Source organism: Ranitomeya imitator, chromosome 1 (assembly GCF_032444005.1).
Source record: "Ranitomeya imitator isolate aRanImi1 chromosome 1, aRanImi1.pri, whole genome shotgun sequence".
In the NCBI taxonomy this organism is placed as follows: Eukaryota; Metazoa; Chordata; class Amphibia; order Anura; family Dendrobatidae; genus Ranitomeya; species Ranitomeya imitator.
In genome coordinates, this window is record NC_091282.1 from 555,647,858 (window position 1) to 555,891,650 (window position 243,793).

The window sequence follows — 243,793 nt, forward strand, 5'->3', positions numbered from 1 at the left end:
CACACACATAAAAGATAGCGCGGGAGAGCAAGACAGCAAAATTATGTTTAAAACATATTTACCTCAGTGCGCTGTCGACGGGGGGGAGGACTCCCAGAAGAAGACATGGCTGCTCTGGTACGGCTTGGCTGGCTGGGCTCTGTAGCAGGAGAGCTGGCTGGGCTCTGTGGCAGGTTATAGATGCCTGGCCTCTGTGGCAGGGGCCTGGCTGGGCTCTGTGGCTGGAGAGCTGGCTGGGCTCTGTGGCAGGTTATAGCTGGCTGGCCTCTGTGGCAGGGGCCTGGCTGGGCTCTGTGGCAGGAGAGCTGGCTGGCCTCTGTGGCAGGTTATAGCTGGCTGGGCTCTGTGGCAGGCCCGTAGCTGGCTGGGCTCTGTGGCAGGAGAGCTGACAGGGCTCTGTGGCAGGAGAGCTGGCTGGGCTCTGTGGCAGGAGAGCTGGGTGGGCTCTGTGGCATGTTATAGCTGGCTGGCCTCTGAGGCAGGCCCGTGGCTGGCTGGGCTCTGTAGCAGGAGAGCTGGTTGGGCTCTGTAGCAGGAGAGCTGGCTGGGCTCTGTGGCAGGTTATAGCTGGTTGGCCTCTGTGGCAGGTCCGTGGCTGGCTGGGCTCTGTGGCAGGCCCGTGGCTGGCTGGGCTCTGTAGCAGGAGAGCTGGCTGGGTTCGATGGCAGGTTATAGCTGGCTGGCCCCTGTGGCAGGTTTGTAGCTGGCACCGCTCTCTGGCTCCTTTGTTCTTCAGTCTTGGCAGGGTGTGGTCTCTCTGGTTGGCAGTATGGCTGGAAATGAGTGAAGGACTCAATGGCATTGCTTTATATATGTGTCCTGGGGGAAGGCACATAGTTTCTGAGCACGCTCAGTCTAATAAGCTGGATCAGGCCGCCGGATCCGCCTTTTTCCGGATCCGGCGCAATCCGGCATTCATAGACATGCATTGCGTTACAGTAGACGTTTTTTCCAGACGCCGGAATCGATTGTACGCCGGATCCGGCATCAAACTGGAAGGAACGCTGGGCCATCCGGCACAATCCGGCTCTAATACAAGTCAATGGGGGAAAAACCGGTTCCGGTTTTTATTTTTTCCGGTTCCGGTTTTTCTCCCAAGAGCCGGATTTAGCCTGAAACAAAAGACCTGATGTGTGAAAGTAGCATTAGTAAGATCAGTAAGGGGTTATGCGATAACAGAAAAATTCTTTATGAATTTTCTATAATAATTAGCAAATCTCAAGAATCGACTTCAAGCATTCAGGTCTAGGCCACTCCAATACCGCCTGAACCTTCACTTCTATCTCAAAACCATCACTGGAAATAAAGTACCCCCAAAAACTAATTTTCTCTAGTGCAAATTCGCATTTCTCCACTTTGGCAAAGAGTGTGTTTTCTCTCAGAATCTGCAGAACCTGGCGGACTTTCTGCCCATGCAACTCCAGATCGGGCAAGTAGATCAAAATATCATCCAAACAAACAATAACACTCCTACCGATCAACGGCCTCAGAATGTCATTAATGAAATTTTGAAGGAACGCCGGAGCATTTGTAAGGCCGAAAGGCATTACTAGACACTCAAAATGACCTTCCATTCATCGCCTTCTTTTACCCGCAGCAAATTATATGCCCCACGGAGATCGATCTTAGGGTACCGTCACACAGTGGCATTTTAATCGCTACGACGGCACGATTTGTGACGTTCCAGCGATCTCGCTGTGTCTGACACGCTCCTGCGATCAGGGACCCCGCTGAGAATCGTACGTCGTAGCAGATCGTTTAAAACTTTCTTTCGTCGTCTAGTGTCCCGCTGTGGCGGCATGATCGCATGGTGTAACAAAGGTGTGCACGATATTGTATACGATGTGCGCATAGTAACCAACGGCTTCTACATCGCACATACGTCATGAAATTATCGCTCCAGCGTCGTACATTGCAAAGTGTGACAGCAGTCTACAACGCTGGAGCGATATTGTTACGATGCTGGAGCGTCACGGATCGTGCCGTCGTAGCGATCAAAATGCCACTGTGTGACGGTACCCTTAGAGAACCACTTGGCTCCAACTAATTGGTTAAACAAATCTTTTAAATCTCCCTGAAATCCAGATACGGCCTAAGACCCCCATCTTTTTTTTTTTTACAAAAAAGAATCCCACAGCCACAGGGGACTTAGAGGGTCTAATATGACCTGCAGCAAGACTAGTTTGCAGGTATTCCTTTAAAGCCTCCCTCTCGGGAATCGTCAGATTACATAAACGACTCTTAGGCCGGCCTCACACTCAGCGTATAAAAATACGGTCCTTAATTTACGGCCGTAATACGCAGAAAAGTCCCCAAAATAGTGGTCCGTAGCTCCTCCGTAGGCAGGGTATGTCAGCGTATTTTGCGCATGGCATCCTCCGTATGTAATCCGTATGGCATCTGTACTGCGAGATTTTCTCGAAGGCTTGCAAAATCGACATACGGACATACAATGGATCCATTTTCTCAAAAAATCGTTAAAACATATATACTGTCTATATATATATATATATATATATATATATATATATATATGTCAGTGAGACACATATATATATATATATTAATATATCATACAGCGCTAGATAGCTTAAAAGCCGGTAATTCAATTGCCGGCTTTTCCTATCTCCTTTCCAAACCCGACATGATATGAGACATGGTTTACATACAACAACACCTAAAATATCCACCAAAAAAATGGCCATGAAGGAAAATTACTACTACACCAAAAAACTGCCTTCACACAAGGTCAGTAAAATAGAATAATTTTATTAACCAAACAACAAAGAAATATATATACACATATAAAATACAGTGGGTACACACCTAAAGCACAGGAATAGGTGGGCTACCCAGGTAAGGACCCCATAAGTAGTGGTATCATAGTAGTAACAACCAAAACATATTAACGCAAATAATCATTGTGCAAGTGACCATGTACAGACATGCAGAAAATAGTTTAGGTAAAAATAAATACTAACAGTGTACAATAATGCAAAATAATAATATAATTACCAAATGGGGCACTCCTGGGGGACCCACCAACACTCGACGCGCGTTTCGCACCGAAATGCTTCGTCTGGGGGTGGTTAGGTACTGGCCATTGATCGTATATATATATATATAAAGGAACCAATAGGGAGAGCGCCGGCTGTAAATTAGATAATGAAGGAATCCTGTGTGCACATGCACAGATAGAGGAAACGCCGATGTAATGAGACACCCATGAATGGGACAGGAACAGACCTTGGTCGCCGCAAGGGAACACGTGCATCGGCCAGCAAGTCATCCCGGACCATAGCCGAAACTTCCATCGCCGCCTCTCACTGACGTCACATCCGGTGCGCCGTAGCGCGCAGTCATGGTAACCACCATCACAACACTGTGCGCTCCATATACCTCATCATAGGCCGGTTCATCCCGGTACCGATATGAACGTAAGTAACCCATGATAAATACAATAATACAAGTGCGAAGTGAAAGAAGTGCGCAGTGAAACGATAAACAAAGTAATGAATGGGGGAAAAACAATGTAATTAGCAGGACGCACAACAAACAGGCAATACATATATATAAACATACATGGAATACAGTTAGGTCCATATATATTTGGACAGAGACAACATTTTTCTAATTTTGGTTATAGACATTACCACAATGAATTTTAAACAGAACAATTCAGATGCAGTTGAAGTTCAGACTTTCAGCTTTCATTTGAGGGTATCCACATTAAAATTGGATGAAGGGTTTAGGAGTTTCAGCTCCTTAACATGTGCCACCCTGTTTTTAAAGGGACCAAAAGTAATTGGGCAGATTCAATAATTGTAAATAAAATGTTCATTTTTAGTACTTGGTTGAAAACCCTTTGTTGGCAATGACTGCCTGAAGTCTTGAACTCATGGACATCACCAGGCGCTGTGTTTCCTCCTTTTTGATGCTCTGTCAGGTCTTCACTGCAGTGGTTTTCAGTTGCTGTTTGTTTGTGGGCCTTTCTGTCTGAAATTTACTCTTTAACAAGTGAAATGCATGCACAATTGGGTTGAGATCACTGACTGACTTGGCCATTCAAGAATATTCCACTTCTTTGCTTTAATAAACTCTTGGGTTGCTTTGGCTTTATGTTTTGGGTCATTGTCCATCTGTAGTATGAAACGACGACCAATCAGTTTGGCTGCATTTGGCTGGATCTGAGCACACAGTATGGCCCTGAATACCTCAGAATTCATTCAGCTGCTTCTGTCCTGTGTCACATCATCAATAAACACTAGTGACCCAGTGCCCCTGGCAGCCATGCATGCCCAAGCCATCACACTGCCTCCGCCGTGTTTTACAGATGATGTAGTATGCTTTGGATCATGAGCTGTACCATGCCTTCGCCATACTTTTCTCTTTCCATCATTCTGGTAGAGGTTGATCTTGGTTTCATCTGTCCAAAGAATGTTCTTCCAGAACTGTGCTAGCTTTTTTAGATGTTTTTTAGCAAAGTCCAGTCTAGCCTTTTTATTCTTGATGCTTATTAGTGGCTTGCACCGTGCAGTGAACCCTCTGTATTTACTTTCATGCAGTCTTCTCTTTATGGTAGATTTGGATATTGATATTCCTACCTCCTGGAGAGTGTTGTTCACTTGGTTGGCTGTTGTGAAGGGGTTTCTCTTCACCATGGAGATTATTCTGCGATCATCCACCACTGTTGTCTTCCGTGGGCGCCCAGTTCTTTTTGCATTGATGAGTTCACCAGTGCTTTCTTTCTTTCTCAGGATGTACCAAACTGTAGATTTTTCCACTCCTAATATTATAGCAATTTCTCAGATGGGTTTTTTCTGTTTTCGCAGCTTAAGGATGGCTTGTTTCACCTGCATGGAGAGCTCCTTTGACCGCATGTTTACTTCACAGCAAAACCTTCCAAATGCAAGTACCACACCTCAAATCAACTCCAGGCCTTTTATCTGCTTAATTGAGAATAGCATAACGAAGGGATTGCCCACACCTGTCCATGAAATAGCCTTGTAATCAATTGTCCAATTACTTTTAGTCCCTTTAAAAACAGTGTGGCACATGTTAAGGAGCTGAAACTCCTAAACCTTTCATCCAATTTTAATGTGGATACCCTCAAATGAAAGCTGAACGTCTGAACTTCAACTGCATCTGAATTGTTTTGTTTAAAATTCTATGTGGTAATGTCTATAACCAAAATTAGAAAAAATGTTGTCTCTGTCCAAATATATATGGACCTAACTGTATATGAAGGACATATACTGTATATGTATATATGTATATATATATATATATACACACACATATATATATATATATATATATATATATATATATATATATAAAAATACAGCTCTACTACAATTGTGCAATACAAAGAGGATTGATGTGATATAAAAGACGATGACATATGGACACAATCCAAATGTCACATATATAGGACCAATAAATAGTGAATTATACATATAAATATGGAAGAATCAATCACATACATGAATATAATAGAAGCATATAAGCACATGGACACCAGCACAAGATGTGACCTTGTATATAAGAAATAACAAAACTAGTACCACCAATTATAACAATATCACGGGTATATATAAAAAGCTGTCACGTTGCAAAAAATGTTACGTTGCATAATAATATCCACTGTCCAGCAGAACTCCAAAAAGCCGGCACTAACCCTAAGGACCAAGAAACAAAAAAAGAAATTGTTTATTAATAAAACAATAAAACCAGCTAAAAGACAATAAAAACAACAACAAAATAACTACACTACACTAACGCCATAACTCCTATAATGAAAACACGAGGTCATAAAAGGGCAAAACACATCCAACATAGCAAACATTGCCTAACAGGGGCCCTTTTGGGGTTAGATAGACAAGAAGGGAGTAAAACTATTATGATCATTCAGACCCATAGGTGTGATGGTGTCTAACCTGAAAATCCACCTTGCCTCCTATGAACTCGAGCCTGGGAAAATATTCTGAAAGGTTCCCAGGCTCGAGTTCATATGAGGACATCCAGCAGAGGGCGCCTCCCCGCAACTGAAGGTAACTACAGGCCATTGACCTACTTTCCATTCATTCGCTGGGGTTTTACTGGCACTAGCACAGCTGCATTAGGAGAGCTCCTGCTTGTAAAATTAGTTAACCCCTTCAGATGGATTTACAGCGTGGGACGAGACTGATCATCGGAAGGTATGGGATATTGTTGTTTTTTTATTTTACCTTTTTTACAGAGCGAGGGTCTTCAGGTGGATTACCAGTCTAATAAACTAATCCAACAACCTGTGTTTTTATTTCATTAAAAGACTTTGTAATAATGTGTGTGTGTGTGTGTTTTTTAACCATTTCATACTATTGGATTAATAACGGATAGGTGTTATAATTGACGCCTCTCCATTATTAATCTGGCTTAATGTCACCTTACAATAGCAAAGTGACATTAACCCTTCATTGCCCCAAATACCACTGCTACACGGGAATTGGAAGAGAGTGGCCAAGTGCCAGAATAGGCGCATCTTACAGATGTGCCTTTTCTGGGGTGGCTGGGGTCAGATGTTTTTAGCTGGGGGGGGGCCAATAACCATGGACCCTCTCCAGGCTATTAATATCTGTCCTCAGTCACTGGCTTTACCATTCTGGCGGAGAAAATTGCGCGGGAGCCCACGCCATTTTTTTCCGCGATTTAACCCTTTAAATTAATAGCTACAGCGCCCAAATTTTGCACATTCACACTACTAACATTAGTAGTGTGGAATATGAAAAAAAAAGGGATATGAGATGGTTTACTGTATGTAAACCACGTCTCATATCATGTCAGGTTTGGGAAGGAGATAGGAAAAGCCGGCAATTGAATTACCGGCTTTAAAGCTATCTAGCGCTGTATGAAATATTAATATATATACATATACATATATGTGTCTCACACACATATATATATGTACCCCTATACTATGTGTAGACATTTATTTTAGCTATTCTATTCTAACCTGTCAGTGTGATTTTACTGTACACCGCTCTGAATTGCCGGCTTTTCTCTCTAACACCGCTGCGTATTTCTCACAAGTCACACTGCTGGTCCATGTGTAATCCGTATTTTTCTGGCCCCCATAGACTTTCATTGGCGTATTTTTTGCGCAATACGGTGACAAATGCAGCATGCTGCGATTTTCTACGGCCGTAGAAAACCGTATAATACGGATCAGTAAAATACGGCAGATAGGAGCAGGGGCATAGAGAAGCATTGTACCGTATGCAATCCATATTTTCAGCACCTCTCTTACATCCGTAAAACACGGTAGTGTGACACCGGCCTATAAGCGTGTTATGAGTCTGCACATGAGTGCAGTCTGCATATGAGTGCAGCTTATTTATGGTGTTGGTCCGATAGAACATTTATGATCATGTGCCTGCGTCGTTTTGCTCTCTCTAATATGTTTGTGTGCACTATGTCAATATGCATTAACAATACAGGCATGATCATTCCGGGGGTAAAATATGGCAGGTACTTTTATGCCTATATGCATAATTATACTCATTTTATCTTTGCATCTTTTTACTCCCTGAGCGTTATAATATATGCAATGACACTATGTGGAGCTCCTCGCATAGTACTGACCCTTTAAGCGCATTATTAGGCTACATATGAGTGCAGCCTTCATATGAGTGCAGCTTATCTACGGTGCTGATCCGATGGGACATTTATGATCATGTGCCTGCGTCGCTTTGCTCTCTTTAACATATTTGTGTGCACTGTGCCAACATGCCATAACCATACGGACATGATTACTTCAGGGGTAAAATACGGCAGGTACCTTTATGCCTATATATAATCATACATATCTGTCTTTGCATCTTTTTACTCCCTGAACGTTACAATATATGCAATGACACTAGGTGGGGCTCTTCTGTGTTAACATGCTGCAACAACAACATTGGCACGATTACTCTGGGGGTAAATTATGGCAGGTACTTTTACATTGCATTTTTTTTTTTACAACTTTATTGCCAGTTTACCGCTCTGGTGGATTCACAAGATGGCCGCGACCAGTCTGCTCCATGTGCCTTCCTCACTGTTGTTTCCTAACAGGTGAACATCATTTAGCTCATTTGCTCTACATAAATATTGGATTGATATGACACACAGTATGCTACCTCTCCCTGAGGAAGCTGCAACTTTTGTGGTGATACGTGTGGGTTTCTTTCCCCACATCTCCTTCCCTCCTCTCTTTTCCATCGGTATACACATGTCAACATTTGGATCCCACATGGTGTATGTATTTGATTCTTTTTCTGACATGCAGGACCTTATCATACTTTGTAGTCCCTTCATTTAGCATGGCTGCATTGGGTAAAGGCCGTTTAGGCATTGATCTTTATTTGCCTGTGGGGTCCATTGTTTTCTATTGATACCTGTAGGGCCATATGGTACTGTGATACTAGCAGGTCTACACTTATTTGCTCATATTGTTGTGTTGTTTTGATCTGTGAACCATGTATATATAATTAATTGTTTCTGTGTACTAAGCACATTGTATATGGTTATACCACAGGCCATTATATTGTACTGTATGACCATGCTGGAGTAGTTGGGGATGTGGGTTGTCACTCTTTTCCTACATTATTATATTAGGATATGACTTGTGTACAAGACTTGTGCTGTTGTTGCACTTTTAATGTTTTTATCCGTTTTCCTGTGTGATGTATCTTTTTGTGTGTTGCATTTTTTTTTTGCAAAAAGCTTACTAATAAAAGATTTTGTATTTTTTATATATGGTTGTGGTGCTTCCTTCTGTGTGGACTTGATCTTTCTCTATGGGTTTAGTTGCTATGTTTCCAAGTCCATGATGAGCCCCAACAGTTTTATATTTAGTGGTGCCCTCCGCCCTCACGAATTTATGAAGCTAAATGGATTATGAGAACAAATGCTCAGGGTCCAATGGGTCTGAACGATAAATTAGACATGTCTGTCTTTTAATGATTATTGTTTTGTTGTTTGTTCTGCACTTGTATGTGATTATTGTTGTGCTTTTTAGATTGTATATGTTACTTATGCACAATTTATTAATCCGAGACTCGTGCCATGCAGATGATTCAGAGTTCCCTATAAAGGAACTGAGTCCTAATCACACACCTGGACCCGTTGAAGCACAGTCGGTACGAAACGGCCGTCATCCTGTTTGCTCCGTGCACCTTCGTGTATGCAGCGCCCCAGAGTCCTGATCGTTGCAATAATGTTGTTCTCCCACCAGAGGGAGTGATGATACGTCTGATTTCACCATAGGAGTTCACCCTGCCAGGTATCACAGCCACATACACACTTCACACGCCGGTCCACCAGGGGGAGCTAAGGGTTCTGTTCACCAGGCCACTCCTCACATAGGGTAAAACTGGTGGGTTGGTTAGGAAGTTAGTCAGTTCAGTAGAGGCAGAGTGAGTTCAGTAGAGGAGAGGAGAGCTCCTGGCTGGGGACCGACGAGGAAAGGTCTCCAGGTCGAGCTGGCTGGGGTGATCCCTGGTCAGATCCAGACTGTAGTCTGAGGAGGAAGGAAAGAAGGACACGGAGCTGCGCCTGCAACCCATGCGGCAGCCTCCTAAAAAAGGACATGAAAGGAATTGTGCTGTAGTGAGTGAGCACAGAAGTCATAGCAACAGGTGTGAAACATCAGTGGGAGACCAGCTAGAAGCAGGCTGCCTCCATCTGAAGCGCAGATCCGGTGGCCGGAACACCGAGGGAGTAATAGACTCTATGCTTTACTTCAGAGACCGGCAGGGCAGTCAATTCCAAGTTGGCTGTCCGACCTAAACACCTAAGCAGACAAGGTGGCAACGCAGAGGAGGGGCGACACTAGGGTCCCTATAAAATAGCCTCAGGCCACCATCGTCATACGGGTATGTCCTATCCATCTGGGGGACAGAGAGAGAGAAAGAGATAAGTAACAAGAGTGAGGACCTTATGGTAGCTAATGCAAGTAGGGACCTACTACGTTACTGTGCGCAAGGGGAAGGCTACTGTTATGCTGTGCTATCAGGCAACACAGTGTGCAGTAATCAGCGCACATACAGTGATATGGCAATAACCCAAAAACAATAGAACAAGCTCTGAGACGTGGAATCTCTGCAGACTGCAATACCTGAACCTATCCTCACACAACTAAAAGCAGCAGTGGATTGCGCCTAACACTACCTATGCAACTCGGCACTGCCTGAGGAGCTGACTAGCCTGAAGATAGAAATACAAGCCTGACTTGCCTCAGAGAAATACCCCAAAGGAATAGGCAGCCCCCCACATATAATGACTGTTAGCAAGATGAAAAGACAAAACGTAGGAATGAAATAGATTCAGCAAAGTGAGGCCCGATATTCTAGACAGAGCGAGGATAGCAAAGAGAACTATGCAGTCTACAAAAAACCCTAAAGCAGAACCACGCAAAGGGGGGCAAAAAGACCCACCGTGCCGAACTAACGGCACGGCGGTGCACCCTTTGCGTCTCAGAGCTTCCAGCAAAAGAGAATAGCACAGCTGGACAGAAAAAACGGAAACAAAAACAAAGTAACACTTATCTAGCAGAGCAGCAGGCCACAGGAAAGATGCAGTAGCTCAGATCCAACACTGGAACATTGACAAGGAGCAAGGAAGACAGACTCAGGTGGAGTTAAATAGCAAGGCAGCCAACGAGCTCACCAAAACACCTGAGGGAGGAAGCCCAGAGGCTGCAATACCACTTGTGACCACAGGAGTGAATTCAGCCACAGAATTCACAACAGTACCCCCCCCTTGAGGAGGGGTCACTGAACCCTCACCAGAACCCCCAGGCCGACCAGGATGAGCCACATGAAAGGCACGAACAAGATCTGGGGCATGGACATCAGAGGCAAAAACCCAGGAATTATCCTCCTGAGCATAACCCTTCCATTTGACCAGATACTGGAGTTTCCGTCTAGAGACACGAGAATCCAAAATTTTCTCCACAATATACTCCAATTCCCCCTCCACCAAAACAGGGGCAGGAGGCTCCACAGATGGAACCATAGGTGCCACGTATCTTCTCAACAACGACCTATGGAATACATTATGTATGGAAAAGGAGTCTGGGAGGGTCAGACGAAAAGACACCGGATTGAGAATCTCAGAAATCCTATACGGACCAATAAAACGAGGTTTAAATTTAGGAGAGGAAACCTTCATAGGAATATGACGAGAAGATAACCAAACCAGATCCCCAACACGAAGTCGGGGACCCACACGGCGTCTACGATTAGCGAAAAGCTGAGCCTTCTCCTGGGACAAGGTCAAATTGTCCACTACCTGAGTCCAGATCTGCTGCAACCTGTCCACCACAGAATCCACACCAGGACAGTCCGAAGACTCAACCTGTCCTGAAGAGAAACGAGGATGGAACCCAGAATTGCAGAAAAATGGAGAGACCAAGGTAGCCGAGCTGGCCCGATTATTAAGGGCGAACTCAGCCAACGGCAAAAATGACACCCAATCATCCTGGTCAGCAGAAACAAAACATCTCAGATATGTTTCCAAGGTCTGATTGGTTCGTTCGGTCTGGCCATTAGTCTGAGGATGGAAGGCCGAGGAAAAAGATAGGTCAATGCCCATCCTACCACAAAAGGCTCGCCAGAACCTCGAGACAAACTGGGAACCTCTGTCAGAAACAATATTCTCAGGAATGCCATGCAAACGAACCACATGCTGGAAGAACAAAGGCACCAAATCAGAGGAGGAAGGCAATTTAACCAAGGGCACCAGATGGACCATTTTAGAAAAGCGATCACAGACCACCCAAATGACCGACATCTTTTGAGAAACGGGAAGGTCAGAAATGAAATCCATCGAAATATGTGTCCAAGGCCTCTTCGGGACCGGTAAGGGCAAATGCAACCCACTGGCACGTGAACAGCAGGGCTTAGCCCTAGCACAAATCCCACAGGACTGCACAAAAGCACGCACATCCCGTGACAGAGATGGCCACCAGAAGGATCTAGCCACTAACTCTCTGGTACCAAAGATTCCTGGATGACCAGCCAGCACCGAACAATGAAGTTCAGAGATAACTTTACTAGTTCACCTATCAGGGACGAACAGTTTCTCGGCCGGACAACGATCAGGTTTATTAGCCTGAAATTTCTGCAACACTCTCCGCAAATCAGGAGAGATGGCAGACACAATGACTCCTTCCTTGAGGATACTCGCCGGCTCAGATAACCCCGGAGAGTCGGGCACAAAACTCCTAGACAGAGCATCCGCCTTCACATTTTTAGAGCCCGGAAGGTACGAAATCACAAAATCAAAACGAGCAAAAAATAACGACCAACGGGCCTGTCTAGGATTCAAGCGCTTGGCAGACTCGAGATAAGTAAGATTCTTATGATCAGTCAATACCACCACGCGATGCTTAGCTCCCTCAAGCCAATGACGCCACTCCTCGAATGCCCACTTCATGGCCAGCAACTCTCGGTTGCCCACATCATAATTACGCTCAGCAGCAGAAAATTTCCTGGAAAAGAAAGCACATGGTTTCAACACTGAGCAACCAGAACCTCTCTGTGACAAAACCGCCCCTGCTCCAATCTCAGAAGCATCAACCTCGACCTGGAACGGAAGAGAAACATCTGGTTGACACAACACAGGGGCACAGCAAAAACGACGCTTCAACTCCTGAAAAGCTTCCACGGCAGCAGAAGACCAATTAACCAAATCAGCACCCTTCTTGGTCAAATCGGTCAATGGTCTGGCAATGCTAGAAAAATTACAGATGAAGCGACGATAAAAATTAGCAAAGCCCAGGAATTTCTGCAGACTTTTCAGAGATGTCGGCTGAGTCCAATCCTGGATGGCCTGGACCTTAACCGGATCCATCTCGATAGTAGAAGGGGAAAAGATGAACCCCAAAAATGAAACTTTCTGCACACCGAAGAGACACTTTGATCCCTTCACGAACAAGGAATTAGCACGCAGTACCTGGAAAACCATTCTGACTTGCTTCACATGAGACTCCCAATCATCAGAGAAGATCAAAATGTCATCCAAGTAAACAATCAGGAATTTATCCAGATACTCACGGAAAATGTCATGCATAAAAGACTGAAAAACAGATGGAGCATTGGCAAGTCCGAACGGCATCACCAGATACTCAAAATGACCCTCGGGCGTATTAAATGCCGTTTTCCATTCATCTCCCTGCCTGATTCTCACCAGATTATACGCACCACGAAGATCAATCTTAGTAAACCAACTAGCCCCCTTAATCCGAGCAAACAAGTCAGATATCAATGGCAAGGGATACTGAAACTTAACAGTGATCTTATTAAGAAGGCGGTAATCAATACACGGTCTTAGCGAACCATCCTTTTTGGCTACAAAAAAGAACCCTGCTCCCAATGGTGATGACGATGGGCGAATATGTCCCTTCTCCAGGGATTCTTTCACATAACTGCGCATAGCGGTGTGTTCAGGCATGGACAAATTAAATAAACGACCCTTAGGGAATTTACTACCAGGAATCAAATTGATAGCACAATCACAATTCCTATGCGGAGGTAGGGCATCAGACTTGGGCTCTTCAAATACATCCTGAAAGTCAGACAAGAACTCTGGGATGTCAGAAGGAATGGATGACGAAATAGACAAAAATGGAACATCACCATGTACTCCCTGACAACCCCAGCTGGTTACCGACATAGAGTTCCAATCTAATACTGGATTATGGGTTTGTAGCCATGGCAACCCCAACACGACCACATCATGCAGATTATGCAGTACCAGAAAGCGAATAACTTCCTGATGTGCAGGAGCCATGCACATGGTCAGCTGGGCCCAGTACTGAGGCTTATTCTTGGCCAAAGGTGTAGCATCAATTCCTCTCAACGGAATAGGACACCGCAAAGGCTCCAAGAAAAATCCACAACGTTTAGCATAATCCAAATCCATCAGATTCAGGGCAGCGCCTGAATCCACAAACGCCATGACAGAATACGATGACAAAGAGCATATCAAGGTAATGGACAGAAGGAATTTGGACTGTACAGTACCAATGACGGCAGAGCTATCGAACCGCCTAGTGCGCTTAGGACAATTAGAAATAGCATGAGTGGAATCACCACAGTAGAAACACAGCCTGTTCAGACGTCTGTGTTCTTGCCGTTCAACTTTAGTCATAGTCCTGTCGCACTGCATAGGCTCAGGTTTACTCTCAGACAATACCGCCAGATGGTGCACAGATTTACGCTCGCGCAAGCGACGACCGATCTGAATGGCCAAGGACATAGACTCATTCAAACCAGCAGGCATAGGAAATCCCACCATGACATCCTTAAGAGCTTCAGAGAGACCCTTTCTGAACCAAGCCGCCAGTGCAGATTCATTCCACAGAGTGAGTACTGACCACTTCCTAAATTTCTGACAATGTACTTCTACATCATCCTGACCCTGGCATAAAGCCAGCAAATTTTTCTCAGCCTGATCCACTGAATTAGGCTCATCGTAAAGCAATCCAAGCGCCTGGAAAAACGCATCAACATTACTCAATGCAGGGTCTCCTGGCGCAAGAGAAAACGCCCAGTCCTGAGGGTCGCCGCGCAAAAAAGAAATAATAATCAAAACCTGTTGAATAGGATTACCAGAAGAATGAGGTTTCAAGGCCAGAAATAGCTTACAATTATTTTTGAAGCTCAGGAACTTAGTTCTGTCACCAAAAAACAAATCAGGAATAGGAATTCTTGGTTCTAGCATAGATTTCTGATCAATTGTATCTTGAATCTTTTGTACATTTATAACGAGATTATCCATTGAGGAGCACAGAGCCTGAATATCCATGTCCACAGCTGTGTCCTGAAGCACTCTAATGTCTAGGGGAAAAAAAAAACAAAAAAAAACAAAAAACTGAAGACAGAGCTGAGGGAAAAAAAAAAATGATGTCAGGACTTCTTTTTTCCCTCTATTGAGAATCATTGGTTTTGGCTCCTTGTACTGTTATGCTGTGCTATCAGGCAACACAGTGTGCAGTAATCAGCGCACATACAGTGATATGGCAATAACCCAAAAACAATAGAACAAGCTCTGAGACGTGGAATCTCTGCAGACTGCAATACCTGAACCTATCCTCACACAACTAAAAGCAGCAGTGGATTGCGCCTAACACTACCTATGCAACTCGGCACTGCCTGAGGAGCTGACTAGCCTGAAGATAGAAATACAAGCCTGACTTGCCTCAGAGAAATACCCCAAAGGAATAGGCAGCCCCCCACATATAATGACTGTTAGCAAGATGAAAAGACAAAACGTAGGAATGAAATAGATTCAGCAAAGTGAGGCCCGATATTCTAGACAGAGCGAGGATAGCAAAGAGAACTATGCAGTCTACAAAAAACCCTAAAGCAGAACCACGCAAAGGGGGGCAAAAAGACCCACCGTGCCGAACTAACGGCACGGCGGTGCACCCTTTGCGTCTCAGAGCTTCCAGCAAAAGAGAATAGCACAGCTGGACAGAAAAAACGGAAGCAAAAACAAAGTAACACTTATCTAGCAGAGCAGCAGGCCACAGGAAAGATGCAGTAGCTCAGATCCAACACTGGAACATTGACAAGGAGCAAGGAAGACAGACTCAGGTGGAGTTAAATAGCAAGGCAGCCAACGAGCTCACCAAAACACCTGAGGGAGGAAGCCCAGAGGCTGCAATACCACTTGTGACCACAGGAGTGAACTCAGCCACAGAATTCACAACAGGCTACTGATTTCCACCTGGATAAGGGGACTCTGGAATTGCCATCAGACCGGCCGGACCCTGCTACCCCGTCATCCGGCACTCTGGACTGTGGATGCTAAAGCCTTCAGTAAAGGTAAAGAGACTGCACCCATTGTGTCCTCGTTATTTGCTGCATCTTACATCATCCACCATCATCATCTACACTTCTGGGAAGCTCTGGGGAAATACTTCACCTGTGGGAAGGTATACCATCTAGCTGCCATAACACCACCCCAGTAGACCCCTAAGCAGCGTCGGTCACCCTGACCGAATGCCACAGGTGGCGTCACGAACACTACCATTATCTACAAACTCTACCCTTTATTGGGCGCCCCTCATAGGGCCACAGTCCGGATCGGGCCACCGTGACATCCTCACTGAGGGAACTGAAGGACCCGATACCGAGTACCCCATTGCCCTTATGTGGGGGCGATCCAAATCTGGGCGTCACGAACAGGATGGACTTAAGCCTGAAAAATCTGGTCATGTGCGCCTAAGAACTGTGTCAGAATCGTATAAGAACTGTGAATTGCTTAAAGACTGTGTATTGCTGGTTACCGCAAAGATTCCCGCCAAAACCGCCGCCATTGCAGCACCATGTGGCGTGCTGGAGGAGTGGGGGCATGTCATCGTGGGCGTAGCATGGAAGAACGGCGCGAAAGTAAAGCCAGCCCCTCACAGATACTACTATGTCCGGGAAATATGCCCGTCAATGAAGAAGATCCGCCTCCTAGTCTGGGATGGTGGAGAACAAAGAAGGAACCTCCGGAGGAGGAGGAGGAGCAAGAACCGCTGGATGCCATTCGGCAGAACCAGGCTGGCATCATGGCGAGCAGAGGCAGTCCAGAAGAGGGGGAGAACACCCGTCGCTGCTCCAGCCAATGGGAGCCGAGTGGAACCCTGCCAGGACGCACAAACCAGGAGGTTCTGGGAGCGGAAGTTGACGAGCTGTGTTGGCAGCTCCAGAACCTGTACCAGCATGCAACCGCGGGCCCTGAGAAGCAACCATGCAGCCAACCGTCTGAGCCCCAGCCTGCGGTAGAGGAGATCGGCATCGGAGACGCCACGGAGGCAGGTAACGACACCGACCCTGCCCCGGTAGCCGAGGGATCCCTGGTAGTGGACATAGATTCACCCTCACCACCACCACCCGGCCGGGTGTGTAGTCGCTTAGAGTGGGAGAGGCCATGGGAGACTATGAAGACCTCAGACGTTCTGCTGCAGCCCCTCAGGCAGAAAGTGGACATCCAGGGAGAGGTGATGACCTTTAAGTGGACCCGCGCCACCACCAACCTGGTCGGGTTCCCTGGGGAGGACCAGTTAGAGGAGAAGAGTCTGGTGGAGATCGCCCATGAAGAATACCGCCGGCGGCTACATCAGCAGGAGGAGGAGTGGGCTAGAAAGAAGGAGCTCCGAAGTCAGGCTGACCGTGAGAGGGACCTGCAGGCCAAAGCAAAGGCTAGGCAGATGTCCGAGGAGGACTGGGGCCCCCAGTATTATGGGATCGTGGTGACCTTCCGTATGCAAGGGGGTTGGGGCTTCATAAAGGAGCGCGGCCTCGCCCTCGAAGTCTTTGTGAATCGGCGCGATTTGGAGGCGCACCTCATCGAAGGACACCCAGGCCGGGATCTGTACCCGGGTGATCGTGTCAGGTACACGCGGCATTGTGGTGATAAGGGGTGGTATGCCCTGCACATCTGCAAATACAAACCCGAAATCACCGTCTCATTGCCCTACTACTCCACACCCGAACAGGTGACCCCTGCACCGGTCACCATGTGCTCAAAGTGCATGCAAACCTCCGTGGCAAGGAGAACTGTGAGCACACAGACCCCAATCCAGAGTGAGGACGCACTCTATGTAGTACCCGGTGGTAGCCGCCAGTACCCAACAGGGCTACCTCCACCGGTACTACCCCCAGAACTCCATTAACCCTCTTAGCCCTGAAAAGCTGTACATAGTTTAAAAACATTTTCTTTTTGCTTCAAAACCCGTTCAGGGTTAACATTTAAAGGGATCCCTTTGTTTACCCGGGATCCCTATTGTTTCAAGTTTTATCATTGTTTGCAGAACATTGGAATCATGAACTGTGCATGATTAGAACTTGTTTTGTACATAGTTTGCACCTTCTTAAAGGTGCTCTCTACTGGTTTTACAAGCAAGAAGACTTTGCGAAGAAACTGTTCCTGATGACGACGTGAAAGTTTCTCTTGTCTTAAAAGTTTATAACTGCCTTGTTGATTGTTTGCACTACCTCAGAGAAGACTTGAGTTTTCCCTCTTAAAGGGAATGTTTATTTGTTGCACCTTGCCAAAAAGTGATAATGTTGCCTTAAGAAGTTAGATAGCGATAATGTTTACATAGCTAATAGTATGTAGCCAGAAAGTTAGAAAGTGATAAAATGTTTAATGATGTACTTTAAATAAAATTGAGATGTTTTAGGAAGAAAGATGCAGTAGACGGATGGTCCTGCATATGAAGAAGAAAGAATAAAGGAAAATGTTGGTTTATACCTTAAGGGTTAATGATAGTATACCCTTAAAGGGTAATTGCATTTGGTAGATAGAATACCTGGATGGGTAATAACGTTCCTTATTAAGATAGTAATTGTCTCTTTTCTATTTTTGCCTTAAGAGGTAATACGCACAATGTAAATATGTTCTTGTTTGTAACGTTCAAGCGTTCTCACCTCCCATAAAGGGGAAGCACTGTTAAATTAATTTGTTTTAAAGCATTTCAAAAATTCTGCATGTCTTTTGTTAACCTGTAATTGTTGTGTTCTTCTGTGCTGGATTTAATGGGGTGGGGTGGGGTGGGGGGTTTTAGGGGGGGGGGGGGTAGGAGTGCAGCGCCCCAGAGTCCTGTTGTTCTCCCACCAGAGGAAGTGATGTTACGTCTGATGGCACCAAAGGAGTTCACCCTGCCAGGTATCACAGCCACACACACACTTCACACGCCGGTCCACCAGGGACATTCTCGCTGAGGGAACTGAAGGACCCGGTACCGAGTACCCCATTGCCCTTACGTGGGGGCGATCCATGTACACCCGCCGCCCTAGAGGTATGTCCTCACCCTATTAAGTGGGAGAATAAAAGGACTTTTAAACGCATCGCTTGGTGAGTGCCACTATTTCTTTTTCTTCATATTTCTCATTATGGATTACTTTTTGGTTGAGCACCGCAGTGCGAGTTGAAACCACCACCGCTTCATGGTCACATGAGGTATTGGCTTGTGCAGCATTTTTGACAATGACTCCCCCAGGGATGGCGTGACATTATATAACACTGGCTTCACTCTTCTTTTCTAAGAGCGAAACTACATCCAAAGAAAGTGCTGGAATGGCGCCAGCATCAGGGATGAGTATGAGTGCTATTATTTTACTGTGTGGAAAAATAGGGATTAGTGATGAGCGAACAGGCTCTGATAAGTTGTTATCTGAGCATGCTCGGGTGTTATCGAGCAAACAAACAGGCAATCCCTGTATGTGTTGCGGCTATCGAATAGTCACGACTCACGAGATATGCAGCCGTGGGGACTCGAACATATTTTTCGAGCACGAGGAAGATACTCAGTTAGCACCCGAGGATGCTTGGATAACAACTTATCCGAGCACACTCGCTTATCACCATGGGTGTACCCAGGATCAAAATTGGGGGGGGGGGGGGGGCAAGCCAGGGTCGTTCAGGTTGTAAAATTTTAGAACGAAAAAGGTGAATGAAACGAAAATTTGAAAAAAAATATATGTAATTTTTGTAGTGCATTATTAGTTATTACAATTATTTGCTTGCAAAAATTTTTAGATTTTTATTCTAATTACATCTTATACTAATATATTGCTCCATACAGTATAATGACCCCATATATTGCTCCATACAGTATTATGGGCACCACATAGTCCTCCATACAGTATTGTGGGCACCGCATAGTGCTCCATACAGAATAATATGCCCCATATATTGTTCCATATAGTATAATGAGCCCCATATATTGCTCCACACAGTATTTTGGGTACCATATAGTGCTCCATAAAGTATACTGAGCCCCATATATTACTCCATACAGAATAATGAGCCCCATATATTGCTCCATGCAGAATAATAAGCCACATATATTGCTCTATACAGTATTATGAGCACCACATAGCGCTTCATGCAGAATAACATGCCCCATGTATTGCTCCATTGTTGTGAATTCTGTGGCAGAGCTCCCTCCTGTGGTCACAAGTGGTACTTCGGCTGATTCTCTCTGTGAGCTTCTGTTGGTGGAGGGAAGTGGTACTGCGGCTTCTGAGTTTCCTCCCTCAGGTGATCTGGTGAGGTCGTTAGGTGCTTCTCTACTTAACTCCACCTAATGCTTTGATCCTGGCTTCCTGTCAATGTTCCAGTGTTGGACTTGCTTTTCCCTGGATCATTCCTGTGGCCTGCTGCTCTGCATAGCTAAGTTCTTCTTTGCTATTTGTTTGCTATTTCTTCTGTCCAGCTTGTCTAATTTGTTGCTGGAAGCTCTGGGACGCAAAGGGTGTACCTCCGTGCCGTTAGTTCGGTACGGAGGGTCTTTTTGCCCCCTTTGCGTGGTTTTCTTTAGGGTTTTGTGTAGACCGCAGTTACCTTTTCTATCCTCGCTCTGTTAAGAAAGTCGGGCCTCACTTTGCTGAATCTATTTCATCTCTACGTTTGTCTTTTCATCTTAACTCACAGTCATTATATGTGGGGGGCTGCCTTTTCCTTTGGGGTATTTCTCTGAGGCAAGGTAGGCTTATTTTCTATCTTCAGGCTAGTTAGTTTCTCAGGCTGTGCCGAGTTGCATAGGCAGAGTTAGGCGCAATCCACGGCTGCCTCTAGTGTTGTTTGGAGAAGATTAGGGATTGCGGTCTGCAGAGTTCCCACGTCTCAGAGCTCGTTCTATGATTTTGGGTTATTGTCAGATCACTGTATGTGCTCTGACCGTTATGTCCATTGTGGTACTGAATTGCCTTTCATAACAGTACAGGAAGCCTAAAGTACTAATGATTCTCAATAGAGGGAAAAAAGTAGTTCTGAGACCATTTTTTTTTCTTTGCACTGTGTTTTGCCTTTTTTTTCCCCTAGACATTTGGGTGGTTCAGTACACAGGTGTAGCGATGGACATTAGAAGTCTGTCTTCATTTGTGGATCAGCTCTCGGCAAGAGTACAAAAGATTCAAGACACTATTGATCAGAAATCTATGTTAGAACCAAGAATTCCTATTCCTGATTTGTTTTTTGGAGATAGAACTAAGTTTCTGAGTTTCAAAAATAATTGTAAATTATTTCTGGCCTTGAAACCTCGCTCCTCTGGTGATCCAGTTCAACAGGTTTTGATTGTTATTTCTTTTTTGCGCAGCGACCCTCAGGACTGGGCATTTTCTCTTGCGCCAGGAGATCCTGCATTGAGTAATATCGATGCGTTTTTCCTGGCGCTCGGATTGCTGTACGATGAACCTAATTCTGTGGATCACGCAGAGAAAAATTTGCTGGCTCTTTGTCAGGGTCAGGATGAGATAGAGGTATATTGTCAGAAATTTAGAAAGTGGTCTGTGCTCACTCAATGGAATGAATCTGCGCTGGCGGCTATGTTCAGAAAGGGTCTCTCTGAAGCCCTTAAGGATGTCATGGTGGGATTTCCTATGCCTGCTGGTTTGAATGAGTCTATGTCTTTGGCCATTCAGATCGGTCGACGCTTGCGTGAGCGTAAATCTGTGCACCATTTGGCAGTATTACCTGAGCTTAAACCTGAGCCTATGCAGTGCGATAGGACGTTGACCAGAGTTGAACGGCAAGAACACAGACGTCTGAATGGGCTGTGTTTCTACTGTGGTGATTCCACTCATGCTATCTCTGATTGTCCTAAGCGCACTAAGCGGTTCGCTAGGTCTGCCACCATTGGTACGGAACAGTCAAAATTTCTTCTGTCCATTACCTTGATCTGTTCTTTGTCATCGTATTCTGTCATGGCATTTGTGGATTCAGGCGCTGCCCTGAATTTGATGGACTTGGAGTATGCTAAGCGTTGTGGGTTTCTCTTAGAGCCCTTGCAGTGTCCTATTCCATTGAGAGGAATTGATGCCACGCCTTTGGCCAAGAATAAGCCTCAATACTGGACCCAGCTGACCATGTGCATGGCTCCTGCACATCAGGAGGTTATTCGCTTTCTGGTGTTGCATAATCTGCATGATGTGGTCATGTTGGGGTTGCCATGGCTACAAGCCCATAATCCAGTATTAGATTGGAAATCCATGTCGGTGTCCAGCTGGGGTTGTCAGGGGGTACATGGTGATGTTCCATTTCTGTCAATTTCGTCATCCACCCCTTCTGAGGTTCCAGAGTTCTTGTCTGATTACCGGGATGTATTTGATGAGCCCAAGTCCGATGCCCTACCTCCGCATAGGGATTGTGATTGTGCTATCAATTTGATTCCTGGTAGTAAATTCCCAAAAGGTCGACTGTTTAATTTATCCGTGCCTGAGCACGCCGCTATGCGCAGTTATGTGAAGGAATCCCTGGAGAAGGGGCATATTCGCCCGTCATCGTCACCATTAGGAGCAGGGTTCTTTTTTGTAGCCAAGAAGGATGGTTCGCTGAGACCTTGTATAGATTACCGCCTTCTAAATAAGATCACGGTTAAATTTCAGTACCCCTTGCCATTGTTATCTGATTTGTTTGCTCGGATTAAGGGGGCTAGTTGGTTCACCAAGATAGATCTTCGTGGTGCGTATAATCTGGTGCGAATCAGGCGAGGAGATGAATGAAAAACTGCATTTAATACGCCTGAGGGTCATTTTGAGTATCTAGTGATGCCATTCGGACTTGCCAATGCTCCATCAGTGTTTCAGTCCTTTATGCATGACATCTTCCGAGAGTACCTGGATAAATTCCTGATTGTGTACTTGGATGACATTTTGATCTTCTCGGATGATTGGGAGTCTCATGTGAAGCAGGTCAGAACAGTTTTTCAGGTCCTGCGTGCTAATTCTTTGTTTGTGAAGGGATCAAAGTGTCTCTTTGGTGTGCAGAAGGTTTCATTTTTGGGGTTCATCTTTTCCCCTTCTACTATCGAGATGGATCCTGTTAAGGTCCAAGCCATCCATGATTGGACTCAGCCGACATCTCTGAAAAGTCTGCAAAAGTTCCTGGGCTTTGCTAATTTTTATCGTCGCTTCATCTGCAATTTTTCTAGTATTGCCAAACCATTGACCGATTTGACCAAGAAGGGTGCTGATTTGGTCAATTGGTCTTCTGCTGCTGTGGATGCTTTTCAGGAGTTGAAGCGTCGTTTTTCTTCTGCCCCTGTGTTGTGTCAACCAGATGTTTCTCTTCCGTTCCAGGTTGAGGTTGATGCTTCTGAGATTGGAGCAGGGGCTGTGTCGCAGAGAGGTTCTGATTGCTCAGTGATGAAACCATGCGCTTTTTTTTCCAGGAAGTTTTCGCCTGCTGAGCGAAATTATGATGTGGGCAACCGAGAGTTGCTGGCCATGAAGTGGGCATTCGAGGAGTGGCGTCATTGGCTTGAAGGAGCTAAGCATCGCGTGGTGGTATTGACTGATCATAAGAACTTGACTTATCTTGAGTCTGCTAAGCGGTTGAATCCTAGACAGGCTCGTTGGTCGCTGTTTTTTGCCCGTTTTGACTTTGTGATTTCGTACCTTCCGGGCTCTAAAAATGTGAAGGCGGATGCTCTGTCTAGGAGTTTTGTGCCCGACTCTCCGGGTTTGTCTGAGCCGGCGGGTATCCTCAAGGAAGGAGTAATTGTGTCTGCCATCTCCCCTGATTTGCGGCGGGTCCTGCAAAAATTTCAGGCTAATAAACCTGATCGTTGTCCAGCGGAGAGACTGTTTGTCCCTGATAGGTGGACCAATAAAGTTATCTCTAAGGTTCATTGTTCGGTGTTGGCTGGTCATCCTGGAATCTTTGGTACCAGAGAGTTAGTGGCTAGATCCTTTTGGTGGCCGTCTGTGTCGTGGGATGTGCGTGCTTTTGTGCAGTCCTGTGGGATTTGTGCTCGGGCTAAGCCCTGCTGTTCTCGTGCCAGTGGGTTGCTTTTGCCCTTACCGGTCCCGAAGAGGCCTTGGACACATATCTCTATGGATTTTATTTCTGATCTTCCCGTTTCTCAAAAGATGTCAGTCATTTGGGTGGTCTGTGATCGCTTTTCTAAGATGGTCCATCTGGTACCCTTGTCTAAATTGCCTTCCTCCTCTGATTTGGTGCCATTGTTCCTCCAGCATGTGGTTCGTTTACATGGCATTCCAGAGAATATCGTTTCTGACAGAGGTTCCCAGTTTGTTTCAAGGTTTTGGCGAGCCTTTTGTGGTAGGATGGGCATTGACTTGTCTTTTTCCTCGGCTTTCCATCCTCAGACTAATGGCCAGACCGAACGAACCAATCAGACCTTGGAAACATATCTGAGATGCTTTGTTTCTGCCGATCAGGATGACTGGGTGTCCTTTTTGCCTTTGGCTGAGTTCGCCCTTAATAATCGGGCCAGCTCGGCTACCTTGGTTTCGCCATTTTTCTGCAATTCTGGGTTCCATCCTCGTTTCTCTTCAGGACAGGTTGAGTCTTCGGACTGTCCTGGTGTGGATACTGTGGTGGACAGGTTGCAGCAGATTTGGACTCATGTAGTGGACAATTTGACCTTGTCCCAGGAGAAGGCTCAACGTTTCGCTAATCGCAGACGTCGTGTGGGTCCCCGACTTCATGTTGGGGATCTGGTTTGGTTATCTTCTCGTCATATTCCTATGAAGGTTTCCTCTCCTAAGTTTAAACCTCGTTTCATTGGTCCGTATAGGATTTCTGAGGTTCTTAATCCTGTGTCTTTTCGTCTGACCCTTCCAGATTCTTTTTCCATACATAACGTATTCCATAGGTCATTGTTGCGGAGATACGTGGCACCTATGGTTCCATCTGTTGATCCTCCTGCCCCGGTTTTGGTGGAGGGGGAATTGGAGTATATTGTGGAGAACATTTTGGATTCTCGTGTTTCTAGACGGAAACTCCAGTATCTGGTTAAATGGAAGGGTTATGCTCAGGAAGATAATTTCTGGGTTTTTGCCTCTGACGTCCATGCTCCCGATCTTGTTCGTGCCTTTCATGTGGCTCATCCTGGTCAGCCTGGGGGCTCTGGTGAGGGTTCGGTGACCCCTCCTCAAGGGGGGGTACTGTTGTGAATTCTGTGGCAGAGCTCCCTCCTGTGGTCACAAGTGGTACTTCGGCTGATTCTCTCTGTGAGCTTCTGTTGGTGGAGGGAAGTGGTACTGCGGCTTCTGAGTTTCCTCCCTCAGGTGATCTGGTGAGGTCGTTAGGTGCTTCTCTACTTAACTCCACCTAATGCTTTGATCCTGGCTTCCTGTCAATGTTCCAGTGTTGGACTTGCTTTTCCCTGGATCATTCCTGTGGCCTGCTGCTCTGCATAGCTAAGTTCTTCTTTGCTATTTGTTTGCTATTTTTTCTGTCCAGCTTGTCTAATTTGTTGCTGGAAGCTCTGGGACGCAAAGGGTGTACCTCCGTGCCGTTAGTTCGGTACGGAGGGTCTTTTTGCCCCCTTTGCGTGGTTTTCTTTAGGGTTTTGTGTAGACCGCAAAGTTACCTTTTCTATCCTCGCTCTGTTAAGAAAGTCGGGCCTCACTTTGCTGAATCTATTTCATCTCTACGTTTGTCTTTTCATCTTAACTCACAGTCATTATATGTGGGGGGCTGCCTTTTCCTTTGGGGTATTTCTCTGAGGCAAGGTAGGCTTATTTTCTATCTTCAGGCTAGTTAGTTTCTCAGGCTGTGCCGAGTTGCATAGGCAGAGTTAGGCGCAATCCACGGCTGCCTCTAGTGTTGTTTGGAGAGGATTAGGGATTGCGGTCTGCAGAGTTCCCACGTCTCAGAGCTCGTTCTATGATTTTGGGTTATTGTCAGATCACTGTATGTGCTCTGACCGCTATGTCCATTGTGGTACTGAATTGCCTTTCATAACACTCCATACAGAATAATGATTCCCATATATTGCTCCATGCAGTATAATGTTCCCCATATAATACTCCATACAGTATAATGAACCCTGTTGTGAATTCTGTTGTCGAACTCCCTCCTGTGGTCGTGAATGGTACTTCGGCGAGTTCTGTCCATGGACTCCCTCTGGTGGCTGTGAGTGAAGCTGCTGCTTCTGAGGTTCCTTACACAGGTGACGTGGTTTATCTTTTGGTTGGCTGCTCTATTTAACTCCACTCAGATCGTTACTCCATGCCAGCTGTCAATGTTCCTGCATTGGTTCAGTTCGCTCTTGGATCTTTCTGGTGACCTGTCTTCTCCAGCAGAAGCTAAGTTCCTGATAGTTATTATTTGTTCATTGTTTCCTTGTCCAGCTGGTTATCATGATTTTGTCTTGCTAGCTGGAAGCTCTGGGATGCAGAGTGGCATCTCCGCACCGTTAGTCGGTGCGGAGGTCTTTTTGCACACTCTGCGTGGTCTTTTGTAGTTTTTTGTGCTGACCGCAAAGATACCTTTCCTATCCTCTGTCTGTTTAGTAAGTCTGGACTCCCTTTGCTGAAACCTGTTTCATTTCTGCGTTTGTGACTTTCATCTTTACTCACAGTCAATATATGTGGGGGGCTGCCTTTTCCTTTGGGGAATTTCTCTGAGGCAAGGTAGGCTTTATTTTCTATCTCTAGGGCTAGCTAGCTCTTAGGCTGTGAAGAGGCGTCTAGGGAGTGTCAGGAACGCTCCACGGCTATTTCTAGTTGTTATGATAGGATTAGGGGTTGCGGTCAGCAGAGCTCCCACATCCCAGAGCTTGTCCGGTGTGAGTTTAACTATCAGGTCGTGCCGGGTGCTCCTAACCACCAGGTCCATAACAGAACCCCATACCAATATATACATCATCACAAGCTCCAGCCCACTGAGCCCAGCACCACCTGTATATACATCAGCCCAGCCACAGCAAGCCCCTGTATATACATCAGCCCAAGCCCCAGCAGCTGTATATACATCAGACCAGCCAGCCCCCAGCCCCTGTATATACATCAGCCCAGCCACAGCCAGCACCCATCCCCTGTATATACATCAGCCCAGCCAGCCCTCAACCCCTTGATATACATCAGCCCAGCCATGGCCAGCCCCCAGCCCCTATGTTTACATCAGCCTAGCCACAGCCATCCCCCCGTCCCTGTGTAAACATCAACCCAAGGCCCCAGCACCTGTATATACATCAGACCAGCCAGCCCCCAGCCTCTTGTATATACATCAGCCCAATCACAGCCAGCCCCAACCCCTGTGTATACATCAGCCCCAGCACCTGCATATACATCAGCCCCTGTATATACATCAGCCCAGCCAGCCCCCAGCCCCTGTATATACATAAGCCCAGCCACAGCCAGCACCCAGCCCCTGTATATACATCAGCCCCCAGCCCCTGAATATACATACATCAGCCCAGCCACAGCCAGCCTCCAGCATGTGACCTGTATATACATCAGCCTAGCCACAGCCAGCCCCCAGCGCCTGTATATACTGTACATCAGCCCAGCCCCAGGCCCCAGCTCAGCACCTGTAGCGATTGCCTCAGGAGAGCGCAGGTACTAGGAGCTCCTCTGGATGCCTGAGACCTGATTCTGATACGTTCAGCGGTGCGCTACAGCCAGGGACGGGAGATGGGGAGAGCAGAGCGCTCTCTCTCCGCCCATAAAGAACGTCCTGACGTTAAACGTCAGGCGTTCTTAACCCCTCTGTGCAGGGCACTCGGGCCATTGACTCACTGATGCGCACACGTGTAAAGCCACCATGCCCGAAGATTTAAAGGGCCGGCGGCAGGAAAAACAGGTGGCCAGGCATCATCATGATAGGTGTGCTGCCCCCCCTCCCCACGGTGCGTACGCCCATGCTCATCACTAATGGGGATTCAAAATGGCCTGGTCTTGAACTGCTAAAAAAAAATTTTAAGAACTGTTCATGGTGTTTTTGACCGATGATCTACCATGAACGGCTGACAGTTCCTGTTGTGTATAGGCCAAAACTATGCTTGTACATTGACAAATGAAGTAAATCACTCTAATAGCATATACAATGAAAAGATTAATGAAAGGAAATGTGTTTGCTATAATGTCACTACTTTATTTAAATTTCCTAAACTGGCAGTCACACATTACATAATGCCCCAGGCTGTCATGTGCTCAGACTTTCTGTGCCTCTGTAATGCTGTGCTCTGCAGAACACTTAAGCTTCTGCTGTTCATGTAACTCGGGCTCCAGTGTATTTTAATCCAGACACCTGTTTTTGTCAATAATAATGAACCAAAAAGCAGTCTCTTCAGAAGAACAAGACAAGTGGTCACTACAACTTCATAGCTGCAGCCTCAGTCCTTCTTTACTGTCTCTTTCTTGACAGTAAAGAATTGTATGTGTCTTACTAGTGAAAATCTGAGAACGTAGCCATGGTCATAAGGTCATTTGTACCAAACTACCAGTGGTATATGCTATGAGACAATTAGACTACTCCCAATGGCATAGACAGCCTAAGTAACCCAATAATGTTTCGGCACACTGGCTACCTGACGTCTGGGATTTGTAGAGCATCATGTAAAGATTTTTAAGGATTATCTGCAAAAAGATACTAAATTGGATTTATGTGATGTTGTAACTGCCAATACCACATGATGTGCTCTGAGATTGCAAAATTTTCTCTTTAGTATTTTGGCGAGGGATTAAGGTGATGTTCTATTGGTTTCTTTGCATAGAACTACTGCTAATGTCCAAAAATCTGCTCTTGTTCAAGTGAATGAAGGAAAAATATTATAAACCTGCAAAAAGTTTACTTTAGGAGTAGAGATGAACTGGCACTAAAATGCTTGGATGCTCATTACTCGAACCAAGCAATTCCTAATACTCGGATGCTCGTTTCGAGTAATGAGTATAATCGGAGTCAATGGGAACGCTTATCCTGGGAGACTTTAACATCCCCATAAACAGCCCCACTTCCACATCGGCATCCCAGCTTCTGTCGCAAACCACTTCTCTCGGGCTCTCACAGCTCTCAACCTCTGAAACACACAAAGACGGTAGCACCCTTGACCTGGTCTTCGCCTAGCGCTGCTCAATCTCCTACCTAGATAACTCACCACTTTCCTTCTCTGACCACACCATTCTCTCCTTCGCGCTCACAATCCCTCGCCCACCCCAGCACACTCGTACCTATCACACATTCAGAAATCTACACGGTATTAACTCTCACATACTTTCAGACTCCTTACACTCATCACTGTCCCCAATCTCCTCTTTTTCCTGTGCTGATCTGGCTGTACACCACTACAATGACACTCTCAGAAGCACCCTGGACCAAGTAGCTCCCCTCACCCTCACTTCACTACCCTCTTTGTGAACAAGCCTACGCGAAACGCGCGTCAGAGGGGGGTTAACCTGGGACCTCGGCACTTTACGTCTTTCCACTATGGGTAAGGAAACTATTCCTGACTAAGTTGTACTGCTTTGTTTCTTTTTTGTGTGTTGGTCATTATGACAGTCACTTTAAACACACATTTTTATGCCAGCACTCAGTGATTTTCCATTGGTACCTTGATTCATTCTGTGGATGCATGTTTTGCATCCAATGACGTCTTTGATATCTATAACGCTGACTTATTGAGTGCCATATAATTACTATATAATTATTGACTCATTGAGTGCCATATAATTATTTCTTAGCAGTACATACTTTGTACCGATATTTTTGTGCCGAGGCTTTATTTGTTTCCCACTGGGTTTTCTGTCCTTTCTTCATTTATATTGTTGTATGTTTTTTCATATGTTTTCAATAAAGTTTACTATTTTTATATATGTGTATGGAACTCCATTTTTCTCTGTGGTCATATGTATCTTGGGAGTATACACTTACTAGTCCTTTTTCAATACATGGGCATATGTATTTAAGTCATATTTGACTGTAATTGAGCATTTCATGGGACCCATGTTCTTTTCTGTGAGTTTATTTATATCACCCTGGACCAAGTAGCTCCCCTCACCCTCAGAACCTCCAAGCACAGAGTAAAACAGCCCTGGCTCACATCGCAAACAAGATTTCTCCAGCAATGCTCAAGATCAAGAAGTGCTGAACGCTTATGGAGGAAAACTCGCACACCAGAACACTTCATCCACTTCAAATTTATGTTAAGAACCTATAACTCTGCCCTTCATCTCGCCAAACAGACCTACTTCACCACCCTGATCTCCTCACTATCCAACAACCTCAAGAAACTTTTTGACACCTTTCACTCCCTCTTCAGGCCAAAAGCACAAGCCCCTATCATAGACATTTGTGCTGATGACCTGGTCTCCCATTTTATAGAGAAAATAAATAATATCCAACAGGAAATCCGCTCCCAGCCACTAAGTGCTGTGACTTCCATCCCTCCCTGCATTTCCCCTGGCTCACTCTCCACATTTGATCCCATCACAGAAGAAGTCTCCAGGCTCCTCTCTTCCTCGCGTTCAACTACATGCATTACCGACCACATTCCCTCACATCTCCTCCAGTCGCTCTCTCCAGTCGTCACAACTCACCTAACTACAATCTTTAATCTCTTCCTCTCCTTGGGCATGTTCCCATCCTCCTTCAAACACTATTATTACTCCATTATTAAAGAAACCCTCTCACGATCCATCCTGCACAAATAACTACAGACCATTCTCCAACCTCCCCTTCATGTCTAAAGTCCTGGTCTACTCCCGCCTTACCTGTTATCTCTCCACTCACTCCCTCCTAGACCCTTCACAGTCCAGCTTCTGCCCCTTACATTCAACAGAAAACACACTCATCAAAGTGACCTTCTGACAGCAAATTGTAACAGTGACCACTCTCTGCTCTTTCTTCTTATCCTCTATTCAGCTTTTGACACTGTTGACCACCATCTCCTACTCTCTAGGCTCCAGTCACTAGGCATTAAGGATACTGCCCTCTCCTGGCTCTTGTCCTATCTTTCTGAACCGCTCCTTCAGTGTATGGTTCATTGGCTCCACTTCGTCCCCTCTTCCTCTCACTGTCGGGGTACTTTAGGGCTCAGTCCTTGGCCCCCTTCTCTTCTCCCTCTACACGGCCCCAATTGGATAGACTATCAGCAGATTTGGCTTTCAGGACCATTTTTATGCCAATGACACACAACTATATATGTCATCCCCTGGCCTTTCTCCTGCTGTACTACAGAATGCCAGTGACTGTCTGTCTGCCCGCAGTCCCTGACATCATGTCTGCCCTCTATCTGAAACTCAACCTCTCCTAAACTGAACTTTTACTGCTCCCACCGTCTACTAACCATCCCTAAATCTGACATTTCCCTCTCTGTGGGTGGCACCATAATAACACCCCGGCAGGAGGCGTGCTGTCTGGGTGTTATGTTTGACACCAATCTCTCCTTCACTTCCAATATACAATCTCTTGCCCGCTCATGCTGCTTACACCTAAAGAACATCTCTAGAATCCGTCCTTTTCTCACCATGGAAACAACAAAAACCCTCATTGTTGCCCTGATCCACTCCCGCCTGGACTACTGTAATGCTCTATTAATTGGCCTCCCCCTCACTCAACTTTCCCCTCTTCAGTCTATCATTAATGCAGCAGCCTGGGTCATCTATCTGGCTAATCGGTATTCAGATGCAGCTGCTTTTCACCAGTTGTTACACTGTCTGCCCATTCATTATAGGATCCAATTCAAAGTACTTGTTCTCACCCACAAAGCTCTTCACAGTGCAGCACCCCCTTACATCTCCTCCCTTATTTCTGTCTATGGGCCTAACTGACTGCTGCGCTCTGCAAATGACTTTCAACTAACCTCTGCACTAATCCGTACCTCCCACTCCCGTCTCCAAGACTTCTCCCACACTGCACCAATCCTCTGGAATGCTCTACCCCAAGAAATAAGGACCATCCACAATTTGCTTAGTTTTAGGTGCGCCCTCAGAGCATATTTGTTCAAAGCGGCCTATCACGTTCCCTAATCAGTCATTTTTTGTGTAAGGGCGCGTGTGTACCCATTCACTATCTCCATCTATCCCCCAGTCCCTCAAGATGGCTGGACCATCATTGTAAATAAGCTCCTGTACTTTGTATCTTCCCCACCTCATTGTAGATTGTAAACTCTCATGAGCAGGGTTGTCTTATTATGCTTTAATTATTGTATTCTTAACATTGTTACTTACGACTTGTATTTGAAACTATTAAACTGTAAAGTGCTGCGGAATATGTTGTTGCTATATAAATAAAGATTATTATTATTATTATTATTATTATTAAATCCAAGCATTTTTCCAGCAGACCCTACAAGGAGGTCTGGGGGCAGTGAAAATGTTGAAATGGATGAAAATCGTGCTCAATGGAAGGAGGGACCCCTGGAAGCATCTCTCACTCCCAGATCGCTGCTGAGAGCAATTGTGTCACACTTTTACTCCACCTTAAGGGCTGACATTAAAAAAATAGCAAAGTGTATCTGTGGTACTTCTACACTCTTAAGGCTCTGCACATAGTGCAAAGCCAGAATAAAAATATAAAGAGGGTCATCAAAACATCTTTGAAGGAACCAAGTGGAACTCCCAATAATAAAATTAAAAAGTGTAGTTGATGTACTCCTACACTCATAAAGGCTTTGCATATAGTGCAAAGCCAGAGAAAAATTATAAGGAGGGTCATCCATACACCCTTGAAGGCACCTAGTGGAGTGCCTCATAAAAAAATGAAAAAAGTGCAGTTGATATACTACACTGGAGGGCCTCATTCAAATATTGAACATTAAAAACACTTTATGTGCTGCTGTTATCTGGTGGTGTGGAAAAATAGGAGCTAATCCAGGCTTTGTCCATTTTTATCAGAGTGAGTCTGTCAGCATGCTCTGTTGACAGATGAAAGCTCCTGTCTATTTTGATTCCCCGGCACCACTAAAAGCCCGCTCAGACTAGATGCTTGTGGCAGGGCAGCACAACCCCTCTAAGGCATAGAGGGACATCTCATACCAGGTTGTCAAGCTTTGAGACCCAATAGTTGAAAATCGCAGAGGAATTAGGGAGCACACTGGTTTTGTCGGCCAGATATTGCTTGACCATCTTTAAGAACTTTTCTCTCTTTGTCAAAAACACCCGGTTGTCAGGCCCTGGACACTGGGATGGTGTCATGAATTTGGCTCACACTTTTGACAGTGTAAACCTGCTTCTGCTGTATGTCTCCCTGGTCTCTCCTCCTTAGTTGGGCAGGGAACCTGGCGCAAGCGTTGTCTGGTGGGAATTTTTTCAACATATTTTCCAGAATGACCTTCTGGTATATTACCATTTTAGAAGACCGTTGTGCCTTATGAAGGAGAGATGTAAAGTTCTCCTTGTGGCCTAGGTCATCGCCACTCACCATCTTTGCAGAGTCCTCCAAGTCTTGGAGAACCACACAAATGTCAGACATCCATGTCCACTCTTCAGTTGTTTTGTGTGGAGACTGACCAGAATACTGACAGGCAGTTTGTAGCTGGCATACCCCAACTGGCCTCTGCTGCTCACAATGCCTTGCTAGCATGTGCAGTGTGGAGTTTCATCATATGGTGACATTGCACACCATTCGGTGAGCTGGCACTTGCATGCACTGCTGCAGCACTGCCCGAGCAACAGTAGCTGTTGCCGACTTGCGGAAATTTGCACTGATGCGGAGTACCTTGACCAGAAGCTCTGGCAAATCTGGGTTGTTTTCTTGGTGAACTACCAACTTGAGCACTTGTGCCAAGCATGGTATGTGTGTGACTTTGCTAAGCTTCACAGCAGCCACTATGTTATGCCCATTATCACACACGACCATGCCTGGTTGGACATTCAGCGGCAAAAACCACAGATCTGTCTGGTCTGTTATTCCTGCAGTGCTGCGGTGTGCAGTTTGTCTCCTAGACAAACTAGCTTCAGCACAGCCTGTTGACACTTCACTGAGGCAGTACTGCAGAGCTTCTGGCTGATGTGGACGAAGTGGTCTGAGATAACACATTGGAGATGGAGGATGAGGAGGATCAGGAGTTGGCACAGGAACTGATGTAGGAGGTGGAGGAAGCCCTAATGGAAGTATGGCCAGCAATCCTCGGTGTTGGGAGCACATGTGCCATGTCATAGTGGGACTTGGCCCTGGCCTCCACAAAGATCACCCAGTGTGCCATCAGGGAAAGGTAGCATCACTGGCCACAAGTGCTTGTCCACATGTCGGCCATTAAATGGACAATCCCTGTAAGTGCATTGGTAAGGGCACAGGTGATGCTCCAGGACACATGCTGGTACAAGACGGGGACCCCACACTGGGAGAAAAAGTTGCAGCTGAGACCGAGTACTGAGGTACAGCTGCCACCATGAGTCAGTGGAAATCCTCTTGTCAACAATCCTAAATGACAACATTTTCATGACATCAGCCAGGAAATGTGTCTGTTTAGCATGTGGGCCTGTGGGTGACTTTCTCATTCATTACAAGACCTGAGCTGAACACTGTTTTTGGACGTGCCTGATGATAGTGCTTCAGAATGCACAAGGACAGGTGCAGGGTGGAAGGCAGTGTCATGGACAATGGACTGAGAAGTACCTACCACAGGGGAAGAGGAAGTGTTGTCACTAGTGTTGAGCGATACCTTCCGATATCGGAAAGTATCGGTATCGGTTTGGATCGGCCGATATTCAAAAAATATCGGATATCGCCGATACCGATACCCGATCCCAATGCAAGTCAATGGGACCAAAATATCGGAATTAAAATAAACCCTTTCTTTCCTTGTAGGTTCATTCTACATGAAGGAAAACAACTAAGAATAATGCCGGATGTATTTGGGGAGGTGGCGGAGACATTAAAGTCATAGAGGTTTATCCCAATCAAATAGAATAGCATGTTTTTTGTTTTTTTTTAAGACGTTCGGAGTGACAAAGATATTGACTATGTAAATTTTTTTTTTATTTTGTCAGATATTGATGTTTCACTATTCCACGCCCTTCCCCTTCTTTTTTTTCTTTTTTTTTTTCTTTTCCCACACTTTCATCTTCATCATCATCAGCATCTTTGACATCAACTTCTTCACCTTATTCATCTTCTTCTTCATCTTCTACCTATTTTTTTTTTTTTATTACATTCTTCATATTCATTTTATTCAACTATTATTATTCTTCTTATTCTACATATTCTTTTTATTCCACTGTTATTATTCTTCCTATTCTACTTCTTCATCATATTCTCATTTGTGACAGGCATTCCCGTAGTTGTTATCTATAAAAGTTTGAAGATTACACCTTCCGTTCTGCCAGTCACAAAAGTTACATTTGTCCGCGTTCAGTTTGGCCTGCAGCATCAGGCTTTATCCAGGGGCACCACGAGGAGGAACGGACTCACCCCCATACACTGCTTAGTCTTCTTCTGCATATAATTTAGATAATATCTTTTGCTCTGATATTAAGTCTTATGCTTAATGTTCTTCTGCTCTTTGTTCTGCAGCCTCTTGTTCTTCTGCTTCTCGGTCTTCCATGTTGTCGTCTCCAGGGTCGTCGTCTCCAGTGTCGTCATCTCCGCCGTCGTCGTCGTCGTCATCGGGGTGGTCTTCCGTGTCGTCGTCATCGTGGTGGTCTTCCGGGTCGTCGACGTTAGGGTCTTCAACTTGGAAATGTAGCAGAAGGTACAAGAAGGCTGAGAAAATGCCAAGAACCAGCTGATGGAACTGGAACTCGGATGGCTACCCGAAGGTTCAAGAGCCTATGGAACTACCGAGGACCAGCTGACGTTACTGGAACCCGGTTACTAAGCAGGAGGTACCCGTGCTAAAAAGCACTACCAAGGACCGCCTGACGTTGACGGAACTCGGATACCCAGAAGGAGGCACCTAAGCCAAAGGCTCTGCCCGGAACCAGCTGACGTTACTGGAACCAGGATGGGGAGCAGAAGGTACAAGAGCAAAAGACACTGCCGAGAACCAGCTGACGGTACTGGAACCCGGATGGGTAGCCGAAGGTCCAAGAGCCAATGGAACTACCGAGGACCAGCTGACGTTACTGGAACCCGGTTACTAAGCAGGAGGTACCCGTGCCTGAAAGCACTACCAAGGACCACCTGACGTTGGTGGAACTTGGATACCCAGAAGGAGGCACCTAAGCCAAAGGCTCTGCCCGGAACCAGCTGACGGTACTGGAACCAGGATGGGGAGCAGAAGGTACAAGAGCAAAAGACACTGCCGAGAACCAGCTGACGGTGCTGGAACCAGGTGGTGGACCCGAAGGCCCACAGGAGAGGAGAGAACAGCTAGGCCGCGAGGCAGCCGCAGTTACCGAACCCCAACAGTCCTACAGGGGGAGCTGGGCCTACTGGCACTACATAACCAGCCTTGACTACCAGTTCACGCAGCCCACATAGGAAGCTCCTAAACTGGAGGCACCCTGGAGTTGGCTAACTCGACCGCACCACGACGGGGCAAGCATAGGCGTCTCAGTGAAGTTGACACAACCCGGAAACAGCTGACGGTGCTGAAACCAGGCTTGGCACGAGGGAGTACCTGTGACAAGAACACTGCTGAGAACCAGCTGGCGGTGCTGGAACCCGGATGCGTTGCCCCAGTGTGCAAGAGCCAATGGCACGACCGAGGACCAGCTGACGGTGCTGGAACCCGGTTACTAAGCTGTAGGTGCCCGCGCTTAAAAGCACTACCAAGGACCGCCTGGCGTTGGCGGAACTCGGATACCCAGGAGGAGGCACCTAAGCCAAAGGCTCGGCCCGGAACCAGCTGACGGTGCTGGAACCAGGTGGTGGACCCGAAGGTCCACAGGAGAGGAGAGAACAGCTAGGCCGCGAGGCAGCCGCAGTTACCGAACCCCAACAGTCCTACAGGGGGAGCTGGGCCTACTGGCACTACAGAACCAGCCTTGACTACCAGTTCACGCAGCCCACATAGGAAGCTCCTAAACTGGAGGCACCCTGGAGTTGGCTAACCCGACCGCACCACGACGAGGCAAGCATAGGTGTCTCAGTGAGCTTGACACAACCCGGAAACAGCTGACGGTGCTGAAACCAGGCTTGGCACGAGGGAGTACCTGTGACAAAAACACTGCCGAGAACCAGCTGGCGGTGCTGGAACCCGGATGCGTTGCCCCAGTGTGCAAGAGCCAATGGCACGACCGAGGACCAGCTGACGGTGCTGGAACCCGGTTACTAAGCTGTAGGTGCCCGCGCTTAAAAGCACTACCAAGGACCGCCTGGCGTTGGCGGAACTCGGATACCCAGGAGGAGGCACCTAAGCCAAAGGCTCGGCCCGGAACCAGCTGACGGTGCTGGAACCAGGTGGTGGACCCCAAGGCCCACAGGAGAGGAGAGAACAGCTAGGCCGCGAGGCAGCCGCAGTTACCGAACCCCAACAGTCCTACAGGGGGAGCTGGGCCTACTGGCACTACAGAACCAGCCTTGACTACCAGTTCACGCAGCCCACATAGGAAGCTCCTAAACTGGAGGCACCCTGGAGTTGGCTAACCCGACCGCACCACGACGAGGCAAGCATAGGTGTCTCAGTGAGCTTGACACAACCCGGAAACAGCTGACGGTGCTGAAACCAGGCTTGGCACGAGGGAGTACCTGTGACAAAAACACTGCCGAGAACCAGCTGGCGGTGCTGGAACCCGGATGCGTTGCCCCAGTGTGCAAGAGCCAATGGCACGACCGAGGACCAGCTGACGGTGCTGGAACCCGGTTACTAAGCTGTAGGTGCCCGCGCTTAAAAGCACTACCAAGGACCGCCTGGCGTTGGCGGAACTCGGATACCCAGGAGGAGGCACCTAAGCCAAAGGCTCGGCCCGGAACCAGCTGACGGTGCTGGAACCAGGTGGTGGACCCCAAGGCCCACAGGAGAGGAGAGAACAGCTAGGCCGCGAGGCAGCCGCAGTTACCGAACCCCAACAGTCCTACAGGGGGAGCTGGGCCTACTGGCACTACAGAACCAGCCTTGACTACCAGTTCACGCAGCCCACATAGGAAGCTCCTAAACTGGAGGCACCCTGGAGTTGGCTAACTCGACCGCACCACGACGGGGCAAGCATAGGCGTCTCAGTGAAGTTGACACAACCCGGAAACAGCTGACGGTGCTGAAACCAGGCTTGGCACGAGGGAGTACCTGTGACAAGAACACTGCCGAGAACCAGCTGGCGGTGCTGGAACCCGGATGCGTTGCCTTGCCTATTAAAGATTGTCTTCCTAGAGCCCCAACTAGCGGTGTTGGAGCAAAGGGTAAGCAGGGGGAGATGAGTGTAGGCCGAAGCCTGCACTGGAGGCAGCTTTGTGTCTGCGTTGCGTTTGCAGGACACTTTGCCGGCTACACACTGGGGGAACAGCTGGCGTTGCTGAACCCCACTAACACAATGGCGTGTGTTTTTCTCTGTGCAGCTAGCACTTGCGGGCAAAAACTAGCGATGTTAGAGCCCGTGTTGAAGCAGGAGGAGGAGGAGAGGAGCAGAGTGTAGGCCGAAGCTTAGTTGAACCAATTTCAAAGGAAACCTTTAACCCCCCCCTCAGGTGTTACAAAGTACAAGAGACACACCTTGTGCAGTATTAATGCTGCACAAGTGAAAGGTTGCTCTATTAATTTGTCTACTTGCACACGCTGAATGAAAGACATACACAATTTACCCCATTCTACAGTCAAACTGTAGTGGATGCGTGACTTGGTTTTTTGATGAGACGCAGCACAGGTGTCCAAAATAACGCCTTGGTGCTTGGAGCAGCTTCCTGAGCGTTGTTATTTGCTGTACAGGAGTCTGCGCTCTTGTGTTATCCCTTGGCAATGCCCTGTTAGCGCTGCCCATCTTATGACATCATTTCATGTTGGCCGGTGCGGTTAACGATGGCCATAAATCCCAGACCCACAGTGTCTTTTCATAAAGCCACACTGCGGTGCTGGGATTCGTGGCCTTGAGCAGTAAATATTTTGGCCGCTCACACACGTCCTTACACCTGCTTCAGACTGGGCGGCCTCTGCTGATCCCTTCTTGCATGCCGCGGCCATGAGGCTGCACAGTCTGAAGAAGGCTGAAGGAGATGAGTTAAGACAGGCGAAGATATGCACTGCTCGTGCCCATCAATCACACCCTCGCAGTCAAAATAATTAAGACAACGAGGAGCATTTTATTCAGGCAGGGCGGACGAACAGGCGCAAGTAGCCAACCAATGATGTCAGAAGACGGGAAGCGCTACCAAGGGGGGTGCTGCGTATCATTAGAAAGGAAAGTCACACCTCAGGGACAGTGGAATGGTCTCAAAGAGACACATTTTGTACGTGTTGAGTTCCACGTGGGCAAGGAGAAAACATCAGCCACCTTGTACAAATGCAGCAGTACTGCTGTACAAGGTGGCTGTTATACATAGAAACACCTGGGGGTGGGGGCCAGGCTCCCTTCAATTTCAGTTCATGTGCCTGCGTGGCGTTTGCAGGTCACGTTGCAAGCTGCACAGCAGGGGAACAGCTGGCGGTGCTGAACCCCACTAACACATTGGCTGGTGTTTTTCTCTGTGCAGCTAGCATTTCCGGGCAAAAACTAGCGGTGTTTGAGCCCAGGGTCAGCAGGAGGAGGAGGAGAGGAGCAAAGTGTAGGCCGAAGCCTGCACTGGTGGCAGCTTTTGGTCGGTTGTGCCAGCGTGGCTTGTGCTGGACACGATGCCGGCTACACAGCGGGGGAACAGCTGGCGTTGCTGAACCCCACTAACACATTGGCTGGTGTTTTTCTCTGTGCAGCTAGCATTTCCGGGCAAAAACTAGCGGTGTTTGAGCCCAGGGTCAGCAGGAGGAGGAGGAGAGGAGCAAAGTGTAGGCCGAAGCCTGCACTGGTGGCAGCTTTTGGTCGGTTGTGCCAGCGTGGCTTGTGCTGGACACGATGCCGGCTACACAGCGGGGGAACAGCTGGCGTTGCTGAACCCCACTAACACATTGGCTGGTGTTTTTCTCTGTGCAGCTAGCATTTCCGGGCAAAAACTAGCGTTGTTACAGCCCAGGGTCAGCAGGAGGAGGAGAGGAGCAGAGTGTAGGCCGAAGCCTAGTTGAACCAATTTCAAAGGTTACCTTTAACCCCCCCTCAGGTGTTACAAAGAACAAGAGCCACTCCTTCTGCAGCATTAATGCTGCACAAGTAAAAGGTTGCTCTATTAATTTGTCTACTTGCACAAGCTGAATGCAACACGTAGACTATTTAGCCCATTATACTGTTTAACAGTAGTGGAGGCGTGACTTGTCTTTTTAAAGAAAAGCAGCACAGGTGTCGAAAACACCTTTTTGCATGGGCGCAGCTTCCTGAGCGTTGTTAGTTGCTGTACAGGAGTCTGCGCTCTTGTGATCCTTTGGCCATGCGCTGTGAGCGCTTCCTGTCTTCTGACCTCATTTCATGTTGGCCGTTGCGGTTAGCGATGGACATGAATCCCAGACCCACAGTGTGTTTTTAAAAAATCACACTGCGGTGCTGGGATTCGTGCCCTGGTGCAGTAAATATGTTTGCCGCTCACACATGTCCTTACACCTGCTTCAGACTGGACGGCCTCATCTGATCCCTTATCGCATGCCGCGGCCATGAGGCCGCACAGTCAGAAGAAGGCGGAAGGAGGGGAGTGAAAACAGGGGAACATATGCACTGCTCGTGCCCATCAATCACACCCTCGCAGTCAAAATATATGAGACAACGGGGGGCGTTGTGTCGGGCAGGGGGGACGCACAGGCACAGCCAGCCAACCAATGATGTCAGGAGACGGGCAGCGCTAACAATGGGGGTGCTGCGTGTCATTAAAAAGGAAAGTCACACCTCAGGGACATTGTAATGGTCTGTAATGAGACACATTTTGTACTTGTTGAGTTCCACGTGTGCAAGGAGAAAAAGTCAGCCACCTTGTACAAATGCAGCAGTACTGCTGTACAAGGTGGCTGTTATACATAGAAACACCTGGGGGGGTGGGGGGCAGGCTCCCTTCAATTTCAGTTCATGTGCCTGCGTGGCGTTTGCAGGTCACGTTGCAAGCTACACAGCAGGGGAACAGCTGGCGTTGCTGAACCCCACTGACACATTGACTGGTGTTTTTCTCTGTGCAGATTGCATGTCCGGGCAAAAACTAGCGGTGTTAGAGCCCAGGGTCAGCAGGAGGAGGAGGAGAGGAGCAAAGTGTAGGCCGAAGCCTGCACTGGTGGCAGCTTTTGTTCTGTTGTGCCAGCGTGGCTTGTGCTGGACACGTTGCCGACTACACAGCAGGGGAACAGCTGGCGGTGCTGAACCCCACTAACACATTGGCTGGTGTTTTTCTCTGTGCAGCTAGCATTTCCGGGCAAAAACTAGCGGTGTTTGAGCCCAGGGTCAGCAGGAGGAGTAGAGGAGCAGAGTGTAGGCCGAAGCCTAGTTGAACCAATTTCAAAGGTTACCTTAAACCCCCCCCTCAGGTGTTGCAAGGTACAAGAGCCACACCTTGAACAGCATTAATGATGCACAAGTCAAAGGTTGCTCTATTTAATTTTGCTCCTTGCACACGCTGAATTAAACACGTACACTATTTAGCCCATTATACTGTCAAACAGTTGTGGAGGCGTGACTTGTCTTTTTAACGAGACGCAGCACAGGTGTCAAAATTTGCACCTAGGTACTGGGCGCAGATTCCTGAGCGTTGTTATTTGCTGTACAGGAGTCTGCGCTCTTGTGTTATCCCTTGGCAATACCCTGTTAGTGCAGGCCGTCTCATGACCTCATTTCATGTTGGCCGGTGCGGTTAACGATGGCCATAAATCCCAGACCCACAGTGGCTTTTCCTAAAGTCACACTGCGGTGCTGGGATTCGTGGCCTTGTGCAGTAAATATGTTCGCCGCTCACACATGTCCTTACACCTGCTTCAGACTGGGCGGCCTCAGCTGATCCCTTATCGCATGCCGCGGCCATGAGGCCGCACAGTCAGAAGAAGGCGGAAGGAGGGGAGTGAAAACAGGGGAACATATGCACTGCTCGTGCCCATCAATCACACCCTCGCAGTCAAAATATATGAGACAACGGGGGGCGTTGTGTCGGGCAGGGGGGACGCACAGGCACAGCCAGCCAACCAATGATGTCAGGAGACGGGCAGCGCTAACAATGGGGGTGCTGCGTGTCATTACAAAGGAAAGTCACACCTCAGGGACATTGTAATGGTCTCTAATGAGACACATTTTGTACGTGTTGAGTTCCACGTGGGCAAGGAGAAAAAGTCAGCCACCTCGTACAAATGCAGCAGTACTGCTGTACAAGGTGGCTGATATACATAGAAACACCTGTGGGTGGGGGGCAGGCTCCCTTCAATTTCAGTTCATGTGCCTGCGTGGCGTTTGCAGGTCACGTTGCAAGCTACACAGCAGGGGAACAGCTGGCGTTGCTGAACCCCACTAACACATTGGCTGGTGTTTTTCTCTGTGCAGCTAGCATGTCCGGGCAGAAACTGGCGTTGTTTGAGCCCAGGGTCAGCAGGAGGAGGAGAGGAGCAAAGTGTAGGCCGAAGCCTGCACTGGTGGCAGCTTTTGGTCGGTTGTGCCAGCGTGGCTTGTGCTGGACACGATGCCGGCTACACAGCGGGGGAACAGCAGGCGGTGCTGAACCCCACTAACACATTGGCTGGTGTTTTTCTCTGTGCAGCTAGCATGTCCGGGCAGAAACTGGCGTTGTTTGAGCCCAGGGTCAGCAGGAGGAGGAGAGGAGCAAAGTGTAGGCCGAAGCCTGCACTGGTGGCAGCTTTTCGTCGGTTGTGCCAGCGTGGCTTGTGCTGGACACGTTGCCGACTACACAGCAGGGGAACAGCTGGCGGTGCTGAACCCCACTAACACATTGGCTGGTGTTTTTCTCTGTGCAGCTAGCATTTCCGGGCAAAAACTAGCGGTGTTTGAGCCCAGGGTCAGCAGGAGGAGTAGAGGAGCAGAGTGTAGGCCGAAGCCTAGTTGAACCAATTTCAAAGGTTACCTTTAACCCCCCCCTCAGGTGTTGCAAGGTACAAGAGCCACACCTTGTGCAGCATTAATGCTGCACAAGTAAAAGGTTGCTCTATTTGTTTTGCTCCTTGCACACGCTGACTAAAACACGTACACTATTTAGCCCATTATACTGTCAAACAGTTGTGGAGGCGTGACTTGTCTTTTTAACGAGACGCAGCACAGGTGTCAAAATTTGCACCTAGGTACTGGGCGCAGATTCCTGAGCGTTGTTATTTGCTGTACAGGAGTCTGCGCTATTGTGATCCCTTGGCCATGCGCTGTGAGCGCTTCCTGTCTTCTGACCTCATTTCATGTCGGCCGTTGCGGTTAGCGATGGACATGAATCCCAGACCCACAGTGTGTTTTTAAAAAATCACACTGCGGTGCTGGGATTCGTGCCCTGGTGCACTAAATATGTTTGCCGCTCACACATGTCCTTACACCTGCTTCAGACTGGGCGGCCTCATCTGATCCCTTATCGCCTGCCGCGGCCATGAGGACACCCAGTCTGAAGAAGGCGGAAGGAGATGAGTGAACACAGGCAAACATATGCACTGCACATGCCCATCAATCACACCCTCGCTGTCCAAAAAAATAAGACACCGAGGGCCGTTGTTTCGAGCAGGGGAGATGCACAGGCGCAGCCAGCTAACCAATGATGTCAAAAGACGGGCAGCGCTAACAAGGGTGGTGCTGCGTGTCATTACAAAGGAAAGTCACACCTCAGGGACATTGTAATGGTCTCTAATGAGACACATTTTGTACGTGTTGAGTTCCACGTGGGCAAGGAGAAAAAGTCAGCCACCTCGTACAAATGCAGCAGTACTGCTGTACAAGGTGGCTGATATACATAGAAACACCTGTGGGTGGGGGGCAGGCTCCCTTCAATTTCAGTTCATGTGCCTGCGTGGCGTTTGCAGGTCACGTTGCAAGCTACACAGCAGGGGAACAGCTGGCGTTGCTGAACCCCACTGACACATTGACTGGTGTTTTTCTCTGTGCAGATTGCATGTCCGGGCAAAAACTAGCGGTGTTAGAGCCCAGGGTCAGCAGGAGGAGGAGGAGAGGAGCAAAGTGTAGGCCGAAGCCTGCACTGGTGGCAGCTTTTGGTCGGTTGTGCCAGCGTGGCTTGTGCTGGACACGATGCCGGCTACACAGCGGGGGAACAGCAGGCGGTGCTGAACCCCACTAACACATTGGCTGGTGTTTTTCTCTGTGCAGCTAGCATGTCCGGGCAGAAACTGGCGTTGTTTGAGCCCAGGGTCAGCAGGAGGAGGAGAGGAGCAGAGTGTAGGCCGAAGCCTAGTTGAACCAATTTCAAAGGTTACCTTTAACCCCCCCCTCAGGTGTTGCAAGGTACAAGAGCCACACCTTGTGCAGCATTAATGCTGCACAAGTAAAAGGTTGCTCTATTTGTTTTGCTCCTTGCACACGCTGACTAAAACACGTACACTATTTAGCCCATTATACTGTCAAACAGTTGTGGAGGCGTGACTTGTCTTTTTAACGAGACGCAGCACAGGTGTCAAAATTTGCACCTAGGTACTGGGCGCAGATTCCTGAGCGTTGTTATTTGCTGTACAGGAGTCTGCGCTATTGTGATCCCTTGGCCATGCGCTGTGAGCGCTTCCTGTCTTCTGACCTCATTTCATGTCGGCCGTTGCGGTTAGCGATGGACATGAATCCCAGACCCACAGTGTGTTTTTAAAAAATCACACTGCGGTGCTGGGATTCGTGCCCTGGTGCACTAAATATGTTTGCCGCTCACACATGTCCTTACACCTGCTTCAGACTGGGCGGCCTCATCTGATCCCTTATCGCCTGCCGCGGCCATGAGGACACCCAGTCTGAAGAAGGCGGAAGGAGATGAGTGAACACAGGCAAACATATGCACTGCACATGCCCATCAATCACACCCTCGCTGTCCAAAAAAATAAGACACCGAGGGCCGTTGTTTCGAGCAGGGGAGATGCACAGGCGCAGCCAGCTAACCAATGATGTCAAAAGACGGGCAGCGCTAACAAGGGTGGTGCTGCGTGTCATTACAAAGGAAAGTCACACCTCAGGGACATTGTAATGGTCTCTAATGAGACACATTTTGTACGTGTTGAGTTCCACGTGGGCAAGGAGAAAAAGTCAGCCACCTCGTACAAATGCAGCAGTACTGCTGTACAAGGTGGCTGATATACATAGAAACACCTGTGGGTGGGGGGCAGGCTCCCTTCAATTTCAGTTCATGTGCCTGCGTGGCGTTTGCAGGTCACGTTGCAAGCTACACAGCAGGGGAACAGCTGGCGTTGCTGAACCCCACTGACACATTGACTGGTGTTTTTCTCTGTGCAGATTGCATGTCCGGGCAAAAACTAGCGGTGTTAGAGCCCAGGGTCAGCAGGAGGAGGAGGAGAGGAGCAAAGTGTAGGCCGAAGCCTGCACTGGTGGCAGCTTTTGGTCGGTTGTGCCAGCGTGGCTTGTGCTGGACACGATGCCGGCTACACAGCGGGGGAACAGCAGGCGGTGCTGAACCCCACTAACACATTGGCTGGTGTTTTTCTCTGTGCAGCTAGCATGTCCGGGCAGAAACTGGCGTTGTTTGAGCCCAGGGTCAGCAGGAGGAGGAGAGGAGCAGAGTGTAGGCCGAAGCCTAGTTGAACCAATTTCAAAGGTTACCTTTAACCCCCCCCTCAGGTGTTGCAAGGTACAAGAGCCACACCTTGTGCAGCATTAATGCTGCACAAGTAAAAGGTTGCTCTATTTGTTTTGCTCCTTGCACACGCTGACTAAAACACGTACACTATTTAGCCCATTATACTGTCAAACAGTTGTGGAGGCGTGACTTGTCTTTTTAACGAGACGCAGCACAGGTGTCAAAATTTGCACCTAGGTACTGGGCGCAGATTCCTGAGCGTTGTTATTTGCTGTACAGGAGTCTGCGCTATTCTGATCCCTTGGCCATGCGCTGTGAGCGCTTCCTGTCTTCTGACCTCATTTCATGTCGGCCGTTGCGGTTAGCGATGGACATGAATCCCAGACCCACAGTGTGTTTTCAAACAATCACACTACGTGGCTGGGATTCGTGGCCTTGTGCAGTAAATAGGTTTGCCGCTTACACATGTCCTTACACCGGCTCCAGACTGGGCGGCCTCAGCTGATCCCTTATCGCCTACCACGGCCAGGAGGCCGCACAGTCTGAAGAAGGCGGAAGGAGATGAGTTAAGACAGGCGAACATATGCACTGCTCGTGCCCATAAACCACACCCTCGCTGACAAAATAAATATGACAACGAGGGGCGTTGTTTCTAGCAGGGCGGATGCACAGGCGCAGCCAGCTAACCATGATGACAAAAGACGGGAAACGCTACCAAGGGGGGTGCTGCGTATCATTACAAAGGAAAGTCACACCTCAGGGACAGTGGAATGGTCTCAATGAGACACATTTTGTACGTGTTGAGTTCCACGTGGGCAAGGAGAAAAAGTCAGCCACCTTGTACAAATGCAGCAGTACTGCTGTACTAGGTGGCTGTTATACATAGAAACACCTGGGGGGGTGGGGCCAGGTTCCCTTTTAATTTCAGTTCCTGTGCCTGCATGGCGTTTGCAGGTCACGTTGCCGGCTACACAGCAGGGGAACAGCTGGCGTTGCTGAACCCCACTAACACATTGGCTGGTGTTTTTCTCTGTGCAGCTAGCACTTCCGGGCAAAAACTAGCGGTGTTTGAGCCCAGGGTCAGCAGGAGGAGGAGAGGAGCAGAGTGTAGGCCGAAGCCTGCACTGGTGGCAGCTTTTGTTCTGTTGTGCCAGCGTGGCTTGTGCTGGACACGTTGCCGACTACACAGCAGGGGAACAGCTGGCGGTGCTGAACCCCACTGACACATCACCTAGTGTTTTTTTCTGTGTAGACAACACTTCCAGGTGGCAACTGACAGTGTTGAAACCCAGGGAATCAAAGAGGAGCAGAGTGTAGGCCGAAGCCTGCAGTGGAGCAAGTTGAAAGGGAACCTTTAACCCCCCCCCCCAGGCATTTGTTGCTGAAAGAGCCATCTTGTACAGCAGTAATACTGCACATGGAAAATGGTGGCTCCGAAAATTATGCTCCTTGCAAACGCTGAAGTACACACTCATATAATGTGTCCCCTCACACCGTCAAACCATCCCGGAAGTGGGACTTTCCTTTGTAATGTGACACAGCACAGCCGTCATTCCAACCCCCTTGGTGCCGGGCACCACCTCCTCAACGTTGTTTGGTTCTGTCACGGAGCCCGCACTGTAATGTTATCCCTTGGCCATGCACAGTTAGCGGTGCCCGTCTTCTGACATCATGTAGGTGTCAGGCTGGCAGTGCCTGTGCGTCCAAGCTGCCCGAGATCCAACCTTGCAGTGTCATCTAATGTAGTCCCACTGCGGGCCAGGGATCCATGGGCATGCGCAGTGCATATCATCGCCTCTCACTCACCTCCTTCCTGCTTCTTCAGACTGTGCGGCGTCACGGCCGTGGCATGCTATTAGGGATCAGCTGACGCCGCCTAGTCTGAAGAAGCGTGAAGAAGGGGAGTGAGAGGCTAGTATATGCACTGCGCATGGCCATGGATACCAGGCCCACTGTGGGATCACATTAGACGACACTGCGAGGTGTGATTTCGGGCAGCGTGGACGCACAGGCGCAGCCAGGACGACAACAAATGATGTCAGAGGACGGGCAGCGCAAACTGTGCATGGCCAAGGGATAACATAACAGCGCAGGGTCCATGACGGAATCAAACAACGCTAAGGAGGCAGCGCACGGTGCCAAGGGGGTAGCAATGACGGCTGTGCTGTGTCACATTACAAAGGAAAGTCCCACCTCCGGGACGGTTGGACGGTGTGAGGGGACACATTACATGAGTGTGTAGTTCAGCGTTTGCAAGGAGCATAATTTCAAGAGCGACCTTTCCCTTGTGCAGTATTAGTGCTGCACATGGTGGCTCTTTCAGTAACAAACGCCTAGGGGGGGGGGGGACAGGTCCCCTTACATTTTAGTTGTGCCAGCGTGGCGGTCGCATGACACGTTGCCGGATACACAGCTGGGGATCAGCTGACGTTACTGAACCCCAATAACAGAGGAGCGACTGTTGACTGTGCACACAGCACTTCCAGGCACCAACTGGCGGTGTTAGAGCCCAGGGACAGCAGGAGGAGCAGATTGGAGGTATTGCCGCACACACAGCTGGGGATCAGCTGACGTTACTGAACCCCAATAACAGAGGAGCGACTGTTGACTGTGCACACAGCACTTCCAGGCACCAACTGGCGGTGTTAGAGCCCAGGGACAGCAGGAGGAGCAGAGGAACAGAGTGTAGGCCGAAGCCTGATTGGAGCAAGTTGAAAGGAAACCTTTAACCCCCCCCCCCCCCAAGACGTTTGTAGCTGAAAGAGCCATGTTGTGCAGCACTAAGGATGCAAAAGGAAAAGGTTGCTCTTTTAATTATGCTCCTTGCAAACACCGAAGTAAACACTAAAAATGTGTCCCTTTATACCGTTAAACCGTTCCGGAGGTGCGAATTTCCTTCGTAATGGGACACAGCACAGCTGTCATTCCTATCCCCTTGATGCCGTGCGCTGCCTCCTCAGCGTTGTTTTAAGCTGCCACGGAGCCTGCGCTGTTCTGTTAGCCCTTGGCCATGCCCAATTAGCGCTGCCTGTCTTCTGACATAATTTGGTGTCAGGCTGTCAGTGCCTGTGCGTCCACGCTGCTCCAGATCCCACCTCGCAGTCTCATCTAACGTAATCCCACTGCGGGCCTTGGAACCATGGGCATGCACAGTGCATAACCTCGACTCTCACTCCCCTCCTTCCCTCTTCTTCAGACTGTGCGGTGTCACGGCCGTGGCATGCTAGGGATCAGCTGACGGCGCACAGTCTAAAGAAGGCGGAGGGAAATGAGCGAGAGCCCGAGGGGAAGATATGCACTGCGCATGCCCATGGATCCCAGGCCCGCAGTGTGACTCAATCAGAAGACACTGCGAGGCGGGATCTCGGGCACCGCGGCCGCACAGGCGCAGCCAGCCTGACACCAAATTATGTCAGAAGACAGGCAGCGCAAATAGGGCATGCCCAAGGGATAACAGAACAGCGCAGGCTCCGTGACAGCTTAAAACAACGCTGAGGAGGCAGCGCATGGCACCAAGGGGGTAGGAATGACGGCTGTGCTGCGTCACATTACGAAGGAAAGTCCCAGCTCCGGGACGGTATAACGGTATCAGTGAACACATTTTATAAGTGTTAAGTTCTGCGTGTGCAAAGAGCTAAAAAAAAAGAGCTACCTTTTCCTTGTGCAGCATTACTGCTGCACAAGATGGCTCTTTCAGTAACAAACGACGGGGGGGGGGGGGGGGACAGGTTCCCTTACATTTAGGTTGTTGTGCCAGCGTGGCGGTCGCAGGACACATTGCCGGCTACACAGCTGGGGATCAGCTGACGTTACTGAAACCCAATAACACTGGGTCGTATGTTTTTACTGTGCAGCCTGCACTTCTGAGCCGCAACTGGCGGTGTTGGAGCCCAGGAATAGCAGTTCAGGTGGTAGAAAGATGAACACAGCAGGAGACCTGGATGACACCCAATTACTTAATCAGGCAGAGGAGTGGCAAATTCCTGCGAGATCCAGGCCTGGTTCATTTTCAGGAAAGTAAGCCGGTCAACGTTATCGGAGGATAGTCGCATGCGACGGTCTGTTAGTACACCACCTGCGGCACTAAAGACACGTTCCGATAAGACACTAGCCGCAGGGCAAGCCAGCACCTCCAATGCATACTGGCTTAGCTCTGGCCATGTATCCAGCTTAGAGACCCAAAACTTGAACGGGGAAGAGCCGTCTGGGAGTACAGTAAGAGGGCAAGCCATGTAGTCTGTCACCATCTGACGGAACCGTTGCCTCCTGCTGACTGGAGCCGCCGGTGATGGTGTAGACATTTGGGGCGGGCACACAAAAGTGTGCCAGAGTTGTGCCATACTGGGCTTGCCTTGGGCAGAGGCACTGCTTCTGCTCCCTCTTTGGGCAGAGCCTCCCCCACTGCCTCGACGCACTGAGCTGCTTTGTAAAGCACTAGCAGCACTCCTCTCAGTTGGACAGGAGAAGATGATGGAATTCACCAGTGTGTCGTGGTACTCCCGCAATTTACGCTCCCGGGTCAACGCAGGGATGAGGTTTTGGACGTTGTCCCGGTAGCGAGGATCGAGGAGGGTGAACACCCAATAATCAGGCATGTTGAGAATGTGGTCGATGCGGCGGTCGTTTCTCAGGCACTGCAGCATGAAATCCACCATGTGCTGCAGAGTGCCAACCGGCCCAGAAACGCTGTCCCCTGCTTGAGACATGATCTCTGCCCGCTCGTCATCACCCCACCCTCGCTGTACACACTGACCACTGGACAATTGTGTCGCTCCCTCCTCTGGACGGAGCTCTTCCTCCTCCATTGACTCCTCCTCATCCTCCTCACAAATTGGCCCCTGCGTACCCCTTTGTGAGGAACCACGTGGCGCTGACTCTCCAGAAGCTGATGGAAAAGGTGACTCCTCATCCTCCACCTCTTCCACCACATCATCCCTTAACCCTTGCAAAGTTTGCTGAAGCAGGCAGATAAGGGGGACAGTCATGCTGACTAGTGCATCATCTGCACTTGCCATCCGCGTGGAATAATCAAAAGGACGCAAAACCTGGCAGACGTCCTTCATAGTGGCCCACTCTGTGGTTGTGAAGTCTGATCGGCGCTGACTGCGACTTCTTTGCGCCTGATGCAGCTGGTACTCCATAACTGCTTGCTGCTGCTCACACAACCGCTCCAACATATGTAACGTGGAATTCCACCGGGTAGGTAGGTCACATATGATGCGGTGTTCCGGAAGGCGGAATCGGCGCTGCAGAGCAGCAATGCGGGATCTGGCCAAGCTGGAACGCCGCAAGTGAGCACACTCTAGGCGGACCTTGTGCAGCAGGGCATCAAGATCCGGATAGTCCCTCAGAAAACTCTGCACAACCAAATTGAGCACATGTGCCAGACATGGGATGTGAGTGAGGTTGCCAAGGGCCAAAGCTGCCACCAGATTTCGGCCATTGTCACACACTACCATGCCTGGCTGGAGATTCGCTGGCAGTAACCACACATCGCTCTCCTGCTTTATGGCATTCCAGAGCTCCTGCGCTGTGTGGCTTCGATGCCCCAATGAAACTAGTTTCAAGACGGCCTGCTGACGTTTGGCCACGGCTGTGCTCATGTCGGTCATAGGTAAACGTTCACGGGTCCATGTGGGGGTGGACTGTGACGGATCCTGCAGAGAGGAATCAGAGGAACTGGTGTAAGAGGAGGAGTCGATGCGTACAGACTGGATTCCTGCAATCCTTGGAGTGGGCAGGACACGTCCTGCGCCACTCGCACGATCTGTACCTGGCTCAACAACATTAACCCAATGGGCAGTGAGGGAAACATATCGCCCCTGTCCATGCTGACTGGTCCACGCATCGGTGGTGAGGTGGACCTTGCTACTGACGGCGTTCAGTAGCGCATGTTTTATGTTTGCCTCAACATGCCTGTGCAGGGCAGGGACAGCCTGCCTGCTGAAGTAAAAGCGGCTGGGCACCTTGTACTGTGGGACTGCCAATGCCATCAAGTCACGGAAGCTGTCAGTCTCCACCAGCCTGAACGAGAGCATTTCCAGGGACAACAGTTTGGCAATGCCTGCATTCAGAGCCTGTGCTCGGGGGTGGTTGGCCGAGAATGCCCGCCTTTTCTCCCATGCCTGTACTACCGATGGCTGTAGAGTAGACTGGGAGTGTGAGGATGACTGGGAAGGTGGTGCTGTGGGTGGAATTACACAAGGTCTCTGGGAGGAAGCCAAACCAGCTGTGCGTGAGCTGGAGGAAGAGGCAACACGAGCTGAAGAGGTGGTAGCTGCCGCTGTTGGTTGGCCTACATCTTCAGTGTGTTTCTGTAACTCCACCGCGTGCCTGGTCCGCACATGTTTCCACATATTTGTGGTATTGAGGTTGCTGACATTTTTCCCTCTTTTTACTTTATGATGACACAGCTTGCATTTGACAAAACAAATGTCATCTGCAACTGTGTCAAAAAAGGACCAGGCACTGCAAGTCTTGGGAGCGCCCTTTTTGGCTTTGGAAAGAGACAGGCTCCTAACGGGTGCCAAAGTGGAGGCTACAGGCTCCGCAGTCTTCCCCCTCCCTCTCCCTCTTTGGCCCGTAAGAGGAAGCTCTTCCTCTGAGCTGCTCCCACCACCTTCCTGTTCCTCACGCCACGATGGGTCAAGGACCTCATCATCTCCACTACCCTCTGCCACCAACTGCTCCTCCTGGGTAGTCTCAGCAGCACAGTACGCACGAGAAAGCGGCACCTGAGTTTCATCATCAGATGCGTACTGCGCTGTGGTCACCGGAGGCACTGGCCCACCTGCCTCTTCAGAGTCAGAGAGAAAAAGGTGTTGGGCATCACTGCACACTGCCTCTTCTTCCATTTCTCCAATGCTGCTTGGCTGGCCCCCTGTTTCCAAGCCAAGAGATTCAGAGAACAGAAGTAGAGACGGCTCCTGTCCTGGGCTCTCTGACTGCCTGGCCAATTTGGCAGGTGGTGAAGAGACAGATGGCTGCTCTCCAGTGCTCTGTGCCTGAGAGGATGTGGCACTAACTGAAGTCGATGCCGAGGCGTTAGCTGCCATCCACCCGACAACGGCTTCAATTTGGTCTTCACGCAGCAGCGGTGCACAGCGCTCTCCGACAAAGCTGCGCATGAAGGACTGTTCCCTGCTGAAACTGAGTGACGACGAGTCACCGGCGCCCGCAGCAGGCACAGAATCACCACGTCCTCTCCCTGCTCCTCTCCCTGCTCCGCGCCCACGCCCACGTGCCTTACTCCCTGCCCTCTTCATCTTGGTTGACAGATAAAGATAAGCAGAAAAGTACTAAGGCCTTAGTGTGCTTATTCCTGTAATGCTCCTCCTAACAGGTGTAAGAAACACTAATGTTGTAAATTGTGGACTAAACTTTATTATTTTTCAAATGTGGCCTACACAAGTGTAAGTTGTGTTTGGTGAACTTAACCTTTTTTTTGGTGCAGATCGGGCTACAGAGCTAGTTTAAATCACACGGAGACCGTGCAGACAGCCGTAAACGGCGCTGCAAGGCCAAGAAACCCTCCTCTAGGTTATCCTATATAGTGTTTTTCCACTATTTAGCTGGATACAAGTGGAAAGACACTAATAGGAATTTTTTTTTTCAAATTTTAAACTGGCTGCACTATTTGAAAAAAAGGAAATTGTTTTTCAAGGTATGAGGCAGTAACGCACCCTGAGCTGAATCCAACCGGCTATGGCTGCACACAGACTACAGGGCGAGCTGGGCTCACACGGAGACCGTGCAGACAGCCGTAAACGGCGCTGCAAGGCCAAAAAACCCTCCTCTAGGTTATCCTATATAGTGTTTTTCCACTATTTAGCTGGATACGAGTGGAAAGACACTAATAGGAATTTTTTTTTTCAAATTTTAAACAGGCTGCACTATTTGAAAAAAAGGAAAATTTTTCTCAAGGTATGAGCCAGTAACGAACCCTGAGCTGAATCCAACCGGCTATGGCTGCACACAGACTACAGGGCGAGCTGGGCTCACACGGAGACCGTGCAGACAGCCGTAAACGGCGCTGCAAGGCCAAAAAACCCTCCTCTAGGTTATCCTATATAGTGTTTTTCCACTATTTAGCTGGATACGAGTGGAAAGACACTAATAGGAATTTTTTTTTTCAAATTTTAAACAGGCTGCACTATTTGAAAAAAAGGAAAATTTTTCTCAAGGTATGAGCCAGTAACGAACCCTGAGCTGAATCCAACCGGCTATGGCTGCACACAGACTACAGGGCGAGCTGGGCTCACACGGAGACCGTGCAGACAGCCGTAAACGGCGCTGCAAGGCCAAAAAACCCTCCTCTAGGTTATCCTATATAGTGTTTTTCCACTATTTAGCTGGATACGAGTGGAAAGACACTAATAGGAATTTTTTTTTTCAAATTTTAAACAGGCTGCACTATTTGAAAAAAAGGAAAATTTTTCTCAAGGTATGAGCCAGTAACGAACCCTGAGCTGAATCCAACCGGCTATGGCTGCACACAGACTACAGGGCGAGCTGGGCTCACACGGAGACCGTGCAGACAGCCGTAAACGGCGCTGCAAGGCCCAAAAACCCCCCTCTAGGTTATCCTATGTAGTGTTTTTCCACAATAGAGCTGGAGACTGGTGGAAAAACACTAATAGGAAATTTGAGAAAAAATGTGCAGCAGGCTGCACTAAGAGCAAAAAAGAACAACTGTGTGAGGCAGTGTGAACCCCCCCTGAGCTGAATACAACCGGGTATATGGCTGCACACAGACTACAGAGTGAGCTGCACACACACACACACAGAGACCTTGCAGAACGCTGTTAAAACAGCGCTGCAAGGCAAGAGCAAGGTGAACAGTGAAGAACACACAGCGTTTTGCTAAATTAGCCTTTGGAAAGGAAAATAAAGCAATTAGCTAGCTCAACTGGCCCTCAGTTAGAACACAGCGTCCTGTCCCTAACTGAAATCACAGCAGAGTGAGCGCAAAATGGCGGCAGCGCTTTTTTATAGTGCAGAGTGACATCATTTCAGCAGCCAATCCAAGCCTTGCCAGTACTTACATGCCCACCATGCTAAACAGGATGTGCCCACACTTTCATTCATTCCTCATTGGCTGCTGCGTTCAATTTGAATTCTGGGAACTTCCGATTCCGGTATCCGATACGCGGGAAGTATCGGAATTCAGTATCGGAATTCCGATACCGCAAATATCGGCCGATACCCGATACTTGCGGTATCGGAATGCTCAACACTAGTTGTCACCCACGGGCACCAATCGTGGACCCAGGCATTCAGCCCACCAAGACTGGTGCTTATATGACATGTGCCTGATCATGCTGGTGGTGGTTAGGCTCTTAGTGGTCAGGCCCCTGCTGATCTTGGCATAGCACAGTTTGCAGATGACCATTGTTTTTGTCTCAGAACACTGTTTAAAAAAGTCCCAGATTACGAAACACCTAACTCTTTGAAATTCATGAATGTTGGTGTCTTGCGGAACAGTTGCTCACCTTCTCCCTCTGGTCACCTCACTGCCTCTTTCTGTCTGTTTTGGTGCTACCAATCCCTTCCCCTCAGCACTACTCGCCTCGTTCTGCATATCTGATTCCCAGATTGGGTTGGTGAATTCATCATCCATCACCTTATTTTCCACCGCTGCATGCTGGTCCTCCTGAGTTGGTGACCTAACAACAACCTGACTTATTGGCAACTGTATCTCATCATCATCTTACTCCTTAGACAATATTTGCCATTCCCCACCGTCACCTTCTTGTTCTTATGGCTGCTCTGAGTTCTTTGCACTAAGCAGCATCTCCTCCTGTCCCTCTTGGACCATGCAGGGTGAGAGGTCATAATCAGGAAATTATGTTGTCAAAAGCTCCTGGAGTGTCCTAGTGTGGGATCACTAGTCTCCTGGGACACAACATGCTAGAAGGAAGGAGGATCAGGGTGGAGATTAAGTGCTCAGGACTCATGGCTGGCGAGACAGGACAGTGTGGAAGACTCGGTGTTGCTGGCAAACATGCTGGAAGCAGTTGCTGCTATCCAACCGACCACCTGTTTGCACTGATCTGGCTTCAGAAGTGATGTACTGTGCCTCCCTTCAAAGTGGGACAGAAACCTATATGTCATGGATGGGCAGGTTTCTTGTGCTCCAGCAACAGACATAGTCGCACCTGCCGCACGTCCTCGACATCTGTGTGCACCAAAATCATCACTTCCACTTCCTCCACTCTTACTGCACACCTTATGTTTTTCTAATTTATGTGTCTTGAAATGAAGTCTATTTTTAATTTTAAAAAAATTGTCACCTGCAGCAAAGTGTTTTTTTTTTTTTTTGTTAAATACCACCGTATTGTAACACAAAGCACGTAAAAGTGTATGGATGACAAATTCAATCTAGAACACTTTTTTACCGCTTTTTTTGGAGTGTTATATACAACCGAAATTTATCAGAAAGCATGCAATACTCTATGAATGACTAATTGAATCCAGAAAATGTTTTACCACTTTTTTGGAGTGTTATATACCACCAAAATTTAACATACATTACGTAATACTCTATGAATGGCAATATAGTAATTTTTTCACTCAAAAAATAAAGAATGTGGTCACATGCAACAGATACCGTATATACTCAAGTATAAGCCGACCCGAATATAAGCCGACCCCCCTAATTTTGCCACAAAAAACTGGGAAAACTTATTGACTCGAGTATAAGCCTAGGATGAAAAATGCAGCAGCTACCGGTAAATTTCAAAAATAAAAATAGATGCTCCAAGCCGTTCATTATGGCCCCATAGATGCTCCATATAAAGCTGTGCCACATATAATGCTCCATACATTTCATTATGGCCCCATAGATGCTCCATATAAAACTGTGCCACATATAATGCTCCATACATTTCATTATTGCCCCATAGATGCTCCACATAAAGCTGTGTCATATATAATGCTCTGCACCGTTCATTATGGCCCCATAGATGCTCCATATAAAGCTATGCAATATATAATGCTGCTGCTGCAATAAAAAAAAATGACATACTCACCTCTCTTGCTGCCCGCAGCTCCTCAGCGTCCTGTCTCTCCGCACTGACTGTTCAGGCAGAGGGCAGCGCGCACACTAGTACATCATCGCGCCCTCTGACCTGCACAGTCACTGCAAGAGGACACGGAAGACGGAGTGGCGCCCCGGCGGGTGAAACGTGGACAAGTAAATATGAGATACTTACCTGCTACGGCAGGGTCTCTGGTTCCTTATCCCGGACAGATGGTCTTCGGGTGCCGCAGCGGTCACTGGCATCGCTCATTACAGGAATGAATATGTGGCTCCACCCATATGGGAGTGGAGTCCATATTCATAACCTTAATGAGCGGTACCATGTGACCGCTGAACAGAGGAAGAGCTGCGGCACCTGAAGACCATGGGACAGGCAGGGACAGCGACAGGAGCGCTGGGACTAGGTGAGTATATGACAGTCCTCTCTCCCCCTCACCCGCCGACCCCACCGCCGATCATGACTCGAGTATAAGCTGAGAGGGGCACTTTCAGCCCAAAAATTTGGTCTGAAAATCTCAGCTTATACTCGAGTATATACGGTATATACAGTGCCTACAAGTAGTATTCAACCCCCTGCAGATTTAGCAGGTTTACACATTTGGAATTAACTTGGCATTGTGACATTTGGACTGTAGATCAGCCTGGAAGTGTGAAATGCACTGCAGCAAAAAAGAATGTTATTTCTTTGTTTATTTTTTTTTTAAATTGTGAAAAGTCTTTTCAGAGGGTCATTTATTATTCAACCCCTCAACCCACCAGAATTCTGTTTGGTTCCCCTAAAGTATTAAGAAGTAGTTCAGGCACAAAGAACAATGAGCTTCACATGTTTGGATTAATTATCTCTTTTTCCAGCCTTTTCTGACTATTTAAGACCCTCCCCAAACTTGTGAACAGCACTCATACATGGTCAACATGGGAAAGACAAAGGAGCATTCCAAGGCCATCAGAGACAAGATCGTGGAGGGTCACAAGGCTGGCAAGGGGTACAAAACCCTTTCCAAGGAGTTGGGCCTACCTGTCTCCACTGTTGGGAGCATCATCCGGAAGTGGAAGGCTTATGGAACTACTGTTAGCCTTCCACGGCCTGGACAGCCTTTGAAAGTTTCCTCCCGTGCCGAGGCCAGGCTTGTCCGAAGAGTCAAGGCTAACCCAAGGACAACAAGGAAGGAGCTGTGGGAAGATCTCATGGCAGTGGGGACATTGGTTTTAGTCAATACCATAAGTAACGTACTCCACCGCAATGGTCTCCGTTCCAGACGAGCCCGTAAGGTACCTTTACTTTCAAAGCGTCATGTCAAGGCTCGTCTACTGTTTGCTCATGATCACTTGGAGGACTCTGAGACTGACTGGTTCAAGGTTCTCTGGTCTGATGAGACCAAGATCGAGATCTTTGGTGCCAACCACACACGTGACGTTTGGAGACTGGATGGCACTGTATACGACCCCAAGAATACCATCCCTACTGTCAAGCATGGTGGTGGCAGCATCATGCTGTGGGGCTGTTTCTCAGCCAAGGGGCCTGGCCATCTGGTCCCCATCCATGGGAAGATGGATAGCACGGCCTACCTGGAGATTTTGGCCAAGAACCTCCGCTCCTCCATCAAGGATCTTAAGATGGGTCGTCATTTCATCTTCCAACAAGACAACGACCCAAAGCACACAGCCAAGAAAACCAAGGCCTGGTTCAAGAGGCAAAAAATCAAGGTGTTGCAGTGGCCTAGTCAGTCTCCTGACCTTAACCCAATTGAAAACTTGTAGAAGGAGCTCAAGATTAAAGTCCACATGAGACACCCAAAGAACCTAGATAACTTGGAGAAGATCTGCATGGAGGAGTGGGCCAAGATAACTCCAGAGACCTGTGCCGGCCTGATCAGGTCTTATAAAAGACGATTATTAGCTGTAATTGCAAACAAAGGTTATTCCACAAAATATTAAACCTAGGGGTTGAATAATAATTGACCCACATTTTTATGTTTAAAATTTATAAAAATTTAACTGAGCAACAAAACTTTTTGGTTTGTAAGATTTATGCATCTGTTAATAAATCCTGCTCTTGTTTGAAGTTTGAAGGCTCTAACTTATTTGCATCTTATTAAACCTGCTAAATCTGCAGGGGGTTGAATACTACTTGTAGGCACTGTATAACGGACTGCAAAGCCCGAAGCCCTGCCTAGAGGTTGTATTCTGCCACTCTCCCTGTTCCTGCAACTGTTTCTCCCTAGCATAAATTTCTAATGTGTCTGATACAAGCAGAAAAGCACAAGATTAGCCCTTAGAAGGACTGTTAGTATGATGGTTCAGCATCCGCACCAGTATCAACTCTAGAGGACTCTGATTCATTAACACTCTCTTCCTCTAATAAGAACTGCCCCTGAGCTGTGCAATGGCGTCAGTGTGCTGAGTGTGGCGGCTCCTGTTCTTTTATAACCCTTGATGATGTAATACGGCCAGGCAATCACAGTAATTTGCTTTGGTTTACTTCGGGCACACCGGTTTCCTCCCACACTTCAAGGACATACTGATAGGGAATTTAGATTGTGAGCGCCATTGTGAACAGCGATGATAATGTATGTAAAGCGCTGCGGAATAAGATAGTGCTAGACAAGCAAAAAAAAAGCATTACCGCAAAAGCAGCTTCTTCTGTGAGGTGAACTTGGTTGTGGTACAAAAAAATGATCCGATTCTAACAGAGACATGCCATGGTAAGGATGAAATGATGGGGCCATAAGCCCCAAAAGGAAATATGAAGTGACCAAAAGAAAAAGAACAAGAGAAAACCGCATAAGTAAACAAAAGAGACTAAAGCAAAGAAAACCTTAGGCTAGTTTCACACTAGCGTTTACCTGATCTGCGGCGGGCTGCGGACTTCCTCCATGAAGCCCCGCCCTCGGCCGCACCTCCGCCGCTAGTTCCACCTACTTCTGCATGCGGCCCGCATGCGGCCTGCGAACCTATCTTTAACATTAGGTACGCAGGTCGTGCGGCTGTATGCGGATGCTGCCGCATGCGTCGTTTTGACGATGCGGCGACCAGCGTAGACGCAGCCTGTAGCATTTTTTTTTTGCCGCATCGTCAAAACGATAGGTACGCAGGCCGCATGTGGGCTGCATGCAGAAGTAGGCGGAGCTAGTGGCGTAGGTGTGGCCGAGGGTGGGGCTTCATGGAGGAAGTCCGCAGCCCGCCACAGATCAGGTAAACGCTAGTGTGAAACTAGCCTAAGTCTGCTTGTAGAAACTAGTATACAAGAGTTCCTCATTCAGCCCAAATGGGACGAGACTGTTTAAATCATGGATCCATTTAGATTCACATTGTAGTAACAAGTTAGTCACACTCCCTCCCCTTATATTTGTTTTTACTGCCTCAATTCCCATGACTCATAAACTGCTACTGAAACTAGCATGCTCTGCTACGAAATGAGCAGCAACAGATGATAGTTTCCTACCTTTTTGTTTGTCCTTACTTGCTGTCTCTGTGTTGCTGCGGCACCCTAGGCATGAATTCCTGAGTGATTTGTCCTACATAAATTTTCTGGCATCCGCAAATCAGGACATACATAATGTTATAGGATCGACACTTGAAGTATGCCTTTGACCGTACCTGTGTGGGAGTATTAGGAATGAAAACACTCACATCAGCACTCATGTGTGGACAGACTGAACAGCCACCACAGGAAAAAAGAGTCAATAATGCTATTACCCGTATTTAACCTGCGAGTGGCCCATCTGAAATTACTGTTTGTGAGATGATCTTTTAAATTCTTTGCTCTTCTCGCTACCATCCATGGTGTGGGTGTAATAAATGGCAGAAGCTTAGGCTTACTAAGTAAAATATCCCAGCTCTTCTCCAAGACCTTTTAAGGTACCGTCACATTTAGCGACGCTACAACGATCCCGATCACTGCAGCGTCGCTGTTTGGTCGCTGGAGAGCTGTCACACAGACAGCTCTCCAGCGACCAACGATGCCGGTCCCCTGGTAACCAGGGTAAACATCGGGTTACTAAGCGCAGGGCCGCGCTTAGTAACCCGATGTTTACCCTGGTTACCAGCGTAAACGTAAAAAAAAAAACCACTACATACTTAACTTCCGCTGTCTGTCCCCCGGCGCTGTGCTTTCCTGCACTGACTGTGAGCGCCAGCCGGAAAGCACAGCGGTGACGTCACCGCTGTGCTCTGCTTTCCGGCTGGCCGGCGCTCACAGTGCAGAGAAGCACAGCGCCGGAGGACAGATAGCGGAAGGTAAGTATGTAGTGTTTGCTTTTTTTTACGTTTACGCTGGTAACCAGGGTAAACATCGGGTTACTAAGCGCGGCCCTGCGCTTAGTAACCCGATGTTTACCCTGGTTACCAGTGAAGACATTGCTGAATCGGCGTCACACACGCCGATTCAGCGATGTCTGCAGGGAGTCCAGCGACGAAATAAAGTTCTGGACTTTCTGCACCGACCAACGATGTCACAGCAGGATCCTGATCGCTGCTGCGTGTCAAACTCAACGATATCGCTAGCCAGGACGCTGCAACGTCACGGATCGCTAGCGATATCGTTGAGTGTGAAGGTACCTTTAGACATCCCTCCATTGGTTATTAAATTATGTAATAAAGTTAATGCCCTGAAATGATTGTTTATTCCGTGCTGTATTAATTTAGAAGACACCGGTAGTGACATGATGTTTCGACTCTCCTGAGTCTTATTCATATATGGCTTGGTATGCAAGCAATGGGAATACAGGTCCTTCTCAAAAAATTAGCATATAGTGTTAAATTTCATTATTTACCATAATGTAATGATTACAATTAAACTTTCATATATTATAGATTCATTATCCACCAACTGAAATTTGTTAGGTCTTTTATTGTTTTAATACTGATGATTTTGGCATACAACTCCTGATAACCCAAAAAACCTGTCTCAATAAATTAGCATATTTCACCCATCCAATCAAATAAAAGTGTTTTTTAATAACAAACAAAAAAACCATCAAATAATAATGTTCAGTTATGCACTCAATACTTGGTCGGGAATCCTTTGGCAGAAATGACTGCTTCAATGCGGCGTGGCATGGAGGCAATCAGCCTGTGACACTGCTGAGATGTTATGGAGGCCCAGGATGCTTCAATAGCGGCCTTAAGCTCATCCAGAGTGTTGGGTCTTGCATCTCTCAACTTTCTCTTCACAATATCCCACAGATTCTCTATGGGGTTCAGGTCAGGAGAGTTGGCAGGCCAATTGAGCACAGTAATACCATGGTCAGTTAACCATTTACCAGTGGTTTTGGCACTGTGAGCAGGTGCCAGTTCGTGCTGAAAAATGAAATCTTCATCTCCATAAAGCATTTCAGCCGATGGAAGCATGAAGAGCTCCAAAATCTCCTGATAGCTAGCTGCATTGACCCTGCCCTTGATGAAACACAGTGGACCAACACCAGCAGCTGACATGGCACCCCACACCATCACTGACTGTGGGTACTTGACACTGGACTTCAGGCATTTTGGCATTTCCTTCTCCCCAGTCTTCCTCCAGACTCTGGCACCTTGATTTCCGAATGACATGCAAAATTTGCTTTCATCAGAAAAAAGTACTTGGGACCACTTAGCAACAGTCCAGTGCTGCTTCTCTGTAGCCCAGGTCAGGCGCCTCTGCCGCTGTTTATGGTTCAAAAGTGGCTTTACCTGGGGAATGCGGCACCTGTAGCCCATTTCCTGCACACGCCTGTGCACGGTGGCTCTGGATGTTTCCACACCAGACTCAGTCCACTGCTTCCTCAGGTTCCCCAAGGTCTGGAATCGGTCCTTCTCCACAATCTTCCTCAGGGTCCGGTCTCCTCTTCTCGTTGTACAGCGTTTTCTGCCACATTGTTTCCTTCCAACAGACTTACCATTGAGGTGCCTTGATACAGCACTCTGGGAACAGCCTATTTGTTGAGAAATTTCTTTCTGGGTCTTACCCTCTTGCTTGAGGGTGTCAATGATGGCCTTCTTGACATCTGTCAGGTCGCTAGTCTTACCCATGATGGGGGTTTTGAGTAATGAACCAGGCAGGGAGTTTATAAAAGCCTCAGGTAACTTTGGCATGTGTTTAGAGTTAATTAGTTGATTCAGAAGATTAGGGTAATAGGTCGTTTAGAGAACCTTTTCTTGATATGCTAATTTATTGAGACAGGTTTTTTGGGTTATCAGGAGTTGTATGCCAAAATCATCAGTATTAAAACAATAAAAGACCTGACAAATTTCAGTTGGTGGATAATGAATCTATAATATATGAAAGTTTAATTGTAATCATTACATTATGGTAAATAATGAAATTTAACACTATATGCTAATTTTTTGAGAAGGACCTGTATATAGCAACTCCTTTATCAAAGGTATGAATAATGCTATGTAGTGTCGTAGTGGTGTGTAGACAATAGAGAACTGCTGCCCTGTGTGAGGGACCTGAAAGATATGGTCTGGTAAGCAGCGCTCCCGCGCCCTGCTGTTCCCATTGCTTGCATACCAAGCGATATATGAATAAGACTCGAGAGAGTCGAAATGTCATGTCACTCACTACCTTGATCGCTTGTATACTTGTTCCTTGCTCCCATGTTTAATAAAATGTACCCTGATTTTTGCATACTTAACCATTAGAGTGTGCAGTGTCTTCAAATGTAATTAATTGATTGGACTTTCATAGTCCGTGGCACCAGCACCTCATTCTAAATTGACTGAGTGCACACCATTGTACCCTATTTACTATTCTGTGGTGTAAGTATTTCTTGGCAATCACTACAGTGAGACTGTTCATATGCACTTGAGATAATTTTTTGCAGTTAGCCCCTTGCGATAAACCTCTTGGTGAGATCTCCAGATTGGACCTGAAATTCCTCAAATGACCTACAGTCTCTCCACAGCCTTAGGAATTGTCCTTTTGGAATGCCATTGCATAAATGGGCAGGGTGGAAACTAGAGTAATAGAGTAAACTGTTGGTTGCTGTCTTCTTGCGATATACAGTGATTGTGAAAGGCCTGTGACGTTTGATTGAGATCCTGAGGTCCAGGAAGTTTACCATATCAGCTTAAAGAAATTATGTGAGTTTAATATTTCTTGAGTTATTGTTCAGTTGATTAATGAATGATCTGCATTCATCAATCGAGACCGTCCACAAGAGGAAGATATCAATAAAGTGAAACCAAAGCGGAACATATGATTTAATTGTCCTGGAGTGCCATACATAAGTCTACTCCCACCAACCCATAAAAAGTTTGGCGTATGATGGTGCACACCTTGCCTTCATAGCTGTACCAGAGATTTAACTGTAAAAGGTCTGGTCAAAAGTGAAATATTTATTTTCAAGAACCAATTTGAGAAGATCCGGTAAGAATGAGTCATGTGTTCTATCCCTGGTTGTTTACTGATCTAGAAAATACATCAAAGCATTGATGCCCAAATCCTAGTTAATACTAGTATATAAGGCTTCGACGTCAAGGATAACAAGGTGTTCTCGGGTATCCTTAAGTTATCCAACTTTTGAATAAGATGTGAAGAATCTCTCAGATAAGATCCCAAGGAATGAACAATAGGCTGTAGAAAGTAGTTAAGGTAAATACAGGTACGTTCATATAGACCACCAATTCCTGAGATGATGGGCCTACCTGGGAGGGACTCCAAGGACTTATAAATTTTTGGCAACAGATATAGCGTAGGCACCACAGGGTGAGCAGTGCACAGAAAATCACGTTCTTTCTTGTACAGAATGCACTGTTGAAATGCAGTAGCAAGTAGTCTATCTATCTGAGCCTTGAACACCAAAGTTGGATCAAAGGGAAGGGATAATAAGAGGTAATAAGTAGTTGTCGTTTCGCTTTGGCAATATTCATTTCCTTATGCCAAAAGACAATGTTCCCCCTTATCAGCCTCCTTTATAATAAACATCTAATTATGTTTTAGTTAATAGAGAGCATCCCTTTCTTCTTTTGATGAGTTGTTAAATCTATTAATATCAAGCTTGAATCTCTGAATGTCCCTGTTCACTGTTTCAAAAAATATTTGTACCAGAGAATTACAGTGACTAGTAGGCAATTCCCGCATGCTGATCGGCTGTGTAACTGGCTCTAAACATGGGGGTAGGGTTTCGAGCTTCAAATACGAGCATCGGCTATTGCTCGCCAAGTGCCAAGCATATCCGAGCACCCTGATACTAGTGTGATATCTGAGTATCTCCAACCACATTCGCTCATCCCTTATTTAGATGTTCTCTGGGACTATACAAATTTATGGCTCGTCCCTGTGCTAGGTCATCAATACTAGATTGATGGGGGTTCCACTGTCTAGTACTGTGTCTAAACTGTGTGCATAATTATTAGGCAATTTGTCTTTTTCATGATTAATTTATTATTAAACCACTACAGTGATGTTGTTTAATCCAAAAAGAAACCTGAAATCTGAATGTCATAGAGAAAAATTAAAATCCATTAAGACATTTCCAGAGAGGGGACATATGACCCTCACATTGAACATATGGGATTAATTATAACTGGGGAAGTAAGAAACTAATTATAACTGGGGAAGTGAAAGAGCTGACACATCACCTTCCATTGAATTAGGGACCTCTTGTGATGACCAGGTAATTACCACAGGAGAAAGGCTCTTGGAGTCAGCCATCCTGGATGGGGATTCGTTTATTCAGAGGCAGAGAAGTATACTTCCAAGACATGAGCTTCCTCTGATCAAAGTACAGGTCATAGACTTTTTGGAGCTAGTGGTCAGTATGGATATACGATAAGATATGATACAATATGACACGATACACTTTATTGATCTTTGGGGAAATTACGGTATTACAGCAACAATACAAAGAGCAATACATAAGATATTAGGACACAAATCTTGCACAAATATACCAACATTACATAACAAATAAATATGGGTAGTACAGGTATATGTCACTGTTAGTTGACATTAGTACACCTGTAATCAATCATTGTTGTCTAGCACCCTTGGGAAATTATTATACATCCCCATAGCAGTAGGTACAAACAATTTCCAGAATTTCTCCTTACACCTTAGTAGGATTAGACGGCTGCTGAATGTGCTCTTCTGCTTCAAGAACAGCTCGTATAGTGGGTGTGTATTATTGTTCATTATAGCCCTACACTTCTTCTGAATCCTATCCTACAATACCTCCTCAAAAGAGTCCAGATGGAGGCCAACAGCCGCGCTTGCCCTCTTGATAAGTTTGTTGAGCTTATTAGCATCAGATACTTGCACACTCCTGCCCCAGCATATGATAGTAAAAAAAAATGGCGCTTGCCACAACGAACTGGAAGAATATATCCAGCATTTTACTACACACATTGAATGACCTGAGCTTCTGAAGAAAGTCTGCTCATTCCCTTTTTGTAAACCTTTTCTGTATGACACCTCCAATCGAGTTTACTGTCAAGGTAAACCCCCAAATATTTGTAGCTCTCAACAATCTCAACCTCCTGACCAGCAATATTGATCAGTAAGTAATCCTCATTTTTCCTTCTATAACACACCACCAACTCCTTGGTTTTCTTTACATTTAGTTCTTGACAGTTAAGGTACCGTCACACTTAGCGACGCTGCAGCGATACCGACAACGATCCGGATCGCTGCAGCGTCGCTGTTTGGTCGCTGGAGAGCTGTCACACAGACCGCTCTCCAGCGACCAACGATCCCGAGGTCCCCGGTAACCAGGGTAAACATCGGGTAACTAAGCGCAGGGCCGCGCTTAGTAACCCGCTGTTTACCCTGGTTACCAGCGTAAAAAAACAAACAGTACATACTTACATTCAGCTGTCTGTCCCTTGCCGTCTGGTTCCTGCACTGACTGCTGGCCGTAAAGTGAAAGTGAAAGCACAGCACAGCGGTGAGTCACACAGCGGTGACTCACCGCTGTGGCTGTGCTCTGCTTTCACTTTACGGCCAGCAGTCAGTGCAGGAACCAGACGGCAAGGGACAGACAGCTGAATGTAAGTATGTACTGTTTGTTTTTTTACGCTGGTAACCAGGGTAAACAGCGGGTTACTAAGCGCGGCCCTGCGCTTAGTTACCCGATGTTTACCCTGGTTACCAGTGAAGACATAGCTGAATCGGTGTCACACACGCCGATTCAGCGATGTCTACGGGGAGTCCAGCGACGAAATAAAGTTCTGGACTTTCTTCCCCGACCAGCGATCTCCCAGCAGGGGCCTGATCGCTGCTGCCTGTCACACTGGACGATATCGCTAGCGAGGACGCTGCAACGTCACGGATCGCTAGCGATATCGTCTAGTGTGACAGTACCTTTAGTCCTGCACCAATCCACAAAGTCAGAAACCACCCTTCTATATTCCTCCCCCCCAGCCCCCACAATGCCCCCTACAATCGCTGAGTCATCTGAGAATTTTTGGAGGTGACAAAAATCTGATTTATACTGAAAGTCAGCTGTACACAATGTGAAGAGGAAGAGCGACAGCATTGTACCCTGAGGGGCTCCAACACTGCTTCGTACACTGCCAGATACCACCTCCCCCATCCTTACAAACTGCGGCCTGTCTGTCAGGTAGTCGTTTATCCAGTTCACCATCTCCTCATCTACCGCCATATTAGTCAGCTTATTACGTAGGAAGGGCGGCTGTAAGGTATTGAAAGCACTTGAGAAGTCAAAAAACATAGCGCACTGCAGATCTAGCAATGTCCAAGAATGAATGTACTGTATGTAGCAGAGACACTACCGCATCATCCACCACCAATCTCTGCTGGTACACAAACTATAGGGGGTCAGTAAAAGCCCTCACCCTCGGACACAAGTAGGCGAGTATTATTCTCTCCAAGGACTTCATAGCATGTGATATTAAGGCCACTGGACGATAGTCTTGTAGGGAAGTTGGAAAAGTGGTCTTAGGAACCGGCACCAGGCAGGTGGTCTTCCACAGTTCTGGTACCCCCTGTGATTGAAGGCTCCAGTTAAACAGGTGCTGAAAGACAGTGCACAGTTGGTTTGCACACGCTCTGAGGACACGTGGACTGAGGCCATCAGGCCCAGCTGCTTTGCCAATAGCAAGTCTACTAAACTGTCTTCTCACGTCGCTTTGGGAGACGTTGAAAGCAGGCAGCTTATCCCCCAATGTCAATGCTGCCAATGTTTTCCCAGCTCCATCCTTCATTCCTAATAATGCTGTGCTTGTGTTTTTTCTTGTTTAGTAAGTGTTTCAATTCTTTTGTAATCCAAGGCTTGTTATTTGTATAACATTGAATCTTTTTAGCTGGTACAACAGTGTCAGTACAAAAATTTATATAATCTGTTAAGGTACCGTCACACTCAGCGATGCTGCAGTGATATAGACAACGATCCGACCTAAAATAGATCGCTGGAGCGTAGCTGTTTAGGTCGCTGTAGAGACGTCAAACATAGCAACTCCAGAACGATGCAGGAGCGATCCAGTGACGTAACGGCGACTCACTTATCGTTCTCGCTCCATGTAAAATGTTGCTGGCGTCATTGCTTTTTATGTCAAACATGACGATACACGCCGATCTAGTGACGAAATAAAGTTCTGGACTTCTAGCTCTGACCAGCGATATAACAGCGGGATCCAGATCGCTGCTGCGTGTCAAACACAACGAGATCGCTATCCAGGACGTTGCAACGTCACAGATTGTTGTCGTCCTCATTGCAAAGTTGCTGAGTGTGACGGTACCTTAACTCACCCGACAATATCATTTACATCATCATGCTCTCCCCTGTCGCATATCACCTCCCAGTCTGTGAGGTCAAAGCAGTCTAGTAGAGCCTCCTCTGCTGCTGAAGTCCATTTCCTAATTAGTTTTATTGTCACTGGTTGTTTACTGACAACAGGTTGGTATGATGGAGACAATAGTATGAGGTTGTGGTCTGATTTCCCCAGGGGGAGCAGTGCAGATGATGAATAGGCGTGTTTAACATTCACATAGAGGAGATCTGATATACTGTTGTCCTTTGTTGCACATTTTGCATATTGATAGAACTTTACAAGAGCCTTTGAGATCATGGATCTGTTACCGTCACACTATACGATTTACCAACGATCACGACCAGCGATACGACCTGGCCGTGATCGTTGGTAAGTCGTAGTGTGGTCGCTGGAGACCTGTCACACAGACAGCTCTCCAGCGACCAACGATGCCGAGGTCCCCGGGTAACCAGGGTAAACATCGGGTTACTAAGCGCAGGACCGCGCTTAGTAACCCGATGTTTACCCTGGTTACCAGCGTAAAAAAAAAAAAACAGTACATACTTACATTCCGGTGTCTGTCCCTTGCCGTCTGCTTCCAGCACTCACTGACTGCCGGCCGTAAAGTGAAAGCACAGCCCTGCGCTTAGTAACCCGATGTTTACCCTGGTTACAAGCGAACGCATCGCTAGATCGGTGTCACACACCGATCTAGCGATGACAGCGGGAGATCCAGCGACGAAAGAATGTTCCAAACGATCTGCTACGACGTACGATTCTCAGCAGGATCCCTGATCGCTGCTGCGTGTAAGACACAGCGATATCGTATGGATATCGCTGAAACGTCACGAATCGTACCGTCGTAGCGACAAAAGTGCCACTGTGAGACGGTACCCTTAAAGTCCCCATAGATTACAGTTAACGAGTTTGGGTGCTTTGTCTGAATACGGTCTAACACCCCAGACAATACTTCCCCAGCCGCCTCTTGGTTTGCGGATGGAGGTATATACACGACTACTGTAATGCAAATGGAGAGTTCCCTAGGTAGATAATAGGGCCTGAGGCCAACTGCTAAGGGTATGTGCACACGTCAGGATTTCTTGCAGAAATTTCCTGAAGAAAACCGGAAATTTTCTGCAAGAAATCCGCATTTTTTTTGCGTTTGTTTTGCGTTTTTTTTTCGCATTTTGCAAACGTAATTACCTTGCAGAATGCTAAAGTTTTCCAAGCGATCTGTAGCATCGCTTGGAAAACTGACTGACAGGTTGGTCACACTTGTCAAACATAGTGTTTGACAAGTGTGATCAACTTTTTACTATAGATGCAGCCTATGCCGCATCTATAGTAAAAGATAGAATGTTTAAAAATAATAAAAAAAATTAAAAAAATGGTTATACTCACCCTGCAGACAGCCGATCTCCTCAGTGGCGTCCATTCCTATAGATGGTGTGTGTGTGCAGGACCTTCGATGACGTCGCGGTCACGTGAGCAGTCACACGACCAATCACAATCACAGGACCACGACGTCATCGCAGGTCCTTCACACAGACCATCTATAGGAACAGAAGTGGCAGCATGCACCGCTCAGAGGCGGGAAGACACCGGGGCCATCAGAGGGTAAGTATATGACTATTTTTTATTTTAATTCTTTTTTTTTTTTACTAATTATATGGTGCCCAGTCCGTGGAGGAGAGTCTCCTCTCCTCCACCCTGGGTACCAACCGCACATAATCTGCTTACTTCCCGCATGGTGTGCACAGCCCCATGCGGAAAGTAAGCAGATCAATGCACTCCTAGGTGTGCGGAATCCCCGCAATTCCGCATTTTTAATGAACATGTTGCTTTTATTTCCGCAATGCGATTTTTTTCGCGGAAAAAAAAGCAACATTTGCACTAGAAATGCGGAATACACTGTAATTAATAGGAGGCATATGTAAGCGTTTTTTTCGCGTTTTTATCACGTTTTTATAGCGAAAAAACACGAAAAAAACTTGAAAAATACTGAACGTGTGCACATGACCTAAGAGTTCAATGTTTTGACTGCAGTGACTTTCCTTCACAGTTACGTGCCACTGATTGCACCATCTGTTGTTAATGTATAATATCACCCCACCACCCTTTTTCTTACCACACTTAAGGTACCGTCACACTAAGCGACGCTGCAGCGATACCGACAACGATGTCGATCGCTGCAGCGTCGCTGTTTGGTCGCTGGAGAGCTGTCACACAGACAGCTCTCCAGCGACCAACGATGCCGGTAACCAGGGTAAACATCGGGTTACTAAGTGCAGGGCCGCGCTTAGTAACCCGATGTTTACCCTGGTTACCAGCGTAAAAGTAAAAAAAAAAAAACACTACATACTTACCTTCCGCTGTCTGTCCCCGGCGCTGTGCTTTCCTGCACTGGCTGTGAGCACAGCGGCCGGAAAGCAGAGCGGTGACGTCACCGCTGTGCTTTCCGGCTGGCCGGCGCTCACAGCCAGTACAGAGAAGCACAGCGGGGAACAGACAGCGGAAGGTAAGTATGTAGTGTTTTTTTTTTTTTTACTTTTACGCTGGTAACCAGGGTAAACATCGGGTTACTAAGCGCGGCCCTGCGCTTAGTAACCCGATGTTTACCCTGGTTACCAGTGAAGACATCGCTGAATCGGCGTCACACACGCCGATTCAGCGATGTCTGCATCTGCAGGGAGTCCAGCGACGAAATAAAGTGCTGGACTTTCTGCAGCGACCAACGACATCACAGCAGGATCCTGATCGCTGCTGCGTGTCAAACTGAACGATATCACTAGCCAAGACGCTGAAACGTCACGGATTGCTAGCGATATCGTTCAGTGTGACGCTACCTTAAGCTTTGTCTCTATCAGACCCGGCCATTAGAAACCCTGGAATCGAGACACTTGAATCAGGGACCTCCCCATGTAACCAGGTTTCTGTAAAGCACATGAGACTGCATTCCTTGTACTCCAACTGGGTTTTACACAGAACTAGCAGTTCATCCGTCTTATTTCCCAGCGAGCGTACGTTACCCATGATAATGGATGGGACTGCTGGTTTAAACCTTCTTCTCCTGAACTTCACCTTTTTTCCTGCTCTGCAGTCTCTGAAAGGTTTCCACACTTCACAGGGAACAAGTGGTATGGCCATGGCTGGAGTAGCCTTCATCCTGCTCAGCTCCAGAAGTCGATCCCTTGAATACACAACACGTTTAGTGACAGACTTAGGGGCAACCAGCAGATCAGTGTCCCTGTCCTTTGCCCCAGTCCGCGCTGTATCTGACAGTTTCCACTGTTCTCCTATGTATGGATGGCTGCATCAGTAACCAACAAGGTAGAAGTTGTGTGCATTGTGGAACTGCAGCTGGTAGTGGTTACATTAGGTACATGTCCATGGGTGCGTCGCATTACTAGTATCCATTTAGGAGTTGCATGTACCTGTAGAGGGATGTACGTAGTAGTGGCAGATCCGGGTGCTGATCCAGCGCTGCGTGTCCAGAGGCAGTTGGTTCTATAGGTGAATGGTTTCAGCCTTCCGCAATGGTCCGTCATACAGGAACAGTGCGATCCACATTACAAATTAGGAGTCCATAAAGGTACCAAAGCCAGTAGAAAGTTCAAAAGAATGTCCAAAAGAACAGACAACATACAGAGACAAAAGAAACAAAAGAGTAGCTGCTGCTGCAATGGGCTGCCAGTAGCAAGGCGCAGTGTTATCTCCTCTGACTTGTCGAGAGCAGATAGGCACGTCTGCTCACTCTGAAGTCTAGAGTGATCTGAAATACTACTATACTGATTAATAAAAAACAAAATACTAATATCACCATAAGTGCCATTATACAAATGAGCTTTGTACATAATATACAGTGTACGGGGTACAGGTAAAAGTAATCACCAGCAGGCTCGGACTGGCCCACCGGGGAACCGGAGGATCCTCCGGTGGGCCCTGACACTGGCATCTGCTGGCAGGGCCTCCCCCCGCTCCAGGGCCCTCCCCCCGCTCCAGGGCCCCCCCCGCCGCCACCCGCCCGCTCGCTCGCCTGCTCGCCTGCTCGCCTGCTCGCCTGTTCGCCTTGAATACTCACCCTGCCTGCTCCAGCGATGGTCTCGGCGTCTGCACTGCACGAGTGGTCACGTGACACCGCTCATTAAGATCATGAATATGCGCATATTCATGATCTTAATGAACGGTGTCACATGACCGCTCAAGCAGGAAGAAGGTGCTGCGCCAGCGCCGCCGCCTGGAGTCGGGACAGAGCGCAAGGGATGTCGGCACGGCCGTGCAGTGGGACAGGTGAGTATGAGGGACGGGGGAACGGGGGGGGGGGGGATGAAGGAGGACATAAGCCGGCGCGCCGAGCAGGAGCAGGAGCGGAGAGATAAGCCTGCATACAGGGGGGAATATTATATGAGCCATGCAGGGGGGGATATAAGCCATGCAGGGGGGAATATGAGCCATGCAGGGGGGGATATAAGCCATGCAGGGGGGAATATGAGCCATGCAGGGGGGGATATAAGCCATGCAGGGGGGAATATGAGCCATGCAGGGGGGAATATGAGCCATGCAGGGGGGGATATGAGCCATGCAGGCTGGGATATGAGCCATGCAGGGGGGAATATGAGCCATGCGGGGGGGATATAAGCCATGCAGGGGGGAATATGAGCCATGCAGGGGGGGATATAAGCCATGCAGGGGGGAATATGAGCCATGCAGGGGGGAATATGAGCCATACAGGGGGGAATATGAGCCATGCAGGGGGGAATATGAGCCATGCAGGGGGGAATATGAGCCATGCAGGGGGGAATATGAGCCATACAGGGGGGAATATGAGCCATACAGGGGGGAATATGAGCCATGCAGGGGGGGATATAAGCCATGCAGGGGGGAATATGAGCCATGCAGGGGGGGATATAAGCCATGCAGGGGGGAATATGAGCCATGCAGGGGGGAATATGAGCCATACAGGGGGGAATATGAGCCATACAGGGGGGAATATGAGCCATGCATACAGGAGGGGTAATATGAGCCATACAGGGGGGAATATGAGCCATGCATACAGGAGGGGTAATATGAGCTATGTATATGGGATAGGAGGGAGATGAGCCATGCATACAGGAGGGGGGTCATTATACAGTATGGAGCATCATGTGCGGTCATTATACAGTATGGAGCATCATGTGTGGCCGTTATACAGTATGGAGCATCATGTGTGGCCGTTATACAGTATGGAGCATCATTTGTGGTCATTATACAGTATTGAGCATTATGTGGGATCATTATACAGTATGGAGCATCATGTGCGGCCGTTATACAGTATGGAGCATCATGTGCGGCCGTTATACAGTATGGAGCATCATTTGTGGTCATTATACAGTATTGAGCATTATGTGGGATCATTATACAGTATGGAGCATCATGTGCGGCCGTTATACAGTATGGAGCATCATGTGCGGCCGTTATACAGTATGGAGCATCATGTGTGGTCATTATACAGTATGGAGCATCATGTGTGGCCGTTATACAGTATGGAGCATCATGTGTGGCCATTATACAGTATGGAGCATCATTTGTGGTCATTATACAGTATTGAGCATTATGTGTGGCCATTATACAGTATTGAGCATTATGTGGGATCATTATACAGTATGGAGCATCATGTGCGGCCGTTATACAGTATGGAGCATCATGTGTGGTCATTATACAGTATGGAGCATTATGTGGGATCATTATACAGTATGGAGCATCATGTGCGGCCGTTATACAGTATGGAGCATCATTTGTGGTCATTATACAGTATTGAGCATCATGTGTGGTCATTATACAGTATGGAGAACTGTGTGGCCGTTATACACTATGGAGCATCATGTGTGGTGGCCGTTATACAGTATTGAGCATCATGTGCGGTCATTATACAGTATGGAGCACTGTGTGGCCATATTTTTTTGTTTATAATTATTGTATATAAAACAGTGTGATCAGCAATGCTAAATGGCTGCGGTTGGGACGTGGATATGGGTGTGACTAGTTGTGAAATGGGTCTAGTCAGAGGCGTGGCCTAAAATTTGCCGCGGCGCACTACGCGCGCCGCAAACTTTATACCTCCTTCCCTTCTTCAAAAGTTGGGAGGTATGGTACCACATTTGCCAGATCACGGCAAGTGCCGCAAATCCCATAGAGAATGACTGAGGCCGAACGCAGTGTTGCCATAAGTGATCCGTTACGCGGCAGATGCAGAAAAATTGCCGGATCTGCTGCAAAAGGCGACTTTCACATCAGCGATCTTTGCCAAAGTCACTGCCGATAGTGTCATACTCACCAAAAGGGGAGGCAGCGCTAAAAGTGCCTAGGGCAGCAGAAACTCTAAATACGGCCCTGGGGGGCTACATTATATTCTGTGGGGGGACTGCATTATACTCAAGGTACTACATTATATTATGGGGGCTACATCATACTATATGAGGGGTTACAGTATACTCTATGGGGGGCTGCATTATATTCTGTGGTGGGGCTGCATTATTCTCTCAGGGGACTACATAATATTATGGGGGCTACATCATACTATATGAGGGGGCTACAGTATACTCTATGGGGGGGCTGCATTATATTCTGTGGTGGAACTGCATTCTCTCAGGGGACTACATTATATTCTGTGCTGGGTGGCATTATACTATATGAGGGGGGGCTGCATTATACCCTATGGGGGTGCTACATTATATTCTATGGTGGGGACTGTGTCATACCTGAGAGGGTTGCATTATATTTTGTGGGGTGCTGCATTATATTCTATGAGAGGGGACTGCATTATATTTTATGAGGGGGCTACATTATATTCTGTGAGGGGGCTACCCCAACCCTTGCTACATTATTAAGACGTGAACTACCTTATATTATACCCTGATATTAGCGCTTTTTACCGCACAATTGGTGGTGTTGTATCTATTTCTATGTAGCTACATAGTGGGCCCCAAGAATGATTTTCTCTGGTGGGCCCAAGGTGCTCCAGTACGACGCTGATCACTAGTGACATTATACACAGTAGCTCTGTTTATAGGGTCAGTGCACAGGAAATAAAGTGATCACCGGTGACATTATATACAGGAGCTCTGTGTATAGTGCCAGTGTACAGGTAATACAGTGATCACCAGAGACATTATATACAGGAGCTCTGTTTATAGTGTCAGTGTACACAGTAATTATGCGATCATCAATGGCACTATACACGGGATCTATGTATATAATGTATAAAATTAAATGCAGTGATTCACCAGTGATATTATACACATTATACAGTAGGTAAAAACGTATTTATTCAGTCACCAATAGTGCAAGTTCTCTCACTTAAAAAAGTGAGAGAGGCTTTTAATTGATATCACAGGTAGACCACAACTATGAGAGTCAAAATGAGAAAACAAATCCAGAAAAGCACCTTGTCTGATTTGGCAAGATTTATTTTGCAAATTATGGTGGAAAATAATTATTTGGTCACCTAAAACATGCAAGATTTTTGGCTATCACATACCTGTAACTTTTTCTTTAAGAGGCTCCTCTGTCCTCCACTCATTACCTGTAGTAATGGCACCTGTTTGTTTGAGGTTGTGGACAGGTGTCTTTTATACTGATAACAAGTTCATTCACACTCCAAACACCACTATGGTAAAGACCAAAAGAACCGTCGAAGGACACCAGAAACAAAATTGTAGCCCTGCACCAGGCTGGGAAGACTGAATTTGCAATAGGCAAGCAGCTTGGTGTGATGCAACTGTGGGAGTAATAATAAGAAAAAGGAAGACATACAAGACCACTGATAATTTCCCTCGATCTGGCGCTTCACGTAAGATATTACGCTGTGGGGTCAAAATGATCACAAAAATGGTGAGCAAAAATTCCAGAACCACAAGTTTGGATCTAGTGAATGACCTGCATGGAGCTGGGACCACTGTAACAAATGCTACCACCAGTAACACACTACGCCACCAGGGACACAGATCCTGCAGTGCCAGACGTGTCCCCATGCTTAAGCCAGTACATGTCTGGACCAGTCTAAAGTTTGCTAAAAAGCATTTGGATTATCCAGAAGAGTATTGGAGGAGAGAGAATGCTGAGTTGCATCCAAACAACACCTTACCTACTGTGAAGCATGGGGGTGGCAACATCGTGCTTTGGGGCTATTTCTCTGCAAAGGGATCAGGACGACTGATCCATGTACATGAAAGAATGAATGGGGCCATGTATTGTGAGATTTTGAGTGCAAACCTCCTATCAGCAAGGGCATTGAAGATGAAACATGGATGTGTCTTTCAGCATGCTAATGATCCCAAGCACATCGCCATGGTAATGAAGGAGTGGCTTCGTAAGAAGCATATGAAGGTCCTGGAGTGGCCTAGCCAATATCCAGATCTCAACCTCATAGAAAACCTTTGGAGGGAGTTGAAACTCCGTGTTGCCAGCAAAAGGCCCAAAACATCACTGCTCTAGAGGAGATCTGCATGAAGGAATGGGCCAACATACCAACAACAGTGTGTGCCAGCCTTGTGAAGACTCACAGAAAACATTTGACCTTTGTCATTGCCAACAAAGGATATATAACAAAATATTGAGATGAACTTTTGTTAATGACCAAATACTTATTTTCCACCAAAATTTGCAGAATAAATTAGACAAGGTGATTTTCTGGATTTGTTTTCTCATTTTGACTCTCATAGTTGTGGTCTACATATGATGTTAATTACAGGCCTCTGTCATCTTTTTAAGTGGGAGAACTTGCACTTGCAATTGGTGGCTGACTAAATACTGTATACTTGATATGTGTTTTTTTTTTTTTTGCACTTCATCTTGCAGGGTGCGGTCGGAGCAAGATGGCTCTGTAAATTGTTGGCCTCTATTCACATAGCATGCATTTTGTGGCACTGGGCGGCCCGCATATACAGTGGGGCAAAAAAGTATTTAGTCAGTCAGCAATAGTGCAAGTTCCACCACTTAAAAAGATGAGAGGCGTCTGTAATTTACATCATAGGTAGACCTCAACTATGGGAGACAAACTGAGAAAAAAAAATCCAGAAAATCACATTGTCTGTTTTTTTATCATTTTTTTTGCATATTATGATGGAAAATAAGTATTTGGTCAGAAACAAAATTTCATCTCAATACTTTGTAATATATCCTTTGTTGGCAATGACAGAGGTCAAACGTTTTCTGTAAGTCTTCACAAGGTTGCCACACACTGTAGTTGGTATGTTGGCCCATTCCTCCATGCAGATCTCCTCTAGAGCAGTGATGTTTTGGGCTTTTCGCTTGGCAACACAGACTTTCAACTCCCTCCAAAGGTTTTCTATAGGGTTGAGAACTGGTGACTGGCTAGGCCACTCCAGGACCTTGAAATGCTTCTTACGAAGCCACTCCTTCGTTGCCCTGGCGGTGTGCTTTGGATCATTGTCATGTTGAAAGACCCAGCCACGTTTCATCTTCAATGCCCTTGCTGATGGAAGGAGGTTTGCACTCAAAATCTCACGATACATGGCCCCATTCATTCTTTCATGTACCCGGATCAGTTGTCCTGGCCCCTTTGCAGAGAAACAGCCCCAAAGCATGATGTTTCCACCACCATGCTTTACAGTAGGTATGGTGTTTGATGGATGCAACTCAGTATTCTTTTTCCTCCAAACACGACAAGTTGTGTTTCTACCAAACAGTTCCAGTTTGGTTTCATCAGACCATAGGACATTCTCCCAAAACTCCTCTGGATCATCCAAATGCTCTCTAGCAAACTTCAGACGGGCCCGGACATGTACTGGCTTAAGCAGTGGGACACGTCTGGCACTGCAGGATCTGAGTCCATGGTGGCGTAGTGTGTTACTTATGGTAGGCCTTGTTACATTGGTCCCAGCTCTCTGCAGTTCATTCACTAGGTCCCCCCGCGTGGTTCTGGGATTTTTGCTCACCGTTCTTGTGATCATTCTGACCCCACAGGGTGGGATTTTGCATGGAGCCCCAGATCGAGGGAGATTATCAGTGGTCTTGTATGTCTTCCATTTTCTAATTATTGCTCCCACTGTTGATTTCTTCACTCCAAGCTGGTTGGCTATTGCAGATTCAGTCTTCCCAGCCTGGTGCAGGGCTACAATTTTGTTTCTGGTGTCCTATGACAGCTCTTTGGTCTTCACCATAGTGGAGTTTGGAGTCAGACTGTTTGAGGTTGTGCACAGGTGTCTTTTTATACTGATAACAAGTTTAAACAGGTGCCATTACTACAGGTAATGAGTGGAGGAAAGAGGAGACTCTTAAAGAAGAAGTTACAGGTCTGTGAGAGCCAGAAATCTTGATTGTTTGTTTCTGACCAAATACTTATTTTCCACCATAATATGCAAAAAAAATTATAAAAAAACAGACAATGTGATTTTCTGGATTTTTTTTTTCTCAGTTTGTCTCCCATAGTTGAGGTCTACCTATGATGTAAATTACAGACGCCTCTCATCTTTTTAAGTGGTGGAACTTGCACTATTGCTGACTGACTAAATACTTTTTTGCCCCACTGTATGTGCGTCAGTAATAGGCTGTAAACCAGATGCTTTGCATTGCCTGTGTGAACAACGCCACATGCAGACTATTATCGTTTATCTTTTTGTGCACTAATGCCAAACAGCCAACACTGGATTGAAAGTGATTGTTTCATCGGTATTTTTTGCACCTGTATTTTTGCCATCATAAATCGTGTCCGCCGCACCCTGCTAGTGCATTCAGTTGGAGGCTTCAGCAGGTAAACATCTCTGCATTTTTCTCTGTGACTTTTTAAAAAAAATTTCTAAGTCCTCTTTTTGTGTCGGAGAGCTTTTGCACGTTAATGACCAGACCAATTTGTACAATTCTGACCAGTGTCACTTTATGAGGTAATAACTCTGGAACGCTTCAAAGGATACCACTCATTCTGAGATTGTTTTGCATTACATATTTTGCTTCATGACAGTGGTAAAATTTCTTCGATATAAGAAATTTCTCCTTTTTCCAACATAATTTACAAAACAATTATTTTAGGGACCACCTCGCATTTGAAGTGACTTTGAGGGGTCTATATGATAGAAAATACACAAAAGTAACACCAGTCTAAAAACTGCAACCCTCAAGGTGATCAAAACCACACTCAAGAAGTTTATTAACCCTTCAAGTGCATCACAGAAAATTTTGGAACATCGACTTTTTTTTACATTTTTCACAAAAAATGTACTTTAGACTCAATTTTTTTATTTTCAAAAGGTTAACGGGAAAAAATGGACCCCAAAATTTGTTGTGCAATTTCTCCTGAGAATGCTAATACCCCATATTTGGGGGAAAACCACTGTTTCGGGGCACTGCAGAGCTTGGAAGGTAAGGCACACCATATGACTTTTTGAATGTAAAATTTGCTGGAACAATTAGCGGACGCCATGTCACGTTTGGGGAGCCCCTGATATGCCTAAACAGTGAAAATCCCCCACAAGTGACACCACTTTGAAAACTAGACCGCTCAAAGAACTGATTTAGATGTGCGGTGAACACATTGAACCCTCTGGTGCTTCCCAGATGTTTCTAATGTAAAAATAAACTAAATCACGTTTTTACCGCAAAAATGTTATTTTAGTCCCAAATTTTCCTTTTTTTATAATGGTAACAGGAGAAATTGCACCATACAACATGTTGTGCAGTTTCCCCTGAGTACGCAGATACCTCATATGTGGGAGAAAACTACTGTATAGGCACACAGCATTGCTTGGAAGGGAAGGAGCGTCACATGACTTTTTGAATATAAAATTTGGTGGAATCATTAGCGAACACCATGTTATTGTCTGATGATTTATGAGAGGTAATTACTACAGACAGACCCAATGATAATAATCCTACATGGGATAAGAAAAACAGACAAACAAGAGCTACTATCTGCTTATTAGTGGAGGATGATCAGTTAATCCACATAAAGAATGAGAATACAGCAAAGGGAACGTGGGAAGCATTGAGACAGCTACATGAAAGATCCAGCTTAAATCACAAACTATTCCTGCTAAGAAAACTTTACAAGATGAGATTAAGTGCAAGGAAAGACATGCAGGAGCATATAAACTCCATGATGGAGGTGGTAACACAGCTGAGATCAGTCAGTGAAGACATTAAGGAAAGCAATAAAACAGCAATATTATTGTGCAGTTTACCAGATTCATAGACTGCTCTTATAAATGCACTAGACAAGACCTGAAGCAGACATTGAACTAGAGTTTGTAAAGACCAGACTTATAGATGAATGTCATAGATTTGAAAGAGCAAACAAACGATTCCACTGAAAGGGATAGTGAAAATGCTCTTAAGCGACAGACAAGAAGGCCCATAATACAGAGACAAGAAAATGTTTCAGATGTAAGAAAAAGGGACATTTAAAGAAAGACTGTACTATTTGGAAAGCAGAACAAGAGAAATTACACCGAAAGGAGAATAAACAGAAAGTAAAAAGGACAATTTCTAACCCACATGCAGATCACTGGAATGGTAAATTTAACTGATAAAGAGTCATCTTCAGGCTGGTTTATTGAGTCAGGAACAACAAATCACATGACTAGTAATAAAAGCGTCTTTACTGAACTTGATGAAAATAAGAAGGAAGCAGTTTATCTTGCAGATGGGAGTAAAACAACCGCAGAAGGTATTGAACAAGGAATAGTTATCTGTCCTAATAGATTTGGGCATAATTCAATAATAACTAATAAAGGATGTGTTTTATGTTCCAGGACTAGAAGAAGGATTGTTATCGTTAAAGCTTCTGACAGCCAAAGGACTTTCTGCAAAATTCAAAGATGATAATTGTACCATCCTAGCGGGAGATATGGTAATAATTAATGTCAAAGCAGGTAAACAATTATATCGTCTAGACACATTAACACTAGGACTACTGGCATAGTCATTTTGACTACTTGCACTTCAGTAGTTCTAGTCGGGGTCACGAGTCCAGTAGTCCTAGTGTTAAAGTATCAGATGAAGTTATGTACACATGATCACAAGAATTGTATTCACATGTGGCATAGCCGTCTAGGACAGAGACATCCTGAGAGTATAATGGCGTTACAAAAGAAGAATTTGTCAAAAGACCTATTGATATCTGATTGCTCAATTACTGTAAAATGTGAATGTTGTATAAAATCTAAAGCTAAAAGAGTATCTATACCTAATGAGAGTGAGACAAAAAGCACAAAACCACTTGACTTGGTACACACTGATGTATATGGACCCATGAAAGTGACAACATCAGGAGATAATAGATATATGGTGATCTTCATAGATGACTGCTCAAGATACACAGTGACGTACTTGATAAAGAACAAAAGTGAAGTTTTTGAAAAATTAAAAGACTATGTGACAAAGTCAAATAACAAGTTTCAACCATCATCAGAAGTGATTATGAAGGTGAATTTACTGGACACCAAATAGAAAAATACTTAAGACAGAATGGAATAGAGCATCAAAAGACTGTTCCATACACACCTGAACAGAACGGGGTAGCAGAAAGGAAAAAACAGAACTCTGAGGCCGGTCTCACACTCAGCGTATAAAAATACGGTCCGTAATTTACGGCCGTAATACGCAGAAAAGTCCCCAAAATAGTGGTCCGTATCTCATCCGTAGGCAGGGTGTGTCAGCGTATTTTGCGCAAGGCATCCTCCGTATGTAATCCGTATGGCATCCGTACTGCGCGATTTTCTCGCAGGCTTGCAAAACCGACATATCGACATACAATGGATCCATGTTCTCAAAAAATCATAAAAACATATATACTGTCTATATATATATATATATATATAAATATATATATATATATGTGTCAGTGAGACACATATATATATATTAATATATCATACAGCGCTAGATAACTTAAAAGCCGGTAATTCAATTGCCGGCTTTTCCTATCTCCTTTTCAAACCCGACATGATATGAGACATGGTTTACATACAGTAAACCATCTCATATCCCTTTTTTTTTTTGCATATTCCACACTACTAATGTTAGTAGTGTGTATGTGCAAAATTTGGGCGCTCTAGCTATTAAATTAAAGGGTTAAATCACAGAAAAAATTGGCGTGGGCTCCCGCGCAATTTTCTCCACCAGAATGGTAAAGCCAGTGACTGAGGGCAGATATTAATAGCCTGGAGAGGGTCCATGGTTATTGGCCCCCCTGGGTAAAAACATCTGACCCCAGCCACCCCAGAAAAGGCACATCTGGAAGATGCGCCCATTCTGGCACTTGGCCACTCTCTTCTCATTCCCGTGTAGTGGTGGGATATGGGGTAATGAAGGGTTAATGTCACCTTGCTATTGTAGTGAATGAATAGAATGTAGGTCAATGACCTGTAGTTACCTTCAGTTGTGGTGATGTGCCCTCTGCTGGATGTCCTCATATGAACTCGAGCCTGGGAACTTTTCAAAATATTTTCCCAGGCTCGAGTTCATATGAGGACATCCAGCAGAGGGCGCATCACCGCGACTGAAGGTAATTACAGGTCATTGACCTACATTCCATTCATTCCCCGGGGTTTTACAGGCAGGAGCACAGCTGCATTAGCAGGCTTCTGCTTGTAAAATTAGTTAACCCCTTCAGATGGATTTACATCGTTGGACGTGACAGAACGACGAAAGGTATGGGATATTGTTGTTTTTTTATTTTACCTTTTATACAGAACGAGGGTCTTCAGGTGGATTACTAGTATAATAAAATATTACAAAAGCCTGTGTATTTATTTCATTAAAAGACTTTGTAAATATGTGTGTGTGTGTTTTTTAACTATTTCATACTATTGAATTAATAATGGATAGGTGTCATAATTGACGCCTCTCCATTATTAACCTGGCTTAATGTCACCTTACAATAGCAAGGTGACATTAACCCTTCATTACCCCATATCCCACTGCTACACGGGAATGGGAAGAGAGTGGCCAAGTGCCATAATAGGCGCATCTTCCAGATGTGCCTTTTCTGGGGTGGCTGGGGGCAGATGTTTTTAGCCGGGGGGGGGGCAATAACCATGGACCCTCTCAGGGCCGGCTCCAGGTTTTTGAGGGCCCCGGGTGAAAGAGTCTCAGTGGGCCCCCCCCTTTAACACATACCACGATTCATGATGCCCAGATACAGCAGAGAAATATAGGTATAGTCCAATGCCATAATTCACTTCTTACATGAGTGATAGCTATTGTAAATTCTGCAGTGTATATATACAGGACAGGAGGAGTGGTACTGTACGGTGTATATATACAGGGGAGAGGTACTGTGCGGAGTATATATAGAGGGGAGTGGTACTGTGCAGTGTATATATACAGGGGAGAGGTACTGTGCGGTGTATATATACAGGACAGGAGGAGTGGTACTGTGCGGAGTATATATAGAGGGGAGTGTGTTATGGACCTGGTGGTTAGGAGCACCCGGAATGACCTGATGGTTAAACTCACACAGGACAAGCTCTGGGAAGTGGAAACTCTGCTGACCGCAAGCCCTAATCCTGTCACACAACTAGAAATTGCCGTGGAGCGTACCTAACACGACCTAGACTCCTCTTCACAGCCTAAGAGCTAACTAGCCCTAAAGATAGAAAATAAAGCCTACCTTGCCTCAGAGAAATTCCCCAAAGGAAAAGGCAGCCCCCCACATATATTGACTGTGAGTTAAGATGAAAGTCACAAACACAGAAATGAAACAGGTTTCAGCAAAGGGAGGCCAGACTTACTAAACAGACTGAGGATAGGAAAGGTATCTTTGCGGTCAGCACAAAAAACTACAAAAAGACCACGCAGAGTGTGCAAAAAGACCTCCGCACCGACTCACGGTGCGGAAGTGCCACTCGGCATCCCAGAGCTTCCAGCTAGCAAGGAAAAATCATGATAGCCGGCTGGACAAGGAAACAATGAACAAATAATTAACTAGCAGGGACTTAGCTTCTGCTGGAGTAGACAGGTCACCAGAAAGATCCAAGGGCGAACTGAACCAGTACAAGAACATTGACAGCTGGCATGGAGTAACGATCTGAGTGGAGTTAAATAGAGCAGCCAGCCAAAGAATAACCTACGTCACCTGTGGAAGGAACCTCAGAAGCAGCAGCTCCACTCACAGCCACCAGAGGGAGTCCATGGACAGAACTCGCCACAGTACCATTCATGACCACAGGAGGGAGTTCAATAACAGAATTCACAACAGGAGTGGTACTGTGCAGTGTATATATACAGGGGAGAGGTACTGTGCGGTGTATATATACAGGGGAGAGGTACTGTGCAGTGTATATATACAGAGGAGAGGTACTGTGCAGTATATTTATACAGGGGAGAGGTACTGTGCAGTGTATATATACAGGGGAGAGGTACTGTGCGGTGTATATATACAGGGGAGAGGTACTGTGCGGTATATATATACAGGGGAGAGGTACTGTGCGGTGTATATATACAGGGGAGAGGTACTGTGCAGTGTATATATACAGGGGAGAGGTACTGTGCAGTGTATATATACAGGGGAGAGGTACTGTGTAGTGTATATATACAGGGGAGAGGTACTGTGCGGTGTATATACTTCAACAGCCGCCCAGCCCAGGCCCCCAGCACCTGTCCTGTATATATATTATATACACTCTATCTATACAGGCTGTGCTGGGGGCCTGGGCTGGGCAGCTAACAGGTGCACCAAACAGGAACAAACTCACGGTGATGTTGGGGACACAGGTCCAGTCCCAGGGTGCCCCCAAAGTCCAAAACGGTGGTGCGCATGGATTCCTGTCAGCTCTGCAAAGCGTGGTCTTCTCCTTGCTCCTGGAAACCGTAAGTCCCCTTCTCAGTATCTTCGTGGCTTCACAAACCAGCACAGAACAGCCACCCTTTGCTGTAACCGGGAAAGTCTATTTAACAAACGAAGTTCGTCTCAAGCTGTGTAATCTTTCTTGCAGCCAACGACTCTTCCTTGCAGACAGAACAGCACAAAGTTCTCTCAGTTCCCTCTGAAACTTTCCCTTCACACGCTGCTTCAGCTCCACCCCTGCACACAGCCCCGACCAGTTCATAGAAAACATAAGAGCAGGGGAGAACAGCAGAACATACCATCACACCAGACAAGGGGATGCAGCCTCTTAAAGTGACAACGTGTTTCTCATTGTCCATAACAGCACCACCCTCTCACATGCCTCCCTTCTTAATGATGGTCGTCCTCGGCCATCACAGCATCAGGGCAAAAGTGTAATGGAGGAGGCAACAAAGGTGTAAAAACAGACAGAGCATACTGTTCTACATATCGGATTGGTGGAACCCCTGCATTAGACCTCTGGGATCTCCGAAGCTCTTGGCTGTCAGGCAAGGCTTGACTATCTTCCAGAGGAACACTTGTTGCAGGGGACATTGTGCGCTCTTGTCTGGTCTCATCCTCACATGGCGGTACTGGTACATCCATGAGATTACCGTCTCTGGGCGGCTGAGGACCCCCTACTGTGTCAGGGACGGTCCACCACTCATCATCGATTTGGTCATCAGGCATGACAGATTCAGGAAGTGGAGTGGCGCCTCCAGGCGACAATGGCATAGAAGAGACCTCAGACCGGCAAGGCCGCAGCATATTTCTGTGAAGTACTCTAGGGGCGGATGCCCCATCTTCAATCTGTACCTTGTAGACAGGGCCGTTAGCATACACTCGCTCGATAACCTTGTACGGCTGTACTTCCCATCTCTCACTTAGTTTTCCCTTAGGGCCTTTCTCTCTGACCAATACCCGGTCTCCAGGTTGGAGCGGTAACTCTTGAGTCGGTTTGCGGGCCGTATGTTCTTTTTCTTGCAGTTGCTGACCCGCCAACCGCCGTATCGTTTGCAAACGTTGCCGATGCTCTTTCACCCATGAGGTGACATTTCGCTCCATCAGCTCCTCTGGCTGTTCCAAATTCAGCTCAATGATCTCTCGTCCAGCTCTTCCAAACAACAGTAGATAGGGGGTATAACCCGTGGTGGAGTGGACCCGATTGTTGTAGGTCCAGACCAATTCTGGCAGATAGTCTGGCCAACACACCTTCTTATCCTCCTCCAATGTTCTCAGCATCTGAAGCAAGGTTCTGTTGAAGCGTTCGCAAGCTCCTTTGCCTTGAGAATGGTAAGGGGTGGTCCGGGACCGCTTGATGCCATACATGCGATACAATTCTTCCATCACCTTGCCTTGGAAACATGCGCCTTGGTCGGAGTGGATGCGCTTTGGGCACCCATACACCCGGATGAAGTCTTGACAGATGGCTCGCTGTTGTGAATTCTGTGGCAGAGCTCCCTCTTGTGGTCACAAGTGGTACTTCGGCTGATTCTCTCTGTGAGCTTCCGTTGGTGGAGGAAAGTGGTACTGCGGCTTCTGAGTTTCCTTCCTCAGGTGATATGGTGAAGTCGTTAGGTGCTGCTCTATTTAACTCCACCTAGTGCTTTGATCCTGGCCTCCAGTCAATGTTCTAGTATTGGACCTGTCTCCTCCTGGATCGTTCCTGTGGCCTGCTGCTCTGCATAGCTAAGTTTTTCTTTGCTATTTGTTTGCTGTTTTTTTCTGTCCAGCTTGTCTATTTGTTTTTTCCTGCTTGCTGGAAGCTCTGGGACGCAGAGGGTGTACCTCCGTGCCGTTAGTTCGGTACGGAGGGTCTTTTTGCCCCCTTTGCGTGGTTTTTGTAGGGTTTTGTGTTGACCGCAAAGTTACCTTTCCTATCCTCACTCTGTTCAGAAAGTTGGGCCTCACTTTGCTAAATCTATTTCATCTCTACGTTTGTCTTTTCATCTTAACTCACAGTCATTATATGTGAGGGCTGCCTTTTCCTTTGGGGATATTTCTCTGAGGCAAGGTAGGCTTATTTTCTATCTTCAGGCTAGCTAGTTTCTCAGGCCATGCCGAGTTGCATAGGGAGCGTTAGGCGCAATCCACGGCTGCCTTTAGTGTGGTTGGAGAGGATTAGGGATTGCGGTCAACAGAGTTCCCACGTCTCAGAGCTCGTTCTTGTTTTTTGGGTTATTGCCAGGTCACTGTATGTGCGCTGACCTCTATGTCCATTGTGGTACTGAATTACCTTTCATAACAGTACTGGAGGCCAAAAGTACTAATGATTCTCAATAGAGGGAAAAAAGAAGTTCTGAGACCATTTTTTTTTCTTTGCACTGTGTTCTGCCTTTTTTTTCCCCTAGACATTTGGGTGGTTCAGGACACAGGTGTGGACATGGATATTCAGGGTCTGTGCTCTTCATTGGATAATCTCGTTATAAATGTACAAAAGATTCAAGATTTGGTGGTTCAGAAGCCTATGTTAGAACCTAGAATTCCTATTCCTGATTTGTTTTATAGTGATAGAGCCAAGTTTGTGAATTTCAAAAATAATTGCAAACTGTTTCTGGCCTTGAAACCTCGCTCCTCTGGTGACCCAGTTCAACAAGTGAGAATTGTTATTTCTTTTTTGCGTAGCGACCCTCAAGACTGGGCATTTTCCCTTGCGCCAGGGGATCCTGTATTAAGTAATATTGATGCGTTTTTCCTGGCGCTCGGATTGCTGTACGATGAGCCTAATTCAGTGGATCAGGCAGAGAAGAATTTGCTGGCTCTGTGTCAGGGTCAGGATGAGATAGAGGTATATTGTCAGAAATTTAGAAAGTGGTCTGTACTCACTCAGTGGAATGAAGGTGCGCTCGTGGCTATTTTCAGAAGAGGTCTCTCTGAAGCCCTTAAGGATGTCATGGTGGGATTTCCTATGCCTGCTGGTCTGAATGAGTCTATGTCTTTGGCCATTCAGATCGGTCGACGCTTGCGCGAGCGTAAATCTGTGCACCACTTGGCAGTATTACCTGAGCTTAAACCTGAGCCTATGCAGTGCGATAGGACTTTGACCAGAGTTGAACGGCAAGAACACAGACGTCTGAATGGGCTGTGTTTCTACTGTGGTGATTCCACTCATGCTATCTCTGATTGTCCTAAGCGCACTAAGCGGTTCGCTAGGTCTTCCACCATTGGTACGGTACAGCCAAAATTTCTTCTGTCCGTTACCTTGATCTGTTCTTTGTCATCGTATTCTGTCATGGCATTTGTGGACTCAGGCGCTGCTCTGAATTTGATGGACTTGGAGTATGCTAGGCGTTGTGGGTTTTTCTTGGAGCCCTTGCAGTGTCCTATTCCATTGAGAGGAATTGATGCTACGCCTTTGGCCAAGAATAAGCCTCAGTACTGGACCCAGCTGACCATGTGCATGGCTCCTGCACATCAGGAGGTTATTCGCTTTCTGGTGTTGCATAATCTGCATGATGTGGTCGTGTTGGGGTTGCCATGGCTACAAGTCCATAATCCAGTATTAGATTGGAAATCCATGTCTGTGTCCAGCTGGGGTTGTCAGGGGGTACATGGTGATGTCCCATTTCTGACTATTTCGTCATCCACCCCTTCTGAGGTTCCTGAGTTCTTGTCTGATTACCGGGAATTATTTGATGAGCCCAAGTCTGATACCCTACCTCCGCATAGGGATTGTGATTGTGCTATCGATTTGATTCCTGGTAGTAAATTCCCAAAAGGTCGACTGTTTAATTTATCTGTGCCTGAGCACGCCGCTATGCGGAGTTATGTAAAGGAGTCTTTGGAGAAGGGGCATATTCGCCCGTCATCGTCGCCATTAGGAGCAGGGTTCTTTTTTGTAGCCAAGAAGGATGGTTCACTGAGACCTTGTATAGATTACCGCCTTCTAAATAAGATCACGGTTAAATTTCAGTACCCTTTGCCATTATTATCTGATTTGTTTGCTCGCATTAAGGGGGCTAGTTGGTTCACCAAGATAGATCTTCGTGGTGCGTATAATCTTGTGCGTATTAAGCGAGGCGATGAGTGGAAAACTGCATTTAATACGCCCGAGGGCCATTTTGAGTATCTAGTAATGCCATTCGGACTTGCCAATGCTCCATCAGTGTTTCAGTCCTTTATGCATGACATCTTCCGAGAGTACCTGGATAAATTCCTGATTGTGTACTTAGATGACATTTTGATCTTCTCGGATGATTGGGAGTCTCATGTGAAGCAGGTCAGAACGGTGTTTCAGGTCCTGCGTGCTAATTCTTTGTTTGTGAAGGGATCAAAGTGTCTCTTTGGTGTCCAGAAGGTTTCATTTTTGGGGTTCATCTTTTCCCCTTCTACTATTGAGATGGACCCTGTTAAGGTCCAAGCCATCCATGATTGGACTCAGCCGACATCTCTGAAAAGTCTGCAAAAGTTCCTGGGCTTGGCTAATTTTTATCGTCGCTTCATCTGCAATTTTTCTAGTATTGCTAAACCATTGACCGATTTGACCAAGAAAGGTGCTGATGTGGTCAATTGGTCTTCTGCTGCTGTGGAAGCTTTTCAAGAGTTGAAGCGTCGTTTTTCTTCTGCCCCTGTGTTGTGTCAACCAGATGTTTCGCTTCCGTTCCAGGTCGAGGTTGATGCTTCTGAGATTGGAGCAGGGGCTGTTTTGTCGCAGAGAAGTTCTGATTGCTCGGTGATGAAACCATGCGCCTTCTTTTCCAGGAAGTTTTCGCCTGCTGAGCGAAATTATGATGTGGGCAATCGAGAGTTGCTGGCCATGAAGTGGGCATTCGAGGAGTGGCGTCATTGGCTTGAAGGAGCTAAGCATCGCGTGGTGGTCTTGACTGATCATAAGAACTTGACTTATCTCGAGTCCGCCAAGCGGTTGAATCCTAGACAAGCTCGTTGGTCGTTGTTTTTTGCCCGTTTTGACTTTGTGATTTCATATCTTCCGGGCTCTAAAAATGTGAAGGTGGATGCTCTGTCTAGGAGTTTTGTGCCCGACTCTCCGGGTGTATCTGAGCCGGCGGGTATCCTCAAAGAGGGAGTAATTGTGTCTGCCATCTCCCCTGATTTGCGGCGGGTGCTGCAAAAATTTCAGGCTGATAAACCTGATCGTTGCCCAGCGGAGAAACTGTTTGTCCCTGATAGGTGGACGAATAAAGTTATCTCTGAGGTTCATTGTTCGGTGTTGGCTGGTCATCCTGGAATCTTTGGTACCAGAGAGTTAGTGGCTAGATCCTTTTGGTGGCCATCTCTGTCGCGGGATGTGCGTACTTTTGTGCAGTCCTGTGGGATTTGTGCTCGGGCTAAGCCCTGCTGTTCTCGTGCCAGTGGGTTGCTTTTGCCCTTGCCGGTCCCGAAGACACCTTGGACACATATCTCTATGGATTTTATTTCAGATCTTCCCGTCTCTCAAAAGATGTCAGTCATTTGGGTGGTCTGTGATCGCTTCTCTAAGATGGTCCATTTGGTACCCTTGTCTAAATTGCCTTCCTCCTCTGATTTGGTGCCATTGTTTTTCCAGCATGTGGTTCGTTTACATGGCATTCCAGAGAATATCGTTTCTGACAGAGGTTCCCAGTTTGTTTCGAGGTTTTGGCGAGCCTTTTGTGGTAGGATGGGCATTGACTTGTCTTTTTCCTCAGCTTTCCATCCTCAGACTAATGGCCAGACCGAACGAACCAATCAGACCTTGGAAACATATCTGAGATGCTTTGTTTCTGCTGATCAGGATGACTGGGTGTCCTTTTTGCCTTTGGCTGAGTTTGCCCTTAATAATCGGGCCAGCTCGGCTACCTTGGTTTCACCGTTTTTCTGCAACTCTGGGTTCCATCCTCGTTTCTCTTCAGGGCAGGTTGAGTCTTCGGACTGTCCTGGTGTGGATACTGTGGTGGACAGGTTGCAGCAGATTTGGACTCATGTAGTGGACAATTTGACCTTGTCCCAGGAGAAGGCTCAACGTTTCGCTAATCGCAGACGCTGTGTGGGTCCCCGACTTCGGGTTGGGGACTTGGTTTGGTTATCTTCTCGTCATATTCCTATGAAGGTTTCCTCTCCTAAGTTTAAACCTCGTTTTATTGGTCCGTATAGGATTTCTGAGTTTCTTAATCCTGTGTCTTTTCGTCTGACCCTTCCAGATTCTTTTTCCATACATAACGTATTCCATAGGTCATTGTTGCGGAGATACGTGGCACCCGTGGTTCCATCTGTTGATCCTCCTGCCCCGGTTTTGGTGGAGGGGGAGTTGGAGTATATTGTGGAGAAGATTTTGGATTCTCGTGTTTCTAGACGGAAACTCCAGTATCTGGTTAAGTGGAAGGGTTATGCTCAGGAAGATAATTCCTGGGTCTTTGCCTCTGATGTCCATGCTCCCGATCTTGTTCGTGCCTTTCATATGGCTCATCCTGGTCGTCCTGGGAGCTCTGGTGAGGGTTCGGTGACCCCTCCTCAAGGGGGGGGTACTGTTGTGAATTCTGTGGCAGAGCTCCCTCTTGTGGTCACAAGTGGTACTTCGGCTGATTCTCTGTTGTGAATTCTGTGGCTGAATTCACTCCTGTGGTCACAAGTGGTACTGCAGCTTCTGAGCTTCCTCCCTCAGGTGTTCTGGTGAGCTCGTTAACTGCTTCATTACTTAACTCCGCCTGATGCTGCTATCCTTGCTCCTTGTCAATGTTTCAGTGTTGGATCTGAGCTTCTCCTGATTGTTCCTGTGACCTGCTGCTCTGTATAGCTAAGTGCTTTTTGTTTTTTTGTTGCCTTTTTTCTGTCCAGCTTGTCTTTTGTTTTGCTGGAAGCTCTGAGACGCAAAGGGTGTACCGCCGTGCCGTTAGTTCGGCACGGTGGGTTTTTTTTGCCCCCTCTGCGTGGTTTTGCTTTAGGGTTTTTTGTAGACTGCAAAGTTCGCTTTACTGTCCTCGCTCTGTCCTAGAATATCGGGCCCCACTTTGCTGAATCTATTTCATCCCTACGTTTTGTCTTTTCATCTTACTCACAGTCATTATATGTGGGGGGCTGCCTTTTCCTTTGGGGAATTTCTCTGGGGCAAGTCAGGCCTATTTTTCTATCTTCAGGCTAGCTAGTTTCTTAGGCTGTGCCGAGTTGCCTAGGTAGTTGTTAGGCGCAATCCACAGCCGCTTTTAGTTGTGTTTAGGATAGGATCAGGTGTGCAGTCTACAGAGTTTCCACGTCTCAGAGCTCGTTCTTGTATTTTTGGGTATTTGTCAGATCACTGTGTGCGCTCTGATCGCTAAGCACACTGTGTTTCTGGATTGCCTTCATAACACCTGTCATTAGCAAACATAACAGTACAAGGAGCCTAACTAATGATTCTCAATAGAGGGAAAGAGAAAGTTATGACATCATTTTTTTTTTTTCTCAGCTCTGTGTTCACTTTTTTTTTTCCCCTAGACATTTGGGTGATTCTGGACACAGGTGTGGACATGGATATTCAGGGTCTGTGCTCTTCAATGGATAATCTCGTTATAAATGTACAAAAAATTCAAGATACTATTGATCAGAAATCTATGTTAGAACCAAGAATTCCTATTCCTGATTTGTTTTTTGGAGATAGAACTAAGTTTCTAAGTTTCAAAAATAATTGTAAGCTATTTCTGGCCTTGAAACCTCATTCTTCTGGTAATCCTATTCAACAGGTTTTGATTATTATTTCTTTTTTGCGCGGCGACCCTCAAGACTGGGCATTTTCTCTTGCGCCAGGAGACCCTGCATTGAGTAGTGTCGATGCGTTTTTCCTGGCGCTCGGATTGCTGTACGATGAGCCTAATTCAGTGGATCAGGCTGAGAAAAATTTGCTGGCTTTGTGCCAGGGTCAGGATGATATAGAAGTATATTGTCAGAAATTTAGGAAATGGTCAGTACTCACTCAGTGGAATGAATCTGTGCTGGCAGCTTTGTTCAGAAAGGGTCTCTCTGAGGCTCTTAAGGATGTCATGGTGGGATTTCCTATGCCTGCTGGTTTGAATGAGTCTTTGTCTTTGGCCATTCAGATCGGTCGACGCTTGCGCGAGCGTAAATCTGTGCACCATTTGGCGGTACTGCCTGAGGTTAAACCTGAGCCTATGCAGTGCGATAGGACTATGACTAGAGTTGAACGGCAGGAATACAGACGTCTGAATGGTCTGTGTTTCTACTGTGGTGATTCCACTCATGCTATTTCTGATTGTCCTAAGCGCACTAAGCGGTCCGCTAGGTCTGCCGTCATTGGTACTGTACAGTCCAAATTCCTTCTGTCCATTACCTTGATATGCTCTTTGTCGTCGTTTTCTGTCATGGCGTTTGTGGATTCGGGCGCTGCCCTGAATCTGATGGATTTGGATTATGCTAAACGTTGTGGGTTTTTCTTGGAGCCTTTGCGGTGTCCTATTCCATTGAGAGGAATTGATGCTACACCTTTGGCCAAGAATAAACCTCAATACTGGGCCCAGCTGACCATGTGCATGGCTCCTGCACATCAGGAAGTTATTCGCTTTCTGGTGTTGCATAATCTGCATGATGTGGTCGTGTTGGGGTTGCCATGGCTACAAACCCATAATCCAGTATTGGATTGGAATTCCATGTCGGTATCCAGCTGGGGTTGTCAGGGGGTACATGGTGATGTTCCATTTTTGTCGATTTCGTCATCCACCCCTTCTGAGGTCCCAGAGTTCTTGTCTGATTATCAGGATGTATTTGAAGAGCCCAAGTCCGATGCTCTACCTCCGCATAGGGATTGTGATTGTGCTATCAATTTGATTCCTGGTAGTAAATTCCCTAAAGGTCGATTATTTAATTTATCCGTGCCCGAACACGCCGCTATGCGCAGTTATGTGAAGGAATCCCTGGAGAAGGGACATATTCGCCCATCGTCTTCACCACTGGGAGCAGGGTTCTTCTTTGTAGCCAAGAAGGATGGTTCGCTGAGACCGTGTATTGATTACCGCCTTCTTAATAAGATCACTGTTAAATTTCAGTATCCCTTGCCATTGTTATCTGACTTGTTTGCTCGGATTAAGGGGGCTAGTTGGTTCACTAAGATAGATCTTCGTGGTGCGTATAATCTGGTGAGAATCAGGCAAGGAGATGAATGGAAAACTGCATTCAATACGCCCGAGGGTCATTTTGAGTATCTAGTGATGCCGTTCGGACTTGCCAATGCTCCATCTGTGTTTCAGTCTTTTATGCATGACATCTTCCGTGAGTATCTGGATAAATTCCTGATTGTTTACTTGGATGACATTTTGATCTTCTCAGATGATTGGGAGTCTCATGTGAAGCAGGTCAGAATGGTTTTTCAGGTCCTGCGTGCTAACTCTTTGTTTGTGAAGGGATCAAAGTGTCTCTTCGGTGTGCAGAAAGTTTCATTTTTGGGGTTCATCTTTACCCCTTCTACTATCGAGATGGATCCAGTTAAGGTCCAAGCCATCCAGGATTGGATTCAGCCGACATCTCTGAAAAGTCTGCAAAAGTTCCTGGGCTTTGCTAATTTTTATCGTCGCTTCATCTGTAATTTTTCTAGCATTGCCAAACCATTGACCGATTTGACCAAGAAGGGTGCTGATTTGGTTAATTGGTCTTCTGCTGCTGTGGAAGCTTTTCAGGAGTTGAAGCGTCGTTTTTGTTCTGCCCCTGTGTTGTGTCAGCCAGATGTTTCTCTTCCGTTCCAGGTCGAGGTTGATGCTTCTGAGATTGGAGCAGGGGCGGTTTTGTCACAGAGAGGTTCTGATTGCTCAGTGATGAAACCATGTGCTTTCTTTTCCAGGAAGTTTTCGCCCGCTGAGCATAATTATGATGTGGGCAATCGAGAGTTGCTGGCCATGAAGTGGGCATTCGAGGAGTGGCGTCATTGGCTTGAAGGAGCTAAGCATCGCGTGGTGGTATTGACTGATCATAAGAACTTGACTTATCTCGAGTCTGCCAAGCGCTTGAATCCTAGACAGGCCCGTTGGTCGTTATTTTTTGCCCGCTTCGACTTTGTGATTTCGTACCTTCCGGGCTCTAAAAATGTGAAGGCGGATGCTCTGTCTAGGAGTTTTGTGGCCGACTCTCTGGGTTTATCTGAGCCAGCGGGTATCCTCAAGGAAGGAGTCATTGTGTCTGCCATCTCCCCTGATTTGCGGCGGGTGCTGCAAAAATTTCAGGCGAATAAACCTGATCGTTGTCCAGCAGAGAAACTGTTCGTCCCTGATAGGTGGACTAATAAACTTATCTCTGAACTTCATTGTTCGGTGTTGGCTGGTCATCCTGGAATCTTTGGTACCAGAGAGTTAGTGGCTAGATCCTTCTGGTGGCCATCTCTGTCACGGGATGTACGTACTTTTGTGCAGTCCTGTGGGATTTGTGCTAGGGCTAAGCCCTGCTGTTCTCGTGCCAGTGGGTTGCTTTTGCCCTTGCCGTTCCCAAAGAGGCCTTGGACACATATTTCGATGGATTTCATTTCTGACCTTCCCGTTTCTCAAAAGATGTCAGTCATTTGGGTGGTCTGTGATCGCTTTTCTAAAATGGTCCATCTGGTGCCCTTGGCTAAATTGCCTTCCTCCTCTGATTTGGTACCTTTGTTCTTTCAGCATGTGGTTCGGTTGCATGGCATTCCTGAGAATATTGTTTCTGACAGAGGTTCCCAGTTTGTTGCAAGGTTTTGGCGAGCCTTTTGTGGTAGGATGGGCATTGACCTATCCTTTTCCTCGGCTTTCCATCCTCAGACTAATGGCCAGACCGAACGAACCAATCAGACCTTGGAAACATATCTGAGATGTTTTGTTTCTGCAGACCAGGATGATTGGGTGTCCTTTTTGCCGTTGGCTGAGTTCGCCCTTAATAATCGGGCCAGCTCGGCTACCTTGGTTTCTCCATTTTTTTGCAATTCTGGGTTCCATCCTCGTTTCTCTTCAGGACAGGTTGAGTCTTCGGACTGTCCTGGTGTGGATTCTGTGGTGGATAGGTTGCAGCAGATCTGGACTCAGGTAGTGGACAATTTGATCTTGTCCCAGGAGAAAGCTCAACTTTTCGCTAATCGCAGACGCCGTGTGGGTCCCCGACTTCGTGTTGGGGATCTGGTTTGGTTATCTTCTCGTCATATTCCTATGAAGGTTTCCTCTCCTAAATTTAAACCTCGTTTTATTGGTCCGTATAGGATTTCTGAGGTTCTCAATCCTGTGTCTTTTCGTTTGACCCTCCCAGACTCCTTTTCCATACATAATGTATTCCATAGGTCGTTGTTGCGGAGATACGTGGCACCTATGGTTCCATCTGTTGAGCCTCCTGCCCCGGTTTTGGTGGAGGGGGAATTGGAGTATATTGTGGAGAAGATTTTGGATTCTCGTGTTTCTAGACGGAAACTCCAGTATCTGGTTAAATGGAAGGGTTATGCTCAGGAAGATAATTCCTGGGTTTTTGCCTCTGATGTTCATGCTTCCGATCTTGTTCGTGCCTTTCATGCGGCTCATCCTGGTCGGCCTGGGGGCTCTGGTGAGGGTTCGGTGACCCCTCCTCAAGGGGGGGTACTGTTGTGAATTCTGTGGCTGAATTCACTCCTGTGGTCACAAGTGGTACTGCAGCTTCTGAGCTTCCTCCCTCAGGTGTTCTGGTGAGCTCGTTAACTGCTTCATTACTTAACTCCGCCTGATGCTGCTATCCTTGCTCCTTGTCAATGTTTCAGTGTTGGATCTGAGCTTCTCCTGATTGTTCCTGTGACCTGCTGCTCTGTATAGCTAAGTGCTTTTTGTTTTTTTGTTGCCTTTTTTCTGTCCAGCTTGTCTTTTGTTTTGCTGGAAGCTCTGAGACGCAAAGGGTGTACCGCCGTGCCGTTAGTTCGGCACGGTGGGGTTTTTTTGCCCCCTTTACGTGGTTTTGCTTTAGGGTTTTTTGTAGACTGCAAAGTTCGCTTTACTGTCCTCGCTCTGTCCTAGAATATCGGGCCCCACTTTGCTGAATCTATTTCATCCCTACGTTTTGTCTTTTCATCTTACTCACAGTCATTATATGTGGGGGGCTGCCTTTTCCTTTGGGGAATTTCTCTGGGGCAAGTCAGGCCTATTTTTCTATCTTCAGGCTAGCTAGTTTCTTAGGCTGTGCCGAGTTGCCTAGGTAGTTGTTAGGCGCAATCCACAGCCGCTTTTAGTTGTGTTTAGGATAGGATCAGGTGTGCAGTCTACAGAGTTTCCACGTCTCAGAGCTCGTTCTTGTATTTTTGGGTATTTGTCAGATCACTGTGTGCGCTCTGATCGCTAAGCACACTGTGTTTCTGGATTGCCTTCATAACACCTGTCATTAGCAAACATAACAATTCTCTCTGTGAGCTTCCGTTGGTGGAGGAAAGTGGTACTGCGGCTTCTGAGTTTCCTTCCTCAGGTGATATGGTGAAGTCGTTAGGTGCTGCTCTATTTAACTCCACCTAGTGCTTTGATCCTGGCCTCCAGTCAATGTTCTAGTATTGGACCTGTCTCCTCCTGGATCGTTCCTGTGGCCTGCTGCTCTGCATAGCTAAGTTTTTCTTTGCTATTTGTTTGCTGTTTTTTTCTGTCCAGCTTGTCTATTTGTTTTTTCCTGCTTGCTGGAAGCTCTGGGACGCAGAGGGTGTACCTCCGTGCCGTTAGTTCGGTACGGAGGGTCTTTTTGCCCCCTTTGCGTGGTTTTTGTAGGGTTTTGTGTTGACCGCAAAGTTACCTTTCCTATCCTCGCTCTGTTCAGAAAGTTGGGCCTCACTTTGCTAAATCTATTTCATCTCTACGTTTGTCTTTTCATCTTAACTCACAGTCATTATATGTGAGGGCTGCCTTTTCCTTTGGGGATATTTCTCTGAGGCAAGGTAGGCTTATTTTCTATCTTCAGGCTAGCTAGTTTCTCAGGCCGTGCCGAGTTGCATAGGGAGCGTTAGGCGCAATCCACGGCTGCCTTTAGTGTGGTTGGAGAGGATTAGGGATTGCGGTCAACAGAGTTCCCACGTCTCAGAGCTCGTTCTTGTTTTTTGGGTTATTGCCAGGTCACTGTATGTGCGCTGACCTCTATGTCCATTGTGGTACTGAATTACCTTTCATGACAGCTCGCGCTGCCGATTCCGCAGTCTGGTCTCTAGTCGGAGTGACTACTGCGAACTTAGAGAAATGATCGGTCATCACCAAACAGTATTGCAGCCCCCGGGCTGAGTGCCCCACGAGGAGATAGTCGATCATCAAGACTTCCAACGGTTCCTTAGTTTGTATGGTCTGGATGGGTGCCCTCTGTTCAGTACTCTTAATGAGGCCACATACTCGACACTGCCGGCAAACTTCTTCCACCACAAGCTCCAACCCGGGGCAATACACATACCGCTGCAACCATTGGTAGGTCTTTGTGGAGCCGAAGTGAGCTCCGAATTCGTGGGCTTCTTTAGCTATTTCTTGAGCCATTCTTCCTGGGATGACCACTTGCCACCTTACTTCCATATCTTTTGGCTGTTGCCTCTTACGATATAGTACTGACTCTCGCACTTCCAGTCTATCACACTGGTGCAACACACTCCTCATTTCAGAGTCCAGATTATCTCTCTCTTGTTTGCCAGGCTTCCGCTTTTGCGTTACCCACCATTTCATGGAGTCTCCACAGGCACTCTTGACAGCCCATCCGCATTTGCGTTTTCGGTAGCAGAGCGATAACTGATGGTAAAGTCGAACTTGGCCAGGCGAGCCATCCACCGTTGTTCTAAGGCCCCCAGTTTAGCATTCTCAAGGTGGGCCAGGGGATTATTGCCTGTTTGAACTTGAATTTTGGTTCCTGTCAGGAAGCCTGCAAACTTTTCTGTCATGGCCTACACCAGGGCCAGGAGCTCTAACCGGAAGGAGCTGTAATTGTGAGGGTTTCTTTCGCTGTCTCGCAGGGACCTGCTAGCATTCCCGATAACTCTCTCATGTCCATCCTGTATCTGAGAAAGTACTGCATCGAGTTCATGAAGGCTACCATCATTGTACAACAGGAACGGTTGATCGAAGTCTGCGTAGGCCAAAATCGGGGCCGAAGTAAGGGCATTCTTTATAGCCTGGAAGGCCTCGTGTTGTCCCTGTGCCCAGGGGATGCGCTGGGTCTTCGGCACTCCAGCGGTCCCCCTCAGCAACTCATTGAGAGGACCTGCCACCTTTGCGAAGTCTTTAACAAACCGGCGGTAGTACCCCGCGAGTCCCAGGAAGGCCTAGAGTTCTCTCACTGTTTGAGGGACTGGCCACTTCTGGATAGCAGCCACTTTTTCTGGCGAGGGTAGAACTCCATCTTGTGAGACTATGTGGCCTAGGTACTCGATCTCCCTCTTGAAGAGGTGGCATTTTTTTGGCTTCAGCTTCAGGTTATGCGCCCGCAGTCTTCCGAGTACCTGTCGAAGCCAGGCAAGGTGGTCTTCGAATGAGGATGAAAACACAATGATGTCATCCAGATAGATCAGGGTAGCCTCGAAATTTAAATCTCCCAAACACTTGTCCATCAGCCGTTGAAAGGTGTCTGGAGCATTGGAGAGCCCGAAGGGCATCCGATTAAACTAGAACAGTCCCATAGGGAGGATGAAGGCGGTTATCTCTCTGTCTTTCTCTGCCACGGCTACTTGCCAGTATCCGCTTGCTAGATCCAGGGCGGAGAAGTACTTGGCTTTCCCCAATGCTGTCAAGGATTCCTCGATGCGGGGCAACGGATACGAGTCTCGAACAGTGCAGGCATTGAGTTTCCTGTAATCTACACAGAACCGGATGGTCCCATCCTTTTTCTTGACGAGCACCACCGGGGCTGCCCAAGGGCTCTGACTACTCTGCACCACTCCTGAATCCAGCATCTGCCTCAGTAATGTTTTCACCTCTTGGTACATCTTGGGCGGGATCTGCCGGTATCGTTCTTGAATTGGACGAGCTTCCCCAGTCGGGATCTCATGCGTGATGGCTTCAGTACAGCCAAAATCTTCGGCGTGATGGGCGAATGTGGCCTGGTTTTCCCACAGCATAGTTTCTATTGCTTGCACACGCTCAGGGCCCATAGCCTTCACATCCACTTCCATTTGCTCAAGGATGACCCGTCCACTCCACTCAGGGGATGGTGTCTCTTCATCTCCCGCTGCAACTGCTAGGGTCCACCCCACGCCTTCTTTCGGTGATAAAGACATCTCCTTCTGACTCACCACTTCACCCTTATGTAGGTACACCAGGGCCAGATCTGTCCCTTGTGGCAATGTGACCTCCCTGGGGCTCACATTCAAAGCTCTTATGGGGACATGTCCTCGTTGGACCACATCTATCGTACGAGCTATCATGACTTCTTGATCCACTCCTCCGCCTACCACAGGCTGAACAACCACTTCCAACCCATCAAGGTTGCGGTGAGTCCCCACTGGAAGGTATACTATAGTTTCTCGCTCGGGAGGTAGGATTACAGGTTCTTTACCAGGATCCCGGATGACCCCTACCGTCTGTTAAGATGGCACACTCTTCTGCGTCCCACAGACACGGATCAGTCGTTGAAGGGCTTCTTGAGTAGGCTTATGTGGAGTAGCCTTCTTCCAATATCCAGGTCCCCGTTTGGTAAACATAATCTAATCGAGTTCACGTAGGATATTCATTCTCAGTACTACAGGCACATCTTCCTTGACAGGCTCAGGGACTAGCAGGATCCCTTTTCTTCCAACTTCTTGCCCACAGATTCAAATATTCATCCACACGACCCCTGTGACTGGGATCGGTTGTTGGTTGGCAGCAAACAAGCGAATCAATGTCTCTTTTTCTGGCTTGGCCAGGTTCTGGAAATGCTGCTTGAAGTACGCTTCTGGCACCGTTGTCACTTGTGACCCGGTATCTACCAGGCAATCCACCAGAACTCCTTCAAATTCAGGACGTAGGATGGGGCTCCCAGCAATCAAGTGTTCGTTATGATATGGAGCGGCCTCTCTTCTCGCCTCCCCCGCAGAGTGCCGCACTACTGCGGGGGTTGGTAGTTTAACGGCGGCTTCCACTGGCCTTGAGTATAGTTCCGACAGTCTCTGGCAAGGTGCCCCGTCCTCCACACTCCCAGCATTGAATACCTCCTCCTCGCCGAGGGGTACTTCGAGCCTGTCCTCGTGCCGCCGATGCCTGACGGGAGGGGGCTTGTTCCCACTGATCCCTTGTCGATCGGGCTGAAGAATGGTTGCATGAGTATGGTGGGTCAGTCTCTTGTAGTTCCCCCACTCTTCGCTCCATCTGGGTCAGTTTCTCTTGCACGTTAACAAGGGACCGCTGCAAGTCTTGCACTACCTGGACCAGCACCTCTTGATGGTTTGGGTCCCCTCTTGAATTGGCACCCTGGACACGCATCACTTCAGACGCATAGCTTTCTTCTTTACTTCGGGCCACTGTTTCCGCCAGAACTTGACGAAACGTAAGGGCTGGATCTGCCTGGACCCGTTCTGACAGTGCTCGCCTCAAGGATGTGCTGTGTAGTCCCAGAATGAATTGCTCCCGGAGTATCCGGTCTTTAGAGCCCATGCTGCCAAATCCATCTGCCTCCTTTCTCTACACCTCTTTGAACACTTCTTGCAGTGCTGTTGCATACTGAGAAATTCCTTCTTCTTCCTACTGCAGCCTAGAGAAAAATTTGGTGCCAAGATGTCCCGCGCTAGCAGTCTCGCCGTAGATCTCTTCCAGGAGCTTCACTAGCTCCTTCAGAGTACTGCGGGTGAGTTCTGGTTGTAGGCAGACGTTTCTGCGGGCTTCCCCCTCTAGGGGAGTTAAAGCAATGTCCGCTTCAAGGTCTGGGCTGATGTTATAAATCTTCAGGGTGCATTGCAGCCGGGACACCCATATTCTTGCCGTCAAACTTTGGGAGCACACTAAATATGGTGCCCATAGGGAGTGTCCTTGCAGTGGTTCCACCAATGCCCACAGCATCCCCATTAATGTTAGCATTCCCGCCATTGCTGTCTGCTGCCACTTGAAGCGATGGCCGGGGGACCACCACGGTGCAGGAAGACTACTGTACACAAGATGAGGTGCAAACAACAAAGGATAGATTTATTGGGAGACAGGGAATGGAAGGGACAAGGAAGGTGCAAACAGGGGTTTACAATAGCAAAAGATAATGCACATGAGTTATCATGTCTGTAAAATAGCACAGTGCTTCAACAATTACAAACTCAGAATCTGTCTCACAAGCAACTTTACACAATAAAACATATATCGATGATACTCTGCATATAAACTCCCTGGCCTTTACTACGCAGGCCGCACGGCTACCGTGCTCTAACTACTGAAGCCTGTACTAGGCTCTAACAGGTGCACCAAACAGGAACAAACTCACGGTGATGTTGGGGACACAGGTCCAGTCCCAGGGGGCCCCCGAAGTCCAAAACGGTGGTGCGCACGGATTCCTGTCAGCTCTGCAAAGCGTGGTCTTCTCCTTGCTCCTGGAAACCGTAAGTCCCCTTCTCAGTATCTTCGTGGCTTCACAAACCAGCACAGAACAGCCACCCTTTGCTGTAACCGGGAAAGTCTATTTAACAAATGCAGTTCGTCTTAAGTTGTGTAATCTTTCTTGCAGCCAACGACTCTTCCTTGCAGACAGAACAGCACAAAGTTCTCTCAGTTCCCTCTGAAACTTTCCCTCCACACGCTGCTTCAGCTCCACCCCTGCACACAGCCCCGACCAGTTCATAGCAAACATAAGAGCAGGGGAGAACAGCAGAACATACCATCACACCAGACAAGGGGATGCAGCCTCTTAAAGTGACAGCGTGTTTCTTATTGTCCATAACAGCACCACCCTCTTACACTATTCTAATCTGTCAGTGTAATTTTACTGTACACCGCACTGAATTGCCGGCTTTTCGCTAGAACACCGCTGCTTATTTCTCGCAAGTCACACTGTTGGTGTTGTGAATTCTGCTCTTGGGCTCCCTCCAGTGGTTGTAGGTGGGAATGCAGTTGTCTCTGAGTCACAGTCCTGACCAGGTGTATCTGCTAATTGCTGTTCTGACTGAGATATTTAAGTGTGCAGGATTCATTAGCCCTTGCCAGTTGTCAATGTTCCTTGTGAAGTGTTGGATCACTTTCTGGCTTCTCCTGCTAGCTGCCAAATTCAGCAAAGATAAGTGTTTGGTTTTTTGTGTCTGTGGCACACTGCTGTGTGCTTGTTTCTGTTTGTATTCCTGCTCTGATTGTAGGATTCACTGGAGTTGCAGATATACGCTCCTACATCTTTAGTTAGATGTAGGAAGTTTTTGTATATTCTGCTGTGGATATTTTGAAGGGTTTTAATACTGACCGCACAGAACTCTGTCCTATCCTGTCCTATTTAGCTAGAGTGGCCTCCTGTGCTAAATCCTGTTTTTCTGACTGTGTATGTTTTTTCCTCTCCGACTCACCGCCAATATTTGTGGGGGGCTGTCTATCCTTTGGGGATCTGCTCTGAGGCAAGATAGTATTCCTATTTCCATCTTTAGGGGTATTTAGTCCTCCGGCTGTGACGAGGTGTCTAGGTTGTTAGGTACACTCCACGGCTACTTCCCACCTTCTCCAGTGAAAGTTTTCATGCTGCTCCAAGGTCACCGGATCATAACAGTTGGTCCGTGTGTAATCCGTATTTTTCTGGCCCCCATAGACTTTCATTGGCGTATTTTTTGCGCAATATGGTGACAAACGCAGCATGCTGCGTTTTTCTACGGCCGTAGAACACCGTATAATATGGATCAGTAAAATACGGCAGGTAGGAGCTGGGCCATAGAGAAGCATTGTACCGTATGCAATCCGTATTTTCAGCACCTCTCTTATGTCCGTAAAACACGCTAGTGTGAGGCCAGCCTGACTGAATTGATAAGATGTATGCTAACAGACTGCAAACTATCAGAGAAATACTGGGGTGAAGAAGCAATGACAGGTACTTATCTGCAAAACAGACTTTTTTCAAGAAAACTAGAGAAAACCCATATGAATTGTGGCAAGGGAAGAAACCAAGTTTGAGTCATTTAAGAGTTTTTGGTTGCAAAGTTTTTGTGTTTATTCCAGAAGAAAAATGCTCCAAACTTCAAAACAGAGCCATTGAAGGAATATTTGTCAGATATAGTGACAAAAGCAAAGGCTACAGAATCCTAGATCCCAAGACGGACAGAATCACAGTAACAGTGTTACATTCATTGAAGATTTAAATGATGACATAATGACATCGCTGGAAACGAAAAATGAGAGAAACAACAGTGATATAACTGCATGAACATCTAATGAGAAAGAAGTGAAAATCGATAAAAATCAGAAAACTGAAAGTCAAGGGATACAGCTCCATACAGGTACAGAACCTAGAGACTCAATGAGAGAAAACAAGATAAGACCGCCTCAATGTGTTTCATACAAGGCAAGTACAAATAAAATTTATGAACCTACATCTTGGGTTTAGGATTAAGGCTACAGTTAGGGTTGGGGCTAAAGTTAGGGTTGGAGCTAAAGTGAGGGTTAGGGTTTGGATTACATTTACGGTTGGGAATAGGGTTGAGATTAGGGCTAGGGGTGTGTCAGGGTTAGGGGTGTGGTTAGAGATACCATTGGGATTAGGGTTAGGGGTGTGTTCAGATTAGGGTTTCAGTTATAATTGGGGGGTTTCCACTGTTTAGGCACATCAGGGGCTCTCCAAACGCGACATGGTGTCTGATCTCAATTCCAGCCAATTCTGTGTTGAAAAAGTAAAACAGTGCTCCTTCCCTTCCGAGCTCTCCCGTGCACCCAAACAGGGGTTTACCCCAACATATGGGGTATCATCGTACTCAGGACACATTGGATAACAACATTTGGGGTTCAATTTCTCCTGTTACCCTTGGGAAAATACAAAACTGGGGGCTAAAAAATAATTTTTGTTGAAAAAAAAGATTTTTCATTTTCACGGCTCTGCGTTATAAACTGTAGTGAAACACTTGGGGGTTCAAAGTTCTCACAGCACATCTAGATAAGTTCCTTGGGGGGTCTAGTTTCCAATATGGGGTCACTTGTGCGGGGTTTCTACTGTTTAGGTACATTAGGGGCTCTGCAAACGCAATGTGACGTCTGCTGACCATTCCATCTAAGTCTGCATTCCAAATGGCGCTCCTTCTCTTCCGAGCCCTCCCATGCGCCCAAACGGTGGTTCCCCCCACATATGGGGTATCAGCGTACTCAGGACAAATTGGACAACAACATTTGGGTCTAATTTCTCCTGTTATCCTTGGGAAAATACAAAACTAGGGGCTAAAAAATAATTTTTGTGGGAAAAAAATAATTTTTATTTTCATGGCTCTACATTATAAACTGTAGTGAAACACTTGGGGGTTCAAAGCTCTCACAACACATCTAGATGAGTTCCGTAGGGGGTCTACTTTCAAAAATAGTGTCACTTGTGAGGGGTTTCAATATTTAGGCACATCAGTGGCTCTCAAAACGCAACATGGCGTCCCATCTCAATTCCAGCCAATTTTTGCATTGAAAAGTCAAATGGCGCTCCTTCGCTTCTAAGCTCTGCCATGCGCCCAAACAGTGGTTTACCCCCACATATGGGGTATCAGCGCTTTTCAGGATAAATTTTACAACAACTTTTGGGGTCCATTTTCTCCTGTTACCTTTGGTAAAATAAAACAAATTGGAGCTGAGGTAAATTTTTTGTGAAAAAAAATGAATTTTTTTTTAAACATTCCAAAAATTCCTGTGAAACACCTGAAGAGTTAATAAACTTCTTGAAAGTGGTTTTGAGTACCTTGAGGGGTGCAGTTTTTAGAATGGTGTCACACTTGGTTATTTTCTATCATATAGACCCATAAAAATGACTTCAAATGAGATGTGGTCCCTAAAAAAAATGGTGTTGTAAAAATGAGAAATTGCTGGTCAATATTTAACCCTGATAACTACCTAACAAAAAAAATTTTTGGTTCCAAAATTGTGCTGATGTAAAGTAGACATATGGAAAATGTTACTTATTAAGTATTTTGTGTGACATATCTCTGTGATTTAATTGCATAAAAATTCAAAGTTGGAAAATTTTTTCACAAATAAATGCAGGTAATATCAAAGAAATTTTACCACTATCATGAAGTACAATATGTCAAGAGAAAACATTGTCAGAATCACCAGGATCCGTTGAAGCGTTCCAGAGTTATAACCTCATAAAGGGACAGTGGTCAGAATTGTAAAAATTGGCCTGGTCATTAACGTGCAAACCACCCTTGGTGGTAAAGGGGTTAACTAACAGGCCAGACCGCATATCAAATATAAAGGTTGGGGGTCACTTGGGGAATAGGGATCACAAAATAATAAGTTTTCATGTATCCTTTATGCAAATTGTCTCTTCTGAGAAAAAGAGGACTTAAACTCTATAGCGCCACCTTTTGGAAGAAGCGATCCTACAAGTCACAATCAACTCTTTAACGAGTCATGCAATATGACTTAGGATAAAAGCCAAATCAGTATCTCAATTTGCAGACACGGTGTTTCGGGCTGTTGACCCTCGTCAGTGCAAAGCATGAGAACTAATTTGGCTAGGTGAGAGGCTCTGGACTGGAGTCTAAGGGGTATCGTTACTCCTTATCCTTTAATAAGATGTGCAGTAGAGGGTTTACAAGGACACTAAACTTCAGGAGGGCAAATTTCCAACGTATGAGAGATGATCTTAGTGCAATAAACTGGGACGATATCCTGAGACATAAAAATACACAAAGAAAATGGGAGACGTTTATTAGCATCCTGGATAGGACCTGTGCACAGTATATACCATATGGGAATAAACATTCTAGAAATAGGAGGAAATCAATATGGCTAAATAGAGCTGTAAGGGGCGCAATAAGTGACAAAATAAAGCGTTTAGATAATTAAAGGAAGTGGGTAGTGATGGGGCATTAAATAAATGCAGAAAATTAAATAAATTCCGTAAAAAGCAAATCAAGGCAGCTAAGATTGAGACAGAGAGACTCATTGCCAGAGAGAGTAAAAATAATCCCAAAATATTCTTTAACTACGTAAATAGTAAGAAACTAAAAAATGATAGTGTTGGCCCCCTTAAAAATTGTCTGGGTGAAATGGTGGATGAGGATGAGGAAAAAGCCAATATGCTAAATGACTTTTTTTCATCAGTATTTACACAAGAAAATTCCATGGCAGACAATATGATCAGTGATAACAAAAATTCCCCATTAAGTGTCACCTGCTTAACCCAGCAGGAAGTACGTCGGCATCTAAAAATCACTAAAATTGACAAATCTCCGGCCCCGGATGGGATACACCCCCGAGTACTGCAGGAATTAAGTACAGTCATTGATAGACCATTATTTTTAATCTTTAAAGAGTCCATAATAACAGGGTCTGTACCACAGGACTGGCGTATAGCAAATGTGGTGCCAATATTCAAAAAGGGGACAAAAACTTAACCTCTACTGTGGGTAAAATCCTGGAGGGCATTCGAAGGGATGCTATACTCGAGTATCTGAAGAGGAATAACCTCATGACCCAGTATCAGCATGGGTTTACTAGGGACCGTTCATGTCAGACTAATCTGATCAGCTTCTATGAAGAGGTAAGTTCCGGACTGGACCAAGGGAACCCAGTGGACGTAGTGTATATGGACTTTTCAAAAGCTTTTGATACGGTGCCACACAAAAGGTTGATACATAAAATGAGAATAATGGGGATAGGGGAAAATATGTGTAAGGCTACGTTCAGACTAGCGTTTGTGCTAGTGTGCGTCGGGTTAGCGTCGGGCGACGCAGCGGCGACGCACGCGTCATGCGCCCCTATGTTTAACACGGGGGACGCATGCGTTTTTGTTTGTTGCGTTTTGCGACAAATGCGTCTTTTTTGCCGCAAGCGTCGGACCAAGAAAACGCAACAAGTTGCATTTTTCTTGCGTCCGATTTTCGGCAAAAAATGATGCACGCGTCGCAAAAAGCAGCGTTTTTGCATGCGTTTTGCCGCATTTTGGCGTGCGTTGTGCGGTGCGTCGCCGACGCAGCGGCGCACAACGCTAGTCTGAACGTAGCCTAAGTGGGTTAAGGCTACGTTCACATTTGCATTGTGCGCCGCTGCGTCTGCAACGCAACGCACAACGCAAATAAAAACGCACCAAAACGCACGCAAAAACGCTGCGTTTTGCGACGCATGCGTCGTTTTTTGCCGAAATTTCTACGCAAAAAAATGCAACTTGTTGCGTTTTCTTTGCCCGACGCTTGCGGCAAAAAAAACGCATGCGTCGCACAACGCATGTCCATGCGTCCCCCATGTTAAATATAGGGGCGCATGACGCATGCGTCGCCGCTGCGTTTCCAGACGCTGCGTCGGGAAACGCTAATGTGAACGTAGCCTTAGAGATGGCTCAGGGATAGGAAACAAAGGGTGGTTATAAATGGAGCACAATCGGACTGGGTCGCGGTTAGCAGTGGGGTACCACAGGGGTCAGTATTGGGCCCTCTTCTTTTTAACATATTTATTAATGATCTTGTAGGGGGCATACAGAGTGGAATTTCAATATTTGCAGATGACACTAAATTCTGCAGGGTAATCAATACAGAGGAGGATAATTTTATTTTACAGGATGATTTATGTAAACTAGAAGCTTGGGCTGATAAATGGCAAATGAGCTTTAATGGGGATAAATGTAAGGTCATGCACTTGGGTAGAAGTAATAAGATGTATAACTATGTGCTTAATTCTAAAACTCTGGGCAAAACCGTCAATGAAAAATACCTGGGAGTATGGGTGGATGACAAACTCACATTTAGTGGCCAGTGTCAGGCAGTTGCTACAAAGGCAAATAAAATAATGGGATGCATTAAAAGAGGCATAGATGCTCATGAGGAGAACATAATTTTACCTCTATACAAGTCACTAGTTCGCCCACATTTAGAATACTGTGCACAGTTCTGGTCTCCGGTGTATAAGAAAGACATAGCTGAACTGGAGCGGGTGCAGAGAAGAGCGACCAAGGTTATTAGAGGACTGGGGGTCTGCAATACCAAGATAGGTTATTACACTTGGGGCTATTTAGATTGGAGAAGGCTAAGGGGTGATCTTATGTTAATGTATAAATATATGAGGGGACAGTACAAAGACCTTTCTGATGATCTTTTTAATCATAGATCTAAGACAGGGACAAGGGGGCATCCTCTAGGTCTGGAGGAAAGAAGGTTTATGCATAATAACAGACGCGGATTCTTTACTGTAAGAGCAGTGAGACTATGGAACGCTCTGCCGTATGATGTTGTAATGAGTGATTCATTACTTAAATTTAAGAGGGGACTGGATGCCTTTATTGAAAATTATAATGTTACAGGGTATATATACTGGATTACTTGTCAGGGTGTTGATCCAGGGAACTAGTCTGATTGCCGTATGTGGAGTCGGGAAGGAATTTTTTTCCCCAATGTGGAGCTTAGTCTTTGCCACATGGTTTTTTTTTCCTTTCCTCTGGATCAACATGTTAGGGCATGTTAGGTTAGGCTATGGCTTGAACTAGATGGACTTAAAGTCTTCCTTCAACCTTAATAATTATGTTACTACTAGATGGTGGCCCGATTCTAACGCATCGGGTATTATAGAATACGCATGTCCACGTAGTATATTGCACAGCCCACGTAGTATATTGCACAGCCCACGTAGTATATTGCCCAGCCACATAGTATATTGCCCAGTCATGTAGTATATTGCCCAGCCACGTAGTATATTGCCCAGCCACGTAGTATATTGCACAGCCCACGTAGTATATTGCCCAGCCACATAGTATATTGCCGAGCGACGTAGTATATTGCCCAGCCACGTAGTATATTGCCCAGCCACGTAATATATTGCCCAGCCACGTAGTATATTGCCCAGCTACGTAGTATATTGCCCAGCTACGTAGTATATTGACCAGTGACGTAGTATATTGCCCAGCCACGTAGTATATTGCCCAGCCACGTAGTATATTGCCCAGCCACGTAGTATATTGCCCAGCCACGTAGTATATTGCCCAAGCACGTAGTATATTGCCCAGGCACGTAGTATATTGCCCAGTGACCTAGTATATTGCCCAGTGACGTAGTATATTCCCCAGCCACGTAGTATATTGCCCAGTGACGTAGTATATTGCCCAGTCACGTAGTATATTGCCCAGTGACGTAGTATACAGCACAGAGCCACGTAGTATATTGCACAGTGACGTAGTATACAGCACAGAGCCACGTAGTATACAACACAGAGCCATGTAGTATATTGCCCAGCCATGTAGTATATTGCCCAGCCACGTAGTATATTGGCCAGCCACGTAGTATATTGCCCAGCCACGGATTATATTGCCCAGTCACGTAGTATATTGCCCAGCCACATAGTATATTGGCCAGTCACGTAATATATTGCCCAGCCACGTAGTATATTGCCCAGCCACGTATGTCACAGGTTAAAAAATAAAAAATAAACATATACTCACCTTCCGAGGGCCCCTTGCAATTCGGTCACATGACCATGACGTCATGGCAGGTCCTTCTCGCGCAGGCGCGCAGGGCCTGTGATGACTGTTGTGAAAGGTAATTCAGTACCACAATGGACATAGAGGTCAGCGCACATACAGTGACCTGGCAATAACCAAAAAAACAAGAACGAGCTCTGAGACGTGGGAACTCTGTTGACCGCAATCCCTAATCCTCTCAAACCACACTAAAGGCAGCCGTGGATTGCGCCTAACGCTCCCTATGCAACTCGGCACGGCCTGAGAAACTAGCTAGCCTTAAGATAGAAAATAAGCCTACCTTGCCTCAGAGAAATACCCCAAAGGAAAAGGCAGCCCCCACATATAATGACTGTGAGTTAAGATGAAAAGACAAACGTAGAGATGAAATAGATTTAGCAAAGTGAGGCCCAACTTTCTGAACAGAGTGAGGATAGGAAAGGTAACTTTGCGGTCAACACAAAACCCTACAAACACCACGCAAAGGGGGCAAAAAGACCCTCCGTACCGAACTAACGGCACGGAGGTACACCCTCTGCGTCCCAGAGCTTCCAGCAAGCAGTAAAAAACAAATTGACAAGCTGGACAGAAAAAAACAGCAAACAAATAGCAAAGAGGAACTTAGCTATGCAGAGCAGCAGGCCACAGGAACGATCCAGGAGGAAACAGGTCCAATACTAGAACATTGACTGGAGGCCAGGATCAAAGCACTAGGTGGAGTTAAATAGAGCAGCACCCAACGACTTCACCACATCACCTGAGGAAGGAAACTCAGAAGCCGCAGTACCACTTTCCTCCACCAACGGAAGCTCACAGAGAGAACCAGCCGAAGTACCACTTGTGACCACAGGAGGGAGCTCTGCCACAGAATTCACAACAGATGACGTCGCGGTCACATGACCGTTACGTCATGGCAGGTCCTTCCCCATACTATCCGTGGCAGGCGGAACCTGTCGCTTGCATGGAGCGGTCACCGGAGCGTCGCGAAAGGTGAGTATATAATGATTTTTTATTTTTCTTAATCGTTATAAACAATAGATGTTTTTACTATTGACGCTGCATAGGCAGCATCAATAGTAAAAACTTTGTCACACAGGGTTAATAGTGGCGGTAACGGAGTGAGTTACCCGCGGCATAACGCGGTCCGTTACCGCTGGCATTAACCCTGTGTGAGCGGTGACTGTGGGGAGTATGGAGCGGGCGCCGGGCGCTGACTGCAGGGGAGGGACTAATCGGACTGGAGCCGTTGCTGATTGGTCACGGCAGCCATGACAGGCAGCTGGCGAGACCAATCAGCGACTTGGATTACATGCCAGACAGAGGCCGCGACCAATGAATATCTGTGACAGACAGAAAGACAGACAGACAGACAGAAGGACAGAAAGACGGAAGTGACCCTTAGACAATTATATAGTAGATGTTACTATGTGACAAGAATTGACAAGGAAATCAATACTGACTTCTAGGATTGCTACCTCCACCAGGTGACATTGGAGACCCTGTTCTCTTCCTCTGTGAAAAGCCCATTTGCATTTTGGTTTTCTTTTTAAGGAGAAAGTTTACCCATTAGCCACACTGTAATGGGGATGAACTGTGATACCAGACACGGTCCATGGACAGCAGTGACGGTGTTTATATTTAAAGAACAAACCTTTTATTATAATCTTGGGCAGAAAAAAGGGCTGGATGCTTTCCTCAGCACTAATGACATTATGGGTTATAGATAATTTAGTGACAAAGAATTTTTAATTGGTGGGGAAAGGTTGAACTAGATGAACCCAAGTCTTTGTACAACCTTTGTAACATTACTGAAGAACTCCAGCATAAATACACAGCTCACAAAGTGGCATTATAGCATTTTCCTTTGACTACGTACAAGCGGTTGGGTGGACGTGCGAGATCATGAACATGGATAATAGAAATCTAACTGACGAGAAGGAAGTCCTACAATTCTCTACGGTTGTGTATTTGCCCTCCCATGCAGGCAGCACAGAGGAGTGGCTTCTGACAGGCAGCTAAATATAGCCAGTACTACCGTGGTTTATTTTAGCATTGGTGAAGGTGGGAGAGGGGATCCCACACATACTGTCCGTCATCCCCCTGCACCCCTCCCCATAGATCCCTATACAGTCAGGGGAGCTTGTCACTATCAGCAAGGACAGTGTGGGAAGCTAAGCCACCACCATGGAGCTGCTGTCATCTCTCAGCCTGGAGGACCTGGCTGTATCTTTCTCCAAATTACCTGTCTTCCCACTGTTTGATGTGGCGTATTATATTATCTCCATCCTATATCTCAAGTATGAGCCAGGTGGGTCATTTCAGCTATAATGTGCAGATACTGATGATATTTACTAGCTTCAAATGTCTCACGCATGCATTCGTCATACATAGTTAACATTGCAGGGGTTAAGTGCGTTACTCTGTGACAACTGATAATTTGCCTTTTAAGGTATGCAGAAAATATAGTAAGACAATGAATGGCTGGATTGTTGGTTTTTTCAGACCAGCAGGATAAAACAAGGCTTCAGAAAAATAGTCGGGTAATAAGCCGACGGTTGCAAAATTGTAGTTTAGCACTTCAGTTACACACCAAATTAAATAGCACAAAAGATAAATGCAGCATCATTATCCGTAATAACAACATATAATATAAAATAAAAACATGAAAAACCACGGGCAGGAAGTGGATGTATATTCACATTCATAAACTGAATGTCAGCCTGAAAAAAAGAAGTTAACTAGGGTCAGCGTGTATAAAACTCCAGTTATAGCCTATACAGTTATTATCGCCTATACAGCTATACAGGTATATCCTTATAACTATAGCCACATCAAGCCCATTAGCCCAATCCATATTTGGCCACCATAGTCATCAGCAGTTGGGAGAACATCACTTGAGTCTTCAGTCAGAACCCGAAGGTCTACAATGACCTTCACAACATATTATAGACAGGAAATCCAGTCTAAAAATCATCTTTTGAAATGTCAGAACCAAATGTGAGAGAAAGAGATTTTTACTAGTAACAGCATTGTCATCTGCTGAGGTTCTCCTCCACTATGGGGTGCGTCACCATAGTTGTAATCAGGGTTGCCTGGGTAGAGGTCCACTCCGAAGTTTTGTCCCCTTGAACCAAAACCCTAGCTACGCCTGTGCTCCAGCCCTTTACATGATGCAGAGTGAGGTGCAGAATGCTTATCATGGATTCATGTTTGCTTATTGGAGAATCAGATATGAAAGTAGAAAAGTTACAATCAAATGGCATTTTTTGGTGGACAATCATGTTGTATGCCTCACTGCATTCTAATAGCAGTATATCCGTATCCGTTGACCAAAGGTGACAACAGATTTTTCTGTACAAATAAGAAAACAGTGTTGGTAGGAAAAATGATGCAGAAAAATATGTGCATTTTTATATGCATATTTTTCATACACATTTCAATGAGTGAAAAACACTGCAAAACCCTGAGAAGTGATGTGCTGCAGAAAAAAACTCTTTGCTGTGGTACTGCATGAGATTACAGAAAGCTCATTCACTTTGCTGGTACTCTAAGTGCAGCTTTTTTTAACCTTTGAAGCAACGTGTGAACAAGCCCTTAGAGGGGTCATGGGCACCATAATAGGTTTACTGAATAGTGCCCCAGGGCATAAGCCCTTTCCTTCTGGAGATCAATAGTGGTCTGAAACATCACCAACACCAATGCAAACACCAACACAGATATTACCGCCATAAAGTGACCATACAGTGGTAAATACCAGTCCTACAGAACATATAAGAGATCACAACACAGTTACAGATGGTGACTTACAGCTGATGTTCTTTCTGATTGAGTTGTTCACTTTTCCTGTCTTTTCTATCTGGCCTAGACTGACACAACTTATCCCACCCAGGACTCACCTGCAGAGACTACAACAAAGACACATTTCACTTCTCATATTTTCAGCACTGTCCCCAATGGGACTATTCCCAACCTGCACAAACTCCCCCATCACTCGTGGTGATACTCCAATGCTGAGCCCCTACTGCCGTATGTGTCCCTATTACCGCACCTACTGTGTGGTACTGTGTGACCTCTACATGGTAAAACAAACCTCTAGAATATAGTAATGCCGGGTGCAAGAGCCCTAGAAAACAGTGGCCATATTGTGCCCCCTAGAATGTAATAATATCCTCTGTGTGCCCCATTGACAGCCACAATAACCAGAATGTCCCTATAACAACAATAAAGAAGTGCCCACTTAACATTTAATAATGATCGGATTCTCTCCCCTATACAGCTCCCTTCTACATAATATGATGCTCCCCTATACACGGTATGATGCCCCACACAATATACTGACCCCTTAGTGACCCCCAAACTGTTTGATGGCTCCAACATTGTATGATGCCCCCACCTTACACAGATCCCACATTAGCTCCCACATTGTATTATGTCCCCATCACTGTAATCCCCACACTGTATGATAGCCCCCCAAATAACCCCCATATAGTATAATGCACCCCATAGTCTTCAATATAGTATACTGCACTCCTCATAGGCCTCTATATAGTATTATGCACTCTCTATAGGCCTCCATACAGTATAATGCACTCCCCATAATCCTCCATACAGTATAATGCTCTCCCCATAGGCCTCTATATAGTAAATTGCACTCCCCATCGGTGTCCATAGAGTATAATGCATTCTCAAAGGCCTCCATATAATATAATACATTTGACATAAGTCTCCATACTGTATAATGCTCTCCCCGTAAAAAAAATACAGTACTCATCTCTCCTCCTCGTTCCCCCACTGTTCATCTCAGCCCAGTGGGCGCCTGTTGTGAGTTCTGTTTTTGGGCTCCCTCTGGTGGTTACTGATGGTACTGGGTGACTTGTGTTCTCTGCGGTCTCTGGTGTCCACCTGTTCCATCAGGTTATGGGAGTTTCCTATTTAACCTGGCTTTTTTGTCATTTCCTCGCCGGCTATCAATGTATTCAGCGTGTCTTTTTACCTCTGCTCCCTGCGTCTGTTATCTTCAGGACAAGCTAAGTTTTGATTTTCCTGTTCCACGTTTTGCGTTATTTTTGTCTTAGTCCAGCTTGCAGATATGTGATTCCTTGCTGCTGGTTGCTCTAGTGGGCTGAAATTACTCCTCATGTTCCATGAGTTGGCACATGAGTTCAAGTAATTTCAGGATGGTTTTTTTGAAGGGTTTTTCGCTGACCGCGCAGTTCACTTTTGTATCCTCTGCTATCTAGCTTTAGCGGGCCTCATTTTTGCTGATTCTATTTTCATAACTACGTATGTGCTTTCCTCTCATTTCATCGTTATTACATGTGGGGGACTGCTATTTCTGTGGGGTGTTTCTCTGGAGGCAAGTGAGGTCTGTGTTTCTTCTGATAGGGGAAGTTAATCCTTCGGCTGGCGCGAGACGTCTAGGAATCATCGTAGGCACGTTCCCCGGCTACTGCTAGTTGTGTGTTTAGGTTCAGGATCGCGGTCAGCTCAGGTTCCATCACCCTAGAGCTTGTTTTGTTTTTGTGCTTGTCCTTTTGTGATCCCCTGCCATTGGGATCATGACAGTATAGCCGGCCTAAAAAAAAAATTGGAAATCGTTTTGGCTGAAGTAGGAGGAAAAGTAGTCTGAGGAAGTTTTCCCCCCCCTCCTCAGTGTTTGCTGCCTAGCCTTAATTGCTGCTTGGCTGCTTCTTTCCTCCTCTTAATCCTTGAATGGCTCTGACCTCAGCTGTTTATCATGGATGTCCAGAGTTTGGCTTCCAGCCTGAATAATCTTGCTGCTAGGGTTCAAAATATACAAGATTTTGTTGTACATACGCCTATGTCTGAACCTAGAATTCCTATCCCAGAGTTTTTTTCTGGAGATAGATCTAGTTTTCTGAATTTTAGGAACAATTGCAAGTTGTTTCTTTCCTTGAAATCTCGCTCCTCTGGAGACCCTGCTCAGCAGGTCAAGATTGTTATATCTTTCCTGCGGGGTGACCCTCAGAATTGGGCATTTGCACTGGCACCAGGGGATCCTGCGTTGCTCAATGTGGATGCGTTTTTTCTGGCATTGGGTTTGCTCTATGAGGAACCTAACCTAGAGATTCAGGCTGAAAAAGCTTTATTGGCTCTCTCTCAGAGGCAAGATGAAGCAGAAATATATTGTCAGAAATTTCGGAAATGGTCGGTGCTTACTCAGTGGAATGAGTGCGCTCTGGCTGCAAAATTCAGAGATGGCCTTTCTGAGGCCATTAAAGATGTTATGGTGGGGTTCCCGGCGCCTACAGGTCTGAATGAGTCCATGACTATGGCTATTCAGATTGATCGGCGTTTACGGGAGCGCAAACCTGTGCACCATTTGGCGGTGTCTTCTGAACAGGCACCTGAGATAAGGCAATGTGATAGAATTCAGTCCAGAAGTGAACGGCAAAATTATAGGCGGAAAAATGGATTGTGTTTTTATTGTGGTGATTCAGCTCATGTTATATCAGCATGCTCTAAACGCACAAAAAAGGTTGATAAGTCTGTTGCCATTGGTACTTTACAGTCTAAGTTCATTCTGTCTGTGACTCTGATTTGTTCATTATCATCCATTTCCGTCAATGCCTATGTGGATTCAGGCGCTGCCCTGAGTCTTATGGATTGGTCATTTGCCAATCGCTGTGGGTTTAGTCTGGAAACTCTGGAAGTTCCTATTCCTTTGAAAGGAATTGACTCTACATCTTTGGCTATGAATAAACCTCAGTACTGGACACAAGTGACCATGCGTATGACTCACGTTCATCAGGAGGTGATTCGCTTCCTGGTACTGTATAATTTACATGATGTCTTAGTGCTTGGTCTGCCATGGTTACAAACTCATAACCCAGTCCTGGACTGAAAAACAATGTCTGTGTTAAGCTGGGGATGTCAGGGGGTTCATGATGATGCATCTCCGATTTCTATCGCTTCATCTACTCCTTCTGAGGTTCCGGTATTTTTGTCTGATTATCGGGAGGTTTTTGAGGAGCCTAAGCTCAGTTCGCTTCCTCCTCACAGGGATTGCGATTGTGCTATAGATTTGATTCCTGGCAGTAAATTCCCTAAAGGTCGTTTGTTCAATCTGTCAGTGCCAGAGCATACTGCTATGCGGAATTATGTTAAGGAGTCCTTGGAAAAGGGACATATCCGTCCATCTTCGTCCCCTTTGGGAGCAGGTTTTTTTTTCGTGGCCAAAAAAGATGGTTCCTTGAGGCCTTGCATAGATTATCGTCTTTTGAATAAGATTACAGTCAAATATCAGTATCCTTTGCCATTGTTGACTGATTTGTTCGCTCGCATTAAGGGGGCTAAATGGTTCACTAAGATTGATCTTCGGGGTGCGTATAATCTTGTTCGGATAAGGCAGGGTGATGAGTGGAAAACCGCATTTAATACGCCTGAGGGCCATTTCGAGTATTTGGTGATGCCTTTTGGACTTTCGAATGCTCCTTCTGTCTTCCAGTCTTTTATGCACGATATTTTCCGTGAATATCTGGATAAATTTATTATCGTGTATTTGGATGATGTTTTGGTTTTTTCTGATGACTGGGAGTCTCATGTTCAGCAGGTCAGGAAGGTGTTTCAGGTCCTGCGGGCCAATTCTTTGTTTGTAAAGGGTTCTAAATGTCTCTTTGGAGTCCAGAAGATTTCTTTTTTGGGGTATATTTTTTCCCCTTCTACTATTGAGATGGATCCCGTCAAGGTTCAGGCTATTTGTGACTGGACGCAGCCTACATCTCTTAAGAGTCTACAGAAGTTTTTGGGCTTTGCTAATTTTTATCGTCGCTTCATAACTAATTTTTCTAGTGTTGTTAAGCCTTTGACGGATTTGACTAAGAAGGGTGCTGATGTTACTGATTGGTCTCCTGCGGCTGTGGAGGCCTTTCAGGAACTTAAGCGCCGGTTTTCTTCTGCTCCTGTGTTGCGTCAGCCAGATACGTCGCTTCCTTTTCAGGTTGAGGTTGATGCTTCCGAGATCGGAGCGGGGGCGCTTTTGTCACAGAGAAGCTCCGATGGCTCAGTGATGAAGCCATGTGCGTTCTTTTCTAGAAAATTTTCGCCCGCTGAACGGAATTATGATGTTGGTAATCGGGAGCTTTTGGCCATGAAGTGGGCATTTGAGGAGTGGCGTCATTGGCTTGAGGGTGCTAGACATCGTGTGGTGGTCTTGACTGATCACAAAAATCTGATGTACCTTGAGTCTGCCAAGCGTCTGAATCCTAGACAGGCTCGTTGGTCACTATTTTTCTCCCGTTTCAATTTTGTGGTTTCATACCTGCCAGGTTCAAAGAATGTGAAGGCGGATGCTCCTTCTAGGAGTTTTGTGCCTGACTCCCCTGGAAATTCTGAGCCCACTGGTATCCTTAGGGATGGGGTGATTTTGTCGGCTGTCTCCCCAGACTTGCGACGTGCTTTGTAGGAGTTTCAGGCGGATAAACCTGATCGTTGTCCGCCAGAAAGACTGTTTGTTCCGGATAATTGGACCAGTAGAGTCATCTCCGAGGTCCATTCTTCTGTGTTGGCAGGTCATCCTGGAATATTTGGTACTAGAGACTTGGTGGCCAGGTCTTTTTGGTGGCCTTCCTTGTCGAGGGATGTGCGTTCTTTCGTGCAGTCTTGTGGAGTTTGCGCTCGGGCTAAGCCTTGCTGTTCTCGGGCCAGTGGATTGTTGTCACCTTTGCCTATCCCGAAGAGGCCTTGGACGCACATTTCCATGGACTTTATTTCGGATCTCCCTGTCTCTCAAAAAATGTCCGTCATATGGGTTGTGTGTGACCGCTTTTCTAAGATGGTTCATCTGGTACGCTTGCCTAAGTTACCTTCCTCCTCTGAGTTGGTCCCTCTGTTTTTTCAAAACGTGGTCCGTTTGCATGGCATTCCGGAGAACATCGTTTCTGACAGGGGATCCCAGTTTGTGTCTAGATTTTGGCGGACGTTCTGTGCTAAGATGGGCATTGATTTGTCCTTTTCGTCTGCATTCCATCCCCAGACGAATGGCCAGACGGAACGAACTAATCAGACTTTAGAAACTTATTTAAGGTGTTTTGTTTCTGCTGATCAAGATGACTGGGTTTCCTTTTTGCCGCTTGCCGAGTTTGCCCTTAATAATCGGGCTAGTTCTGCTACCTTGGTTTCTCCTTTCTTTTGTAATTCGGGGTTTCATCCTCGTTTTTCCTCTGGTCAGGTGGAGCCTTCTGATTGTCCTGGAGTGGACATGGTGGTGGATAGGTTGCATCAGATTTGGAGTCATGTGGTGGACAATTTGAAGTTGTCCCAGGAGAGGGCTCAGCAGTTTGCTAATCGCCGTCACCACGTGGGTCCTCGACTTCTTGTTGGGGACTTGGTGTGGTTGTCTTCTCGTTTTGTTCCTATGAAGGTCTCTTCTCCTAAGTTCAAGCCTCGGTTCATCGGTCCCTATAGGATCTTGGAAATTCTTAACCCTGTGTCGTTTCGTTTGGATCTCAAAGCATCGTTTGCTATTCATAATGTGTTCCATCGGTCGTTGTTGCGGAAGTATGAGGTACCTGTTGTTCCTTCGCTTGAGCCTCCTGCTCCGGTGCTGGTGGAGGGTGAATTGGAGTATGTTGTGGAGAAGATCTTGGATTCTCGTGTTTCCAGACGGAAACTCCAGTATTTGGTCAAGTGGAAGGGTTATGGTCAGGAGGATAATTCTTGGGTGATTGCCTCTGATGTTCATGCTGCCGATTTGGTCCGTGCTTTTCATAGGGCTCATCCTGGTCGCCCTGGTGGTTCTTGTGAGGGTTCGGTGACCCCTCCTCAAGGGGGGGTACTGTTGTGAGTTCTGTTTTTGGGCTCCCTCTGGTGGTTACTGATGGTACTGGGTGACTTGTGTTCTCTGCGGTCTCTGGTGTCCACCTGTTCCATCAGGTTATGGGAGTTTCCTATTTAACCTGGCTTTTTTGTCATTTCCTCGCCAGCTATCAATGTATTCAGCGTGTCTTTTTACCTCTGCTCCCTGCGTCTGTTATCTTCAGGACAAGCTAAGTTTTGATTTTCCGGTTCCACGTTTTGCTTTATTTTTGTCTTAGTCCAGCTTGCAGATATGTGATTCCTTGCTGCTGGTTGCTCTAGTGGGCTGAAATTACTCCTCATGTTCCATGAGTTGGCACATGAGTTCAAGTAATTTCAGGATGGTTTTTTTGAAGGGTTTTTCGCTGACCGCGCAGTTCACTTTTGTATCCTCTGCTATCTAGCTTTAGCGGGCCTCATTTTTGCTGATTCTATTTTCATAACTACGTATGTGCTTTCCTCTCATTTCACCGTTATTACATGTGGGGGGCTGCTATTTCTGTGGGGTGTTTCTCTGGAGGCAAGTGAGGTCTGTGTTTCTTCTGATAGGGGAAGTTAATCCTTCGGCTGGCGCGAGACGTCTAGGAATCATCGTAGGCACATTCCCCGGCTACTGCTAGTTGTGTGTTTAGGTTCAGGATCGCGGTCAGCTCAGGTTCCATCACCCTAGAGCTTGTTTTGTTTTTGTGCTTGTCCTTTTGTGATCCCCTGCCATTGGGATCATGACAGGCGCCATGTACTGACATCATCAGGCCGGCTGTCAGTGTCTGTGTCATTGAGGTCAGACACAGAGAGTGGATGATGGGGGAGGGGGCATGTCGCTCCCTGTCTCATCATTACTTTCAACTGTATCTCCATACAGCTGATACAGTAAAATTTACGATGATGAGGGAGGGGAGCAATGCTGGCACCGGGCCCCCCCCGCTCAAGGGACCCATAGTGACCATGTGACAGTACAGGGAGGTCGAGTCTCCCTGCTCTGCCACAAACTGTAACTCTATGGGTGCGCATCACACGCCAATACAGTTACAGTAGCGTAGCTACAGGTGGGCCCCTCGGAGTGCGAGGATCGTGGCAAACCGCCCCCTCTGCCTATTCCCCGGTAGCTACTCTACTGGGCTTGAGATATCATTGGCTTTTTTCTGTAAGACCCTGGTGTAACTGATAAACAGATCATAAGTAGATGTATTTTTAAGAGGATAAATACATGTATCTTTGAACAAGACTTCTTACCCTTATAAGCATCATTTTGTGTGCGTGCGTTGTGATGTAATATCTATCCAAATTGCAAAACACAACTTTACATTGTGCCAGTTGGAAATCGAAGACACTTGCATATAGTACAATTATGAGCAATTCCCTAATATAGACATACGGCGCAGTCTACAATCACCTAGATGTTATGATTGACCTTCTAAAGAGGCCTTTGTCAATATACTGACTCTTTTAGAAGACCACATAAGGAATACAAGCCAGCATACTGGTCATGGCGTCTGTTTGGGACGGTACTGATAACTGCGTTATATTAAGGAGTGACTTTACACAACCAATATTGGTCATGTAGTACATATAACAAATTAGGCTTATATTTATTAGTAAATCAGAAGCCAAAGTTGTAGAGAGGATAGTTCAAACATGACCACTAGCATTCAGGTGGTGCACTTGGTTCATGGGGTATGAGCTTACTTAGGAGGGGCGTTGCTAAGTGGCTGCCTGGTGTTCGCTGGAGCTCCTGATGGTGGAGTCAGGCTTGAGCTGCATGTAGCCTCCAGGTACCTCTCCTAGGCAGTCCCTGGTATTGCAGCTGCTGACTCCATGGGTCAGGTACACAGACACTGACTCGGGCTCTGTTCAGTCTACTCAGGTTCTGGATTCTCAGGCAGGGAGATACTGACAGTGTCTGGACTGGATTTGAAGACTGGTTTTAACAGTCCAGCCATACAGAGCACATGTTCAGGTATGGCGACACACGGACCAGGGGATGAGGTTCAGGCTCTAGACACATATGAACTAGGGGACCAGGTTTAGGCACTGGCCACACACAAACCTGCAGACGAGGCTAAGACACTGGCCACATACGGACCAGGGGTTCGAGTTCAGACACTGGCCACAGAAGGACCAGGGGACCTAACAACTCACTAGTAGCACACTTCACTCACTAATGGCTCAATGTTGCTCAGGCACCTCTCTATTTGGGAGGATGCCTTTTATATGGGATGTCTTAGGCTACTTTCACAGAGATTCCGACGCTAGCGTTTAACGCACTGCACAACGGAGGCAGCGGATGCATTTCTCCGGCGCATCCGCTGCCCCATTGTGAGGTGCGGGGAGGTGGGGGCGGAGTTCCGGCCGCGCATGCGCGGTCGGAAAAAGCGGTCCGTCAGGAGCAAAAAACGTTACATGTAGCGTTTTTTGCTCCCGACGGTCCGCAAAAGTACGACGCATCCGTCGTACGACGGATGCGACATGTGGCAATCCGTCGCAATGCGTCGTCAATACAAGTCTATGGGGAAAAAACGCATCCTGCAAGCACTTTTGCAGGATGCGTTTTTTCTGCAAAACGATGCATTGTGGCGGATTGCAGTTAACGCTAGTGTGAAAGTAGCCTTACAGACATTGGCTGGGGGCATGTTTGCAGGTGTAGGCTGCAGGTGTAGGCTCATGGGATGAACTGATTGGACCTATGGTTTTCTTCATTCTCACTGTGTATACTATACTATGGTATGTTTCCACCATGTTGATTGAACTTCCTGTTATATTTAGTATTTCTAAGTTATATCAAACTTTGTTTTTGCTAAAACTTATGGCTAAATAGTTAGGGTATGTGCACACGATGCAGATTTAGTGCAGAATTGGTGCAGAACTGCAGCAGATTTTTCTGCTGCAGAAACGCTGCAGAACTGCACTGTGATTTACAGTACAATGTAAATCAATGAGAAAAGAAAAAAGCTGTGCACATGGTGCAGAAAAATCTGCGCAGAAACGCTGCAGATTTCAAAGAAGTGCACGTCGCTTCTTTTGTGCAGTTCTGCAGCGTTTCTGCGCAGATTTTTCTGCACCATGTGCACAGCTTTTTTCTTTTCTCATTGATTTACATTGTACTGCACAGAAACTGCATAGAATCTGCACAGAAACTGCATAGAAACTGCATAGAAACTGCACAGAAACTGCACAAAAACTGCACAGAAACTGCACAGAAACTGCATAGAAACTGCACAGAAACTGCATAGAAACTGCATAGAAACTGCACAGAAACTGCACAAAAACTGCACAGAAACTGCACAGAAACTGCATAGAAACTGCACAGAAACTGCACAGAAACTGCACAGAAACTGCATCAAATCTGCAGATGCAGATTTAGTGCAGAAAATTCTGCACCACATTTCCTACGTGTGCACATAGCCTTAGCACTTAACTTTCAATATTTATGCACTGTCCTCCTACATGGAATACTAGCACTTGACATGAGCATTAATCCCTATCGATATATGAAAAAATAGAAACGTGGAAGAAGAAAATGTAAAAATGATGATTTAAAGAATAGAGTACTGGGTGTTCCTTTTTATTTGTTTTTCTTATATTTAGCTTTCATTTTACTGCAAATTTTCATGTGTTTACATCTAATTTCTATATGAATGGATGCAAATACACAATGGATTAAATTAAGTCAACATTTGCATATTTCACTTAGTGCAGTTACTGCTGCTATATGACTTAGTATAGGAATTGGCACATTTACAATGGTCTATTTTAACACCGGTCAACTGAACAGTCCTGCCTTCCAAATGGACGGGGTGCTAGTATTGGTGTAACTAATAAGCAGGGCAAAAGTGGATCCCTGGGAAAAAATATAAAGTGTGGTCCTAAATGCTCACATATTGCACCATCACACAGAAACATTTCTGTTATATTTACATGAGCTGAGTTCAGGCTGCTAAACGAGCCTGATCGACAATATTTAAGTCGTTCAACACTTGTTTCCCAGTCTCTTGGAATGATAGGTGCAGATAGTCATCGATACAGTATATTGCAGGTCACATACGGTTAAGTCCATATATATTTGGTCAGAGACAACATTTTTCTAATTTTGGTTATATACATTACTATGAAACTATGAAACCAAGACATTGATCTTGGTTTCAACTGTCCGAAGAATGTTCTTCCAGAACTGTGCTGGCTTTTTTAGATATTTTTTAGCAAAGTCCAGTCTAGCCTTTTTATTCTTGATGCATATGAGTGGCTTGCACCGTGCAGTGAACCCTCTGTATTTACTTTCATGCAGTCTTCTCTTTATGATAGATTTGGATATTGATACGCCTACCTCCTGGAGAGTGTTGTTCACTTGGTTGGCTGTTGTGAAGAGGTATAATGCAGACCCCTCAGAGTTTAATGCAGCCCCTCACAGAGTATAATGGAACCTCCCTCAGAGTATACTGCAAACCCCATCAGAGTACATTGCAGTCCCTTCAGTGTATAATGTAGTCCCCTCAGAGCATAATGCAGCCCCCTTCAAAGTATAATGCAGCCCCCTCAGAGTATAATGTAGTCCCCTCATAGAGTATAATGTAGTCCTCTAATAGAGTATGATGTAGTTCCCTCATATAATATAATCCCCTCAGAGTATAATGCAGCCCCCCACACACAGTATAATGCAGACCCCTCAGAATATAATGCACCCCTCACACACAGTATAATGCAGCCCGATCAGAGTATAATGCACCTCACACATACAGTATAATGCAGCCCCCTCAGAGTATAACGTAGTCCTCTCATAGAGTATGGTGTAGTTCCCTCATATAATATAATCCCCTCAGAGTATAATGCAGCCCCCCACACAGTATAATGCAGCCCCCTCAGAGTATAATACAGCCCACACATACAGTATAATGCAGCCCCCCACACACCACACACAGTATAATGCAGCCCCCTAAGTGTATAATGCAGCCTCCTCAGTGTATAATGCAGCCCCACACACAGTATAAAGCAGCCCCCTCAAAGCATAAATTATCCCCCACAGAGTATAATGCATCCCCAACACACAGTATAATGCAGCCCCCAACACACAGTATAATTCAGCCCCCCCACAAACACACACAGAATAATGCAGCCCCCCACACAGTATAATGCAGCCCCTTCTGAGTATAATGCAACCCCCTCAGAGTATAATGCAGCCCCCCACACACAGTGTAATGCAGCTCCCCAGAGTATAAAGCAGCCCCCTCAGAGTATAATGCAGCCCTCCACACACAGTATAATGCTGTCCCCACACAGTATAATGCAGCCCTCCACACAGTATGGTGCAACCTCCCACACACGCAGTATAATGCAGTCCCCCCTCACACACACACTAGAATGCATTCACACACAGTATAGTGCAGCAGACACACTCACACACATTGCTTACCTCTCCTCCTTGTTCCCCCTGCTCTGGCTTCTGCATTCTGCAGAGCATCTCAGCTCCCCTGCTGAAACATGCCGAGTCAGAGGCAGAGGGGGAGTAATGGGAGAGGGAGAGTCATGTGACGCTCTCTCCTCCATCACTTCTTTCAACTGTATCGGCATCTATGATGCAGATAAGTTGAATGCGGGAGAGGGGGCGGCGCCGGTCCCCTCTTACTCACAGGCCCCATAGCGGCCATGTGGTATGCCACTATTAGAGGCACGCCACTTGCTGGGGGCCTCTGGAGCGTTCCTCATTTGTTTTGTTGTGCATTTCCTGTTTTGGAGACATATTGCTTTAATTTTCCAGTCTTGACGCTTTGATGTCTTCCTTGGTCTACCAGTATGTTTGCCTTTAACAACCTTCCCATGTTGTTTGTATTTGGTCCAGATTTTAGACACAGCTGACTGTGAACAACCAACGTCTTTTGCAACAATGCGTGATTTACCCTCTTTTAAGAGTTTGATAATCCTCTTCTTTGTTTCAATTGACATCTCTCGTGTTGGAGCCATGGTTCATGTCAGCCTACTTGGTGCAACAGCTCTCCAAGGTGTGATCACTCCTTTTTAGATGCAGACTAACGAGCAGATCTAATTTGATGCAGGTGTTAGTTTTGGGAATGAAAATTTACATGATTCCATAATTTTTTCCCTCAGAATTGAGTGACTCCATAATTTTTCCCCTATGCTTGGTTAAAAAAAGTAACCATTACTGACTCCCACATTTTTTGTTCTTGATTTCTTTTAGTGTTTTTAAAGCCAGAAAGTTGCCATTTGAAATGACTTTAGTTTTGTGCCAGGGCTGCTTTTTTTCTACTAAATTAAACAACTGAATGGACATTCTCCAAGGCCGGTGATTACATAATATTTGACAGGGGTTGTAATTTGTATGGAGGCCTTAACTTAGAAACTATGAAATGTTCATGTTGCTTGGAGAACCAGGTGTAAAACTTAAAATTGCAAGTTTTAAAAATAAAACATTAAAATTATATATAAATATTATATTTTAGCTGGGCTTGAGTAAAATATAATATAGTATTATAACAAAATATTGTACACTTCCTCACCTGTAAATCATAGATCATTGTAATGGATCAGTCCTGAAAGTTTGAAAACTGATTAGTCGTTGGAAAAATGTGGACTTGCCCTGTACTCACTCATGTGGCATTGCAGGTTGTTATTTTATGTCATTGGCATTTCTTTTCAGGGATGCTAGTAACAAGGAAACTCCTGTGGCAACTTTATTATTATTATTATTATTTATTGTTATAGCGCCATTTATTCCATGGCGCTTTACATGTGAGGAGGGGTATACATAATAAAAACAAGTACAGTACAATAATCTTAAACAATACAAGTCATAACTGGTACAGGAGGAATGAGGACCCTGCCCGCGAAGGCTCACAATCTACAAGGGATGGGTGAGAATACAGTAGGTGAACAACTTCTCAGTTGTTTAATGAAAAAGGATATGGTTGTCATAGTTGATGCATTAAACAGCTGCTGAGGGCTGCTATCCTTCTGTGCATGCCTATGGTTGATCTAATAACCGCATATTAGCAAGAATGAGGATCCATCATGGAGACATATAATAAACAGTCCATTGAAGAGTGGTGTTCGTTCCTTCGGTCACTGTTTGCGTAAAGTAAGAAAAAGATCTGTTCCTCATCCTCCCTGGTTCCAGGGTTAGCTCTTCACCACTGCTCATAATTTACTGCTGCAGCTGTGACCTTGTAACTACAGCACCCATCACTGTTGCAGCCTATCACTGAGCTCAGTGACTCTGCCAATGCTAGCCAAATTAGTTCTCATGCTTCGCACTGACGAGGGCCAACAGCCCGAAACACCGTGTCTGCAAATTGAGATACTAATTTGGCTTTTATCCTAAGTCATATTGCAAGACTCATTAAAGAGTTGATTGTGACTTGTAGGATCGCTACTTCCAACAGGTGGCGCTATAGAGTTAAGTCCTCTTTTTCCCAAAAGAGGCAATTTGCATAATGCAGATGGAAAACACCTCTTTTTACTATTTTAACAAACTGGCTGATGGGGTGAAAACTGCTATACTCGGAAACCCCTTTAATACTGTCCAGTCCTTACTGATTGCAATTACAAGATGCTATAGAACTATATTATATGGTTACATTATATTTTAATTGTAGAAATAGACAGGTTTTTTATTTGACAGTGAAAATCAGTGGAATTTCTTCAAATCAGATGGTGATGATTATTTATTTAGTATGCTTTGTTTATATAGTGCCATTAATTCCTCATTATCATCATTGTCCCCATTGGGGCTCACAATCTAGATTCCCTATCAGTATGTATTTAGACTAGTGTGTGATGAAGCCGGCCGTCTCTGATTGGCACTTTGATTGCATTCATTTGGTAATGCATTCACCAGCTTGTCATAAATGAAAGGGATGCGTTGTAGTGTCATTTCTTGTTTAATAATGTACATAGTTGTCTGAAGTTATACACAGTAAAACTCAATAATAACAGTGAAAATTAGAATGATTTTGCGATACACAAGCAGAAGTGAATGCACATTACACCCAGGCAGCACTTCCCTTCTGTCCAGGCCATACCGGTTAGGCCGGCTTCACACTCAGCGTATGAAAATACGGTCCGTATATTACGGCCGTAATACGCTGAAATGTCCCGAAAATAGTGGTCCGTAGCTCCTCCGTAGGCAGGGTGTGTCAGCGTTTTTTGCGCATGGCATCCTCCGTATGTAATCCGTATGGCATCCGTACTGCGTGGTTTTCTCGCAGGCTTGCAAAACCAACATACCGCTATAGAAATGATCCATGTGTCCCAAAAAGAAAAAAATATATATATATACTGTATATATATATATATATATATATATATATATGTCATTAGACACATATATGTATATATATTAATATTTATTCCAGCGCTATACAGCTTGAAAGCCGGTAATTCAATTACCGGCTTTTTCTTTCTCCTTCCTAAAACCCAACATGATTTGAGACATGGTTTACATACAGTAAACCATGTCTTCTCTCCATTTTTTTTGCAGATTCCACACTACTAATGTTAGTAGTGTGTATCTGCAAAATTTGGCCGTTCTAGCTCTTAAAATAAAGGGTTAAATGGCGGAAAAAATTGGTGTGGGCTCCCGCGCAATTTTCTCCGCCAGAGTAGTAAAGCCAGTGACTGAGGGCAGATATTAATAGCCTGGAGAGGGTCCACGGTTATTGGCCCCCCCCTGGCTAAAAATATCTGCCCCCAGCCACCCCAGAAAAGGCACATCTGGAAGATGCGCCTATTCTGGCACTTGGCTACTCTCTTCCCATTCCCGTGTAGCGGTGGGATATGGGGTAATGAAGGGTTAATGACACCTTGCTATTGTAAGGTGACATTAAGCCTAATTAATAATGGAGAGGCGTCAATTATGACACCTATCCATTATTAATCCAATTGAATGAAAGGGTTAAATAAAACACAAACACATTATTTAAAATTATTTTAATGAAATAAAAACAATGGTTGTTAGAGTATTTTATTCTACGCCCAATCCAGTCACTGAAGACCCTCGTTCTGTGAAAGAAAAAACATAATAAACCAACAATATACTTACCCTCCGCAGATCTGTAACGTCCAACGATGTAAATCCTTCTGAAGGGGTTAAAACATTTTGCAGCAAGGAGCTTTGCTAATGCAGGCTGCTCCTCGCTGCAAAACCCCAGGGAATGAGTCTAAATATAGATCAATGAGCTATATTTAGCTTCATTTGCGGTGAGGCGCCCTCTGCTGGATGTTCATAGATCGTGGGAAATTTCCTAGAAAGCTCCCAGGCTTTCTAGGCAAGTTCCCACGATCTATAAACAGCCAGCAGAGGGCGCCTCACCGCAAATGAAGCTAAATATAGCTCATTGATCTATATTTAGACTCATTCCCCGGGGTTTTGCAGCGAGGAGCAGCCTGCATTAGCAAAGCTCCTTGCTGTAAAATGTTTTAACCCCTTCAGAAGGATTTACATCGTTGGACGTTACAGATCTGCGGAGGGTAAGTATATTGTTGGTTTATTATGTTTTTTCTTTCACAGAACGAGGGTCTTCAGTGATTGGATTGGGCGTAGAATAAAATACTCTAACAACCATTGTTTTTATTTCATTAAAATAATTTTAAATAATGTGTTTGTGTTTTATTTAACCCTTTCATTCAATTGGATTAATAATGGATAGGTGTCATAATTGACGCCTCTCCATTATTAATTAGGCTTAATGTCACCTTACAATAGCAAGGTGGCATTAACCCTTCATTACCCCATATCCCACCGCTACACGGGAATGGGAAGAGAGTGGCCAAGTGCCAGAATAGGCGCATCTTCCAGATGTGCCTTTTCTGGGGTGGCTGGGGGCAGATATTTTTAGCCAGGGGGGGGCCAATAACCGTGGACCCTCTCCAGGCTATTAATATCTGCCCTCAGTCACTGGCTTTACTACTCTGGCGGAGAAAATTGCGCAGGAGCCCACGCCAATTTTTTCCGCCATTTAACCCTTTATTTTAAGAGCTAGAACGGCCAAATTTTGCAGATACACACTACTAACATTAGTAGTGTGGAATCTGCAAAAAAAATGGAGAGAAGACATGGTTTACTGTATGTAAACCATGTCTCAAATCATGTTGGGTTTTAGGAAGGAGAAAGAAAAAGCCGGTAATTGAATTACCGGCTTTCAAGCTGTATAGCGCTGGAATAAATATTAATATATATACATATATGTGTCTCACTGACATATATATATATATATATACCTATTCTATGTGTACACATTTATTCTACCTATTGGACTGTAAGCTGTCAGTGTGATTTTACTGTACACCGCACTGAATTACCGGCTTTTCTCTCTAACAGCGCTGCGTATTTCTCGCAAGTCACACTGCTTGTCCGTGTGAAATCCGTATTTTTCACGCTTCCATAGACTTTCATTGGCGTATTTCTTGCGCAGTACGGTGACAAACGCAGCATGCTGCGATTTTGTACGGCCGTAGAAAGCCGTATAATACTGATCAGTAAAATACGGCAGATAGGAGCAGGGGCATAGAGAATAATTGTGCCGTATTTTTTGCGAGTTTTACAGACGTAGTTTCTGCGCTCTTACGTCCGTAAAACTCGCAAGTGTGAAGCCGGCCTTAGTCTGCAAATATTTACCTTTATTAATCTGCATTCATTCATAAAGTAATATCTACACTGTGGACGAAAGAGTGTAGACTATGCTGAAGATTCAGAAGACACAATACCTATTCCTGCGATCATGGCCGAGCATTGCCAAAAGGCAATTGGCCACCGATAGATGAAATTCCTCCAGGATTCACTTATAAATCACAAAATCTGAGATACAAATATTGTCGTGTCATTTTATGTAATCTTTTACAGACTTTTTCCTTTAATTGACTTCAAGGATATGTCAATCACACGAGTCACGTTATTGGGGTCCGGCTACTGCGACTTTCAAAAATATCAAGAACAAATGGCTACTTCTTTGGTGAAATCAGTACAAGTTACATGACCTTTCATTGAGTTCTATCTTCATAATGGGTTATAAATTCTCAAATATATAAGTTGGATTGGGCAGCAGGAGCTGGGTTTCATTGGGGCAACCCTGCATTAGCTCAGGGGTCCAATCAGTAAGGGGCCCACCTCCAAATGATGCAACTTTTGATACGGCACTTATTTGCCCAAGATATAGTATTGGCCCTGATGCCATGCTATCTTATTTCTAACTACACTCTGTATTCACATGGAAAAACTGATAAGATTTAGCCAATGTGTCTCCACCCTCAGTAGTAAATACACAATGTCAATATGTGCTTAGCATTCTAAGTAGCTTAAAGTTATCGACCAGAAACATTTCAGTCTGTGGCCGGGTAGATAGCAAATGTTACAATGGATATCTTTGTATAACTTCAGTTGTTTTTATAATGAACTGCATTTTTTTTGTAAAAATAAATATAATCAATTAAGGAATCAAGCAGTATAAATATGTTATAACACAAAATCTGGTAACACTTTATCTGATTATGAGGTCCTGTGTTACTTTTATTCGCATAGTCCAATGATTAATCATTTGCGTTTTGTCTTGTGGTATTCATTGCTACTTTTATGCTAAATTCTTCAAAATAACGCAAGCGGATTAATGAAATCAAAGATGATTCTTTCTTGTCTTTTGCGTGTTTTTAGAGTAAAGAGCCGAATGACTTTTTAAGACGCGACACGTTAGTATTCAGGTGCGCAAAAAATAAAAGTAGACTTATTTCCAACTTCAGTAGGGTGTTGGAGACAAAAGTTTGCACCATTTTGAAAAGTTGCAAATGATGAATTAGGATAAAAATGTAAATATGGGAAACCACGGCCACATTACAGTACACAGGAGAGAGGTAGTTGTCAACTCACCCTTTGCAGCATAGACTAGACCAGTGGAAAGCCAGCATCCAAAAGTAGTAACATTTCCAAAAGTAGTAAAATTGCTTGATACTTCGCTTAGCTTCTTTATAAACATCCGCCATTGTCACCGACACAATGTCAAAAAAACAAACAGCAGCCAAAATAAGTAAAGGTAAATTAAATAAAGGTGCAAGCCTAAAAGCCGCTATTGGAAACCTTTTTGTTCCAGAAAAAAAGGCACAAAGACAGCTATACATCTGTGTTTTTTTTTTTTTTTTAATTATCATATATTGACATTTGCAAAACGTCTAACTTATTATAGCTTAGTAAGTGAAAACTGTGAAACAATGTTGTCAACATCTTTAAAAACTGTTAAGGAATAATTTCCATTGAAAGCATCTGTTTTTAGTGGAAATTCCCTTTAATATGTCCACTCTTAAAGGGAATGTTCCTGTGCTGAGATAATCTTATAGATATGCCCCTGCTGTGTACTGTGTAATGGCTGTGTCTGACTGTGCAGGGATATTGTCTGATCATTTTACTTAAACACATCCAATTGCGGAAATTATTATTATTATTCCAAGATATATTGATTAAAACTTATGTTCGTGGGAAAACCCCTTTAAGCCTGTCCGTGGAAGCTCTACTAACAGCTATCAGGCTTTCATTAACAGTGCAACTGTGTGACAATAATAGAAATTAGACTTTCCTGCCCTTTGAAGCCTTGGAGTTCAATAGGAAACAGGGTCAAAAACATGTAACCTTAGACTCCGCTTACCACATTTCTTTTGGTTTCTGGTTTTTGTCCAGATACAATAGCATAGTAGACTGGACTAGCCGGACAAAAAACTTGGTGTGACCCTGGCTAAGAAAGCACCTGATCTGGCTCACACAATGCTAATTCCCTATTACAGTGCCTTGCGAAAGTATTTGGCCCCCTGGAACTTTTCAACCTTTTCCCACATATCATGCTTCAAACATAAAGATACCAAATGTAAATTTTTGGTGAAGAATCAACAAGTGGAACACATTATTGAACCGGAGAAACGAGAGTCAAAACTAGCCAAAAATAAGCAAAAATCACATTTATTGAAAATTCATAACATTAATTTTCACATAAAAGCATACATGTAATATACAGTGAATAATTATTTATAAGAAATATATTGTGACTGCATCCATGGATACAACCAATGATCTAGGTTCACAAGACGGGACAATGGTGAATATAGTAAATTAACAACGTATTTAAATCATAGGCAGAAAAACTATGCTGCCAACACATAAGTGCTAATGAGTCTGATGTGTAGTGATCCAACCAAGTGGTATAATCACACTAGCTGTGCTGCTAAGATCTCCACAGATCATTTACAAACAAAATGCAACATGTGAGATTAAATAAGTAAACTGATTACCCATATGTGTCAAAAAGTCCCGTCTGGAACCTGGGTCACGTACCCCAACGCGCGTTTTGCATTCGTTTGTTACCGCTTCCTCAGGGGCAATACATTTCGTTCAACTTCACAATTGTGTTCCATTTGTTGTTGATTCTTCACCAAAAATTTATATTTGGTATCTTTATGTTTGAAGCATGATAAGTGAGAAAAGGTTGAAAAGTTCCAGGGGGCCGAATACTTTCGCAAGGCACTGTAGTTTGTATACACAGCTGCCTTAGGCCAATGCACTATACTCTTAGTAGAAGTTATTACATTCAATGAGAGCTGTTTTTATTGATTTACCATATGCCTTAGTGATGGCAGCAAGGAGCCAAATGTGCCATACAGTAACTCAGTGTTCTCCAACTCCGGTTCTTGAGAGCCACCAACAGGTCATGGTTTCAGGATCTCCTTTGTATTACACAGGTGATAATTGTATCACCTGGCCAGGAAAGCTGTTGTGAATTCTGTTGTCGGGCTCCCTCCTGTGGTCATGAATGGTACTTCGGCTGGTTCTGTCCATGGATTTCCTCTGGTGGGTGTTTCTGAGTTTCCTTCCACAGCTGACGAGGTTAATTCGTTAGCTGGCTGCTCTATTTAACTCCACTTAGATCTTTGCTCCATGCCACCTGTCAATGTTCCAGTATTGGTCTAGTTCACTGCTGGATCGTTCTTGTGACCTGTCTTCTCAGCAGAAGCTAAGTTCCTGCTTGTATTTCTTTGGTTTGCTATTTTTCTGTCCAGCTTGCTATTTTTATTATTGTCTTGCTTGCTGGAAGCTTTGGGACGCAGAGGGAGCGCCTCCGCACCGTGAGTCGGTGCGGAGGGTCTTTTTGCGCCCTCTGCGTGGTCTTTTTGTAGGTTTTTGTGCTGACCGCAAAGCAACCTTTCCTATCCTCGGTCTGTTCAGTAAGTCGGGCCTCACTTTGCTAAATCTATTTCATCTCTGTGTTTGTATTTTCATCTTTACTCACAGTCATTATATGTGGGGGGCTGCCTTTTCCTTTGGGGAATTTCTCTGAGGCAAGGTAGGCTTTATTTTTCTATCTTCAGGGCTAGCTTGTTCCTTAGGCTGTGCCGAGTTGCATAGGGAGCGTTAGGAGCAATCCACGGCTATTTCTAGTGTGTTTGATGGGATTAGGGATTGCGGTCAGCGGAGTTCCCACGTCCCAGAGCTCGTCCTTTATTATCGGTAGCTATCGGGTCTTTCCGTGAGCTCTTAACCACCAGGTCCATTGTTGTCCTGACCACCAGGTCATAACAGTACAGGTGGCCCAAAGTACTAATGCATCTCAATAGAGGGATAAGAGAAATTCTGAGACCATTTTTTTTTCTTTGCAGTGTGTTTTGTCTCTCTTTTCCCCTTTACCTCTGGGTGGTTCAGGACACAGGTGTAAACATGGACATTCAAGGTCTGTCCTCTTGGATGGATAATCTCACTACAAGGGTACAAAACATTCAAGATTTTGTGGTTCAGAATCCGATGTCAGAGCCTAGGATTCCAATTCCTGATTTGTTTTTTGGTGATAGATCTAAGTTCTTGAATTTCAAAAATAATTGTAAATTGTTTCTTGCCTTGAAACCTCGCTCCTCAGGTGACCCTGTTCAACAAGTAAAGATCATTATTTCTTTGTTACGTGGTAACCCTCAAGACTGGGCATTTTCCCTTGCGCCAGGAGATCCGGCATTGCGTGATGTTGATGCGTATTTCCTGGCGCTTGGATTGCTTTATGACAAACCTAATTCAGTGGATCAGGCAGAGAAAATCTTGCTGGCTCTGTGTCAGTGTCAGGATGAAGCGGAGATATATTGTCAGAAGTTTAGAAAGTGGTCTGTGCTCACTCAGTGGAATGAATGTGCCCTGGCAGCAATCTTCAGAAAGGGTCTCTCTGAAGCCCATAAGGATGTCATGGTGGGATTTCCCATGCCTGCTGGTCTGAATGAGTCTATGTCTTTGGCCATTCAGATCGATCAACGCTTGCGTGAGCGTAAAGCTGTGCACCATTTGGCAGTACTATCTGAGCATGGGCCTGAGCCTATGCAATGTGATAGGACTTTGACCAGAGCTGAACGACAAGAACACAGACGTCGGAATGGGCTATGTTTTTACTGTGGTGATTCCACTCTATCTCCGATTGTCCAAAGCGCACTAAGCGGTTCGCTAGGTCTGCCACCATTGGTACGGTACAGTCAAAATTTCTATTGTCTGTTACTTTGATTTGCTCTTTGTCATCCTATTCTGTTATGGCATTTGTGGATTCAGGCGCTGCCCTGAATTTGATGGACTTGGAGTATGCTAGGCGCTGTGGTTTTTTCTTGGAGCCCTTGCAGTATCCTATTCCATTGAGAGGAATTGATGCTACGCCTTTGGCCAAGAATAAGCCTCAGTACTGGACCCAATTGACCATGTGCATGGCTCCTGCACATCAGGAGGATATCCGCTTTCTGGTGTTGCATAATCTGCATGATGTGGTCGTTTTGGGGTTGCCATGGCTACAGGTTCATAATCCAGTATTGGACTGGAAATCTATGTCTGTGTCCAGCTGGGGTTGCCAGGGGGTACATGGTGATGTTCCATTTTTGTCTATTTCATCTTCCACTCCTTCTGAAGTTCCAGAGTTTTTGTCGGATTATCGGGATGTATTTGATGAGCCCAAAGCCAGTGCCCTACCTCCTCATAGGGATTGCGATTGTGCAATTAATTTGATTCCTGGTAGTAAGTTTCCTAAGGGCCGATTGTTCAATTTATCTGTGCCAGAACACGACGCTATGCGGAGTTATATAAAGGAATCCTTGGAGAAAGGCCATATTCGCCCGTCGTCATCACCGTTAGGAGCAGGGTTCTTTTTTGTGGCCAAGAAGGATGGTTCTTTGAGACCTTGTATTGATTACCGCCTTCTTAATAAAATTACAGTCAATATCGGCCGATCTCATTGATAAACGTAGATATTAAAATATATGCTAAAATGTTGGCAAATAGATTATGTCCCCTTTTACCTAAATTAATAAATCAGGACCAGGTAGGATTCGTCCCAGGACGGGAGGCAAGAGATAATACAATCAGAACTATCTCTCTGCTTGACAGAGCGGGTAGAGAGGGGGACCCCCTGTGTATCATGTCAATTGATGCTGAAAAAGCTTTTGACCGGGTTCATTGGGATTTTATTTTTCAAACTCTAGAGGAAATAGGCCTAAAGGAAAATATGTTGCGCAGGATCTCTGCTCTATATACCTCTCCTAGTGCACAGGTCAAGGTCAACGGCGCACTCTCATCTGTATTCCCGGTCAGAAATGGTACAAGGCAGGGGTGCCCACTCTCTCCTCTCTTATACATACTAACAATGGAGCATTTGGCCGTGGCATTAAGAAATAACCCCTCAATCAAAGGGATAAAACTGCGTTCCGAAGAACACAAGATAGCACTTTTTGCAGATGATATTCTGCTATATATCACGTCTCCATCTACAAGCCTGCCCAGCATTATTTCGGAACTACACACATTTGGCCTCCTAAGTAATTTTAAAATGAACTCCCACAAATCCAAAATCTTAAACATCTCATTACAACTCCCCTTGGTCGAACAACTAAAGACGACCTTTCCATTTAAATGGCGCTTTGACTTCCTCACTTACCTAGGTATCAAAATTACCAACCAGACTTCCAAACTGTTCGAGACCAACTTTACAACAGCCCTATGAAAGGTCAATTTGGATCTAGAGAAATGGCATAGGCTCCAGTTGTCGTGGCTAGGTAGGATCAACGCAGTTAAAATGGACCTCCTACCACGCCTTTTATACTTCTTCCAAACAATACCTCTATATCTGCCAGCCTCCTTCTTTTCCCGCCTTAAACAAATAATCACCCGGTTTATATGGTCTCACAGTCGGGCGCGTATTTCGTATGCGTTATTAAGTAGATCAAAGCTGACAGGTGGTCTAGGCCTCCCGGACCTTGCGATCTATAGTTATGCATCAATTGGAACATGTGTATTAGACCTCTACCATAACAAAAATAGCAAAAAATGGGTGAAGCTAGAGAATGATCTGAATGGTTGTGACTCTCAGGTTGTTCTCTGGTCCGGGGGTAGGGGGACGGGGTCGAGCGCCTACTTGCCCTTTCTTTCACGAAACATATTACTCCTCATTAAAAATAGAAACTCGGATCTTAAGATCACAACTCTCCCAGGCCCCTTGATCCCAATCTATGACAACCCTGCCTTCCCTGCGGGGCTAGGCAGAGAGACGTATTTAAACAAGAGAAAAGAATCCAAACCCATTCTTCATGATTATTTAAAAGAGACCGGGATGAAATCCCTTCAGGAACTCTTTCCGGAGGAGGAAGCTCCCCCTGCCGATTGGTTCTTCTATGAACAACTTAAAAGTTTTATTCATGCGATCTCTAAACAAACCATTATTGGCAGGCCACTAACTCCTTTTGAGACGCTTTGTACATCAACAAACCCTCCGGATCATACCGTCTCATTGTTATATAAAATCTTCCAGGGGGGAAGGGCTCCACTGCAGGGTTCACCAGCATTCTTCTCGAAATGGGAGAGCGAACTGGGAGGAACACTGTTGCCTGAAGATAGAGAAAAAATTCTTCTCTTCACGTTTAGATCGTCACTATGTGCGGTTTTGCAGGAGAGGAGCTACAGGATCCTAACAAGATGGTACAGATGTCCCTCTATGGTGCATGCGGTATTCCCCACGACTCCTGACATTTGCTGGAGATGCCTAAAGGAGACGGGTTCCTATATTCACACCTGGTGGGAATGTCCCCCCATAAAAGCCCTATGGTTGGCCGTCTTTGAACTTCACAACAAGATGTCTATCACGCAGATCCAACCCTCTCCAAGTTTAGCATTACTATCCCTATGTGACTTGTCGATCTCTCGGTATAAGAAGGGCATCCTCAGACACTTCCTCACTGCGGTTAGGAACCTGATCCCACGCTTCTGGAAACAAGAAAAATTCCCCTCGCGTGCGGAGTTTGTGGCGGAACTGAATGATATCTACAGAATGGAGCAATTAATAAATCAATCCCCAGGTAGTGTAGATAAAACCTATACTACATGGGCTCCATGGATAGCTTTTAGGGAAACCCCTGACCTGGATCTTTGGATCTCTGGAGCTTGACGCAATGCACAATTTACTCTCGTTTATTACTAGATCATTCTTCGGCTCGCGCCCTGGCTGCGGGGATGGGACAGTAGCCACACTTCCCTCAATTTACCCCATTACCCCACCCAACCTTCTCCTCTTCTTTCTACCCCCCTTCCTCTTCTTTATCTTAACCTCTTTGTTTGTCTCTCTACCCCCTACTAGTTTAAATAACCACTGCGACTACTGAATAATCATAATAAGATTTAGTCTTGGTTGTTAACCAATTCAGTTGTTCTTTTTGTTAACACTATATAATACCAATCAGTAGTATTATTCATTAGAATGTTAAAATGCAGGATGCTTGGTGTTGTTATAACTTATCTCTTGATTAACAAGTATTTCTACCTGGTATCCTGTTGATATACTTGATTGTACTGTTCAACTTTATTCTTTTTGCTTCATTCAATAAACATGATTTATACAAAATTACAGTCAAATTTCAGTATCCTTTGCCGTTACTGTCTGATTTGTTTGCTCGTATTAAAGGGGCTAGTTGGTTCACTGTTGTGAATTCTGTGGCAGAGCTCCCTCCTGTGGTCACAAGTGGTACTTTGGCTGATTCTCTCTGGGAGCTTCCGTTTGTGGAGGAAAGTGGTACTGCAGCTTCTGAGTTTCCTCCCTCAGGTGATCTGGTGAGGTCGTTAGGTGCTTCTCTACTTAACTCCACCTAATGCTTTGATCCTGGCTTCCTGTCAGTGTTCCAGTGTTGGACTTGTTTTTCCCTGGATCATTCCTGTGGCCTCCTGCTCTGCATAGCTAAGTTCTTCTTTGCTATTTGTTTGCTATTTTTTCTGTCCAGCTTGTCTATTTGTTTTGCTGGAAGCTCTGGGACGCAAAGGGTGTACCTCCGTGCCGTTAGTTCAGTACGGAGGGTCTTTTTGCCCCCTTTGCGTGGTTTTTTTTAGGGTTTTGTGTAGACCGCAAAGTTATCTTTCCTATCCTCGCTCTGTTAAGAAAGTCGGGCCTCACTTTGCTGAATCTATTTCATCCCTACGTTTGTCTTTTCATCTTACTCACAGTCATTATATGTGGGGGGGCTGCCTTTTCCTTTGGGGTATTTCTCTGAGGCAAGGTAGGCTTATTTTCTATCTTCAGGCTAGTTAGTTTCTCAGGCTGTGCCGAGTTGCATAGGCAGAGTTAGGCGCAATCCACGGCTGCCTCTAGTGTTGTTTGGAGAGGATTAGGGATTGCGGTCTGCAGAGTTCCCACGTCTCAGAGCTCGTTCTATGATTTTAGGTTATTGTCAGATCACTGTATGTGCTCTGACCGCTATGTCCATTGTGGTACTGAATTGCCTTTCATAACAGTACAGGAAGCCAAAAGTACTAATGATTCTCAATAGAGGGAAAAAAGAAGTTCTGAGACCATTTTTTTTTCTTTGCACTGTGTTTTGCCTTTTTTTTCCCCTAGACATTTGGGTAGTTCAGGACACAGGTGTGGACATGGACATTCAGGGTCTGTGCTCTTCAATGGATAATCTCGTTATAAATGCACAAAAGATTCAAGATTTGGTGGTTCAGAAGCCTATGTTTGAACCAAGAATTCCTAGTCCTGATTTGTTTTATGGTGATAGAGTCAAGTTTGTGAATTTCAAAAATAATTGCAAACTGTTTCTGGCCTTGAAACCTCACTCCTCTGGTGACCCAGCTCAACAAGTGAGAATTATTATTTCTTTTTTGCGTGGCGACTCTCAAGACTGGGCATTTTCCCTTGCGCCAGGAAATCCTGCATTAAGTAATATTGATGCTTTTTTCCTGGTGCTCGGATTGCTGTACAATGAGCCTAATTCAGTGGATCAGGCAGAGAAAAATTTGCTGGCTTTGTGTCAGGGTCAGGATGAGATAGAGGTATATTGTCAGAAATTTAGAAAGTGGTCTGTACTCACTCAATGGAATGAAGCTGCGCTCGCAGCGATTTTCAGAAAGGGTCTCTCTGAAGCCCTTAAAGATGTCATGGTGGGATTTCCTATGCCTGCTGGTCTGAATGAATCTATGTCTTTGGCCATTCAGATCGGTCGACGCTTGCGTGAGCGTAAAGCTGTGCACCATTTGGCGGTCTTACCTGAGATTAAACCTAAGCCTATGCAGTGCGATAGGACTTTGTCCAGAGTTGAACGGCAAGAACACAGACGTCTGAATGGTCTGTGTTTCTACTGTGGGGATTCCACTCATGCCATCTCTGATTGTCCTAAGCGCTCTAAGCGGTTCGCTAGGTCTGCCACCATTGGTACGGTACAGTCAAAATTTCTTCTGTCTGTTACCTTGATCTGCTCTTTGTCATCGTATTCTGTCATGGCATTTGTGGATTCAGGCACTGCCCTGAATTTGATGGACTTGGAGTATGCTAAGCATTGTGGGTTTTTCTTGGAGCCCTTGCAGTGTCCTATTCCATTGAGAGGAATTGATGCTACACCTTTGGCCAAGAATAAGCCTCAGTACTGGACCCAGCTGACCATGTGCATGGCTCCTGCACATCAGGAGGATATTCGCTTTCTGGTGTTGCATAATCTGCATGATGTGGTCGTGTTAGGGTTGCCATGGCTACAAGTCCATAATCCAGTATTAGATTGGAAATCCATGTCGGTGTCCAGCTGGGGTTGTCAGGGGGTACATGGTGATGTTCCATTTCTGTCAATTTCGTCATCCACCCCTTCTGAGGTCCCAGAGTTCTTGTCTGATTACCGGGATGTATTTGATGAGCCCAAGTCCGATACCCTACCTCCGCATAGGGATTGTGATTGTGCTATCAATTTGATTCCTGGTAGTAAATTCCCAAAAGGTCGACTGTTTAATTTATCCGTGCCTGAGCACACCGCTATGCGCAGTTATGTGAAGGAATCCCTGGAGAAGGGGCATATTCGCCCGTCATCGTCGCCATTAGGAGCAGGGTTCTTTTTTGTAGCCAAGAAGGATGGTTCGCTGAGACCTTGTATAGATTACCGCCTTCTTAATAAGATCACGGTTAAATTTCAGTACACCTTGCCATTGTTATCTGATCTGTTTGCTCGGATTAAGGGGGCTAGTTGGTTCACAAAGATAGATCTTCGTGGTGCGTATAATCTGGTGCGAATTAAGCAAGGCGATGAATGGAAAACTGCATTTAATACACCCGAGGGTCATTTTGAGTATCTAGTGATGCCGTTCGGACTTGCCAATGCTCCATCAGTGTTTCAGTCCTTTATGCATGACATCTTCCGAGAGTACCTGGATAAATTCCTGATTGTGTACTTGGATGACATTTTGATCTTCTCGGATGATTGGGAGTCTCATGTGAAGCAGGTCAGAACGGTTTTTCAGGTCCTGCGTGCTAATTCTTTGTTTGTGAAGGGATCAAAGTGTCTCTTTGGTGTGCAGAAGGTTTCATTTTTGGGGTCCATCTTTTCCCCTTCTACTATCGAGATGGATCCTGTTAAGGTCCAAGCCATCCATGATTGGACTCAGCCGACATCTCTGAAAAGTCTGCAAAAGTTCCTGGGCTTTGCTAATTTTTATCGTCGCTTCATCTGCAATTTTTCTAGTATTAGTATCTAGTATTTACCGATTTGACCAAGAAGGGTGCTGATGTGGTCAATTGGTCTTCTGCTGCTGTGGAAGCCTTTCAAGAGTTGAAGCGTCGTTTTTCTTCTGCCCCTGTGTTGTGTCAACCAGATGTTTCTCTTCCGTTCCAGTTCGAGGATGATGCTTCTGAGATTGGAGCAGGGGCTGTTTTGTCGCAGAGAGGTTCTGATTGCTCAGTGATGAAACCATGCGCTTTTTTTTCCAGGAAGTTTTCGCCTGCTGAGTGAAATTCTGATGTGGGCAACCGAGAGTTGCTGGCCATGAAGTGGGCATTCAAGGAGTGGCGTCATTGGCTTGAAGGAGCTAAGCATCGCGTGGTGGTATTGACTGATCATAAGAACTTGACTTATCTCGAGTCTGCCAAGCGGTTGAATCCTAGACAGGCTCGTTGGTCGCTGTTTTTTGCCCGTTTTGACTTTGTGATTTCGTACCTTCCGGGCTCTAAAAATGTGAAGGCGGATGCTCTGTCTAGGAGTTTTGTGCCCGACTCTCCGGGTTTGTCTGAGCCGGCGGGTATCCTCAAGGAGGGAGTAATTGTGTCTGCCATCTCCCCTGATTTGCGGCGGGTGCTGCAAAAATTTCAGGCTAATAAACCTGATCGTTGTCCAGCGGAGAAACTGTTTGTCCCTGATAGGTGGACGAATAAAGTTATCTCTGAGGTTCATTGTTCGGTGTTGGCTGGTCATCCTGGAATCTTTGGTACCAGAGAGTTAGTGGCTAGATCCTTTTGGTGGCCATCTCTGTCGCGGGATGTGCGTACTTTTGTGCAGTCCTGTGGGATTTGTGCTCGGGCTAAGCCCTGCTTTTCTCGTGTCAGTGGGTTGCTTTTGCCCTTGCCAGTCCCGAAGAGACCTTGGACACATATCTCTATGGATTTTATTTCAGATCTTCCCGTTTCTCAAAAGATGTCAGTCATTTGGGTGGTCTGTGATCGCTTTTCTAAGATGGTCCATCTCGTACCCTTGTCTAAATTGCCTTCCTCCTCTGATTTGGTGCCATTATTCTTCCAGCATGTGGTTCGTTTACATGGTATTCCAGAGAATATCGTTTCTGACAGAGGTTCCCAGTTTGTTTCGAGGTTTTGGCGAGCCTTTTGTGGTAGGATGGGCATTGACTTGTCTTTTTCCTCGGCTTTCCATCCTCAGACTAATGGCCAGACCGAATGAACCAATCAGACCTTGGAAACATATCTGAGATGTTTTGTTTCTGCTGATCAGGATGACTGGGTGTCCTTTTTACCTTTGGCTGAGTTCGCCCTTAATAACCGGGCCAGCTCGGCTACCTTGGTTTCGCCATTTTTCTGCAACTCTGGGTTCCATCCTCGTTTCTCTTCAGGACAGGTTGAGTCTTCGGACTGTCCTGGTGTGGATACTGTGGTGGACAGGTTGCAGCAGATTTGGACTCATGTAGTGGACAATTTGACCTTGTCCCAGGAGAGGGCTCAACGTTTTGCTAATCGCAGACGCTGTGTGGGTCCCCGACTTCGTGTTGGGGATTTGGTTTGGTTGTCTTCTCGTCATATTCCTATGAAGGTGTCCTCTCCTAAGTTTAAACCTCATTTCATTGGTCCATATAGGATTTCTGAGGTTCTTAATCCTGTGTCTTTTCGTCTGACCCTTCCAGATTCTTTTTCCATACATAACGTATTCCATAGGTCATTGTTGCGGAGATACGTGGCACCTATGGTTCCATCTGTTGACACTCCTGCCCCGGTTTTGGTGGAGGGGGAGTTGGAGTATATTGTGGAGAAGATTTTGGATTCTCGTGTTTCAAGACGGAAACTCCAGTATCTGGTTAAATGGAAGGGTTATGCTCAGGAAGATAATTCCTGGGTTTTTGCCTCTGATGTCCATGCTCCCGATCTTGTTCGTGCCTTTCATTTGGCTCATCCTGGTTGGCCTGGGGGCTCTGGTGAGGGTTCGGTGACCCCTCCTCAAGGGGGGGGTACTGTTGTGAATTCTGTGGCAGAGCTCCCTCCTGTGGTCACAAGTGGTACTTTGGCTGATTCACTCTGGGAGCTTCCGTTTGTGGAGGAAAGTGGTACTGCGGCTTCTGAGTTTCCTCCCTCAGGTGATCTGGTGAGGTCGTTAGGTGCTTTTCTACTTAACTCCACCTAATGCTTTGATCCTGGCTTCCTGTCAATGTTCCAGTGTTGGACTTGTTTTTCCCTGGATCATTCCTGTGGCCTGCTGCTCTGCATAGCTAAGTTCTTCTTTGCTATTTGTTTGCTATTTTTTCTGTCCAGCTTGTCTATTTGTTTTGCTGGAAGCTCTGGGACGCAAAGGGTGTACCTCCGTGCCGTTAGTTCGGTACGGAGGGTCTTTTTGCCCCCTTTGCGTGGTTTTCTTTAGGGTTTTGTGTAGACCGCAAAGTTATCTTTCCTATCCTCGCTCTGTTAAGAAAGTCGGGCCTCACTTTGCTGAATCTATTTCATCCCTACGTTTGTCTTTTCATCTTACTCACAGTCATTATATGTGGGGGGCTGCCTTTTCCTTTGGGGTATTTCTCTGAGGCAAGGTAGGCTTATTTTCTATCTTCAGGCTAGTTAGTTTCTCAGGCTGTGCCGAGTTGCATAGGCAGAGTTAGGCGCAATCCACGGCTGCCTCTAGTGTTGTTTGGAGAGGATTAGGGATTGCGGTCTGCAGAGTTCCCACGTCTCAGAGCTCATTCTATGATTTTGGGTTATTTTCAGATCACTGTATGTGCTCTGACCGCTATGTCCATTGTGGTACTGAATTGCCTTTCATAACAGTTCACCAAGATAGATCTTCGAGGGGCGTATAATCTTGTGCGTATTAAACAAGGCAATGAATGGAAAACAGCATTTAATACGCCCGAGGGCCATTTTGAGTACCTGGTTATGCCATTCGGGCTTTCCAATGCTCCATCAGTATTTCAGTCCTTTATGCATGACATCTTCCGAGAGTACCTGGATAAATTCCTGATTGTGTATTTGGATGATATTTTGGTCTTTTTGGATGATTGGGAGTCTCATGTGAAGCAGGTCAGAATGGTGTTCCAGGTCCTTCGTGCGAATTCCTTGTTTGTGAAGGGGTCAAAGTGTCTCTTTGGAGTTCAGAAGGTTTCATTTTTGGGTTTCATTTTTTCCCCTTCTACTATCGAGATGGACCCTGTTAAAGTTCAGGCCATTTATGATTGGACTCAGTCGACATCTGTGAAGAGCCTGCAGAAGTTCCTGGGCTTTGCTAATTTTTATCGGCGCTTCATCGCTAATTTTTCTACTGTTGCTAAACCGTTGACTGATTTGACCAAGAAGGGTTCTGATGTGGTCAATTGGTCTTCTGCAGCTGTAGAGGCTTTTCAGGAGTTGAAGCGTCGTTTTTCTTCTGCCCCTGTGTTGTGCCAGCCAGATGTTTCGCTCCCGTTTCAGGTTGAGGTTGATGCTTCTGAGATTGGAGCAGGGGCTGTTTTGTCGCAAAGAAGTTCTGATGGCTCGGTGATGAAGCCATGTGCTTTCTTTTCTAGAAAGTTTTCGCATGCTGAGCGTAATTATGATGTTGGTAATCGTGAGTTGTTGGCCATGAAGTGGGCATTCGAGGAGTGGCGTCATTGGCTTGAAGGAGCCAAGCATCGCGTGGTGGTCTTGACAGATCACAAGAATTTGACTTATCTTGAGTCTGCCAAATGGTTGAATCCGAGACAGGCTCGATGGTCGTTATTTTTCTCCCGTTTTGATTTTGTGGTTTCGTACCTTCCGGGCTCTAAGAATGTGAAGGCTGATGCCCTGTCAAGGAGTTTTGTGCCTGACTCTCCGGGTGTTCCTGAGCCGGCGGGTATTCTCAAAGAGGGGGTAATTGTGTCTGCCATCTCCCCTGATTTGCGGCGGGTGCTGCAAAAATTTCAGGCTGATAGACCTGACCGTTGCCCAGCGGAGAAACTGTTTGTCCCTGATAGATGGACTAGTAGAGTTATCTCTGAGATTCATTGTTCAGTGTTGGCTGGGCATCCTGGAATCTTTGGTACCAGAGATTTGGTGGCTAGATCCTTTTGGTGGCCGTCTTTGTCACGGGATGTGCGTTCTTTTGTGCAGTCCTGTGGGACTTGTGCTCAGGCTAAGCCCTGCTGTTCTCATGCCAGTGGGTTGCTTTTGCCCTTGCCGATCCCGAAGAGGCCCTGGACGCATATTTCTATGGATTTTATTTCGGATCTCCCCGTCTCTCAAAAGATGTCGGTCACTTGGGTGGTTTGTGATCGCTTTTCTAAGATGGTCCATTTGGTACCTTTGTCTAAATTGCCTTCCTCCTCTGATTTGGTGCCATTATTTTTCCAGCATGTGGTTCGTTTACATGGTATCCCGGAGAACATCGTTTCTGACAGAGGTTCCCAGTTTGTTTCGAGGTTTTGGCGATCCTTTTGTGCTAGGATGGGCATTGATTTGTCTTTTTCCTCGGCTTTCCATCCTCAGACAAATGGTCAAACCGAACGAACTAATCAAACTTTGGAAACATATCTGAGATGCTTTGTTTCTGCTGATCAGGATGATTGGGTGTCCTTTTTGCCGTTGGCTGAGTTCGCCCTTAATAATCGGGCCAGCTTGGGTACTTTGGTTTCGCCGTTTTTCTGCAATTCTGGTTTCCATCCTCGTTTCTCTTCAGGGCAGGTTGAGTCTTCGGACTGTCCTGGTGTAGATACTGTGGTGGATAGGTTGCAGCAGATTTGGACTCATGTGGTGGACAATTTGACATTGTCCCAGGAAAAGGCTCAACGTTTCGCTAACCGCCGGCACTGTGTGGGTCCCCGACTTCGTGTTGGGGATTTTGTTTGGTTGTCGTCTCGTTATGTTCCTATGAAGGTTTCCTCTCCTAAGTTTAAGCCTCGTTTCATTGGTCCGTATAAGATTTCTGAGGTTATCAATCCTGTGTCATTTCGTTTGGCCCTTCCTGCTTCTTTTGCCATCCATAATGTGTTCCATAGGTCGTTATTGCGGAGATACGTGGCGCCTGTGGTTCCATCCGTTGATCCTCCTGCCCCGGTGTTGGTTGAGGGGGAGTTGGAGTATGTGGTGGAGAAGATTTTGGATTCTCGTGTTTCGAGACGGAAACTCCAGTACCTGGTCAAGTGGAAGGGTTATGGTCAGGAAGATAATTCCTGGGTTTTTGCCTCTGATGTTCATGCTGCCGATCAGGTTCGTGCCTTTCATTTGGCTCATCCTGTTCGGCCTGGGGGCTCTGGTGAGGGTTCGGTGACCCATCCTCAAGGGGGGGGTACTGTTGTGAATTCTGTTGTCGGGCTCCCTCCTGTGGTCATGAATGGTACTTCGGCTGGTTCTGTCCATGGATTTCCTCTGGTGGGTGTTTCTGAGTTTCCTTCCACAGCTGACGAGGTTAATTCGTTAGCTGGCTGCTCTATTTAACTCCACTTAGATCTTTGCTCCATGCCACCTGTCAATGTTCCAGTATTGGTCTAGTTCACTCATGGATCGTTCTTGTGACCTGTCTTCTCAGCAGAAGCTAAGTTCCTGCTTGTATTTCTTTGGTTTGCTATTTTTCTGTCCAGCTTGCTATTTTTATTATTGTCTTGCTTGCTGGAAGCTCTGGGACGCAGAGGGAGCGCCTCCGCACCGTGAGTCGGTGCGGAGGGTCTTGTTGCGCCCTCTGCGTGGTCTTTTTGTAGGTTTTTGTGCTGACCGCAAAGCAACCTTTCCTATCCTCGGTCTGTTCAGTAAGTCGGGCCTCACTTTGCTAAATCTATTTCATCTCTGTGTTTGTATTTTCATCTTTACTCACAGTCATTATATGTGGGGGGCTGCCTTTTCCTTTGGGGAATTTCTCTGAGGCAAGGTAGGCTTTATTTTTCTATCTTCAGGGCTAGCTAGTTCCTTAGGCTGTGCCGAGTTGCATAGGGAGCGTTAGGAGCAATCCACGGCTATTTCTAGTGTGTTTGATGGGATTAGGGATTGCGGTCAGCGGAGTTCCCACGTCCCAGAGCTCGTCCTTTATTATCGGTAGCTATCGGGTCTTTCCGTGTGCTCTTAACCACCAGGTCCATTGTTGTCCTGACCACCAGGTCATAACAGAAAGCATTCAATCACCTGTGCAATACTAATGAAATCCTCAAAACATGACCTGTTGGTGGCTCTCGAGGACCGGAGTTGGGGAACACTGCAGTAACTGTATATCTATGTAGGAAATTTATAACTCTGTTCCGGAATAATGGATCCTTATTCTGATAACAATATAACATCAAAGTAATGCAAATGGTTTTCCACTATTGGACAACCTCTGCTTAGTAATTTCAGAGCCACAAAGTAAATAAAAAAATCTATACTCACCACCTGCAGTGGCGCTAATCCAACTATGCTATTCCTAGAGTGTCATGTGATATTGTCATTTCATGTAATCACTGCAGCCAATCAGCATCCACTGATCAGCTGCAGCCTTTCCATTTTTAAATATTGATGAGCTGCTGCATTTCAGTGGTCGCTGATTGGCTGCAGTGGTCACTTGAAATAACAATGTCACATTACTCTTTGGGAATATCAGCACTGACATTGCAGGAATGACGCCGTGCAGGAGGTGAGTATAGATTAATTTGAGTATTTATGGGGCACTGAAGTGGTTAAGTAGGGGTTGTCCAGCAATGGACAACTCCTTTAACTCTGAACTGTGATAACGACGGCTTCACACATCTGTTATTCTTCTCATGATCCAGATCCATAATCTATCCATGAAAACAGTTGATAGCACACATACAACTAAAAATTGTGTGAAACCGGCCTTAGGGTATGTGCACACATTGCATTTTATTGTGGTTTTTTTCTGCGTAGTTTTGTCACAAAACCTAAAGCATTTAGTAGTCCCAGCAAAGTCAATGAGATTTCTGAAATCTCGTGCACACGTTGCTTAATTGTGACTTACAGATTTAAATCTGCAGTTTGTCAATTCTTTCAGCGTTTTTACTACAGATTTCATCCATACTAATGAGTGGGGAAAAATCTGCAACAAAAACTCATGTGAAAAGCGTGTCAAAGAAGTGCGTATTTTACACAGCGTTTTTCCTGTGAACACATCAGGAGACCGCGGTCAGCCTGTGCATTAGCGGTCCATGCATTGACTGATTTAGAGTAGTTCATTACATAATACAAAAAAAAAGACAAAAAGGTAACAGTTGCTGGTTAAAAAATAGCCATATATGAAGTAGTTAGCATAGTATACCAACTGGGCAAGCGTGGAATCTCCCAAAATGGTGACACTTGGTCAAAAATACCCATAATGTTAACGTTTCGGTTGTTACATGACCTGCTTTCTGAAAGAGAGAGGGTAACAGCAGTACATTCCAGGACCTTTATGTATTCACAGCTGCAATCACGGCTGCAGTCACGTGGCGTCCGCCATGTAATCCGCTACCACCCAATGAGATCAGGGGATGCGGCGCATGCATGCCACGCTGCATGCATCAACCAAATGTAAAGGGGTGCATTATGTCCTTGCATTTTTCTTGCCCGTCCCAGTACCGTATGTTATAATGTATAATGTTATGTTTTACCTTTGACTTCTGCTATTGGGTATGTGTCATAATGTACATATTTATTACTCCTGCTTTGTATAAGAAGATGTTCACTGTTTATCATAGGAAAAGCGTAGTACCCTGTTTGGCCAACTAGATGAGGATATAGTGATGCTCAGAGTGTAAATAGTTAATGTAGGAGGGGCTTGCTGTGGTTAAGCTAAGGAGCATCTGGCATTTTTGTCAGTTGGGCCAGGGAGCCCTGACAGGGCAGTCAGCCCCGTAACGTTTTTAAGACAGGAGCCTAGCCGTTCAGGGCCTGAGGGCCACAGATGGCAGCACAGATTGCGGTAGCGCTGATTATAACAGCGCAGATGGTAGTGAGACAGCTAACAGCAGTACAGCAACACAGGTCGCTCATTATGTGGCAGCTTGCTACGTGGACAGAAGCCCTTTTGTCTGGTGTGAAGCGAACAGGAGAGTATCTGAGTGTGGTGAAGCTAGACAGAGAGGACACTGTGATGCCGGACGGGACGGGACGACCCGGGTACATGCTAAAAGATGACAGGGAGAGCACATGGAAAGTGAAGGAGACAAACTGTGTGGAACCCGAAGTGTATGCTGTAATTGATGTGAACGGACTGAGACCAGATAATAGTAAAGTTACCCGTTTAAAGTTTGAGCTGGACTGTGTTTCTGGACAAGTGTCTGGAGGAAAGCCTCATCCACCTAGAGGAGGACCTAACGGTGTGAAGAATGGAGCAACAGGTATACTGACTAAAAATCGTGAAATGCATGTGATGGGAGACCAGGGCACGTTGGAGCTTTTTACCTCAGCCAGGTCTACGGCCCTGGGCAACCCTCACACAAGCACCACCCAGCCATCAAGTCATCAATGCACACGTGAGTCGCCCGCCAAGGCCTAGAGGTACTCAGTACCAGGTCCGGTACTTATAGGGGATGTCATGGTGGCTGTGACCTGGTCCGTGGCCCTGGGCGCCCAAGTAAAAAGGGACAGTCTTTAACGGGATTGGTAAAGTAATAAAAGTTTGTGATGCCACCTGTGGTTCTCGGTCAAGAGTGACCGATGCTGCTTAAAGGGGTCCTCTGGGGGCGATGGTGCTGCAGCAAAGATGGTGTCGCTTCCCACAGGTGAAGCGGAGTCCCGGGGCTCCCGCTGTGTTAGGCCAGAGTGGTGTGGTGCCGGAAATAAATGGAGGACACACGGTTACAGGGTTACAGTCTCTTTACCTGGTTTACTGATTGTAGTAAGCCACAGTCCAGGGTACCAACCGGTGGTGATGTGGTCCGTCCGGAGGTAGTGATGGTTGCCTCTCCCAGGTGAGGTTTGTAAGAGTTCCTGCTTGTGGTCTTATGCGAGGTCCTTGATGCCTGCAGCTCCCTTACAAAGTCCTCTCTCTCCTGTCCTGGAACAGTAACCTGTATGGTGGGCAATGTGAGCTTTTTTACAGGGTCTCTATCATGACCCGGGCTCTCTGTATACTGCTGCACCTTCAGGTGTGGTTGCGGACAGATGACTTGCAATCCTCTGTTCTTCCGGTTCTGCTGTGAGGCTTGTTGTACCACACAGCCTCAGACTTCCTGTGCCCGGTTTCTGCGCTTTAGCTTAGAGGGTGCCCGGTCACAGTTCCCCTCCAAGCTCCTTTCTTCTCCTTTGCTTCTTCCCTCAAAAGGCTCACTAACGCTGCAACCCTTCAGGTTCTCTTCCATCCTGGAGCTGCAGCTCACACATGGCTGCATGGCCCCACTCTCTGCCTTCACTCCTCTCTCTTCACTCTCCTCCACTGAACTCACTAACTCCTCCTCCTGACCAGAATACATATATCTGGGGAAGCTCCCCTGAATCCGGGTTCAGAGCTTTCACTTCTGGCCTGGATTCAGAATGTTTTGCATGTAGGTGCTTTACCTGGTAAAGGGTATTCTCCTTGCCTCCAAGCATGATATCACCCTCCCCGAAAGGAAGGTAACATCACTGTAACAATTGGTTACCTGGGGTGTTACACATGCACAGGAGCGCAGCTGGTTGCCTAGGCTCCTGGACATGGGCAGATGACACTCGGATGCCAAGAGACAAAGAAACACATAAAGGTGAAACACGAACACCGATTCCATCAGGGGATCAAAGCAGAAAAAAAACATAAAAACAATGAGTGACACAGAACAGATACAACATAATCAAATAGCATTAGACTAGAAGAGCATTATCAAAGCATTATAATACATATCCAAGCAAGTAATTTGTTCATGAGAGCTACAATCTCTTTTCTGAGGTGTAAGGTCAATCCAAAAGGACCCCCAAAAGACTATTACTAGTCAACAAACTGGAAACAAAAGAAAAAATAGCTAAAAGCTATTGATTATAATATAAATCAGCTAAAACTGGAGGGTAAAGAAATAGTCAAAAGAAAAATAAATAAATCAGTAAACAAGCAATTACAAAAAGGATACAAAGCTGAGTGATTCACTTAATCCTATAGGAGTCATAGTACCCAAAGCAACAACCTACTTTGTCTCATGTTGAGCAAGAAGTTTTTATATTGTCCCCCAGATTCCAGTGTTTATTACATCAATTCCTCTAAGACCAGGATCACATTGCGTTAATAGCAGCCCGTTCAACACATACATGAACGGGCTGCTATTAACGCAAGTGCCGGTATTGGCACAGCACTAGCGCAGATAGAGCATCTGCTAGCTCTATCTGCGCTAGCGGTGACGGACCTGGAAATGCTGCAGCCCGCGTCTCTGGGTCCGTCACTCAATGACGGCACATCATCCACACCCACAATGGGTGTGCGCTAGTGATTCGTCCGACATAGGAGTTAATATCGGCATTGGGGACTACGTTACCACTGCGTTATGCCGCTGTGTAACGTAGTCCGTCTAATGGACGCCATTAACGTAATGTGAACCTGGCCTTACTTTTAGGGATTGGGGATCACAATTATGAAAAATTCTAAAATGCTCAGGAATGGTCTTCAATTCGGCAACATTCTCCACTGTCTTGACCGCGCCAGTGTCCCTCACTTGCTCATGCACCCTGACTCTTAGTTCTCTTAATGCTCTTTTAACCATTCAAACTCCAAGTTTTCCTCCTGTCTTATTATGCCTTTTTGGAGTGGTTTTACCTTTTTTTGTGGAAATTTTGAACCACACATTGTGGCATAATCTACACATATAATGTACTTGAGTAAATGCTTTTATCTAAGGCTTCTTTCACACTTCTGTTTTTACAATCTGCACAGGATCCGTCAAAATGTTGAAATGACGGATCCTGTGCAGATTGTAAAAAATGGGTGCACTGGGCCCGTTTTTCTGACGGACCCGTCGAGGCTATGTGCACGTTTTGTGTATGCGTCTTCGCAGCGGTTTTCTGCTGCGAAAACGCATACACAACACAACCCAGGTTTAAAATTACCGTAATAAAAAAATAAAACATCGCAATATTCTTATCTTCCGGCATCCCTCACAGCGTTACCGATGTTCGCGATGCTCCCGGCAGCTAGCTTTCCCAGTAATGCCTTGCGTGCAATGACGTCTGATGGCGTAGCGGTCTCGCGAGACCGTGACATCATCGGGTCATTTCGCAATGCATCCATGGGAACGCTAGCTGACGGAAGCATCACGAGCATTGGTAACTCTGTGCGGGACGCCGGAAGGTAAGAATATTGCAATTTTTTATTTTTTTTTATTATTTTTAACATTATATCATGTTACTATTAAGGCAGCATCAATAGTTAAAAGAGAGAGAGTGCAAGCGAGAGAGAATTTCCCTGACGGGAAATTCTTCCATGCATGCTCATTTTGAAAAGACGAAACCTATCGCTGGATTCCTGCTTTTCACAGTCAGTGACGGATCCTAAGCCCATAAGCTTCCATTATAGCCAACAACGGGCAGCACAGGACCCATCGCTGAGCGATTTTCCGACGTGCAGAAAAAACGTTCCTCTGAACGTTTTCTGCGCCCGACGGACAGCAGTTTTCCGACAGAGCCAGTGCACGACGGATGAAATGGATGGCCATCCGTCACAATCCGTCGCTAATACAAGTCTATGGAAAAAAACAGGATCCAGCAGAAAATTTGCTGGATCCTGTTTTTTCAAAAATCGATGGATTGTGACAGGAGCTCAAAGACGGAAGTGTGAAAGAGACCTAATACTATAGAGACATGTCTGAATATATCATCGCCAATACGCATGAGAGCTCCATTTTACAATTGAACACTGCAATAGCACATAAAAAATGACTATCTACATATATAATCGTCTAAGGGGCACTTCAGTCTGTCTGTCTGTCTGTCTGTTTGTCTGTCACGGAAATCCCAAGTCGCTGATTGGTCGCGGCCAGCCGGCGATGGGCACAGTCTGTTTGTGAAATGGCCTCTCCCTACTCCCCTGCAGTCAGTGCCCTCTCCATACTCCCGCCAGTCATCGCCCGCCGCCCACATAGCGTTTTAGCAGTCCGTTAAACCAACTGCGTTACACCGCGGCATAACGCGGTGTAACACAGTCTGTTAACGCTGCTATTAACACTGTGTGACAAACTTTTTACTATTGATGCTGCCTATGCAGCATCAAAAGTAAAAAGACATAATGTTGAAAATAAAAATAAAAAATGGTGCTATTCTCACCTTCCGCCGTCCCCCGATGCGCGCGAGTGGCGAGGCTGCTGCCAGCTTCCGTTCCCAGAGATGCATTACGAAATTACCCAGATGACTTAGCGGTCTCATGGGACCGCTAAGTAATCTAGGTAATTTCGCAATGCATCACTGGGAACGGAAGCTGGCGGCAGCCTCACACGCAGTGGGACAACTTCGGTGGACGCCGGAGGGTGAGTATATAACTATTTTTTATTTTAATTATTTTTTTAAACAGAGATATGGTGCCCACACTGCTGTATACTGCGTGGGCTGTGTTATATACTGCGTGACTGATATATACTACGTGGGCAGTGTTATATACTGCGTGGGCTGTGTTATTTATTGTGTGGGCTGTGTTATATACTACATGGCTGCTATATGCTACGTGGCTGCTATATACCACGTGGCTGTGCTATATACTATGTGGCTGCTACATACTATGTGGCTGCTACATACTATGTGGTTGCTATATAGTACGTGGCTGTGCTATATACTACGTGGCTGTGCTATATACTACGTGGCTGTGCTATATACTATGTGGCTCTGCTATATACTATGTGTCTGTCTGTGTTATATAGTACGTGAACTGTGTTATATACTATGTGGCTGTGCTATATACTACATGGTTGTGCTATATACTACGTGGCTGTGCTATATACTACATGGCTGTGTTATATACTACGTGGCTGCTATATACTATGTGGCTGTGCTATATACTTCATGGCTGTGCTATATACTACATACTACATGGCTGTGCTATATACTACGTGACTGTGTTATATACAGTACTATGTGGCTGTACTATATCCTGCACACCGAACCTCTGACATCCAGTGCCTCGAACCCCCGACATCCTGTGACCAATCAGCGACAGACGTAGTCCAGCCGTGAATTAACGCGGGATTTAAACCACGCTTCACTGATTGTTCGCGCCCGGCCGGCCGCGACCAATCAGCGATATTGGCACGAGATTTAAACACCGCTTCAGTAATTGGTTGCGCACGGCCTTCCGCGACCAATCAGCGATATTGGCGCGGTATTTAAACACCGCTTCGGTCATTGGTCATGCCCGGCCGGCCGCGACCAAACAGCGACAGACGCAGTTCGGCCGCGAATTGGTGCCAGATTTGAACCACGCTTCGCTGGCGTGACCAATCAGCGATATTGGCGCAGAATTTAACCCCCACTCACAGCGCGACATACATACATACATATTCTAGAATACCCGATGCGTTAGAATCGGGCCACCATCTAGTCACTAATAACTGCCATTCTCATTAGATCCAAAAAACTTGAAGGCAGCACACCAGTAGATAAAGATTCATGTGCAGTTTAATGGCCCATATGGACATATGGGCCATTAAACTGCACGTGAATCTTTATCTACTGGTGTGCTGCCTTCAAGTTTTTTGGATATATTTACAAGGTTTGGTACACCCTGGGAGGCTTTTGCACCCAACAGTCTTTTGTGCTGCTTTTTGTATTTCTTTTTTTCTTGCCATTCTCATTAGTGATAAATAATCATTCGATTTACAACTATCAGTACTAGTTACCAGTTTCCCATTTGCCTTTTCTACTCCCTCATTCTATTAATGCCTCAGATAGACCCAAACAGGTGTCCCCCAGCCTCTGCTCCTCTGGTGACCTATTGACTATATTTAGTTCTAAATCAAAGGTCAGCTGTCTGTCATCCAATATCACCCACAGCACTGACATTACACTTAGAGGGCTATTCATTAACAGTACAGCTGCTGGTGCAACACTCCTTTTAGATATTGTGAAGTTGTTCTTGTCTCAGTGGGAAACATCACAAGAGCAATTTTTTTTTGCTAAATCTAATTCAGTAAATGTATTTTATTTTTTACTAGTATACATAGTATTAGATAGTGTAGTAACAGGTATTTTATCAGTTATTGTCTAATAAGTCTGTAAGGGGCATAAGCCTTAGGCTATGTTTCCACGGTCAGGAAACCTTCAGGATTTGCTGCGGATTGGACACTGCGTACAGCTCCAGCATCCAATGCGCAGCGTCCAGATGTTACAGCAAAGAGGAGGGGATTTGATGAAATCCCATCTCCACTATGCGTGCAGGGCCGCATACGGCCGTGCCTAACCAGACATGGGGCGCGTCTTTATAGACCGCAGCATGTCTATTCATCTTGCGGAGACACTCTGTTTCCGCAAAATAAATAACCCATGCAGAATCACCGTGTGTACAACAAGGGGCAGGGCGGGGTATCCGCGGTCCAAAGCGCAGGGAATCCTGAAAGTAGAGACATAGCCTTGAAGTGTATTTTCTCTGCATGATTATTGGGAACAACCAATGCTCAATTCCGTTAATCACACTGCATAAATAGAATGCCAGTCACCTTGCGAATGAGTGAAACGCTCCTTCATTGGATGAAATTATCTTTTGATTGGCTAAAATAATATCAGTCACAGTTAGTGTTGAGCGATACTTTCCGTTATTCGGAAATATCGGTTTCAGATTGGATTGGCCGATATCCAAAAATTATCGGATATCGCCGATACCGATACCCGATACCAATGCAAGTCAAAGGGACAAAAATATCGGAATTAAAATAAACCCTTTCTTTCCTTGTCAGTTAATTCTACATGAAGGAAAACAACTAAGAATAATGTAGGATGTATTGGGGGAGGTGGAGGAGACATTAAAGGCATAGAGGTTTAGCCCCATCAAATGGAATAGCAGGAATTAATTTTTTTTAAGACGTTCGGAGTTACAAAGATATTGACTATGTTAAGATTTTTTATATTTTGTCAGATATTTATGTTTCACTACTTCCATGCTCTTCACCTTCTTTTTTACTTCTCCCACACTTTCTTCTTCATCATCCTCAGCAGCAGCATCTTTTTCATCAACTTCTCCTTCACCTTAGGGCACCGTCACACTAAGCGACGCTGCAGCGATAACGACAACGATGTCGATCGCTGGAGCATCGCTGTTTGGTCGCTGGAGAGCTGTCACACAGACAGCTCTCCAGCGACCAACGATCCCGAGGTCCCCGGTAACCAGGGTAAACATCGGGTTACTAAGCGCAGGGCCGCGCTTAGTAACCCGATGTTTACCCTGGTTACCAGCGTAAACGTTAAAAAAACAAACACTACATACTTACCTTCAGCTGTCTGTCCTCCGGCGCTCTGCTTTCCTCTGCACTGTCAGCGCCGGTCAGCCGGAAAGCAGAGCGGTGACGTCACAGCTGAAGGTAAGTATGTAGTGTTTGTTTTTTTAATGTTTACGCTGGTAACCAGGGTAAACATCGGGTTACTAAGCGCGGCCCTGCGCTTAGTAACTCGATGTTTACCCTGGTTACCAGTGAAGACATCGCTGAATCGGCGTCACACACGCCGATTCAGCGATGTCAGCGGGAGATCCAGCGACGAAAGAAAGTTTCAAACGATCTGCTACGACGTACGATTCTCAGCGGGGTCCCTGATCGCAGTAGCGTGTCTAACACAGCGAGATCGTAACGATATCGCTGGAACGTCACGGATTGTCGCGTCCTAGCCACTGTGTGACGGTACCCTTATTCATCTTCTTCATCTTCTTCCTATTATTCTTTTTTTTTACATTCTTCATATTCTTTTTATTCAACTATTATTCTTCTTCATATTCTACTTCTTCATATTCTTCTTCTTCATCATATTCTTATTTGTGACAGGCATTCCTGTACTTGTTATCTATAAAAGTTTGAAGATTACACCTTCCATTCTGCCTGTCACAAAAGATTTACAGTAGGATTTGTCTGCGTTCAGTTTGGCCTGCAGAAGCAGGTTTTTTCCAGGGGCACCACGAGGAGGAACGGACTCACCCCCATACACTGCTTAGTCTTCTTCTGCTTATAATTTAGATAATATCTTTTGCTCTGATTTTTAGTCTTATGCTTAATGTTCTTCTGCTTTTTGATCTGCAGCTTCTTGTTCTTCTGCTTCTTGGTCTTCAGGGTCGTCGTCTCCAGGGTAGTCGTCTCCAGGGTCCTCGTCTCCGGGATCGTCGTCTTCTTCGGGGTGGTCTTCAGGGTCGTCGTCTCCAGGGTCGTCGTCGTCTTCTTCAAGGTGGTCTTCAGGGTCGTCGTCTTTAGGGTCGTCATCAGGGAGATCCAGAGTGATTAGCAAAAACCATTTCCAAAAGCTTGAACTTGGAAATGTAGCAGAAGGTACAAGAAGGCTGAGGAACTACCGAGGACCAGCTGACGGTACTGGAACCCGGTTACTAAGCAGGAGGTACCCGAGCCAGAAAGCACTACCAAGGACCACCAGACATTGGTGGAACTTGGATACCCAGAAGGAGGCACCTAAGCCAAAGGCTCTGCCGGGAACCAGCTGATGGTACTGGAACCAGGATGAGGAGCAGAAGGTACAAGAGCCAAAGACACTGCCGAGAACCAGCTGATGGTACTGGAACCCGGATGGGTAGCCGAAGGTACAAGAGCCAATGGAACTACCGAGGACCAGCTGATGGTACTGGAACCCGGTTACTAAGGAGGAGGTACCCGTGCCAGAAAGTACTACCAAGGACCACCAGACGTTGGTGGAACTCGGATACCCAGAAGGAGGCACCTAAACCAAAGGCTCTGCCTGGAACCAGCTGTCGGTACTGGAACCAGGGGGACCTATTCAAGATTGTCTTCCAAAGAACCAGCTAATGGTGCTGGAACTCAGATAGGCAGCAGAAGGTCCACATGAAAAAAAAATTGCTAGGCCGCGAGCCGGCTGTAGTTACCGAAAACCCACAGTCCTACAGGGGTAGCTTGTCCTATTGGCACTATGGAAACAGCCTTGATTGCCAGTTCCCGCAGGCCACATAGGAAGCACCTAAACTGCAGGCACCATAGAGTTGGCTAACCCGACCGCAACCTGACAGGACAACGTATTGGAGGCAAAGTGACCTTGACACTACCCGGAAACAGCTGGCATGCTGGAACCAGGCTGGGCAGGAGGGAGTACCCGTGCCAAAGACACTTCTGAGCAGCAACTGGTGGTGTTGGAGCCCAGGGATTACAGGAGAAACAGAGTGTAGGCTGAGGCCTAATTGGAGCAAGTTTAAAATCTGTAGTGGTGTCAATGTGGAGGGAGCAGGAGAAATTGCCCCACACACAGCTGGGGATCAGCTGACATTACTGAACCCCAATAACACGGCAGCAAGTGTTGACTGTGCAGACAGCACTTCCGAGCAGCAAATGGCGGTGTTGGAGCCCAGGGTCAATGCTAGAAGCAGAGTGTAGGCCAAGGCCTAATTGGAGCAAGTTTAATAACTGATGTAATGTGAGTGTGGAGGTAGCAGGAGCAATTGCCGGCTACACAGCTGGGGATCAGCTGACGTTACTGAACCCCACTAACACAGGAGCTAGTGTTTTTCTCTGTGCAGACAGCACTTCCGGGCAGCAACTGGCGGTGTTGGAGCCCAGGGTCAATCAGGGTGTAGGCCGAGGCCTAATTAGAGCAAGTTTAATATCTGATTTAATGTGAATGTGGAGGGAGCAGGAGACATTGCCAGACACACAGCAGGGGAGCAGCTGACATTACTGAACCCCAATATCATGGCAGCAAGTGTTGACTGTGCAGACAGCACTTCAGAGCAGCAACTGGCGGTGTTGGAGCCCAGGGATTACAGGAGAAACACAGTGTAGGCTGAGGCCTAATTGGAGCATGTTGACAGGGAACCTGTACTCCCCCAGGCGTTTGTAACTAAAAGAGCCACCTTGTGCAGCACTAATGCTGCACAAGGACGAGGTGACTCTTTTAGTTATGCTCCTTGCAAACGCTGAAGTAAACACTTATATAATGTGCCCCCTCATAACGTGAAACCGTCTGGGAGGCGGGACTTTCCTTCTTAATGAGACGCAGCACAGCCGTCATTCTTACCCCCTTGGCGCCGGGCGCCACCACCTGAGCGTTGTTTGAATCTGTCCTGGAGCCTGCGCTGTTATGTTATCCCTTGGTCATGCGCAGTTAGCGCTGCCTGTCTTCTGACATCATTTGTTATAAGGCTGACTGCGCCTGTGCAGCCGCGCTGCCCGAGATCCCGCCCCGCAGTGTCCCATGCCGTGGCATGTGCTTAGGGATCAGCTGACGCCGCACAATCTGAAGAAGGCGGAAGGAGATGAATGAGAGGCGAAGATATGCACTGCGCATGCTAATGAATCCCAGCCCCACAGTGTAAATAAATCAGAAGACGGGAAGCACTAACTGCGCATGGCCAATGGATAACATAACAGTGCAGGCTCCGGGACAGATTCAAACAACGCTGAGGAGGCGGCGCCCAGCACCAAGAAGGTAAGAATGACGGCTGTGCCGCGTCTGATTAGGAAGGACAGTCCCACCTCCAGGACGGTTTCACGGTATGAGGGGGCACATATTATAAGTGTTTAGTTCAGCGTGTGCAAGGAGCATAACAAAAGACCACCTTGTCCAAATGCAGCATTAGTGCTGCACAAGGTGGCTCTTTTATTTAATGCCTGGAGGGGGGACAGGTTCCCTTTAATATCTGTAGTAGTGTGAGTGTGGAGGGAGCAGGAGAAATTGCCGGATACACAGCAGGGGATCAGCTGACGTTACTGAAACCCAATAACACTGGGTCATGTGTTGACTGTGCAGACAGCACTTCTGAGAAGCAACTGGTGGTGTTGGAGCCCAGGGATTACAGTTCAGGTGGTAGAAACATGAACACAAGAGGAGACCTCGATACTGTTGCCAACCAATTATTTAATCTGGAACAGGAGTGGCAAATTCCAGCGAGATCCAGGCCTTGTTCATTTTCAGAAAAGTAAGCCGGTCAATGTTATCGGAGGATAGTCGCATGCGACGGTCTGTTAGTACACCACCTGCGGCACTAAAGACGCGTTCCGATAATACACTAGCAGCAGGGCAAGCCAGCACCTCCAATGCATACTGGCTAAGCTCTGGCTATGTGTCCAGCTTAGAGACCCAAAACTTGAAGGGGGAAGAGCCATTTGGGAGTACACTGAGAGGACAAGACATGGAGTCTGTCACCATGTGACGGAAACGTTGCCTCCTGCTGACTGGAGCCGTCTGTGATGATGTAGACATTTGTGGTGGGCACACAAAACTTTGCCACAGTTGGGCCATACTGGTCTTGCCTTGTGCTGAGGCACTACTTCTGCTCCCTCTTTGTGCAGAGCTTACTCCACTGCCTCGACTGTTATGAACTGGTGATTCAGAACCACAATGGACCTGGTGGTTAAGAGCACACAAAGTGACCTGATAGCTACTAATAACATAGGACGAGCTCTGAGACGTGGGAACTCTGCTGACCGCAATCCCTAATCCTATCACACCACACTAGAGGTAGCCGTGGAGCGCTCCTGACCAGACCTAGGCGCCTCGGGCACAGCCTGAGAAACTAGCTAGCCCTGAAGATAGAAAAATAAGCCTACCTTGCCTCAGAGAAATTCCCCAAAGGAAAAGGCAGCCCCCCACATATAATGACTGTGAGTAAAGATGAAAATACAAACACAGAGATGAAATAGATTTTAGCAAAGTGAGGCCCGACTTACTGAATAGACCGAGGATAGGAAAGATAGCTTTGCGGTCAGCACAAAAACCTACAAACAACCACGCAGAGGGCGCAAAAAGACCCTCCGCACCGACTAACGGTACGGAGGTGCTCCCTCTGCGTCCCAGAGCTTCCAGCAAGCAAGAAAAACCAATATAGCAAGCTGGACAGAAAAAATAGCAAACAAAAGTAACACCAGCAGAACTTAGCTTATGCAGTGAAGACAGGCCACAAGAACGATCCAGGAGAGAGCAAGACCAATACTGGAACATTGACTGGAGGCAAGGAACAAGGAACTAGGTGGAGTTAAATAGACGACTTAACCTCGTCACCTGAGGAAGGAAACTCAGAAGCCGCAGCCCCACTCACATCCACCAGAGGAAGCTCATAGACAGAACCAGCCGAAGTACCACCCATGACCACAGGAGGGAGCTTGACCACAGAATTCACAACACTCGACGCACTGAGCTGCTTTGTAAAGCACTAGCAGCATTGCTCTCGGTTGGAATGGAGAACATGATGGAATGCACCAGTGTCTTGGTACTCCCGCATTTTACGCTCCCGAATAACGGTGTTATGAGGCTTTGTAAGTTGTCCCGGTAGCGAGGATATAGGAGGGTGTACACCCAATAATCAGCCGTGTTGAGAATGTGAGCAATGCGGCGGTCGTTTCTCAGGCACTGCAGCATGAAATCAACCATGTGCGTGATCTCTGCCTGCTCTGCATCACCCACACTCACTCTACATACTGACTACTAGAGCATTGTGTAACTCCCTCCTCTGGAGAGATGTCTTCCTCCTCCGGACAGATGTCTTCCTCCTCCATTGACTCCTCCTCATCCTCCTCACAAAGTGTCCCCTGCCTAGGCCTTTGTGAGGAACCACGTTGCGCAGACTGTCCAGAAGCTGATGGCATTTGTGACTCCTCATCCTCCACCTCTTCCACAACCTCCTCCCTTAGCGCTTGCAGTGTTCTTTCAAGCAGGCAGATAAGGGGGATAGTCATGCTGACTAGTGCATCATCTGCACTCGCCATCTGCGTGGAATCATCGAAGGCACGCAAAACCTGGCAGATGTCCTTCATAGTGACCCACTCAGTGGTTGTTAAGTCTGAATGACTTTTTTGCGCCTGATGCAGCTGGTACTTCATTACTGCTGGCTGCTGCTCACACAACCGCTCCAACATATGTAACGTTGAATTCCACCTGGTGGGTAGGTCACATATGATGCGATGTTCCGCAAGGTGGAATCGGCGCTGCAGAGCTGCAATGCGTGATCTTGCCATGCTGGAACACCGCAAGTGAGCACACTCTAGGCGGACCTTGTGCAGCAGTGCATCAAGATCCGGATAGTCCCTCAAAAAACTCTGCATGACCAAGTTGAGCACATGTGCCAGACATGGGATGTGAGTGTGGTTGCCTAGGCCTAGAGCTGCTACCATATTTTGGCCATTGTCACACACTACCATGCCTGGCTGGAGATTCGCTGGCACAAACCACACCTCGCTCTCCTGCTTGATGCCATTCCAGAGCTCCTGCGCTGTGTGGCTTTGATTCCCCAAATAAATTAATTTCAATACGGCCTGTTGATGTTTGGCCATGGCTGTGCTCATATCGGTCGTAACAGGTAAGCGTTCAGGGGTCCATGTGGAGGTAGACTGTAATGGCTCCTGCAGGGCTGATTCAGAGGAACTGGAGTATGAGGAGGAGTCAATAGACTGGATTCCTATAATCCTTGGAGTTGGCAGAACATGTACAGCGCCACTCGCAAGATCTGTACCTGCCTCCACATCATTGACCCAATGGGCAGTGAGGTAAAGGTATTGTCCCTGTCCATGGTGACTGGTCCACGCATCGGTGGTGAGGTGGACCTTGCTACTGACGGCGTTTAGTAGCGCATGTTTAGTGTTTGCCTCCACATGCTTTTGCAGGGCAGGGATGGCTTGCCTGCTGAAATAAAAGCGACTGGGCACATTGTATTGTGGGACTGCCAATGCCATCAAGTTACAGAAGGTGTCAGTCTCCATCAGCCTGAATGAGAGCATTTCAAGGGACAGTAGTTTTGCAATGCCAGCATTCAGAGCCTGTGCTCCGGGGTGGTTTGCTGAGAATGGCCGCCTTTTCTCCCATGCCTGTGCTACCGATGGCTGTAGACTGGGCTGGGAGTGTGAGGATGACGGGGAACATGGTGCTGTGGGTGGATTTACACTGGGTCTCTGTACAACAGTGCCAGAGGTTCTTCCATGGCGATCCTGTGAGGAAGCCGAACCAGTTGTGTGTGAGCTGGAGGAAGAGGCTACAACACAAGCTGAAGAGGTGGTAGGTGCCGCTGTAGGTTGGCCTAGGTCTTCAGTGTGTTTTTTTAACTTCACCACGTACTTGGTCCGCACATGTTTCCACATATTTGTGGTATTGAGGTTGCTGGCACTATTCCCTCTTTTGACTTTCTGAGAACATAGCTTGCGTTTGACAAAGCAAATGTCATCTGCAACTGTGTCAAAAAAGGACCAGGCACTGCAAGTCTTGGGAGTGCCCGTTTTGGGTTTTGGAAGAGGCATGCTCCTAATGGGTGCCGAAGTGGAGGCTACAGGGAACGCAGTCTTCCCCCTCCCTCTCCCTCCTTTTTGGGCCATTCGGGGAATCTCTTCCTCAAAGCTGCTCCCACCACCTTCCTGTACCTCACCCCATGATGGGTCAAGGACTTCATCATCTACACTACCCTCTTCCAACAACTGCTTCTCCTGGGTAGTCTTGGCAGCACAGTACGCACCAGAAAGTGGCACCTGAGTCTCATCATTAGATGCTTACTGAGGTGTGCTGACCGTAGGCACTGGCCCACCCGCCTCTTCAGATTCAGAGAGACAAAGCTGTTGCGCATCACTGCATACTACCTCTTCAGATTCTAGAATACTGCTTGGCTGGCCCCCTCTTTCCAAGCCAAGAGATTCAGAGAACAGAAGTAGAGATGGCTCCTGTCCTGGGCTCTCTGACTGCCTGGGCAATTTGGCAGGTAGTGAAGAGACAGATGGGTGCTCTTCAGTGCTCTGTGCCTGAAAGGATGTGGCACTAATTGAAATCGATGTGTTAGCTGCTATCCATCCGACAACGGCTTTAATTTGTTCGTCCCGCAGCAGTGGGGTACAGCGAGCTCCTACAAAGTTGCGCATGAAGGACTGTTCCCTGCTAAAACTGGGGGATGATGAGTCACAGGTGCCTGCAGCAGGCACAGAATCCCCACGTCCTCTCCCTGATCCACCTCCACGTTCACGCCCACGTGTCTTATTCCCTGCCTTCTTCATCTTGGTAGACTGATAAAGATAGGCAGCAAAGTACTAAGGGCTTAGTGTGCTTTTTCCCGAACAGCTGCTAACAGGTATAAGAAACACTAAGTTTATTAAGTGTGGACTAGACTTTAATATGAGCTAATGTGGCCTACACAATTGTAAAGTGGAGTGTTTGGTGAACTTTATTAACTTTTTGTTTTTTTCGCAGAAAAGACTACAGCGTGAGCTGAAGTCTCACAGAGACCTTGCAGACAGCCGTGAACGGCGCTGCAAGGCCTAAAAAAGCTCCTCTATGTACTCCTATATAGTGTTTTTCCACAATCTAGCAGGATACGGATGGAAACCCACTAATAGGATAAATCAGGAAAAATGTGCAGCAGGCAGCACTAATTGAAAAAACGACAATGGAACAGTTTGAGGCAGTGATGCACTCGGAGCTATCTACAACCGGCTGTGGCTGCAGAACAGACTACAGAGTGAGCTGCACTCACACAGAGACCTTGCAGACAGCCGTGAACAGCGCTGCAAGGCAAAAACAAGGTTCTCACACAGCGGTTACTAAATTAGCTTGGGTAAAGCACAATGAAGCAAATCGCTATCTCAAACTGGCCCTCAGTCAGAAGAACACAGCATCTTGTCCCTAACTAAATTCACAGCAGAGTGAAACCAAAATGGCGGCGGTGGCGGCGACTTTTATAGAGCATCATGACATCATTTCAGCAGCCAATCACAGCCATGCCAGTAGTTACATGCCTAACATGCAGAACAGAATGTGCCCACACTTCTAATGATTCCTCATTGGCTGAATTAAATCAAACTGGCTGATTGCATTATGGGAACTTCCGATTCCGGTATCCGATATTGCAAAAGTATCGGAACTCAGTATCCGAATTCCGATACCGCGAACATCGGCTGATACACGATACTTGCAGTATCGGAATGCTCAACACTAGTCACAGTAGCACAGCAAGCTGTTTACACAGGGCATGTGTTGCCGAGACCAATGACAGCCTATTTGCCCAGAACGATCTAATACTGCCCGTTATGGGCACCTGGTAAGCGTGGTTGGTCTGTCTAAACAGATTATTAAACAACTGCTGATCTTCACTTGTGTAGCCAATCGGCTGCTGTTTTGGCAGTAGATTGTAAAGTGTAAGCCGGCACTTAGGCTAGGGACACACTGCATTTATTTCCACTGTCGGACTGAGCTATATGCCTGACAGTGGCCAGTCAGTAGGGATGCCTAGGCATTCTTCACCCATAGGGACCCATTGTAAAAAATGTATACTGCATTCCAAAACTGGTAAAGAGCTTATATGTAAGTACGTCCTAGCCAGATATAAGCTAAGTATGCCCTTCATGTTTTGAATGGGGGCCTATAGGAATGGTAATGTACATTGTACATTAATGTAATGTACCTGTATGAAGATAAGGTTGCTTTATATGCAGTACTATTGCAATTGTATTTCTGCTGTGCTGTACTAATACAATTGTATTGCTTCTGTTGCTGCCAACAAGGACTAGAAATGAGACTCTGCTGAACTCTTGGTGGTCTGGGAAGTTACTTTCTTTGCTCAGAGTGTTGGGTGATCTGCACCTTTTAGCCATGGTATTCAGGAGTAAATTCTGTGAAAGGTTTTGGCCTAGATGTCATGAGGACCCATGAATGATAGAGATGGGCGAACCCGAACATAAAGGTTCGACATTCGTACCTAACAGTCAATGTTTGGGCTTGCAAGCTGAGTGCAGTGTTCAGGGTAAGTTTGTGATGGCATGGATGAGAGTGAGAGAGAGAGATCAATGAGGTTCAGATTCTGCTGGAAGTTCGGGTACTGTTCTGCTATCCGAACCAAACTTTCTTAAAAACTTCCACCTGTCCGCCCATACCTACCCATGGACACAGCTTTATGAAGTGGTTTGTGCGACCTGCAAGAAAAGCCTAGACAGGGCAGCCTATAGCTGGGAGTAGCCTCCTCAGGATCCACAGCCACATCGTATAATGGGCAAAAGCTGTCAGCCATTATGGACATAATCTGACACTTGTTTGACAAATGTTACTTTACACAGTTCAACAACCCTAATAGAGGACTGCTCAGAATTGATCATTAAAGAGAACCGATTTTGTAATGTAAGGTAAAGACATGGCTGTAATGGCCCTGTAATACTGATTATATTGATATCTTTCTGGAAGAAATCCACTTTGTGTTTCTTTTTTAATCATCATTTGACGTTTTCTGCTAATTATATTTCGGTGCACAAGGGCCGGACTGAACACTTGGAGTCTTCTCCACCCTGATTGTGAATTCTCAGTAGTGACCTATCATTCGCAGACTGGAAGGGGCTGGGAAATCACAGACAGGGAGGAGAAAACCCTGTGTACAGTCGACCCCTGTGGACAGAAAAATTATTAGCAGGAAACTTCAAATGGTGATTAAAGAACATCAAAGTGGATTTCTTCATCAAAGGTATCTATATAATCAGTATTACAAAGCCATTACTGCCATATCTTTACTTTATATTACAAAATCATGCTGACTGGTTCTCTATAAGTTTGGAAACCATCAATTGTATTGTGACAACCATTTTCTATTTCTTGGATCCTAAAATGTATCATGTGTAGCATGCCCTCAGTCTGTACAGTACTTGGTTGTGGACTTCGGTGCAGGATCTGCAATGAAAATTTGCAACAGATCATAATGATGCTCATCCCAGAGTTTTGGCTTAAAAGGATACTGCACGTAAAACTGTATCAATATGCACAGGATAATATGACTGTAAATCTGATTTGAAGACCAATTCTTCACTGTTTTTTGTTCTAAGAAAGGCATGATAATAAGTGACATTTCTAAATTATCAGCTGAGTATGTCATGGACATGGAATAAATGTGTCATGTCTCAATATCATTTATCTATTAATAAAAGTCCTCTTTCTCACACACAGGTGCTGTGGCCCTTTCTAGACGCAGTCCTGTAGCCTCCTGGTTATGTGCCATGCTCTACTGCTTTGGCAGCTACATTCTTGCAGATGTTTTGCTTGGAGATTCTCCTATAGATTACTTCAGCAACAATGCCAATATACTCTTAGCTTCTGCTGTCTGGTAAGTATCTCTGTGCTGCAAACTATGCTTTAGTGTCTGAGTAATATCAATGATAGAAAAATAAAACAAATTCAATGAATATACATGGGTATGACTTCTTAAGTAAAGTGTCAGGTAAACATCAGGCCATATTTATGCATCTGTGTGTCATGGTCCAAGCATGGAGTGTGATCCACGGACAGGTCACGGATCTCCTGACTAGAGATAGGCGGACATGGATGTTCGGGCCCTGCAGGTTTGGCCGAACAGTTACAAAAAGTTCGGGTTCATGTACCAGAACAGTACCCGGACCCAAACCCGAACCCGGACCCCATTCACTGGAATGGGGTGCCTGAACATCCAGGGTTTGTGCCCTGTAATGTACAAGGCAGCATGGTAAACACCGCTTTTGATCGGCGGTGAAATCATCCCCGCCGGTCCGAGAGCTGGGATTCCCATGCTGTCAAAAGCGGTCACTGGTGTCAGCTGATGGGACAAGTACTCCCATCATCCGACACCTGCTGCCGCTAACAACAACTAGCAGGAGTGGCGGATGAGAGTATTCATCAGCTGCTCCTGCGCTGTAAATAAATTATATTAAAAAAATGGCGTGGGTTTCCCTGTATTTTTATTAACCAGCCAGGAAAAACTCACAGATGGGGGCTGCAACCCTCAGCTGCTAGCTTCATCAAGGCTCGTTATCAAGAATAGAGGGGTCCCCATGCCATATTTTTTAATTATTTAAATAAATAATAAAAAAAAAAACAGGTGGTGTCCCCTCTATTTTTGACAACCAACCTTGCTAAAGCAGATCGCTGGGGGTAACCATACTTACGACCTCGCCTATTTCCACCGAAGCCCACCATCTTCTGTAATAAAACTAAAATAAAAAATCAACAATATACCTCACCTGTCTGTCGTTCTGTCCCACGCCGTAATCCATGTTTGGGGCAAAAACAGTTTTCAGCACTGGTGACTGAAGGGCTGTCAGCTGCGAGGTTATGTCTCGTCACTGAGGCTTCGTTCCCAGCCGGGCTAAACTGCCATGACCTCGGTGAGATCTGCGCTAGCACTGTGAGAAAAACTCTCACGCTGCTAGCGGGGATGTCACCGAGGTTACCGCAGTTCAGCCCGGCTGGGAACAGAGTCTCAATGACCGGAGGCTGCCTCAATGATGTCACCAATGGTCACTGAGGCTGAACTCGCAACAGTTGAGTCACCAGTGGTTGTCAGCCTGGATGGTCGCATCTTGGCACTGTCCATGTTGAAAATTGTTTATCCCCCAGACATGGATTATGGCGTGGGACAGAACGACAGACAGGTATGGTATATTGTTGATTTTTTAAGTTTTTTTTTACAGGAGATCGAGGGCTTTGGTGCAATTAGGTGAGGTTGTAATTATGGTTTAATTAAGATTATTAAAGGAGTCTGTGTCTTTCTTTCAATTAAATTACTTTATTCTTGCCAGGTCTTTATTTACAATATAACTATAGGATTAGTAATGGATAGATGTCTTTATAGATGCCTCTCCATTACTAAGCCATGGGCTTGATGTCACCTGACAATACAAAGGTGACATCAACCCCACAATATTAACCCCACAAAGAGCCTGGCAAAGCGACAGAATTGGCACATCTAATAGATGTGCCTTTTCTGGGCAGCTGCGGGCTGCTATTTTTAGGTTGGGGGGGCAATATCAATGGCACCTTACCAGCCTGAGAATACCAGCCCCCAGCAGTCTGCTTTAGCAAGGATGGTTGTCAAAAATGGGGGGGACCCTACGCAATTTTTTAAAATTATTTAGTTAAATAATTAAAAAATACGGTGTGGGCACTCCTCTATTCTTGATAATTAGCCTTGCTGAAGCTGACAGCTGGGTGTTGCAGCCCCCAGCTGTGAGTTTTTCCTGGCTGGTAAGCAAAAATACAGGGGAACCCAAACCAAGTTTTCTTTAAAATATTTATTTACAGCGCAGGAGCGGCTGGTGAATACTCCCATCTGCCGCTAATGCTCCCACTGTAATTAGCAGTAGCAGGTGTCAGATGATTGGATCAGTGGTCCCATCAGCTAACACCAGTGACTGGAGGTAAACTTTATACCTCTGATCACAGCTGAGCGCTCCTGCTGTCTTTTGACAGCGTGGGAACCGAGGCTGTCTGACCGGCGGGGATGATTTCACAGCCGATCAGAAGCTATGTTTGCCACGCTGCTATGCACATGACAGCACGACAAAGACCCAGTGTTCGGGCAGCCGAACCCAAACAGTAACACGGACTTCCTGGTGAAGTCCGTGTTCAGTGTCCGTGCCCGAACAGTAGTTGTTCAGTACGGACACCGAATTTTACTGTTCGGGTTCGCAGATCTCTACTCCTGAGTCCTGACCAAAACTTGACAGCCTCGAGTCGTAGACATACATTCGGCTATCAAGTTCAGGTCAGAAGACTAGCAGACAGACCATGCATTATGGTCCGTGCTCAGGCCAAGTTTTATGGACATCTGAATGAGCTGTATGGCGCATCCTTTGCAGTTTCTCCTGGATTTCCTCCTGAACTACTACAGTACACTCTGACTGACTCTCTTAGGGTATGTTTCCACATTCAAGAAACGCTGCGTGTTTGACGCTGCTTAGAGCCGCAGCGTCAAACATGCAGCGTCCAGATGTTACAGCATAGTGAGGGGATTTCAGGAAATCCCATCTCAACTATATGGTAAAACAAGCAGGTGGCAGACCCGCGTAAGCGGACATGCAGCGCGTCTTTTCAGAACGCAGCATGTCTGTTTACAATGCGGCGACGCTCCGTCCGGTCACGTGCACGGCAGTTCTCGCTATAAGATAAGTTATCGCGAGAACTGCAGTGGACGAGGGACTTCCGGCGGCGGGACAGGTGAGCCGGCAGACATGCGTAGTAAGCTGCATTTGTGCAGTTTCTACCAGGGCTGTGGAGTCGGTAAGCCACAGTTGTGACTCCGACTCCTGGATTTTATCAGGTTCCGACTCCGGCTCCGACTCCGGCTCCGACTCCTTCATAAATGGCCAATTCGTAACAATAAATTTACTGTTGTCAAATATCAACCCCTTCATGACCCAGCCTATTTTGACCTTAAAGACCTTGCCGTTTTTTTCAATTCTGACCAGTGTCCCTTTATGAGGTAATAACTCAGGAACGCTTCAACGGATCCTAGCGGTTCTGAGATTGTTTTTTCGTGACATATTGGGCTTCATGTTAGTGGTAAATTTAGGTCAATAAATTCTGCGTTTATTTGTGATAAAAATGGAAATTTGGCGAAAATTTTGAAAATTTCACAATTTTCACATTTTGAATTTTTATTCTGTTAAACCAGAGAGTTGTGTGACACAAAATAGTTAATAAATAACATTTCCCACATGTATACTTTACATCAGCACAATTTTGGAAAGAAAATTTTTTTTTGCTAGGAAGTTATAAGGGTTAAAATTTGACCAGCGATTTCTCATTTTTACAACGAAATTTACAAAACCATTTTTTTTAGGGACCACCTCACATTTGAAGTCAGTTTGAGGGGTCTATATGGCTGAATATACCCAAAAGTGACACCATTCTAAAAACTGCACCCCTCAAGGTACTCAAAACCACATTCAAGAAGTTTATTAACCCTTCAGGTGCTTCAAAGCAGCAGAAGCAACATGGAAGGAAAAAATGAACATTTAACTTTTTAGTCACAAAAATTATCTTTTAGCAACAATTTTTTTATTTTCCCAATGGTAAAAGGAGAAACCACGAAATTTGTTGTCCAATTTGCCCTGAGTACGCTGATACCTCATATGTGGGGGTAAACCACTGTTTGGGCGCACGGCAGGGCTTGGAAGAGAAGGAGCGCCATTTGACTTTTTGAATGAAAAATTGGCTCCACTCTTTAGCGGACACCATGTCGCGTTTGGAGAGACCCTGTGTGCCTAAACATTGGAGCTCCCCCACAAGCGACCCCATTTTGGAAACTAGACCCCCCAAGGATCTTATCTAGATGCCTAGTGAGCACTTTAAACCCTCAGGTGCTTCACAAAATGAAAAAGTACTTTTTTTTCACCAAAAAATTCTTTTCGCCTCAATTTTTTCATTTTCACATGGGCAATAGGATAAAATGGATCATAAAATTTGTTGGGCAATTTCTCCCGAGTACGACGATACCTCATATGTGGGGGTAAACCACTGTTTGGGCACTCGGCAGGGCTCGGAAGGGAAGGCGCGCCATTTGACTTTTTAAATGGAAAATTAGCTCCAATTGTTAGCGGACACCATGTCGCGTTTGGAGAGCCCTTGTGTGCCTAAACATTGGAGCTTCCCCACAAGTGACCCCATTTTTGAAACTAGACCCCCCAAGGAACTTATCTAGATGCATATTGAGCACTTTAAACCCCCAGGTGCTTCACAGAAGTTTATAACGCAGAGCCATGAAAATAAAAAATAATTTTTCTTTCCTCAAAAATGATTTTTTTGCCTGGAATTTCCTATTTTGCCAAGGGTAATAGGAGAAATTGGACCCCAAATGTTATTGTCCAGTTTGTCCTGAGTACGCTGATACCCCATATGTGGGGGTAAACCACTGTTTGGGCGCACGGCAGGGCTCGGAAGGGAAGGCACGCCATTTGTCTTTTTAAATGGAAAATTAGCTCCAATCATTAGCGGACACCATGTCACGTTTGGAGAGCCCCTGTGTGCCTAAACATTGGAGATCCCCCACAAATGACCCCATTTTGGAAACTAGACCCCCAAAGGAACTAATCTAGATGTGTAGTGAGGACTTTGAACCCCCAAGTGCTTCACAGAAGTTTATAACGCAGAGCCATGAAAATAAAAAGAAAAAAATATTTTCTCAAAAATGATCTTTTAGCCTGCAATTTTTTATTTTCCCAAGGGTAACAGGAGAAATTTGACCCCAAAAGTTGTTGTCCAGTTTCTCCTGAGTACGCTGATACCCCATATGTGGGGGTAAACCACTGTTTGGGCACATGCCGGGGCTCGGAAGTGAAGTAGTGACCTTTTGAAATGCAGACTTTGATGGAATGCTCTGTGGGCGTCACGTCGCGTTTGCAGAGCCCCTGATGTGGCTTAACAGTAGAAACCCCCCACAAGTGACCCCATTTTGGAAACTAGACCCCGAAAGGAACTTATCTAGATGTGTGGTGAGCACTTTGAATCCCCAAGTGCTTCACAGAAGTTTATAATGCAGAGCCGTGAAAATAATAAATACGTTTTCTTTCCTCAAAAATAATTATTTAGCCCAGAATTTGTTATTTTCCCAAGGGTAACAGGAGAAATTTGACCCCAATATTTGTTGTCCAGTTTCTCCTGAGTACGGTGATACCCCATATGTGGGGGTAAACTACTGTTTGGGCACATGCCGGGGCTCGGAATTGAAGTAGTGACGTTTTGAAATGCAGACTTTGATGGAATGCTCTGCGGGCGTCACGTTGCGTTTGCAGAGCCCCTGATGTGGCTAAACAGTAGAAACCCCCCACAAGTGACCCCATTTTGGAAACTAGACCCCGAAAGGAACTTATCTAGATGTGTGGTGAGCACTTTGAACCCCAAGTGCTTCATAGAAGTTTATAATGCAGAACCGTGAAAATAATAAATACGTTTTCTTTCCTCAAAAATAATTATTTAGCCCAGAATTTTTTATTTTCCCAAGGGTTACAGGAGAAATTGGACCCCAAAAGTTGTTGTCCAGTTTCTCCTGAGTACGCTGATACCCCATGTGTGGAGGTAAACCACTGTTTGGGCAAATGCCGGGGCTCGGAAGTGAAGTAGTGACTTTTGAAATGCAGACTTTGATGAAATGGTCTGCGGGCATCACGTTGCGTTTGCAGAGCCCCTGGTGTGCCTAAACAGTAGAAACCCCCCACAAGTGACCCCATTTTAGAAACTAGACCCCCCAAGGAACTTATCTAGATATGTGGTGAGCACTTTGAACTCCCACGTGCTTCACAGACGTTTACAACGCAGAGCCGTGAAAATATAAAATGATGTTTTAGCAAGCATTTTTTTATTTTCACAAGGGTAACAGGAGAAATTGGACCCCAGTAATTGTTGTGCAGTTTGTCCTGAGTATGCTGGTACCCCATATGTGGGGGTAAACCACTGTTTGGGCACACGTCGGGGCTCGGAATTGAGGGAGCACCATTTGACTTTTTGCATACGAGATTGGCTGGAATCAATGGTGGCGCCATGTTGCGTTTGGAGACCCCTGATGTGCCTAAACAGTGGTAACCCCTCAATTCTAACTCCAACACTAACCCCAACACACCCCTAACCCTAATCCCAACTGTAGCCATAACCCTAATCACAACCCTAACCACAACCCTAATTCCAACCCTAACCCTAAGGCTATGTGCCCACGTTGCGGATTCGTGTGAGATTTTTCAGCATCATTTTTGAAAAATCCGCGGGTAAAAGGCACTGCGTTTTGCCTGCGGATTTTCCGCGGATTTCCAGTGTTTTTTGTGCGGATTTCACCTGCGGATTCCTATTGAGGAACAGGTGTAAAACGCTGCGGAATCCGCACAAAGAATTGACATGCTGCGGAAAATACAACGCAGCGTTTCCGAGCGGTATTTTCTGCACCATGGGCACAGCGGATTTGGTTTTCCATGGAACTGTAAACCTGATGGAACACTGCTGCGAATCTGCAGCGGCCAATCCGCTGCGGATCCGCAGCCAAATCTGCACCGTGTGCACATAGCCTAATTCTAAAGGTATGTGCACACGCTGCGGAAAACGGGGCGGATTCGCAGCAGTTTCCCATGAGTTTACAGTTCAATGTAAACCTATGGGAAACAAAAATCGCTGTACACCTGCTGCGGAAAAACTGCACGGAAACGCAGCGGTTTACATTCCACAGCATGTCACTTCTTTCTGCGGATTCCGCAGCGGTTTTACAACTGCTCAAATAGAAAATCGCAGTTGTAAAACCGCAGTGAAATGCGCAGAAAAGACGCGGTAAATCCGCCATAAATCCGCAGCGGTTTAGCACTGCGGATTTATTAAATCCGCAGCTGAAAAATCCGCAGAGGACCAGAATACGTGTGCACATACCGAAACCCTAACCCTAACCCTACCCCTAACCCTAACCCTAACCCTACCCCTAACCCTAACCCTACCCCTAACCCTAACCCTACCCCTAACCCTACCCCTAACCCTAACCTTAACCCTACCCCTAACCCTAACCCTAACCCTAACCCTACCCCTAACCCTATTCTAACATTAGTGGGAAAAAAAATTCTTTAGTTTTTTATTGTCCCTACCTATGGGGGTGACAAAGGGGGGGAGGGTCATTTATTATTGTTTTTATTTTGATCACTGAGATATAATCTATCTCAGTGATCAAAATGCACTTTGGAACGAATCTGCCGGCCGGCAGATTTGGCGGGCGCACTGCGCATGCGCCCGCCATTTTGGAAGATGGCGGCGCCCAGGGAGAAGACGGATGGACCCCGGCAGGATCGGTAAGTATGATGGGGTGGGGGGGAGCACGGGGGGGGGGATCGGAGCATGGGGGGAGGGATCGGACGCCGGGAGGGGTGGAACGGAGCACGGGGGGGTGCATTGGAGCATCGGGGGGTGGATCGGACTGCAGGGGGGGTGGATCGGACTGCAGGGGGGTGGATCGGAGTGCAGGGGGGGTGGTTGGAGCACGGGGGGGTGATTGGACCACGTGGGGAGCGGACAAGAGCACGGGGGGAGCGGAGCACAGGACGGAGGGGAGCCGGAGCAGTGTACCGGACAGATCGGGGGGCTGGGGGGGCGATCGGTGGGGTGTGGTGGGGGCACATTAGTGTTTCCAGCCATGGCCGATGATATTGCAGCATCGGCCATGGCTGGATTGTAATATTTCACCCGTTATAATAGGTGAAATATTACAAATCGCTCTGATTGGCAGTTTCACTTTCAACAGCCAATCAGAGCGATCGTAGCCACGGGGGGGTGAAGCCACCCCCCCCTGGGCTAAACTACCACTCCCCCTGTCCCTGCAGATCGGGTGAAATGGGAGTTAACCCTTTCACCCGATCTGCAGGGACGCGATCTTTCCATGACGCCACATAGGCGTCATGGGTCGGATTGGCACGGACTTTCATGACGCCTACGTGGCGTCATGGGTCGGGAAGGGGTTAACATCGTGCTTATTCAGTTTCTCACCATCATATAAGTAATCAGACCACTTAGAACAAAAACTATATTTATTAGAATACAATTAGAGTATAGCAAATAACTTTTATAAACTTTTCTAAACTCTTGTAAGTAAATATGCAATAAATACTGTTATGCAGTTAATAAGAAGAAATCTATAAATTTGTCCTCAGAAAAAGTATTGCCTCTGTCAGATCCTCCTTCATGGATGCCCTCAAATCTGATCTAATTATTTTGAGAGCAGAGAACAACCTCTCTACACTTACTTGGGTTGGTGGCAAAGCAGTAGCCACTCGGGCAACATCTCTGACAGTGTCAGGATACAGAGGAATCGCTTGTTGTACTGTTATTTTTGATGAATGGTCAAATTTCTCAATTTCTTTTAGTGCACATGAAAAATTCTGCTGAAATGTACTGGCTGTGTTCTTTGATGGGGATGACTCTTCTATGCAGGAACGCTTTGCACGGTCCTTGTGAACCAAATATTTTTTTAAATTAAATTCTTCATCAGTTGATGAGGGTGAAGATGTGGCAGGACAACCAAATTCTTCTTGTTCCTCCTGACTGTTCTGCAACCCTTTCATCCTTACTGCTATTTCAAACAGAGCTTCTTTTCCTTTAGTTAGCTGTTGATCATCTAGAAGAATCCGATGCATTGGGTCTACATAAACAGCTGCCTGCCAAAACAATGTTATTTTGTAATAGTAGCTCCTCTCTCCGTTACATTGATGTAGCAATACCACTTGCAATTAACCCTCCTTTTTGGGACAGGCGAAACATCAGGTTCTTCCACTCCTTTATGAAAATACCTGGAGTTAAGTCCTTTGCTTGTAATTTTTTAGTCACTGTAAATGGGTGCTCTAGCAATTTTTCCAGCTCAGTCACCTGATTCCACTGACTTTCATTTAGCATCAGTTGAGGGTTAGCCATGTCTACAAGAAAGGTTTTCAGTTCAACCAAGCGCTGAATCATTAAGGAAGTACTGCCCCATCGTGTGGCTTGATCAATAATTGCCACTTTTCCAGCACGTCTCTTCAAAATTGAGTCAACTTTAGGGGTTCTGGCAACAGTAGCCAATTTTCTCACCTTGCCAATCAGTGCAGCAGCATGTCCTTCTTGCAGACTGTCTCTTACAGCCAGCTGTAGCGTATGCACAACACAGCGCATGTGATGAATGAAAGAACGTATTGACACCGTTTCAACAGAATCATCTAAACTATCATGTTGCTGTTCATCTGAAGCAACTTCAGTTTGTTCCTCAGTTACAATACTGTGTTCCTCTATTTCAAACATTTCTGTGTCTGTGGACCCAGAATGTTCTTCTAGCTGCTGGTCACCATCATTACTCTCATTCATTAGCTTAATAGTACTTATCATATTTGAAGCTTTGTCAGTTACGACAGCAAGAACTTGCTCTTTTTTAAGTTCATAGTCTTGCAGAACCCTTTCCACCAAGACCTGGAGAAACTCACTGGTGTGATGAGCTTCGGTGTCTTTTACTGCCAATGTCTTGGTAACTATTTCATTTTTCTCACAAACAAATCGGACATTGATGGCAAAATAGTTCACTCTGTGACGTGTGCAGGCATCCATTTTAGAAACAGAAAGCGTCCCTTGACAGTTTTTTTTAAGTTCTTTTTGTTTAAAAGCTTCGTTGATTACTAGTTTTCTAATACTCTCTCTCTCCAGAGAAACACCAAGCTTGCGGGCAATTTCCCCATTCAGACACATAAAAGCTGGTCATGAAAATAATGAAATAGGCACACTATCCTTTACAACAAGCTCTGTGATCTGTTTTTTAAATGTATCTACTGTCATTGTCACAGTAACTTTGTCACTGACAACATATCTTGCAACTGATGGCTGCAAAGTTCTCTGCTCCTTTGTTTGGCTGGAAGAGCTGGGCACTGGTTCATTGGTTTGGATGCAGTCTTTCTCATCCACTGCTTTCAGTACTCCTGGATGAAAGTGCTGTAAATGTCTCTTTAGATTAGAAGCTCTGGTAGGAGCATTTTTATCTTTGCCTGAATATGCACTGATCTTGGCTTCACAGCATTTGTTTTCATCTGGATCATTTGTCGTACACTGACAGACATAATGTTTTCTATCTTGAGTGATGGTGAAATGTTCTAATACAGCTGATTTAATGTGACACTTCTTTGACATTCTCAGGTTTTTAATTCTGCATAAAATCGCATCTAATGATTAGTCACATGCGTAGAAACTGCGTACATGCAGCCTACTATCCATGTCTGCCAGCTCACCTGTCCCGCCACCGGAAGTCCCTCGTCCACTGCAGTTCTCGCAATAACTTATGTTATCGCGAGAACTGCCGTGCACGTGACCGGGAGTTATCTCCGGTCACTAGTCTGGTTCTCACAAACAGCTGATCAGCGTAGGTGATCGCTGGAGTGTTATCTCCGGCGATCATCTACAGGCTCTGCTACATCTAGATCTCAATGTCTTCAAAAGGAGATTTGTAGTTAAAATTCTGCGCTGCCGCTAAGATGAATTTCAGGAGAGTAAAGTTGATTCACAGTGGTTTTATCCAACGCGTTTCAGGGGTCTCATGCCCCCTTCATCAGGAAATACCACACAGAACATACAGGCATCACAGGTATAAATAGTTTTGCTAGGTTACAAAAAAAAGGTAACCTAGCAAAACTATTTATACCTGTGATGCCTGTATGTTCTGTGTGGTATTTCCTGATGAAGGGGGCATGAGACCCCTGAAACGCATTGAATAAAACCACTGTGAATCAACTTTACTCTCCTGAAATTCATCTTAGCGGCAGCGCAGAATTTTAACTACAAATCTCCTTTTGAAGACATTATTTTCTCTGGTCGGTGAAGACCTGTGGATCGACCATTTTTTCCACATCTGAGAAAATAAGTCTGTGATCAGAATTTGATCAGAGTTTGATTAGAATGTGATTCAATTCTGTTGGAGATGGAGAGAAAAAAAAGCTTCTCCACCTTCTCTATAATGTCAGTCCGTGAAAATCAGACCACACTCATTTGTCATCCAAGTTTGGTTCGATTTTGTCCACTAACCCATAGAGTCGAATGGATGGCTGACATTTGATTCTCAGAGGCAAATCGCACATGCTTTGCTTTTTTTATTCCGGACCACTTGCTACCAGAAAAAAATCGGACATGTGTATCGCTCCATAGAATAACATTGGGATGAGTGCTATCCATCAAAACCACGGCTAGCACTTGTCCGAGCTATACGGTTGTCTGCATGAGCATATACGTCGGATGATTGCTATCTGATGTTTCATCAGCCCAATGTTATGCTATGGGGCAGTGCTGATCAGCATTTTTTTTCTGATGCCGATTCGGCCTGAAAGAAGAATATAAGCATGCTGCGAGTTGCTGCTCAAATCGGTTTGCAGTCATCCATTCAAGTCTATGGGTGCATAGAAATCAGTGGACTGCTCTCGGATGAAATCACACAATAGAGAAGATGGAGAAATCTTATTATCCATCTTCTCCTCACCTGTGCTGCTCTAATCCAAGAGAATCGGAACACACTATGCTGACACTCTGAACAGCGTTTGATCCTAGAGTCATTTATATTATCGATCCGATTCACTTGTATGAGAAAATCTACGCTCGTGTAACCCCGGCCTTAGGCTGCCGTCACACTAGCAGTATTTGGTCAGTATTTTACCTCAGTATGGTGTAAGCCAAAACCAGGAGTGGGTGATAAATACAGAAGTGGTGACTATGTTTCTATTATACTTTTCCTCTATTTGTTCCACTCCTGGTTTTGGCTTACAGATACTGAGGTAAAATACTCACCAAATACTGCTAGTGTGACGGCAGCCTTACTCTAAATCTGTGATTCTTAACTTATGGGTACATTAATTAATAGACAATTAAGGGTATATTCAAACATACCTATTTGTTGCAGACATTTTTGAAACTACAAATAAGTTCCATTCAGCTAAATGGGACTGTTTTTGCAAGGCCATATTGATTTCTGCAAATCCCAGGAATTTCAACAAATGTATTGTGTGAATATAGCCTTATCCTCCTGCAGTTTGTTAAATATATTTTAAAGGCTCAGGTATTAAAATGCTATCTGCCATACTATTACAGTGTGGCATGGGCTCCAGAGCTGATTCTGTACCATGGACAGCTGTATATCAATAGTGACTGCAGCGTTTAGCAGAGGGTTGGTTCTCCCTCTGTCACCCTATTGACCCCACCACCGTCTTGTAAAATGTACTTGGGGTGTTGATGGGTTTCTTTAGCAGCAAGGTGCTTACATTGGCCCTAAGATCTGCCTTTTTAGGACAACTATTACACCCTATATCTGACATTACATTATCTGGAATTGCTGTTTTTGTTCATCCTGCCTTGCAAGAAGATAACTAAAAAGTGATCAACATATCATTACGTTTTACAAAATAGTACACAGCTTGTCCTACAACAAAATAAGCCTTCACATCGCTTTGTTTAAAGAATTTAAAAACTTATGGTCGTCAGAATATGGTGATAAAACAGCTATTTTTTTGTAAACAGTTGTTATTTTTCTAAAAATAGTCAAATATAGAAAACTCATATACATTTGTTTTCATAGTAATTTTGCTGAGATTCTAAACAAAGATATCAAATAGAAAAAGGTAACGATGGAACATCCATGAATAAAATCAAGTTTTATTAAGTATCCATTACATAAAAACCAAAGACTGGTGAAGGCATGAGCACTCTGATGCGCTTCTGGCGCACAATGCGCCCTTAGTCATAGAGTAATTACAGAAGGATGTGGACAGAAATATATAAAAATAGCCCTTTGCCATAACAGGTCAAACCAACTAATTAATCACATGGATAGTTAAATTGGATACTAAGCAGCCTAATGGTAGGAACAATAGGAATGATACAATGTTTATTTATTGATGGCCTCAAATGTTTCTACGTTTTCCATTCCTCTGTATTCATGATCTTTTTTGCAATTTTATATATTTGTAGATATGAATATTTTTATTTGCATGATTAATTAGTTAGTTTCACCTGTTCTGGCAATGGTCTGTTTTTATATATTTGTGTCCACACCCTTCTGGCATTACTCTATGGCTAAGAGGGCATTGTGTACCATAAATGCGTCAGAGTTTCATCAATCCAGAGTGCCGGCGGCAGTGTCGGGTATTGATGCAAGAGACTAGCGCGAGTTTCTCGCATTGCACTCACAAGTGTGACACTGGCCTTATGGATACTTACCGTAATAAAGCTTGAAGATTTTAATCAAGAAAGGATGTGCCATATTTACCTTTTTCTATTTGATGCTTTTCTGTGAGTGACACCCTGCATAATAAGACATAAGGCATTCATTTAACCCCTTCAAGACGCAGCCCTTTTTCATTTTTGCGTTTTCGTTTTTCGCTCCCCTCCTTCCCAGAGCCATAACTTTTTTATTTTTCTGTCAATATGGCCATGTGAGGGATTGTTTTTTGTGGGATGAGTTGTACTTTTGAAAGACACCATTGGTTTTACCATGTCTTGTACTAGAAAACGGTAAAAAAATTCCAAGTGTGGTGAAATTGCAAGAAAAAGTGCAATCCCACACTGGTTTTTTGTTTGGCTTTTTTGCTAGGTTCACTAAATGCTAAAACTGACCTGCCAATATGATTCTACAGGTCATTACTAGTTCATAGACACCAAACATGTCTAGGTTATTTTTTATCTAAGTGGTGATCTCGGGTCAGTTGAGGGCTTATTTTTTGCGTGCCGAGCTGACGTTTTTAATGATACCACTTTTGTGCAGATATGTTCTTTTGATCGCCCGTTATTGCATTTTAATGCAATGCTGCAGCGACCAAAAAAAACGTAATTCTAGTGCTTTGAATTTTTTTTCCTGCTACGCTGTTTAGCGATCAGGTTAATGCTTTTTTTTATTGCTAGATCGGGCGATTCTGAACGCGGCGATAACAAATATGTGTATGTTTTATTTTTTTATTGTTTTATTTTGGATGGGGCGAAAGGGGGGTGATTTAAACTTTTATATTTTTTTTCTCTTTTTCATATTTTTTAAAACATTTTTTTTAAACTTTTGCCATGCTTCAAAAGCCTCTGCTACATCATCAAATCGCTCCTATGTAGCTGAATTGCAGGCTTGCTATGAGCGCCGACCACAGGGTGGTGCTCACAGCAAGCCGGTATCAGTAACCATAGAGGTCTCAAGGAGACCTCTGGTTACTATGCCGACGCATCGTTGACCCCCGATCATGTGACGTGCGGCCTGAAGCGGTAGTTAAATGCCGCTGTCAGCGTTTTACAGTGGCATTTAACTGGTTAATAGCAGCAGGTGGAACGCGATTCCACCTGCCGCTATTGTGCGCACATTTCAGCTGTACAAAACAGCTGACATGTCGCGACTTTGATGTGGGCTCACTGTCAGAGCCCACATTAAAGGGGGAGACATGACATGCGCCGTACAAGTACGGGGCATGTCGTGAAGGGGTTAAAGGGAGCCTGTCAGCAGGATTGGTCACAATAACCTACAGTGTCAGGTCAGTGCCGTTATACTGATTACAAGGATACCTTGGTTGATGAAATCAATCTTGTGGTTGTTGTGTAATCTTTATTTTTAGTTTTGAATTAATGATATGCTCGAGCCCCAGGGCGGCCTGTTGGGGGGGTCTTTATGTGCTGCTCTGATTAGGTATTCATCAGTATGGCTTCTGACAGGGCAATGATCCCTCACTGACCTGCCCCCTGGTTTACATAATGAATATTACCTATATCTTGGAGAAAAAAATCCCCTTATGCAGGCAGGCACCTGTGCTGCAGCCTGATGGCTTGTGTAATGTGTGTATAATTAATTTGTTTAAGGTTATCCCGAAATTCATTAAAAAAAAATCAGATTGAAAATATCTGTGATCAGATAGCTTCTACTGCGACTCCATCTAGCTAGAGAAAGAAAAAATGTACCGTAATTAACCCAGGTATCATTGTAATCAGTATAACGGCACCGATCTGACACGGTCTGTAGGTTACTGAGCACAATCCTGCTGACAGGTTATATTTAATAGTACGGTGAGCGATACACTCATTTCTTTTTCTGCAGAACAAAGATAGTTTGTTATTTATACCACCCAAAGATAAAGTGTTAAAACTTTCTGAGTATTGCTTTGTTTGCCATTTTCCTAAGATATGAGTTGGTAGTGGTCAGATCCCTGGGACCCTCACAAATACTGAGAACATGGCTGTGAAATGCCCATTCTCAATGGGACTGCACAAGATAGACAGCCAAGCACAGCTCTGAGCTATTCCCTACAGTCTGATAGAGAATGGGACATGAACAGGCACCGCTCCATTTTAACTGGACATTTCAGAGCTCCGTTCTTGGGATTGGTGCGGATCCCAGGAGTCAGGTGCTCACCATCTGGATAGGTGAAAAAGGATGTTTCAGGGCGCTTTCTTCAGAATTGGGAATAAGAGGGTTACAGCCAAAGAACCAATTATCTCTGATGTTGAATCAGATGATGTTTTATTGGCTATGAACAGCAAATAAAAAAACTTTATGAAAGACGATAAAAGAAATATTAAGAAAAACACAACATGTTTCGGCCTTGTAGGCCTTCATCAGGTGTATAGGAATATTATTTTGTTAGAAGCCATTTATACCCCATTTTCATTACTAATGGATGTGGTTGTACTAACTGAGGAACCAATAGCTATCTATCAAACTGTTTAGCAGTTAGAATACATATATTATAACTTCATCCCCAAGAAAAGAATATTGTACACACATATTGACATGTGTGATTGCCTACATTTCATAGACATAGTGTTTTAACCCTGGGATAGATGGAGAAAAGGTGATGTTATATAATATGTAATTAAACAGACAGGTAAATAACAGTTATTTATTATTTAACAGCATTACCTACCTTTTCCATAATTTTGTATAAGAACTTAGAACTCCTTCCATAAAAGTTATTGAAGTAAATAGTTAGAAATTTAGTATGAAATTCACCTTGGGTTTCGGATAACCGAGTTATGGCTCTGTGAAGACCGGAATGTTAAAAAAAACGAAGAAAGAAAAAGACCCTGCCATGTCACAAAGGCCAAAATAGTGTGAAAATAGAAGTGAGTCTGTCCCCATATAAAGAATGTAGCAGTGTTGTGGAGGTGGCTCTTCGATCCCTTTGCAGGTACTTTGATACCAGTGTAGAGAGTAGAAGTAAAAACTCAAGGTTACTCACTAAGGAGAGTGAAGCAAGAAGTGCCAATGATGGAGATTCTCTATTGTTACACTTGAAGTGCTTTTAATATTAATGTCTATAGTTAAAAAATGACAGATTTTCTATTATTTTCTCATTTTTGCAGGTACCTCATGTTTTTCTGCCCCCTGAATCTCTTCTACAAGTGTGTCAGTTTTTTGCCGGTGAAACTTGTCTTTGTTGGTATGAAAGAAGTAGTCCGTGTACGCAAAATTGCCATTGGAATTCACCATGCCCATCACCATTACCATCATGGCTGGGTTATCATGGTACTTATTGGATGGGTAAAAGGTAAGCATTAGCAAGTGTTAAAAGGATAATCAGGGCTAGAGGCATAACACTTTTTACATGGATATCTACTTTCTTAGATGTTATAGAGGCATGTGAGAAGATTTTGAATATGGGGGACTGGGCGTCAGGACCAATATTAATACCTTTAAAAAAAAGGGCCCTACAGAGAATGCAATGTCTCAGCATGAATGAAACTGTTGGAGCAGAGTGTCACACCTTGGACTTGCACTAATTTTTTGGACAGGTCTCTTTGATGCTTTTTATTTGAGCCATGTTTTCATCAGCATTAATGGTAAAAATACTTAAAAGTTGGGTAGAGCATCTTATCAGCTTACTCTAGTCTACTTGGCAAAAATCTGGCAGAACAAGACACATATCCCCAATTATATTACTACCAAAGAGTCTTCGAAAAAGAGGTTTCCAGTCTTAAGAGACCCCCCCCCCCCAATGCATCAAGGATACTAACTGTAGGTGCAGGTAAAGCATTCTGTAACTTGTGTTTACAAATAATTTATCCTGGAGTTTAGGGTTTTTTGGCTATGGGGCAAAGAACTTACCAGCAGATAGCAACTAAATGGCTGCCTGTTCTGTCCTGCGACGATATGATCCAGCTTAAAGGGGTCACAGACCTCTCCTGCTTTTAGTGATGTCATGTAGACAGAGCAGCTTCTTCTCTTTTTCAGTACTCTGTCGAAGGGGCCTCACAGCCAATACTATGGGGATTGACAGCCAGCATGATGTTGGTAGTGATGCCCCATCAACAGAGCAGACCGGTACTGAAAGAGTTGCTCTGTTGATGTGAAATCAAATGAAGCCGGGGAATCGCCACCTGAGCGGGAACACATTGTTGCAGGGTAGAACAAGCAGGTAAACTTGTAAAAGTGACACTTCCTATTTCTTTTTTTCTGAGAAACCTCTGATCAGGACCTAAAGGGGATCTCTGAGATTAGAAAAACATAAATATCTAAAAGATATGTAAATATAAATACATTCCTAAATTCTTTTAATAAGCAGATCCTGATTGTTTTGACTAGGGTGGTTAATAGGACAGAAACTTAGCTGCTGTGACCTTGAGAGAACAAGGCAGGGCGGACTGCATTGCAAGAAGCCTCTTTTTAGCTTAGCAGCACCCCAGGTATATCCAATATTGGATAAGAAACACAGGTTGGACAGCAGTGTGAGGAAGACCTGCCTATCTCAGCACCCCAGGTATTTCCAGAATTGGATCAGAAAGACATTGGGGATAGCAGTGTGAGCAGTCTTATCTTCCATAGCACTCCTGGTATCTCCAGTATTAGATCAGAAAGTGAGGGTGGATAGCTATGTGAGTATGTTCTTTTTACCTAAGCAGCCCTGGCATCTCCAATACTAGATAAAAAAACAGGATGGATATCAGTATGAGCAACCTTTTCTTATGTCACCACTTCTGGTATCTATAGTATTAGGTCATAAAGACATGGTGGGCAACCCTGTGAGTGGCCTCTTTTTAACTGAGCACCTCTAGTATCTCCAGTATAAGCTCAAAAACATAGGGTGTACAGCAGTGTGAGCAGCCTCTTCTTACCTCAGCACTTCTAGTATCTTTAGTATAAGCTCAATAACACATGGTGGACAGGAGTGTGAGCAGCCTCTTCTTACCTCAGTCCAACTGGTGTCTCCAGTAGGAGATCAGATAGACCTTCTGTATAGCACTGTGAGATGTCTAAGTGAGAACTAACAATAGCACATGTGAAAAAGTCTTGGGTATGACAAATAGATCACAGACTGTACATGAGTCAACAGTGTGATGCAGAAGCAAAAAACGCAAGCACAGTTCTAGGATGTATTAAAAGAAGCATAGAGTCTAGATCACGTGAAGTAATTATCCCCCTCTACTCCTCCTTGGTCAGGCCACATCTGGAATACTGTGTCTAGTTCTGGGCACCACATTTTAAAGGGAATCTGTCACCCCAAAATTCGCCTATAAGCTAAGGCCACCGGCATCAGGGGCTTATCTACAGCATTCTGTAATGCTGTAGATAAGCCCTCGATGTCACCTGAAAGATAAGAAAAAAAGTTATATTATACTCACCCAGTGGTGGTCCCGGTCCGGTCCAATGGGCGTCGCAGTCCGGGTTCGGCGCCTCCCATCTTCATACGATGATGTCCTCTTTTTGCTTCCTGCCACAGCTCCTGTGCAGGCATACTTTAGCTGCCCTGTGGAGGGCAGAGCAAAGTACTGCAGTGTGCAGGTGCCGGGAAAGGACTAAGAGGCCCCGTGCCTGCGCACTGCAGTACTTTACGCTGCCCTCAACAGGGCAGAAAACATGGTGGTGGCAGCATCATGCTGTGGGGGTGTTCTTAAGGTGACGAGCTGTGTTGGTTTGGTGCCAGATGTAGCATTTACCTTGGTGGCCAAAAAGTAAAATTTTAGTCTCATCTGACCACAGCACCTTCTGCCATACATTTGCGGGACTCTCCCACATCTCTTTTGGCAAACTCAAAATGAGCCTTACAGTTTTTATGTGTAAGTAAAAGCTTTTTTTCTGCCCACTCTTCCATAAAGGCCACCTATATATAGTGTATGGCTTATTGTGATTGTATGGACAGATACTCCAGTCTCTGCTTGGTAACTCTGCAGTTCCTTCAGTGTTACCTTTGGTCTCTGTGCTGCCTCACTGATGAATGCCCTACTTGCCTGGGCTGAAAGTTTGGGTGGGCAGTTTTCTCTTGGCAGGTTTGTTGTGGTACCATGTTCTTTCCATTTGACGATAGTGGATTTGATGGTGCTCTGGGGATCATCAGAAATTGGGATTTTTTTTAACCCAACCCTGACTTGTAGTGCTCAACAACTTTTTCCCTGACTTGTTTGGAGATGTATTTGGTCTTCATGGTATTGTTTGTTTAGTGTTGCCTCTTGATTAATGGTGTTTTAGTCTTTGTGGCCTTTCAGAAAAGGTGTGTATATACTGAAAGACCATGTGACACTTAGATTGCACACAGGTGATCTTCTTTTCACTTACCATCTGACTTATGAAAGTAATTGCTTGCACCAGAAATTTTTAGAAGCTTCATAGCAAAATAGGTGAATACATATGTACATGCCAATTTTTGGTTATTTGATTCCATAAATTTAATTTATGGCTATATTTTTCTCACTTCACCAACTTAATATCCCAGGTTTACCACATCAAAGGGGCCAGAAGACCACGGTGTCTGTGTTCACAACTCCTGCACTGATTTGAAGCACTTCACCATCATATTAAACATTGCATATTAAACATTGTTTCGCAAGCAGTGCAGGGGTTGTTCAGTTGAAAGCTTCTGGAGCTTTCATGATGGTCTCAGCTGTTCATTGTTGGCAACTCCCCAGTCAGTGCCAGTGGTAGTTTCATACTGCCTGGTTCTGGAATTGGAGGTGTTGGTTGTTTGAGGAAGCGTTTAGTTTTGTTCTGAAGACTGTTGCTTGGTGTTTGGGCTAGCGGAACGCACCGAGTAAATAGATGAAGTTATTGGTGCGTTCACAGCTCGGGGTCCACCGTGCAGGAGGAACCTGCTGCTAGTAGGATTGCTCGAGCCGATCATGTAAAATCGGAATTATACCGATTTTCACTATGATCGGAATTCCGAATCCCGATTCCGATCTTTGAATGTGATCGGAAATTGGATCTACTACTGGCATGACTGTGATTGGCTGTGATCAGGCACTATAAAAGGCTGGCGCCGCCATTTTGTGTTCACTCTACTGTGAATTCAGTTAGGGAGAGCTTGCCTCTGTCATTAGAGAGAGAGAGAGAAAATATTGTGAATCTATTAGCATTTTTGTCCTATCTATTTTAACACCTCCTGTGTTAAAGTACCTTCACTGACTGTGCTTCACTACCCTGTGCTTTTTTTCTTAAGACCTGCACAGAGTTCTGTGGAGCCAGCAGCGTCACTGTGCAGCATACACTGGTCTGCTTACTGCATTCTCTGCAGATTGCAGCGCCTGTCTTTTTGTTGTTTCAGCACACCATCCACCCATCTTTTTTTTCGTTCAGACTGCAGCCGTTGAGAATTGGATAGATAGATAGAGGGAACAAATGTTATTCAGTTGGGTGATTCTATACCTCTTAGTGTGGAGTGGGGAGGGGACAGGTGTGGGAATTGGGAAATATTCTTACCTAGTATTAGCAGAATAGTTGTAGCTTCCACTTTTGCACCATAGATTACGTCCCCACAGTGCAACTGCTACAAAAAATTCCTAATACTACTACCTGCATTTTGTGTGTGATTGCACTCTAATTGGAATCACCACAATACCTCCAAATAATGTCGGTTTACACCTCTGTGCAGCAGTCGAGGTGTAATCACACTATCGTATTTTTGTTGTGGGATTGTGCCGCCTTGCACATTCTCACCTAGTATTCGCAGAATATTTGTAGATTCCACTTTTGCACCGTAGATTGCGCCCCCACGGTGCAACTGCTACAAAAACTCTGTGTACTTTCAGATTTTGATAAATACAGTTCACACAACACCAGTTCATATTCGTTTAGGCCAGAGCAGTTTCTGTTAAAGTTTATGCCAAACTAGATCCATATAGTGTTTCTTACACCTGTCTGCAGCTTTACAGGTTTAGGCACACTAAATAGGAGAACTCTTCTGCCCTTCCGCCCATCTAAGTTTAGAGAGATGAGTAAGGGACGTGGTCGTGGCCGTGGAGGTGTTGCAGGGAGAGGACGTGGAGAATCTTTGCCTGCTGCGGGCACAAGTGATTCAGCCACTAGCTATTCCCGGGAACAGTCCTTCATGCGCAGCTTTGTTGGAGGTCGTGGTATCCCATTGCTGGGGGAGGAACAATTTGAAACCGTTGTTGGATGGATGGCAGCTGCGGCATCAACTTCCATTCGTTGCTCATCCTCCCAGATAAAGAGCACAGAGTCCGCTCATATCAGTGTAGCGCACCGCTCTGCTTCTTCACCACCACCTGCCAAATTACCCAGGCAGTTAGAGGGACCAGCACAGAAGCCATCTTTACTTCTGTTTGAAGAATCTGTTGGCTGTGAATCAGGGGGCCAGTCAGGCAGTATTCGACAACAGGAAGAAGAGCTTTTAAGCAGTGATGCCCAACTTTTATTTCTCTCAGAAGAAGAAGAGGCGGGTAGCCCTGTGCACACAGTCAGCCGACCACAGTACGCATCAGATGATGATGAAACTCAGGTGGCATTAGCTGGTGCGTCCTGCAGTATACAAACGACCTGGGAGGAGCAATCGTCTGAGGTGTTGGAAGAGGGTCCAACAGATGATGAGGTCCTTGATCCATCATGGTGTGAGGGACAGCAAAGTGGTGGTAGCAGCTCAGAGGAAGAGATTCCCACAACGGTACAGCAGCAGAGGGCCAAAAAAGGGAGTAGAGTGAGGGGCGAGAGTTGGTTGCCTGTAGCCTCCACTTCGGCACCCGGAAGGAGCAGGACCCACCCAAAAACTAGTGCAAGGGGTGCTCCAAAGAGATGTGGTGCCTGGGCCTTTTTTGACCAAGTTGCCGATGACATTACAACAGTCAGATGCAATCTGTGTCATCTAACTCTGAAGCCAAGGAAAAATGTCCACAACCGCAATACCACCAATATGTTGAGGCATTTGAGGAACAAGCACGTTGCGGAGTGGACAAGTCACATAAAAAATCTTGCCCAACATGCATCTCCATGTGCCACCTCTTCCGCTAACGTTGTAGCATGCTCCTCCCAGGAGAGAGAGGAAACGTCCTCCTGCAGTAGTGTACAGACAGCCATCATCACTGTCACACCGCCACCAACCTCACAATCCCGGTTATCCTCACAGTCCCAGTCTAGCCTGCAGCCATCCGTCCCACAGTTATGGTCTCGAAAAAGGAATTTCCCGGCAAGCCACCCCCCCGCACAGGCCCTTAATGCTAGCATTTCAAAACTGCTGGCCCTTGAAATGCTATCATTCAGGCTGGTGGACACTGACGCCTTTCACAACCTCATGGCATTGGCAGTCCCACAATACTATGTTCCTAGCCACCACTATTTTAGTCCAAAAGCCGTCCCTGCCCTGCAACAACACGTGGAGAAAACAATTTAGCGTGCGCTACTTAATGCCATCAGCAGCAAGGTCCACCTGACCACCGATGCATGGACCAGTAAGCACGGTCAGGAACGCTACATTTCCCTCACTGCCCATTGGGTAAATGTGGTGGAGCCGGGTACAGAAGTGGATAGTGGCACTGCGCAGGTCCTGCCAACTCCAAGGATTGCAGGACTTTCATCCTTTCGCATTGCCTCTTCCTCCTACTCCACTTCCTCAGATTCCTCCACACAGCAGTTGGCACCATCCACATCCACAAGGATTGGTGAACCGTCCACTGACACGACCAAGTTGAGCACTGCCGTGGCCAAACGTCAACAGGCCGTGTTGAAATTAATTAGGATTGGGGATACAAGCCACACAGCAGAGCAGCTGTGGAATGCCATCAAGCAGCAGAGCGACCAGTGGTTTGGGCCGCTCAACCTCCAGCAACGTATGGTGGTGTGGGATAATGGGTGAAACCTGGCGGCAGCTCTGGGTCTAGCCAATCTGACTCACATCCCGTGCCTGGCACATGTGTTAAATTTGGTCATGCAGAGTTTTCTTAAAAGCTATCCGGATCTTGAATATCTTCTGCACAAGGTCTGTGGAGAGTGTGCTCACTTGCGCCGTTCGAGCATACACAATGCGCACATTGCAGCTCTGTAGCGAAGATTTAACCTGCCTGAACACTGCCTCATATGTGATGTCCGCACTTGGTGGAATTCCACGTTGCATATGCTGGAGAGGTTGTGTGAGCAACAGCAGGCAGTAATGGAATTCTAGCTGCATCAGGCACAAACGAGTCGCACAGCTCTCAGGCCACACTTCACATGTGCCGAGTGAGCTTACATGAAGGACATCTGCTGTGTTTTTTGCGGCCCTTTCATGATTCCACTCTCATGTCGAGCGCGGATGATGCCATAGTCAGCATCACTGTACCCCTCATATGCCTCCTTGAAAAAACTATGCTAGGGATCAGGGTTGCAGTTTTGGATGAGGAGTAGGAGGAGGAACAAATGCTGACAATGCCTTCTGTATCGGGACAGTCTACCCACAGCTCTACGGGTGGGTTGTTAGCCAGGCAACACGGCAACTCACAAAGGTCCAGACAGGGGACACTTTTTGATGAAGAGGAGGAGAAAGTAGTATGGCCAGAGGAGGGTGGTACACCACACACTGGTAGTCATCATTTACAGCGAGGATGGGGGGATGCAGAGGAGACAGAGAGCACGCCTCAAGCAGGGGACAGTGGGACATGGCCAATCGGCAGTCTGCAACACATGAGTGATTTCATGCTGCAGTGCCTTCAAAACAACCGCCGTATCGCTTGCATTCTCAACACTGATGATTACTTGGTGGCCAGCCTCCTGGATCCTCGCTACCGGGACAACTTATAAACCCTGATAACACCATTGAACCGGGATCATAAAATGCAAGAGTTCCAAGACACACTGGTACATTCAATGATGTCCTCATTTCCACCAGAGGACTACTTTGAGTGTTTCACATGGCAGCTCAGTGCCTCCAGGACGGGGAGGAAGCCGTCCACAGAGCATGAGCAGCACCTTTGCAGAAGGCCAGTTTAATCTTGCCAAAATGTGGTAAAGTTTTGTGTGCCCGCAACCATGTCATGCACCATCCCACACGGCTCCATTCAGCAGGACGCAGCATTACCGTCAGATGGTGGCCGACTACATGTCCAGCCATGTCAGTGTGTCCCAGGATGGTTCTGCCCCCTTTAAGTTTTGGGTCTCCAAGCTTGATATATGGCCAGAGCTTAGCAAGTATGCCTTGGAGGTGCTGGCCTGCCCCGCTGCCAGTGTGTTATCGGAGCGTGTCTAGATTGATCAGCCCACCTGGGCTTCAGCACCGTCAGCTGTTGCTCGGAAGTGTCAGTAGCACAGTGAACACCCGCTGCCGTGTTGTCGGGGTTCAGTAATGCAAGTTGGACTCTGGCTGTGCTACTGGCAATTCAAATTCTCCTGTCCACCTACAATGAATTCTATAGCAGAAAAAAGAAAAAAATATATACCAGCTCACCTGTCGGCATGTGTTGTGGGGAAGCACGGATAACGTGTAGTCCTCACGTGAGCAAGCAATCCAAAAAAGAGAAAAAAATCCAGCTTCCAAAAACTTACAAATTTATTCAGGATAAAAGGCAAAGTCCAGTCCAATCCAATAAATTACATAGTGAAGAGTAGCAAGCAACGTGTTTCGAACAATGGTATGTTCTTTCTCAAAGCTACTGCATACATGTGGCAGCAAGGTTAAATACCAGCTGTCACCAATGAGAATTACTCTGTCGATCACATGATAAACAGATCAAATCAACTGGTTAAAAATCTTATATTTACAAAAAAAAAAGAATAACTTGAACAACTTACAACAAAATAAATAAAGAAAAACGCAAGAAAAACATAATACATATGTAATACAAGAAATACATATACATCTAAGCACTTTATTACCTGTCATCAGAGGAGCACGGCATCTTTGCGAGTCGTTGGCATTGAGAAACTTAAACTATCAGCGAGAGGGGGAGATTTCAAGAGACGTTTAATGACCCGTGAAGCATACTGGATGTTTTGCCTGAATACCTGCTACCGTGCAGGTCTGAATGCGCAGAGAGAGATCATGTTCCACTACTGAATTGCAACTATAATATGTATTATGTTTTTCTTGCGTTTTTCTTTATTTATTTTGTTGTAAGTTGTTCAAGTTATTCTTTGTTTTTTTGTAAATATAAGATTTTTAACCAGATGATTTGCTCTGTTTATCATGTGATCGACAGAGTAATTCTCATTGGTGACAGCTGGTATTTAACCTTGCTGCCACATGTATGCAGTAGCTTTGAGAAAGAACATACCATTGTTCGAAACGCGTTGCTTGCTACTCTTCACTATGTAATTTACAATGAATTCTGTCTGCCTGGGCCTCAGCTCCGCTAGCTGATGCTCGGAAGTGCACGGAGCACATTGAACACCCGCTGCTGTGTTGTCGGGGTTCAGCAACGCAAGCTGGACTCTGGCTGTGCTACTGGCAATTCAAATTCTGCTGTCCACCTACAATGAATCCTGTACCACGGGGCCTCAGCACCACCCGCTGTTGCCCTGCACTGTTTCCTCTGTTAGTTGGTTCTCAAGAGTGCCGGCAGGACAGTTGCCTCCTGCTTGGCTCCGGGTTCCGGTAACGTAGACTGGTAATCAGGGAGATGCACAACTTGATCTGCTTCTGCTCCGTGCCCCAATAGAGTTAGCTGGGTCTCCAGAGTGCAGGTAGTCCACGCGGCTCCTGCTGTGGCTCCGGGTTCCAGTAACAGAACCCGTCCTTTATTTTGGGGGTTAGTAACACATGTTAACTCTGCAGTCCAATACGAGTTCCAGAACCGCCAGATGGTTCTCGATAGTGCCAATGGCACTTATACCTTCTGCTTAGTAGCAGGGTTCCAGCAGCACCAGATGGTTCTCGCTAGTGGCAATGGCACTTATACCTTCTGCTTAGTAACAGGGTTCCAGCAGCACCAGATGGTTCTCGCTAGTGCCAATGGCACTTATACCTTTGGCTTAGTAACAGGGTTCCAGCAGCACCAGATGGTTCTCGCTAGTGCCAATGGCACTTATACCTTCTGCTTAGTAACAGGGTTCCAAAAACCCTCAAAAACATCTCAAAAACATTTCTAGAATTCGCCCTTTTCTTACTTTCGACTCTGCAAAAACTCTTACTGTTTCACTTATTCATTCTCGTCTGGACTATTGTAACTCTCTACTAATCGGCCTCCCTCTTACCAAACTTTCCCCACTCCAATCTGTCCTGAATGCTGCTGCCAGGATCATATTCCTCACCAACCGTTACACCGATGCCTCTACCTTGTGGTGCCAGTCATTACACTGGCTACCCATCCACTCCAGAATCCAGTACAAAACTACTACCCTCATCCACAAAGCACTCCATGGCTCTGCACCACCCTACATCTCCTCTCTGGTCTCAGTCTACCACCCTACCCGTGCCCTCCGCTCCGCTAATGACCTCAGGTTAGCATCCTCAATAATCAGAACCTCCCACTCCCGTCTCCAAGACTTTACACGTGCTGCGCCGATTCTTTGGAATGCACTACCTAGGTTAATACGATTAATCCCCAATCCCCACAGTTTTAAGCGTACCCTAAAAACTCACTTGTTCAGACTGGCCTACCGCCTCAATGCATTAACCTAACGATCCCTGTGTGGCCTATTTATATAAAAAAAACAAAAAAAAAACAGGTTCTTCACATCATATTCTCATTCACTTTATGCAGTTAATAGCCCTCTGTGTCTGTACTGCTACATACTTAGGCAGTTAATTGGTTCATGCAGCTTTACATGAACACCCGAGCCTTACACTACGGCCGGTCCGGATAACTAAAGAAATTGTTACCATCCACCTCTCGTGTCTCCCCTTTTCCTCATAGTCTGTAAGCTTGCGAGCAGGGCCCTTATTCCTCCTGGTATCTGTTTTGAACTGTATTTCTGTTATGCTGTAATGTCTATTGTCTGTACAAGTCCCCTCTATAATTTGTAAAGCGCTGCGGAATATGTTGGCGCTATATAAATAAAAATTATTATTATATTATTATTCCAGCAGCACTAGATGGTTCTCACTAGTGCCAATGGCATCTATACCTTCGACTTAGTAACAGGGTTCCAGCAGCACCAGATGGTTCTCGCTAGTGCCAATGGCACTTATACCTCCTGCTTAATAACAGGGTCCCAGCAGCACCAGATGGTTCTCGCTAGTGCCAATGGCACTTATACCTTCTGCTTAATAACAGAGTCCCAGCACCACCAGCTGGTTCTCGATAATGTCTTTGCCACAGGTTCCTTCTACTGTGTATCCGGGTTCCATTAACATCAGCTGGTCCACGAATGTGCTTTCGGACACTGGTACTTCTTGCTGTTCCTCCGTGCACCTGAACTACTTGCTTTACAAATTACAATTATAAATACAAGTACCAAAAGAAGAAGAACAAGAAGAACTAAAAGAAGAAGAACCAGACAAAGAACAACCGGAAGAAGAAGAACCAGAACCAGAGGAAGAAGAGCCAGAGGAAGAAGAAGAATATGAACCAGAGGTAGAAGAACCAGAGGAAGAAGAAGAACCAGAACCAGAGGAAGAAGAACCAGAGGAAGAAGAACTGGAACCAGGAGAAGAAGAACCAGAGGAAGAAGAAGAACCGGTGAGAGTCCCCTGAGACAGGCCTCCCGGAAGGTGTATTTTTCAAATGTCATTAAACTATGCAAAGTTCTTAGATTTAAACCTACTCCGATACAACAGAGGAATAGGGCAAGCAAAATTATTATTATTTTTTTTTAAACACATTTTCTTAAAAAAGCTACCAGAATGAGTTATTTCAAAAATTAAGGCTGAAAGATAACAAGAAAAATCAAATTGTAATTAAAAGTCGGTAGAACCCGGTACGATTTATTGTACCCAGGGCAAGGAACAGCAAACATAGCATCAATGCTGCTGCTGCGGAATGATATGCAGACAAAAATGTAGGCAGGACTCTTGCTACAGCGCACTCTATTTTGGATTGTGGTGCACAGCTTTAGATCTCTTCAACATTTTTATTGACTGTGGCGACTGGGCGTTAGCTGTAGACTAGAGCCTTCCAGCATCTTGTCGTGTGCGACGTTGGTCAGAAAGATGTTGGTGTGATTTCGGGTCATCAGTATCTATAGTGAATTTTGTGGTTTTCCCCGCTGGTTCCAGTGTATGGCCTCCCTGCATCTCAGGCGTAGATTGCAGCGGAAGCGACAGACAATCATTTAAGAACCGTTTTTGCCCTTGATCTTAGCGGAAAAAAGAGCGAAGCAGGCACCTCGGCCTGGTAGATCCACAGGCGTGATAATGGTATCTACAACGCTGTGCCCACCGTTGAAGAATAAAATGAAATGAATGAAGAAAAAGTAAATTCCAAAGAGTTTGCCAAGCATTACGTTATTATTTTGACCCGTAGACCAAATGTGCCCCATTATAACCGCTATTCATACTAAAAACAGTACTTGTGCTCATTATTATTTGATTTCTCTGCTCTGCTGTCTCCAATTACCAATTCTACATGTTATTTTGGTGTTTTTAGTCATTTAGAAAACACCACAATGTAAAATAGGTGTTTTAGGAATTCCGATTTTTTTTATCCCCATTGACTTCAATGAGGATCGGAAATCGGAATTCCTGATTGCCGATTTTCAAGTGTGATCGGACCCATCCTTTCCGATCCGATTTTTAGGGTGATCAATCAACCCTAGGCCTGCTAGTAAATGGCAGGCACTATATGGCGGTATACGTGAAATCTGTTACCTCACAGAATCGCTGATATAGAAAAGGACTGTGTCCTGTTAAGCTCACAGGAGCACACATATAACTGCTGAGCAGATAGCAGTCAGTGGTCATGCAGTCAGGAAAGCACACAACCAATTCCTCACTGGAGGAGCCGGTATTCTAGTGGCTTATTTCAGCCGGGCCCTGAATACATGCAACCAAACTCCTGACCGGAGGTGCCAGTATTCTAATGGCTTTTACAGCCGACCCTGAACACAGGCATACATGACCACACTGGCGCAAAGCAAATAACAAGGATTAATACTAGCGCATGGCCGTGCTGTTGGAGCGCCCCCAGACGCAGAGCCATGGGTTACTCGGTACCGGTCTTCTCTGTCTCAGTTCTAGGGTTGTCACGGTGGCTGGACCCGGTCCGTGACCCTGCTAAGGGGCGTCCAATGGAAGGGGTGATGAAAGTCAGCTAAGGTTTCGTGACGCCACCTGTGGTACTCGGTCAGGGTGACCGACGCTACTTGGGGTCCACTGGGGTGATGTGATGGCAGCTAGATGGTACACCTTCCCACAGGTGAAGTATATCCCCAGTGCTTCCCAGTAGTGTAGGTGGCGATGGTGTGAGGTGCAGTCAATAACGAGGACACAGGGTTGCAGTCTCTTTACCTTTTACTGAAGACTTCGGGATCCGCAATCCAGAGCACTGTTAACAGGGCTGGCTGAGACCGGCCGGTCCGAAGGCACATCCAGAGTTCCCTTTGCAGGTGGAAATCGTTGCCTACCACTAGCGCCTGTGTGTTGTAGTTCTTCCCTGCTGAGCATTCGAGATAGTCCTCACAACTTCTGTTCTTGTTCTTTCTCTTTCTCTCTCTCTCTCCTTCCCCCAAGCTTATCTGGATAGGACGCACCCGTTTGACGGGAAGGCTCGGAGCTATTCTGGGACCCTAGAGACGCCCCTCTCCACGCTTGCCCCCTATGTCTGCTTAGGTGATATATGGTAGACAGCTAACTTATAATTAACTGTCCTGCGATATTTGAAGTAAGGCATAGAGTCAGTTACTTCCTCGGTGTTCCGGTCACCGGCTACGCGCCTCAGTAGGAAGTTACCGTTCTCGGGGCACGACTCCTACTGGCTCTCCTTTGTGCTTGATCTCGTTTCTCACTTTCCACCATATCCTTCTCTTCGTGTCCTTTCTAAGGATACCGCTGCAAGGTAGTGCAGGCGTGGTTCCATTGCTTTCTGTTCGCTCTGCTAGGCCCCTGTCAGGAACCCACCCCTGACAGGTCCTCCCTGGAGCTCTCCCAGGTTGCGTTCTGTCCTAACTTCCTATCCGACCCCTAGTTTTACCAGTGTGAGGAGTGGCCTAATACATAGTGCCTTTTGCTCCCCCTAGTGGCCGGAGTGTGAAGTGTAATGTGTGCTGTGATACCTGGTCAGATGAACTCCTTTAGTGCAATCAGACATAACATCACCCTCCTTAGCGGCAGAGCGACATTACTGCAACGACCAGGTCTCTGGGGCGCTGCATTGTCATGCGAACCTTTTATAGCTGCAGCAACTACAGGACCTTCCCAGAAGGACCAATGGGAGGCTGCCACAGAACTCGAGCAACTTCAGGACCTTCCTAGAGGACCAATGGGAGTTTCTGCAGTACCTGAGCATGTGACCCTTGATCTCCAATGAGAGATCTTACCCTGGGCATGCGCAGAAGGGGAAAAGTAGGACTTAGTCCCAAAGACGTCTGCTCATTGCTGACCAGTACTGGCTACAAAGGCAGAAGCTGGAAAGGTGGCAGTAACACTTTGCACAGTGTCAGACTGAGCGAGACGCTGGGACCGACGCGTCCACTGAGCAGGCTCCACTGCGGCAGGAGAAGAATGGGAGACCGCAGCAGAGATGGCTCGAGATTCCCCCTGTGCAGAGGCGGAAACTCGATCCCTAACACTTGGTGATTTGTCTGTGTGCATATTCCCTCCTATTTGTTTCTTTATTTCCTTTACTTCCTGGTGTTCCAATATGTTTGTGAGTGCATATTCGTATGATTGGTATTTTCATGTATCCCTGTACGTCTTCCCTTGTTAGTCTGGTTTGTGTATTCTTAAACACTGCTTCTCACCACTTCCCTGGGTGGCGGAGAGGGCAGATAGGGACTAATTTAGTAGCTGAGCATGGCACGTGGCCCCAACATCTTCACCATCAGAAGCAATCCAGGGAGCAGTGCTAGATAGGGTGCCCCTAGCTTTAGGGTTAGAGAAGGAGCCCCTACCCTCGAGATATCCTATAATAGAGCCGTGCAACTTAGATTATTTAGTGCTGATGCATCACATACAAATCAGATTACAAATTTATTTAAACATAGGTTGTAATGTAACAAAATAGGTAAAACTCCAAGGGGTGAGTATTTCCCCAAGCCTCTGTAAATATAGTATAAGTGATCAGATTATTGTAATTAAAAATAATTCGATAAAAATAATGAAAACATATAAGGTATTGCCACATCAGTAAAAGTCCTATCTATCAAAACATAAAATTAATTAAGCTGATAGGTATACACCGAAAAGAGAAAAAATTTAAACACCAGAATTGATTTCTTTCGCTAACCACATCTACTGTATAAAGTAATTAAAACATCATATGAACCCAAATGCTGTAGATGAAAATATCAGCTTTCTACGCAAAAAACAATGAGGATTTTTGACATGGGATTGTGATCTTGCATATTTTAACCAAAATATCAGCCTTATGTGTTTTATATATTTTTTCATATACTTATTGCACGTTTCCATTTTTGTGCAGTGTGCAGCCAGACCCTTTAGTGATGGCTGGGAAAATTGGCATGTTTGTCCTTGTGCGGTTCACATATATAGTGCTTGGCAGCCTGCCTGATCTAATAGTATAGGCATTACTAACAGGCTGTAAGCGAGACACTGTGCACTACACTTATCTGTGTGACCAGCGCCCTATACATACCTTATCTGTGTGCATTTACAGTCATGGCCGAAAGTGTTGGCACCCTTGAAATTTTTCCATAAAATTAAGTATTTCTCTAACAAAATTAATGCAATTACACATGTTTTGCTATACACATGCTTATTTCCTTTGTGTATATTGGAACAATACAAAAAAAACAAAGACAAATTGGAAATAATGTCACACAAAACCTCAAAAAATGACCGAACTAAATTGTTGGCACCTTTCCGAAGTTGCAGGTCAACAACTTTGTTTCAAACATGTAATGCTTGTTCACACTGACCTGTGGCAAGTAACAGGAGAAAATCTCACCTGAAACCAGATAAATAGGGGAGAAGTTGGCTCAATCTTTGCATTGTATATGCCACACTAAGCATGGAGAGCAGAAAGAAGAGAACTGTCTGTAGACTTGAAAACCAAAATTTGTTGAAAAATATCAACAATCTCAAGGTTACAAGTCCATCTCCAGAAATCCTGATGTTCCTTTGTCCACAGTGCGCAATGTAATCAAGAGCTTTACAATCTGTGTCACTATAGCTAATCACCCTGGACATGAACGGCAGAGAAAAAGTGCTGAAAGGTTGCAACACAGGATAGTCCAGATGATGGATAAGCAGCCCCAATCAAGTTCTAAAGAAAATTACCAAAGTACTTTGGGTCACAATGTAGTGCCCAGCGTCATAAAGCTGGGTTTGGTCCTAGGTAATGGGTCTCCCAGCAGGACAATGACCCCAACCATACTTCAAAAAGCACCCAGAAATGGATGGAAACAAAGTGATGGCGAGTTCTGAAGTGGCCAGCAATGAGTCTGGATCTAAATCCCACTAAACACCTGTGGAGAGATCTTAAAATTGTTTTTGAGAGACAGTATTCTTCAAATATGAGCGACCTGGAGCTGTTTGCAAAAGAAGAGTGGTCCAAAATTCCAGTTGATTGGTGGAAGATGTTTGTTGATGGTTATAGGAAGCAATTGATTGCAGTTATTTATTCCAAAGGGTATGTAACCAAATATTAAGTTGAGGGTGACAACAATTTTGTCTGGCTTAATTTGGGGATTTTTTTGTCAAGTTGCCTTTTTTTCCTCAGTTTTTATTCTGTTGTTGTTCAAGTACACAATATTACTGAATATCAGAAAAGAACATTATATGGGATTTGGATTCTAGCAATTTAAACATGTATATTAACCCCTTAACGACCACCAATACGCCTTTTAACGGCGGCCGCTAAGGGTACTTAAACCACAGCGCCGTTAATTAACGGCGCTGTGGAAAAAGTAAATAGCGCCCCCCAGAGTCGGATTTTTTCCGGGGTCTCGGCTGCCGGGGGTAGCCGAGACCCCAGAGAACATGATTCGGGTTTTTTTTTACGCATTTGCGATCGCCGGTAATTAACCGTTTACCAGCGATCGCAAAAAAACCAAAACGCGATTTCTTTTTAATCTCTCTGTCCTCCGATGTGATCGCACATCAGAGGACAGAGAAATGGGGTCCCAGGTAGCCCCACAATACTTACCTGTCTCCCCCGGTGCTCCTCGTGGCTCCCGATGGGTGCCGCCATCCTCAAAATGGCGGGCGCAAGCGCAGTGCGCCCGCCGGCCGGCACCGGGAGAATTTTTGGGGTCTCAGCTGCCGGGGGTAGCCGAGACCCCAAAGAACATGATCGGGGTCGGTTTTACCGACCCCTGTTTTGCGATCGCCGGTAATTAACTGTTTACCGGCGACCGCAAAAAAAAAAAAGAAAGCAAAGTGTAATTCTCTGTCCTCTGATGTGATCGCACATCAGAGGACAGAGAAATAGGGGGATTCGGGGACCCTATCATACTCACCGGTGTCCCTGGGTCCTCCTGCTGCTCTTCCTGGCCGCCGGGGAAAAGAAAATGGCGGGCGCATGCGCAGTGCGCCCGCCATCTATCGCCATCTGCCGGCCGGCAGGAGAAGAGCAGTTGGGACTAAAATTAGGGTTAGGGCTAGGGTTAGGGCTAGGGTTAGGGCTAGGGTTAGGGTTAGGGCTAGGGTTAGGGCTAGGGTTAGGGTTAGGGCTAGGGTTAGGGTTAGGGCTAGGGTTAGGGCTAGGGTTAGGGCTAGGGTTAGGGTTAGGGCTAGGATTAGGGCTAGGGTTAGGGTTAGGGTTGGGGCTAAATTTAGGGTTAGGGTTGGGGCTAAATTCAGGCTTAGGGTTGGGGCTAAATTTAGGGTTATGGATGGGGCTAAATTTAGGGTTAGGGTTGGGGCTAAATTTAGGGTTAGGGTTCTTTCACACTTACGTCCGTACGGGGCCGTCGCAATGCGTCGGCCCGACATAACGACGCACGTTGTGAAAATTGTGCACAATGTGGGCAGCGGATGTAGTTTTTCAACGCATCCGTTGCCCAATCTATGTCCTGGGGAGGAGGGGGCGGAGTTACGGCCTTGCATGCGCGGTCAGAAATGGCGGACGCGACGTACAAAAAAACGTTACATTGAACATTTTTTGTGCCAACGGTACGCCAAAACACAACTGATCCAGTGCACGACGGACGCGACGTGTGGCCATCCGTCACGATCCGTCGGCAATACAAGTCTATGGGCAAAAAACGCATCCTGCGGGCACATTTGCAGGATCCGTTTTTTGTCCAAAACGACGGATTGCGACGGATGCCAAACGACGCAAGTGTGAAAGTAGCCTTAGGGCTAGGGTTAGGGTTGGGGCTAAAGTTAGGGCTAGGGTTGGGGCTAAAGTTAGGGTTAGAGTTGGGATTAGGGTTAGGGTTTGGATTAGGGTTGGTATTAGGGTTAGGGTTGGCATTAGGGTGAAGCTTGGGATTAGGGTTAGGTTTGGGATTAGGGTTAAGGTTAGGGTTGTGATTAGGGGTGTATTGGGATTAGGGTTAGGTTTGAGGTTAGGGTTGAGATTAGGATTAGGGGTGTGTTGGATTTAGGGTTTTGATTAGGGTTATGGTTAGGGTTGACATTAGGGTTGTTTTGGGGTAAGGGTTGTGATTATCGTTAGGGTTAGTGATTAGGATTATGGATCGGGTTGGGATTAGGGTTAGGGGTGTGTTGGGGTTAGGGTTGGAGCTAGAATTGGGGGGGTTTCCACTGTTTAGTTACATCAGGGGGTCTCCAAACACGACAGCCAATTTTGCGCTCAAAAAGTCAAATGGTGCTTCCTCCCTTCTGAGCTCTGCCGTGCGCCCAAACAGTGGGTTACCCCCACATATGGGGCATCAGCATACACGGGATAAATTGGACAATTTCTCCTGTTACCCTTGTGAAAATAAAAACTTGGGGGCTACAAAATCTTTTTTGTGGGAAATTGTTTTTTTTTTTTTTCATGACTCTGCATTCTAAACTTCTGTGAAGCACTTGGGCATTCAAAGTTCTCACCACACATCTAGATAAGTTCATTGGGGGGTCTAGTTTCCAAAATGGGGTCACTTGTGGGGGGTTACTACTGTTTAGGTACATCAGGGGCTCTGCAATCGCAACATAACGCCCACAGACCATTCTATCAAAGTCTGCATTCCAAAACGGCGCTCCTTCCCTTCCGAGCTCTGCCGTGCGCCCAAACAGTGGTTTACCCCCACATATGGCACATCAGTGTACTCGGGATAAATTGGACAACAACTATTGCAGTCCAATTTCTCCTGTTACCCTTGTGAAAATAAAAACTTGGGGGCTACAATATCTTTTTTGTGGAAAAAAAAATATTTTTTATTTTCACGACTCTGCATTCTAAACTTCTGTGAAGCACTTGGGCATTCAAAGTTCTCACCACACATCGAGATAAGTTCCTTGGGGGGTCTAGTTTCCAAAATGGGGTCACTTGTGTGGGGTTTCCACTGATTAGGCACATCAGGGGCTCTCCAAACGCGACATGGTGTCCGATCTCAATTCCAGACAATTCTACATTGAAAAAGTAAAACGGCACTCATTCTCTTCCAAGCTCTGCGGTGCGCCCAAACAGTGGATTACCCCCAAATATTGGGTATCGACGTACTCAGGAGAAATTGCACTACAAGTTTTGTGGTATAATTTCTCCTGTTACCCTTGTGAAAATAAAAATTTGGAGGCAAAAAGATCATTTTTGTAGAAAAAATGCGATTTATTATTTTCACGGCTCAACGTTATAAACTGTGCTCACCACACATCTAGATAAGTTCCTTAAGGGGTTTAGTTTCCAAAATGGTGTCACTTGTGGGGGGTTTCCACTGTTTAGGCACATCAGGGGCTCTCCAAACGCGACATGGCGTCCGATCTCAATTCCAGACAATTCTACATTGAAAAAGTAAAACGGCACTCCTCTTCCAAGCTCTGCGGTGCGCCCAAACAGTGGTTTACCCCCACATATGGGGTATTGGTGTATTCAGAAGAAATTGCATAACAAAATTTATGGTTACATTTCTGTTTTTACACTTGTGAAAATAAAAAAAATGGTTCTGAATTAAAATGTTTGCAAAGAAAAGTTAAATGTTTATTTTTTCCTTCCACATTGTTTCAGTTCCTGTGAAGCACGTAAAGGGTTAATAAACTTCTTGAATGTGGTTTTGAGAACCTTGAGGGGTGCAGTTTTTTAGAATAGTGTCACACTTAGGTATTTTCTATCATACAGACCCCTCAAAATGACTTCAAATGTGATGTGGTCCCTAAAAAAAAGGTGTTGTAAAAATGAGAAATTGCTGGTCAACTTTTAACCCTTATAACTCCCTAACAAAAAGAAATGTTGTTTCCAAAATTGTGCTGATGTAAAGTAGACATGTGGGAAATGTTATTTATTAACTATTTTTCGTGACATATCTCTCTGATTTAAGGGCATAAAAATACAAAGTTTGAAAATTGCCAAAATTTTAAAAATTTTTGCCATATTTTCGTTTTTTCATAAATAATCGCAAGTAATATCGAAGAAATGTTACCACTAACATGAAGTACAATATGTCACGAAAATACATTCTCAGAATCAGCGGGATCCGTTGAAGCGTTCCAGAGTTATAACCTCATAAAGTGACAGTGGTCAGAATTGCAAAAATTGGCTCGGGTATTAAGTACCAAATTGGCTCTGTCACTAAGGGGTTATGGGTGGGATATTTATATGATATAGTATTGTTTGTGTTTTTATAAAATCTATATGTATATTTATTGTGAAAATATGTAATTTATATCACTGTAATTGATTTTGAGTGAATCTTTTTCTATAGCAATTATGATTATTGTATATAAGGAGCACATTGGGTAATGCGCAATAGCATTGTATTCAAAACACTACTCTGGATCTTAACTGTATAATAAGCATAATACCGTAAAATATATGTGGATATTGACATTGTTGTGACATCACTAGCTTAATTGGTATATTTTTGTATTAGGAGTTTTTTCAACACTTGTATTATGTTATAATATATATTTCTTATAAATAGGTTCATTTGTAATTAATTGAAGAGTATTATATCTGTTTATAATGGCTACCTTCACATTTCTGTTATGTTGCGGCGATTTTGCAGCGCTCTGTGGCATTCAGGTTGAGCGCGCTGTCTCGGCTCGTTCCGGCCGCAGACTCAGAAATCTTCGGTCTTCACAGTCAGCTGCTGAACACGTGGGCAGCTTCTGCTGCTACGTGTATCTCCAGCGTCTTGACTGAGGACGATGAGTCACTTAGGAGCGGCGGGGGAGCTAGTCGGCGCGCCGGGTTACCTTGATGACCATGGAGCGCAGCAAGACCTCAGGCGGCACGTTGATTGGATGCAGGGCAGTATAAGAGACCGGACTTCCCTCTACCCCGACACGCCCCCTGAAGAAGTGTGGACGAAACGCGCGTCGGGGTCAGAGGGACCGGGACTCTTCACGCAGCCATGTAAGCATAGCGTTGTTTTTGTTTTTTTCTGCTCTATTGTCTCCTTGACTCTATTAAGATGTGGACATGGAGCAAGCCCTAATATTTATCTTTTTAGACGTATTAATGGGCGGTATTTCAGCTGCAATAGTCCAGAATCTGACATAGATGGGGCATTAGATTCACTATCCTCATTAGGCTGATTGGCAGCTTTTACAGAGGAGGTTTATATTTGGTATTAGTATAGCCTATTTGTATACATATTGACAACGCTTGGATCATATGCTGTATGTGAATAGAAACCCTTTGGTCCCTCACAATCTGAGATAGTTTGGTTTTTTTTAATTTTGTAAATGGTTTTATATACATGGGATTAATAAAATTATTATTTTGTATATGATGAGTATGTTGTGCTTTTTCGGTCTCATTGCAGTTTGTAGCTTCTTATGACACTGACGGAATAAAAGAAATACATGTAGCCGCACACTTCGGTCCTGAGTGCCGGCGGCAGTGCCAGGTATTGAGCCGAGAGACTCGCACAAGTTTCTCACATTGTAGTTGCAAGTGGAACACCGGCCTTATAAGCATATACGAGGCTGGTCAGTTTAGATCATGAAAACCGCAGACAGTTTGTATTTCAGGTTCTGTGATATGGCCATGAAAGTTGGATGTGTGAATGAAGCAGAATGCAGACTACAATTATCATCTGCATTTTGGCTTCTGCTTGTATTAGAAACAAAAACATCCTATTGGCTCCATCATATTGCATAAACCAATAAAGTCTAATGGACCCCATTGTCACACACACGTGGTCAAAAGATTTATGAAAATGAACAAATGAAAGTCAGACATTGCTTTTCAACCATGCTTTCACGGAATTTATTTTTAAATTTTTAAAAATAAAACTCATGAAATAGGCATCGACAGAAATGATGGTACCTCTGAAAATAATGTGACAAAAGGAACATGTTCATTCCAACCCTAACCCATCTCTTCAACCTATCACTAACAACTGGTGTTTTCCCCTCAAGCTTTAAACATGCCTCCATCACACCTATCCTCAAAAAGCCCTCTCTTGACCCATCCTCTGTATCTAGCTATCGCCCTATACCACTTCTCCCCTATGCCTCCAAGCTACTGGAACAACACGTCTACCTTGAACTGTCCTCCCATCTCTCTTCTTGCTCCCTCTTCGACTGCTTACAATCTGGCTTCCGGTCACACCACTCCACTGAAACTGCCCTTACTAAGGTCACCAATGACCTCTTAACCGCCAAGAGCATGCAACACTATTCTGTCCTCCTCCTCCTGGACCTGTCAGCTGCCTTTGACACAGTGGACCATTCCCTATTATTACAGACCCTCTCATCCCTTGGCATCACAGACTTGGCCCTATCCTGGATCTCATCATACCTAACAGACTGGACATTCAGCGTCTCCCACTCACACACCACCTCCTCACCTTGCCTCCTATCTGTCGGAGTCCCACAAGCTTCAGTCCTAGGGCCCCTGCTCTTCTCCATTTACACCTTTGGCATGGGACAGCTCATAGAATCTCATGGCTTTCAGTATCATCTCTATGCTGATGACACACAGATCTACATCTCTGGACCAGATATCACCTCCCTACTAACCAGAATCCCTCAATGTCTGTCCACTATTTCATCCTTCTTCTCCGCTAGATTTCTGAAACTTAACATGGACAAAACAGAATTCATCATCTTTCCCCGATCTCACGTGACCCCCCCCAACGAACCTATCCATTACAGTAAATGGCTGCCCACTCTCCCCAGTCCCACAAGCTCGCTGCCTCGGTGTAATCCTTGATTCTGATCTCTCCTTCAAACCACATATCCAAGCCCTTTCCACTTCCTGCCGACTTCAACTCAAAAATATTTCACGAATCCGTTCATTCCTCAACCAAGAATCTGGAAAAACCCTAGTCCATGCCCTCATCATCTCTCGCCTTGACTACTGCAACCTCCTGCTCTGTGGCCTCCCCTCGAACACTCTCGCACCCCTCCAATCTATTCTAAACTCTGCTGCCCGACTAATCCACCTGTCCCCCCGCTATTCCCCAGCTTCTCCCCTCTGTCAATCCCTTCACTGGCTCCCCATTGCCCAGAGACTCCAGTACAAAACCCTAACCAGGACATACAAAGCTATCCACAACCTGTCTCCTCCATACATCTGTGACCTCGTATCCCGGTACTTTCCTGCACGCAACATCCGATTCTCACAAGATCTCCTTCTCTATTCCACTCTTATCTCCTCTTCCCACAATCGCATACAAGATTTCTCTCACGCATCACCCCTACTCTGGAACTCTCTACCACAACATATCAGACTCTCACCTACCATCGAAACCTTCAAAAAGAGCCTGAAGACCCACCTCTTCCGACAAGCCTATAACCTGCAGTAACCACTGATCGACCAAACCGCTGCATGACCAGCTCTACCCTCGCCTACTGTATTCTCACCCATCCCTTGTAGATTGTGAGCCTTCGCGGGCAGGGTCCTCTCTCCTCCTGTACCAGTTATGACTTGTATTGTTTAAGATTATTGTACTTGTTTTTATTATGTATACCCCTCCTTACATGTAAAGCGCCATGGAATAAATGGCGCTATAACAATAAATAATAATAATAATGTTAAATCAAGATGTGTCCACTAACTAGCATCACGGTTGTCTACAAAATTGGAATAAGTGAGTGGGCCCATATATAGGTCTAAAGGTACTCACTGTGCTGTTTGGTGACATTGTGTGTATCACACTCAACATGGACCAGAGGAAGCAAAGGAAAGACTTGTCTCAGGAGATTAGAACGAAAATTATAGACAAACTTGTTAAAGGTGAAAGTTATAAGACCATCTCCAAGCAGCTTGATGTTCCTGTGCCTACAGTTGCACATATTATTCCGAAATGTAAGATCCATGGGACTGTAGCCAACCTCCCTGGATGTGACCGCAAGAGGAAAATTGATGACAAATCAGAGAGATGGATAATACGAATGGTAACAAAAGAGCCCAGAAAAACTTCAAAACAGATTAAAGGTGAACTTCAAGCTCAAGGAACTTCAGTGTCAGATCACACCATCCATCGTTGTATGAGCCAAAGTAGACTTCATGGGAGACGACCAAGGAAAACACCATTGTTGAAAAAAATCATAAAAAAGCCAGACTTGAATTTGCCAAACTACATGTTTACAAGCCACAAAGCTTGTGAGAGAATGGCCTATGGACAGATGAGATAAAAATGGAAATTTTTGGCAAGGCACATCAGCTCTATGTTCACACACGGAAAAAGGAAGTGTATAAAGAAAAGAACACTATCCCTACTGTGAAACATGGAGGAGGCTCTGTTTTGTTCTGGGGCTGCTTTGCTGCATCTGGCACAGGGTGTCTAGAATCTGTGCAGGGTACAATGAAATCTCAAGACTATCAAGGGATTCTAGAGAGAAATGTGCTGCCCAGTGTCAGAAAGCTTAGTCTAAGTCACAGGTCATGGGTCTTGCAACAGGATAATGACCCAAAATACACAGCTAAAAACACCCAAGAATGGCTAAGAGGAAAACATTGGACTATTCTGAAGTGGCCTTCTATGAGCCCTGACCTAAATCCTATTGAGCATCTTTGGAAAGAGCTGAAACTTGCCGTCTGGAAAAGGCAACCTTGAAACACGAGACAACTGGAGCAGTTTGCTCTTGAGGAGTGGGCCAAAATACCTGTTGAGAGGTGCAGAAGTCTCATTGACAGTTACACAAATTGTTTAATTGAAGTGACTGCCTCAAAAGGTTGTGCAACAAAATATTAAGTTAATGGTACCATCATTTCTGTCCAGGCCTATTTCATGAGTTTATTTTTTTTTTAATTCTGTGGAAGCATGGTTGAAAATCAATGTCTGACTTTCATTTGTTCATATTCATAGATTTTATTTATTTATTATTACTTTTGCCAGATTCAAGTTATTTCTGTGACCATTGTGGGTTTTTCTGTCATTATACGAGGGGTACCAACAATTTTGACCACGTGTGTACTTGGTTTAGCTGGAGTTCTTTTGTGTGTCTGACGTTTTGACACATTGAATAATGCTGCATATGATGGAGCTGCTGCCAAACAATATGACTACAATGTGAATACTTCTGAAGGTATCTTGGTAGTGTTAGATTCAGTTGCATACTACACAGATGCATGTAGTGAATACAGGGAAGTTGAGGAAATCAAGTGCACTGTTAACATTGTTACCCACTTCCTACAGAGCTTTTGGCACATGTATAATGGGACATATTTTATTATTGTTAAGATTAGGTTAATTATAGTATATTACATAATGTGTACTCATGATCGTGTTTTGTACATTTGTTATAAAGGTAACGTGAGTTTTCTCTCATAGGTTCTGGTGTAGCACTGATGTCTAATGTGGAACAGCTCTTACGTGGTGTTTGGAAGCCAGAGACCAATGAAATTCTTCACATGTCCTTGTGAGTGCACAGCTTAATACAGTTGCATATATTTTCATGTTGACAAAATCTACATACCATGTGGAACAAAAAAGGGTGATCATTGATTTTAAGCAGTGTTTATTGATACAAATAATATTTAGTGGCACTACATATCTACAGTGGCATGTAGAAGTTTGGGCACTCCTGGTCAAAATTATTGTTATTGTGGACAATTAAGCAGTTGAATATGAAATGATCTCTAAATGGCCTAAAGTTAAAAATGACACATTACAAAATTACATTCTTTATTGGAAAATTCTTCCAGTTCTGTGAGATTCCTGGGTCGTCTTGCATGCACTGCTATTTTGAGGTCCAGCCACAGATTTTCCATGATCTTCAGATCAGGTGACTGTGAGGGCTTTTGGAAAACCTTGAGCTTGTGCCTTTTGAGGTAGTATATTGTGGATTTTGATGTATGTTTAGGATCATTATGTTGGATGCCCGCCATTCAGTATGTGAAGACGATACAAATTTTTTTCATCACACAGAACCACTTCTCTTCATGCAATGCTTCATTAACATATATGAAAGTCTCTTCACAGATAACTTCTCTTCACACACAGTGCCTTAACCTAAACAGAACTGTACCTTGCTCATGCAGTGAGGTTTAGGGAGAGGGATGAGTCCGGTGCTGTAGTTCTCTCACTTCTATCTTGAGGTAATAAAGATGCTCCTGGCTGTCCTGACTGCTTCTATGATTACAGCAATTGCTTCTCAAGAAGAACTGGTCTATACAGCTTGTCTGATTTCAGTCTGACAGGAGACTCTCTAGCACACACCTTACTGTTGGACATAATAACAACTTCCCCAATATCCCCTGGGGCTAAGCTAACCACTGTCTGCAATAAACATTTTTACCTCTATAGTTGCTGGATGATTCTAAATCAATAGTGCAGCTTCTATCTGTTACACTCTTTCCTTCTAATTTAATGTCATCCCCGACATTCATCTTCTTTCTAGTTGCTCTGACCAACTACTAGGAGCTATTCTCCCTTAACTGTCTTTTTGGTAGAGATGGTGAAAGTCATGTACACTTTTGTGTGTATGTTAAACATTGTTCATCTGGCATTCAATTTTAAAATGTTAACAGCAATCTTATCCTAACTCACTCTTCCTTGTAGACCTCCTGCAAGAAATAAAACAACTTAAACAATCAGCATCTCTTCAGCTGGAGCGTCTTTAACTAGCTATGGCTAACTAGTCTCAAGTACTTTTGTCATTCTTTGTTATTGCAAAGTCTTTTAGTTTAAGTTAATGCAAAAAGTCTATTCACTAAGGTAAAATCTTTTGAAAGGTATATCACTGGGAGATACCTACCTGGTCCGTAGGCAGCATTTCCTGTTTCAACTCAACAGTCCATGGTACTTTACTTGGTTCACCTAGTGTATCATAGGTCAGCATCACTGGTCTTCTTAGTACTTGAGTCGAAGTCCTCCTGCATAGTTGTTCCTCTGATACTACCGATTATTCCATTACAGGGGTTTCTTCCTTCGCATTAATTTCCAGTAGTTACTCTGATGCTCTTGGAACTACATCCATAGATTCTTGTTCTTCTGTTGGACCATCCATTTCTGTATGGTCTAGAGATTCCTCTAACCTTAGGTTCCTATCGATATCTTTGGCAACTGGTGATGTTGATCAGATCTTAAATCTGAAATTAACCTTGATTGTGTTTCTTGGTATAAACTCTGGAGCTTCAGGGCTAAATTCATTTTCATGAGGATGGTATGTTTCACTTTTTGTTGGTATGTGAAGTACAAATGTCTGGTGTTCTTTATCTGGACTCTCAAGGTGACTGTCCACTACAGAAACTTCGGTCTGTGGTAGGCTCTTAGTTTTGGTCGATGTTGATCCACTTCCGAAATGTCTTGTGGTGGAAGGTAATCAAAGGGTAATAGCAAGTTCCGATGTATTATTTTTGTTTTGTTGTCTCCCATTTCCAGTCTGATTTTATAAACTGGGCTGTTGTCAGACTTCCTCTTGATGACCACATACACATTGCCTTCCCAGTAGGAGCAAAGTTTTCCTGGACCACATTTCTCACATACATTTTTGACTTTCACACAACTTCCAGGTATACGTTCCGCTGCATGACATTTCCGATCATAGTATTCTTTGTTCTTATTTGCCCTTCCATGACCACTTCTGATGCTATATTGTATGCTTCTGCCATACGTTCTTTCCACTTTCGAACATAATCAGGGGACATCTTGTAAGTCTCTGAAACTGGATGATCGAACATTACATCGAATGGTAGTCTTGGAGATCAACCAAAAACAGGAAGAATGGTGAATAATTCATTGCTTTGCTCTTGGTACAATTGTAGGCATGCACCACTGTTGATACAGAACTCTTATGATCCTTCTTCTCGTTGGCTGTTAAAGTGCTCAACATCAACAGTAACGTATGATTGAAACTTTCCACTTATCAATTGCCTTCGGGATGATAGGGTGTAGTGTGAGATCTCTGGATCCTACAGTATTCCCCTAACATTGCAAAGAGCTGGTCCTCAAATTCTCTTTCCTGGTCATGGTGTATCTTGTTATGATCCGGTGACCTTGGAGCTGCATGAGAACTTTCACTGGAGAAAGTGGCCACTATACTGACCGCAACCCTGAACTTAACACCGCAACTAGAAGTAGCCGTGGAGTGTACCTAACACACCTAGACACCTCGTCACAGCCGGAGGACTAAATACCCCTAAAGATGGAAATCGGAATACTGTCTTGCCTCAGAGAAAATCCCCAAAGGATAGACAGCCCCCCACAAATATTGGTGGTGAGTCGGAGAGGAAAAAACATACACAGGCAGAAAAAACAGGATTTAGCACAGGAGGCCACTCTAGCTAGATAGGACAGGATAGGACAGAGTTCTGTGCGGTCAGTATTAAAACTCTTCAAAAAATCCACAGCAGAATATACAAAAAACTTCCTACATCTACTAAAAGATGTAGGAGCGTAAATCTGCAACTCCAGTGAAACCAACCAGACTGAGAAAACACAGACACAGTCTAATCTGGACAAAAGAAAAAGAAACAAACAGTACTGAAAATAAGCGCACTGCATGTGTGCCACAGGAAAAGAAACAGACACTTATCTTTGCTGAACTGGCAGATAAGCAGGAGAGGCCAGGCAGAGATCCAACACTTCCAGAGAAACATTGACAACTGGCAGGGGCTAAAGGATCCTGCACACCTAAATATCCCAGTCAAAATTGTAATTATCCGATACACCTGGCCAGGACTGCGAGTCAGAGACAACTGCATTCCCACCAACAACCACTGGAGGGAACCCAAGAGCAGAATTCACAACAGTATCTTAAATGGGTAGGTCATTTGGATGTTGCCCATAGGTACTCGGGTTGGTGTGTTAGGACACTTGTCTTTCAAACAACCACACTCTCTAATCAAAAACCTCTCGATATCTCTTTGCATGTAAAGCCAGAAGAAACATTAACGAACCAGGTAATGATTCTAAATCAACAGTGCAGCTTCTATCTGTCACAATTATCCATCTCTAGAAGCCATCCTCTTTTCAACTTCAAGCTTTTTTACAGATGGTGTTATGTTTGCATCAACAACTTGTTGAGATTTCTTTGAATCCATTGTTCTCTCTACTTATGAAATGTTCCCCATGCCATGGGCTGCAGCACAATCCCAAGTCCTCTTTTTGTGGATTTTCTATGAAGTTTAGCATTAGGACTGGCAAATGTGAGGATCCTTGACATTGGGTTGCGGGCCTAAATATCGACCAATATCGCATATATTATTTATATATATGTTTTTGTGGCTTCATTTTTCAGGGTATAGCTGGGCCCAGTATTTTTGGCCTTGTAAACTATGGTGTCTGCCCTAATGGGATGCATGTATATAGTGCTGGGCAGCCCGTCTGATCGAATATTATGGTCGTCATTAATAGGCTGTAAGCCAGACACTGTGCATTACCGGTGCGTGACCAGCGCCCTATACAAGCCTCTTTTGTGTAATCAGATACTCATCAGCACCTGTATTATAACCTCAACAAATGATTGATCCACCTCCATGCTTAATGGTCGGCAAGATGTTCTTTTCCTGAACTTCTGTGCTCTTTTTTTCTCCACACATACCTTTTATTAGTGTTCTTTTGCTTACTTCTGACGCTGAATCTTACGGTGAAGTTTTCTTTTGATGACTCTTCCATTAAGGCCATATTTGTACAGGTGTCTCTAAACAATATAACAATGCACCACAACTCCCGAGACTGCTAAATCTTTTGCAGTCAAGCAGGGGTTCTGATTTTCCTTTCTTGCAATCCTACGAGCAGGTGTCAATGACAATTTGCTTGGTCTTCCAGACAATATCTGGACCTTCACTATTCCTGTTAACTGCCATTTCTTAATTACATTTCAAATTAAGAAAAGGGCAACTTGAAAACGCTTTGTTATATTCTTATGACCTTCTCCTGCTTTGTGGGCCTCCACGATTTTCATTTTCAGAGTGCTAGACAGCTGCTTAGGATAACCCATGGCTGCTGTTTTTTGACAATGTTAGAGGAGGCTGGGTTTTTATAAAGCTGGGAAATTTGCATCAACCGGCCTTTCCTAATGATGATGGTGAGCAAGCCATAACCCTAACAGGCTAATTAAGGTCTGAAACCTTGGCCAAGGTTACCTGAGCACACAAATCGCAAAACGTGCCCAAACTATTGCATTATATAGTATAATAATTTGGCACTCAACTTATTTGTGTCTGTTGCTTAGAAAGTAGTATTTTTATTGCAGTCCAAATAAATAACCAGCGGAGGACACCGCGTTAGATATGCTACCCCTCGCCTGTATTTGGGTACGCCCATCTTATTTCTTGTGACCTCCCCACCAGGCCACATACACTAGGGTATATCCGTCATATCTCCTCTGTGACGCCTACGCTAAGTCATCTACGTTAGCCTTTCTTCTATGAACAAGCTGAAGCCCCTACACTAAATGGTCTTTCTAGACGTATGGTTGCATTTGGGAGATTACTCTCTACAGAGTGAGCCCTTACATACATATTGGCCTTTACTGAGGTGCAATGACACCCATTAGTGACATCACAAGAGCAGTCAGATACGAGTGCAGTGATTATTTTATTCTATGATTTATGGGACTTTGAGGCCCCGTTCACTAGCACCGTGACCCACATTCGTCGAGTGCTAGCTTTCGTTCTCTACAGGGTTTACAGAGGAAGGTCTTGTTCAGACCGAAACATTTATTTATTTGGACTGCAATAAAAATACTGCTTTCTAAGCAACAGACGCAAAAAAGTTGAGTGCCAAATTATTATGCTATATATTCACTGGTTTGGGGAACCTATTTTGTGCACCGACACAGCTGTGCCACGATATACTTCACAAACTATTGCATTGTCCCATTTTTACTTTTTGTAATTTTTAAAATGTGAAAGATGACAATATACAGTATTTTTGCCTAAAATAGAAAGGAAATGTGTCATCTTTAACTTTTGGCCTTTTAGAGATCATTTCATCTTCAACTTGCTAAACTTTTTGCAAAAACACAAATTTTGACCAGGGATGCCCAAATTTTTACATGCCACTGTAAGGCCGGCGTCACACTCGGCGTAAGACAATACGGTCCGTATATTACGGCCGTAATATGCAGAAAAGTCCCCAAAATAGTGGTCCGTAGCTCCTCCGTAGGCAGGGTGTGTCAGCGTATTTTGTGCATGGCATCCTCTGTATGTAATCCGTATGGGATCCGTACTGCGTGTTTTTCTCGCAGGCTTGCAAAAACCGACATACGGATATACAAGGGATCCATGTGTTAAAAAAACATAAAAACATATATACTGTCTAATATATATATATATATATATATATATATATATATATATATGTCAGTAGATACATATATGTATATATATTAATATTTCATACAGCGCGAGATAGCTTTAAAGCCGGTAATTCAATTGCCGGCTTTTGCTATCTCCTTCAAAAACCCGACATGATATGTGACATGGTTTACATACAGTAAACCATCTCATATCCCCATTTTTTTGTATATTCCACACTACTAATGTTAGTAGTGTGTATATGCAAAATTTGGCCGTTCTAGCTATTAAATTAAAGGGTTAAATGGCGGAAAAAATTGGCGTGGGCTCCCGCGCAATTTTCTCCGCCAGAGTAGTAAAGCCAGTGACTGAGGGCAGATATTAATAGCCTGGAGAGGGTCCACGGTTATTGCCCCCCCCCCGGCTAAAAACATCTGCCCCCAGCCACTCCAGAAAAGGCACATCTGGAAGATGCACCTATTCTGGCACTTGGCCACTCTCTTCCCATTCCCGTTTAGCGGTGGGATATGGGGTAATGAAGGGTTAATGCCACCTTGCTATTGTAAGGTGACATTAAGCCAGATTAATAATGGAGAGGCGTCAATTATGACACCTATCCATTATTAATCCAATAGTAGTAAAGGGTTAAAAAAAAACACAAACACATTATTAAAAAGTATTTTAATGAAATAAAAACAAAGGTTGTTGTAATATTTTATTCTACGCTCAATCCATCTGAAGACCCTCGCTCTGTAACAAAGAAAAAATAATAAACCAACAATATACATACCTTCCGAAGATCTGTAACGTCCCACGATGTAAATCCATCTGAAGGGGTTAAAATATTTTACAGCCAGGAGCTCTGCTAATGCAGCGGTGCTCGTGGCTGCAAACCCCCGGGGAATGAAGGTAAAGTAGGTCAATGACCTATATTTACCTTCATTTGCGGTGAGGCGCCCTCTACTGGTTGTCCTCATATGAACTCGAGCCTGGGAGCTTTCTAGGAAAGTTCCCACGCTCGAGGGACAACCAGCAGAGGGCACCTCACCGCGAATTAAGGTAAATATAGGTCATTGACCTACTTTACCTTCATTCCCCGGGGTTTTGCAGCCATGAGCACCGCTGCATTAGCAGAGCTCCTGGCTGTAAAACTCGCTAGTGTGACGCCGGCCTAAGAGGTGAGTTGTGCAAATACTCTCCTAAATTCATCATATGCTCACCACTTCTATCTGTCTATGTTGTACATTTTAATATAAATAATCATATGGGGGAAATAAGTATTTTGATCACTTGCAGATTTGGTAAGTTTGCCCACTGATAAAGACATGAACAGTCTATAATTTTAAAGAGACTCTGTCACCTGAATTTGGCGGGACTGGTTTTGGGTCATATGAGCGGAGTTTTCGGGTGTTTGATTCACCCTTTCCTTACCTGCTAGCTGCATGCTGGCTGCAATATTGGATTGAAGTTCATTCTCTGTCCTCCATAGTACACGCCTGCGCAAAGCAATCTTGCCTTGTGCAGGCGTGTACTATGGAGGACAGAGAATGAACTTCAATCCAATATTGCAGCCAGCATGCAGCCAGCGGGTAAGGAAAGGGTGAATCAAACACCCAAAAACTCCGCCCATATGACCCAAAACCAGTCCCGCCAAATTCAGGTGACAGGTTCCCTTTAAGTGTAGGAAAATTTTGACATTGAGAGACAGAATATCAAAAATAAAACCCAGAAAATCACATTGTATAAATTAGATAAATGTATTTGCATTTTGCAGTGAGAAATAAGTATTTGATCCCTCTGGCAAACAAGACTTAATACTTGGTGGCAAAACCCTTGTTGGCAAGCACAGCAGTCAGACTTTTTTGTAGTTGATGATAAGGTTTGCGCACATGTCAGAAAGAATTTAGATTAAATTAAGATTTTGAGGCTGTCACTTGGCAACTCGGAGCGTCAACTCCCTCCATAGGTTTTTTTTATGGGATTAAGATCTGGAGACTGGCTAGGCCACTTCATGACCTTAATTCTTTTTGAGCCATTCCTTTGTTGCCTTGGTTGCATGTTTTGGGTCATTATCTTGCTGGAAGACCCAGCCAAAACCCATTTTTAATGTCCTGACAAAGGGAAGGAGGTTGTCACTCAGAATTTTACGGAACATGGCTCCATCCATTCTCCCATTGATGCGTTGAAGTAGTCCTGTGCCCTTAGCAGAGAAATACTCCCAAAACATATTGTTGCCACCTACATGCTTGACAGTGGGGACAGTGTTTTGGGGTCATAAGTAGCATTTCTCTTCCTCCAAACATGGTGAGTTGAGTTAATGCCAAATACCTCAATTTTTGTTTCATCTGACCACATCACCTTCTCCCAATCACTTACAGAATCATCCAGGTGTTCATTGGAAAACTTCAGACGGGCCTGCACATGTGCCTTCTTGAGCAAGGGGACCTTGCTGGTACTGCAGGATTTTAAACCTTTACGGCTGCCTTGAGATCATTAATAAGTTCCTCCCGCATAGTTTTAGGCTGATTTCTCACCTTCCTCATGATCAAGGATACCCCATGAGGTTAGATTTTGCATGGTGCCCCAGATCGATGTTGATTGACAGTCATTTTGTATTTCTTCCATTTTCTTTCTATTGCACCAACAACAGTTGTCTCCTTCTCACCCAGCGTCTTCCTTATGGCTTTGTAGCCCATTCCAGCTTTATGCAGGTCTATGATCTTGTCACTGACATTCTTATAAAGCTCTTTGGACTTGTCCATGTTGTAGTTGTTAGAGTCTGACTGATTAGTTGAGTCTGTGGACAGGAGTCTTTTATAAAGGTGACTATGTAAGACAGCTGTCTTTAATGCAGGTAATGAGTTGTTTAGGAGCGTCTAATGTTCTGTAGGAGCCAGAACTCTTAGGCTATGTGCACACGTCAGGATTTTTAGTGTTTTTTTTGCGGAATTTCGCCATAAAAACGCTATAAATCCGCTAAAAAAACGCTAACATTATGCTTCCTATCATTTAGAATGCATTCCGCATTTTTTGTGCAGATGTTAGCGTTTCTTTCCGCAAAAAAAACACATACTGCAAAAAATCCGGACATGCTCTATCTTTTTGCAGATTTTTTGCGGATTTCCTATCAAAAAGGACATTCCGGAAAATAAAAAATAAAAAACGCAAAAAAACCCGCAAAAAATCCGCGCAAAAAACGTGCAAATTCCGCGAGAAATCCGCGCGAAAAAAGCACGCGGATTTCTGGCAGAATTCTCAGGATTGTGTCAGGAAAAAATCCTGACGTGTGCACATACCCTTAATGGTTGGTAGGGGATCAAATACTTATTTCTCTCTGCAAAATGCAAATAAATTTATATAATTTATACAATGTGATTTTCTGGATTTTATTTTTGATATTCTATCTCTCAATGTCAAAATTATCCTACACTTAAAATTATAGACTGTTTATGTCTTTGTAAGTGGGCAAACTTAAATCAGCAACGGATCAAATACTTATTTCATCCACTGCGTGTAGTCTTTTGGACAGTTTTGCACTTTACTCAAAAATAAAAGGTTTTTATATTGCTCTGTCCACTTTGCTAAAAAATAATTAAATGGTGGGCCATTGTAGTAGAAGACCGGGCATCCCATTACACGACAGATTTTTTATGATTCAACCCAGAAACTAGCCTAAATTATCGCCTGGCAAAAATGAAGGCAACATTCATATGCCTATATTTTCAGTCAGAGTGCTGTCCGTAGAAAAAACTGATCTCACATGTTCAGCGCTCGGACCAAGGTAATTCAATGGACAGTTCAGATGACAGTTTTTTTTCACAAGGACCAAATTTCTGCATACAATACAGAAAAAAAACATTCTTTTTTGGAAGGCTTTCACACCGCATTATACATCGAACGAGTACATGGATAGCACTCTAACCAATGATAATTCTTTGGGCAGTGCTAAAGCACATTTTTTTTCACTGGCAGAATATATCAGTTTAAAAAATTGCATCATGCTGCGATTTCACTTTGACATCGGATGCCATTCGCCGAGTCAAATCTATTGGTGCATGGAAAACATTGCAGTGCGCTCGGATGACATCTGAGTGCAGTCTGATTTCCACGGACTCACACAATAGAGAAGATGAAGACATCTTGTTCTCCATCTTCTCCTCATAGTGTGCTACAGTTCTCTTATCTGAGAGAATCGGATCACACTAAGCTGACACTGTGAGCAAACTCCGATCCAAATTTGATCAGAGTGTCATTAAAATAATCGACCCGATTGGCTCGCATGAGAGAATCTATGGTTGTGTGACCCTGGCCTTTGGGTTAAAATCAGACCATTTTTTTTATACAACCATGTGAAGTTAGCCTATAGGTGATAATTATTAAATCAATGTGGGTCCCACCACTGAGCCCCAGATGTGTGTCCCCTGACTTTCCATGGCTCTCTTGCCACACAAGTCTAAGTGTAAGCCTATCTTCATCAGTGCCACTGACTGGCAATTGGAGGGGGTCTCAGCAGTGCGACGCCCTCCAGTGTGATAATTATTACCTAGAAGATAGGTAATAATTTATGTAGACTGGAATACCCCTTAAAGTAGCAAAGTTATCTGTGGGTTACAAAAACTAAAAATTCAGTGAATATGCAAATATAAAAACATAGCCAAAAATAGACCAAATTAAAGGACATACAAAATGAGAGAGAATTCTTTATGAGGTTTGAGAATATAAAAAAGTGAATAGGACATGATAAGACCACGTTCCCCGTACAGAAACCCTGTACTTTTTCTGCTGCATTTTTTCTCCATCCGTCTGTACCAGTAGCAATCTGCTCTGTTTATTGCATTTTTGTTGTTTGTTTTTTTTATGTACCGGTATTTCCTTTTTTAGTGTGCTTCCGCATATAAAAATGCAATTGCACTTTTAGATGCATTTTTTTCTTGCTCCTTCTAGAAGTCTATGAGGAAAAAAGGCAACAAAAAAGCTCACAGCTCAGCAACATTTGTAAAAGCACAGTGGGTGCGAGTTTTCATGACATCCACTTTGCCTGAAAAGAAAAAAGTAGCAGATTTTCTGTATAAAAAAAGCACAGCAGAAAATAAATGCAGTACTTGCGATACTTGTGAACATGGCCTCATGGTCTTAAAACATTTAACCCCAACCTGATCTCTAGTCATCTATAGGTCACAGACATAAAACTGATAATACTGATATTCCATATCTTTACATAAACCAGTAGTAATTTTTAGACGTTTTTATGTATTATTATATTTTCTTGAGCTTTAATATACCTTTTCCCCCCTTACAGCCCAACCAAGGCCAGTCTGTATGGTGCCATCTTATTCACTCTGCAACAATCACACTGGTTACCTATTTCCAAAGTGTACCTCATCTTTTTCTTTACTCTCTTTATGGCAACTTGCAAGGTATGAACCTAGCTTCTGAATGAAAACTTAAAATGCATCATCTCTACTTAAAGGGAATCTGTCAGCAGATGTTTGCTATGTAATCTCATGACAGTATGCTGTAGGGGTTAAAACACAGATTTCAGCGATGCCTCGCTTATCAAGCTCTGTCCTGTTGTTTACTTGCAATGATTATTTTAGCACCAAGAGTGCGTGCCTGATAGTCCGACTCCGCCATCTTCTGTGATAAGCAGCTCACTGTTTATAGTGTGGGCAGAGTTAGCCTCTGCTGCAATGTTAAATCAAAAACTCTGATTGTGTCAGAATGCCTGCACCAAGTAATCTAAGTGATACCTCATTGGATTCAGGGTCTCTTTGTCTGCATTATGCTGCTCTATGATGAGGTAGCAAAATTTACTGACGGATTCCCTTTAAACATTTGTTTACCCCCAAAATTACACTGTATATTGATATTTTAGAATTCACTCTGGATAATATTTTCCTTATGCTACTTAGGGCTTATGGATATTATAGGAGGACTCCCTCACTCTGGCCTTTTTTTATTTAAAGGTGCTTTTTAGAATATCATCAAAAAGTTAATTTATTTCAGTTTTTAAATACAAAAAGTAAAACTCATATTATAGAGTCATTACAAACAATGTGATCTATTTCAAGAGTTTATTTCTGTTAATGTTGATGATTATGGCTTACAGCCAATAAAAACCCAAAAGTTATTATCTCAGTAAATTAGAATACTTTATACCACTAGCTTGAAAAAATTATCTTAAAATCTGAGATGTTGGCCTACTGAAATGTATGTTCAGTAAATGCACTCAAAACTTGGTCAGGGCTCCTTTGGCATCAATTACTGCATCATGCAGAGTGGCATGGAGGCGATCAGCCTGTGGTACTGCTGAGGTGTTATGGCAGCCCAGGTTGCTTTGATAGCAGCCTTCAACTCGTCTGTATTGTTGCGGCTGGTGTCTCTCATCTTCCTCTTGACAATACCCCATAGATTCTCTATGTGGTTAAGGTCAGGCGAGTTTGCTAGCTAATCAAGCACAGTGATACGGTTGTTTTTAAGCCAGATATTGGTACTTTTGGCAGTGTGGACAGGTGCCAAGTCCTGCTGGAGAATGAATTTCCATCTCCAAAAAGCTTGTCGGCTGAGGGAAGCATGAAGTGCTCTAAAATTTCCTGGTAGATGGCTGCGCTGACTTTGGTCTTGATAAAACATAGAGGACCTACACCAGCAGATGACATGGCTCCGCAAATCATCACTGATTGTGGAGACTTCACACTAGACCTCAAGTAGCTTGGATTGTGGCCTCTCCACTCTTCCTCCAGACTCTGGGACCTTGATTTCCAAATGAAATACAAAATTTACTTTCCTCTGAAAACAACACCTTGGACCACTGTGCAACAGTCCAGTTTTGCTTCTCCTTGGCCCAGGTAAGACGCTTATGGCGTTGTCTATTGGTCATGAGTGGCTTGACACAAGGAATGCGACACTTGTAGCCCATGTCCTAGATATGTCTGTGTGTGGTGGCTCAAGAAGCAATGACTCCAGACGCAGTCCACTCTTTGTGAATCTTCCAAAAATGTTTGAATTGCCTTTGTCTTAAAGGGAAGGTGCCGCATTTTAATATTGTAAAAAAAAAACAAACCTCTTTAATTCCTTATTTTCATAAGTTATTTTCAAGTGCATAGTATTTATTGTTTTTTTTTTATTCATTTTTTTTTCTGCCACTGGGCGCCGCCATTTTGATTTGCAGGACTGTAAGTGTAGCTGCACGACACTTACAGTCTTCACATACGGCAGCCCTGGGCATAGGACTCAGCAGTCGGCGTCCGACCCCATAGCTAGCATTATAAGCTTCTCTGCTCTGATGTGGCCACGCCCCCTGGGCGGTCTCCACATCACAGCAGAGGCAGGAGGTCGGCGCCATCTTGCTTTAGCCTACAGTGGAGTGTAGCTGTGAGCTCCACTGTAGAGCTGTGCTGTTGGAGGGGCAGCTCCATCTGTCTCCCCTCACACTCAGCGGCCGTTCCCTGTCCTCTGCTGCCTGTAATCTCTAGAATCGCTAGAGAGGGTGAAGTGCTGTGGTCTGATGTTCTCTTATCAGGAGCTGCAGAGAGGTAACAGAGGGGGATGGGGGAGAATCTCTGTGCTGCTCCGACCTCACTGCAGCTCCTCACAGGACATCAGACCCTACATCTATCACTATACTGTGCTGAGCCATGTATCTAATCCTCTCCTGTGTGATAGTGTCTGCTGAGCCGTGTATCTAATCCTATCCTGTGTAATACTGTCTGCTGGCCCGTGTATCTAATCCTCTCCTGTGTGATAGTGTCTGGTGAGCCATGTATCTAATCCTATCCTGTGTGATAGTGTCTGCTGAGCCGTGTATCTAATCCTATCCTGTGTAATACTGTCTGCTGGCCCGTGTATCTAATCCTCTCCTGTGTGATAGTGTCTGCTGAGCCGTGTATCTAATCCTATCCTGTGCTGACCTGTGTATCTAATCCTGTGGAATACTGACTGCTGAGCCGTGTATCTAATCCTCTCCTGTGTGATACTGTCTGGTGAGCCATGCATCTAATCCTATACTGTGTGATACTGACTGCTGAACCATGTATCTAATCCTATACTGTGTGATATTATGCTGAGCCGTGTATCTAATCCTCTCCTGTGTGATACTGTCTGCGAGCCGTGTATCTAATCCTCTCCTGTGTGATACTGTCTGCTGAGCCGTGTATCTAATCCTCTCCTGTGTGATACTGTCTGTTGAGCTGTGTATCTAATCCTCTCCTGTGTGATACTGTCTGCTGAGCCGTGTATCTAATCCTCTCCTGTGTGATACTGTCTGCTGAGCCGTGTATCTAATCCTCTCCTGTGTGATACTGTCTGCTGAGCCATGTATCTAATCCTCTCCTGTGTGATACTGTCTGCTGAGCCGTGTATCTAATCCTCTCCTGTGTGATACTGTCTGTTGAGCTGTGTATCTAATCCTCTCCTGTGTGATACTGTCTGCTGAGCCGTGTATCTAATCCTCTCCTGTGTGATACTGTCTGCTGAGCCGTGTATCTAATCCTCTCCTGTGTGATACTGTCTGCTGAGCCATGTATCTAATCCTCTCCTGTGTGATACTGTCTGCTGAGCCGTGTATCTAATCCTCTCCTGTGTGATACTGTCTGGTGAACCGTGTATCTAATCCTATCCTGTGCTGACCTGTGTATCTAAGGCTATGTGCACACGTCCGGATTTTTAGCGTTTTTTTTTTTTGCGGAATTTCGCCATAAAAACGCTATAAATCCACTAAAAAAAGCTAACATTATGCATCCTATCATTTAGAATGCATTCCGCATTTTTTGTGCAGATGTTAGCGTTTTTTTCCGCAAAAAAACGCATACCGCAAAAAATCCGGACATGCTCTATCTTTTTGCGGATTTCCTATCAAAAAGGACATTCCGGAAAATAAAAAAAAAAAGCAAAAAAAACGCAAAAAATCCGCGCAAATTCCGCAAGAAATCCGCGCAAAAAAAGCATGCGGATTTCTGGCAGAATTCTCAGGATTATGTCAGGAAAAAATCCTGACGTGTGCACATAGCCTAATCCTGTGAAATACTGACTGCTGAGCCGTGTATCTAATCCTCTCCTGTGTGATACTGTCTGGTGAACCGTGTATCTAATCCACTTCTATGCACTCCTCTCCCCCTGCATATCTTTCCCCATTGCACACGCAACTCAATGTGTACGATAACAGGAGCTGCGAGCGTCATGCTGTATTATGGCATTATGTGAGATCTATATGACGGTATTATGTGATCTGTATGGTGGTATTATGCTTGATCAGTATTGTGAGAATTATATGGTGGTATTGTGTGTGTGATCTATATGGCGGTATTATGTGAGAACACTGGCAGCATTATGTGTGATCTATATGGCGGTATTATGTGAGAACACTATGGCAGTATTATGTGTGATCCATATGGTGGTATGTGAGAACACTGGCAGTATTATGTGTGATCTATATGGTGGTATGTGAGAACACTGGCGGTATGTGTGATCTATATGGCGGTATTATGTGAGAACACTATGGCAGTATTATGTGTGATCTATATGGCGGTATGTGAGAACACTGGCGGTATTATGTGTGATCTATATGGCGGTATTATGTGAGAACACTATGGCAGTATTATGTGTGATCTATATGGTGGTATGTGAGAACACTGGCAGTATTATGTGTGATCTATATGGCAGTATGTGAGAACACTGGCGGTATTATGTGTGATCTATATGGCGGTATGTGAGAACACTGGCAGTATTATGTGTGATCTATATGGTGGTATTATGTGAGAACTGTATGACAGTATTGTGTGATCTATTTGATAGTATTGTGTGTGATCTATATGGCGGTATTATGTGAGAACACTATGGCAGTATTATGTGTGATCTATATGGCGGTATGTGAGAACACTGGCGGTATTATGTGTGATCTATATGGCGGTATGTGAGAACACTGGCGGTATTATGTGTGATCTATATGGTGGTATTATGTGAGAACTGTATGACAGTATTGTGTGATCTATTTGATAGTATTGTGTGTGATCTATATGGCGGTATTATGTGAGAACACTATGGCAGTATTATCTTCAGAAAGCGGACCCATTCTATGGTGGTTCTGGCTGAGCACCTGCACGCGGGTCTGGGGTAATAGAGGGGGCAGCATGACCTCCAGTTAGGTGTAGTCAGGGGAAGGCTGGTGAGGCAGCTGAAGAGAGGGGTCTCATTTTTATTGTTACTATATGGCTACCTTTCCTTCCCAGCGTCACCCCGTACTTCGCCTGTCACCTCGCTTTCACATATTGCCAGGACAGGATGGAGAAGACAGGATCTGAGGAGGGGAATGGGGTCTGCATGCAAAGTCTGGATCAGACCAGGCCATCAATCCGCAGAAATGTTTCCTGGATTTCTGTGGAGCAGACAAGCAGACGGTCCATCCATGTGTATAAAAGACAGCGCTCTATGTACAATCCCTGGCTGCTCCGCGCACCAAACAGGGGGCCCCTATAGACCAGCACACTGCTCTCCTGAAATACTCAGTGCTGCTGTCACCCTGCTCCCTCCATCACATATCTCCCAGAATCCTTGCTGCCTGCCATCCTCGGTGACTGTCTACTTGTCAGTATAAGGCTGCTTTCACACTAGCGTCGGTACGAGCCTTTCGCAGTGCGTTGGGCCGACGTACCGACGCATGCTGTGAAAGAAATGTCCGACGTGGGCAGCAGAAGCAGTCTTACGACGCTTCCGCTGCCCCATTGTAAGGTCTGGGGAGGATGGGGCGGAGTTTCGGCCGTGCATACGCGGTCGAAAATGGTGGACTCGACGCACAAACGTTACATGTAACTTTTTTTGTGGCGGCTGTCCACCAAAACATGACGCAACCGTCGCACGACAGTTGTGACGTGTGGCAATACGTCGCAATGCGTCGGTAATGTTAGTCTATGGGGAAAAAACGCATCCTGCAGACAACTTTGCAGGATGCGTTTTTTCTCCTGAATGACGCATTGCAACGTACAGCCAACAACGCTAGTGTGAAAGTAGCCTAAGGCTGCCGTCCACTATCAGTATTTGGTCAGTATTTTACCTCAGTATTTGTAGCCAAAACCAGGAGTGGGTGATAAATGCAGAAGTGGTGACATGTTTCTATTATACTTTTCCTCTAATTGTTCCACTCCTGGTTTTGGCTTACAAATACTGATGTAAAATACTGACCAAATACTGATAGTGTGACGGCAGCCATACTCTGCAGTCACCAACAAAATGGCTGCTCACTGGTTTCCTGAATATCATCCTCTCTAATCCCTTAGCAAACACCCAGAAGGGGAGGAGAGGAGTGACATCACACGTCAGCAGACTCCGCCCATAATTACTGCAGTGCTGTAATGTGAGCTATTTCTACACTAGGTTTTTCTGAAATTTCAGCAGCTGCTCCCCCTAGTGTTGAAAAGTGGAAATTCCAAAACTTTTCAAATTGTTTTTCATATTTTACTAAATTATAAACAAATGATAATATTTTTTAAGAAAATGTAATCATTAATTCTTTACATTTTTACAATTTCTGAAAAAAATTTTTTTTTGATGGCACCTTCCCTTTAACCCCTTTACCCCCAAGGGTGGTTTGCACGTTAATGACCAGGCCAATTTTTACAATTCTGACCACTGTCCCTTTATGAGGTTATAACTCCGAAACGCTTCAACGGATCCTGGTGATTCTGACATTGTTTTCTCGTGACATATTGTACTTCATGATAGTGGTAAAATTTATTTGATAGTACCTGCGTTTATTTGTGAAAAAAACGGAAATTTGGCGAAAATTTTGAAAATTTCGCAATTTTCAAACTTTGAATTTTTATGCAATTAAATCACAGAGATATGTCACACAAAATACTTAATAAGTAACATTTCCCACATGTCTCCTTTACATCAGCATAATTTTGGAACCAATTTTTTTTTTTGTTAGGGAGTTATAAGGGTTAAAAGTTGACCAGCATTTTCTCATTTTTACAACACTATTTTTTTTTATGGACCACGTCTCATTTGAAGTCATTTTGAGGGGTCTATATGATAGAAAATGCCCAAGTGTGACACCATTCTAAAAACTGCACCCCTCAAGGTGCTCAAAACCACATTCAAGAAGTTTATTAACCCTTCAGGTGTTTAATAGGAATTTTTGGAATGTTTAAATAAAAATGAACATTTAACTTTTTTACACAAAAAATTTACTTCAGCTCCAATTTGTTTTATTTTACCAAGGGTAACAGGAGAAATTGGACCCAAAAAGTTGTTGTCCAATTTGTCCTGAGTACGCTGATACCCCATATGTGGCAGTAAACCACTGTTTGGGCGCATGGGAGAGCTCGGAATGGAAGGAGCGCTATTTGACTTTTCAATGCAAAATTGACAGGAATTGAGATGGGACGCCATGTTGCGTTTGGAGAGCCACTGATGTGCCTAAACATTGAAACCCCCCACAAGTGACACCATTTTGGAAAGTAGACCCCCTAAGGAACTTATCTGGATGTGTGGTGAGCACTTTGACCCACCAAGTGCTTCACAGAAGTTTATAATGCAGAACCGTAAAAATAAAAAATCATATTTTTTCACAAAAATTATATTTTTGCCCCCAATTTTTTATTTTTCCAAGGGTAAGAGAAGAAATTGGACCTCAAAAGTTGTTGTCCAGTTTGTCCTGAGTACGCTGATACCCCATATGTGGCAGTAAACCACTGTTTGGGCGCATGGGAGAGCTCGGAAGGGAAGGAGCGCAGTTTGACTTTTCAATGCAAAATTGACAGAAATTGAGATGGGACGCCATGTTGCGTTTGGAGAGCCACTGATGTGCCTAAACATTGAAACCCCCCACAAGTGACACCATTTTGGAAAGTAGACCCCCTAAGGAACTTATCTAGAGGTGTGGTGAGCACTTTGACCCACCAAGTGCTTCACAGAAGTTTATAATGCAGAACCGTAAAAATAAAAAATCATATTTTTTCACAAAAATATTTTTGCCCCCAATTTTTTATTTTTCCAAGGGTAAGAGAAGAAATTGGACCTCAAAAGTTGTTGTCCAATTTGTCCCGAGTACGCTGATACCCCATATGTGGCAGTAAACCACTGTTTGGGCGCATGGGAGAGCTCGGAAGGGAAGGAGCGCCGTTTGACTTTTCAATGCAAAATTGACAGGAATTGAGATGGGACGCCATGTTGCGTTTGGAGAGCCACTGATGTGCCTAAACATTGAAACCCCCCACAAGTGACACCATTTTGGAAAGTAGACCCCCTGAGGAACTTATCTGGATGTGTGGTGAGCACTTTGACCCACCAAGGGCTTCACAGAAGTTTATAATGCAGAGCCATAAAAATAAAACAAAATTTTTTTCCCACAAAAATTATTTTTTAGCCCCCAGTTTTGTATTTTCCCTAGGGTAACAGGAGAAATTGGACCCCAAAAGTTGTTGTCCAATTTGTCCTGAGTACGCTGATACCCCATATGTGGGGGGGAACCACCGTTTGGGCGCATGGGAGGGTTCGGAAGGGAAGGAGCGCCATTTGGAATGCAGACTTAGATGGAATGGTCTGCAGGCGTCACATTGCGTTTGCAGAGCCCCTAATGTACCTAAACAGTAGAAACCCCCCACAAGTGACACCATTTTGGAAAGTAGACCCCCTAAGGAACTCATCTTGATGTGTTGTGAGAGCTTTGAACCCCCAAGTATTTCACTACAGTTAATAACGCAGAGCCATGCAAATAAAAAATATTTTTTTTTCCACAAAAATTATATTTTAGCCCCCAGTTTTGTATTTTTCCAAGGTTAGCAGGAGAAATTGGACCCTAAATGTTGTTGTCCAATTTGTCCTGAGTACGCTGATACCAGATATGTGGGGGGGAACCACCGTTTGGGCGCATGGGAGGGCTCGGAAGGGAAGGAGCATCATTTGGAATGCAGACTTAGATGGATTGGTCTGCAGGCGTCACATTGCGTTTGCAGAGCCCCTAATGTACCTAAACAGTAGAAACCCCCCACAAGTGACCCCATATTGGAAACTAGACCCCTCAATGAACTTATCTAGATGTGTTGTGAGAACTTTGAACCCCCAAGTGTTTCACTACAGTTTATAACGCAGAGCCGTGAAAATAAAAAATCTTTTTGTTTTCCCACAAAAATTATTTTTTAGCCCCCAGTTTTGTATTTTCCCAAGGGTAACAGGAGAAATTGGTCCACAAAAGTTGTTGTCCAATTTGTCCTGAGTACGCTGATACCCCATATGTTGGGGTAAACCCCTGTTTGGGCACACAGGAGAGCTCGGAAGGGAAGGAGCACTGTTTTACTTTTTCAACGCAGAATTGGCTGGAATTGAGATCGGACGCCATGTCGTGTTTGGAGAGCCACTGATGTGCCGAAACAGTGGAAACCCCCCAATTATAACTGAAACCCTAATCTAAACACACCCCTAATCCTAATTCCAACGGTAACCCTAACCACACCTCTAACCCTGACACACCCCTAACCCTAATCCCAACCCTATTCCCAACTGTAAATGTAATCTTAACCCTAACTTTAGCCCCAACCCTAACTGTAGCCCCAACCCTAGCCCTAACCCTAGCCCTAACCCTAGCCCTAACCCTAGCCCTAACCCTAACCCTAGCCCTAACCCTAGCCCTAACCCTAACCCTAACCCTAGCCCTAGCCCTAACCCTAGCCCTAACCCTAGCCCTAACCCTAACCCTAGCCCTAGCCCTAACCCTAGCCCTAACCCTAGCCCTAACCCTAGCCCTAGCCCTAACCCTAGCCCTAACCCTAGCCCTAATGGGAAAATGGAAATAAATACATTTTTTTTTATTTTTCCCTAACTAAGGGGGTGATGAAGGGGGTTTGATTTACTTTTATAGCGAGTTTTTTAGCGGATTTTTATGATTGGCAGCCGTCACACACTGAAAGACCCTTTTTATTGCAAAAAATATTTTTTGCAATACCACATTTTGAGAGCTATAATTTTTCCATATTTTGGTCCACAGAGTCATGTGAGGTCTTGTTTTTTGCGGGACGAGTTGACGTTTTTATTGAAAACATTTTTGGGCACGTGACATTTTTTTATCGCTTTTTATTCCAATTTTTGTGAGGAAGAATGACCAAAAGCCAGCTATTCATGAATTTCTATTGGGGGAGGCGTTTATACCGTTCCGCGTTTGGTAAAATTGATAAATCAGTTTTATTCTTCGGGTCAGTACGATTACAGCGATACCTCATTTATATCATTTTTTTATGGTTTGGTGCTTTTATACGATAAAAACTATTTTACAGAAAAAATAATTATTTTTGCATCGCTTTATTCTCAGGACTATAACTTTTTTATTTTTTTGCTGATGATGCTGTATGGCGGCTCTTTTTTTGCGGGACAATATGACGCTTTCAGCGGTACCATGGTTATTTATATCTGTCCTTTTGATCGCGTGTTATTCCACTTTTTGTTCGGCGGTATGATAATAAAGCGTTGTTTTTTGCCTCGTTTTTTTTTTTTTTTTCTTACGGTGTTTACTGAAGGGGTTAACTAGTGGGACAGTTTTATAGGTCGGGTCGTTACGGACACGGCGATACTAAATATGTGTACTTTTATTGTTTTTTTTTTTTTATTTAGATGAAGAAATGTATTTATGGGAATAATATTTTTTTTTTTTTTTCATTATTTTGGAATATTTTTTTTAATTTTTTTTACACATTTGGAAAATTTTTTTTTTACTTTTTTACTTTGTCCCGGGGGGGACATCACAGATCAGTGATCTGACAGTTTGCACAGCACTCTGTCAGATCACTGATCTGACATGCAGCGCTGCAGGCTTCACAGTGCCTGCTCTGAGCAGGCTCTGTGAAGCCACCTCCCTCCCTGCAGGACCCGGATCCGCGGCCATCTTGGATCCGGGGCTGGAGGGAGCAGGGAGGGAGGTGAGACCCTCGCAGCAACGCGATCACATCGCGTTGCTCCGGGGGTCTCAGGGAAGCCCGCAGGGAGCCCCCTCCCTGCGCGGTGCTTCCCTGCACCGCCGGCACATCGCGATCATCTTTGATCGCGGTGTGCCAGGGGTTAATGTGCCGGGGGCGGTCCGTGACCGCTCCTGGCACATAGTGCCGGATGTCAGCTGCGATAAGCAGCTGACACCCGGCCGCGATCGGCCGCGCTCCCCCCGTGAACGCGGCCGATCGGCTATGACGTACTATCCCGTCCAGGGTCAGATAAGCCCAGGGCACCTCGACGGGATAGTACGTCTAAGGTCACAGAGGGGTTAACAATCCTTTTAAGGCTGCGGTTATCCCGTTTGCTTGTGCACCTTTTTCTACCACACTTTTTCCTTCCACTCAACTTTCCATTAATATACTTGGATACAGCACTCTGTGAACAGCCAGCTTCTTTAGTAATGATTTTTTTGTGGCTTGCCCTCCTTGTGGAGTGTGTCAATGACTGCCTTCTGGACTTCTGTCAATTCAGCAATCTTCCCCATGATTGTGTAGCATACTGAAACAGACTAAGGGACCGTTTTTATACACTTAGGAAGCCTCTGCAGGTGTTTTTTTGTTAATTGTTCTAATTTACTGAGATGATTTGGGGGGTTTTATGGGATGTGAGCCATAATCATCAACATTAACAGAAACAAACACTTGAAATAGATCACTGTTTGTAATGACTCTCTGTAATATATAAGTTTCACTATCTGTATTGAAGAACTGAAATAAATTAACTTGTTGATGATATTCTAGTTTTGTGAGAAGCACCTGTGTTTATTTATTTATTTTTATAGAAAGAATTGTCCTGATGAAATAATTCCTCTAAAAGGTTAGTCCCCCAATGTATAATGTATCCACGTGGTTAGACCCCAAGTGATCCCAATATCAGAGTTTTAGATTCCTGAGTATGGAGCTCTGCAGCCCATCTTCAATTTAATGGATGAGCTCATGCTCTGCCTCCACTACATTTATCGTCTATGGGACTGCCCTCAGCTACACCCATACTCAATAAATGGAGACGAGGCTGCACATGTGATCCTCTGCTCCATTGAGGATGAGGTTGCAAAGCCCTGTTCTCATGGTTCTGATGCCATACTCGAGGTCACTGGGGATTGGTAAGATATCTTATTAATGGAAGATAACTTGTTTTTTGGGGAAATAATCTTTTAAAGTTGTACTTGTTACAGGTAAAAATATCATTTTATTGATGAAGTATTGTTATTAAATTGTGGTGCAAATCTGCTGAAAATGTCGCAAATTTTTGGCATTATTTGAAGTTGCTTAAACATTTTCCAACTTTTTGCGTTTTTACATCCGTTCCAGCCAAAAAGTAGGTGGAGCCTGGATATTAGGGGTTCACCTGACAAACTTATAATAATTTAATGTATTCCACACCATTGTATGTTTTCTTCTCCCCTTCCTATGCAGATCTACATGACAGCCACCCATTCTCATGGATCACCCTTTGCTCTTCTGGAGAACTGCATCTGTCCTATCCTTTTTGGCTCTGCAAATGGTGACAATAATGGCCATGACGATCACCACCATCACGACCATCATGATGACCATGAAGTGTCCCATGCAAGTGCAAAATCCAAAGAAGAGCTAAATGAGGGTACTCGCAAGAGAAAAGTGAAAAAGGCTGAATGAGAGTAGAAAGGGTCTTATTCAAGTCACCAAGAATAACAATCCATGTGTTGTAAAATGCAGTCTTTTATTTAGGATTTTTTAGTGTATTGGGAATGGGCATTCTGCAAGATGGATACTGGATTTTTGCCTGAAATGACAATTATCTAATAACATTGTATTTAATGCACCAGTTGAATGATAAAGGAATATTTTATTTGCATATAATCCTTTATGTACCAGCTTAGCCACGTCACAGTGTGAAGATCAGAAGCTGAATACAACAGAATTGATCCCCTAAGTGTTTGGTCGTCAGAGGGTTTAGCGATATCCATCAATCCACAATTCAGATATCAAATTTAATATGCAGATCATTACTAATTTTTTAAAAAGCCATTCAAATGTTTTCAGTATTTTTTCTCGCATCCTTTTTATAATTTTTGCTTTCAAAAATTCTATTTTGTGAAAAAAAAAAAGAATTTACTATATTTATTAAAATATACTGAATTGATGGCAGAATATTTTTAAATGTGGAGGATTTTTAAGATGACATGTTCTCATAAATCATATAACTCAATTTGTACACAGATTCATAGTTCTAAGGAAGTCTTACAAGTGAAGATATTTTCATACCTTTTGGCCTTGTAAGTTTATTTTAGAATTTTTTTTAAATGTCCAGTATTTACCAACTCAAAATGATTAAAAAATATTTAAAGACCGTATATTGATTGTGCTCTTATTAAAACCTAGCAATACATATATCTTTATATGAGATAAAGAAAACCTAAGAATAGCAATTAAAATCATTCTACCATCAGAGAACTGTTTAAGAGTTCACTCAACTGGCATATATCCTCTCATGCGAGAGATTCGGGTAGATTATGCTGAGAACACTCAGCTCAAACTCTGTCAGCGCTTCAGCCAATTGTCCTCTAAGTGTGCTCCGACTCTCTCACATGAGAAAATTGCAGCACAAGCAGCGTCGGACTGGAGCACCTTGGGCCCACCAGAGAAAATCATTCTTGGGGCCCACTATGTAGCTACATAGAAATAGATACAAGACCACCAATTGTGCGGTAAAAAGCGCTAATATCAGGGTATAGTATAAGGTAGTTCACGTCTTAATAATGTAGCAAGGGTTGGGGTAGCCCCCTCACAGAATATAATGTAGCCCCCTCATAAAATATAATGCAGTCCCCTCTCATAGAATATAATGCAGCACCCCACAAAATATAATGCAACCCTCTCAGGTATGACACAGTCCCCACCATAGAATATAATGTAGCACCCCCATAGGGTATAATGCAGCCCACCCTCATATAGTATAATGCCACCCAGCACAGAATATAATGTAGTCCCCTGAGAGAATGCAGTTCCACCACAGAATATAATGCAGCCCCCCCATAGTGTATACTGTAGCCCCCTCATATAGTATGATGTAGCCCCCATATTATGTAGTCCCCTGAGAGAATAATGCAGCCCCACCACAGAATATAATGCAGCCCCCCATAGAGTATACTGTAACCCCTCATATAGTATGATGTAGCCCCCCATAATATAATGTAGTACCTTGAGTATAATGCAGTCCCCCCACAGAATATAATGTAGCCCCCCAGGGCCATATTTAGTGTTTCTGCTGCCCTAGGCACTTTTAGTGCTGCCTCCCCTTTTGGTGAGTATGACACTATCGGCAGTGACTTTGGCAAGAATCGCTGATGTGAAAGTTGCCTTTTGCAGCAGATCGGGCAGTTTTTCTGCATCTGCCGCGTAACGGATCACTTATGGCAACACTGCGTTCGGCCTCATTCATTCTCTATGGGATTTGCGGCACTTGCCGTGATCTGGCAAATGTGGTACCATACCTCCCAACTTTTGAAGAAGGGAAGGAGGTATAAAGTTTGCGGCGCGCGTAGTGCGCCGCGGCAAATTTTAGGCCACGCCTCTGACTAGACCCATTTCACAACTAGTCACACCCATATCCACGTCCCAACCGCAGCCATTTAGCACTGCTGATCACACTGTTTTATATACAATAATTATAAACAAAAAAATATGGCCACACAGTGCTCCATACTGTATAATGACCGCACATGATGCTCAATACTGTATAACGGCCACACATGATGCTCCATACTGTATAATGACCGCACATGATGCTCCATACTGTTTAATGGCCGCACATGATGCTCCATACTGTATAATGGCCACACATGATGCTCAATACTGTATAACGGCCACACATGATGCTCCATACTGTATAATGACCGCACATGATGCTCAATACTGTATAATGGCCCCACATGATGCTCAATACTGTATAATAGCCACACATGATGCTCCATACTGTATAATGGCCACACATGATGCTCCATACTGTATAACAGCCACACATGATGCTCCATACTGTATAATGGCCACACATGATGCTCCATACTGTATAATGGCCACACATAATGCTCGATACTGTATTATGACCACAAATGATGCTCCATACTGTATAACGGCCGCACATGATGCTCCATACTGTATAATGACCCCCCTCCTGTATGCATGGCTCATCTCCCTCCTATCCCATATACATAGCTCATATTACCCCTCCTGTATGCATGGCTCATATTCCCCCCTGCATGGCTCATATTCCCCCCTGCATGGCTCATATTCCCCCCTGCATGGCTCATATTCCCCCCTGCATGGCTCATATTCCGCCCTGTATGCATGGCTCATAGTCCCCCCTGCATGGCTCATATTCCCCCCTGTATGGCTCATATTCCCCCCTGTATGGCTCATATTCCCCCCTGCATGGCTCATATTCCCCCCTGCATGGCTCATATTCCCCCCTGCATGGCTCATATTCCCCCCTGCATGGCTCATATTCCGCCCTGTATGCATGGCTTATATTCCCCCCTGCATGGCTCATAGTCCCCCCTGCATGGCTCATATTTCCCCCTGCATGGCTCATATTCCCCCCTGCATGGCTCATATTTCCCCCTGCATGGCTTATATCCCCCCCTGCATGGCTCATATTCCCCCCTGCATGGCTCATATTCCCCCCTGCATGGCTCATATTCCCCCCTGCATGGCTCATATTCCCCCCTGCATGGCTCATATTCCCCCCTGTATGCAGGCTTATCTCTCCGCACCCGCACCTGCACCTGCTCCTGCTCCTGCTCCTGCTCCTGCTCGGCGCGCCGGCTTATGTCCTCCTTCATCCCCCCCCTTCCCCCGTCCCCCCGGCCCTCATACTCACCTGTCCCACTGCACGGCCGTGCCGACATCCCTCGCGCTCTGTCCCGACTCCAGGCGGCGGCGCCGGCGCAGCACCTTCTTCCTGCTTGAGCGGTCATGTGGCACCGTTCATTAAGATCATGAATATGCGCATATTCATGATCTTAATGAGCGGTGTCACGTGACCGCTCGTTCAGGACGAGCTGCAGTGCAGACGCCGAGACCATCGCTGGAGCAGGCAGGGTGAGTATTCAAGGCGGGCGGCGGCGGCGGGGGAGGGGGCCCTGGAGCGGGGGGAGGGCCCTGGAGCGGGGGGAGGCCCCGCCAGCAGATGCCAGTGTCAGGGCCCACCGGAGGATCCTCCGGTTCCCCGGTGGGCCAGTCCGAGCCTGAGCACAAGTGCAAAGAAGATATGTCAGAAATAGTCCAGAAATCGGCCAGGTAGTAAGACTAATCACTGTATTCTAATTTTACTTGCTTTTCTTCCCCTGCTCTTTAACCATACTCACATTTGCCCTCACTGTTTCTGCTCTACTAATCCTCACTCTCCTTTGCAAACCCCTTACCCCTGCACCCTCAAACCAAATAACTATCTCCCCCTCTCTCCTACTCCCCACCTCGCTTCACCCGCAGACCTGCTCTACAACCTCAAACCTCACCTACTAACATATAATATAAGCTGACTGCTCTCCTTCACCCACCTGCTTTCCCTTTTTCTTCTCATTCTCACTGCTGGCGACATATCCCCCAATCCTGGCCCCCCCGCCTCATACATCCCACTAATCATCACCCCTATCCTTCTCACACTAAGCGAAACTACCGCAACCCCTCACACTTAAAATCTGTGCAACTGACCCCCACCCCCCCTTCCTCTCTCTGGGGCACTTTGGAATGCCCACTCTGTCTGCAACAAGCTCCACGTGATCCACGATCTCTTTACTTGCCGCAACTTTTCCTTCCTGGCCCTCACTGAGACCTGTCTGATGCCCCCTGACACGGCCTCCCCTGCTGCACTGAGCTATGGTGGCCTCCACTTGTACATACACTCCTCGCTCTGGCAACAGATATGGCGGGGGAGTGGGTTTCCTTCTTTCCAAAAACTGTTACTTCAACCCTATCCAACCCCCACCCTCCCTTATACTCTCTTCTTTTGAGGTTCACTCTGTCTGTATCCACTCTCCCTCTAATCTCCAAATGGCTGTCATATACCAACCACCGGGCTCAGCCACTGCCTTCATTGACCAATTCTCCACCTGGCTTCTTCACTTTCTCTCTGCTGACATCCCACCATCATAATGGGTGACTTTAATATCCCTACAGACACCCGCCAGCCAGCAGCCTCCAAGCTCCTGTCCCTTACCTCATCCTTTGGACTTACTCAGTGGTCCTCCACAGCCACCCACACAGACGGACATACGCTAGACCTCATCTTCACCCACCTCCGTTCCTTATCTAATCTCACAACCTTCCCCCTATCTGACCACCATCTACTCACCTTCTCATCCTTGTCCTCCTCACCCGCTCCCCATGTCCAGCCACTACCACATCCTCGCAGAAACCTTTCACACCTAGACATTCACAGACTCTGAGACTCTCTCCTACCCCTGTCCTCCATATCTTCACTCCACGAAACGGACAGCGCCACCGCTTTCTATAACTTCACCCTCACATAAGCCATAGACTCAGTCGCCCCTCTCATGCATGGCAAAGTGCGACAAACCAATAGGCAACCCTGGCATAACAATGGATCGCCCCCAGACACAAGGCCACGCGTTTCGGTACCGGGCCTCTCTGGTTCGGTTCTGAGGCGGTCACGGTGGCTAGACCCGGTCCGCGACCCTGCTAAGGGGCGTCCAATGAAAGTAGTAAAGCAGTCTGTCAGGGGTTCGTGACGCCACCTGTGGTGTTCGGTCAGGGTGACCGACGCTGCTATGGGGTCCACTGGGGTGATGGAATGGCAGCTGGATGGTATACCTTTCCACAGGCGAAGTATGTCCCCAGAGTTTCCAGTAAGGTGGATGGTGATGGTGAGAGATACAGTCAATAATGAGGACACAAGGTTGCAGTCTCTTTACCTCTTTACTGAAGGCTTCAGGATCCTCAATCCAGAGTACGTTTAACAGGGCTCTCAGAGACCGGCCGGTCCGATGGGCACATCCAGAGTTTCCCTCGCAGATGGAAATCATTGCCTACCACTAGCGCCTGTGTGTTGTAGTCCTACCCTGCTGAGCATTCGGAATAGTCCTCACAACTGCTGTTCTCGTTCGTTCGTTCTCTACAGCTCTCTCTCTCTCGTTCTTTGGTTCCAGATGTTACTAGTTTCTAACGTCCCCCAGGTATGTTATGGCTAGGACGCCACCCGTGTGACGGGAAGGCTTGGAGGTCTTCCGGGACCCAAGAGACGCCCCTCTCCCAATGTTGCCCCCTATGTCTTCGTAGGTGTAGAAAGGTAGACAGCCAACCTATGATTAACTGTCCAGCGGAGTTTGAAGTAAGGCCTGAAGTCAGTTACTCCTACGGTGTTCTGGCCACCAACTACAGTAAGATGTTGCCTCTCTCTCTCTCTTGGCACGACTCTTACTGGCTCTCCTTTGTGCTTGATCTCGTTTGCACGGTTCCACAATATCCTTCCCTTCGTGTCTCTTTCTTAGGATACCGCCGCAGGGTGTGCAGGCGCGGTTCCGTTACGTTCTGTTCGCTAGGCACCTGCCAGGTTCCCACGCCTGACAGGGACCCCCCTGTGCCTTCTCCCTGCAACACCCCCTGCCGCGGGATGTTGCCTGGTTCCAACCCAGCCAGCTTCTGACTAACTTCCTCCCTGGCCCCTAGTTTTACCAGTGTGAGGAGTGGCCCAATAAATAAAGCCTTTTTCTCCCCCTAGTGGCCGGAGTGTGAAGTGTAATGTGTTCTGGTGATACCTGGTCAGGAGAACTCCTTAGTGCCATCAGACATACCGCTACTCCCCTTAGCGGCAGAGTGCCATACTGCAACGACCAGGTCCCTGGGGCGCTGCAACAACCTCACCAAAAAACTCCGACAAGCATCCAGGGTCGCGGAGCGGCATTGGAAGAAAACACGCCTGCCAGATGACTTCACTGCTTTCAAACAAGCTACACTTGCCTTCAAACTAGCCCTCACCTCTGCTAAACAGACCTATTTCACTAACCTTGTATCTTCACTATCCTATAATCCAAAACAACTGTTCAGCACATTTAACTCTCCTGCGCCCACCATTGCCATCTACAACTTCCCCCATCTCTTCTGAGGACTTTGCCACCTACTTCAAAAACAAGATCGACCAAACAAGGCAAACCTTTACTGTTCCACCACCTCAACCACTCCATATACCAAACCTTTGCCCTTCCCCAATAACTTCCCTCTCCAACATCACTAAAGGAGAACTTACTCACCTCCTTTCCAATTCACACCTCACCATCTGTGCACGTGACCCCATCCCTTCCCACCTGCTCCCCAAAATTACTAACATCTTACTCACATCCAAAGCTAACAGACAGTTCTCCATCCTCCTCTTTCTCGACCTGTCCTCTGCTTTCAACACAGTCGACCACTGCCTACCCTGTCCTGGATTGCCTCATACCTTTCCGACCCCACATTTAGTGTTTCCCACTCCCACACTACCTCCTCACCCCGCCCTCCCTCTGTTGGAGTCCCTCAAGGCTCTGTCCTAGGGCCCCTACTTTTTTCCATCTATACCCTTGGCCTTGGACAACTCATAAAGTCCCATGGCTTCCAGTACCACCTATATGCGGACAACACTCAGATCTACCTCTCTGGCTCAGATGTCGCCTCTCTGCTGCCCAGAATCCCGGAGTGTCTGTCAGCCATATTCTTCTTCAACTCTTCCTAAAACTCAATGTAGACAAAACTCATCATCTTTTCCCCATCTCGCGTATCCCCCCTACCTGATTTATCTATTATGGTTAACGGCATCACGCTCTCTCCCGCACCTGAAATCCGCTGCCTCGGGGTAACTCTCGACTCTGCCCTGTCCTTCAAACCACACGTCCAAACTCTTGCCACCTCCTGTCGCCTTCCTACTCAAAAATATTGCCAGAATCTGTCCCTTCCTCAGCCCACAATCTGCTAAAACTCTTGTGCATGCCCTCATCATCTCCCACCTCGTTTACTGCAACAGCCTCCCCTGTGGCCTCCCTGCTAACTCCCTTGCACCACTCCAGTCTGTTCTCAACTCTGCTGCTCAGCTAATTCACCTCTCTCCTCGCTACTCCCCTGCTTTTCCCTATGCAAATCCCCCACTGGCTTCCAATTTCCCAACGAATCCAGTTCAAACTACTAACACTGACCTACAAAGCCATCCACAACCTGTCACCTCCCTATATCTCTGAACTAATCTCCCACTATCTTCCCTTACGAAATGTTCGATCCTCCCAAGACCTCCTACTTTCCGCCATACTTATTCGTTCCTCACACAACCGCCTCCGAGATTTCTCCTGAATATCCCCTATCCTCTGGAATTCCACGCCTCAAAACATCCGATTATCGACCACCCTCGGATCCTTCAGACGGAACCTGAAAACCCATCTCTTCAGAAAAGCCTACAGCCTGCAATAAGCATTCTGCCGCCCCACCAACCACCCGAGCTGCCGCCCCACCAACTACTCGAGCTGCCGCCACGTCACCAACCACCCGAGCTGCCGCCACATCACCAACCACTCGAGCTGCCGCCTCACCAACCACCCGAACTGCCGCATCGCCAGAGCTGCCGCCTCACCAACCACCCGAGCTGTCACCTCACCACCACCAGAGCTGCCGCCTCACCACCGCCAGTGCTGCAGCACCCCGACCTCCTGTCTCTTCCCCATTATCCGAAGAATGTAAATCTGCAAGGACAGGGTCCTCTCCCCTCTATACCAGTCTGTCATTGTAAATTTGTTAACTGCTAGCGATATCTATAACCCTGTATGCAACCCCTTTTCTCATGTACAGCCCAATGGAATTAATGGTGCTATATAAACAAATAATAATAATAATAATAATAAAAAGATGGAGAACCTAATTCTACACTTACACATAGATTTGTATGTGTGCTTGTGCTCCGACTGGATGCACTCACAGCATGCTGCAACTGTTTTTTCATGCTGAATTGGCATGAGAAAGAAATCGGAGATCAGAACTATCGGATAGAATAACTTTGTTGTTTGATAAAACATTGGATAGCACTCAGCCATGTTGTACGCCAATGTGAGCGATCACACCTCTCCCCATTTTCCTGGCTCCCTGCTTGCCGGGGGCAGTACGCTCCTGGTGATTGACATTTCAGAACAGCGGCATGGTTGCGCTGCTGGTAAAACCTGAGCACCCTACCATTTTGCTAGCAGAGGCAGCTTCTGCTGCATGGCAGAAGCACAGGGGGATGGAAGTTGGCTGAATCTGCACAGCTCCAGAGTAGCTCTAGCAGGCTCTAAAACCTAGACGCTGCAATTGGCATGCACTTCTGGAGTAGTTTACCAGTCACTCTGAGACTGCAAAGGTGTCCGGAAGCCTAGAAAATGAGCAGTACACAGTAGAATTAGCAATAGGTTTTTATGACTAGAGAGGATTTAAATTACGGTAAGTGGTAAATTGCAAACTTGATGGATGTGGGACCAGGAGATATGGTGGAGACATGATGGATGTGTGGCCAGGAAGATGGAGACATGATAGATTTGAGGTTAGGAGGATGGAGACATGATGGAATTAGGGCCAAGACGATTGAGATGTGATGGATGTAGGGCCAGGAGGATGTAAAAATGATGGATGTGGGGCCAGGAGACATCATGGAGACATGATGAATCTGTGGCCAGAAGGATGGAGGCACGATGGATTTGGTCCAGGAGGATGGAGACATGATGAATGTGGAGCCAGAAGGATGGATACTTGATAAATGTGGGGTCAGCAGGATGGAGACATGACGGATGTGGGGCAAGGAGACATCATGGAGACATGATGGATGTGTGGCCAGGAAGATGGAGACATAATGGATTTGGGGCCAGGAGGATGGAGACATGATGAATGTGTGGCCAGGAGGATGGAGACATGATGGATTTGGGGCCAGGAGGATGGAGACATGATGGATGTGTGGCCAGGAGGATGGAGACATGATGGTGGGGTCCAGGAGGATGGAGATATATGGGGACCGGCATAGAGAACATTGGAGCCCAGGATGGGGTAAATGATTAAATAAAGGGGCCAGGATGGGGACTTTACTACAGGAAGGATCCATGATGAAGGACTTTATTACAGAAAAGTGCCAGGATGGAGGACTTTATTGCAGAAATGTGTCAGGATGAAGGACCTTATAGCTGTAGGGGCTAATTAAGAGATATTATTACTGCTAAGATGTATTTTTTTGAGTATACTGTTTTCAATTGAGGGGTGGAGTCGGTCTTGTTACTGTGCAGGGCAGCACTATGTCACTTTTATTCTTCATAAGGTGAAGTGTAGAAGTCGGGGGAAAAAGTGGGGAATGTGTTCTATAAGTGGTTAGTTATAACTGCGTTTTCTGCAGGGCTGAGTCCTGGCTGGAAGAAGTGATGGCAGTCTGCGCTGGATGAAGATGAAAAGCGAAGATGAATGACTTCAACTACAGACGTCACTGGTAAGTCAGTGTTTTACCTGTGCACTTACACTGTAAACTACACAGTATATACAGAGCGCCTGTGTATAATGTCACTGGTAATCC

General features: G+C 45.5%; 1 protein-coding gene across 1 annotated transcript; it reads left to right on the forward strand.

Moving 5' to 3' along the window:
* Positions 1-112,321: 112,321 nt before the first annotated feature.
* TMEM38A (transmembrane protein 38A) lies at positions 112,322-234,587 on the forward strand. Its single transcript, XM_069767755.1, has 6 exons — positions 112,322-112,602; positions 168,005-168,161; positions 184,649-184,833; positions 210,366-210,453; positions 221,577-221,694; positions 233,668-234,587. The coding sequence occupies exons 1-6, from the start codon at positions 112,479-112,481 to the stop codon at positions 233,887-233,889; spliced, it is 894 nt and encodes a 297-aa protein (XP_069623856.1). The 5' UTR covers positions 112,322-112,478; the 3' UTR covers positions 233,890-234,587.
* Positions 234,588-243,793: the final 9,206 nt, after the last annotated feature.

Bases quoted from the DNA above. Each gene is read 5' to 3' on its own strand.
- TMEM38A (XM_069767755.1), top strand. From the start codon at position 112,479: ATGGAGCTGCTGTCATCTCTCAGCCTGGAGGACCTGGCTGTATCTTTC. The intron at 184,834-210,365 runs GTAAGCATTAGC...TTTCTCTCATAG, and splicing joins ACTTATTGGATGGGTAAAAG to GTTCTGGTGTAGCACTGATG. The intron at 210,454-221,576 runs GTGAGTGCACAG...CCCCCCTTACAG, and splicing joins GAAATTCTTCACATGTCCTT to CCCAACCAAGGCCAGTCTGT.